The 253,502-nt window shown below is 37.8% G+C and overlaps 3 protein-coding genes across 4 annotated transcripts; all 3 read right to left on the bottom strand.

Annotated features, from left to right (window-relative positions):
• Nucleotides 1–9,910: 9,910 nt before the first annotated feature.
• Nucleotides 9,911–235,304, bottom strand: ATF6 (activating transcription factor 6). Its single transcript, XM_059935010.1, has 16 exons — nt 235,188–235,304; nt 224,157–224,221; nt 221,340–221,427; nt 219,375–219,481; nt 212,623–212,752; nt 211,828–212,031; nt 206,099–206,319; nt 190,454–190,639; nt 189,445–189,536; nt 164,585–164,716; nt 153,988–154,101; nt 152,802–152,901; nt 147,318–147,385; nt 139,956–140,070; nt 67,471–67,555; nt 9,911–15,222 (listed from the first exon to the last, which is right to left on the bottom strand). The coding sequence occupies exons 1-16, from the start codon at nt 235,237–235,239 to the stop codon at nt 15,014–15,016; spliced, it is 1,968 nt and encodes a 655-aa protein (XP_059790993.1). The 5' UTR covers nt 235,240–235,304; the 3' UTR covers nt 9,911–15,013.
• On the bottom strand, nt 96,511–97,323 carry LOC132347274 (proteasome activator complex subunit 3-like). Its single transcript, XM_059893668.1, has one exon. The coding sequence runs from the start codon at nt 97,321–97,323 to the stop codon at nt 96,511–96,513; it is 813 nt and encodes a 270-aa protein (XP_059749651.1).
• Nucleotides 235,305–242,496: 7,192 nt separating the features above from the next.
• DUSP12 (dual specificity phosphatase 12) lies at nt 242,497–248,494 on the bottom strand. Of its 2 annotated transcripts, XM_059934999.1 has the most exons (7): nt 248,112–248,479; nt 247,026–247,139; nt 246,815–246,933; nt 246,324–246,420; nt 245,824–246,010; nt 244,264–244,296; nt 242,975–243,060 (listed from the first exon to the last, which is right to left on the bottom strand). In XM_059934999.1, exons 1-6 carry the CDS (start codon nt 248,453–248,455, stop codon nt 244,294–244,296), a joined length of 864 nt encoding a protein of 287 aa, XP_059790982.1. In that variant the 5' UTR covers nt 248,456–248,479; the 3' UTR covers nt 242,975–243,060; nt 244,264–244,293. The 2 variants fall into 2 exon arrangements, with proteins under 2 accessions (XP_059790972.1, XP_059790982.1); XM_059934989.1 differs by lacking the exon at nt 244,264–244,296 and having other exon boundaries at nt 242,497–243,060; nt 248,112–248,494.
• Between the last annotated feature and the right edge of the window lie 5,008 nt (nt 248,495–253,502).

Below are 253,502 nucleotides of genomic sequence, written 5' to 3'. Positions count from 1 at the left end.
GATTTTTGTTAGCTTCAGCTAAAAGGAATTTATTGGAAGGATACTAGGAAGTTCACATACTCAAGGAAAGCCCAGAATGGGAAGGACAGAACCAGTCCAGCTCTGGGGCTCAGGGTAGCAGGATGTTGTGAATGGTCTTTTGAAGATACCCTCATGGGAGCCTCTGCTTTAACCATCTACAGTCTCCAGGTGTCTCCACTCAAGATGCAAATTTCTAGTAGAGGGTATGATTAGTGAGCTTGAGTTCCAAGCCTACCTCCATAACCATGGTGGGATTCTGTGATTGACAGCTCACCGTAGTCACACCACATCAGGAAAGGCCAGTTCCCCAGAAGAAGTGCTGCTGAGTAAATAAAAACAAAAACAAACAAAACCCCAAAACCAAAACCAGATGTCTCTTAAAAAACATTTCTTCAATAGCGACCTCTGCTAATGTATTTAAACTGTGATTCAGTTTGCCAAAATTCAGTTTATACATGACTCTTTGTGTAACTAATCAAATTTCTCTTTCCATATTAGCTGCTGGAAAGTGTACAGCCCTACTGTGTTTTACCCGTAGAAAGCATGTAGAATTCTTATGGTGACCATATTGTCTTTGCCTCTCTCCTGGTTCTTTTTTACATTTTTGATGTTCCTTTTTCTTTCTCTCTAATTATGCTGTGGGTTTTTTGTTTTTTGGTTTTTTTTTTCTGGAATAAGGCAGCATATAAATGAGTAGATTTATCTGTGACTCTTCAGGAATGTGTTATGGTGTAAAGCAAGGTTCATCTGTATCATGAGTTTTTCCCATTGGGAGGGCTTGTAATCTGAAAGCCAGCAGTTAGAAAGACATCATGGCACAGTATCCTTGGAGCTCTCTACTTGGAAAGCTTTCCCAGAGTGATTAGGTGCAAAGAAGTTGTATCAAACTTTCACAGCACAGCACTCCTATATTTAGAAGAATGCAATTTGACCTGGTAAAACAGGCCAGTTTCATGTAAGAGAGAGAGACAGAAAGAGCAGGAGAGAACAAAGGGAATCCTGCTGAAGCAGCTTGGGGCCGGGCTCTGCTCATGGGTTATTTTCCGTGTGACCTCAGCTGAGCTCGCTCTCTGGAGGAGATTGCCTGGCCTGGGAGCACCAAGGAAAATTTGGCAGTGCCTGCGGGGGTTAAAGTGCAGCCAACAGCAGCAGGTGCCAGGAATGGGGTGGAAAACTCTGGTGAAATTCCCAGTCGCCTAGCAGCTTCAGTTCGTGTTTGGAGAGACAGAGCTGGAGTTGGAAAGATGGGAGGTCTGCCTGCTGCCCTCAAAAGAACCCCAGCTCCACCCTCCAGCCTCCGTGATAAGCTGGATTTTCCTGCCTGAGCCCAGAGGCGAGGCAGGAGGGTAATGTTCTTTCATCTCAGGATCTCTTGGTTGTAGCGAGCAGAAACCCACTCAGGCTAGCTCACATGGAAGACAACTGTTTGTATGGATGCAACAGGCGGTCTTGCAGATATTCAGGGAGGTATCACGATCCTCTCAGGGGCTGGGACAGAAAATTCAGGAACTGTCAATCCTCTCCATCCCTTGGAGGCCCTCAGAGAGCTCCCTCACTTCTGCTTCTCTGGGATCAGTCAACCTGCACGTGGCCCAGCATGGTGGCAGCGTCAACCAGCTCTCCAAGCTTGAGTATCCACAGTTCGCTGTCCCCGGGTCTCCTTCTTCAAGCCTCCTGATTGGTCCAGCTCATCCGTTCATACTGAGCCCATGGCTTGACTATGTCCACCCCTTGTCCAGCCGGCCATGGCTAGGAGGAACAGGTCTCAATAAATGTTAGCTCCACTGGAGGGCGTTGATACTGGCTTCTCCCCTAGTTGAAGGGCTGCTGAGGACCCTCCAGGCCTTCAGAGTCCAGAGGCCTCTTGTCAGGAGTGATGTGGATGGAATTCCTGCACCCCAGGGCTACTGGGCCCAATGACTCAGAGGACTGTGAGGTGTGTTCTGGTTGCCCAAGCACAGCAATGCTCATGACGTCCAATGAAATGCAGACTCACTTTTTTTTGTTTTTAAATCATATTAGGTGTTTTAAAAAATATTTATGTATTCATTTTTATTTTTGGCTGCGTCGGGACTTAGTTGCGGCACGCAGGATATTTCATTGCGGTGCACGGGCTTCTCTCTAGTTGTGGCGGGCAGGCTCCAGAGCGTGTGGGCTTAGTTGCTCCACGGCATGTGGGATCCCAGCTCCCCGACCAGGGATCGAACCCACGTCCCCTGTACCGGAAGACGGACTCCCAACCACTGGACCACCAGGGAAGTCCCCAGACTCACATTTTGCAGGTTGACACCTAACTCTTTCCTGCTAGGGAACTCCTCAGAGTATGACTCTCTTGAGATAGAGCTATCCAAGTTCAAGGAACAATTTGGGGTTATTCAAAACCAGCATCAAAGAGGTACTTTGAGATGCTGAAAGTTATCTACCAGCTGGCTTCACTCCTCCCTGGGCACAACAAGCCTTCAACACGTGAGGCCACACTGGCCCACATGCACCGTCCCTGCTTTTGCTCAGGCTGTTCCTCCCCTTGAAATGCCCTGAGAGGTGACCCTCCCCAGTCACTACCTGACTGAATTCTCCCTTCCCTTAAGGCCCTACCCCAAGCCCACCTCCTGCAAGAAGGGCCCCCCTGGCTCGCCTATCCTCACCTCCCCTCATCCCCTCTTCACCTGTGTCTTAGCACACACCACATCTGGCGCCTCTGAGTTGCTCTCGGCTGCACGTGTGTTCCTCCCAAGCCTGACCGTTGCCGGAGGACGCCTCTGTGTCCCTGTGAGAGCACAGGGACCGGCTCAGAGTAGGTGGACTGGTGTGCTGACGTGTGTGCTGCCACCCGACAGCCCAGCTCCGGTCTCACAGAAGGACTTCTGACCCTTCCAACAGCCCCTGGAATGCACCAGGCTCCAGGGGTCCCTAGGTCGCCCTGACACTCCCAGCCTTCTCTGCCAGAAGTGGACCCGCCCTTCCACAAACACCTTAGCCCCCTTCTGACTCCTCCACCCCACAGTGGCCACTTCTGTTATGGAGGGGCCACTGCCCTCCGTGCTGCATCTTCAGAACAGACAGGGACCCCCTGGAGCTGCTGCATTCTTACGGGACAGACTGCCTTACCCACTGCAGCTCTCAGGAGACAGGGGCCTGACTCTGGGGTCCCTGGGTGCCCCCCACCTCCCTCCCCTGCCCTGAAAAATAAGGGCCAGTGGCTGGCTTCAGCTCCCAGGCTTGCTTGCTGTCTTTCTAACTCTGAGGAAGCCAGTCCACTTTTTGATCCTCTGCAAGGCCAGGCCAGTGGTCAGGAGGGACGGGAGGCAGAGCGGAGAGAGGGAGGCCTGCCAGTAAGTGGAGAGCCGAGGCCCCGGACCGCTCTCCCACAGGAAACCGCTGGCTGGAAACGCTGGAGCGCTCGGAGGCAGCTCCCAGCTGCACGGCTCAGAGCGCTGTCGTGCGCTCCCACAGCCCCTCCAAACTGGCTAGCGAGGCACTCCGGGGGGCTCAGCCTGAGCAGCGGCACCGAGGGGACCGCACAGCCTGGCACGGCCCGCGGTGCCCAGGGAGGAGTGACACTGGCTGGTGGAGAACAGCCAGCATCTTGAAGCACTCGATGTTGGCACTAGTCTCCAATAACCCCACACGGTTCCTTGAGCCTGAATAGCACGTTATCTTGACGCTCTCTGATGGGAGGGACTGCGAATCCCGAGAGGGGGTGCTGGGGGTCTCCGTGCCCGCTTCGTCCCGCGCCATCTCAGGAGCCAAGGTGGGACCCACCTGCCCAACTCCCAGGGTGTGCTGAGCATCACAGGGCCACATCACGTGACACGGCTGGTACATTTACTTGGCGGGAGGCTCGTCATAGGCATGTGGGTTACAGTCACACCCGGTCAGGAAAGTCTCCTGATTTTACAAAGTAGGTGTGAAATCTTTCATCCAGGAATTGAAGCGCCTGTGTCATTTTTCCTGGTTTTGTCTGCAAGGCTTTTTTCTCTTGGTGACTTAATATTTGGATGGCTCGCCCTGAGGGAAGCCATGAGGGTGAGATCTAAGAATCAGGGGCTGGTGCCAGGCTCAGGGGAGGGGAGATGCCCCCAAGACCTCCAGGAGCCACAGGCTCGGGTCCCTCAGGGGCGCTGCCCTCTCTCCCTCGGGGAAACAAGGGGAAGGGTCTGGCTTCCCAATGTCAGGCCCAGAGCTCCTTCCTCTGTGAGGCCTGCAAAGCCAGGAGCGGAGGAAGAAGGAAAGGGGACACACTGGCAACTGGCTGTGTCTTGTTCCTTCCCCTGAGGGGCTGTGTGGTGAGAAGCTGCCCCCTCAGCCTTCTCCTGGGAAGCTCTCCATCTGGCCCCAGCCCGAAGCTGGGTGGGTTTGGGTCAAACACTGTGTGTTTTTCTTTTCTTAGCGGTAGATCCCTTCTCTCTCTCCTGGCTTCTCTTTTCTTTCGTTGCTTCAGCTTCTTTTGGGTCAGCAGTTGCCCTCTTTAGCCATCCCTCATGCCAACCCAAAACACCCTCTCCTCTCCTTGGTGCATCTTTTCACGTCTTCTTGTTCTTTCCCCAGTTCTCCAGAAGCCTGAGAGCGAATCAACCTCCCGTGTTCCCTCTGGCCTGGGGCCTCCCCTCTCCCCTCCTCTCTCCTTTTTTTTCCCTTTCCCCCCCTGCCCTTCCCTCTCCTCCCTGCTCCCTCTCCTTCCAAGAACATGCCATTTCACAGAAAGTTCCATTTCCACAGCCACGGTTTTTTTCATGTGTTTCCCGAGTTCTAACATCGCAGAGGAATGTCTGACATCATCTCCACCAGTGGATCCAATGCTCACCAGCCCCCACCCCTACCTCTCTCCTCTCCTTTCTTCACCAGCTGTTTGCTAAGTCTGGAGTCTGTCTGATGATTCAAACACATATTATTCTTGTCCTTGGAACCCTGCTCTACCTTCCACCTTTAGAACTATGTTGCTCCCTAAACATTAGACACGAGCTGGGTCTTGGCCTCAAGAGAAATTGTTCATTGGTTCCCAAACTTTTGTGCACATTAGAATCACCTGGGGAAATTTTAACACTCCTACACCCTATACCAATTAAATCAGAACATCTGAGGGTGGCAGTCGGGCAGCAGTATTTTTTAAAGATCCCCAGGTGATTCCGATATGCAGCCAAGATTGGGAACCACAACCCGGTGCTGTATGGACGGGGGTTAGAGCCTGCAGCCAACTGAGTAAACCTCATGGATGGACCCTGGAGCTCAGACCTTCTCGTCTTCAGAGCTGTGAAGTCGAGAGATGAGGGGACAGGTCCCAGGTCCCCAGCGGGGCCAGGGGCATTCTCTCTGGAGTGTCCCCGCACTTGTACTGGGGGCTCTCCTAGCCTCGAGGTGAGGACCTGCTCTGGGGAGGGCTGACAGAGGCCCAGGAGACCTCCCCCTTCCTCAGCAGAGGGTGCTGGTTCCAGGCGGGACCTCTCAGGAGCTCAGTCCCCAGGAGAGCCTCGTATCTGTGTGGGAGGCAAGCAGCTAGTTCTGTCCCTCTTTCCCCAATGCAGCCCTGAGCCCGGGGAGGCTGACACACTTCTGATTAAGGGCACGGTCCCGATTCCCACCGTGCGGGCAGCCCCGATTCCTGCTGCTCAGCTGAGCGTGAGGTCACCCAAGGTAGCAGGAGGCCAGGTGATGTGACAATGCATGCGAGGCTGTGGATGCTCAAGGTGTAACCCCTGTGGGCTTTCAAAAAGAGAGTGACAACACGGAAATTCTTTCCTGCTATTTCCCTAAAGCCCCAGTGATGGCAGTCCCGGGAAGGATCACCTCGGGCAGAAGTATGATATTCTCACTCCTCTAGTCTTTCTGACAGACATCTACATGAGTGGTTCTTAACGTCATATCAGAATCCTCTGAAGAGCTTGTTAAAACACAGATTGCTGGACCCAGCCTCAGAGTCTGACTCAGTGGGTCTGGGTTGAGGCGGGTGGGTCTCTCAGTGGGTCTGAGAGAAGTTGCATTTCTAGCAAGTTCTGCAGTGCTGCTGCTGCTGTAGAATGAGGGCCACACTTGTAGACACCCCTGGTCTAACAGCCTCTCCCCAGGACACGTCCAGTTTGCCACAGACTGAAATCAGAGGAAAACAGTAGGAAGAAATAAAAAGGGAAGGGGAAAGCTGACGTTGCTTTCTCTGATGAGGGAAGGCAAGGCTCTCATCTTGTGTGTCCCTCCTGCTCAGCGCTGGGCACGGTGCCTCTGAATCGCGAGAGCACCCGTGAATATTTGCATATGGTGATGTACTGGTACATGCAAACGCAAGTGACAAATGCTGGTCTATCACGTACGCTCCCGGAAAGAAAATGTCTATCTGTGGCTTTCTAAGAGCTCAATAATTCAACTCAGCAAAAAACAGAGTTAGCCTAAAATGCCCGAAGGACCATATCCTAAGCACATCATGTCAGAACACTAGTGGGGATAAAATAGTGAATTAGACACTGACGGGGTTCCTGACCTTCTGGAGTTTATTGTCTTTCAGAGATGACATATTAAACAAGAAATTGCAGAGGTGAAAGTTTGGAAAGGAAGCTAACTTTCTAAGAGCAGGTTTTTCCCTCTTTGGACTGTTCACGCCCTGCTGACTTGTACCAGATTATAAATCTTGGGGAGATGGAATTAGCCCCAAATGTGCTGCTGGTTGTGTTCACCTGAGCGGTGACCCATAGAGCCATTTAAAATAAGAGGTTAAATGTTTCAGCATCTTTCCTGCTCATACTGTTTAAATTAAGACGAATTTGCAGTTCCCCCCAGCTGAGGATTGGATGGAAACAGCCAGACTAGTGGTGTGGAGGTTGCTGTATTTCTGTCTTGCTTGAGGCTGCCAGGCTGGAGGGGGCAATGTGTTGGTCTGATGTGAACAAGTCGCCGAGCAGAGAATTCCAGCATGTTCAGGAAACCAGAGACAGTGCAGTGAAATGCGCCATTGTGTGTCTTAGGACCAGCAGCCAGGTGAGTGGGTGAGCCCTGTGGCCATGGCAAAGACATTGGCCAATGAATCTTCCATCCCAAAGCTCTCCTGAGAGCAGCTTGTGTCTAACTATTTTTCAGGCTGACCAGAAATCATGACCTCTTCTGGAAATTATCTTTACTCTTCTGTGGGAACAGAGGGGTGACCACACAGACCCATGGAAGAGACATCATTCACATGTCTTTGAGGACAAGGAGGTTGTCTGGTTTATCTGTATAGCATCCCACAGATCAGTGGTAGTTGCCAAAGCTTGGTCCACCACTTAGAATCTGTGACAAAGGTTTAAATTCTGGGGCCACTAGCTCTAGCTATGGAGAAATTCAGCCCAAGAATCCAAGTTCCACTGGGTGCTCAGGCAATGCACATAACCCCAGAGGCTTCGGAAGTCTAGAAGGACAACAAAGAAATGAGAGTCAGGGATGGCTTTTGAGGCTCTCAGTTCTTCCTTTTCAACCAGCTAATGTATGCCGAAACAGGGCTACGCCTGTAAACAAGTGGAAATATTTTTTGGTTAGCTTCACATGGTCCCCCTATCTAAATGAGCACAGTTTTTAGGAGTGACAGGGTTGCAAATAGTTAAACTTACAAGATGACCCATTTCTTAATATGGTGTGTTGCATCTATTTTAAAGATATGTCCTTCACTTCTGGACCAAAGCATTTCAGTTTTGGATCTGGGGATTAGTGATCTCTTACAGAAGCATCTCTCACCATCTCATAGTCCAGCATCCACACTAGAAGTTAATCCTGCAGTGAAAAGTTTCCAAAAACAACAGAACTTGTGATCAAAAGAGTAGTCAGTTGGATGCACCCAGGGGATGCGGCTGAATGGTCACACTTGAATGCTCTTGGACCTGAGCAGAGTGGGAGTATTGGCTGAGCCCGGGATCTTCAATTGTGGGAGCTCCCAGCTTGTCTTTACCCAACTGGGTAACTCACCCAAGACGAGAACTGCAAGGATTGAGGTTCAGCAACCCACCGTGGGCTCCACATGCAACCAGCAGTGAGTGTATACTCCTTCAGAGGGGATGAATTGTTCATAGAAAACCCACCAGCATCATTGGACTTTGCCTCTTAGCTATTGTCTCTCTTTCCTGACCATGCCTCAACACCCTGGTTGCCCATGATGTGTGGCTTGGTTTCTTCCTCTCTACTTTGTCTCCTGTTGCATCCTTTATGGCTTTAAAGGATGAGTGGCAACATACTATAGTAGAAAGAATGTGGCTTTACAAGCAAGGTAGACTTAATTTCAAATCCCAGCTCCGGTATGTGTTAGTAGTGAGTTCGTAGGCAAGTTCCTTATTCTTTTGTGCCCATTTTTTTCATCTGTAACGTGGATAATGATATCTATTTCATAAGGCTGCTGTAAAGTTTAATGAACTAATGCTTGCAAATGCTTAGCATAATGTCTGTTAGAGGTTAAGTCTTCAAATATGTATCAGCTGTTATCAGGAAGTCAACTAAGGGAAGGATTGTCTTCAGGCAATTGTACAGATGACACCAAATGTGATGGAGTGAATAATATGGTACAGATTTCCTATGGTTAGCAAAACATTGGAAGTGGTCTAAATTTCTAACAAAAGAGAACTAGTTAGATAAATTGCAGAGTATGCGCTAGCAGAACCCTCTATTTCGGGCACCATGTATTGTGTAATCCAAATGTCAGTTGTGGTTATCCTTTGAGATCCCAAAATTGGCTTGAACAGTATCCCACATACAGTGGGAAGTCCCGGAGGCACAATCCCATAAGGATTTGGTGGCAAGGTCCCATGAGGGCGAGGGTGTGGCGGGAGCGATATTTTCCTGGTCACCTCTGTTGCTTCACTGACTTTTCCATTTATGAATTATCTTGCTTCAGTATCTGCAAGCTTTTTTTCTGCATTAGTCATACCACACTGAATCCTACTCCCATTCTTTCACGCCCCAAAACAACACTGATTCAAAGCTGTGTGTGCAACAGGCTTTTACTGACTACTTGAGACAATGAAGAGGATTTACATTTTAGCACCACAGTTTGAAGGCTTTTTTTGCCCTCCTGCCACCAGGGAGTCTTCTCACGAGTCCCTGAGAGGCTCCAGCATCCAGAGACCAAGCCCTGTAGCTCGGGTCCACTTTTCCTTTTCTGCTGCCCAGCCCCCTACCCTCCATTGTGTACTGACTTTCTCTGCAGAAGAAGGGATTTGGGGTCTTACTTTCTAAAGAAGCCTAATAAGGTATCTTAGGAAACAAATGTAGTTTTGCCTCAAAGAAAGAGAACCCTGACGTTACTGTAATTTTGTATATTTGCGTATTTGACCCCACAGGCCACTGTGAGCTCTTTTAGGGCAGGAATCTATGCCCGATCTATGTCTCGCGAGGTTAGGAGTCCATGTGCTGAAGCTAAAGTGCCTGGGTCCAAATACTGGGTCTATTATTTACAAGTTATGTGACCATTGTAGGAAATGAGTTGTAGGGAGGATTGAAATAAAAGAGCTAGTGAACTTCTTAGTGCCTGAGGCATACACCGGGTACTCAGTAAATGCCTGCACTGATGATTATTCCCAGAAGGATTCTTTGCTGTCAGTCTTCAGTGACTAGCTTCATGCTTGGAGACATGTCATTCTAAGCTGAGAAGAGGTTTTGGTGTGATTAACTCGGTTTCCTGATGTAGAAGGACAAAGTATAAGAAGTTTTTAGACAATTTTTTTTTCCCTTAGTAAGAAGACTGTAGTTCAAATATTTGGACACAATAAAGGAAACTTTTACTTAACCAGGTTGGGAAAAAGAGTGGAAAAGAGCTCAATTGTTTCATCTAAACAGTAACAGCCCACAAAACCATTTTAGGCTTCCCTTCTCATTACTAATCACTTAACACTGAAGATTCATTTTGGGTCTTTTTTTCTCTTTTTACATACAAAACAAAACAAGGCAAGTTTAAAAATTCTTTATTTGAACTTTAGACAAGGAACAAGTATTGCATTATAAAGACTTGCTTAAAAGCATGACATAGTCTGTTGTCATTGTTTCTTTATGTGTTGTAAACCAGCATAAATATTAAGGGAGAGAATGGTACATCTTTCCTCTGCATCTTTAACCCATTCTTAACTGAGCAGGGATACAACCCTCAGAAAGAAAACCCTGGTGAAATGGCATCTCTAACACTCTCTCCTCAGGTTCTAACGGCTCCAGGGGAGAAGCACTGTTGGTCTTAGCCTAACCATATTGGCAACATGACAACAAGAAACTAGTATCTCTAAGGCCAGTAGTACACAGCAGTTTCCATCTAAAGTTCTATTTCTTTTCCCACCATCTTTTATGAAAATGACTGACCTAGAAATTAGGGCTGAGTGTGAGTTAAAATGGTCCAATATACATTTACTGTGAGAGTCAACCTGCTAATCTCTATCTGGGATGGTCCTATTGGGGGATATGCCAAACTTCCTGGTTTGCTTATTAACTAATGGTCACTGACACCACTGGGGGCAAGCAGCAAGACAGTGTGCTGTTTGTTGACCTTGGCAAATGATAAACTATGATTTATTTACTCCTTGGTTCCCCAACTTAATATAATTTAAAGGCTTTTAATGTGCTAAAAGTCTCTAAGGCAGCAAACTAATATGCTGAATATGGTGTCCACTATTTCACAGTGACTAGCCATGACATGATTCGTACGTAGGATCAAGTTTCCTGATCAAGATACCTTTGTCATCCTTCTTTTTATAAATTCTGACAGATATCAACATAGATATTAACACACAGATATTAGAATAAACTGCTAAAAGTGCTAGTCTTATCCAAAATAAACTTTGTTTTAAGCTTAGTCTTTAAAAATATAAGTTAACAGGATACATTCTGATTTCTTTTTTCAGGTAAGAGAAAACTTTTTTTTTTTTTTTTTTTAATGTGCATAGTTCCATCTGGACTCCAGCAACATTTTTGGGGGTAGTCCAATATTCTGTTTCCTAGAAAATTACAAATCAACCACAACCCCTAGGGAAACAGGAAATGCTCCATCCCAAATATTGTCAGGGGTAAGAATAAAAATGTCTTACATTTCATTTTCTTTCTTTAAGCTTTATTCTTGTTTTTAAGGTAAAAGTTATAATTAGTATTCCTATTAGCAGCAAAGATCCTAATTTCTGTAAATTAAAATGACTCAGGACTGACAGAAATCACATTTTCGCAAAGAATGAGGGATCCATAGGGGGTAATAAATGTCTATCAATTTGGTCATTAAGCAATCTTATTTGAGAGGTTAATTCGTACGAAAACAGCCAATAGTATGCAAGGTCTCATTTGAAGTTCAGGCCTATGACTCTGCAGCAGGAAGCTGAGTTGGCCCAGCACTATGCAGTGGAAAGAGGGCTTTCATGGTGGAAAATTTCCATGTGGTCAGACTGAAGGGGGCATGGGCTCTTTCTTACTCTGGCTCGTCAGTAAAAGTGGTTACTTCTAATAGATAGTTGAAAGTGGAAGCTGCTTTGAAACTTTTCAAAGTGTTTGTTTGTTAGAAAGTCTAGTACAATTACAAGTTTTTCTGATATTCTGTCAAGTTGCACAACCTGAGCTCAGTGAAATGGCAAGAATCAGAAAATAGTACAAAAATTGCAAGGAGCTTGAGAGTTCTCCAGTTTTAATCACTCCAAATGCCACAGCAGCAGCACCTTATCAGAGTGTCACTGCTGTGACTACTGGGGGTTCATTCCCAGGAGGAAGAGTCAAGCCAGGAAAGTTTGATCAGGACAGTGTCTCTTTTAAAATGCTAGAAAAATCAGTTTGAATCCCAAGTTTCTTGTCTGTTTCTAAGTAGTGTTTATTCAGAACACTCAAGAATGACTCATATAACACTGCTGCTTTCAAATACCGCCATGTCTGCTTCCTGCTAACAAGAAAAGGCAAAGAAATGCCAGCTTTGTTCTGGGACTGTAGTCATTTAAAAAAAAAAAAAAATTAGAAGATGCTCTGAGCTTTTATAATCACAGGGGATTTTTCACTTGTGAAAAGAAAGACAAACCCCACCCAATAACCTAAACTGCAAGAATGGCAAGCAATACATTTGTTTCAAGATGATCCTTTCACAAACCCTAACTGTGGAAAGAGGCATTTTACACTGCTGCCCTAATGGAGCTGTGTCCCTGTTCTGCTGAGTGAGTTAACCCCACAGGGAAGAAGCTCCTGACGTCTGACTCAGTAGACAGCATGAGGGAACATCCACTTCCATTAAGCCTTAAAAACTTGGAACTTGCAACCAGGTGGAAAAACCATTCCCAGCAGTCTCTGCCATCACCTCCCAAGACAGCAGTACTGGTGGCCCAAAGGGCACAGAGTCACCTAATAACAGGCGGACTTGCCTCCTCCATGAGCTTATCTAACAAACATTCTCACAAGCTTGCAAAATGCCACTTAAAAACTCAATAAATTAAAAAATTATATACACACACACACACCACACACACACACCCACACACACACACACACACACACACACACGTCCCCCATAATTCCTGGCTGCAATCCCCAAAAGGCCATCTCACCAAAACAATTAAGCCAAAAGACCAGCTTAATTTATTCATCAGGCAGAGCAACTTTCCGTTTCCTAAAGGACCTCGAGCTAATGTACAGACATGACAATAAAAACTACCCTTGTGCCCAGAGATTAACAGTAGCCTTGACAGCAGTTTAAAAAGTAGACTACTTGTCAGCTGCCTTTCACTCATTTCCTGAAACTTTACCCTGAGGAGAATCCTGTTCCCTCATCTCAAAAAGATCAGTTCAAGAACGGGTCATGACAAGGGGTGGAAGGGTCAGTGAGTGAAAAGAGAAGGAGGCAAGGCTTCCAGACTGCTTTTCATGGTCACTTCACAGGTACCCTTAACCCACACTTTCACCTGAAAGAGAGGCATTAACGTGACATAACATACTTAAGTCTTCAGTCTGACCAGTTGGTAAAATGCACACAGGAAAAGCTGGGAATAGAGGGATAAAGTAAAAGCAAGTGCCCCAAACAAGAAATCCACGTGATGGTTTGTTTTTGTGTGATTCAGTGCAAAGGAGAGGAAGGAAGCACCATCTACAGTCACTCCACACACACTGTATTTGCATCCACCGTGATAACTATGACGGTTGCAGGAGAAGATTGGCAGCTTGGGAATGACCGTGTTGCCACTGCCTACTAGCAGCCTCTTGTTTGGCTAATTCACAGGACAGAATGGGAAGGAGCAGGGCCAGGAGAAGACATTCCATGAGAAGACTGTCCTGCAACCTAAAGGTCTTCTGGGCACTTGCCTTCTATTCCTTGGCGCCCCTTAGAAGGAAGAGTGGTCCCCAGGGAAAATGGTTCTTGTCTGAAAACTGCCTGGGGCAGCCCAATCAGAGAGGAGTGCTGCCCTGACTTAAGATAGTTTGTACATGGCTAATGGATACTTTTCAAACTCCAGATTCCCAGGGAACAGAGCAAGAGTCCCCTTCTTCCCCTCACAAGAGTGAAACTGATTTCCTCTGAAAGCGTCTCATTGGCTTGAGCAGAGAGGCACCACTGTCCAGACAGAAGTGCTGGTGAGTCTTCAAAATTATTTAGGAGCCACGCCTAATTTCACAGGCAGAAAACTAACTCACTAAAGGTAGTCCTTGAGGAGTTGATATAATGTCTCTTTCCTTTTCTTGCAAGGAGGAAGAGATTGATACAGTGTGGAAATGGAAGGGAAGAAATCTGACAAGAGCAAGTCAATTAGGACAGGAGGCAGTGTTTGCAGAATGAATTCTATGGAGAAATTCAAAAGTTTCGTAGGAGGAGAGGGTAGAAGACTCACTTTTAGAAGCTGAAGGTAGAAATCACAGAGAAGACAGTCAAAGTACAAGTGAACAAAGTAAGTTATTTTTCTGTTTTGTTTTTGTTTTTAATAATGGGAGGACAAAAGAGTTAATTCCTTCACTGCCTTTTCACTGGAGAATTGAAAATGATTGCAGTACTATGGGATGCACTCGACCAGCAGGAATCTAACTTGCCTGTCTGCATAGTCTTAAAGGAGTAAATACTTACCAATTCTCAAGAGAAAAAGCTCTTGTTTGTTTAAATGTAAAGTCACCTACATGCTCCTTAGCTGAACTGGGTATCATATCAATAGAAGGTGTGTAGTGTGTGGAGATTCACAATAAAAATGAAGGATTTGTCCTGTGGTCCTTGAGGATCTGAACCAGATTACTAAAGAGAAGACGTAAATATGTGTGCTAACACTCAGTGGCCCATGGCCCTCAGAATAAACGGTAGCTGTGGCTTTAATCTTAAACTGCAATCACATCAAACTTTCAGTGTTTTAAACATATGTATTAATGAAGCTATCTCCTCTTTCACAGCCCGCCTTCTCTTGCATTTCATTCTCGCCAATTTGCTACCCACCTCCGACCCCAATACAGTTGTTCACATGTAGTCTCAGGTGTGAACCGCAAATCGCAAGATAAACTTTACCACCGGGGGATTTTCCCCTTTACCTGAAACTCCAAATTGTTCTGACTCTTTTGGGGATGCTTTTGGCTCTTCTGGTTTTGACATTTGCTTTCCAATAAGCACACATCCACAATTGGTTTTCATTAAGTTGATGAAAGATCTAATGAGTGGAAACATCTGGGTGCTGTTAAATAAAAGTCTCTTTACCATACCAATAAGTGAAATGGCAGAGAGGGGAAGTGGATCTTATTTGAAAGGATATGACTATTTAAACACAAAACGAATACAGAGGGAAAAGCAATTCAGAAAGGTACAGAAAAAAATATCTAAACCAGACAACAGTGGAGGATGCAGGGCTACACGTGCCTGTGGAGATATGCTGCTCCCCTTGTGTCTGCGTTCCAGTGCTTTCCAGGTAGATGGGCAGATGGTGAAAAACAGAGCAGCTTCTTTTCTTCTCTTCTATCTCTTGAATTCTATTATGAGGCAGTTCTCTGCTTGCCACCAAGGCAGAAAGAAGCATTTCTCTCATCCACTCACCGGTCCGGCAGGGTCCCACCCTTAGTTTTCCATTGTAGCCCCTGGGTGCTACTGTAGTGACTCAGGGATGGTGCTGACAACGTGGGCTGCCTCTGTGGCTGCTGGAGGGGAACCAAAGAAGGTGTTGGTTTGATTCCTCTGCTGATCTCGGAGGTAAGGAGGAACTGACGAGCTTTTGATGTGGAGGATCCTGGTGTCCATCACCTGACAGTCAATCTGCATCATCACTTCGTAATCCTGCCCATTGATCACATTCTCTGCAGAGAGAAATAAACACAAGGAATAACTATTCAACAGAATGTGCAATTCTGCTATAAGCTTCAATCCCAGAAAGACATCAACGCGCTTCAAGGGTGTGAACTGTCAACACGCTTTCAAGGGTACAGAGAGACTTCATCAGTCACCAAGCAGAGCTACAGGGCCAGGATGGCCTGCCCTCTCCTCAACTCTAGTTCCCAAACAACCTGTACTGGCTCAATAAAGACTGGAGCCACTGTCAGAGTTAATACCACACACTGTCTGTCCACAGATATTATATGTCTTGTATGCTTTCCATGTGGTGTATCACCATGGCTGGAGCAACTGGAACAGCAGGAGATTTTAGTTGGGGGAGGGGAGGGTGGAGAGGGAAGAATACTTAAGTTCTCCCCTTCCCTTTCAACAATGGGAAGGGATAATTGTCGAAAGGACCGCCATATCATGCGAAGGTAAGGAGACCTTGGCCAAGACTGCTTGGCTCCTGTTCATCAGTAATATTTCTAATTTCATTAAGACATTCCCAACTATGAATTTAAAGATTTGTGCTTAGGAACATAAAATACAGTGAAGACTGACAACAAGTTGTAGACATCTGACAATCATGCTCTTTCCCAGAGGCCACCGTCACTTCTGGTCCGTATTAAGGCAGTCCTTAATTTCAGAGTTCTGGATTCCAGGTACAAAGAGAGCAATACATTTCCAATTTGGGATTAAAAGGAATGCTATAAGGACTTCCAGGTAAACTAGAGGCTATTGGCATAAGGGAACGGGAAAAACCATATAGAGCCATGCTTAACACATATGGGGTAACTTACTATCCTGAGTTTAATATACACAGACGTACTACACTCCATTCTTCCTATGAGGACAAAAGCTCTTTATTTTCGGGAGAAGGCCAAATTATTCCCCGATTTGTAATTCTAGGTGGTCATTTTCCAACTTGTAGTCAATGAAACTTGGGCATAAAACTGATGGAAGAATTATAAATAGATAACATCTTTCAAGACCAGCTGGACATTCATAGCAATGCAGTTAGAAGATGTGTAAACTTGGAAGAATGCGGGGAGTCAACGTGGCACCTCAGTTTGCATTTTCAACCATGAATCCAGAGCTGGGTGTGGGACCAGGAAGAATGCTGGCGAAGGCCTAGTCCTGTACTGCCTTTTCATGAAGATGATATACAGCCAAACAGTCATTTCAAAATTAAACATTTGGCTTCTCTAGGGCAAAGAATTGAATTTAAAAGTAGAATTCTTTCTATTCCATTATCTTTTCTTTTTTTTTACTACTACACCATGCGTGCCAAGTATTACAAATCCAGAGGAAGAAAATCCAAAGTTTGACATTTGATCCTCAGATTCCATTATGTTTGGGAAAACTGAACTATGGAGCTTGTAACTTAACGAGGCAGGAAATGAGTTAAGGAGATCATCTAATCCGGGGTGTCTTAAATTAGGGTCTAATGCACAGACTTCAGGGAGTCCATAAGTTCCCTGAAATTGCATGCAAAGTTTTATTTGTATGTGCATTTTTCTGGAGAGGGGGTACATCAGATTCTTAATGAGGTCTATGACCCCCTAAATGTTAAAAACTATTAAATCTAATAATCTATCAACTTTAAGTGCCTTGAGCAGATCATATATCCCATTTTAAAGCCAATGGAAGACATCATTATTCCACTTCTATTGGTTGATTGCCTGTGTCAATCTCTAAAATAGTCTCCATTGATGGCGAATTTCCCATTACAAGTCTTATAAATCTCTTCAATTACAGTTGAAGCTAATTTCCTTCTTTCCCAGCCTTACCAGCAACAAAGAGCAGTTGGTTGCTGCTGTGTATTAACTAACCCTACCTATTCTTTAAGACCATTGCTATGGACACTTAACTCCAATATTACAACTCCTGCCACTTTGTAATGGCTATCAAATCATTTACTTATCTTTAGAGAATTACATCTGATTGGCTGTAAGTTAACCAACGTTTCCTATCAAAGTGTTTTCTTTTCCAAAAAGTAGGCAATGGAAGAAAGACAACCTGTTAATGTATTTGGAGTCATTACATTCAGAACATGTGACAGGGTTCAGATTTCAAGGTGCCACACTAGTCATTTCCTTTTGGAACCACGGTCCCTCTCTGTTTTAGAAAAACTGAAAGACTGTGTGCATATACACACACACACGGACACACTGAGACACAGATGACTAAATAATGAAAAACACATGTATAAAAGACATGTAATATACATTACTAATTTTTACTACTTTCCTAGATTAACTCGGAATCCAGATGACAGTTTAAGATCAAGACTATGTTCTGTCATATAGCCCATACCACCTGCAGAAGTTATTAGGGCCCATGTGCCTGCTATGGTTTAAACAGATAACTGGAGTTCTTTAATATCTTAAATGTTGGGAAGAGATGAAAAACCTGGTGATATGTGCTCAGATGCTTGGGGGAAAACTAAAGCTGCGACCTGATTCCAAAACCTGGGAGTCCCTAGTCATGGCTGAAATGGTACTGTTATCCTAAGCCCAACCGAAGGCTCATGCTAGGTATGGTTTGGGTGGCTTTAAAATGGATTCTGTTCTTCACTCCTTTCTGAACTTCTAGGCCAAGGAAACTGTCAGCATTACTGGAAGAAGATTCTACCAGATAGGATATGAATGCCTTAAACCGAATTTAGGAAGCCCCTTCTGAATGACAAGCTGGAAAATTTAGGTTTAAAGTGACACGCCATGAGGAATCCCAAGTTACCCAACACCTCTAGAAAATAGTTAAAGGGGCTACAGCAATTTCTTTTCTTCAGTCTACTCTGTGGGACCTTATAGAAGTCCTTTGGGTGTTTCAGTATTGACCCCCTTGGATAGTGAGTGAGGTGGTCTCTATTACGGATGAGGCTCTAATTATTTTAATTAAAGGAGGACAGAATGGGAAACAGCTTATGATCACTCATGGGCTTCACAGGGCCCTCCCCTGCGCTGTCGGGCATCTGTTCACATGATCTGCTTCCAGGAGCAGCAGAGAGGCTCCGAAACCCCTCCCACAAGTGGCAGACGAAGCTCCCGTTATCCTTTACTTTCAGACTTTGAGCACAGTTAATAACTGACCACCCTTGGAAAGGACATTTTCAACTGTTGCCTATAATTTGTGCCTCGGTGTGAATAAAATAAACCAGAGGAGGTTCTAACTGGAGAGATGAGAACCTGAAAACTCTGGTGGCTCAGGCAGGGAGGAGAGGAACAGCCTCTGAAGGAAAACCCAGGCAGGATGCGAGAGGCTGAGGACGGACAGCACACTTTCATTAAGGGCCAGGCCTCCATTATGAATGGGCAGTGCCCCAGTAATAAGAGAAAACATCACAGCTCATGGGCTTGCCGACAAGAGGGAACAAAGTAAACAACTAGGGAGTTGTTAGAGCTGAGTTATGTGAAAAGACTGCTGAAGGATTTTTGTGTACTTAATGAAGAAGACAGTGACTATTTGGGAAAAACAGAACCAAAAGTTACAGTATGGAGCCCAGATGTTAAAGGTTCACTTTCCCTCTTCTATTAGCAAACATTTGGGTGCTGCACAAGCGATATAAATAATCTTATGTTCTGGGACTTATGAAGTAAACAGAATGAGAAGAAACACTGACCTGAGTCAGGAAAAAGATGTAAAATATGAATACTTCAAATTCAAAATTAATCAGGCAAATAAAATGGAAAAGAGATGACTGGCTTCAAACATGAGTGCTAAAAAGTGAGTCTGAATGCCCAGAAGAGTTGGGAAAGCAAGAAAAAAAGTGCCTGGACACTGGAGGTGGAAAAACTCTAGGCAATGTGGAATTCTGAACAGCCTGTAAACACACAATAACTGAATGAAGAATGGCCTGCCAAGAGGCTGTTAGCTGGGAGATGACTAACACGTACACCAGGACCTTAACCATAAACAGAATTTAAATACCCCCACATTTCACAGAAAGTTCAATTTTAAAAAATGACAAGACTTCACCAGTGCTTTGCAAAGACTGTGTATGATAACACAAGATTTCTGTTCAGAATCAGACACCAATCCTAACAAGAGGCAGTTTGCTCTGTGTAAGCTAGGCTGGTGACAGGCAGTGACAGGCTGTCAGTACCTGTGCCTGAATCCTATAGGGTGTGGGGTATGTGTGTGTACATGGGGGAACATGGAAGGTAAATAAAAATCCCCCCTTCCACTGATCACAAGAGATACCTGCACCCAAAACAAACAAGTGGAAAAATCAGGAAAGAAATCCAAAAGGGTAAGAAAGAGGCGACAAAGGAGACAAAGGGAAAGGAAGGCGGGAATACAATGAACAATAAGGGGTAAAACATCACATTTTTTCGGTGGCTTTCAAAAACTTCCAAAGCTGACTTCACTATGTCTAACCAATCTTATCTCCAATTTTTAACCGGAGTCCTGGTTTTGACCATCCCAGAGCACCATGCATTGTATCTCTGCTAGTACTTTATCCTCTGCTTGGAAAAAAAAATAAAAAAGCTCTTTCTGTTCTTCTCTACCCAAATTCTCCATCCAGTCAATTTCTATTAACCCTTTAAGGCCCATTTCAAATCCCACTTCTAAGAAACCTTCCATGAAAACTCCAGTATTGATCTTTTTCTTTATAACCAATATATAAATGTTCCATGTCACTGAATATGTTAAAATACTTATAGAAAAAGGTTTGTCTCCTTTAAGAAACGTCGGGCATTTCTGAAGGTACCGGGTGGGGGATCAGTGGTAGAACTAGATAGAGCCTCTCCCTCATCAGTGGGGAAGAAGACTGAGTGAGTTAAGTACCAGTCGTATTGCAGATGGAAACACAAAATATGCTTCCGACTTGAACAATCTTTCTGGAGACATAAGGGAGAACACTTGCAGGAGCAAAGAGCTCCTAGCAACCACCATGTCTGCCCTTTGCTGTTTCCGGGACAGTGGAGAGATTTCAGGCTGTGAGTGTCCAAAGGCAGGGAGGGATGGTGGGAGGGATATTATTTGTTTAACTGCAAGACAAATCAGAATTTGTTAAATATTTTAAAACTACATGTGTATATTTTTTTATTGAAGTATAGTTGATTTACTACATTACATAAGTTTCAGTTGTACAACATACTGATTCAGTATTTTTATATATTTGACTCCATTTAAAATTATTATAAAATATTGGCTATATTCCCTGTGCTGTATAATATATGCCTGTAGTTTATTTACTTTATACATAGTAGTTTCTACTTCTTTATTCCCTACCCTTATCTTGCCTCTCCCCCTTCCCTCTCCCCACTGGTAACCACTAGTTGGTTCTCTGTATCTGTGAATCAGTTTCTGTTTTGTTATATTCAGTCATTTTATTTTTTAGATTCCACATATAAGTGATAACATACAGTATTTGTCTTTCTCTGTCTGACTTACTTCACTAAGCATAATACTCTCCAGGTCCATCCATGTTGTTGCAAATGGCAGAATTTCCTTCTTTTTTATGGTTGAGTAGTATTCCATTGCAGATATATACCACATCTTCTTTATCCATTCATATGCTGATAGACGCTTAAGTTACTTCCATATCTTGGCTATTGTAAACAACGCTGTCATGAACATTGAGGTGCATGTGTCTTTTTGAATTAGTGTTTTCGTTTTTTTCAGATATATACCCAGGAGGGGAATTGCTGGATCATATGGTAGTTTTTTTTTTTTTTTTTTTTTTTGGTAGTTTTATTTTTATTTTCTTGAGGAACCTCCATACTGTTTTCCATAGTGGCTGCACCAATTACATTTCCACCAACAGTGTACAAGCGTTCCCTTTTCTCCACATCCTCTCCAACATTTATTTGTGGTCTTTTTGATGATAGCCATTCTGATGGGTGTGAGGTGATACCTCATTGTGTTTTGATTTGCATTTCTCTAATAATGAGTGATGTTGGGCATCTTTTCATATGTCTGTTGGCCATCTGTATGTCTTCTTTGGAAAAACGTCTATTCAGGTCTTCTGCCCATTTTTTAATTGGGTTGTTTGTCTTTTCAAAGTTGAGTTGTATGAGCTGTTTATATATATATTTTGGATATTAACCCCTTACTGGTCATGTCATTGCAAATATTTTCTCCCATTCTCCCATTTTCTCCGAAAACACTGTCTTCTCATTTTGTCAATGGTTTCCTTTGTTGTACAAAAACTTAAGTTTAATTAGGTCCCATTTATTTACTTTTATTTTTATTTCCTCCGCTTCAGGAGACAGATCCTAAAAAATAGTGCTACAATTTTTGTCAGAGTGTTTTATCTATGTTTTCTTCTAGGAGTTTTATGGTTTCTGGTCTTACACTTAGGTCTTTAATCCATTTTGAGTTTATTTTTATATATGGTGCTAGAGGATGTTCTATTTTCATTCTTTTATATGTAGCTGTCCAGTTTTCCCAGTACCACTTATTGAAGAGACTGTCTTTTCTCCATTGTATATTCTTGCCTCCTTTGTCATAGATTAATTGACCGTGTGTGGGTTTGTTTCTAGGCTGTCTATTCTGTTCCACTGATCTATGTATCTGTATACAGTACCATACTATTTTGATGACTGTAGCTTTGTAGTATAGTCTCAAGTCAGGGAGTGTGATACCTCCAGCTTTGTTCTTTCTTCTGAAGATTGCTTTGGCTATTCGAGGTCTTTTGTGGTTCCATATAAAATTTTTAGAATTGTTTGTTCTAGTTCTGTGAAAAATGTCATGCGTATTTTGATAGGGATTGCATTAAATCTGTAGATTGCTTTTGGTAGTACTGTCACTTTAACAAGATTAATTCTCCCAATCCAAGAGCACAGGATATCTTTACATTTATTTGTGTTGTCTTCAATTTCCTTCATCAATGACTTAATAGTTTTCAGAGTACAGATCTTTCACCTCCTTGGTTAAATTTGTTCCTAGGTATTTTATTCTTTTTGATGCAATTGACTGTATTCTTGAATTCTCCTTCCGATAGTTCATTATTAGTATATAGGAAAGCAACATATTTCTCTATATTAATCTTGCATCCTGCAACCTTGATGAATTAATTTATTAGTTCTAATAGTTTTTTTTGGTGGACTCTTTAGGGTTTTCTATATAGAGTATCATGTCATCTGCAAACAGTGACAGTTTTACTTCTTCCCTTCCAATTTGGATGCCTTTTATTTCTTGTCTGATTGCTGTGGCTAGGACTTCCAATACCATGTTAAATAGAAGTGGTGAGAGTGGGCATCCTTATCTTATTCCTGATGCTACAGGAAAAGCTTTTAGCTTTTCATTGTTGAGTATGATATTAACTGTGGGTTTGTCATAAATGGCCTTTATTATGTTTAGATATGTTGGCACTATACTCACTTTGATAAGAGTTTCTATCATGAATGGATGTTGGATTTTGTCAAGTACTTTTTCTGTGTCTATTGAGATAATCATGTGATTTTTATCCTTCCTTTTGTTAATGTGATGTATCACATTGATTGATTTGTAGATATTGAGACATCCTTGCATCCCTGGAATAAATCCTACTTGATCATGATGTACGATCCTTTTTATATATTGTTGAATTTGGCTTGCTAATATTTTGTTGTGGATTTTTGCATCTATAGTCATCAGAGATGTTGACCTGTAACTTTCTTTTTTTGTAGGGTCTTTGTCTGGTTTTGGTATCAGGGTAATGGTGGCCTCATAGAATGAATTTGGGTGTGTTCTCTCTTCAATTTTTCAGAACAGTGTGAGAAGGACAGGTATTAGTAGAATTTGTTAAATATTACATGGGCGTTACATTCCTGAACAATGGGGAGGCAGATGAGAAAGAGCTTATCTAGTTAGAAGATCTATAATAATTTCATTTAAAAAGTGTATGGGCCTAGAACAATGTATACAAAACCCACCAACCCTTAAGGAGCACTTGTAGTGGTCATGATGATTGAAGGGAACTACTAAAATTTAATGGGCAGGGGCCGGGAAGCTGAACAGTCTGTAATGCACAGGGACAGTCCCATGCAAAACTGTCCTGTATCTCATACAATATTCACATAGGCTAAAAAAAAAACCCTGATTATTACTATAGTAATAAACTCACTGTTTTACATTTAAATATAGAGCACTTTTACATGGGTTTTATATACACTAAATTTCCAGGAATAAACTACTGAATAATAATTTATTTATTTAATAACACCTCGTGCTTCTGTATGCCAGACACTGTTCATCTAATTCTCAAAACAACCTCCTAATTCAGGTATTATTATTATTATTCCGCATTTTATAGATGAGAAAACTGGAACATAGAAACATCATGTGATTAGCCACTCAGCTGACAAATGGCAGAGCAGGAAGTTCTAACCTAGGCAGTGTGTCTTTACAATACATTCTTATAACCGCTCCACTATGCTGGGAATATTGTTTTTTTCTGAACTTAACCAAGAATTATTCATCATTTCAGAAAATCACATCACCAGTGGCAAATACAATCTTGGTATCTGGGTCACTATCAGGAAACTCTAGTATCAGTTTGCATTTGTAGCTGTTGCATTCACAGTGATAGTACATATTGGTTCAAGCACCTGACTTGCTCACTGTGTCTTCTAATGCAATATAAGCATAATAATATATAATGCCTGAACACTATATATATTTATTAATTCGACAAATATTTACTGAATTCCTACCATGTGCCAGGCATTGAGGAAACAGTAGTGAACAAAACAGAAGAAAAAAAAATCCTTGTCCTCATAGAGTTTAATTCTTATAAAAGGTGAAAGTGAGACGGTAGAGTCAGAAAATAAATAAAATAAATATGTTTAGTATATAGAATGTTAAATAAGTGGTATGGAGAAAAATCAAGCCCAGAAGCTGATCAGGGAATGAAAGTGGGGGTGTGGGAAGTGGTTTGCAGTTTTAGATGTGGTGCCCAGGGGAGGTCTCTCTGAGAGGATGACCTCTGAATAAAGACCTCAGGAGGTGAGGAGTGAGCCATGCAGCTGTTGAGGGAGGAGTTGAGTGCACATATGTCTGAGATTCCGGGACATTTTAGTGCAGAGGACAGGCAAGCAGTAGGAAATAGGGGTAAGGACTGATTGGTAGGAAAAAACAGGGCTAGAAGACTGATTGGCAGGAGAAAACAGAGCTAGAACTGTAATTTTGGAGCTATCTGCAGACAAGACAGATGGAGTCCTGAAACCAAATGGTACTCTTGGGGAAAGAACGATGAGAACATGTGTGTTAAGAAGGATGGGCATGAACCCACAGAATGGAAGAAAATATCTGCAAACAAAGCGACCGACAAGGGATTAATCCCCAAAATATACAAACAGCAGATGCAGTTCAATATCAAAAAAACAAAAAACAAACAACCCAATCAAAAAATGGGCGGAAGATCTAAACAGACATTTCTCCAAAGAAGAAATACAGATGGACAAAAAGCACATGAAAAGATGCTGAACATCACCAATTATTAGAGAAATGCAAACTAAAACTACAATGAGGTATCACCTTGCACTGGTCAGAATGGCCATCATCAAAAAATCTACAAACAGTAAGTGCTGGAGAGGGTGTGGGGAAAAGGGAACCCTCCTACACTGTTGGTGGGAATGTAAATTGGTACAGCCACTATGGAGAACTGTATGGACGTTCCTTAAAAAACTAAAAATAGAGCTACCTGATCCTGCAATCCCACTCCCGGGTATATATCCAGAGAAAACCATAATTTGAAATGATACATGCACCCCAATGTTCATTGCAGTACTATTTACGATAGCCAGGACATAGCAGCAACCTAAATGTCCATTGACAGAGGAATGGATAAAGAAGATGTGGCACATATATACAATGGAATATTACTCAGCCATAAAAAGAAACGAAATTGAGTTATTTGTAGTGAGGTGGGTGGACCTAGAGACTGTCGTACAGAGTGAAGTAAGTCAGAAAGAGAAAAACAAATACCATATGCTAACACATATATATGGCATTTAAAAAAAAAAATGGTTCTGATGAACCTAGGGGCAGGACAGGAATAAAGATGCAGATGTAGAGAATGGACCTGAGGATACAGGGGGTGGGGGAGGGGAAGCTGGGACGAAGTGAGAGAGTGGCATGGACATATATACGCTACCAAATGTAAAACAGATAGCTAGTGGGAAGCATCTGCATGGCACAGGGAGAAGAGCTCGGTGCTTTGTGACCACCTAGAGGGATGGGATAGGGAGGGTGGGAGGGAGGCTCAAGAGGGAGGGGACATGGGGATATATGTATACATACAGCTGATTCACTTTGTTATACAGCAGAAACCAACACAACATTGTAAAGCAATTATACTCCAATAAAGATGTAAAAAATAAATAAAATAAAAATGAAGATGTGGTACATATATACAATGGAACATTACTCAGTCATAAAAAAGAATGAAATAATGCCATTTGCAGCAACATGGATGGACCTAAAGATTGTCATATTGAGTGAAGTAAGTCAGACAGAGAAAGACAAGTATCATATGATATTGCTTATATGTGGAATCTATAAAAAGGGTATGAATGGACTTATTTACAAAACAGAAATAGAGTCACAGATGTAGAAAACAAACTTATGTACCAAGGGGGAAAGCAGGGAGGTGGGGGGAATAAATTGGGAGACTGGGATTGACATCTACACACTACTATATATAAAATAGATAACTAATAAGGACCTACTGTATAGCACAGGGAACTCTACTCAATACTCTGTAATGACCTATATGGGAAAAGAATCTGAAAAAGAGTGGGTATATGTATATGTATAACTGATTCACTTTACTGTATGCCTGAAACTCACACAACACTGTAAATCAACTATACTCCAATAAAAATTAAAAAAAAAAAAAGAATGGGCATGAAGGAAAAGGGTAGGTCTGTGGTTTCATCAGATCATTGATTACTTTTAACTGAGAAACCAAACTCAGTTTGTAACCTTGATTCATTCATTCAACAAGTGTTTGCGCACTGACTATGTGCTAGGCATGGTTACACTCTTATAAGCATTTAGATCCCATTTTCTGTATCCAAATTAAACAGAGGGTGAGTTTTCTAAAGAAAAATGGACACCATATGATGGGTCACAAAACTGTCAACCAACATTTACTGAGGGCCTTAAACTGTAAGGAATTATAGAAGAAAATGAGGTTTCTTCCCTTATGCAGCTTACAGGAGTGTTGCAAAAGCAGCAGAATTACATTTAAAATATTGGTAAAACATCAAACAAGTGCATTTCCTCAGAAAGGCCTTTTCTTACTACCAAAAGTCAAGTACCATCCCCAAATCATGTCAGTTCTTTTCCTTCATAGCACTTATTACAATGTATAATTAAACATTGGCTTGCTTACTTGTTTACTAACGTATGCCTCCCCACTAGACCATCAACTCCATAAAGTCAAAGAGTATGTCTGTTTCATTCAACACTGCATACCCAGAGTTAGCAAAGTCCCTTCTCAGCAGACAATGAAAAATACAGAACATGGTTAATAAGGCTGTCCTTCATACTTGCTAGTCATGTCATCAGGTAATTCTTTGCTTTATGAAAGTTCTACCATTCTTTGACCCAACTTGAGAAAGTGCCATCCTAGAATATTTCCAGAAATGGTGGTAGCAACAAAGAATTTCTAACATCCTCAAACAAAAAAATAATCCTATTAAGACCTCTGAAACACAGCCAAAGTCACTTCTCTTCAACCTCAAGCTCATATTTTGAATTCATAACCATCAACAGTGACTCTTTCAGAGATGACCAGATGAAATTTATCCCCTGGGAAATTTAGGGGCTTATGCTACAGAGGTCTAAGCTATATATGGTCAAGTGCCTACTTTTTCTCAAGTTCAGCTCCTCTAGGGCTTTTGATAGTTTCCTAGGATGATTTCAGGAAATCTGGCTAATTCCATAATTGTTCAAAGACTAATGGTATTAGTTTTGCTTTACCCTGGACTTGCCTACTCTTTCCCTGAAAATGCTGCCCACATATGTGAGAGGTTTTTTCATCAGATCATAGAAAAGAGTTACAGTTCACTGATCTCCATCAGCCCCTGAAAGGTCATTAAAATGGATAGGACAGGAGCTTCCCTGGTGGCGCAGTGGTTGAGAATCTGCCTGCCAATGCAGGGGACACGGGTTCGAGCCCTGGTCTGGGAAGATCCCACATGCCACGGAGCAACTAGGCCCGTGAGCCACAATTGCTGAGCCTGCGCATCTGGAGCCTGTGCTCCGCAACAAGAGAGGCCACGATAGTGAGAGGCCTGCGCACCGCGATGAAGAGTGGCACCCGCTTGCCGCAACTGGAGAAAGCCCTCGCACAGAAACGAAGACCCAACACGGCCAAAAATAAATAAATAAATTTAAAATGGATAGGACAACATTATTACTTATTTCTTCAAATTGAATTTCTAAACTACCAAATTGAAATCTGATTATGTAATTTCAATTAGTGCCTCAAAAACTGAAAACAAGTGAACTTCAGGTGTGAGTGGCAACAAAGGGACCCATGAGAAGACTGGGTTGGGGTTAAAATTCATTCTGAAAGCTGAGTGAACTAGACCTAGGACCTGATTTGCTGCCCTAAGACACAGTTTGGAGTTTTAGCCTAGGGCCTGGGCCCAACTCTAGGGATGGCCAATAACTTTATCGCTTCTAATGATTAAATCACTGGCACCAAGTACTATAAAACTGTTTAGTGGTGTCACAATCTGAAATTTGAGAACCATAAGAACTGAACCAGTGTTCAGAAGTACTTCCCTATAAAACCAGAACACGTGGAATAACTACCCCGCAGGCAGATTAAGGACCAAACCTCTGCAAGTACTAACATTGGGTTAAAGAGCACTCTTTCTTCTGAAAAATAGTGGCTCTGTAATTGCATTTAAAGTTAATATGTGGGAATTTTACATTCTTCCCAGAGCATTAAAATGTCTTTCTCTGCAATATTTCTGCCATTGTGTTGGGCAGGCTCAGCTTCTAAAAGGAACCACTGAATCAGAATTTTAGAAGACCTGATACTGTCATTATTACTCTCAGCCTATTAAAAAGTCTAGCATACTTTTTATTCATAAGATGGAACCTTAAAATATTTTGGAAATGATAGTCACACAATACCAACTACATTCAGAAAAACTCACTCACACGCTAGAAACAACTGTCAACAGGTTAAGATGAATGAGACCTGACGTGGTATTGCAATTGCAGACTAAAAACCAGTCAAGTGAATCATTTATATATGGTCAGAAGGCAGTTTGTATAACACTGAAGGCAGCCGTTCTGCATTTTTTTTTAATAGGAGGAAGTGTCTCTTCCCTTCCACATTAGCTCAGATATAAAACCTGCTGGAGGGCACAGAAACAGGTTAGGGGGCTCTGTAAACTCCTGAGGCTTCTCGGACACACCCACCCCCGAAGCTCCATTCAACCTGGACACCTCCTGGGAGGAGCCACACTAGAATGTCAGCTCCCTGAGAACAAGGCATTTCTATCTGTTTCTTCATTGCTGAATCCCCAGCGTCTGGCACACACAAGGCACTCGATAAACATTTTTTAATAAATGAATGAATGAGGCCTCGGCTGTGTGGAAGTGGCCCCACAGGACGCTGACTTAAAGAGGGTGCTGTTAGTATTCCCCGCCGCCACAGAGAACTGAGCTAAACAAGAATTAGAGTAAGGCAGCTCCCTCAGGAGAGACAGGCTGTCCTATGGATTCAGTTTTTAACTAGAGAATTCCTTCCCCCTCAGAAGAAGAGGCAGGAGTGGAGGTAAAAGGGAAGTGGAGACCAGGCTCACAGGTCAATGTCCACAACATTATTTGCCATTCTGTGTCTCATTTTCTCCACTGAAATGTCTGCAGTTCTCAGTCTGCAGTAAAGCTGGCTGCTTTTCAATCACATAATGTTCAGAAAAACCTGGACATTTGAGAACTTTCATGTGTTTACTCCCCTCAGTTACTTACAACTGATAGTTCTGTAGGCTTACATAAGTGAAACCCAGGGAATAAGTTCTTCATAAAGGTGTCTGCATTTATAAATAGTTCTATTGCGCTGTTCAAGCTCTGTAACATGCAGCCCTGCCTGCAGGCAAGTTTCATTAACAATAGCTAAGGCCAAATATATGTTGAGATTCTGAGATTGCTAATTCAATCTCATCCTTAGTTGAAATTTAAGCAAGTGTTGAGTCATCTAAGATTTTACTTTTTCAGAACTGAAAAAAATTTAAGTTTATCTTTTAGACACAGAGGTCTTTGATAACAAATAGGATTTTTAAAAAAGTCTTAGTTAAGAAACTAATGCAGATATCACTTGTAGATATCTGGAAAAGAAATAAATGCTGACTGATGCCTTTTTAGACATTCCCATAAATGACTGAAGCTCACTGTGGCATTTTCAGCGTTCACTTTACTCTTGCAGATGAAGTAACCAGAAAATTACTGGAAAAGATTTTTCCTTTTGCTACTATTGGAAACCAATCTGGAAAAGTTGTCTAACAACTGAGGAAAGATCGCTGTATTTATTTAGAGGAAACAAACTAGAAGACACATAACTGAACAGCTGACAGAGGTCACTGACAAGTACAATTAAGGCTCTCCTGTGAACTCATATCCTATCCCCATCCCCACCCCCCCCCCCCAAAAAAAATTAGAAATGGACTGGTTTTTCCTCTTCTCTCAGATTCTCAAAAGAAGCGGCTTAGGGACTATAGAATATTTTTGATTTCTATAACACAAAATAATTTGGAATATACTCTTCCATGCATCGAGTAATTTTTCCATTCTGTGAATTCTGATACACTACCACATAAGTCTACAAATAGTACCACCTATGACTCCTACAACAAATACCTCTTTTCCAAGAATTTATCATGAGTTCTGAATTATTATAAAGTGGGATACAGACAAACCATCTCTTGCTATGATTGTACTGTTATTCTCTGAGCCATAAAAGCTACTTCTCTTTTTTGGCAAGGAAGCCATTTTCTCTCAGTCCTATTTCTATTTCTTCCAGAAAAAGGAAGCAGTTGTATTTACAAAACTACTGAGTAAATCCCGGTACCGTACAGGTCTTTGGCAAGAAGCCAAATGGTATTTTGGAAAATTTAGAAGTGAATTAACCATAAAATGCTCTGATCAATAAATGTCATGTGACTTGCTGAGGAAAGAGTGAGAACAGGGAGTGAAGGATGATACCCAGGGATGAAGTCCAATGGAGAGAAGTCTCTTGCTCTCATTTTTTTACAAACTAAACTCACAAAAGCAAAGAGGTTGTTTGTTTTTTTAAGATAAGACCTGCTACATCGAAAATGACACTGAATGAAAAATGGGTATACTTGGGTAAATGTCACATTCCAGTGTTCTACTCAGCTGCGAAGATGACAAACTCTGCTGAAAACCAAAAACTAAGCCTGCTCTATCCCCCAAGGCCTGTGTGGAATGTATGCAACACATGCTCTGAGAATAGCTTCAAGACCAAATTCCCAGAGATTCCTGGTGTCAACTATGATACTCAAACCATGAAGAGATTTTTTATCAAGGATGTCATTTTGATTTTTTGAACTCCAGAGAATTTCTCATGCTCTCTCATGGAACAATTCCTAATAGGTGTCACTGCTACAGCCAAAGCATAATCTTCTTAAAGGATCTATAGTTGTTCTCACAGGAGTGTTAACATCAGGGATACAGGGCCCTCCTCACACTCCTGTTTGTTAAAGACTCTGCAGGTTTGCAATCAAGAATCCTGTTCTGTCTTATGTAAATACCTGGGTAGGAGACACAGAAAATGTGCTCATAAAAGCTACTGGCTGTGGGTTCGGTGGACCCAGAGTGGTATCAGGGCAGGGACTGCTTTCAGCTGAAATGTCTAACCAAATTCCTGATTAGCTGTGATCGTTCATAGAATCAGCATGTGTTCTGCTCCAAATGATTACATAGCACAGTTTCTATCTGTAAGTAGTTTACAATCAAGTTGGCAGACAAAATACATAAAGAAAACACTAATAACAGTTCAGAAGGAAGATATTAAAAAATTACAGAAAAATATAACAATTTGCCTATATGCAACAGAAATTAACAAATGGTAAACTTATTAGGATCCTATTTGTAGTTCTGTTGTGACAGATAATTATACTTTCTCCCAGTGAAAAGTCATTTAAGAATAAATACAGTAGTGATGGGTTGGTGTTTTGGAAACTGCAAGACTTATTTGTGAAATCCAAACACTAGCTGGTACGGCGACAAGAGTAATGGTTATAATAAATTAAGGAAACTTCAGTTCAAGCAAAGAAATTAACAGAGTTGCCTTTAACTAAGTGCAGCTATAAAAGTGCTCAGGGATAAGGAGAAAGAAGAGATTAGTTCCTTCTAGAGCAAAGGGAAACTGAGTAAGAGAAAGGTGACTGAGGATGCTGACGTTTTGTTTTATTTTCAAATAACAGTTTTGATTTGATTACTGATCAAATCCCACATTCAGTAATTAACTTGCCATTCTTACTTTCTCAGATTTGTTCTATCTTGTCATGGTTCATGGCAGGTTAGTCATAAATCATTGTGCAAGCAGTATAATAGGAGTGGGAATCACAAACCTCACTCAAGTTGTGCATTTAATAATTAATTAATATTTGTGAAGGAGCTTGGAAAGCTGCCTTCAGCTCATAAGGATATGTACACCACCTCCAGATAAATGTACTCTCTCCATAGAGAGAATTTTACCAAAGAAATGAACAGGGCTGAGATACACTGCAAAACACTGCATTTAACCTTCTTTGCCAAAACTGTTGTACAGAGTTGGACAACCACCAACCTGACTTACCAGTGCATTTCTTTTTTAGGTCTGACAGCCTGGTGCATGTCCTTAACTCAGAATGGCAACAGTGTGGGACCATGCTGTAGACTTACTTCCTTTCCTAACCTGTGTGTCACTGTACTATTCCTGATTTAGTTCCCCAGCCTTAAGTGGCCTTGCCTTCTGGTTTGCTTGCCCCTTTGATGACTCTGAGGAAGCACTGGTAGAGTCGCCCTGCAGCAGAGGCCGCATGAGAGGCCGGCATGCTTGCCAATCCTATAACGTAACACAGTGAGCTGAAAATACTAGGTCTATGTGAAGTTCTATACCTCTTCTCATTATTCCTGCTGTGTGAAGACAGTCCAAAGGAAACACTGGTCTATGTCCGCTATGATATAGTAATTAATGAAACAATTGTTTTAAAAGTACAAATTACATAGAAAGTATTCCTAATGAACTGGGTTTTATGTTATAAAATCACTTATAACCTCTTCTGGATTTTGGCCCGGCTCAGCTCCAAACTGAAAAAGCATGGAATGTGGATCAGAAGACCAGGGTCAGCTTAAACTCTGACACTCTGAGCCGCAGCATTTTCTGGGGAAAATCACTTTACCTTTCTGATCTTCCACTTTCTAATTTCCTTTTCATTCACTGAATATTTTCAGGGTGCTTACTGTGTGCCAAGCCTGTTCTAGGTGCTGGAGTTGAGAAGTGAACAAAACAGACAAAAGCGTTTCTTCACAGCATTTTCTCACAGCATGTCCACTCTAGTGGGTAGGAGGAGGCCAACGATAAACAAGAGAAGTAAATACATAGTATGTTTGAAAATGATGAACATTAAGGACAAAACGAAAGCATGGAAGGGGCATATGAAAAGCTGGGGGCTGGACGAGAACTTTACAAAGAGTAGTCTGGGAAGGCCTGACCAGGAAGATGATTTTTGGTGAAAAGGTGACTTTTTCGTCAAGACCTGACAGTGCTAAGGCAGCTAGTCATGCAGGTCTCTGGGGAAAGGGCATTTCAGACTGAGGAACAGCCAATATAAAGGCCCTGAGCATCTGAGGAACAGCAAGGAGGCCAGTGTGACCGGGGCAGAGAAAGAAGGAGGCATGAAGCCAGAGAGGGGCTAGGGGACCAGACTCCTTACGGGTCACACAGATTTGGGCCTTTACTCTAATTAGATGAGACACAACTGGAGAGTCTGAGCAGGAGGATCACTGACTGACTTAGGTTTGTTTTTTGTTTTTTTTACATTAATTAATTAATTAATATTTATTTATTTATTTATTTATTTTTGGCTGTGTTGGGTCTTCGTTTCTGTGCGAGGGCTTTCTCCACTTGCGGCAAGTGGGGGCCACTCTTCATCGCGGTGCGCGGGCCTCTCACTATCGTGGCCTCTCTTGTTGTGGAGCACAGGCTCCAGATGCGCAGGCTCAGTAGTTGTGGCTCACGGGCCTAGTTGCTCCGCGGCATGTGGGATCTTCCCAGACCAGGGCTCAAACCCGTGTCCCCTGCATTGGCAGGCAGATTCTCAACCACTGCGCCACCAGGGAAGCCCCTGACTTAGGTTTTAATAAGATCATTTTGACTCGTGTCTTACTTATTGCAAAGGGTATAATAACCATTCATATTTTCAAAGATACTAAGAATTAAATGTGATAATCTTTGTGGAGGACTTTCAGGCTATAAAGTGATAGATAATAAAATGTGACTTACTGTCATTGTGTGGAGTCAGTGTGGCACAAGGGAGAGAGGTCAGACTTTGGAATCACAGACGTGGGTCTGAAGGCCAGCTTTTCTAATTAGTAGCTAGCAAGTTTTTGTAACTTCATCTGTAATAGGGATGGTGATACCTAACCTGTAGGGTGGTTGTGAGAGTTAAACATATTAATTCAAGTACCTAACACAGCACGCAATGTACACCTCTCTAAGTAGCAGAACGGAAAGGCATCAGAGCACAGGGAAGAGGCCTGGGAATCAGTGATCCCAGGGTCTAGCTGTGACCTTCCACTGCCTCATGGTCTCGTGGTGAGGAAGTCAACTGCATTCTCCATAGTTAATTCATTTTCTCCATCTCTCCAATGGATGGAGATTACAATGACTACTGTTTTCCTGTGGTGGTATCAGGGTTAAGGAGTTAATACTTGTGACACCGCTGTATGAAAGGAGATACTGCAGAGTGTTCCTATTGTTAATACAAGTGTGACTAAGACTTACATTATGGAGACAGTGAAAGAATCCAGAGGAAGGTGCTGCATTAGAAACAATGTGGGATTTATCTGTTTATCTTAAAAGCACTACCCAGAGCCTTTCAAGTTCTATGACTTCGTATTTTAAAAAAAGGAAAAAAGAAAAGAAAAAGGAGACAGGTTTGCAACAGCAGATCTCTATCACACAGTAGAAATTGTTCCACAAGGGAAATTTTGGCAAGTATTAAAACCTTCTTTAAGTCTTCTTTTAGTGCTAAGAAAGCACTAGAAAATTTGGCAAGTTTCCTACCGCTTTTTCAAGATAAGTTATCCCAACCTGCTTTTGGTAACTTGGTACTTCTCACCAGGACCCGTGACATCTTTCTGGGTTTCTTCAATGAAAATCTTGGGGCCCTTCCTGGGTAAAACAACTGGAACGACCACATAGTTTATATAGGTCACTGTTAATCTCTACGGGAGCCAGGCTGAAGGCTGAAAACTATGCTGGTTTATGACTTAGAAAATGCAGGCCATAAACTCTCTTGAAAGAACCTATATTTCTTGGGATTTTTTAAAAAGCAAGACTTTCAAGCAGAGAAGGCCTGCTACCCAATCTCTTCCACAGACCAACAGTGACTTGCTACTTTTACACTATTAGCTCATCTCATCAAAATACCACCCAACACAGAAAGCTACGCTAGACTGCAGCTGGGCATCACACATCCCAAACAACTGTAAAGTGTCGTCACTACTATGTTTTTGCATTTAGTAGGCACTATGTAATCTTAACAGAGCTATGAATATGCTCAATTTAACCTTTATTTTTTAAGCAGGGACTAAAGTATCCAATTTAATATATAGCACAGCAGCTCTCGATTAATAGAGTGTAATAAACAAGGGCTTTTCTCAGATATATAAGGCAAGGCAGATGTTCTCTCAGTGGGAGTTTGTTCATATGATCAATATGATTCAACTACATAAATATTTACTTAGCAGCTGTCATGTGTTGGGCACTGTGCTGTGTACTGGAGAAAGAGAGATGAGTAAGACCTGGTCCCAGATCAAGGCGTTTACCATGAAGTAAGGGAGGCAGCTATGTAAACAGATAACACGCAGCATAAATGCTATATGGGTATACATATGGTGTAAAGAGAACAAAGAGAAGGGGTGCCTTCCCTGGCCTGGTGGGTGAGGAGGGGGCAAAGGACGGCTTTCTGAAGGAGGTGCCACTTGAGTTGAACTCTGATTCTTCAGCCTGGTTAGAGGTAGGGGAAATTCTAGAGAGGGATAAGCATTAGTCAATACATGAAGTCATGAGGCAACATTCTGTGCAAGGTGTTGTTGAAGTTACACTGTGAGGTGGAAAGTCGGGATGTGAGTCTGGAGAGGTGAGTCTGGGTGGTTCACACAGACCTTGGAATTTACCTCAGTGGCCATGGGGAGCCACTGAAGAGTTTTAAGGAAGTGAGAAACAGGGTCGGATATGTATTTTATTTAAATAAGTCACTAGCGGTAGTGAAGAAGATAGAGCTGGTGAAGGATGGAGACAAGAACAAAGGGACGATTCAATCTTAAATTTTATACATCTTGACTTTTTTCCTCTGGAGTGAAGAGGTCCATTAGTTTTGCTTTATATCTGCCAGTGAAGATAAAAGTATGGAACAAATATTTTTAATGTATGCCTAACATTCCAGAGCATATCCCGCTTGATGCACAAGTCACACTCTGTCCTTATTAGGTCTCCTTTGCCTCTAATAAAGATACATGAGCCCAATGTAAGAGGAGTCTCAAAAAGTCCAATATGGCTCTTAGACCCACAGTGAAAAGTCTTCCCTTCTTTTTTTGTAATAAAGTGGCAAAAACTAGTGCAAAATTGTTTCCCCTTAAGCAGAATTTTTATTTTTTTAAAACATTCAAAATAGACTACTCAAAACGGATTTGGAAAAATAAGGAATTATCGAGGGAATAGTGAAGAATTTGCTACATTTCCTACATTGCTTCCAATTCCTGTATTGTTCCGTATTTAACTAAACTAACTTTGGTTACACTATTAAAGAACACACAAACATATCAAGATACTTCTATGGCTATAGCTGCTCTAGAATTGACACAATTGAACCAAACAATGGCAGTAAATGGCTTTATTAGGGAGGAGCAAAGCAATTTAGAGCATAGGGAAGTGGGAAAGGATATGGAAACAGGATGGGAACTGTACCAAGGCACCTGGCATACACTGTTTCTTTTAATCCTCATGACAGCCCTGGGAGGTACCTATTGAATCCTCAATATTGACACATGGGAAATCTGAGTCTGAGAGATTTATATAAATTGCCTCAAAGCACACAGCTAGTGAAGTAGAAGAATCACATTTGAACTCAGGTATGATTCCAAAGTCTGAGTATTTTTTCCATGACAGCAAGACTATGAGACCTTTCAAGAAGAGGTAGCATTCAAATTTTATCAACATATACTTAATTTGGGCTCAGAAAGAACTTTTAGGTTAATTAAAATGCCCTATATTTTAGAAATGTCTCCATTCCTTGTTTGCATTTTCTTTTCACTCTTCTAATCCCGCCTATCTCTAGCTGTGTGAAAAAGTAGAACGAGACACCACTAGTTAGGAAGGAATTACAGTTGTCCTGCTGAGATGATTGATGGTGGACAGATCAGAGTGACGAAGTGGAGATGATGAGAAGTTGTAGGACTTAGTGTTACTTTGAAGGTAAAGTTAACAAAACTTACAGATGGGATTGGATGTTGGGTGAGAGAGAAAGAGAGGAACCAAGGTGGTCCTACATTTCTGGCATGAGCAGCTGGGAGAAATAACATGAGAAAGGGGTTTGGGAAGAAAAGTAAAGAGTTCAGTTTTGGACATGCGGGTGTTTGGGGAGGTTGGAAAGGCAGTTGGGTAAAGAATCTGGAACTCAGGGCATAGGTCAAGGCTAGAGATACAAAACTGGGAGACATCAGCCCATAGATAATACTTAAAGCCACGTGTGGTAGAAATTGCTCCCTGTCCACCAAAATCCATTATCATCTTTTTCCTCTAGTAAAAGAATTGCCAATTTTTCGCTGGAGTCCACGGCTATCTGACTAAAGACTACATTTCCTAGAGGACCTTCAGCAAGTTGTTGTCATGTGACTCAGTTCTGGCCAGTGGGGTGAAAACAGAAGAAATGTTTAACTCCTGTGTCCTCAAGGGTGGGGATGTGTCCTTCACTTCCTATTTTCTTCTTCCTGCTGGCTAGAACACAGACATGATGTACAGGCTGGAGCGGCCATCTGGGACCAGGAAATGGAGGCAGCATGTTGAAAACAGCAGAGCAACAGGAAAGAAAGAGGCTGGGTCTCCAGCACTAACAAGCTATCGTATCAGTGGGATCATCTACCCTCACTTTTATAGGAAAGGAAAATAGACTTTCACCTTGTTTAAGCACCTGCATTCTGGGGTCTCTTTGTTACAACAGCTTAACCTACACTGTAATTTAGATACCATGGGATTAAATGAGATCACCTAGGTGAAAGACCAGGGCGAAGCTTTAAGCCCTGAGATATTTCAACGTTTAGGGTTTGGGAGAAGAGAAAGAAAGAGTCAACAGATGAGACCGAGAAGCAGCTGCTAGTAAAATAAGGTGAAAAACAAACATCACGTTAATAGCACGGATGCTATTGCTATACTACAAATGGAAATGGGGGTAACTGATGGGACTCTTTCTTATTTGTAACTCAGTACCTACAATTAAAAAAAAACTTTTTTGATAGTCTGACAACTTTCGTCTACAAACTTTTTAAATCTACCTTATACATTTGGTACTAATGAATTAAAAACTTTGGTGTACTTTTTCCATTGGAGAAATCTGACCATTTCCCTGAAAATCCTTATGCTCTTGCATTCCCTTAGATTCACAGGGAAATCTCAAGTACTGTGTGAATCATTAACATTTGGTAGAAAAGGAGATGGGGGAGGAATCTAACTGTTCACACAAAATACTATATAGAGGCAGTTACTTCTTCAGATGTAATTCCAACATATTCATTTATGTGAGTCCAGAAGCCAAATCTACAATTGCCATTAGTCATAACTTCTGTTAGTACACAGAGTCTCATATAATATGTTAAACAAAGAAATGACAGCTGGAAATTTCACAGGAAAGATTCCCAGACAATAAAAGAGATGAGGAAAGTGCACTCTGGGCAGAAAGAATAGTAAATACAAAGGCCCTGATGTGGGGATGTGGGAGTACCCTTGGCATGTTCTGGGAACAACAAGGAGGACACTGTGCATGGAGAGGAGAAAATGGGTAGAAGAGTAGAAAATGAGATCAGAAATGCAGCGCGTTTGTGTGTGTGTGTGTGTGGGGGGGGGGGTCAGAATCATGTAGGGTTGTGCAGGCAGTTGTCAGGGCTCCAGCTTTTATTCTGAGTGAAATGGAAAGTGATTGTTTTGAGCAGAGGAGGATTACTCCAGCTGTAGTATTGGGGAGAGGCTAAAGAGGGCAAGGGTAAAAGCAGAAAATAATAGGACTCTATTGAAGGATCCAGGTATGACGTGATGAGGTCTGGTCCAAAGAAGCAGGGCAAGGAGGTGAGATGTAGAAGAGGTATGATTCAGGATATGTTCTTAAGTCAAGCTGGCAGAATTAGTTGAGGGATTAGATGTGGAGCCTTGGAAGACAAAGAAAGGAGCTGAGGATGACTCCAAGGTTTTTGGCTGTGCAAACTGAAGGATGGATAGGCCGTTAACTGAGATGGGAAGACTACAGGAGGGGAAGGTTGGGGGTGGAAATGAGGAAGCCTGGTTAAGTGTGAGCTGCCTAGGAGTCATCTAAGTGGACATATTAAATAGGCAGTTGGATAAATGAATCTGGAGTTTAGGGGTTAGGTTGAGGTTAGAGGTATATCATTCAAGTGTAGATATTGAATACATATTGAGGAAGTGCATAGCCAAGTCACTCACTGTCATAATCAGGACCCCAAAACAGCTTGATAGGCTAGGGAAAACATGAGCAAACTCTAACAAGATGAAATTATTAAGTCGAAATGTAAAATTCTGTACAAATACATGATGAGGGATACAGAGTGACTAGAGACATGTTTGAAAAAAGATTTGGAGGTCTTAATCAAGTATATAAGTTTGATACATCAAAGGTGAAATATAACTCTCCCCCCCAACTCATGCCAACTAAGGTTTTGTTGAGACCACAACCCAAAAAATGAGAGTTCTATTCTCTCCCTGTTGATCAGAGCACACTTACAATGTTGTGCTCCATTCTGGGTTGGTTTGAACCCAGGCTGTGACAGAGTAGATGAAGGAACAGGATTCCTATGAACTGAGGGGGAGGAGATGCAGGGGTACAAAGCAGCCATTTTCAAACATCTCAAAGCTGACCATGTGGGAAAGGGATTAGACTTCTTCTCTGAGGTCTAAGAATACTGAATTAGAACCAATAATTGAAAAGTACAGATTCTGGAGCCATATAGAAAGTAATTTCTGACATTTATAGCTGTCTGAAAACAGAATGAACTGTCTCTAGATATAATCAATGCCCTTTTATTAGAAATATTTGAGCACTGTCACCATAACTGAGAATCTATTATAAATGCTTTCATATGCTGGATATATTATTAGGCAATTTACACAATATACTAAATCATTCTTTACTACAACCTCATATGAAAAAATTTCAACTCAGAGCAAAGTGAACAAATCACAGAGTTAAGGAAGAGCTGGGATTCACACCTATGTCCATCTATTTCAAAAGCCCATGCTTATATGCATGTCTCTCTGGATATTTTTCAAGTGTGCACATTATTTTTCAAGAGAGTATGCTAAAACTAACATGGAGTAAAAAAATATCCTGCCTAGTTTATAAGTACCTGTTAATCTAAAGAGCTTTGTGATAACTTCATACCAATTACTGAAACCCATTTGCATCTTTCTTTATAATTGTGTGCAGTACATATCAGATTTCTCTGTAAAGTCAGATTCTCTCTAGCTATAATGGAAGGTCAATTGGAAGGAGGGTAGAGAGAAGTATTGTTATCTCTGGGAGGAAACTTCCTGGGAGTGGTTATCACAGTGAGTGATGATGCCCCAGGAACAAAGCCGAGAATGTGAAAACTAGTCATGACTCTTGCCCTGCCCCCAGGGAAACATAGGAACATAGTTTTAATTCTGTCAGTGGTAGAATGTGCTTACTCCCTGGAAAAGAAAGCATTTATAACATGCTAAGTGCCATGGAAACATATTTGTTCCTTCCACAAGCATATGAAAAATACAGGGAAAAAATAAATCACTGAGCTTAAGAACCAGAGGAAAAACAATTAGAAGAAAACACTAAATCATAACTCCTATTAAAAAAATGCACACTCCTGAGAGTTATGGGCCGTTACATAGAGGGTGTTGGCCATATATTTTCCTTAAAAGGCCTTTGGGGAAGTATGTGGTGCATCCAGCAAAAGCTCTGCCAATACCATGAGGAACCAAAGGAGTCTCGGGAGCAACAGAACTTTGAAGAACTCACTCCTTCCTCTAGCTGAGCCCCTACTTCCTCAGTGGGTTTTATTCCTGATAAGGAATTTCCTGCTGCTTCTTTGGCGCCTCTTATTTTTATCAACCTTTTCTTTATCAGGCTTTGGGTTGTGAAGTGGCTCTGTTAAAGGAGTATGAAGGAAGGCAGCAACAATCTATTGACATTACAAACCAGAGGGAAGATCTGGTTTTCACAGGCCATTTGTGTAGCTTTACCCAAGCCAAAGGTGGTCTCACTACTGGGTGGCTCACCAGGGCGGGCTCAGATTCCAAGGAGTCCTCACGTGAAACAGACATACTTGCGTGGATGGAGCTTTTGCTTAGTACGGGGGCATTAAAAGGACATGTGTGTGGCTTCAACTACTGTGTCCTGATTAAAATTTTTCTTCATAGAGCAACATGTGTTATCTCCACACTAGCTAGTGAGTAATTAGCCACTAGCACTTACCCACTGGCTCAATCTGTGCTTAGCTTCCAACTGTCACTCTATACATTGTTTCACATAGTTTTCAGGTGACTCTTCTACCATTGTATTGTTTTCGCGCTAGTGTCTATGCTACTCCCTAATATATGGCCTGTATTAAAAAAGGAACCTTTACTTCCCTACATGATGATAATAATTGACATCATATTCTCACAGGTAATCACACAGATGATTGTGAACCTGCCAGGGAAATCCTAGCACAAAAGCTGGCCTCAATCAAGTTTTCACTAACTTCCTTTTTTAAAAACTGCATTCACTAACTTTCTATTCTTTGACATTTATTTTCATGATAGGATCAACTGAATTAAATATAAGACTGTCAAATTCATCAGTTTAGAGGACTGGAAGATTCTTCAGGTTGACCTACTCACCCACAATATCTCTGTGATCTTGAAAACATCCTCAGCACAGATGGGTAAGAAAAAAATATACACATATATTTATATTTATATTTATATTATATATATATATATATATATATATATATATATATATATATATATATATATATATATATATAAAGAAAAACCTCACATATATTCCAGAAAACATGAAACCAAAATTAGCACAACAAGAACTGTCTAAAAGAATACCTAGGCTTTTGGTAGGCTATAGAGACAGGCAGGGGAGCTAGCCAAAATCACCACAGTAGCACTGAATACTTGACATGAACTCTGAAAAAATCCATGAGACTTCTCAAGTGTAGACGCAGGAAGAGTGGTTTGTAATCTCACTGAACATACAAAGATAACTGGATTGCCAGCTCAGGGAAGACTCACCCTGCTCATTCCTTATAATAGGTAAACCAAAAGGCTAATAGCAGATGTTTTCCATTTACATTCATAGAGAGATATTTCCCCTGTGCTAAATAGATATGATCACGGAGTAACCATGGAATGGAGATCCCAGTATCCTTCATCAACATGACACTTGTGTTCATGAGGGAAGCATTCCTCATGAACAAGTCTCCAAGGCAAAGGCAATAAAATGGGCAAAATTTATGCAAAAAGTTGAACAGGATCCTTTAAAAGTGAGGTCAATTAAATGCTCAAGAGAAAATAATGTGGTTTTGGCAGATTACGTGCCATCTTCTGTAGTGTCTTGTGTTCTGCTTACAAGTACATCATCCTAACCTTTCTTTCAGGTCAGATCATTATCAATTCACACCTGAATGAGTGTGAAAGTTCCTAACTGTAGCCTCTGCTCATCCATGTCTAATCCAGCCTCTGTCTACATACAAGTCATCTTGTACACTGTCAGGAGATTAATCTTTCTCCAATATCACTTTTATCATGTCCCTGGCCTTTGATGGTCCTTATGATATTGTGAAGGGTGGTGAATGAATGCCTCTTTATGGTAATGATGCTGGAACAGAGAAGTAAATGAGGAGAAGGAGTGAGCCAAGTGATGATGTGAGGCAAGAGGTTTCCAGAAAGATGGAAAGGCCTGAGGCATGAACAAGCAGTCAGGCTGAAGACGAGCAAGGACTGTGTGATGGAGCAGAATGAACAAGAACAGGGGTGGTGGTGATAGAGGAAATGAAGTTGGAGAGATGGACAGAGACCAGTTGAGCTATGGAGGCCAAAGTTAGGAGCACGGACTCCATTACAGGTGTAACTCACAATGAGTTATGAGAGTAACTTAATAAGCCCTCCCTGCCTGTTGAACAAATGAATGCTTAAAGTCCATGCAGAACTACTTATTTTGTTAAATTAGAACTGAAGTTTATACATGATTTAAGAGAAAGAAAAATCTTCTTTTGCATGTTGAACATGTTTAAATTAAAATCATCTTTACATTGGCCAAAGTTTTCCATTACTAAAACTGAATAATGTCAATCTTTCTAAGTCAAGGGAAAAAACGAAGTTACACATAAAAATTTCTAATTGTGTCTCAGAACTTCAATGTCATCTCTTGATAAAGTGGATTAATAGTGGATATGCACATTTAAGATGCTTTACAACATCATACATATGTACACATATTTTAGGATGGAGAGACCTGCTGATAATATATATTTTCTGAAAATAAAATTATCACTTGTTTGCATGACAGAATCACATATGTCAATGTTCTACCTAAGAACACCATGACTTTGGGGTACTCCACGATTGGACAACAGATTCACTGAGTGTGATAGGTAGCCTCTAAGATCACCTCCAGTGAGCCCCACATCCTGGTATTCACACCCCTGGTACTCCCTCCTATTGAGTGTGGACTGTATTTAATGATTTCCTTCTAATAAGTAGAATATGGTAAAAGTGATGGGGTATCAACTCTGAGATTAGGTTACAAAGAGACTGTGGCTTCCACCTTGAGCATTCTCTTATTTGCTCATTCTGAGAGAAGTCAGATGCTGTGTTATGAGCTGTCCTATAGAGAGGCTCATGTAGCAAGTAACTGCGGGAGGCCTCTGGCCAACAGACAGTAAGAAATGAAGCTCTCAATCCAACAGCTCACAAGGAAGTGAATCCTACCAACAACCATGTGAGTGAACTTGGACATGGATCCTCCCTAAGCTGAGCTTTAAGAATGAGACTGCAGCCCAGCCCCAGCTTGACTGCAACCTCATGAGAGACGTTAAACTAGAGGCACCCAACTAAGCTACCCCTATATTCCAGACCCACAGAAAGTGTGAAATAATACATGTTTTAAGCCACTAAGTTTGGGGATAATCTGTTACACAACCATACATAACTAATACATTGAGCTACTTACACATTTTAATGGAGATGTAGATCAGTTAAATTTTTTAACAGTGGCTAATACAAAAGACATTTAGAATGTCTGAAATACACATTTAATTGCTTTGTAATAGCAAGTTTGCCTTTATAATATTTTTTAAACTTTGACTAATATTCGAATTAGTTTAAAAGGGCTAATTTGCAGGGAACAGCCAAAAAAATCCAAAGGTTATATTAATGAAAAAATGTGGTCAGAAACTAAGAAATTCCAGTTTCAAAGAGGCAGAAATCTAAGAGCAGAAGTGAATGACTGTGTTCCAACATAACTGAGAAAAATCTAGGGATTGTTATCGGATGAAAAATGAAGTTGTAAAATAATATTGTTTTTAAAAGCATGACAGTGGAATATAAAGACACAATAACCTGCACTGGCATTCCAGCTTTAAAGCACTGGCATTAGTGCTTATTGATTTTGTGCAGTTCAACTTCTTCATGCCTGTTTCTTCATCCATGTAACAGGAATAATAAGAAAACCTACATTTTAGGGTTGTAAAGCATTCAGCACAATGCTTGGTACATGGTAAACAAACAAAAAATTTTGGTTCCTATAACAATTACTATTTTCTATTACAGTCTTAAATTAGAATCTAGTTCTACTTTCACAGAGTTTCAGGTTACTCTGCTTGAGACATTTAAAAAATTTAGCAGAAAGTTCAGGAAACTAAACTTTAACTAGAGTTAAGAATAAGGCTTGTTCAAGAAAGTGAAAAGACAAACCCGTAGAATGAGTGAAAATCCTTGCAAATCATATATCTGATAAGGGACTGAGACTTGTATCTAGAATATATAAAGAACTCTTACAACCCAATAATAAAAGGACAAATAATCAAATTAAAAATGGGCAAATGATCTGATTAGACAGTTATCTGAAGAAGATATACAAATGGCAAATAAACACATGAAAAGATGATCAACGTTATTAGCCACTGGTAAAATGCAAATCAAAACCGCAATTAACATACCATTTCACACCCACTAGGATGGCTATAATCAAAAGACAGACAACAATAAGTGCTGTCAAGAATGTGGAGAAAATGGAACCCTTGTACACAACTGGTGGGAATGTAAAAGGTACGGTTTTTGGTGGAAAACAATTTGGCATTTACTCAGCTGATTCACTTTACTTTAAATGCACAATTTGCTACCATCTCTATCACTGAATCAATTGAATCAAAAAAGAAAAATAGCCGACCAGTGGATACAGAATGTCTACAAAATCCTCCACCTTATTTATAATAAATGTGAAGAATCCATTTTATAATAAACGTGAAAAATCTTGTATTTCATATTGAGACAAGACTATTTTTGAAAGAACATGATAACATTCTAATTCATTATCATAAATGCAACTTAATCCACAAATGTTAAATCAGGTATGCTATGGCTTAAAATCTATTTGAGAAATAGATTATTGGAACTAGGAAACTAAAGAGGCTCTCATAAAAATAGAAGCCAAAAATAATGATGACAAATTCAATGAGTACTTCCCCTGCTGCAACTTGAATGCCTAAGCAGTACTGTGTGGGAAAATAGCATTGTCTTAAAATAAATAAATTAATTAAAAACTAAGTGGAAGTTGAAGATTTAATTATGTGAGGTCATGGAAATTTACCATCATCAAAAAATAAGCTCATGATTTATTTACCTTCTAAGACACACAATCCATTTAAGCAAAGACATTAGTTGTCACTAGTCTATTATGTAGAAGTTATAGAACTTTAAAGATCACCTACCTCAACCTTCTCATGTTATAGATGAGGGCATTAAATTAAACATCTGGTTAAGGGCTGAGCAGGGTGAGAACTAAGAGTTTTGGCTCTAAGTGTGGGTTGTTTTCCTGGGCATTATGCTGAGACCAACCCTTTCCAAAGAGATGATAGCTTCTGTATCTGCACAGAGATAATAGACCTCAAGTGGAGTTACATTCTTTAGGACCTTATTAACTTCTGAGAATATCAGTTATCACCTAGAGTTCCATTTAATGAGTTTTATCAAATGGTTTAGGAAAACAGTTTTTTGGTTTTTGTTTTTAGTTTAATGATATGAAGTAAGGTCAAACTCACTATATTTCTCCTTTGGTTATTGTTTCCTTCTTCTCGCCTCCTGTATTTAACCTTCTCTGATTATCCAAAATGTAGCTGATAGAAGTTTTTGCTCACTTAGCATCTAACTATCATCGTAGGTTTAGAGAATCTCCTATCTTATGAGGCAGAGCTTACCTCCCACTATATAAGTTTAAGTTCCTGTGAGATAATAGAAAATATATATTAGTCTCTGCCCCTGGTTCCTGGCACAGAGCTCCTGAAACCCTTGGAATTTCTTAAGTGATAAAAGCACTAGAGCATCTTTTGTTCTAATATTTGGTCTTTGACCTTGGTTCCTGACACAAGACTCCTGAAACCTTTTACTAGGTGACAGGAGTGTCTTTTGTCCTAATGAGGCCACTCTGGATTAGCTCCTGGATGGCTCCTGGATGAGGGCTGGTCACCGGAAAGACTAAGCCATGACGAGAAGTTTGGAATTTTCAGCCCTGCCCCCCATTCTCTTGAGAAGGGAAAAGGGCTGAAAACGGAGTTAATGATCGATCATCATGCCTATGTTATGCATGAAGCCTCCATAAAAATCCCAGTAGTACGGGGTCTGGAAAGCTTCCAGGTTGGTGAACACATCCATGAAATGGGAGGGTGATGCATCCCAATTCCATGGGGACAGAAGCTCCTGTGCTCGGGACCCTCCTAGACCTTGCCCTATGGATCTCTTCATTTGGCTGTTCATTTGTATCCTTTATCATATCCTTTAACAAACTGGTAAACATAAGTGTTTCTCTGAGTTCTGTGAGCCACCCTAGCAAGTTAATTGAACCCGAGAAGGGGGTCATGGGAACCTCTAATTTGTAGCCCAGTTGGACAGAAGTTGTGGGTAACCTGGGGGGCCTACTACTTGCAATTGGCATCTGAACTGGGGTGGGAGCAGCCTTGTGGGACCAATCCCTTAACCTGTGGGATGTGACACTATTTCCAAGTAGACAGTGTCAGAATTGAGTTAAATTGTAGGACACCCAGCTGGTGTTGTGGAGAATTACCTGGTGTTGGGGAAAATCCCACACATTTGGTGACCAGGAGTGTTGTTAGTGTTGTGTGTGAGAACTAAAGGAGAAAGCCACAGGAAAGGAGAATCATAGGTTTTTTTCAATACGGTACCAGATACTTTATTTCTCAGACTTCCTTGTAACTAGGGTGTGGGCATGTGACCCAGACATTGCCTACAAGATGCACCAGCTCCAGACTGCAAAGAAGCCGTGGCTATGAAGACTCTTCTGGAGAGGGTGGTGGCCCTGGAAGCAGTAGTATCTAGTAGCATCAAGAGCCAGCTGTGGCACTGGTTCTGGAAGCAGAGTTAGGAAATCAGTGATCTCAATGGTGCAAGCTATGCTCTATGACCAGCTCTGTGGTGTAATTTGGGGCTTTGTTTTTGTTTAAGGGACCTCCAAGTCTGATTCTCTGGTTCTCCTAGAAATTCTGCTTAAGTTACCCAGAGTTAATTTCTGTTACTTGAAACTAAGAAAAATGATGACTAAAAGTAAAAAACAAACAAAAGAAAAAAAAAAAGAAAAGAAAAAAAGAAAGGAAAAAAACACTCTATTGTGAGTTTATCTGGGGCAGGCACTGTATGTAGTTTTTTTGGGTTTTTTAAAATATTTATTTATTTATTTGGCTGTGCCCGGTGTGTGCGATTTTTAGTTGCAGCATGCAGGATCTATTTCCCTGACCAGGGATCGAACCCGGGCCCCCTGCATTGGGAGCGCAGAGTGTTAGCCGCTGGACCACCAGGGAAGTCCCTATGTGTAGTTTTTATATTAAATAGTATTTCTCAGCTCATAAGATAATGTCTAGCCTTAATAAATGTGGAATTGAACTGGCTATTTACAAAGGTAGTACTTATTGATTAACTGCATGCTGAATGAGACTCCCTGGGATAAAAGGGAAAAGAAAGCACCAACAGGATAGTACATTTGCTAAAATGTATGAGAACAGCTCAATTAACCAAACTCAGAGTAGGGGGCAGGAGATTTTTTTATGTTCATAGCTTAGCTCTTCTAATGGAACTTTCTAACTATCTTAATCTGAGTATAAGCCTGTTTTCCTGGGAAGATACATGGCTACATCTATAGAAATGTAGACAGTAAATTCATTAGTGAGCAGACAGACTGTTTATTTTTACTATTAAATGACATGTTTTATTTTAAATGTAGAACTGATCTGTTGGTCTGGGACAGACTAGGTTAGGGAAATGACTAACACTTACTTACTAGAAAATGTAAAACAAGGCTTTTGTATGTTTAAACACCATGGAAAAAAACAAGCAAACTTTGAAATCAATGTTCGCTGAATTTGGATGGAATGAATTTATTTAAAAAGTGCTTTAATTAGGTAAATGTATGATGCCAAGAAAGCTGGAACTTACAGTTTCTCAATTTGTTTCTTCACATTTCAATATATTGGTGAAAAAGTCTTTATGGCTTATCATGGAAATTCGGGGGAACTAGTTTGTGAGCATGTCTATCTTATTATGAACATAAATACTTCATCTTTTTGTTGGCCATCATACCAAATTATGTGCTTAATACTAAATATTTATAGATGACTGGAACATAAACACAGCAGCTGTTACTCTGAAATTATGGTAACATAAACTGGCATTTAGTTCTACTGTTTTCACTTAGTCAAAGTAGGAGCCAGTGCTTGGGCTAAAGGAAATATACTGCAAGGACTGTTCAGAAAGTTCAGTTATGGTTCTCTTAATTTCTCAGCCATTTCAGCTGTGAAAATAGGGATAAAATTATACCATGGAGACTGTGTGAGGACCAGATGCAACTATATATGTTAAAGAACCTAAAAATATGCTTAATATACATGGTGAGTACTCAGAAAAAGGGAGGAACTAAACCTGAATTTGCAATTTAAACTATTTAGTAGCACAGGCAAATCTATGTCAAAAAGCATTTTGTTTGGGAAAAAAAAATTCCAAAATATTTTAAGTTGTGATATATGCTGAATAAATCTTATAAATGCTTAATTTTATTTATTTTTACCCTCTCATTATTCTAACAGTTTAGCTCATACTTACATACTATTTTTACTCATGATTTATACCATAATTCTTACTTTATTTATTTAACCCTGGATATTATCATTTTAATACGGGAAAATTTACGTAAACATCTCACTGTCAATTGGGGTGGTCCCTGCTTCAATAAACTGTAAGGTATGTGACACTGCTAATTATTTTCTCTGGGTTTACTAATGTATTATAATTTAGCTCAAAGTCATATAGTAATCAGTGACAAAGTGAATTGGTCTTTTAAGAGAAGATAAAAATGTTTTCTAAGATATTTATGTCTCATCTCTTCCATGTCAAATACTAAGTCATTTTGCTTCGAATATAAAAATGGTTTATGTTCTCAAAGAATGCCCTTGGTGGTATAAATAAATTACCTTTCACATTTAACTAAAGTGCCGTGTCTGGGGATCTGAAGATCTGGGCTCTGGTTACAGCTCCATTAGTAGCTGGGTTGGATCAGCCATTTGCCTCCTTCAACCTGTTTTTCTTACCTGTATCATGAAGCTGTTGTGCTAAACTGTCACTAAGTTTTCTTTCAGTTCTGAGATTCTCTATGATCTACATATGTCCTGCTTCCCAGAAAGATTATTAGTTCTCGAAGGCATAAATCACATCTTAGAGTTCTTTTGAAATTTGTACATTACTTAGCATAGTGCTATGCACTGAATATCTGTAAATCTGAACTGCAAATATATGACACTATAAAACAAATATGGAACAAGATTATTCTATCTTATAGTATAAAACTAAGCACTTATTGCAAGGTAACCATTATTTAACATTTACAATGGGGTCCTATCTTACATTTCAGGCAAGCAAATGCTTCCTTTACTTGCTCTAGGTAGTAGGAAGCTGGGAGGAATGACTAAATAGGATAGTTTCTATATGAAATATTTTGTCCTCTTATCTCCGTAAACCATCAAAATACTCCTGAGTTCTAGACTTACTCTTTATACACTGTCATACGCCAGTGTGGTAAGCAGCTTCAATATGTTCCTCAATGATCCCCACTTACTGGTATTCACACCCTTTTGTAGTTCCCTGCTACAATGAACCAGGGTCAGTGTATGTAACCAGCAGCATGCAGCAGAACTGATGGCATGTCACTTCCATGATTAAGTTTAAAAGACTGACTGCTCTGTTGGGAGCTCTCTCACTTGCTCACTTTCTCACTCTCATGCATAACTTACTTGGAGGGAAGCCCCAGGGAGAGGCCCACATAGTGAGAAGCTGCAGCCTCCTACCAACAGTGCGTGAGCTCGGAAGCAGATCCTTCAGCCCCAGGCAAGTCTTCATCTCCACCAGTAGCTTGACTACAACCTCAGGAGAGACCTGGAGCCAGAACCACCCTGCTCCCAGATTCCTGACCTTCAGAAACTGTGTGAGATAATCAACGTTTGTTTTTTCAGACTGCTAGGTTTGCAGGTTCTACCTACCTATCTATCTATCTGGCATCCTTTTTTTATATGAAGTACTCATCACTTATTTACTTCTTACCTAGATGATTATAACATCCTAACCGTTGTCCCTGTGAAAGCATCAGCCCCTCTAATTCATCCTTTCCACGGCTGTAAGGGAAATATTTGAAACATGAGTCTATTTGTGCCTCTCCACTGCTCAAAAAATTTTAGTAGCTCCCTATTATTGTTAGGATATTCATAACTCCATACCATGTCATGCAAGGCCTTCACAAACTGGCTTCTGCCGTCCTCTCTAGCTTCTTCTACACCTCAGTTCCTGTGTTCTTTAATCCTACTTCAATCCCCCAAGTTGGCTAAGTATGTTTCTTTTTCTGATATCCCTATTATACTGTTCCCTCTGCCTTGAATATCTCATCCACTTGGCCAATCCTACTTATCCTTCAAGACTCAGCAAGTATCACTCTGTGTGTGTGTATTTATTTAATTAATTTTTTTTCCCTCGGATACTCTATACAAGTGCCTGGCTTGTATAGATGCTTTATATATTTAATTCAATTCGACAAAAAAAATTTTGAGCACCTACTATGTGTTAGGCACTTATTTTTTTTTTAACATCTTTATTGAAGTATAATTGCTTTACAATGGTGTGTTAGTTTCTGCTTTAAAACACAGTGAATCAGTTATACATATACATATGTTCCCATATCTCTTCCCTCTTGCATCTCCCTCCCTCCCACCCTCCCTATCCCACCCCTCTAGGTGGTCACAAAGCACCGAGCTGATCTCCCTGTGCTATGCGGCTGCTTCCCACTAGCTATCTATTTTACATTTGGTAGTGTATATATGTCCATGACACTCTCTCACCCTGTCACATCTCACCCCTCCCCCTCCCCATATCCTCAAGTCCATTCTCTAGTAGGTCTGTGTCTTTATTCCCGTCTTGCCACTAGGTTCTTCATGGCCCTTTTTTTTTTTTCCTTAGATTCCATATATATGTGTTAGCATACTGTATTTGTTTTTCTCTTTCTGACTTACTTCACTCTGTATGATAGACTCTAACTCCATCCACCTCATTACAAATACCTCCATTTCATTTCTTTTTATGGCTGAGTAATATTCCATTGTATATATGTGCTACATCTTCTTTATCCATTCATCCGATGATGGACACTTTGGTTGCTTCCATGTCCTGGCTATTGTAAATATTGCTGCAATGAACAGTTTGCTACATGACTCTTTTTGAATTACGGTTTTCTCAGGGTATATGCCCAGTAGTGGGATTGCTGGGTCGTATGGTAGTTCTATTTTTAGTTTTTTAAGGAACCTCCATACTGTTCTCCATAGTGGCTGTATCAATTTACATTCCCACCAACAGTGCAAGAGGGTTCCCTTTCCTCCACACCCTCTCCAGCATTTATTGTTTGTATATTTTTTGATGATGGCCATTCTGACCGGTGTGAGATGATACCTCATTGTAGTTTTGATTTGCATTTCTCTAATGATTAAGGATGTTGAGCATTCTTTCATGTGTCTGTTGGCCATCTGTATATCTTCTTTGGAGAAATGTCTATTTAGGTCTTCTGCCCATTTTTGGATTGGGTTGTTTGTTTTTTTGTTATTGAGCTGCATGAGCTGCTTGTAAATCTTGGAGATTAATCCTTTGTCAGTTGCTTCATTTGCAAATATTTTCTCCCATTCTGAGGGTTGTCTTTTGGTCTTGTTTATGGTTTCCTTTGCTGTGCAAAAGCTTTTAAGTTTCATTAGGTCCCATTTGTTTATTTGTGTTTTTATTTCCATTTCTCTAGGAGCTGGGTCAAAAAGGATCTTGCTGCGATTTATGTCATAGAGTGTTCTGCCTATGTTTTCCTCTAAGAGTTTGATAGTGTCTGGCCTTACATTTAGGTCTTTAATCCATTTGGAGTTTATTTTTGTGTATGGTGTCAGGGAGTGTTCTAATTTCATACTTTTACATGTACCTGTCCAATTTTCCCAGCACCACTTATTGAAGAGACTGTCTTTTCTCCACTGTATATGCTTGCCTCCTTTATCAAAGATAAGGTGACCATATGTGCGTGGGTTTATCTCTGGGCTTTCTATCCTGTTCCATTGATCTATATTTCTGTTTTTGTGCCAGTACCAAACTGTCTTGATTACTGTAGCTTTGTAATATAGTCTGAAGTCAGGGAGCCTGATTCCTCCAGCTCCATTTTTCGTTCTCAAGATTGCTTTGGCTATTCGGGGTCTTTTGTGTCTCCATACAAATTGTGAAATTTTTTGTTCTAGTTCTGTGAAAAATGCCTGTGGTAGGCACTTATTTTTGTAAGGCATTAGGAATAACAAAAAATATTAAAACAAACAAGGTCCCTAACCTTAAGGGAGACTACAATTTAGCATGGAAGTTAGACAATGAACAACTGATTACAAATGATATGAATGTGACAAAAATAAGGGAGTTCAGAGTATTCTGGGCAGATAAGGTGGGGGAGAGGCCCCAAACTTATTCTATGGTTTTAGGAGAGCATTTCCTAAATGTCTGCTGAGTAGGGGATTTAAGAAAAAACTCTAACCAAAAGATGTTAAGTCAGGATAAAAACACAGTCCTAAACTTTAGCCCAAAAATCAAAATCAGCAAGCAAAATGGAGACATGACTTGGTAGTAATATATGTGAAAAAGAGTAATGAACTATATTTGACAGAAAGCACAATGTCTGATGTAACTGGAAAAAAACACTGTGGTTTCATGAATAGAAATACACTATACAGATCTTCCTCAACTCACAATGGAGCTGCATTCCAATAAACCCATTGTAAATTGAAAATATAAGTCAAAAATGCATTTAATACACTTAATCTACTAAACATCATAGTTTAGCCTAGCTTACCTTAAATGTGCTTACAACACTTACATTAGCCTACAGTTGGGCAAAATCATCTGACACAAAGCCTATTTTATAATAAAGTATTGAATATCTCATGTAATTTATTGACTACTGTACTGAAAGTGAAAAACAGAATGGCTGTATGGGTACAGAATGGCTATAAGTGTGTCAGTTGTTTACCCTCATGATCACGTGGTTGGCTGGGAGCTGCTGCTGCCCAGCATCACAAGAGTAGTACATCACCAATATCACTAGCCTGGGGGAAAAATCAAAATTCAAAATCTGAAGTATGGTTTCTACTGAATGCATATCACTTTTGTACCATCTTGAAGTCAAAAAATCGTGAAGTCGCACATTTGTAAATGGGGGACCGTCTGTATAGAATTTGGAGATACTCCATTATGCTCAGCATTCACAGTCTCTTTAAAAAAGAGGTGGGAAAAGCAGAGCCCATTCAGAGGAGAATGACCAGAATTGACGCACCTTGAACCCAGGTCACAAGAAGAATAGCTTCTGAAAACTGGAAGTCCTTGGTATGTGAAGACTCAGAGGGTACACAGTGTATAAATAGCTAAAGGTCTGTCATGTAGAAGAAATATTTTATATTTAATCCTGTTGATTTATGGGTAGAGTAAGGAAGAGACAGAAAAGAAACAATTCGCAAACTGCCAGGGCTATTTAAAGCAGGTAGGCTTCATCCCAGGAGGTGACTGCTTCTAAACTTGTTGGCCACTGAGCAAAGCGCTGCAAAAGGGAATCCAAACACTGGAAGGGAGTTAGCATGTATGACTTTGTACTAAAGCCTTTTAAACCCTGATATTTTATGGTTTGAATACATGAATATTAATGTGTCTTTCTTTGTGCTAATCTATACTGTAGTGATGCCAAGTAGATCACATTTCCCACAAGGTTCTGTCCTACATAGTAAGTAGAATGAGAACAAAGAGATGGGCTTTAGATATCCTCAAAGAGTCTATCTATATGGCCTTCCTAGCGACTCTGCTCCTAGCAACGAACTATTTTATAGTTCATCTGTCTCATTATTTAATCTAAATCTTATGTTTAAGGCATGCATTTGTTTCTATAAAATCTGTAATAAATCTGGAGGAAAATATCTCTATGGATATTTGGTTGAGTTCAAAGGCAACTCTTGCCTGACATACTCAAGATCCCCAAAGCAAAAGTTCTCTCTAATTAACTCTAATATCTGTATCCTTATTTTCAATTTCAACGTCTGGATTCAGAAAAATGAAATACAGATTTCTTCAGACTCTCTAACCTTTATTTGCAAAAACCCAAAAGGAGGAGTATTTCCCAATGTGAACAAAAATTACAATGTCTTTGACATGTATATCCCTGAGATGATGCTGGCCTATCACCCTGTCCTCAGCTTGTGTCTTAAATATCAAAGAATTTACCATGCAAATGCTAAAAGAACGGTGCAACACTCCATAGAAAGTTATGATACCTAGTGTTTCCAATTGGTATCATTGCAAAAGAGAATACACAGAGGAGTTGAACCTATGCTTGTTAAGCAGGTCTTCTGAAAAACAGAAACTTGAGATTATGTGAAATGGCTCAATCTTCTGACACACTTACAAGGTTCTTAATTTTCCAGTACAAAGATAAATCCATTCTGAGTTCAATATGTGTACATAAGAAATATTTCAGATTTTGGACAGTCAGTAGGAGGTTCAAACCAATTTTGTTGGCTAAATAGATGCTGATCTGTAGTTTTTATTAGTTGAAAGCTAAACCATCTGTTTGAGTAGAAACAGATTTTTGCCACAAGGGAGAAAGAATGAAAGTGATCTCACTGAAGCTAATGGGACTCTGAAGGTCAGTTAGGTACAGTGGGCTTGGCAATAGGCTCCTTTGGGTCAAGGAAGTCCTAATATCCTAGAAGATGCAGTGCAAACTGGTCTAATTTAAACCTCTGAAGTCTTGTGAAAGCTCCAATAGATTAAATGGTTGATTAGTAAATTACATACAAAAAAGACAAACTACTCATGGAAAAAAATTACCTGTACAACTGCCAATAAATCATCAAAATCATAATCATTCTTCACAAAGTGATAAGTATTCCAAGCACATAAAGGCAGATATACCATTAATCCTGGTTTTCTTCTATTTTAAAAATCTATTTTCAGATTTACTTTGTAGAAGAGGGTTCAGAAGAGGCTATACCAAGTAGGAATACCTAATGGTTTGTAAGGAGTTAAAAACAGATACCCTGATGACTTCAAAAAGTAAAACAGAAACAAAGCCAACCAGAGGAAATGAGGGTGGCAAGAAACAGCAATAGGACCGCTATTTCAAGATCATGGAATCAGCTTTTACTTCTCTCTCCTTCAGTTGCCAAGCACTGTAGATTTTTCCTTTAAATTTCTTTGGACATTTTCTTTTCTTTCCATTCCAGGCCTTTAATGACCTCACCCCAAGATTGCTGCAATGTCTCCTAGCTCATCTTCTCTGAAGCTTCAATTTACCCTCCCCTTCTTCCTGGCTCAGTTTCCCTCTTATTTTTTTTTTTTTTTTCTATTTACAGACCTCAGCCAGATCAACAGTCTCTTAATAGAGCTTTTATAGTGTTTTCTTAAAATTCGATAGCTTATTAAAGTCACTTCCTTAACTCATTAATGACCTAAATCGTATAACTGTATCCCATGTAATAAATAAACACTTATTCCTCATCTCTCCTCAACATGAATCCTCTCTTTACTGTATCCTCCTAGACACCTTGCTCAATCCCAACACAGCGCATGATGGAGCGCTGCAGCAAGCAGCAGGGGCTAGTTTGTCCACAATATCCATTATTTCCGTACTAAGAGAAGTCCACATTTTTTTCAGATCACAACGTGCCTAGTTAATACATTTCTGAGCCTCCCTTGAAGCTAGGCATAAGACTGTGACACAGTTTATATCCAATGAGACATAAAGTCTGCTAGAAATTTATAGACGTAAAATCTGCTAGAAAAAATGTACCAAATTATGTTAGTCACCAAGATTTTACCATCTATCATATTCCTCTAATTGTTGATCCTATACCATAGGCATTGAGATTTATAACTACCCAGTACCTAATTGATCTCTCTTTTAAAAAATCAATCAGCATATTGTTTATGGTTTAGAACTGATCTAAGCCATCACTGTTGGTCTAGATCCACTTGGTAACTTAGCATCAGTGGATGCCATGAGCTAAAAAGGGACCTAAGGAATTGAACCAAATTTTACCCAAATTCTAAAGACAACTGGAGTCATACTCTGTCTCCCTTAAGTGACTCTCTTCTCACTAGAAAACTGCCAACTCAATCTGTGGCTCAAAAGGTAAAGTTAGGTCTTTACAAAGGTATTGCTTATCATAGTATAGTAAATGTTATTTACTGCTCATCATTTTACTTGTCAGTTATTACTGTATAATACATAATTAACAGATCTCTGTATATATTTTGAGAGAAAAAACTTCTTTTTGTTCAGGTGAATAGTGTGATTTTTCTCCTTGCCTTAGCAGAAATTCTCAGTATGGGAATTTTACTAGTGGTTTTAATAGTGAGTCAAAACTGAGAGAACAATTTGATAATGCATTTTTAAAAAATTGAAACATGGTTTCAAGAGACGACTCCATTTACTCAATTAGATACAATTACATAACACTGAAATGGAATGAACTGCAGTGAAAATGCAAAATTGTAAATATATCTAAAAAAATAAATAGCCTGTAGGCCTTTAAGGAGAAATGAATATATAAGAAGAAAAGGCACAACGTTCAGGCACAACTCTCTTGGGCAACCAGCCTGCTTGAGCAGAACAAGTCTAAAATAGGACAGTTTCCAAATATACTTTCTTTGGGATAGCACTTCTATGAAAGTGATTATCAAAAGCAGTTGTATGAACATTCTCATTATTAAAACCAATCCATTTATTTGGTTGGTTTGCTTCCTGCCCTTCTGTTATACCCTCTCCAACTAAAAAGATGTTTCATTGTTAGTGACGTCTCCTAGATTTTCTTTACATGGAAATTATTTTGAGATTAAATATAATTACAGTTTAGCCTTGTAGCCATTTCTTCACCCACTCGGACCCTTAATAATGATAGGGTAGAAGTAGAGTTGCAGTTTTATTTTTATTACTCACCTACAACATTAACTTAGCTACATGGCATACAGAGGGAAAGAGAACAGTAAAACCAAATCAACAAAAGCATTGGTCAAACTGTGAAACGTATCTGCTAATGGCTGTGTTCATTCCCTGATAAAAGATGTCTACCAAGTAGCTACCATTAAAAAAATTCTTCTTTGTTCTATGTTCTATTTTGTTGAATTACTTATCAAGAGTGAAAGAAAGGTGGGGACACCCCTTGTGACGCAGTGGTTAAGAATCCACCTGCCAACGCAGGGGACACGGGTTTGAGCCCTGGTCCGTGAAGATCCCACATGCCGCGGAGCAACTAAGCCCGTGCGCCACTACTGAGCCTGTGCTCTAGAGCCCATGAGCCACAACTACTGAGCCCGCGTGCCACAACTACTGAAGCCCATGTGCCTAGAGCCCATGCTCCGCAACAAGAGAAGCCACCACAATGAGGAGCCCACGCACCGCAATGAAGAGTAGCCCCCACTCGCTGCAACTAGAGAAAGCCCACGCGCAGCAACAAAGACCCAACGTAACCGTAAATTAATTAATTAATTAATTAAATTTTTAAAAAAGAATCAAAAAAGAAAAAAAGAGTGAAAGAAAGGAAATGAGCAATTTTACTATGAGTGGAAATAATTTAAAAGCAGGAAATGTTGACTTATGGTACAAGGAGACCTTCCAGAATCCTTTTCAAAAAAATAGCAATAGCTTTTAATTCGTCACCAACTGCTCTGCCATCCATCTGCAATCATTTTTTTAAAAGCTTTTTCAAAGTATACCTAGAATTTCATTTTACTTCAATAATCTTCAGTGTGAAGACTTCCTCAAAGAACGACTTTCTTTCTTACAGCTTCAGTAACCTGTTTTCAACTCTCTTACGAGACAAAGGAAATTAAATAATAAAGAGAATTCAAAATGAAGAGTAATAAACTACAAAAATTAAATATGGCATGGAGAACACAGAATGATATGACTAGTATTTTCTAAATGGCATTAATTTCACACCCATATCCTACTCTCTTTAGCTATTTCTTTATATAGACTATTTTCCACAGCTCAAAACCACAAAATAGAATCATCATACATTATAATTTAAGGCCAGCCATTGACCTGGCAATCTAATTTACTTTGCTAAAATTGGAAAATCAAATTCCTCTTCCCAAATATCCCTATCCAGGATACTACAAAATCCAGTTGCTCAATAAAATCTGACTTTATGTCCTCTACACCCTCTCCAAAATTCTGCAGGCTCCACTTAAGTCAGAGAGAGGGATCAAACCCACAACTCATGTTTTCTTTCCAAGTTACATGTAACTTTTGAATTCAGAAATGGCAGAAAATATATTTATTCAACTTCCTCAAGTCCTCATATTACTCAGGATGAAAAACTTTGATACTAGTGATGTCCTCACAATGACTTTGCTCAAATAAAGAGGTGCCCAAACGTTTTTGAGCCCATGTAACTTATACTCTTCAGATTATAAATGATATAATTATATTACAGCTTGTCAAATTCATCGCCTAATAAGTCAAAGGAATCTATCTCTGAATCTTGGACAGTTTTATAGTTCAGTTTTTCACATGTGTTTTCCTTTGTAGAACAATTGTTGAAAGGAGGTTAATAATTTCAATTCACTCTTTACTGTGAATTCCAAATTTTTAAAATAATGTGGTAGAAAGGTAACCTAGTACATATTTTAATTATTTTATATTTGAAAAGATTAGACTAAACTGTGCTTGCCAACTGTTTTTAATCAGAGTTAAAATAGTAAAGTCTTTCAAGTGACCACAAAGTAATGACCAAATAACATTTACCTCACTTATTCTGTCATTCAACAAACATGTGCCTGTCAAATCCAAGACATTATATTACATTGAATTATATTGCTCTCAATAAATGCGCTTAACCTTTATACCACAGGGACAAAGTGGCATAAAACTCTATCTGAGAGAAGCAAGAAAAACTACAATCCTGCAGCCTGTGGACCAAAAACCACAGTTACAGAAAGACAGACAAGATGAAAAGGCAGAGGGCTATGTACCAGATGAAGGAACAAGAAAAAACCCCAGAAAAACAACTAAATGAAGTGGAGATAGGCAACCTTCCAGAAAAAGAATTCAGAATAATGATAGTGAAGATGATCCAGGACCTCGGAATAAGAATGGAGGCAAAGATTGAGAAGATGCAAGAAATGATTAACAAAGACCTAGAAGAATTAAAGAACAAACAAACAGAGATGACCAATACAATAACTGAAATGAAAACTACACTAGAAGGAATCAATAGCAGAATAACTGAGGCAGAAGAACGGATAAGTGACCTGGAAGACAGAATGGTGGAATTCACTGCTGCGGAACAGACTAAAGAAAAAAGAATGAAAAGAAATGAAGACAGCCTAAGAGACCTCTGGGACAACATTAAACGCAACAACATTCGCATTATAGGGGTCCCAGAAGGAGAAGAGAGAGAGAAAGGACCAGAGAAAATATTTGAAGAGATTATAGTTGAAAACTTCCCTAACATGGGAAAGGATATAGCCACCCAAGTCCAGGAAGCGCAGAGAGTCCCATACAGAATAAACCCAAGGAGAAACACGCCGAGACACATAGTAATCAAAGTGGCAAAAATTAAAGACAAAGAAAAATTATTGAAAGCAGCAAGGGAAAAACGACAAATAACATACAAGGGAACTCCCATAAGGTTAACAGCTGATTTCTCAGCAGAAACTCTGCAAGCCAGAAGGGAGTGGCATGATATACTTAAAGTGATGAAAGGGAAGAACCTACAACCAAGATTACTCTACCCAGCAAGGATCTCATTTAGATTTGATGGAGAAATCAAAAGCTTTACAGACAAGCAAAAGCTACGAGAATTCAGCACCACCAAACCAGCTCTACAACAAATGCTAAAGGAACTTCTCTAAGTGGGAAACACAAGAGAAGAAAAGGACCTACAAAAACAAACCCAAAACAATTAAGAAAATGGTCATAGGAACATACATATCGATAATTACCTTAAACGTGAATGGATTAAATGCCCCAACCAAAAGACATAGACTGGCTGAATGGATACAAAAACAAGACCCATATATATGCTGTCTACAAGAGACCCACTTTAGACCTAGGGACACATACAGACTGAAAGTGAGGGGATGGAAAAAGATATTCCATGCAAATGGAAATCAAAAGAAAGCTGGAGTAGCTATACTCATATCAGATAAAATAGACTTTAAAATAAAGAATGTTACAAGAGACAAGGAAGGACACTACATAATGATCAAGGGATCAATCCAAGAAGAAGACATAACAATTATAAATATATATGCACCCAACATAGGAGCACCTCAATACATAAGGCAACTGCTAACAGCTATAAAAGAGGAAATCGACAGTAACACAATAATAGTGGGGGACTTTAACACTTCACTTACACCAATGGACAGATCATCCAAAATGAAAATAAATAAGGAAACAGAAGCTTTAAATGACACAATAGACCAGATAGATTTAATTGATATATATAGGATATTCCATCCAAAAACAGCAGATTACACGTTCTTCTCAAGTGCGCACGGAACATTCTCCAGGATAGATCACATCTTGGGTCACAAATCAAGCCTCAGTAAATTTAAGAAAATTGAAATCATATCAAGCATCTTTTCTGACCACAACGCTATGAGATTAGAAATGAATTACAGGGAAAAAAACGTAAAAAAGACAAACACATGGAGGCTAAACAATATGTTACTAAATAACCAAGAGATCACTGAAGAAATCAAAGAGGAAATAAAAAAATACCTAGAGACAAATGACAATGAAAACACGACGACCCAAAACCTATGGGATGCAGCAAAAGCAGTTCTAAGAGGGAAGTTTATAGCTATACAAGCCTACCTCAAGAAACAAGAAAAATCTCAAGTAAACAATCTAACCTTACACCTAAAGAAACTAGAGAAAGAAGAACAAACAAAACCCAAAGTTAGCAGAAGGAAAGAAATCATAAAGATCAGAGCAGAAATAAATGAAATAGAAACAAAGAAAACAATAGCAAAGATCAATAAAACTAAAAGTTGGTTCTTTGAGAAGATAAACAAACTTGATAAGCCATTAGCCAGACTCATCAAGAAAAAGAGGGAGAGGACTCAAATCAATAAAATCAGAAATGAAAAAGGAGAAGTTACAACAGACACCGCAGAAATACAAAGCATCCTAAGAGACTACTACAAGCAACTTTATGCCAATAAAATGGACAACCTGGAAGAAATGGACAAATTCTTAGAAAGGTATAACCTCCCAAGACTGAACCAGGAAGAAACAGAAAATATGAACAGACCAATCACAAGTAATGAAATTGAAACTGTGATTAAAAATCTTCCAACAAACAAAAGTCCAGGACCAGATGGCTTCACAGGTGAATTCTATCAAACATTTAGAGAAGAGCTAACACCCATCCTTCTCAAACTCTTCCAAAAAATTGCAGAGGAAGAAACACTCCCAAACTCATTCTATGAGGCCACCATCACCCTGATACCAAAACCAGACAAAGACACTACAAAAAAAGAAAATTACAGACCAATATCACTGATGAATATAGATGCAAAAATCCTCAACAAAATACTAGCAAACAGAATCCAACAACACATTAAAAGGATCATACACCACGATCAAGTGGGATTTATCCCAGGGATGCAAGGATTCTTCAATATACGCAAATCAATCAATGTGATACACCATATTAACAAATTGAAGAATAAAAACCATATGATCATCTCAATAGATGCAGAAAAAGCTTTCGACAAAATTCAACACCAATTTCTGATAAAAACTCTCCAGAAAGTGGGCATAGAGGGAACCTACCTCAACATAATAAAGGCCATATAAAAAAAAAAAAAAAAAAAAAGAAAAAAAAAAAAGTCTATCTGAAATTCTGGAGTCCAAATATTTTTAATATTTGCACATTCGTCTTTAATATTGATTTCATCAACAATATAATGATTGATCAAAATATATTTTAGACAATGTATTTAGATCCTGGCTTTCCATTATGTAATGGTTGAATAAATGGTATGACTTACTTCCATGAGCTTTAATATCTTCATGTGTAAAATGAAGATAATACTTAGCTGGCAGCTGAGCATTACATAAAGTAACAGAGATGAACATCCTGCAGTGTTTCCTGTGCCAGACACTGCTCTAGGTGCTGAGGTTATGGTCATAAGTGCAAACATAAGAAGCAACATTCCTGTCCTCACAGAGAAGGAGGAGCTGGCTAAGCTGACCGAGAAGGAGATACAGGAGGAAAACTAGACAAGCTGTGGTATCATAAAAGCCTACAAAATAAAGTGTTTCAAAAAAGGGAATATCAAAAATGAACTTGAGGTGACTGACTGCGAAGGGGCACAAAGAAACTTTCTGAAGTAGTGAAAATGTTGATATCATGATTGAAGTGGTGGTTTCAGAACTGTTTCCATTTGTCAAAACTCATTAAACTGTACACATAAAATTGGTGATTTTTATTGTGTGTATATTATACCTCAATAAATCTGATTTCTAAAAAAATGTATATGTCATGAAAAACAATTCTAAAAAGGGCAGAAGAACTGTTCTAGATGAAAGGAGACTAAAGAGGTGTGACAAGTAGATGCCATGTATGACCTTGGACTGGATTCTGAATCCCTCCCCCCAAAAGCTATAAAGAATATTTGGGGGCAAATGTGGAAATCTGAATATGGATTCTATATTAAACTCTATTGTATCAGTGTTAAACTTTGGTGTGGTCGTTTTATTCTGCTTACATAGGAGAACATCCTTTTTTTAGGAGATGCATATTCAAGTATTTACGGGTGAAGTGTTAAAATGTCTGCAACTAACTCTTAAATGGTTCAGAAAAAAACACATGTGAGTGTAAACAGATAGATAAAAATGATGCAAATGCGGAAAAATGTCAACAATTGGTGAAATCTCGGTAAAGGTTCTCCATATACTCACTGTACTCATCTTTCAACTTTTCTGTAGATTTGAAGTTTTTAAAAATAAAAATTGGAGGACTGAAAACAAGAGGGAATAGTCAACCATGTCAAATACTGTTAAGAGGTCAGGTAAGATGAGAATGAAGACATGACCTTTGGCTTTGGCAAGATATTGGTCATTGGTGACCCTTTTGCAAGAGCATTTCAGTAGGGGCAAAAGCTAGGTAAGAGTGGGCAGAGGAGAGAATGGGAGATAAGCAAATGGAGGCAACGAGTGCAGGTAACTCTTTCAAGAGCTTTGCTATGAAGGGTAGCAGAGAAACAGAACATGGAGTTAAGAGAGTCTCCCTACACCAAAAGGAATATTAAGACATTTTGTACGTTGATGGGGATGATCCAGTAGCGAAGAAACTGATCATTCAGGACAGAAAGACTAAAAATGCGGGAGCAAAGTCTTTGAAACTGTGAGAAGGACCGGAATGCACAATCCAAAAGGAAGGAGTCACCTTAGATAAGGGTGATGATGATGACAATGACAAAGGTGGTAACAGTGACTAACCTAACAGCTAGGCACTACTTAAAGCATTTTTGCTCATTTAATTCGCACACAAATCTAAGAGGAAGGTATTAGTAATATCTCCTTTTACAGGAAGCCAAGTACAGAAAAGTTAATTAACTTGCCCAACTATACTTATCCAATAAGTAGCAAAGTTGGGATTTCGAACTCCATGGAAGATACTTTTCTCCCAGTGCAATAAGAAGGAAGGCAGAGTTTGTGGGTGTAGATGCAGCTGGTAGTGGAAAGATAAAGTAGCTCTTATACAATTACATCTATTTTCCCAATCTAGCATTTGGGTGAGTTCATCAGCTGAGGGGGTAGGGAGAGGGGATGTTGGAGATGTGAGAAGAGAAGGTGAGAAATTCTTGTTTCAGACGGAAGGCAAGTGAATTTACTAGCAATGACAAGAGGTTTTTTTTTTTTAACATCTTTATCGGAGTATAATTGCTTTACAATGGTGTGTTAGTTTCTGCTTTATAACAAAGTGAATCAGCTATACATATACATACATCCCCATATCTCCTCCCTCTTGCATCTCCCTCCCATCCTCCCTATGCCACACCTCTAGGTGGTCACAGAGCACCGAGCTGATCTCCCTGTGCGATGCAGCTGCTTCCCACTAGCTATCTACTTTACATTTGGTAGTGTATATATGTCCATGCCACTCTCTCACTTCGTCCCAGCTTACCCTTCCCCATCCCCGTGTCCTCAAGTCCATTCTCTACGTCTGCATCTTTATTCCTGACAAGCAGTATTGAATGCCCCTTTGGAATTCACGGTCATAAATTTGAAGTGAATCTACTTGTCCTGACTGGATGATATTTTGTAGCAATTTTCAGCTGCTTGAGAGCAGGCATAAAGAGGATAGCTGGGTTTAACTAGGGTGGGATTTTTACAGGCAAGTGGGACCTAAGAAAAGAGGAGCCAGGAGGGTGGTTTGCAAGAGAGTGGTGATAGTATGGGACATGGAATGTAGGCTGGGTAAGGAGGGGTGTATGGCCATGATGGATGTAATGGACACAGGAAAAGCGGTAGGGTCAGAGGACTGGAGATCTGTGAGGTCAAGGAGTAGCTGGAGTGTGGGTATTACAGTAGGAGAGTAAGTAAGAGTCAGAGGGGGATGCCTGAAGAGGAGATTTCAAATGGAGTGCCATTATGGATGATGATACGGTCTAGAGTATGACTGTGTGGATGGGAGGCTGAGGTGGTGCAGAAATAAAAGATGACTGGCTCTAAAGAGGCCAGAGTGCTGGATGAGTCCTCTCTGTGGATTCTGAAGTTTTACAGAGAGCTGACAAAAGCAGTGGTGGAGAGTCATCAGTGAAGGCCGGATAGAAGACAGCAACAAAGAAGGGTAAGAGGAGTGTTATAAACTTGAAAGATGTTAGGGAGACCGAAGAAAAAAGGAGAGGTCATTTGGAAGTTGTAGTGGGGAGCAAAGATACTACCCACCCCGTCTGCAGGCTCAGAGGTATATGAGGTGGGGAAGAAAAATCAAGCTCTAATTTGAGAAGTAGCCCCAGTTAGAGCAAGAAGGTGAAGAGACGGTTCAGAAAAGAGGCTGAGGATGCAGCACAGTACTGAACACATGGTATATACTCAATCAGTATTTCCTGAATTTGAATCTTAAATTTTCTAATAGTATACTATATCCTAAAAAGGAAAACAAAACTTATTTACAAAGAAACCCAAACCAGATTAAAAAGGAAATGATCCTCTAATTATTGTATTTTTCAAATCCATGAAAAGGCTCATTTTCAAAAATTAGTCCCCTGGCCAAGAAAATCAGAATCAAACAGCATCTTATTGTTCTTGGCTTAATACAAACGGATAGCTCAGTGTTATGCAAGAGAATGCCTGGTTTTATTTTATAAGAATCTGAGATCAGAACAACAAAATTAAGTGAATTCTGCCTTGTTGAAGCTTAGACAATAGCCTTTCTGAGCATAAGCTGACCAGAAGTTAAATCTATTACGGTTCAAGCAGAGAAACCTAGGTACCTATGGAATAAGATTTAATAATATTCCCTAAGTATATTCTTTGGAGTGTAATATAGTACACTTTGAAATATACTGTTCCACTTGAAGTTGTAATATGATTGCTCCATGAAAGCTTCAGAGGTATGCCTTTACTGAAGGAAGATAAGTTCGTCTCAATGTTATAGTTTGTTTCTTTAAAAAATTTGTTGTCTTTGTAAGACTAAGAAAATGTCATAATTCTTTTATGCTTTAACAACAACAAAAAAAAGTTTTATTTTGTGTCTATAACGTTGCCTCCCAAGCATTTCTAATAAGCTGTCTATATACAGGTAACTGAAATTCTATAGTCCTCTATGGTCTTAATATGTACAATGAATATCTAATACTTTTTCTCTAAGACTAAATTTTATTGGAGTTTATATAGAATCCCAGTGTTTTATTTTATAACTGTATGTGGTGGTTTAATCATGATCATCAATCAGAATGTGGATTGGTTCAACTGCAGGTTAAAGGGCTTTTCATTTTCGTCTTACTCATTAAACTATGAGGTTCCCGTTACTAGACAGAAAATTTACCAGTAGTTCTATTACACCAGATAAATGGACTTGAGAAGGATAGCCAATTCTCCTAGTTTCATTAGAGCCTAATATGATGTGTCAGAGGAAGTAATCAGCCAACAATATACACTGTGCTCATTTACGACACACAGCTGGTATTGGGAGTGAGAGATTTCTCTTTTCCATAAAGAACCCAGCTGGAAGTAATCTCTTCTTTACTAAATTTCTTTAGTACTTTCTTCATTCCTTATGGGATGTTCTCTTCGGGATACAGTGATTTCTGTGCTCGTCTTATTCTTCCTCCTAGACTCTAAGCAAGTACGCTATGCCTTAACATCTTTGGATACTCTCAAAGTATTAATGGTATTATTTGTATTTTATCTAATATCCAGAACTAGTGGGAGAACAAAATGCAATAGTAATACTATCAATATCAAATTCATCAGTATTACGGATTAAATATAAATAGGCTTCTTAGGTTTGGTCTGGGAATCATATCACCATTTATGTGATATAGGAAACTGCTTTGAGTTCCAACAACTTAACTTACAAATTCACTCTCAGAACATAGCAGGGACTTCTTATACATCATGTATTACCAGAAAGGCCCCAGACAACAAGTGTACAAATCAGTAAAGATGTTAACTTTTCCAATTTTGTAAATAAAAGAGAATGATTTTTTTCTTTTAAAAATATAGTAATTTAAAAAGCAACTTTAAATTAAATCCTTTACTTTTTAAAAGAGCACAGGAATTTAAAAATAATATTTTGTGAAAACAGTGGGAAAATGTTTCAGAATTAATGCATGGACATATACCTAACCAACTGAACATTTTAAGTGTCTTTTAGTTTAATCCAAAGAATCTAGGTTAAACAAAGCAATTGCATGTCGTTCATAAACCAAAATTTCAACTTACCATTTATGTTTATTGCTGGTAATACAATTGACATCTTTGGTCTTGTAGTCTTGTTATGGGTGGTAGCTGGTAGCAGCAGGTGATCCTAAGAATAACGAAGAACAAGTTGTTACTCATAACAATTGGCTTAGTCCTATAACAAGCCAAATTCAGAGTTCCTAGGATGCCAACATTTCATTGCGATCATAAAAAAATGACAGTTTTTATTTGAACCTGGCTTTGGGGGTAATTAACTACAAACCATTTTACGATTCATTCATTCATAACGCAATAAACATTATGAATTACTGAATGACTATCATTACCAGGTACTATGTATCAATAGTATTCTTAGAATATTCCTAGGTTCTGATAACATATATGCTGCAGTATACTATAAAGGGTATTGGTCAAGCAGTCAGAACGGAGGGATTTTAATTCTAGCTCTGCCGCTGAATAGCTGTATGATCTTGGTCCGTTTCCAGTCCTGTAAAATGAGGAGGCTAGACTAGATAATGTCACAAGATACTAAAGTTATCTATCTAATAAAGTCATTTTCAAACTTCTTTTTTAAAGAAGAGGAACGTTCCCCCCACCCCAAAAAAAGAATTCTGATCCCAAATTACTGATATATAAAAGAGAGATTCTGACTGAAGCAAGGCCAAGGCTGAGAGCCTTGCCTGCTTAGCCTCCTCTTCTTCCTTTGAAGCAGCCAGTGTTAGACTATTCTTTTGGTAAGCAACAGGTATATACTGAAGAAGATACATAGTTCTTGCCTTTAAAAAGCACACAGCATAGTGGAAGGGTTAAAAAAATTACAAGTGCATGTCTAGCATAACTATATAATTCTAAATGTGATATTGCCAACCTTTGATCATCTATAAATGACCCAGGGCATCTGAGGTTTCTAGTTTCCAACCACACAAATACTGCAGTAAGAATGAGCCAAGAGGAGTTTAGCTTCAAAAACAGGGTAGTATGAGTGTTTTGGAAAAGATAAACACATCTGTAGGTATTCCAAAGCTGATTATGAATGACTTAATGAATTTGATATTAACTACTGTTTTCAATAACTCCTTTTTCCTAGCAAAAACATGGGAATTGTCACAGCAAAAAGGAAAAAAAGAAAGAAGTATATATATATATATATAAGTGCTTCTATTTAAAGGAGCATGATTAAACTGAGATAAAGCTGACACACAGTCTAACTCCTCTTGCTTTCTTTTCTTGTTCGTTTCTCATTCATTCAACAAACTTGCTATATGGAAGGACTCATCAAAAAGTAGGATTTGACATAGCTGAGAGTGATAAAAATTCAATGCAACTTAATTCAAAGTCAATGTGATTATGAAATGTAAATATCGACAAAGCTAAGAAAAAAATCTGTGAAAAACAAATTGAAATTAATGTACATGAACAGAACTGTACAGAAAACATTTGCAGTAACTGCTTGTGCTTTGTCTAATTCAAGGCAACATCTCCATGAGAACATACATGTTTTTTTAAAAAGAGGCGAAAAGATGAGTGAAATTGTTCTTTTAGAATTCCAGCCTTGCAGCATGAGAGGTTTTTTTTTTTTTTAAGTGCATTGTTAGACACAAAGATCACACGTTTCTGAGAGTAAGATAACATGATAGCCAAGACAAAACAAAACTTGCGGATCTTCATGCCATGAAAATTATAAATAGCTAAACTCCTGTAGTTAAAATACTGCTTCAGGATCCCCAAAATTGAATGAGAAAACAAACCAACAAACTTACAAGCCCCAAATTAAGGCTACTGTAAAAATAAACACACTTAGATTCCATTGGTCATGGGTTAAGGTCAGGCTCAGACTTAAAGCTGAGTTTCCTGCTAAGATCTTACGATTTTCCAAACATAATGCCTCCTACTTTCTTCATTAAATTTCAAACAAAGCAGTTACTTTTGCAGCAGAAAACCAAAAATCACATTATTATTTGTGAAAAAGAAGAATCACATCTTGAATGCATAAAAACTATTACAGTTAACCTGCCTTACCTCTAATTATTAAAGGTTTGCAAAATGGGAGGAAAACCTATAATTTAAAGTGCTTGTTTACCAAGAGGCCTACAGGTTAGAGGCCTACAGGTTAGAACGGCAGGGAATCAAAGCTGGTATACTACAAACTCTAATTGTGCTTATTTTATATTAAAAAATAATTTGTATACACACATGCCTGGGGCAGCGTAGTTGTTTCATTTAACATTTACTTCCTCTTCCTCAAGTTAAATGTTTCTTGCCATAACAATGAATTATCAATCATTTTTTTCTCTCCAACTATGTTCATTTCACTTTTTATGGCATTTCACTAATCCTAACAGTGACATCTCCAGAGAAAAGGAGCCAGTCAACAAGTATTTATTGACTTCTTACCATTCATTAAAAAAAATTTACCGAGCATAGTGACCTGCCACGTATTCAGCACTGTACTACAGACGATAGTTTCTTTTAAAGAACATAAATTCAAGCTTTTATTTTGTTAGGGAAAGAATGTTAATTGTGGCAGGAACAGTCATTTGTGCTCAATATCTGCTTTCCCTTCTATAACATTAGAATAGAAATAGGACCTTCCATTTCCAATGGCATTTAGTTGGGCACAAAGCCACTCAGAAAAAGGACTATATTCCTTTGCAACCAAATGAAGCCATACATTCAAGTTCTGGCCAATGGACTATAAGGAGAAATGGTGCATGAAACTTTGTCAAGGTGGTGATGGTGGAAGGCAACCTTCCTCCTTCCCTTTTCTCTTCCCTGCTAGCTAGAATGCAGGTGTGACTGCTAGAACTGGAGGAGCCATCCTGGACCATGAGATAGAAACTGCAATCTGAGATTTATGGACCAATAAGATAAAGGAGCTAGGGATCCTGATGATCAAGGAGCTACTGTAAGATCTCCAGAACTTCACATGAAAGAGAAGCAAAATTCTAATTTGTCTAAGCCACTATCATTTTGGATTTTCTGTCCCTCGTAGCTAAACACAACCCTGATTACTTGTTATATTATAAATTTGTGAAATACTAATGGTATTTACTCAAGAGAAATCTCAATAAGGGTTAAAGTAATCAGAGACAGCTTTACTCTATTTTTGACAGCATTCCAAAAACCACATTTGTTATCTGATATTACCTGATATTATCTGATATTGTTATTCTTAATATTACCCCCCCTTTTACTTATTTATTAAAGAACCTGTATAGGAAATTCAATCCTGGAAAAATACAGGTACAATTAGATGAATCTGAACAAAACTCTTTCTTTCCTATTAAGTCAGTTAATATAATCCAACTGCAACAAAGGTGAAGCTACTTAAAAATAAAAAGGAAAAGTAGAAAAAAAGATGTTGCCATAGAGATAAATATGATATATTTTGTCACTATCATTCAAAACTATGTTACTAACTTTAAGATATCTTCAAATGGACTCCTGAAAAGACTTTATAGGACTGAGATACCAGGGGATATCTTCAGGGAGGAAACTATGTGCACAAACATTATAATCAAAGCTTTGTTATTTTTATTCCCAGAGGAAGTTAGATAAACACTGGTGGGAAAACACCAAAACATTTCACTATGAGAATGAAGCATCAGTTTTCCAATGTTATGCAATATTGTGTTTGAGAAAATACACTATTTTCATACAGTTCTCCCAATCCCCTCTTCCAAGCACTTTGTTAGAAAAAGACAAAATATTAGTGCATAATACAGCACCCGAAGTTATCTGTTTCTTCTCTTTTTAACACAGCTAAAGCATTGGAGACTAACTTATCAAAAGAACAGGACCACATTTTGCTCAGCTGGAGGTTATGATGGTAAAACACAATAAAACTGAGGTCCTACTAAGTTTTGCCAAATGTTGATTCTACATTATCTGTGTAGAATAGAAACTGACCCTAACTTAAACTAACTCACTAGGTTAAATGATCCTTCCCACTCCCCTCTAAAACTTACTGACTGATGCCCCTAGCACACTGAACATTCATGACTAGTTTTTGTATTTTGCCAAAACTACTTTTGCTAATTGCATTTGTTACTAATTGTGTAATTTAATAAACTACTATGTAACTGATAAGATACAGTGTGAAAAGAGAGCACTGTGAGTGTAGTTTATTGCAAGAAAGACAACATGGAACTTTAGTAGATCTGGACCCAAAAGGAATTGGCCCTACCTCAAAACGTGGCGAATGAATGCACATTTATATAATTAACTGAAACAAAATAAGATACATATACATCTTTTTAAAAAAATGATCCCCTGCTTTAACCAATTTTGTTAATTAACAGATTACCCACTAGTCTCTGTTGTACTAGGTAAAACAGCTTTTCCTATATTAGGAAACTCTGACTCAAGGCTGGAGTGAGTGAGTGAGTGAGTTATTTATTTATTTATGCTTTTTTAAAATTTTTATTTATATTTGGCTGCGTTGGGTCTGCATTGCTGCGCGCGGGCTTTTCTCTAGTTGCGGCGAGCAGGGCCTACTCTTCTTTGCAGTGTGCGGGCTTCTCACTGCGGTGGCTTCTCTTGCTGTGGAGCACAGGCTCTAGGCCCGCGGGCTTCAGTAGTTGTGGCACGCGGACTCAGTAGTTGTGCTCACGGGCTCTAGAGCGCAGGCCCAGTAGTTGTGGTGCATGGGCTTAGTTGCTCCGCGGCATGTGGGATCTTCCTGGACCAGGGCTCGAACCCGTGTCTCTGCATTGGCAAGCAGATTCTTAACCACTGCGCCACCAGGGAAGTCCCTAGAGTCCTTTATTTTTGATAGAAAAGAAGGTCCTTAATATCTAACGATGCCCTGTAGGAATGAAGGAAACTCAATCTGCAACAGGTGGCACTTCTGACACTAAGCAGCTTTCACTTAGATCACTTAGATCAACATGTCAAAAAGTTTTGCAAATCAGGTCCACATTAATAACAACAGACTCTTAACATTTTATATTTGATCCATATACACTGGATTACATAGATGGGGTTGGTTTTCCAACACAGAAAACTGTTAAAACCAGACCAAAAATAAAAAGAGCATCTATCCTCATTTGAAAAATAGCTTTCTATTAAATTTTCTCTGATCTATGTTCCTACCCTAGAGAGCTTTTGTTTTCTATCACTCTACCTCATTTACCTTACCAAGTATCTTTCAAACTGCCAAACAAATTGAAGAGCACATCAAATCTTAAAAATAAGAAGGTCAAAGTAGTAATTAAAAGTAGGCCTTTCACAGTTATTTATCAGATTCACAACATTCTGAACTAATGTTAATTTCTTTTTTTTTTTTTTTTTTTTTTTTTTTTCTTTTTTTTTTAGTTGAAAAATCTGTAAGTTAAGAATGGATTAATACTGTAGCTTTTATTACTGTTACACTGACATATGACTGAGAGTTCCTACAGTTTTTTTTTTTTTTATTTATTATTTTTTTTTTATAGCTACTTTTGTTTTTTTTTTATTTATTTATATATTTTTGGCTGTGCTGGGTCTTCGGTTCGTGCGAGGGCTTTCTCTAGTTGCGGCAAGTGGGGGCCACTCTTCATCGCGGTGCGGGGACCGCTCTTCATCGCGGTGCGCGGGCCTTTCACAATCGCGGCCCCTCCTGTTGCGGGGCACAGGCTCCAGACGCGCAGGCTCAGTAGTTGTGGCTCACGGGCCCAACCGCTCCGTGGCATGTGGGATCTTCCCAGACCAGGGCTCGAACCCGTGTCCCCTGCATTAGCAGGCAGATTCTCAACCACTGTGCCACCAGGGAAGCCCTAATGTTAATTTCTAGTAGTTATACTAATTGTTGATCAGAAACCAAATGTGTCCCTTCATTTAAAGCAATTAAAAAGCAAAAGCAATTAGGAAATTTGAAATCATTTAAATACACAGACACACACAGGGACATATCCTGAAAATAAGAATTGCAAAAAAAAAAAAAAAAAAAATTAGAGGTAGTAAAATTAAGTAGAGTGTAATCATTTAAAAGCCTATTAAAATGTCTATGATGTAGGACTTCACATCATAGTAAAAACATAGGCAAAGTACATTACTCACCCCCAAACTAGAAACAGTTAATAGAAATAGCTATATGAATGCAGTATTTGTGCCACTAATGTATGCAATAAAACTACAGACCAATAAAAGGAAATGTAAAGTTTGCATCTGCACCATTAGCACACACGTCAGCCAGAGGCAGAATAAATCAAAACTATTAGTGCACAACAGATGGCCCAAGAGTGAGCCAAGGTTCACATTTTGACAAGAGGAAAATTTTGACACTAAAATCAAATTTGATAATGCAGGCAAGGTCACCAGAGGAAAAATTAGCTTGAAATCCTAATAAGTACAAACTCAAGTTTAAGAGATGGTTCTCATATCAAACTCTATAGGAAGCTCCCAGAACTGCCCAACTGATCTTGAACTCCCCTTTTATTCACACAAAAAAGTGTATGACTGAACCATACAAAACTGTCAATTTTTGTGAGTCAAATCTCAGTAATTTCAGGGGACCGCGGCTGCGCAGGCCGCACGAGGCCAGGTGCAGATGTATGGCGGCTGCCATAAAAGATGCAGGTGTACAACCTGAAGAGATATCCTATATCAATGCACATGCTACTTCCACACTATTGGGAGACGTTGCTGAAAACAAAGCCATCAAACATCTTTTCAAAGATCATGCACACGCCCTTGCTGTTTCCTCTACCATGGGAGCCACCAGACACCTCCTGGGGGCTGCCGGGGTGTTGAGGCAGCTTTTACCACCCTGGCTTGTTATTATCGAAAACTGACACCTACTTTAAACCTAGACTGTACAGAACCACAATTTGATCTCAATTATGTTCCACTCAAGACACAGGAATGGAAAACTGAGAAAAGATGTATTGGACTCGCCAATTCTTTTGGTTTCGGTGGTACTAATGCAACACTTTGTATTGCTGGCATGAAGGACAAATCATTTGCAATTAAATACTGATTTTTAAATGTTATAAACTGCATTAAGTTGAGAAATAATGTTTACATAAATGCATATTTTTATATATGAAAAAAAATCTCAGTAGTTTAATAAGGTTCAACCTAACAGTTATATATGTCTCTTTTTCAAACCCAGAATTAATTTTGAGTTTCATGGTCAAAACAAGTCCTTGTAAACTTCTCCAAGAATAAGACAGTAGCCTCCAAATCACTCTTCTCTCTTGAGAGTTTCAGGGAAAGTGTTTATAAACCTGGGTAGGATTGTTTTCCCTGAAGAAAGCTCTTAGACAAAATGTTGGTTACATGCTTTGCACAGGTAGAGGGCTAGGAAGTTTTTGACTCTATACTCCCTATTACTTCATTCAATAATTTGAGCTCATCAAATTTCAAAACTTTGTCAGCTATAATACAGGGTTTCTTCAAAGGCTGGACCGTGTGTGATTTAGGAAAAATACATTAGGATTCCTGAAACTTGTTATCAATCATCATTTGTTGAGTGCCGAGAGTGGGGCAATCGGAAAAATGTCTTATTAAGGAAAAAGATCAAACACTAAATGCATAGAGTTTAACCATATGAGAGTTTGTCAGACATAATGTTTATAAGATGTTTCATTTTAAAAATTGACTTTACTCAGGACTACTGGCAGGAAGTGAATTTCCTGAGAATTAAATTGCATCCTACAGATATGCTACCAAAGCAAAGCATGGGGAAGGGACAGAGGGAGGGTCTGAGGCTATAGCAAACTGAGTCAACAAGTTTTCTGAAAAAAGAGATTAATTAGGAAACACTTCAAGGAAAAAGTTAGATAGTGATATCAAAGAGAATTACTTTACTTTTTGTTGGAAAAAATGGGGAAAATGTTGGGTTGAGGCCCCCCAAAACTGATTTTTTAAAGTTGTAGGCAGAGGCTCTAGAAATGGGGTAAAGTTGTACAAGAGTAGTCTCAAATGCCCTAGGTGTGTAAGCAGGGGACGGGAACACGGGGAGATATTATTCTAGGTGATTCCTTCGTATCAATGATTCTACAACCTTCTAGAGGTGGAGGAAGAGGGGTCCTACTTAATTTATATTTCTAAAGGTATCTCTCCTTGCATGATTCTCAGTGTCTGGATATTTCCCCAGTCTTCACTACAGATGTTGATCCTTTTCTTTCCAAAGCAGTTTATTTTTTTATTTTTTTATTTTTTATTTATTTATGGCTGTGTTGGGTCTTCGTTTCTGTGCAAGGGCTTTCTCCACTTGCGGCAAGTGGGGGCCACTCTTCATCGCGGTGCGCGGGCCTCTCGTTATCACGGTCTCTCTTGTTGCGGAGCACAGGCTCCAGACGCGCAGGCTCAGTAATTGTGTCTCACGGGCTTAGTTGCTCCGCGGCATGTGGGATCTTCCCAGACCAGGGCTCGAACCTGTGTCCCCTGCATTGGTAGGCAGATTCTCAACCACTGCGCCACCAGGGAAGCCCCCAAAATATTGCATTTTTAACAAGTATCCCTGGTGATTCTAATGCAGACCATTCCAGGACGCTGATTTACAAGCACTGGCCAGCATAACACAGATAGAGGTAATGAGCATGGACTCTGGACCTGTACTGCCTGGGTTTGAATTCTGCCTCTACCACTTAATCTCTAGCTGTAGGATCTAAACCAAGTTCCTTAATCTCTCTGTGCCCTCGTTTTCTCATCAGTAAAATGGGGACAGTAACAATACCTATTGCATGGATTGTTCATAAAGATTAAACAAGCTAATACTTTAAAGCACTTGGAATAGTGACTTGGCACATAGAAAGCACTATTAGAAGTGTTTGGTAATTCTTTTTTAAACAAAGCATTCAAAAGTTTGAGGTCAGAGAAGTCCTTGAGGAAGTGCAACAGGTAACATGAGCATGGGCATTGACACTGCTGTCTGGGTTTATTCCTTTCCACCTCGCAGTGGAGAGCCACGGTTCCACTGCTGAATAAAGGAAACCGAGGGTGACAGGCACTTACAACTGATCCAAACTCCTGAGCCTAGGAATGAAAGCAATTTTATAATTTGAGCTGCAGCCTTTGTGTGACAGAAGAGCGACTGGGGCAGTGACTCTGTGTGTGTGTGTGGGGGGGAGGGCAATGGGGACATTTTGCTGTCTGTTGTTTGATTTAATACTCCCTTTAAAGTAGCTTCAGTAGACTCCATTAAAGAGCTACATGACTTATCAAGTTTTGGAAGTTTGGGATTTGTACTTCTTTTGGATGTGTCACTATGCCAAAATTAGTCTTTTAAAAGTGCAAGCAAAAAAGTCTAGTTTTATTTTAATTACACAGATAAAGGGTCTTTTCCTTTGTGGGGAGACTTCATAATGGTCTTCTGGCAGGGAAGCACCTTTAAAAATCAAGTTAAATCCTAGTATCCAAAAAAAAAAAAATTTCACAGGCCTAGTTATTTGAAGAATTTGGGCAGCCACTATCTGTGCAACACATGCCTTTCTCTGCTTCCCTCCGCTGATAATGTCTCCTACTCCACCCAATCCCTGGCCTGGCCCAGCCACTCAGCTTCTGCTGTGGCCCAAAGCACTTTTCCCCTAGCCTCAATCCAATTTGCTCTTCTGCAGAGTGGTATTTTTCTCTTTCCCCTCCAAAGGGTCACAGCTACTCCTAATATCCATCCAGGTCTAGCTGAGACTAATCTCATCCCTAGAAATGTGCTCCTTCTAGTAGGTTCAGTAGTGTTGCCTCTATTTAGTTTGATCAGGCTGCCATCATGAATACCAGTGTAGGTTATAGGGGCCCAGAGATTTGGGAGAGAGGACACTGAAGGGCCTATACTACATGGTACAAAACAGGAGAGATCATAGCCAAGTTTTTAATTTGATACTCTTGATATTTAACATTGGTAAGGCAAGCCATGGATTACATTCCTGAGCTGATTAAATAATTTTCAATTTGGTCATGTGAATTTCAAATTAGTTCCCCTAATCTTTAAGATTTTGTACTTAGTTTTTATGGTACTAGCTGTTGGTTTGGCTATCCAGCATTCCAATAGCTTTTCTTTTTTTTTTCTTTTTTTAACCATCTTTATTGAAGTATAATTGCCTTACAATGGTGTGTTAGCTTCTGCTTTATAACAAAGTTAATCAGTTATCCAATAGCTTTTCTATTTGTTGGTATCACCACTGAGTGCGTTTTTGTGAGGGAAATATCTCCAACTACAGAAGCCTGAAGCAATGAGACACAGCCTCTCTCCCAGCTCTCCGGCAACTAGAGCATGGACATGTGTCCTAAGCTTGGCCAATCACATACTCCTTTTAAGTTCAAAGACTTGGGCATTAGTGAATAAAGACTCAGAGAGAAACAGATTATTCATAGCTGTGAAGAGAGTCTGCCACTGGCAGCAGTGCTAGCAAGCTGTGGGGTGCTGAGTGGTTGGTGGTCCTAACCCAACTTCTTGAGCTGAGACAATGGCTGTGTTCTTGGCTGTGTGGCCTCCTTTGGTTCCCACCACGTTTCAAGCTGAATTCTCCAGCCTTCCATGGAGTCTGTGAACTAACAAATAGCCTTCCAATAAATTCCTTTTCTGCTTAATGTCTGCAGTTTCTGCTTTAAGTTACAGTAGGTTTCTGTTGTTTACAACCAAGAAACATTACTAGCACAGAGCTGTAATTTCATTTCTGACATATTTGATACTGCCAGTTAATGTCTGACCTAAATATTAATTTTAATTAGATTAATCATGGCATTATTTTAGGTAGATAAAATACAATCGAGTGAGTCATAAATCAATGGACCTCCTTATTTCCCATTTGATGCCCAAAGTAATGAAAATTGACTCTGTCACTACCATTCTACCGTAACCGTCCTCATAAATATTATATACTAATTGACAAAGCCACTTGCTTTTACCCAGTCCTCACCCTAGATTTTTCTCTGCAGCATTTGACATGCAACTTTCCCTTCTCAAAATCTCTTAGTTCTCATTCCCCTCCAATGTTTTTGTTGTTGTTGCCTTCTCTTACACCACATCCCACATTAATTACTCGTGTTTCTTACAGATGAATCTTTTTTCTTTTTTTAATTTTTAAAAAAATTTATTTATTTTTGGCTGCATTGGGTCTTCGTTGCTGCGTGCGGGCTTTCTTTTCTTTAGTTGCGGCGAGCAGGGGCTACTCTTTATTGTGGTGCATGGGCTTCTGATTGCAGTGGCTTCTCTTGTTGCGGAGCACAGGCTCTAGGCGCGCAGGCTTCAGTAGTTGTGGCTCGCAGGCTCTAGAGCACAGGCTCAGTAGTTGTGGTGCATGGGCTTAGCTGCTATGCGGCATGTGGGATCTTCCGGGACCAGGGCTCGAACCCGTGTCCCCTGCATTGGCAGGCAGATTCTTAACCACTGTGCCACCAGGGAAGCCCCCAGATGAATCTTTTTTCAATCCATATTGTCACTTGGCATTCTCATCTAGTCCCATGACTTGAAGTATATGTCTGGCTCAAACCTCTCAAAACATAACTGAAGACCCATATTTACAACTGTTCACTAAACATCTCCACTGAAATATTCGTTAACAGGGTATTTAAGCTACAATTTATCTTCCCCCTGTGTTTCCTATTTTAGTTAACTCATCTATTTCTATCTAGTTATCCAAATAGAAACCTAAAATCATCTTAGACTCCTCCATTTTTCTTACCCTCAACACTAAATATGCCCCTCATTCCCAAGCGTAAGTCCGCATTAGCTCCTCTCGTATACCTCTACTCACTCCTTGGTAATCTCATTTAGTCACAGGGTTTTAAATATTATCTATATACTGATGACTCCCAAATTTACATTTCTAGTCCATCTCACTCCCTTGGCCTTGACTCCTATATACAACTGCCTACTCAAAACATCCCCTTGGACATCTCATGGTTAAGATATCCAAAACTAAGCTCCTGGTAGACCTCTCAAATGTACTTCTCCCATAGTGTTTCCCACTGAGTGGTAAGGCCATTCTTCTAGGGTGCTCAGGTCAAAAATATTGTAGTATGCTTCTCATATTCCACATCCAATCCATCAGCAAAACCTACTGATTCTACCTTCTAAATATATCCAGAATCTAACCATCAGTCCAAGCCATCTTCATCCACTGTCTGTATAATTACAATAGCCTCTTAAATGGTCTGCCCACTTCTGCTCTTCCCTCCTTAAAGTCTATTCTCATCACAGCAACCAGAATGATCCTGTTAAAATGTACATCAAAATGCTCCAATGACTTCCAATCTCAGACTAAAATTAAAATAACCTCAATGGCCTTTAAAGATGTATATGTTATGACCCACCTAATTACCTCTCTGACATCATCTTCTATGGTTCTTTCCTTAATTATGCTCCAGGTGCAACAGCCTCCTTTCTTGTTCCTCACAAATGCAAATGTTCTTGCCTCAGGGCCTTTGCACTTGCGTTCCCCCTGGAATATCCTCTCCTAAAATATGTGCAAGGCATGTACCTTCACCCCCTTCAAATCTTCACTCAAATGTCAACTTCTCAGTGAGGCCTTTCTTGGCTACCCTGGTTAAATTGTACAACACATCCCCACCAAACACACTCAAATCCTTTCCCTTCTCTGCTTTACTTTTCTCCCTAACACTTACTGTCTTTATCCTTTATAAGCAAGCTCTACAACAGCTGGCATTTTTATCTGTTTTGTTCATTGGTGAATCCCCAGGATCTATTACAGTCTTTCACATGATAGATACCCAAAAATGGTTTATAATATAAATAAGTTAGCTACAGGAGAGTTTTAATAATAGCTTTTTAACTAGCTCTCTGCCTCCAGGAGGCAAGGGCCCCTAAGACCCTTTCAGCAGCTCTGTAAGGTCAAACTATTTTCATAATAATAATAAGACATTATTTGCCTTTTTTCACTCTGTTGAAATCTGAACCAATGGTGAAAAGGCAAGGTAAAACTGCTGGGCCTTGGCATGAATCTAGGTGGTAGTAGCACCAAACTATAATAGTAATCATGTATTCTTCACTGCCACATACTCATAGTAAAAATGAATCAATGAATGAATAAGTAGATGAATATAAAAACTTTAAAAGCCAATTCCAATTAAGAATATCCTTGTCAAAGCAGTAAAAATTATTAATACACTCTGTGACGGGAAAAAAAAAAACTTAAGTGACTAAGTTGCCAGCTGAACTACACACTTTATTTTTTTTTAATATTTATTTATTTGGCTGCACCAGGTCTTAGTTGTGGCACGCAGGATCTTTTTTTTTTTAGTTGCAGCATGCGGGTTCTTTTAGTTGCGGCACACGGGATCTAGTTCCCTGACCAGGGATCGAACCCTGCACTGGAAGCACGGAGTCTTAACCACTGGACCACCAGGGAAGTCCCATGAACTACACACTTTAACTTGAAATAGTGACTGACAAACTACTGTTACTCAGGCTTGAGTATCCATCAGACGTTTTCGTGAAAGTAAGAGAAGCAAGCATGTCACTTCAAAGAAAACAGTCAACAATATGTATTGCAAATGATAAAATTTGAGCTGTCAAGCAAAAATCAGAATTTTGGAAACATAGTATCCACCACCATGAGCATGACTTTCTTGATGTGATTAGTAGTGATATTAATGAATGTGATTTTTTAAATATTGTATAATGAAATATGTTAATATCTGGAAGATATGGATAGTTCAGTGAATCAATATTTTCCAAATGACCAGTGGATGATATTACAAAATCATCCATAGGTAAAAGTTCCATTCAAAGTACAAGACAGATCGATGGCTTTTAATGTTACAGAGTATACAAGTTACACTGATATGATGTCAGATTCCATCTTGAACTAATCTTTTAAGAAATGATCACTTGTTGAGCTTTGATGCTTTTTCAAAAAAATAACCCACAATTATCTGAAAAGAGTATTAAAATACTCCTCCCTTTTCCAATTACATAACTGTATTTTCTTCATATATTTCAACCAAAACAACATATTACAACATATCGAATGCAGAAATACATGAGAATCCTGCTACTTTATTAAATCAGATTAGACATTTGCAGAACTGTAAAACAATGCCACTCTTCTCAGTAAAAAAATTTTTCCTCTTTAGTATATAATTATTTTTCATTAAAAATGTTATCTATTTTAAAATATAATTGTTTCATTATTGTTATTTTCAAGTGAATCATTAAATATTTTAAACACTTCTTAGTTTTAATTTCTACTAATGGCTAATGATATTGAATATCTTTTTGTGTGTTATTAGCCTTTTTGTATATCTTCTTTGGAGAAATGTCTACACAAATCCCTTGCCCATTTTAAAATTGAGTTGTCTTTTTATAGTTGAGTTGTAAGATTTCTTTATATATTCTGGATATAAGTCCCTTATAAGATATATGATTTGTTGGGCTTCCCTGGTGGCGCAGTGGTTAAGAATCCGCCTGACAATGCAGGGGACACGGGTTCAAGCCCTGGTCCGGGAAGATCCCACATGCCGCGGAGCAACTGGGCCCGTGCGCCACAACTCCTGAGACTGCGCTCTAGAGCCCACGAGCCACAACTACTGAGCCCGCGTGCCACAACTACTGAAGCTCGTGTGCCTAGAGCCCGTGCTCCACAACGAGAGAAGCCACCGCAATGAGAAGCCCGCGCACCGCAATGAAGAGTAGCTCCCTCTCGCCACAACTAGAAAAAGCCCGCGCACAGCAACGGAGACCCAATACAGCCAAAAATATATAAATAAAAATAAATAAATTTATAAAAAAAAAAAAAAAGATATATGATTTGCAAATAGTTTCTCCTATTCTGTGAGTTCTCTTTTCTCTTTCTTAATAGTGTCCGTTGAAGCATAAAAGTTTTTACTTTTGAAGAAGTCAAATTTATTTTGTAAAATTTTCTTACTTGTTTTTGGTCTCATATCTAATGCAGAGTGGCTATATTATCTTACATTCCCATCAGCAATGTATGAGTGATCCAATTTCTCCATATCCTTTCCAGCATTTGGTTTTGTCACTGTTTTGATTTTTAGTCAACTGTTAAGGTATAATTAAAGTATCAACTGCATTTTCAACCTTCTGGGACCGAGCCTACCCACCCACTTCTCTTTGCGTTTCCATTCTCTACCACCTAGGCCTAGGCAAAATTAACTGCCCCTCATTTGTGTTTCCACAATCCTCCCCCTATTAAATCGCTTAACATATTATAGTTTGTGTTCATATGTCTGTTTCTACTGGGCTGCATTCCTTCAGGGTAAGATTCATAATGGTGGGCTCCATGGGCTTCCTTAAGTTATAAGAGACTTTCTACTTAAATATGTAAATACGTTTTTCTTGGGAGAGGGAGGAGGTCCATGATCAAAAAAGGATGATGAATCACTGCTTTAAAGAGAAAACATCTCTCAATTCCCAGCATCTCAGACTAAAGGTACTCAATAAATATTTTAACATGAATGATTTCTTTTTAGTGAAAAAAATTATCTCACTCAAAATTGTTTCATATCTTGTAAACAAATGACTTTCACGCTATAACAACTACTTTATTTACATTGAAACAAAAAGATTCACTTATAGACAAAATGTGCTTAAATGGTTAGATTTCATTTACAGTGAAACAGTGAGAAATCTTTAGTAAAAGCATTTTATAAGAAACTGTATTCTCGCAATTAATGACCATTTCATTTCAGATTATCATTTTCTAACATCCCAGACACGATTTAATAGAAAATTGTTGATTTAATAGATTAAATTGCTCTGGTCAGTTTGTGGTTATTCTATCATCATGGTTATTATTCACTCATATCCTTAGAAAATCTTTTTAATCTTAATCTCTTTCCAACAATTAAATGCACTCTTTTCCCAATACATCTTAAATTCCACCAAAACAAATATTATTCCCAATCTGTATTCTTAATATGATGAGATACACTACTAGAAGTAAAAGGAATTTAGGGCTGGTCACTACAAAGATGACTTAGAAGAGATAAGAAGTTTGGAATTTCTGTACCCACAGCACTAGAGTAAATTGGGCAAATAATAGAAACTCATTAAAACTTAAAAAAAGTGAATAAGTGAATGGGTGAATCCTTTTTCTTATTGTTACAGGGAGTCAAGTCAATAGAACATGAAGTATACTCATTTTAAGAGACTTATATGTCTAGAGATGTTATAATGTTTCTTTACAAACTTCCTTAGTTTTAAAGATGGCAAAAACAAAACAAAGCAAAACACACATGCATAAAATAGAGAAAGGAGAAAGTTTAGGGCACCCAAATAGAAAATATCTTCCTCATCAGAAACAGTAAAATGAGGAATACAACTGGAGGAGATCACACTTATTGGAAACCACTTACTCTCCTCATCAGAGTTCAGCTGTTAAACAGATGCCTCTAAGAAACAGAAGCCATCATTTTAAGATACTGCCCAACACTTACCTATGGAAACACTCAAAACAATGTAACAAGAACCTAAGCTGGAGTTCACTCTGCAGTGTGAGACCTTCACAAGTGCTGATATGAGTAATTAATGGTGAAGCACTAGAGGAAATAAGATGTGCTGAGCCCTGCCCTGGAATGCCAGGTCACACAAAAGAGGGTTCCTCATAATCAGACTCTGAATAGATGGGAGACCTTAGGCAAGATACTATACAAAGATAATGTTCCTTATTCTAGAAGGGTTTTTTGGGTGGGGGCAGGGGGATTTTTTTCTCTGAGTTTTGAATCTTTACTCCCAATAAGTAAATATTTTATTAGGAAATATGGTTATAGATATGCTCTTTAGATCTATCAAATGGTTGTGAGCTCTGACATTCAAAGATTGTAAAAAATCATCTACCAACACAGAACTCAAAAGATGTGTAGAATGACAATCTGAAATGCCTGACGGAAGTATCAGGCAATTATAAAGAGGATCAATAAACTAAAAAGGAAAATAAAAGACTAACAATAAGGAAAACAAATAGGTACTATTTTAAAAAACCCACCAAGGAAAGTGTTTAGCAAGTGAATACCAAATAATAAAGGCAGGAAAAGACATTCAGTTGACTAATCTGACCCTTTTCTTTGTTTCAACATACTCACAATTATTAAGCAAACATACCAAACTGCTGCGTTCTAAAATGTTAAAAAAATAATAGTAATAATCCAAAGCAATCTAACATTTTCCTGAAGTTTTTCTATTTCCCAACTTCTGCTATATATGGGACATTCAAAAAGCATATAAATATAGAATACATATTTAACTAAGAAGGTGATAGCCAATAAACTGAAAATCTGGCCCCAATTTCCTTCTCCAACCTTATCTTGTACAGTACTCCCTGAAATCTAATAAACGCAAAAGATTTCCTTTATTTCCTTTCTTTCCCACCACATTCTTTCAGGTATACTTAACTTAGCAGTGAGGGTCCTTGTGTCTGTATTGCCCTTGATCTTTATTATTCTGTGCTGGGATTACCTTTCCACCTTACATGACTTAGCTCATACATTTCTTTTTCTTTGAAGGCTTTATGATCATCTCCCTCCTGACCCACAAATCTCATGTCTCAAGTCTCATGTAGGAGATTTTCTTAAAAGTCTGCTATTACATTCAAAAAGTCAACCAAAATATGACAGAAATTTTATTAGCAAAATCACAGAGTCATAGGGCAGGAAGAGACCTCAGAGATCTTGCAGCCCATGCCCTCATTCGAAAAAATTGAGGCCTAGCTGGAACTTAGAACAAACTCCGTCGATAACAATTTTATTCAAATATACCAACAATCACCACATCAAAATAAATGTTTCTAAAATCACCAAGAAAAAATGACGGTGAGACCTCCAAAGAAGAAAATACAATTCACTCATGAAAGGCAATTTATCAAATTGCTAAGGGTGCTGGATTCTGCCCACTACCTAGATAGGTTTCTGGGATGTCCCTAAATAAAAGGAAATCAATATCCATCAGCAACTTAACCAACATAATTATCTAACACGTCGTATTTGTCTATAACATAAAATTTCCACTCTTTCCCTTGTGTACTTCTCGTCTCTCTTTGGTGTGTGATCAGGAAGCATATGCCACCTGTAACATAACTCTGAATCATATAATATCAGGATGTTAAATACACTGGGAAAAAAATTTTTCATCAGAGATAATCTTTACAGCCTCTAACCTATATGAATGATAGATAATTATATGAAAGAAAGAACTAGGGATGATTATAAATAAAGGTGAGTATAATTATTTCAATATTATCAATAGGATCCTAAAATGCATTTGCATGAACAATTCTAACACAGTCACATTAAAATGTTAATGTCAAAATAGGTATAGGCAATCTTATATGTTAGGAATTATTCTTGTATGTTTTAAGTCATGAGTAGTGGAAACAGTCCTATAAATCTTTGAATCTATTATTTCCACAGCTCCTAGGATATATCTTGTTCATGAAAAGAATTGAGAATTGTTAAACGATTTTCTTTGTTCACAGAGAGGAAATAAATGTGTGGCTATATTGTGGGCAGTCAAAGAATGATCAAAGTACAATTGGATGACAACTTTCAGAATATAAAACTTTTCTAGAAAATAAAATCACTCCAATATAAAATAGTAGGTTAAAATTATAGTATAGTGGTTTTAAACCACCAAACTTCAGGTGAGTATATACCTTAGCTATTTATTTATTTATGATCCAAGAGCAAGTTCAAAATCTAAAAAATAGCTGCTGTCTGCTGCACACATTAGTATTGCCAAAACTATGAACAGAAATCCAACTGATGTATTTCTTAAGTTTACTGGGGATGGGGGTAGGGAGGAATGTTGGGACTGAAGAATATGCTTGGTCATTCAAGAGTAACTGGCTTTAAAAATTACTTCGCATAAATACATTCAAATACTTCATATGTATGACAAACAGGAAAACCTGTTCTATGACAGTTAGAATAATGTTTGTTGGTTAACAGGACAGAATAATGTTTGGGTGATTGACACAGTGGTCTCTCTACTGTAATTTTATACTAAAACATCTTAACGATGTTACTAAGGTTATACAGCAAAAGTATTGCCAAATGTAAGTTAGTGAATGCATTAATACTAATGGTGAGCCCAAGAACATGTACAGAAAGAGTTTCATATACACTTGAACAAAATAACAGATCAGTAAATCCTCAGGATATGTTAATCAATGGGCAGGTACAATTTGATGGTTTAATGAAATAATACTGCTTCTTTAAATTACTGAGAAGAGATCAAGTTTGGGATTAACATATACACACTACTATATATACAATAGATAATCAGCAATGACCTACTGTATGGCAGAGGGAACTCTACTCAATATTCTGCAATAACCTATATGAGAGAAGAATCTGAAAAAGAGTGGGTATCTGTATATGTATAACTGAATCACTTTGCTGTACACCTGAAACTACCCCAACATTGTATATCACCTATACTCCAGAATAAAATAAAAATTAAATTTAAAAAAAATTAGCCATTAATCTGACAGTGTAGCTAAAACTTTCAGAACTAATTTCAGAGTAAATCTAGTTAATTTAGAAATTAATTAAGTTTCAATGAGACTAAATAATTAAAGGAATAACTATATCCTAGCATTAGTTCATTAAAAGGAACACCAATCTGCCTCTTGTATAAACATATATTTAGAATAGTACTACTGTGAAGTAATACTAAAAGTCTCAAATTTATTTTCTAGGCAGAACTTTTATATTAAACCTTTCTGAATAAATTTAAATAATTTCTGAGGTAGGAATGGAAGAGCTAAAAGAAATATTTTATATTTATTTAATATTTCTTTCTGACTACAATAATTCCTAATAGCCTTTGCTATGGGAATTATCAGTTTTCATTTTTCAAATGTCATTTTTAATTTTCAAATTTTCTTATGGGGCTAAAGTTCATTAGTTTTACACAAAAGTTTTACAGAATGAGCATGTCTCAGGTAATACATAAATTTATGTACTTGAAAAGCAAAGAATTAGCACATACTATAAGATTAAGGAGATATTCTTTTAATAAACTACAATTACTTGCTTCCTTTAATCAAGCTATTCTGACTTCATTTGTTGCCATTACTCTTAATTCTTTCTAAAAGTATAAACAGAAATTAGATTCTTAAGTAACATTTAATACTTCCTACCATATGAACTATGTGGTCTTTAGGACTTCTTATAATACAGTGCAATAATGTGGAATTTAAATGCAAAAGGTTATATTCAACTTATTGGTTTCTTATTGAAAATATTAACCCTCAGCTCATGAAACTCATAAAAATGGCCTTTTCATTACTCCTCAACAGAATAGCAAGCATATTAGTCTGTCAAATTTCTTCAGCTCCAGATGGGTGCCTAATAGAAGTACTGGAGTAAGCTATGAAATATATAGATAATGGGTTCAATAATTTTGAGCTTGTCTCACAGCATAAAATGTAGGAAAGAAGCAGAGAAAAATGTTCACCGATATTAAAAAAGTAGAGGAATAAGACAGTGATGGTTGAGTTCACTATACTTTTCAAATTGTTTAAAACTTATGAAATAATTTTTAACCAGAATGCTTTGTCTTTATATTTATTAGCAAATAAAACTTAAAATCTAAGAGAATTCTAATACTTAAGAGAATACTTTTTTAAGTATTTAATAAACTATGTAACTTTTAAGTATTTAAGAAATTATTTAACTTTTTAAATACAGAAATCTGGAAGGGTAAAGCATTATGTTCATGACCACAGAGAATCAGTTTTGAAGAACAAAATTCTTCACTCTTTGATATACTAGACTTATTTCTCCATAACTCTTGGTTAGAAAAGTAGTAAGAGAATTACTGATGCTGTTAATGGGGTGAGAGAATTGTTTTCAAATGGGCTTACACAGCATGGGAATTCAGTACACATGTTTGGAATAACTTGCAGCTGTTGCAGGGTGAAAGGCTTAAGGAAATCACTGGGAATATTGAAGGAGAATTACCAGAAGTACTTTAAAACATTTATATTATTGTGATAAGAAAAAATGTTTAATTAGATGCCTAAAATTGGTCTTTGTTTAATTCTGAATCAAATTTTTAGATGTCTCTCGTCGTTACATATTCCTGGGTATACATCCACAAACATGCTCAATTGTAACAAAGTGGCTCACTTACTATATGTCTTATGAGAAAACAATTTCCTTTAGTTTGATCCAGTTTTGGTTTAGTTCAGTGTAATTCAAAATACTTTATAAATTTACTATATGCAAAACACCATGAGAGATAAAGAGTGAAAGACCCTCACTCTTCTCAAGAAACTTATTTAGAGAAAATAGACATTATATATTATACAAAAATAATACAAAGAAACAGTATTACGGGAATTCAGTGGAATTTTCGGGATTTAATTGAGTGCTCAAATGCTGCTCCCTGAGGAAGAGCCTGATTTTGCCTGTAGGTATTTGTAGGTACCAGAGGTACATTATTCTTTCATCCAGGTAAAAACTGTTAGGAAAGTGTCTCAATCATCAAAATAAGATGTTAACCTTGTCATCTATTTGGTTTCTAAAGCATATGGAGTCACCCTGAATTAGCAACATAGAATATCAGTACTCTAAGCTCTCACCGTAAGTCTGGATAAGAGATATGATATTTAGAAGGTATGCTTAAGGGGCACGCTAGCCAACCACTCCTTTAGGCATTCCAAGTTCCAAGATCAAGCTGAATTCTGAGAAGGCTTGATTCACTTTTACTGAATTGTACCTTATGAAAAGATGACAAATCAATGTCTACGGTTAATGTCCCCATCATATATCACTGTAGGTTTTGGTTCAGCTTCAAGACTCATCCCAATTACTTTAGAAACCTTAGCTCTAGAGCATGCTGTCTAATGCAAATATACTGCAAACCATATATGCAAGCCACATGTAAACTTACTAGTACACAGTAAAAAGTAAAAAGAAATGGGTGAAATTAATTTTAATAATCTATTTTATTGAACCCAATATATCCAAAAATATTATCATGCAACATGTATGTAATCAATGTAAAAATTACTGAGATATTTTACTTTTTCTTCTTCAAGCTCTTAAGTCTTCAAACTCTAGTGTGCAGTTTATACTTACAGCACATCTCCATTAGGACAAGTTACATTTGAAGACTAGTGGCTACTGTAGTGAACACAGTGCAGCTCTAGAGGATAAACTTCTTTTGGGAAATGGCCCTTTGAGCCTTCGTCTCCAACAAAAAACTACAGCTCCTCTGCTTTCCCCCTTTATTCTGTAGGTTATTGGGGACAGAGCCATGACAACTCCACTTAGCAGTTCTTTGGTGGTGAAGAATGAGGGTTGGGGTACTGGGTCAGTAGGATATTTTAAACCCATATATTCAAAAGTTAAATAAACAAAATCATGTACTAAACTTCTCCCCATCTATCTCCAAATGCTCTAACAGCACCTCCTTCCAACACAAGTGGCGTAGCTGATAGTATAGAATAATGCCGCCTCAGAAGGAGAAGTGGAACTGGAGGTATTGAAACTCCTGAGTTTTGTTTAGTAAGGGTCATTTTTATGACCCAAATAAAGTTACAGTTAACATATAAATTTAGAGATTGTTTTAGATTTCTTTATATAATCTTTAATTAAGTAAAAATATTACAGCCCATTCTGGTTCAGAAACATTTCAACTTCTCTTAAATTTCGCAGAATAAAATAATACACCAGTTTATAGGGATATGTTAATTTATGGAATTCTACTGGTTTGCGCGTTTTTAGAACTCCCTTTTAACATAATCTCATTTATTAATAAAAAGGAGGTAGTACAATGCAGTGAAAAAAGCACTAGCCTGAAATGGAAGATGATCTGGCTTCTAGACTTTTGTCACACGAGTTGTGTGATGTTATATAATTCTCTGGATCTAAATTTCTTCATCTGTAAAATTAATGGGGCAAAAGTACATCCCTCAATCTCCAAAATCTTAATTGGAAACTATATATTTATTCAAGAATTTCAAAATGCTATATTATCTGAAGCAAATGGTATTTCCAATGTAACGCTGTAAAACTTTGTAAGAGTGAGATTAAATAACAAAGCCAAAATAAATGGCCAAGTTGTAAAAGGGACTCAATTCTGATTGCAGGTTTAATTCCTGTCCATTAGCTCCTGCTAGCTTTTCACCAATAAGTAAAAATAACACTTGACATTCTCTATGTGAGAGAATTCATTAAATTCAGTTTAGTACTGAAATATTTTAAATTTGAGTGACGGGGATCACTAAGCTTCACTGGTAAGATTCTGCTAATTGAACTTTAGGAACTTGAAGACTTATCACAATAAAGAAAGCAAAGAAAAAATATATACAAATGTATAATCATCTAATATTAAATACCTATTATTGTTGATGAAAAGAAAAGTCATGAAACTTCTATATTTCTATTCTGCTTCCCATGGATAATTTCAGTTCGAGGTAGGCAGATAATGTGTTAGCAGTACAGTGTTGTAATGCAGAGAACAAGGGTGGTCCAGCACCTGTTTCTGTAACTGACTGAGTCCTTTGTTTTTTCAAAAAGATCAGGAATTTTTAAAAAATGCCTTGATGTCAGTGCACAATAGCATCTTTCAGAAATGTTTAAATGTTGACAGAGGAAGTAGGGTTCCCTCCTACTCGTACCAAATCATGTAAGCAGGAACAACTCATCTAATCAGTATAAGACAATATAATTGCTTTCTTGAACATATTTATAAGGTAATAAAAAAATTTTTGAGGTGGGAGGGGATTAACACTAAATAATAAAATGGCTAATGCCATTATGGAACCTCAACACAAAAGCAGAGTAAAATCCTAATATAAATATCTAGACATTCTCATCGTCGTCTAGGCAACATGTCTTCCTTGCTACTTGATCTCTATTTTCCATACTCTACTCAAAACCCCTGCCCTAGATGAATATCATTCTCACAGGTAACAGAGCCTTAAGAATCCTTGAAAGACAAAATGAAATGGGGTTTATTGCTATCTGGATCTGGGGATATCGGCCAAATGAAATTCTAATTAGTAAAACTGGGTTTATATATAAATGCTTATCTGCTACAGAAGTATGTATAATCTTTGTTGCAATAATATAAAGACATGTATGTATTCTTTAAAATAAATGAAACCCACAAATACGTTTCAGTAATTTTGTTAAACTAGTGGGTTATGGATGATTTCTCCCGGTTCTTCAAATTTCTGAGCATTGAGATAGTCCTTTTGAAATTGAAAAAACATTTTAAATTGATAGCATAGTTATCTATTAATGGCTGAGGTCATTTGGTAAGAGTTCTGTAGAAATATGAAAACCTCATAAAGACTATAAAAAAATGTTGCCTCTAGGGCTTCCCTGGTGGCGCAGTGGCTGAGAGTCCGCCTGCCGATGCAGGGGATATGGGTTTGAGCCCTGGTCTGGGAGGATCCCATGTGCCGTGGAGCAGCTAAGCACCACAGCTGCTGAGCCTGCGCGTCTGGAGCCTGTGCTCCGCGGCAGGAGGGGCCGCGATAGTGAGAGGCCCGCGCGCAGCGATGAGGAGTGGCCCCCGCTTGCCGCAACTGGAGAAAGCCCTAGCACAGAAACGAAGACCCAACACAGCAATCAATCAATCAATCAATCAATCTTTAAAAAAAAAAAATACAATACCATGTGCAATTGCTCAAAAAAAAAAAAAAAAAAGACTTTAGGTATAAACCTAGCAAAACACGTACAGGACTTGTATGTTGAAAACTACAAAACAAGTTTTCTTAAAAAAAAAAAAAATGTTGCCTCTAACCAAAGAATTTATAAACAATTCAATAATTTTAAAAAACCCTCTAAGCTCCAAAGTTTAAGAACTTTAAAATTAAACCTCTTCTATATCATTTATATGGCTTAAGAAAGGTATTTCACTCAGTTCTAAAAACCAGATCTACCAATTTTAGAATTTCCAATCAAATCTGAGTTAGTAGTTTTCATGAGTCACAAAAAGAACTTAAAACTAAAATTATTTAATTTCAAATGATTTTTTCAAACCATCTCCTAAGAACAAAACATCATTACACACATTCTTTCTCAATTCAGCTGACTTTTAAAAAGGAATTAAAAGGGGCTTTAAGTGCTAACAATTAGCAAATGATTCATATTGGATACCATGTTTTGACACCAGTTCCTATAATAGGTTTATTATTATAAAAGCTTTTGCAACCATTTGCAAGAAGGGGAAATAATAAAGGACTTGATTTTTGCAGAAGTAGGGACTTTATAAAAGCAATCCAGCTCCAATTTTGATATAGTGTTAGAACAGGGAATAAAATGCAAATACCAGAATTCCTTAACTACAAAGGACATGCATATTTTTTTAGTAAAAGACATGTTTGGGTATTAGAGACAATTTATTTCAATCTGGCATAGGGTTTGACAGCTTAAGAGTATAAGGAACAAGCAAAAGATGATGGTTGTATTATATATGGAACAGATATTTTAAACCTTAGATGATTAACTATGGTTGAAAAACAAGCAACAATTGGACTTCCCTTACATCGTCCACTACACACTGGCATGCAATTAAATGCCTGTCAAATGATATGAACTGATGTAGGATTCCTGGCACTTATCTGAATCAGATTTAATACCTTACAAGGAAAATAAAAAGAACTCTTTTTTTTTTTTTAATTTTTATTTATTTATTTATGGCTGTGTTAGGTCTCCGTTTCTGTGCGAGGGCTTTCTCTAGTTGTAGCAAGTGGGGGCCACTCTTCATCACGGTGCGCGGGCCTCTCACTATTGCGGCCTCTCCCGTTGCGGAGCACAGGCTCCAGACCCGCAGGCTCAGTAATTGTGGCTCACGGGCCTAGTTGCTCCGCGGAATGTGGGATCTTCCCAGACCAGGGCTTGAACCCGTGTCCCCTGCACTGGCAGGCAGATTCTCAACCACTGCGCCATCAGGGAAGCCCAAGAGAACTCTTGAGGAAGAATGTTAAATGCAAACAAAAGTCTTTCTATTAGGCAATATCTTTTGTTGTTTTATAAGGTGCAATGTGAAAGATTCAGGCTTTTCAGAAGTTCAATGAAAGAATAAACTTGTTTTACCGTGGCATCATTTTTTAGAAGTTCACTTTGAAAATAAAGCTTCCACTAAACCAGTTACAAATTTTTTCTAATCTATATAGGTCAGAATAGACACAAGGTCATATTCATTTTAGTAAGGACAGGCCCAGTTATAAGGTTATAAGTTATACAGATATAACTGTAAGTAAAAATTTTTAAAAAGGTGATTGAAACAGAATTTTATCTCTAATTCACTTCACTCATGAAGAAACAGTTGTTTTACTCCTTCAGGTCAAACAGATAAGGAAAATGAAAAAGCAAAAGAAAAGCCAAAAATCATTAGGCACTTCCTGGGTAGACTCAGGTGGTAGACACCACCTCAGAAAAAACTTAATGGGCATCACTATCCACCCTAGAAAAACAAAAAAACCACCCGCTAGAAATGTGGTGTGGTCAGACTAAGAAATATTTCTTTTTTTAAAAAAAGATGTAAAAGGGGCTTCCCTGGTGGTGCAGTGGTTGAGAATCCGCCTGCCAATGCAGGGGACATGGGTTCGAGCCCTGGTCCGGGAAGATCCCACATGCCACGGAGCAACTAAGCCCGTGCGCTACAACTACTGAGCCTGCGCGTCTGGAGCCTGTGCTCCGCAACAAGAGAGGCCGCGATAGTGAGAGGCCTGCGCACCGCGATGAAGAGTGGCCCCTGCTTGCCGCAACTAGAGAAAGCCCTCGCACAGAAACGAAGACCCAACACAGCCAAAAATAAATTAATTAATTAAAAAAAAAAAGATGCAAAAGAAAACATCTCTGTTTTCATCTTAAACAATTCTTGCTGTTAAATAGGAAATGCTTTCATAGCAGCTTTTAGAGTCAAGTCTGTATAATAAAGGTTTGTGCTGGTTTTCACCCTTGGCAACCAAAACGCATTGTTGAAAAGAAACTCCTAAATAGTCTCATTCAAAAGTGATTTCGCTCATTAAGTGGGGAAAGGAGAGAGGGGAGGGATGATTAGGATCAATTAAAAGAGTAGACAAAATAATCATGTTTTGACCCTATCTAAAGCAAGATCTGAAGGTAGTTTCATTTGTAGCAAGAAATATATTCCTACAAAGATATTGCACAAAGGGGGGAAAAAAGTAGAATTATGTAAGTTTCAGTAATAGATTCTGGACTCTGACTTATATAGTTACCTAGTTTCAGAGGGTCTTACATTTTGTGGAAAAGAAATTTCAATGGGAAATAACATTCTCATTTCTCACAAAAAATAAATTTAATTCCTCATAATTTCCCTACCAATAACTCATTTGAGAAATAATTTATTGCATGAAAATACTACTATAAAAATACATTAAAAGATTAAGCTCACAACTTACGTATGTATACAGTCTTGAAAATATTATAAGGATTCAGGGCGCAGTTAGTTGAATAGGAAAAAGAGATGAAGCTGTCACTTGTACACAGGGATAATCTCATTCCTATCTATAAAAAGGCTCCCGCTCTCACTTTTTCTAAGTGTGTATTATGTAAGTTCCACAGGTGGTGTTTTTGAGTGATGAAGATCCTCAAATAATACTAAAACTGAAAAAAGAAATGTTTCAATAAATACACTTCAGCTGGCTGAAGTATCTTCATCATCAAAAAAGATAAAATTCTGAACAAAAACCACTACGGAAGAATGATTCATCATATCACGTCACAAGAAATTCTCTGATGCAGAAGGTGACTCGGGGTACAGTAATTTATCTTACCTGCAAATGAAATCTGAAAATGCTGGACTTGAAATATACCAACAGTATAGATCACTATTGAGAAGATGACAACTGTTTCCCCTCAACCAGGCAGCAAAAGCAGTCAGGAGGAAAAAACCCAGTCACATTTTAGAGTATTTAGATTTTTTAAATGACCCATATAATTTGAGAGGAAAACTCTTATGAGAGCCTATAAGAAATATCTTAAGAGACAAAAGGGGAACGGAGATGAAAATTGGTTGAGAAAAAAATGTGATATAAAGCTTGAAGGACTTGGCAGGGACTTAAGAGGTAAATGGATACACAGAAGAAATTCTAAATTGTGTGTAAAAGGAAAGTAGAAGACACTGAGATGGTAAAAGGTTGTGCAAGGAAGCCGCTGTCACAGATTTCTCTTCATTCTAAGGGAGGTATGGATGTCCATTTCTTTAGAACAGTTAAGACCTATGGCTCCTCACATGCTCATTTTTCTTACGCATCAGAGTTGAAAAATATCAAGGGTACGAGTCCAGCTGAGGAGAAGGGAAACTATACATCTGAAAATTAAAGTTCAGATAAGCACACTTAGGCCATCAAAATATGGTAAAACCAAGTTTTATTTCAATCTGTTAAATTGAAAGCATACAATGACCTAAACACATCCCTTTAAACTCCTTTTCTTGCAAAAAAGAAATGATGGTATAAATGGAGAATTTCTGACGTTTGAACAAAGTAACATAGAGTGGAACCTTAGGAAAACCTTCATTTAACTTTCTTTTAAACTTTAGGGTTTTTTTAATTAACCCCTGAAACCATTCAACGTCACCAATGCCATAAAAAAAGAAACCTTAGCCAACATTCATCTACAAAGCTACTTTTAAAAATGGCAGTCCTTTCTCCCTGTCCAACCCTACTACCTTCTACCAGATGGCTTCTTCCCATTCTCTCTCCTGGAAGAAAAATCAAATAAAAATCACACCAAAAGAGGATTCAGTATGAGGATAAGCTATACGAAACTGTCACTAAAGAGTAACGCACATGGGCTTCCCTGGTGGCGCAGTGGTTGAGAGTCTGCCTGCCAATGCAGGGGACACGGGTTCGAGCCCGGGTCTGGGAAGATCCCACATGCCACGGAGCAACTAGGCCCGTGAGCCACAACTAATGAGCCTGCGCGTCTGGAGCTTGTGCTCCGCAACAAGAGAGGCCGTGATAGTGAGAGGCCCACGCATCGCGATGAAGAGTGGCCCCCATTTGCCGTAACTAGAGAAAGCCCTCGCACAGAAACGAAGACCCAACACAGCCATAAATAAATAAATAAATAAATAAATAAATAAATAAATAAATGGATCATCACATTAAAAAAAAAAAAAAAAAAAAAGAGTAACGCACATTTCCAGTCGTTTCATCACCTGTAGAGTCATCAAGAACCAGCCTTCCAGCTGCCTGAACAGCTCAGCCAACTCCTGAAGGAAAGTGGGGTGGAGAAAGGTCCTCGGTATAGGTTGTCGGTGTTGGTGCTCCGAGGGGTCTCGATCTTCTCAATGTTTTTGAGGGTTACATCGTGCAAGGTGGCATACTGGTTCCGTACATGGAGCAGGATCTGGCGCACACTCTGGTACTCCTTTTCGTTGACCTCGGCTACAGTGCGGCGATAATCTTCCACCTGGGGGTATTTCACTGTCTTGGATACCAGCTTGGCCTGGGTGTTGTAATAGGTGGAGAAGCGGCGTAGATAAGAGGCTGCTGTGCTCTCCACGGTCCACAGCTGGTCCGCGGTGTCTTCCTGGATAGACACTCCGAAGTTGTTGCCGTCCTCCGCCTTTGGGAGGAGCAGCTGCACCCACATACGCACGGTGTTGCATTTCTCTCTCAGCAGCTCGATCTCGGGTTTTACGTGCTGAATCAGCTCCACCAGATGCTGGTTGCTTCGCAGAAGCTGCCCCTCGCCGCCTGGCAGTGCTAGTACTTTGATGGAGGACTGGGTCTGCAGAGGCAGCCGATCCCGGTTGGGCCCATCCCCCGCAGTGTCTGGGGAGACAGGGGTCTCTGGGGCTGGCACCGAACGTATTATGGATAGGTCTTGCAGGCAGAGCTCCTGAACCCAACTATCCAGCTCTGACAGCGTCTGAGGGAAGAAGGTGGACACCAGATCCTCGGCCTCCTGGGCGATGCGGGCCCGAAATGAATCTACTTTCCCCTGCACGTCCTGCTCCAGCTTCAGCAGGGAAGCCATGACCTCCAGGGTCGTTGAGTGTTGGGGCGGACACGGCCTGAGTTCCTCCCTCCTCCGCAGGCTGGGTTTGCGCTTCCGCCGCCACCACCAACTCCCAACAGACCAGGCCCTGCCAGGGCGAAAAGACGTCCCGGAGGTCCCTGCGGGCCGGCGCGTGGAGAAAGCGGGAGACACACACTGACCACGCCCTCCGGACGGCGCCCTGGCCAAGAGGCCGGCAGACAGGCTTCGTGAGACCAGCCTAGGCTTCGAGTGCCTTGCCGCTAGAGCACCGAAGACCACGTGTTAGGGGACCCAGCTGGATCTAGTTATCTGAGCTGCGCCTCCCCTACCTACTGGCCTGGCTGGCGGGAAGCCACTTTCAAGAACATCGTTAAACTTAAGCTGTGAAGACCAGGCAATGACAAGTCGGTGCGCTTTACATAGGAGTTCAAGGAAGTCCACAATCCCTGGATCCAGCAAACACGATCTCTTTTGAAAGGCATCTCACAAAATGGGCTCTCCAGAGCAAGGCTCACTTCTGGAGAGCCTCAAGTCACACCTTTACAGGTAACCTGGGCCTATCCATGCTTTCCTCTTAGAAAGTCAGAAGTCAGTTCACTTCACTATTGTATTTCAATCAAGTTAGTAGACTTCTGAGATCTTCTATGGCTTACTTCATACAATTTTTAGTTTAAATTACAAATGTTAAGTTATATGACTCTTCTTAAAATTCATCTTTTGGGGAATAATTAACAATTGAATCTGGACTGTAAATTAACGTAACACAGTCAAACTTCCTGAATTTGATAAGTGTATGGTTGTTACAGAGGTTATGTCCTTGTTTTTAGGAAGTACACACTACAGTATTAAGGGATAAAGTGACATGATATATTTAATCTATTCTCAGATGGTTCAGAAAAAGTGTGTGTGTGTGTGTGTGTAGAGAATGAGAATGCTAAATCATGTGGAGAAATGGTAAAAATTGATGAATCTGTATAAAGAGTGTATGAGAATTCAGTATTATTCTTCTAACTTCTCTGTAAGTTCAAACTTATTTCAAAATAAAAAATGAAAAAACTACCTTTTCCTTAAAGGTTTCCAGAATCATAGAGACAAATTCTGTAAACTTCTAAACTTTCACCCTATTTATTTATATTCATTTTCCTTTCCCTGAAATATTTTCCTTTTGTCCTCTGCAGTAACACAGAGCAAAATCCATGCCTTTGTGACTTTTATTCTAAAATTATTGAAGTATAGTTAAAAAAAGGATTTTTCTAAAGATGCTATAGTATGGTTTCAAATGTAATTGTCACCTCAGTCAGACTGTAAACTCCTTCAGGGCAGGGGCCAAGTCTTAATTCATTTCTTTTGCAGCTGGCATGGAGCAGGTGCTCAATACATGTCTGATGAAATGATCCTGACTTAGTAAGATTTTAGCTAACTATAACTTCACAAAATCTAGAACTGAAAGTGAAAACAAATCAACAAGACAAACATGTTACAGGTTGGGTTCCCCAGCAAGCAGAGAAGTTGCTTACAGGAGGTTTATTAGGGAGTGCTCTTAAGATAAACACCTGCGGAAAGAAAGAGACAGAACAGGGAGAAGTTGGATTTCGATGCAATCTCAAGGCCTCAACTGACCCCATGGGGAACTGGGAAATGCCCTTCAGAGTTGTCCTCAGGTGGGGTCAAAGCAGTTCCTGAAGAGGGCTCTTTGGTAGCAAGACTTTTAGCAATCGGGAAATAAAAACTTTAGTCCTGAGGAGGGATCTGGGAAGCTCATCATAGCTTCAACTACACATGTAAGATATTAAGATACCTATACTAACAAACTAGCAATTAAGTTGTTCAGCCCCAGTCAGGAGTTGAAAATTCAAAGATGGTTTCTGTGTTCAGATCAATTCAAGTCTCTCAGGAATGACAAAGAAGGTTGTGGTGACAGTAATTATATGTTCAGAGGTGGGGCAGGGGAGATAAAGGTGTGTATGTATGTGAGGGAGGTAATGGGGGATTACTGGTAAGTTGGATCTTAAGATATAAGGGAAGTGGCAGGAAATGAGGCAGGAGAAGTAAGCAAGGACCAGCTCATGGAGGCAGGGCCCTATTTGCCATGCTTTAGGAACCTGGATTTAATAAAAGCCAATGAAGGACATTTAGGCAGGGAAAAAATACACACAGAGATGTATGATTTCAATGGTGGAGGTGAATTTGAAGAAGAAACTAAAGGAAGAGAGACTGTGCCATAATCCAAATGAGAAAGTATGCCTCATTTTAAGTGGTGGTGATGGGTTGAAAGAGAAGCATCAAGAATATCTTAGGAAAAAAAAAAAAGAATATCTTAGAAGTAAAATTAACAGTATGTAGTAATCGTTTTAGATGTGGATAGATGAGAAAAGGCAGAATTCAATACTATGTAATTTTTTGGGGGGGCTTAGGTAGATAATTTCTATTTATACTTATATTAAACCTCTCCTAAGAGGTAAATTAGATATACATTTTTACACACACATATTTACATTCAACTTTATGGAAATTTAGATAGGGCTATCAAACAGAAAAGAAAAAGCAAATCTTAAAACATGACCACAATTTCCCATATGTTGATTTTCTTCATAACTTTGGCTATAAAAGATTACGATGGCGCCAGCATGGAAATTCCCTCTTATACCAAAAACACCCTCAGTGGTATATATGGTTTAACAAATGGTTACTCTGTTTTCAAACAGAAAACATTTCTAGTTGCTCTTTTAAAGAAGTAGGGAAGTTTCTTTCTACTTAAATTATGACAGTGATTAATGAAGCCATTTACATGAAATTATTTTCTTTAGTTGTCTAATGATAAAATGTAAAATCCTTTGGGGGATTCAGCTGCTCTTTTTTCTAGTGGGACGTAAGAGTTTTATTTTTTCGTAATGTTTCCTGTCCTCATTAATGAGATAGCAGTTGGTAGGAAAGTAACAGCTCCTAATTTTTCTACCCCCATCAATCATCAGCAATCAGTGGTTGTTTCTAAAAATTATTTAATGCACTTGCATGCCTTGATTTGACCCATGAAATTAACACTGAGTGCCAACAGGTGGAGGAAGGCCAGGGACAGCTGTGTGGAGTATTGTCTTGTTCAGGTCAGTTTCTCCTTTCTCCACAGCCCAGCAGGGTTCATTATGTACTGATGCCAATAACTGACACCCCACTCTTCTTTTAGGAATGCCTACAGATTTATAGATTGGTTTATCCTTTAAATATCCTCCAACTCTGAAACTATGCCCTGTGAAGAAGGGATTCTGTGGTCCTGTGTATGGGTTCCATTTACAGAACTATTCTAAGCAACTGTTGTGTCAACTATCGGAGATACCTGTAAGCTTGAGATATGGATTGAAATTTAATCATTCAAAATAAGCTGTTTTTCCCACTGATTTCTTTCTATCTATAAAAGTTAGGAGAAATATAATCAATGGTGCTAAATCTAGATAATCTTAAGGCTCTGGTTGATGGTAATATTTATCCCCTTATATTTATAAAATTTTTCATCTCTAGGTTGCAGTGGATCTTACGTTATCTAGACCCTCAAATGAGCAATTTCTAGGGCTGACAAATATATCACGTCCTCTTCCTTCATTCTTCCTCCTAGATTGCTGCACATAAAGGTACAGAAATAAACGATGTAGAGGTACTCACTGCAGTGCCCTTTTGTCAGAATCAGCCTCCACATCTAACATAAGCATGGCTCTAAATGAAGAGGAGTTGGCAATATAGCATTGTGGCTAAAGTTACGAAGTTAGTCATGTTCAAATCCTAGCTTTGCTACTTACTACCCATGTGACCCTGGCTAAGTTATCTAATCTCTCTGTGCTTTATTTTCTTCATCTATAAAATAAGCATTATAATAATACCTATAAAAGTTGTTTTGAGGATTAAATTAGTTAATACATGTAAAGAGTTTAGCACAGTGCCTCAAACATGTTAATTGCTCAATAAATGTTAGCTGTTATTGAAGGAGAGTCTATCAACAGTCCAAAATCTCCCTTCACTCTTTGAAATGGAGTAGAACTGTGTATTCTAGACAAACCAAGATACAATTTTCTTGTTCACTATCTTGTTATTTAGCAGTAGTGACTAATTGCACTACACAGTTGAATATAAGTATCTTTTTTTAACGGCGTGAATTTCTGAGATCATCAGTATTTAGAGACCATATCACAGAGGGCATAGGTGAAGCAAGCACAAAGTTTTACTGGCTACCTTGGCTGAAAAGTGCATTTCTGAATAGAACCCCTTCTGGCAAAAGCCATGTCTTCATCAAGTTCACATTATTTTATCTTACAAATTACATAATTGGGATAGTTTGGAAACAATGATGTCTACTGTCAAGGGTCCTTAAGATCACTGATTTTAACAAAAAAACCACTGATCTCTAGGTCCTAGATTCCTGACTTTTTAAGATGCTTTGGCCAATGACTCTCTACCCAAGTCACTGATAGCTTCCTTGTTTACAAAATCCCTGGATCAATAACGTACTGGATGAACAATGAATCTTCTAGTTCAGCATTTTTCAAATTGAAGTCCATCGGTTCCCTATAATTATTTGTGTGTCTCCATTTTGATGATTCATTAATTGATGTAAGCATATTCTGGGTCATATTATAACTGACATGCAATTTGAGCCAGCGATTACATTTTTATGATTGTGATAGCACGAAGTACATCTACCTTAATTGATGAGAGAGGAGCCTATTAGGTATGATTATCCTTTTTCTCCTTTTCCCAAATAACTGTAAATCAGATAGAACAAAGGTTTTCTTAGTGGTTCAAATAGAGAAAACTGGAGGGAGAATTAAGTTATCACAGAGTACTCAATAATATGGAAATGTTTAATTAATTGAAAATACTTGCACCATGAGAGTCAGTATCACCTTCACTTATCAGTAGCGACACAAAAACATGGTCTATTACATAAATTCAAGTTGTTGATTTGTATTTTATCTTTGTAATATTATTTATATTTAATTTATATATTTACATAAATAAATTTATATTATATAATTATATTATTTTGGTTTTGTAGTTGCAAACTAAAAGTAGAAGATGTTTCAAGTTTTGTGTTTATATGTACTTAATAAACATAAGTCAGTGCTGGCAGAGAATTTCTTCCTTTAAAAGTAAAACCCCTCTTATAATGCCTTGTGCAAACAATTCCAGAGCTCTCTTCCTGAAATGCGTTTTTGATCATATTTCTATCTTCTACAGTGTAAGGACCAAATTCCTTAAGCATAGTCCACAAGTTCTTTCATGATCTGGATCCTGCCATCTTTTATTTCCCAGAAACTACTCTACATTCCAACAACAGTACTCTCACATGTCCTATGCTTTACATATTCACCTCTCTCTGCATAAAATGCCCATTGTATCATCTTCCTCCCGCTCTCTATCCTACCAATTCATCCTGCTGTAATCAGCTCAAGAACTGTTTCGGAAAAAACCTTCCCTAATACCACCTTCTCCCTTCCTAGATGAAGTTAGTGCTCCTGGCACAAGTTAAACAGCATAATAATATCTACCTCATAAAGCTGTTGAAAGGATTAAATGAAATAACTTACATAAAACAGCTAGGACACTAAATTCTTCATAAATGGTAGTAGTTTTATTTGTATCTCAAAGTATTCTGCATAAATCTATAAATCTCTTTTACAGTTCCTATCACAGTGTTGTAATTTTGGATTTACAAGTCACTTTTCTCTACCATAATAAATTCGTTGAGGACAAGCATTTTAGTTTTTTCATTTTTATATGTTCTTTGGTAGCAGTGTGCCAGGTAACAATAAGTGTTCAATGAATATTTACTGAATAAATGAATTAATGAAAGAAATAGGATAAAATTTATCAGACAGGACCTGACTAGCAGAAGAGATGGGACTCTCAAGCAACTTATCTTTTTCTTATTTCCCCTGAAAAGTTGCTAGATCTAACAGCAGTCTTCTGGGCTGAACTCTTTAGGGATTTATAGGAAAAGTAGGAAATATATTTCTTTTTTTCTCCCATCAACAGCATGCAGAGTTTCACATTCTGCTTTTGACTCTGGTAATATTCCAGAATTCTACCAGTCACAGTATTGCTTAGTTCTGAAAAAGAGCACTCACTTAAATAACTGGAGTTGGTCTGCAGAACAGTAGTTATGCATTACTACATGTTTGTGCAAAGTGAACATATCAGGGAGTACCAGAGAGGTACACACACAAGAAATAAGGGTGGTGCTGGCTCTGACTCATGCTCCTACTGCTTATTTATAGCTTCTTATTAGTATGGGATTTGTTTTATTTGGCAAAAATACAAGATCTCACTGACTGAGAGAGGAAGATGTAAGAAAATGCCTAAGCATAAAACTTCTACAGCTGAATAATAATCTGTAATTCAGTGCTATATCAACAGACTCCCCAGGGGCTGGTGCAAGCGGAAACCACTCCAGAATTACAGACTTCATGAGCTGCAGACTTTACTGCTAAATGTAAAATAGTGGTTAACTAAAGATTTTATTCCTCCATAGACACTTCCATTTATAAATGCTAAATTCACCAGTTAGGGCTAAATTAAGTTAGTATACAAAATATGTACAGTGAGTTTCTAATTTCTCTAAATAATTTTCACCAGCAGAAATAGTCAAAAGTAAATTTTAAAAAAACAAGCCAAAGAATTTATATGCTTCAACCTGAAAAAATGTACTGTCTCTGTATTCATTTAAAATTACTGACATTCACAGAAAGACAGACAAGATGAAAAGGCAGAGGGCTATGTACCAGAGGAAGGAACAAGATAAAACCCCAGAAAAACAATTAAATGAAGTAGAGATAGGAAACCTTCCAGAAAAAAAATTCAGAATAATGATAGTGAAGATGATCCAGGACCTCGGAAAAAGAATGGAGGCAAATATCGAGAAGATGCAAGAAATGTTTAACAAAGATCTAGAAGAATTACAGAACAAACAGAGATGAAAAATACAATAACTGAAATGAAAAATACACTAGAAGGAATCAATAGCAGAATAACTGAAGCAGAAGAACGGATAAGTGACCTGGAACACAGAATGGTGGAATTCACTGCCACGGAACAGAATAAAGAAAAAAGAATGGAAAGAAATGAAGACCTAAGAGACCTCTGGGACAACATTAAATGCAACAACATCCGCATTATAGGGGTCCCAGGAGGAGAAGAGAGAGAAAAAGGACAAGAGAAAATATTTGAAGAGATTATAGTCGAACACTTCCCTAACATGGGAAAGGAAATAGCCACCCAAGTCCAGGAAGCACAGAGAGTCCCATACAGGATAAACCCAAGGAGAAACACGCCGAGACACATAGTAATCAAACTGGCAAAAATTAAAGGCAAATAAAAATTATTGAAAGCAGCAAGGGAAAAATGACAAATAACATACAAGGGAACTCCCATAAGGTTAACAGCTGATTTCTCAGCAGAAACTCTACAAGCCAGAAGGGAGTGGCATGATATACTTAAAGTGATGAAAGGGAGAACCTACAACCAAGATTACTCTACCCAGCAAGGATCTCATTCAGACTCGATGGAGAAATCAAAAGCTTTACAGACAAGCAAAAGCTAAGAGAATTCAGCACCACCAAACCAGCTCTACAACAAATGCTAAAGGAACTTCTCTAAGTGGGAAACACAAGAGAAGAAAAGGACCTACAAAAACAAACCCAAAACAATTAAGAAAATGGTCATAGGAACATACATATCGATAATTACCTTAAACGTGAATGGATTAAATGCTCCAACCAAAAGACACAGGCTTGCTGAATGGATACTAAAACAAGACCCATATATAGACCTAGGGACACATTCAGACTGAAAGTGAGGGGATGGAAAAAGATATTCCATGCAAATGGAAATCAAAAGAAAGCTGGAGTAGCAATACTCATATCAGATAAAATAGACTTTAAAATAAAGAATGTTAAAAGAGACAAAGAAGGACACTACATAATGATCAAGGGATCAATCCAAGAAGAAGATATAACAATTATAAATATACATGCACCCAACATAGGAGCACCTCAATACATAAGGCAACTGCTAACAGCAATAAAAGAGGAAATCGACAGTAACACACTAATAGCGTGGGACCTTAACACCTCACTTATACCAATGGACAGATCATCCAAACAGAAAATTAATAAGGAAACAAGCTTTAAATGACACAATAGACCAGACAGATTTAATTGATATTTATAGGACATTCCATCCAAAAACAGCTGGTTACACTTTTTTTTTTTATTGATTTTTTTTTTAAATTAATTAATTTATTTTTGGCTGTGTTGGATCTTCGTTTCTGTGCAAGGGCTTTCTCCAGTTGCGGCAAGCAGGGAGGGGCCACTCTTCATTGCGGCGCGCGGGCCTCTCACTATCGCGGCCTCTCTTGTTGCCGAGCACAGGCTCCAGACGTGCAGGCTCAGTAGTTGTGGCTCAAGGGCCCAGTTGCTCCGCGGCATGTGGGATCTTCCCAGACCAGGGCTCGAACCCGTGTCCCCTGCATTGGCAGGCGGATTCTCAACCACTGCACCACCAGGGAAGCCCTACACTTTCTTCTCAAGTGCGCACAGAACATTCTCCAGGATAGATCACAACTTGGGTCACAAATCAAGCCTCAGTAAATTTAAGAAAATTGAAATCGTATCAAGCATCTTTTCTGACCACAACACTATAAGATTAGAAATGAATTACAGGGAAAAAAACGTAAAAAGCACAAACACATGGAGGCTAAACAATACGTTACTAAATAACCAAGAGATCACTGAAGAAATCAAAGAGGAAATCACAAAATACCTAGACACAAATGACAATGAATACACGACGATCCAAAACCTATGGGATGAAGCAAAAGCAGTTCTAAGAAGGAAGTTTATATATACAAGCCTACCTCAAGAAACAAGAAAAATCTCAAACAAACAATCTAACCTTACATCTAAAGGAACTAGAGAAAGAAGAACAAACAAAACCCAAAGTTAGCAGAAGGAAAGAAATCATAAAGATCAGAGCAGAAATAAATGAAATAGAAATGAAGGAAACAACACCAAAGATCAATAAAACTAAAAGCTGGTTCTTTGAGAAGATAAACAAAATGGATAAACCATTAGCCAGACTCATCAAAAAAAAGAGGGAGAGGACTCAAATCAATAAAATTAGAAATGAAAAAGGAGAAGGCACAACAGACACCACAGAAATACAAAGCATCCTAAGAGACTACTACAAGCAACTCTATGCCAATAAAATGGACAACCTGGAAGAAATGGACAAATTCTTAGAAAGGTATAACCTTCTAAGACTGAACCAGGAAGAAATAGAAAATATGAACAGACCAATCACAAGTAATGAAATTGAAACTGTGATTAAAAATCTTGCAACAAACAAAAGTCCAGGACCAGATGGCTTCACAGGTGAATTCTATCAAACATTTAGAGAAGAGCTAACACCCATCCTTCTCAAACTCTTCCAAAAAATTGCAGAGGAAGGAACACTCCCAAACTCATTCTATGAGGCCACCATCACCCTGATACCAAAACCAGACAAAAGATACCACAAAAAAAGAAAATTACAGACCAATATCACTGATGACTATAGATGCAAAAATCCTCAACAAAATACTAGCAAACAGAATCCAACAACACATTAAAAGGATCATATACCATGATCAAGTGGGATTTATCCCAGGGATGCAAGGATTCTTCAATATACGGAAATCAATGTGATACACCATATTAACAAACTGAAGAATAAAAACCATATGATCATCTCAATAGATGCAGAAAAAGCTTTTGACAAAATTCAACACCCATTTATGATAAAAACTCTCTAGAAAGTGGGCTTAGAGGGAACCTACCTCAATATAATAAAGGCCATATACGACAAACCCACAGCAAACATCATTCTCAATAGTGAAAAACTGAAAGCATTTCCACTAAGATCAGGAACAAGACAAGGATGTCCATACTCGCCACTATTATTCAACATAGTTTTGGAAGTCCTAGCCACAGCAATCAGAGAAGAAAAAGAAATAAAAGGAATACAAATTGGAAAAGAAGAAGTAAAACTGTCACTGTTTTCAGATGACATGATACTATACATAGAGAATCCTAAAGATGCCACCAGAAAACTACTAGAGCTAATCAATGAATTTGGTAAAGTAGCAGGATACAAAATTAATGCACAGGAATCTCTTCCATTCCTATACACTAATGATGAAAAATCTGAAACAGAAATTAAGGAGACACACCCATTTACCACTGCAACAAAAAGAATAAAATACCTAGGAATAAACCTACCTAAGGAGACAAAACACCTGTATGCAGAAAACTATAAGACACTGATAAAAGAAATTAAAGATGATACAAACAGATGGAGAGATATACCATGTTCCTGGATTCGAAGAATCAACATTGTGAAAATGACTATACTACCCAAAGCAATCTACAGATTCATTGCAATCCCTATCAAATTACCAATGGCATTTTTTATAGAAATAGAACAAAAAATCTTAAAATTTGTATGGAGACACAAAAGACCCCGAATAGCCAAAGCAGTCTTGAGGGAAGAAAACGGAGCTGGAGAAATCAGACTCCCTGACTTCAGACTATACTACAAAGCTACAGTAATCAAGACAATATGGTACTGGCACAAAAACAGAAATATAGATCAATGGAACAGGAGAGAAAGCCCAGAGATAAACCCACACACCTATGGTCAACTAATCTATGACAAAGGAGGCAAAGATATACAATGGAGAAAAGACAGTCTCTTCAATAAGTGGTGCTGGGAAAACTAGACAGCTACATGTAAAAGAATGAAATTAGAATACTCCCTAACACCATACACAAAAATAAACTCAAAATGGATTAGAGACCTAAATGTAAGACTGGACACTATAAAACTCTTAGAGGAAAACATAGGAAGAACACTCTTTGACATAAATCACAGCAAGATCTTTTTTGATCCACCTCCTAAAGTAACGGAAATAAAAACAAAAATCAACAAATGGGACCTAATGACACTTAAAAGCTTTTGCACAGCAAAGGAAACCATAAACAAGATGAAAAGACAACCCTCAGAATGGGAGAAAATATTTTCAAACGAATCAACGGACCCAGGATTAATCTCCAAAATATATGAACAGCTCATGCAGCTCAATATTTAAAAAAAAAAAACAACCAAAATCAAAAATGGGCAGAAGACCTAAATAGACATTTCTCCACAGAAGACATACAGATGGCCAAGAAGCACATGAAAAGCTGCTCAACATCACTAATTATTAGAGAAATGTAAATCAAAACTACAATGAAGTATCACCTCACACCAGTGAGAATGGACAACATCAGAAAATCTACAAACAACAAATGCTGGAGAGGGTGTGGAGAAAAGGGAACCCTCTTGCACTGTTGGTGGGAATGTAAATTGATACAACCACTATGGAGAACTGTATGGAGGTTCCTTAAAAAACTAAAAATAGAATTACCATATGACCCAGCGATCCCACTACTGGGCATATACCCAGAGAAAACCATAATGCAAAAAGACACATGCACCCCAATGTTCATTGCAGCATTATTTACGATAGCCAGGTCATGGAAGCAACCTAAATGCCCATTGACAGACGAATGGATATAGAAGATGTGGTACATATATACAATGGAACATTACTCAGTCATAAAAAGGAACGAAACTGGGTCATTTGTGAGACATGGATGAATCTAGAGACTGTCATACAGAATGAAGTAAGTCAGAAAAACAAATATCACATATTAACACATATACATGGAACCTAGAAAAATGGTACAGATGAACCGGTTTTCAGGGCAGAAATTGAAACACAGATGTAGAGAACAAACGTATGGACACCAAGGGGGGAAAGCCGTGGGGGGGTGGGGGTGGTGGTGGGATGAATTGGGAGACTGGGATTGACATGTATGCACTGATGTGTATAAAATGGATGACTAATAAGAACCTGCTGTATAAAAAAAAATTAAATTAAAAAAAATGAAATAAAAATAAAATAAAATAAAATTACTCTCTGTCCTCTCATTTTTATTTTCCTTCTTAGCCCTTATCACAAACTGATATTCTATTACATATTTAGTTGTATATTTGTTGTGTCCATCTTTAGAACATAAAAGCAAGGGTTATTTTGTTTTATTTATTGGATTCTCTGCAATGAGGATAGCCTGAAACATAATGGCTACTCAATAAATATTTTGTTGGATGAATGACAGCAAAATTGTTTAAATCTCTTGATTAAATAATAATTCTTTGAGGATAACTGCATTTTGAAAAACTTTTTTTAATTATAAAAGTAAAGCAATTATTCAAATAGACAGTCACAACTTAGCATGAATAAAGTTTTTTGAATAATAAAATCAATCCTTAAAAGTTTGAAGAAAAAGACCTTTTATATTATGAAGATATCTCATACTTATGTTTTCTCTCAAAGAGCAATAAAGGAGACGTTACTTGTTTTAAAAAAAATTGGATTTTGCTATTTATCACTTCCATTCACCTTCTTAAAATACAAGTGTTTGTTTCAAAATGAAATTGAGATTCACATTTTGATAGATAGAAATTATGCCTTCTTATCTTTCTATTTTCAACTAATGTCAACTATACCAAATTGCAGTAAAATCAAAAAAAATATAGATAAAAACAATTGAGTCTGGACTTGTATTGGTTCTAATAAGTATTTTGCTTAAGGAGATACTGTATTCTCCTGAATCTAAGCTGAACACACAGTTGGTAAAATAATCCTAGGAGGATAATAGTTTTCAAAAAAATCAGCAATCATATATGCACAGAAATTAGGTTGACCACTTCTTTTTGTATGGTATAATAATACATATTCTTACATATTTTACTAAAAAAAATAAGATAAACTGTATAGCTAAAAAGCTGACCCCAAAGCCTCAGTCTTAAGTGAAGCTGTTTCATCAGAATAGACTTGAACTATTTCATAATCTGAATTCAGATTATTTTATTATTAATTTTTGATCTACTTAATAGCCTATGAACTTCCATTATATATAAAAATGTCAGGTAACAGGCTTCGTCTAAAAATGAGCAACAGAATTGGAAGCCTGTACAATAACATCTATTAATAATACTAAACCTATGCTGATGTAACTGTTTTAAAATCTGTGATTTTGTGTATGTTATTAATACTTATAGGAAAACAAGACTAGTTTTATCCTACAAATATATAATGTTTATTATATCTTCTGGATGACCTATCATATATACAACATATCAGTCATATGGCTCCTATCTGATATCAATATGGAAAGGTCAGATTAAAGACTACAGAGTTTCTTTTCAGTTATCAGCTGATGTCACTAAATCCATCAAAATGAATGTGACATAGTCAATTTGAATAAACCCTAAAAACAGCTGAAAACCTGGTGTCTTCTGTTACTTAGTTTTCTGTCTGTAATCTAAGTATCTAGTTTCTATAGACATCACATGAAATGAACATTGAAACAGAGTCAATTCAGGAAATCACTCTAAAATCACTACTGAGGGAGATTCTGGCTATCTTTCTGTTTGGAAGAGCTCTTCCTTTCAAATTTATGATTCCCTTTACCCCAAAAAGGGATAAAGGGTAGGTCTAAATTATCTAAATAAAGCGTTCATAAACCTAATCAGATAATGGAGAGTAATATAAAAGTCACTTGTAAAATCTTGCACATTTCATACTCTTTCCAAATGTGCTAATTTTCTATCTGTTGATGGATGATAATGGCGTTAAAATGCATCTTTATGGGGAGTTGGGGCTGGGATGGGATCATGGATGATTGTGCTATATCTAATGAAAAACAAACTCTTTCCCCTTGTCCTATCCATTTATGGACTCTTCAAACTGTAGCCATAGGCTTCAAAAGGTCAGTCCCCTGATGACAGAAAAACAGACATATATTGAACACCTACTATGTGTTAAGTACTGTTCTAGTACCTGATTTATTATTTTAGTATTCTGTTTAAATTTCTTAACCTATGAAGAGATAATTATTAATATTGCTGTATTAGAGATAAGACACTGAGGCTCTAAAAAGTATTTCCCTAAAGTCTGAGTTTGTAAGCAATAGAACAATGCTGGTTGAAATCCAACTTCATTTGACTCCAGAGCCTATGCTACATGATTGCCTACAAAAAAAGAAAAAAAAAAGGAGGCTGTCTCAGCACCTCCAAAGTTATTTTCTCCACTAAACTAAAAGGTAATGACTCATAGCTGAGTGGAAAACCCTTTTTTCTTATTTCTGAATAAGGCTGCACAATGCTACAGGATAAACTATCTATACCCTCTGTCATTTTTCTATTCTTTAAGTCAATGCCTAAACTATGTGTATGTCATGTGTATGTAGGAATGTGTATGCACACACACACACACACACACATTCATACACACATAACATATATTTTTAAAAGATTAATTCTAGGGTCTAATGCTGTAGCTCTCTTTTACTAAAAAAGGGGGAAAACACTAGTAGATTAGACAAAAAGTAGCAGATAGTTCTTTTAAAAACTTTATAGTTAGTTCCTCTTTCACTTACTTTTCTGTGTATTTCTTAGCACTGTGATCTATATAGGCACATGTTATGTGTTTATTTCGTCTGGTCTCCAGAACCTTGGTTTGGCAATATCTTCTGCTACCCATTACACTTTTGCTATAATTATCTACAGTATATGTTATGTTTCCAAAAGAATATATAAATAACAATTCATTGGTTAAGTATAAAGACGGGAAATTTGAGGTTGAAGGAGTTCAATCACAGGATACTGTTTTAAGAAGTTCCAGCAAAATGTACAACAAGAAAGTTTTAAGGATAACACAAGAAAACTGACAGCCTACCCTTTTAAGCTTGGCTTTGCTTTAACTCTATTAAAAGCTACGGGACACAAGGAAAAAAGTTTTTTTCTATTTATTTAATTTTGTATCTATATGAGATGATGGATATTCAATAAACTTATTATGATAATGTTTCATGATGTGTGTAAGTCAAATCATTATGCTGTACACCTTATATGGTGCTGTATGTCGATTATATCTCAATAAAACTAGAAGAAAAAAAGCTACTGGATGAAAACACAGCATTGAATATTATACAATGCTGGATATCCATATGCAAAAAATGAACTTTGATCCATCCCTGCACCATATACAAAAATTAACTTAAAATGGATTATAGACCTACATGTAAAACCTAAAACTACAAAACTTTTATAAGAAAACATGAGAAAATCTTTGTGACCTTAGGTTAAAAACATGATCCATAAAAGAAAAAGATGATAGATTGGACTTCATCAAAATTAAGATTTCTACTCTTTTAAAAACACTTATAAGAAATTGAAAAGAAAGCAACAGACTGGGAGAAAATATACCCAAATCATGTAACTGACAAAGGACCTGTATCTAGAATATTTAGGAACTCTCAAATCAATTATAAGAAAACAATTGGGTTTCCCTGGTGGTGCAGTGGTTGAGAGTCTGCCTGCCAATGCGGGGGACGCGGGTTCGAGCCCTGGTCTGGGAGGATCCCACGTGCCGCGGAGCGGCTGGGCCCGTGAGCCACAATTACTGAGCCTGCACGTCTGCAGCCTGTGCTCCGCAACAGGAGAGCCTGCGATAGTGAGAGGCCCGCGCACCGTGATGAAGAGTGGCCTCCACTTGCCACAACTAGAGAAAGCCCTCGCACAGAAACGAAGACCCAACACAGCCATAAATAAATAAATAAATAAATAAATAAATAAATAAATAAATAAATAAAAAATTGAAAAAAAGAGTTCTCATCACAAAGGAAAAAACTTAAAAAAAAAAAAAGAAAGAAAGAAAACAATTACAACCCAATTAAAAATGGGCAAAAGATCTGAAGAGACACTTCACCAAAGAAGATATATGGATGGCAAATAAGCACATGAAACGATGGTTTAAATTATTTGTCATTAGGGAAATGCAAATTAAAACCTGAGATACCACTACACACCTATTAGAATAGCTAAAATCAAAAAGACTGGCCATATCAAATGTTAGTGAGGATACAGAGGAACTGGAACACTCATATACTGCTGGTGAAAATGCAAAATGGTACAACCACTTTGGAAAATAATTTGGCGGTTTCTTAAAAAGCTTAACACATACCTACCATATAACCCAGCCGCTCTACTCCTAGGTATTTCCACAAGAGAAATGAGAGCATATGTCTTTACAGAGACTTGTACACCAATATTCATAGCAGCCTTATCTATAAACTCATGATGGTCAAAGGGTACAAGTTTCCAGTTATAACATGAATAAATTCTGGGGATCTAAGATACAGCACGATAACTACAGTTAACAATTATGTGTATTAGTCAAAAGTGGAAGGTGAATGGATAAACCAATTGTTATATCCCTACAATGGAATACTAAGCAATAGAGGACTGAACTACTAATAAAGCAACAATACAGATGACTTTCAAAATAATTATGCTGGAAGAAAAAACACATAATGTATGATTTCTTCATATAAAATTGTTTTAAATGTAAACTAATTTATAGTATCAGAAGGAAGGTCAGTGGTTGTCTATGACAGGGGAAAGAATGGGTGAGAAGAAATTACAAAAGGGCAAGGGAAATTTAAAACTTTCAGGAATGATGGGCATGCTGATTATCCTGACTATGGTGATGACTTCACAGAGATATACATTTGTCAAAACTTATAAAATGGGCAATTAAATATGTGACATTTCTTAAATGTCAGTTATACCTCATTAAAGCTTTTTTTTTTTTTTTTAAACAACAACAATGACTAATGCACCATGGAAAACAATATGGAGGTTCCTCAAAAAATTAAAGATAGAACTACCATATGATGGAACAATCCCACTTCTGGGTATATCTGAAAAAAATGAAATCAATATCTTGAAGAAATATCTGCACCCCAGTGTTCACTGCAGCATTATTCACAATAGCCAAGACATGGAAACAACCTAAGTGTCTACTGATGAATGAATACAAGAAGAAAATGTGATACACACACACAAGTGGAATATTATACAATAAAAAGGAAATCCTACTATGGAGAACAGTATGGAGGTTCCTTGAAAAACTAAAAATATAGTTACTATATGATCCAGCAATCCCACTCCTGGGCATATATCCAGAAAAGACAAAAACTCTAATTTGAAAAGATATCTGCAACCCATGTTCATAGCAGCACTATTTACAATAGCCAAGACATGGAAATGTCCATTGACAGTGAATGGATAAAGAAGATGTGGTATATATATGCAATGGAATATTACTCAGCCATAAAAAGAAATAATACCATTTGCAGCAACATGGATGGACCCAGAGATTATCATACTAAGTGAATTCAGACAGAGAAAGACAATACTGTATAATCGCACTTATATGTGGAATCTAAAAAAGCTGAAACAGAATAGAATGTTACTCATAGAAACAGGGTAGAATGGTGGTTGCCAGGGGCTGAGGGGTGGGGGAAATGGGGAGATGTTGGTCAAAGGGTACAAATTTCCAGTTATAAGGTGAATAAGTTCTAGAGATCTAATATACAGCATGGTAACTGTGGTTAACAATACTGTATTATATACTTGAAAGCTGCTGAGAGAGTAGATCTTAAATGTTCTCACTACAAAAAAAAAAAGACAGTTATGTGAGGTGATGGATGTGTTGACTAACCTTATTGTGATAATCATTTTACGATATATATGTGCAACTAATCATTATGTTATATACCTTAAACTTACGCAATGTTATATATCAATTATATCTCAATAAAGCGGGGGGGGGGGGAGTGGAGAACGCTAATCTTCACCTTAAAAAAATGGCATTACGTGATATACAAGATCTATCAACTTTAATTACAAACTATGTTAAAGAATAAGTCTTTGCTTCATATAGCAGAAAATTAAATTCAAACCAGTCACAAGGTTTTATTCTTATTTTAAGAGAATTAGAGTCTTCCAAGTGGTATGGTTCCCTGATTGCTAATAAGGGTAACTCCTCAGAAGGCCATAAGGCAGAAATCCAAGTTAAATGCTAAATGTTCAAATATTCCTGATTACAACAGCATAAAATTAGTTAGAAAATGATAAAAAAAAAAAACACGCCAAATAAAAACAAAACAGTATTATTAGGTTGCATCTACAAATTCTTGTAATTTTCTAGCTTCCAACAGTTGGAAGAAAGGTGTGAGGGGAAAGAAGAGGGATAAAGAAGAGAAGGACGGCCCTTTTTCTCACAACATCTCAAAGTGTTAATGAGGTGCCCGATGATGTTAGCAGAAAGAAAACAAGCTACTGCATCAAGATGTAATAACATAGTTGTGACTATCACACCGTCTAGAATATTCTTGTCACCATGAACTAAGATGTAATAGTTTTAGGTAAGGTATCTCAGAGCAGTCAGGTCTCAGCTCTTAAGTCTCCAGGAGGAGTTCCCTGCACAGGACTGTACTGTAATTATTTGGCTTTCATTCTCCAGATTATAAACTCCTTGAGTGCAAGGGCTGTGTCTTATTAATCAACTGTAACCCCACACCTAGCACCTTCTTGCAGAGATTTCAGTTATCGCATACTGCAAATTGGCACCCCACCATGGCCTGGCAATCCTACTGTTTCTCTGGTAGGCACACAATCCGTTAGTTAAGACGACAATTTCACACCTGCTCCTCTCTCCTCAAATCCCCTATCCCTCCTCCAACAGACTCACCTGCAGCTGATCACATTGTACTTCAGTGGGAAAACAGAAGCCATCAGAGATGTCTTATCTTCCTAGAACCAAACGTCCTACCTATAAACTGGCCTAGCCTCTACCACAAGAGAAGAAAGGTCTCACCTTCTAGTGCAAAGAGCAGTCTTTCTACTTTTGATATGAATTCCACCCTTCTGCCCCTCCTCAAGGACTTCATCACTTCTCCTATTTAACACTGCTCTCTTCCTATCCACTGGTTCATTCCTTTAAAATTTTAAATTGTTATTTGGGATTAAAAAAACAACAATTACCTTTTCTCTGTTCCCTTTGTCAACTAAAAAAAAAAAAAGCCCAACCTAAAAGTTGAGAATTACGTTTTATTTGGCGGACAAAACTGAGGACTTAAGATAGCTGGGAGACACTGCTCCAAAGAGGTAAGGGAGGAGCCAGGATATACAGGAGTTTCTGCTGCAAAGACCAGGTGGTTGGAACTTCAAAAGACTACTGTGAATTAAAGAAAACCAGACATCTCAAGTTAAGAAATTTAGCGCTTTTCTATGTAAGGGAAGATTCACCTGGGCTCACTGAAATCATTCCTTTGATATGCACTGCACCCTAGCCATCCAGGGCCAGTATCCTGTGCTTTCCCATCCTGAGTTCCCTCCAGGCTCAAGGTTGGGGGGGCCATAGTGACTTGACGGCTGCAACATCTTTTTTTTTTTTTTTTTTCTTTTTTTTTTTTTTTTGTCCCCTTGGTCCTCAGGCAGTTAACTTCTCCCATTCGTGGGGGTTTTAGCATCTGTAAAATAACTCAGGAAAGGTGCATCAGATACTATTATATAGACACTTCAGAGAGGAACTAAAGCAGAGGACATGGAGGGAGGGGTCGGTCCCAGGAGGGCCCCATAGGGTCCTGCTCAGTTACAAAGTGATCAATGTAATTTTAGCTCAGGTATGTTTCACAATGGACCAGTGGTCCCTAAAAAGACCTCATGGTTATTTTCAAAATTCCAGAAGGCATAGTTGGAACTGGCAGAACCCCTATACTGATTCTCTGATCTATGGGGTGAGGGACATTATGGTAAGAAAGGCCAAGTGGAAACCCCTAGAACTTTTCCTCCACCTACCAAACTATTAAACCAAAAGCAATACCACATTCCTGAAAGGACTGTAGAGATTAGTGCCATCATCAAGGACTTGAATGATGCCTAGGTGGTGATTCTTAACACATCCTTATTCAAATAAGCTCTTAAGCCTGTACATAAGACTGACAAATTCTGGAGAATGACTGTATGATCATAAACTTAATCAAGTGGTGACTCAAATTGTACTTTGCTGTTACAAATGTAGTTTCTTTCCTGGAACAAATCAACACATCTGGTGAATGTTTGTTTGTTTTTTGTTGTTTTTTTTTGTTTTTAACTTGTTAGTAAAGATCACCAGAAGCTTTTTCCTTTTAACTTGAAGGGTCAGCAATATATACTCAATGTTCTTTCACTGTTCAGAGCTACATTAACTCTCTTGACTCCATCATAACTTAGTCCACAGGACTTTGGTCACCTCTCCATTCCACAGAACAAATGCTTCCCTAATATGTTGAAGATAGCATGCTGATTGGATGTGGTGAGCAAGAAGTAACAATTACTCTGGAAACCTTGGTAACACCTGGAAGATGTGATATAAAACCCACAAAACTTAGGGGCCTAGGACAAAGTAATTTGTATAAAATTTGCCCTTCTGCCACCATAATCAGCTCAACAGTGTTCAGACATTGGGACAGCAGGCAGTTCCCTAAGAGAACATGCAAGGTAAGACCCAGCATTGCCCTGGATTTCTGCCTGGAAGCACTTTGCAGCCTGCAGCACAGAACATAGTGGTCCTGCTGAGTTGAGAAGACAGAAATTTGAATTTAAGGAGGATGAGGCAGCTGGAATTTGTGATATTAAGTGCCAGAGAGAAGGGAGCTATGCAGAGAGAGAGAGAGCTCTAGAAACCTGACTCTAGATCCCCTTGAGTCTTCTGCTGATCTGCAACATCTTTTATTTACTGATACGGCAGGCAACAAATTTCATTCACACCTTGTATAGGCAGTTCTCAAAATAGTTATGCTGTCCTCATTTCCTTACCACCTAATCCATCCTTAATCTCACTTTCACTTCCATCTCATACCTAAGGGCTCTTGTGAAGGATACCAATGACTTTCATGTTGACACATCCAGGAGATACTTACCTTCATCTTACCTGACCTTTCAGCAGTATTCAAATCATGTACTCATTCCCTCTTGAATCCATCTCTCTTGGCTCTCCTCCTACTTTGTTGGTTGCTCTGTTTCAGTTTCCTTTGCAGGCTAGCCTTCTCTAATGGAATCTCTAATTCAATCCTGGGCCCTCTTCTCCCTCTACACTCTCTTCCTAGATGAAATTCGCACAGATATTTCAAAATTAAATGGTTCCAAAAAGAACTCAATATTCATATGAAATATATTATCCTGCCCTACACCAAATCGTTCTCATCTCAGTAAATGGTGGCACTATCTATCTAGTTACCCAAGCCAAAAATCTGAACATCTCCAATTCCCACTGAATCTATCTGCAAAATGTATTTAGAACCCATTCATCACTCCATTGCCATCATCATATTGCCTGGACTACTGAAAAAGCCTTCTAATTGCTCTCTTTGCTTCTACCTTGTCTCCTTCTAATCCTCGGCCCAGATAGCAACTAAAACCATCCTACAAACTAAATCATTCATGTCATTCAGCTGCTTAAATCCCTTAATTGGCCCTCAGAATAAAATTGAAAATCCTTACCATAGCTCACAGACCTTGTGTGATACGGCCCCTTCCAGTCTCTCCAACCTCATTTTCATAACTCAGCCTCACCTCCCAAACCATTCATTAAGTCTTCTGGAGAGGAGTTTCAAGATGGCGGAAGAGTAAGACGCGGAGATCACCTTCCTCCCCGCAGATACATCAGAAATATATCTACATGTGGAACAACATCTACAGAACACCTACTGAACGCTGGCAGAAGAACTCAGACCTCCCAGAAGGCAAAAAACTCCCCACGTACCTGGGTAGGGCAAAAGAAAAAAGAAAAAACAGAGACAAAAGAATAGGGACGGGACCTGCACCAGTGGGAGGGAGCTGTGAAGGAGGAAAGGTTTCCACACGCTAGGAAGCCCCTTCACTGGTGGAGATGGGGGATGGGCGGGGGGGGAAGCTTTGGAGCCACGGAGGAGAGCACAGCCACAGGGGTGCGGAGGGCAAAGCGGAGAGATTCCCGCACAGAGCAGCGGTGCTGACCAGCATTCACCAGCCCGAGAGGCTTGTCTGCTCACCCTCCAGGGTGGGCGGGGGCTGGGAGCTGAGGCTCGGGCTTCAGTCGGATCGCAGGGAGAGGACTGGGGTTGGCGGCGTGAACACAGCCTGAAGGGACTAGTGCTCCACAGCTAGCCGGGAGGGAGTCCGGGAAACAGTCTGCAACTGCCGAAGAGGCAAGAGACTATTTCTTGCCTCTTTGTTTCCTGGTGCGCAAAGAGAGGGGATTAAGAGCGCCGCCTAAACGAGCACCAGAGACAGGTGCGAGCCGAGGCTATCAGCGCGGACCCCAGAGACGGGCATGAGACGCTAAGGCTGCTGCTGCAGTTACCAAGAAGCCTGTGTGCAAGCACAGGTCACTATCCACACCTCCCCTCCTGGGACCCTGTGCAGCCCTCCACTGCCAGGGTCCCATGATACAGGGACAACTTCCCCAGGAGAACGCACGGCACGCCTCAGGCTGCTGCAACATCACGCTGGCCTCTGCCGACAAAGGCTCGCCCCGCATTCCGTACCCCTCCCTCCCCCCAGCCTGAGTGAGACAGAGCCCCCTAATCAGCTGCTCCTTTAACCCCGTCCTCTCTGGGCGGGAACAGACCCCATCAGGCGCCCTACATGCAGAGGCGGGGCCAATCCAAAACTGAACTCCAGGAGCTGTGCAAACAAAGAAGAGAAAGGGAAATCTTTCCCAGCAGCCTCAGGAGCAGCAGATTAGATCGCCACAATCAACCTGATATACCCTGCATCTGTGGAATACCTGAAGAGACAACGAATCATCCCAAACTGAGGCAGTGGACTTTGGGAGCAACGATATATATATTTTTTCCCTTTTTCTCTTTTCCCGTGTGGATGACAGGGTCTTGGTGCTCCGACTGGGTGTCAGGCCTGTGCCTCTCAGGTGGGAGAGCCGAGTTCAGGACACTGGTCCACAAGAGACCTCCCAGCTCCACGTAATATCAAATGGAGAAAATCTCCCAGAGATCTCCATCTCAACATAAAGACCCAGCTCCACTCAACGACCAGCAAGCTCCAGTGCTGGACACCCTATGCCAAACAACCAGCAAGACAGGAACACAACCCCACCCATTAGCAGAGAGGCTGCCTAAAATCATAATAAGGTCACAGACACCCCAAAACACACCACCAGACACGGACTTGCCCACCAGAAAGACAAGATCCAGCCTCATCCACCAGAACACAGGCACTAGTCCCCTCCACCAGGAAGCCTACACAACCCACTGAACCAACCTTAGCCACTGCGGGCAGACACCAGAAACAACAGGAACTACGAACCTGCAGGCTGCGAAAAGGAGACCCCAAACACAGTAAGTTAAGCAAAATGACAAGACAGAGAAACACCCAGCAGATGAAGGAGCAAGGTAAAAACCCACCAGACCAAACAAATAAAGAGGAAACAGGCAGTCTACCTAAAAAAGAATTCAGAATAATGATAGTAAAGATGATCCAAAATCTTGCTAATAGAATGAAGAAAATACAAGAAACGTTTAACAAGGACCTAGAAGAACTAAAGAGCAAACAAACAGTGATGAACAACAAAATAAATGAAATTTAAAATTCTCTAGAAGGAATTGATAGCAGAATAAATGACGCAGAAGAACGGATAAGTGACCTGGAAGATAAAATAGTGGAAATAACTACTGCAGAGCAGAATAAAGAAAAAAGAATGAAAAGAATTGAGGACAGTCTCAGAGACCTCTGGGACAACATTAAACGCACCAACGTCCGAATTATAGGGGTCCCAGAAGAAGAATAGAAAAAGAAAGCGACTGAGAAAATATTTCAAGAGATTATAGTTGAAAACTTCCCTAATATGGGAAAGGAAATAGTTAATCAAGTCCAGGAAGCACACAGAGTCCCATACAGGATAAATCCAAGGAGAAACACGCCAAGACACACATTAATCAAATTATCAAAAATTAAATACAAAGAAAAAATATTAAAAGCAGCAAGGGAAAAACAACATAACATACAAGGGAATCCCCATAAGGTTAACAGCTGATCTTTCAGCAGAAACTCTGCAAGCCAGAAGGGAGTGGCAGGACATACTGAAAGTGATGAAAGGGAAAAACCTACAACAAAGGCTACTCTACCCAGCAAGGATCTCATTCAGATTCGATGGAGAAATTAAGACCTTTACAGACAAGCAAAAGCTAAGAGAATTCAGCACTACCAAACCAGCTTTACAACAAATGCTAAAGGAACTTCTCTAGGCAGGAAACACAAGAGAAGGAAAAGACCTACAATAACAAACCCAAAACAATTAAGAAAATGGTAATAGGAACATACATATCGATAATTACCTTAAACGTGAATGGATTAAATGCTCCAACCAAAAGACACAGGCTTCCTGAATGGATACAAAAACAAGACCCGTATATATGCTGTCTACAAGAGACCCACCTCAGACCTAGGGACACATACAGATTGAAAGTGAGGGGATGGAAAAAGATATTCCATGCAAATGGAAATCAAAAGAAAGCTGGAGTAGCAATTCTCATATCAGACAAAATAGACTTTAAAACAAAGACTGTTACAAGAGACAAAGAAGGACACTACAAAATGATCAAGGGATCAATCCAAGAAGGAGATATAACAATTGTAAATATTTATGCACCCAACATAGGAGCACCTCAATACATAAGGCAAATACTAACAGCCATAAAAGGGGAAATCGACAGTAACACAATCATAGTAGGGGACTTTAACACCCCACTTTCACCAATGGACAGATCATCCAAAATGAAAATAAATAAGGAAACACAAGCTTTAAATGATACATTAAACAAGATGGACTTAATTGATATTTATAGGACATTCCATCCAAAAACAACAGAATAAACTTTCTTCTCAAGTGCTCATGGAACATTCTCCAGGATAGATCATATCTTGGGACACAAATCAATCCTTGGTAAATTTAAGAAAATTGAAATTGTATCAAGTATCTTTTCTGACCACAATGCTATGAGACTAGATATCAATTACAGGGAAAGATCTGTAAGAAAAACAAACACATGGAGGTTAAACAATACACTACTTAATAACCAAGAGATCACTGAAGAAATCAATAGAGGAAATCAAAAAATACCTAGAAACAAATGACAATGAAAACACAATGACCCAAAACTTATGGGATACAGCAAAAGCAGTTCTAAGATGGAAGTTTATAGCAATACAATCCTACCTGAAGAAACAAGAAACATCTCAAATAAACAACCTAACCTTACACATAAAGCAATTAGAGAAAGAAGAGCAAAAAACCCCCAAAGTTAGCAGAAGGAAAGAAATCATAAAGATGAGATCAGAAATACATGAAAAAGAAATGAAGGAAACAACACCAAAGATCAATAAAACTAAAAGCTGGTTCTTTGAGAAGATAAACAAAATTGATAAACCATTAGCCAGACTCATCAAGAAAAAAAAGGGAGAAGACTCAAATCAATAGAATTAGAAATGAAAAAGGAGAAGTAACAACTGACACTGCAGAAACACAAAGGATCATGAGAGATTACTACAAGCAACTATATGCCAATAAAATGGACAACCTGGAAGAAATGAACAAATTTTTAGAAAAGCACACCTTCCAAGACTGATCCAGGAAGAAATAGAAAATATAAACAGACCAATCACAAGCACTTAAGTTGAAACTGTGAATAAAAATCTTCCAACAAACAGAAGTCCAGAACCAGATGGCTTCACAGAGAATTCTATCAAACATTTAGAGAAGAGCTAACACCTATCCTTCTCAAACTCTTACAAAATATAGCAGAAGGAGGAACACTCCCAAACTCATTCTACGCGGCCACCATCACCCTGATACCGAAACCAGACAAAGATGTCACAAAGAGAGAAAACTACAGGCCATTATCACTGATGAATATAGATGCAAAAATCCTCATCAAAATACTAGCAAACAGAATCCAACAGCACATTAAAAGAATCATACACCATGAACAAGTGGGGTTTATCCCAGGAATGCAAGGATTCTTCAACATACGCCAAATCAATCAATATGATACACCATATTAATAAATTGAAGAATAAAAACCATATAATCATCTCAATAGATGCAAAAAAAGCTTTTGACAAAATTCAGTACCCATTTATGATAAAAACCCTCCAGAAAGTAGGCATAGAGGGAACTTACCTCAACATAATAAAGGCCATATATGACAAACCCACAGCCAACATCGTCCTCAATGGTGAAAAATTGAAACCATTTCCACTAAGATCAGGAACAAGACAAGGTTGCCCACTCTCAACACTATTATTCAACATAGTTTTGGAAGTTTTAGCCATAGCAATCAGAGAAGAAAAAGAAATAAAAGGAATCCGAATTGGAAGAGAAGAAGTAAAGCTGTCACTGTTTGCAGATGACATGATACTATACATAGAGAATCCTAAAGATGCTACCAGAAAACTACTAGAGCTAATCAATGAATTTGGTAAAGTAGCAGGATACAAAATTAATGCACAGGAATCTCTTCCATTCCTATACACTAATGATGAAAAATCTGAAAGTGAAATTAAGGAAACACTTCCATTTACCACTGCAACAAAAAGAATAAAATACCTAGGAATAAACCTACCTAAGGAGACAAAACACCTGTATGCAGAAAACTATAAGACACTGATAAAAGAAATTAAAGATGATACAAAGAGATGGAGAGATATACCATGTTCTTGGATTGGAAGAATCAACATTGTGAAAATGACTATACTACCCAAAGCAATCTACAGATTCAATGCAATCCCTATCAAACTACCACTGGCATTTTCACAGACCTAGAACAAAAAATTTCACAATTTGTATGGAAACACAAAAGACCCCAAATAGCCAAAGCAATCTTGAGAAAGAAAAACGGAGCTGGAGGAATCAGGCTCCCGGACTTCAGACTATACTACAAAGCTACAGTAATCAAGACAATATGGCACAAAAACAGAAATATAAATCAATGGAACAGGATAGAAAGCCTAGAGATAAACCCACGCACATATGGTCACCTTATTTTTGATAAAGGAGGCAAGACTATACAATGGAGAAAAGACAGCCTCTTCAATAAGTGGTGCTGGGAAAACTGGACAGCTACATGTAAAAGAATGAAATTAGAACACTCCCTAACACCATACACAAAAATAAACTCAAAATGGATTAAAGACCTAAATGTAAGGCCAGACACTATCAAACTCTTAGAGGAAAACATAGGCAGAACACTCTATGACATAAATCACAGCAAGATCCTTTTTGACGCACCTCCTAGAGAAATGGAAATAAAAACAAAAATAAACAAATGGGACCTAATGAAACTTAAAAGCTTTTGCACAGCAAAGGAAACCATAAACAAGACGAAAAGACAACCCTCAGAATGGGAGAAAATATTTGCAAATGAAGCAACTGACAAAGGATTAATCTCCACAATTTACAAGCAGCTCATGCAGGTCAGTATGAAAAAAACAAACAACCCAATCCAAAAATGGGCAGAAGACCTAAATAGACATTTCTCCAAGGAAGATATACAGATTGCCAACAAACACATGAAAGAATGCTCAACATCATTAATCATTAGAGAAATGCAAATCAAAACTACAATGAGATATTATCTCACACCAGTCAGAACGGCCAACATCAAAAAATCTACAAACAATAAATGCTGGAGAGGGTGTGGAGAAAAGGGAACCCTCTTGCACTGTCGGTGGGAATATAAATTGATACAGCCACTATGGAGAACAGTATGGAGGTTCCTTAAAAAACTAAAAATAGAATTACCATACGACCCAGCAATCCCACTACTGGGCATATACCCTGAGAAAACCATAATTCAAATAGAGTCATGTACCACAATGTTCATGGCAGCTCTGTTTACAATAGCCAGGACATGGAAGCAACCTAAGTGTCCATCGACAGATGAATGGATAAAGAAGATGTGGCACATATATACAATGGAATATTACTCAGCCATAAAAAAACGAAATTGAGTTATTTGTAGTGAGGTGGATGGACCTAGAGTCTGTCATACAGAGTGAAGTATGTCAGAAAGAGAAAAACAAATACCATATGCTAACACATATATATGGAATCTAAAAAAAAAAAAAAAAGGTCATGAAGAACTTAGGGGCAGGATGGGAATAAAGACACTGAGGTAGAGAATGGACGTGAGGACACAGGGAGGGGGAAGGGTAAACTGGGACGAAGTGAGAGAGAAGCATGGACATATATACACTACCAAATGTAAAACAGATAACTAGTGGGAAGCAGCTGCATAGCACAGGGAGATCAGCTCAGTGCTTTGTGACCACCTAGAGGGGTGGGATAGGGAGGATGGGAGGGAGGGAGGGAGACACAAGAGGGAAGAGATATGGGGATATATGTATACGTATAGCTGATTCACTTTGTTATAAAGCAGAAACTAACACACCATTGTAAAGCAATTATACTCCAATAAAGATGTTAAAAAATAAGTAAATAAATAAATAACTTTAAAAAAAAAGTCTTCTGCCACATTGGTTTTCTTACAATACCTCAAATAACGCTTTATTCTATGAGGCCACCATTACCCTGATACCAAAACCAGACAAAGACAGTATAAAAAAAGAAAATTATAGGCCAATATCTCTTTGATGAATATAGATGCAAAAATCCTCAACAAAATATTAACAAAACAAATCCAAAAATACATTAAAAAATCAGACACCATGATCAAGTGGGATTCATTCCAGGGTCACAAGGATGGTTCAACATTCACAAATCAATCAATGTGTTACACCACATTAACAAAAGGAAGAATAAAAATCACATGATCATCTCAACAGATGCATTTTGTTGAGAAAATTCAACATCCATTAATGATAAAAACTCTCCAGAAAGTAGGTATAGAGGGAATACATCACAACATTATAAAGGGCATTTATGACAAACCAACAGCCAATATAACACTCAACTGTAAAAAGCTGAAAGCCAGGAATTCCCTGGTGGTCCAGTGGTTAGGACTCTGTTCTTCCACTGCAGGGGGGCAGGAACAAGACAAGGATGTCCACTCTCACCACTTCTACTTAACATAGGGTTGGAAGTCCTTGTCACAGCAATCATACAAGAAAAAGAAGTAAAAGGTATCCAAATTGGAAGAGAAGAGGTAAAACTGTCACTATTTGCAGATGACACGATACTTTATTAAGAGAACCCTAAAGAATCCACCCCAAAACTTATTAGAATTAATAAATGAGTTCAGCAAGGTTGCAGGACACAAGATTAATATACAGAAATCTGTTGTGTTTCTATACACTAATGATAAAGTATCAGAAAGAGAAAGTAAAAATAAAATCGCATCAAAAAGAATAAAATACCTAAGAATAAACTTAAGCAAAGAGGTGAAAGCCCTATACTCTGAAAACTATAAAACACTGATGAGGACTTCTCTGGTGGTCCAGTGGCTAAGATTCCACGCTCCCAATGCAGGGGGCCCGGGTTTGATCCCTGGTTAGAGAACTAGATCCCACATGCCTCAACTAAAAGATCCCACATGACACAACTGAAGGTCCCGCATGTGGCAACGGAGATCTCGCATGCTGCAACTAAGACCTGGCACAGCCAAATAAATAAATATTAAAAAAAAAAAAAAAAACACTGATGAAGGAATCTGAAGATAATACAAGGAAGTGGAAAGATAGTCCATGTTCTTGGATTAATTTATATTGTTAAAATGGCCATACTACCTAAAGCAATCTACAGATTTAATGCAATTCCTATCAAAATATCCAGGACATTCTTCACAGAACTAGAATAAATAATCCTAAAATTTATATGGAATCACAGAAGACCCTAAATTGCCAGAGCAATCTTGAGAAAAAAGGAACAAAGCTGGAGGTATAACCCTCCCAAACTTCAGACTATATTACAAAGCTACAGTAATCAAAACAGCATGATATTGGCACAAAAACAGACTCATAGATCAAGGGAACACAATAGAGAGCCCAGAAATAAACCCACACACCTATGGTCAATGAATCTATGGTAAAGGAGGCAAGAATATACTATGGAGAAAAGAGAGTCTCTTCAACAAGTGGTGCTGGGAAAACTGGACAGCCACATGTGAAGCAATGAGATTAGGACATTCCTTCATATCATATACAAAAATAAACTCAAAATGGTTTAAAGACCTAAATGTAAGACTAGAAACCATAAAACTCCTAGAAGAAAACATATATGAAACACTCTTTGAGATAAATCATAGCACTATTTTCTTGGATCCGTCTCCTAAGGCAAAAGAAATAAAAGCAAAAATAAACAAATGGGACCTAATTAAATTTAAAAGCTTTTACACAGCAAAGGAAACCACTGACAAAATGAAAAGACAGCCTACAGAATGGGAGAAAATATTTGCCAACAATGCGACTGACAAGGGGTTAATATCCAAAATATACAAACAACTCATACAACTCAATATCAAAAAAAAAAAAAAACACAAACAAAACAATCCAATCAAAAAATGGGCAGAAGACCTGAATAGACATTTTTCCAAAATAGACATACAGATGGCGAAGAGGCACATGAAAAGATGCTCAACATCATTAATTATTAGAGAAATGCGAATCAAAACAACAATGAGATATAACCTCACACCTGTCAGAAAGGCTATCATAAAAAAGTCTACAAATAACAAATTGCTGTAGAGGATGTGAAGACAAGGGAACCCTGTACACTGCTGCGAATGTAAATCGGTGCAGCCACTATAGAAAACAGTATGGGGATTCCTGAAAAAACTAAAAATAGAACTACTATATGATCCAGCAATTCCACTCCTGGGTATATATCTGGAAAAAACGAAAACACTAATTTGAAAAGATATATGCACCCCCAATGTTCACAACAGCACTATTTACGATAGCCAAGACATGGAAGCAACCCAAGTGCCCATCAACAGTTGACTGGATAAAGAAGACATGAGATAAATACACACACACACACACACACACACACACACACACACACACACAAACAGTGGAATATTACTCAGCCATAAAAAAAAGAAATACTACCATTTGTAGCAAAGTGGATGGACTTAGAGAATATTATGCTTAGTGAAATAAGTCAGAGAAAGACAAATACTGTATGATATCAGAAATATGTGGAATCTAAAAAATAATACTAGTGAATGTATACACAAAACAGGAACAGATTCACAGATAAAGAAGACAAACTTGTGGCTACCAAAGGGGAAAAGGAAGAGGGGAGGGACAAATTAGGGGTATGGGATTAACATAGATAAACTACTACGTATAATATAGATAAGCAATAAGGATATACTGTATAGCAGATGGAATTATAGCCATTGTTTCATAATAACCTATAATGGAGTATAATCTGCAAAAATACTAAATCACTATGCTATACATCTGAAACCAATATAATATTGTAAATCAACTATACTTGAATAGAAAACCAAAAGATTTGCTTCCTTAACCCTCAGCCATACTGTCTACAACTCAGATGCTGAAAAAGATAAAACTAACGTACTAGAGAATTCTGTGACTCATGGAAAGGCAGAATCTACCAAGAAACTGGTTGAAACTGTTAATAAGAAATGACCATATGCTGAAAGCTATCTTCCTCTTGCGTTACAGGTGTCAATAATCTATCTTATTGTCTCTGATGCAACAGAACATTTCAAATACTATTAGGGTGTCAGTTAAGTTCCAGTGTTATTCTGAGACCAATCATGTAGAGTTTAAAGACCACTGAAATATCTTACATGGTAAATGCTGACAAAGTACATTTACCTGAGAGACTAATAAAGTCTTGGATAGTTGGCCTTGCTCAGTGCCTGCTGGATGAAAAGTCAGTAAAAGAAATCATGGCACTGCTACTTTCTAATCATATAATAACCCATCAAATTAAAGATTAGCTGAAAATATGAAGACTGAATTAATATTTCCAATACAGAATTGTGCTTTTGTTTTATAAATGAAAGAACCTACAGACTGGATGTTTTGTTTGTATTCACTGAGTATGAGCACCAAGTAATCAGGAACAAAGATCTTATATGGGAATGTTTGGCAACAAACACAAGCAGTACTAAAATATTCAGTGTTGAATAATGTTTTTGAATCTCATCACTTATCCTAGAACAACTGTGTTGATATTTACACTGATGGTACAAAATCAATTCTGATACCTTAGCCTGAATCAAGACAGTAGTACCAAACTGTATTAGAGTTCACTGTATTATTCATCACCTCATGTTCAGATACACACACACATGAACACACACACACAGACACAAAGTCAGTTTAAGGATATAAAAATCATTAATTTTATTAAATCTTGACCCTTGAGTAGACTTCTTTTTAATATTCTGTGACAAAATAGGAAATACACTTCTGCTGCATCTCAAAGTTTTTTGTTTTGTTTTGTTTTTTGGCCGTGCTGTGCGGCTTGCAGGATCTCAGTTCCCCAACCAGGGACAGACCTGGGCCATGGCAGTGAAAGCCTGGATTCCTAACCACTAGGCCACCGGGGAGCTCCCTAGCTACTTTTTAATGTAACACCACTTTTACTTTAAAGAATGTCAGATAGACAAATTATAGTTATTTTGACTTGGGTATTTGATAGACAAATGAATTAGAGGAAGCTGCCACTTGAAGGAAAACAACTGACAATCTTTTCAACAGTGACAAAATTGGAGTCTTCAAACAAAAACAAGAATTCTGAAAAACCTGCATCTGCTACCATGAACTTAACAGCTTCCTAATATTAAAGACTTTTCAGATAAGACTTGTGGTGGTATTAAACAATGTGATTTTTAAAATATTGTATAATAAACCATGTCAACATTTAGAAGATCTCCATGTCTCAGTGAGCCAATTTTTTCCAACTGACCAAAGTGTGATGTTACAAAATCATGCATGGAGAAGAGATCCACTCAAAGTGCAAGATAAACCAATAGGTTTTTTTTTTTTTTAACATCTTTACTGGAGTATAATTGCTTTACAATGGTGTGTTACTTTCTGCTTTATAACAAAGTGAATCAGCTATACATATGACCAATAGATTTTAATGCATCAGAGTGCTAAAAGTTCTCAGATTTGGCTTCTACACTGCAACTACCCTTTAAGAAACTATCTCTTGTTGAATTTTGGTGTAGCATCAAAGAAGAATACCCACAATTATCTGAAAAGGCTTTAAAAATATTCCTTCCTTATCCAACTACATTATCTGTGTGAGGTCAGATTTTCTTCATATATTTCAACTAAAAGGAAATGACTAATGCAGAAGCACATATAAGAATCCAGCTGGCTTCTACTAAGCCAGATATTAAAGAGATTCATAAAAATATAAAACCATGCCACTCTTCTCACTAATATTTCTTTGAAGTGTTTTGGAAAATATAAGGAGTTCTGAAACCAAAAAGTTTGAAAACCACTGATCTACATCAGTCTAAGGACCTCTACTTTCTTATTACTCAGTTGAGTCTGAAGCCTGATTTTTTTAGGCAAAATAGAAGCCTGGAGATCAGAGTCAATTATATAGAAGATGAGTGGATAAATATCTGATCAGATAAATGTCTGACTGCAAAACTCTGAGTTAGACATTTTTTCATTCCAAAGCCAAGGAAAAATTATTTTTTGACTATATATCATTCTCTTTGTAATGCTTGTACCTCCACCCGAATAGATATCCGAAAGCTACTAATTCAAAGCACATTTAAGAGGAAGAAAGCAACCAGTCTCTTTAAGGAACTTCAAATTAAACATTTGACACCCCCTCCCAAGGCAGATTCATACTTAACAGAATAAAACTTATTGAATTTCTATTCAATAACAAATGGAACGAGAAGAAAAATAGCTATAAAACTTAAACTGAATAACAGAGGCCTTTTATTCTGTATGATGTATTTTAGTTTTAAGATTTATTTCTAGGTGTATTATAATCAGACATAGATGACTCTAAATTATTTGAAATATAGGTTATGGGAGATTCGTTTGACAAGCTTTTCTTGAACACCTTACATATTAAAATTAAACACTGTGCAGGAGATAAAAATGCTAATATCATCCCATCCTTCTAGGACACCAAAGACACACATTATAGATGGGTCTCTATACATATGGAGTTTATTCAGTCTGTGGCTTATTAATTCCAGTGCTTAAAATGGCACTACAGTCTGTTTAACACCCTAATTGAAAAAAATCTTCTGTATCCACGTACTACCAGGCTCAGTGTTTCAACTCTGAAACACAGAGAAGATCTTACTGGGTATACAGTTCCCTCATGCAACATGGTACCTAAACTTTTAAAAATGCGTTTATTTATTTTTTTAATTGAAGAATAGTTGATTTACAATGTTATATTAGTTTCAAGTGTACAACATAGTGATTTAATATTTTTATAGATTATATTCCATTTAAAGTTATTATAAAATATTGGTTATATTCCCTGTGCTGTACAAAATGCATTTAAATTTACTAATTTTCAAAGACTGATTTCTAGATTTACCATGAGACATAGATGGCCCTGATAAAAGTAGTTAGGAAGCTGGTCTGTCACAAATTGTCTATCACATCATGGTGATGGTATAAACTAATTTAGAATATGGCATGTCAAACTGATGGATTTGGTATCCAGTTTGTTCATTCATTCATTCAATATTTACTGAATACCTGATAGATGCCTGGTACTATGCTGGATACTAGGGATAGCATGATGACTAAGATAGAGATGGTTCTTGCCCTCAGGGTGCTTAAGGCCTGGCAAGGGAAACAGACATTAAGCAAACAGTTGCTTAATTATTTAGTTAGACATATACCACACTCCTGGTCTCAGCTAATCGTCCATCCTGCTGGCTTCCAGTGTGATTCCTATACTAGGAATTGGAAAATTCCTCAAAGCCCATCCATAACAGACTCTTTCTAGATTAGCATCAATGCCTTGAAATAAATACCACACACCTATTAGAGCCTTAGGATCTTTCAAGAAAAACCAACTAAGTGTCAGTGTTCAGATTTGCTGATGGGGTCAAAGTTAAACAAATCAGAGTCCAGAAAAAGAAATCACTACATATGGGGGAGGGGAGGACACAAGCATTTCAGATCTTACTCCTGAGTCAGATGATAAATCATCAACTTTTCCTAACTATAGTAATTGCTTGCTCCATGTTTAAGTTTTGTGACATTATCAAAAAGCTTACATCAAATTTTATTTAAACATAAAATGATTTAACAGTCTACTTTGCTAGTTTTCTGACTTTATATGAGGAAAAACTCCAAGACCATCTATGTATTAATTAAATTAGAAATAGTTCTATCAACTTTTATATTTTAAAAACATTTTACCATTATTAAAAGCCAGCTCCTTATTTAAGATTTAGAAGACTTTTGATGTCTCAAGGAATACTTTAAATATGATTTTATTTTTTAGAAATCTGGTTTTAATTCCACATTCTCTTTTATTTTTTATAGTCCTACTGCAAATAAACAAAAATTTTTCTTTAACTTTCTCCATGTTCTGATTTAAATAGAAAAACATTAATACAGATGAGGAACAAACATTGACATGTTTATTTTCCTTTAAAACATCTGTCAAAAATAAAATATGCACTCCATTCTTACATTTATATGCATATAAATTAACCACAATAGTCTCTCTTTACTTCATACTTTACCTTTATAGCCCTCCTATCCTTAAACACACGCACACACGCACAAACACAAACACCTTACACAAAGGGTTCTCTTCCCTTTACCTGTCTCCAGGCTATTTCCCCTTCCCTTCAATGCCAAATTTACCAAGCCCACCACTTTATTTCCTTCACAATCTCTCTTAGCCTCTAATCTGGATTCTGTTCTGATTACTCTACCATAACTGTAATCTCAAGTCACCAACGATTTCCATGTTTATATAGGCCAAATGGGCTTTTCTCATTTCTCATTCTCAGTGAGCTCTGTGACACCCAATACTGCTGACCACCTCCTTTTTGAACTCTTCTTCCTTGACTTCCATGTTTTAAAATAAAATAAAGTTGATTTTTTTCCCCTTTCATCTGTAGCATTATTCCAATTCTCCTTCTATATCTCTAATCATTTCCTCTGTGTTTCCCTGGTAGCTCTTATTCCTCCTACACTATTACTCTGCGTAGCATGGTTCTTGGTATTTTTTTCCACTGGGCTTTATCTTTGGTTTTGCCCTCTTTGGAAAATGAACCTAAAGCAACTCAAATGATGTTTTGAACAGACAGATCAGTGAAATTAAATTCCAAGTTGAATATTCTGAAGGATAAGGCAGCATTTGGACATAAAAGTGCTAGAAAGGCAATATAGGCAAGTGGCCAGAAACACAGACTCTGGAGCCAGACTCTCAGTTAAATTCTGGCTCGGTCACTTCCAAACTATGTCACATTGGACAAATTAATTAACCTCTCTGTGCCTTAGGCTCCTCATCTGTAAAATGAGGACAATAATCGTACCTACCTCAGGATTAAAGACTGGCATATTATAAGCGCTAAAAAGATCATTATTAAATAAATTACAAGACCACCACCTATTAAAAAATCAAACTCATTAATTTATAGGTCTACCTTGTAACTCGACATTTTGTTTTTGTTATGGTTGTTTTTCAAAACCCTTAAAATGTTGCAACTCCAACTGACTGAGAGTCACTCTAGTAACTTTAACGAGTTTTAACACAATACTATAGATTTCTAAGAGGACAGTGTTCACACACAGAAACATATATACACACATATACCTACACACACACACACACAAAGAGTTAGAAGAATACTATAAATTTCTAGAGCTAAAAGGAAAATGTAAATCTGCTCTAACTTTATCATTTTACAGATCAGGAAACTGAAGATAGGAGAGACAAGTGATTTGCCCAAAGTCAAATAGTAAGCGACACAATTGGGGCTAGAATGCAAGTCACTAAGGCCTGTATCTATGAATTATTTAAAAAACATTTTCCCTCACATATTTATAATGTGAAGAAATATCTTTTCTTAGAATGCAGTTTTGCTTTCAGGAAATGTTTTCTTCCCTCATTATGAAAAATCTGAAATTTTATGAGAAGGAAACTATCAAAACTTTAAACTATCAATTATTAAATCCTACCTGAAGAATCAGGGTAACTTTAGATGTCTTTCTTTAGAAGTCATTCTATTCTATAGCTAAAAGTTTGTCCACATCAAAGTAGACCATATATTTTAAATTTTTTCATGGTATTCAATATACAAAAGTAATTTTAAACATTCATTGAGAAAAATTTCCTTCTTTGTCTCTGCAAACTCCATCTCTACTAATCTTTTGAACAGTAGGACATAAAAAATAAGGTAAAAAGGCACAAATAAACAGCACTTTGAGCCCTAACATTTATTTAGGACTTGCTCTGCACAGTCTGATGTACATTGCAACAGACCTTGTAGAAAGACAAAACAGAAGGAATAGACTTTATCCCTGCCCAGAGAAAGCATGCAACCTAAAAAAGGAGCTTAAACAAATGCATATGAAAAACACATTATAAAATAAAGACTATTAAATAGAGCACAAGAATAACGAACAGTTGGAAAATTTTCCTGACTCAGATGGACTTGCCCACTATCCTGAGAATTTTGAAGACTTCAAATTATTCATGAGTTATAAGTTCTTTGTGCCCATGGCTATTCTACTTACAAGTCTAGTTACACAGACTGTTGAACAATCATTTTTCAAACATAAAACAAGTTATATTACAGTATGCAATTGAAAAATCCAAATAACAGGTTGTTGTTTTTTTTCTAATGTTAGCTAGGAATCTGTTACAGAGCCAAGGAACAAATGACTAAATCCCCTAAAACCACACAACAGTAACTCATATTTAACAAGGAGCTTGAGATCAAAAGTTTCTGATCTCAAGAATCCGGCATGCCATATAGAGAATGCATAATAAAATGCATTTACACATGCATAAAAACCACTCTTCTCTATGAGAAGTTCTAGGGTACCAATCATTAAAATACTGTCTATTTTGGCTAAAGTACTTCCTTTTTAAGACACAGAAAAGATTTTTTTCCCTCAAATGTTTTAAAAAGAAACTAGAAACTCTCAAAGCCTATTTATTCTATTCTCTTTGTTTGAAATCTGAAGCTATACTATAACCTTTCAGACCATTAAGTTATTCTTTACTATTATCAAAGTGTAACCTAATAAAGCACTTAATCTACAATCAGGTAATTAACAAACAAAAAATTTTAATTGTTATTCAATAACTCCAGCAAAACTGTCCAGCAGATTTGGCAACAAAACATGGTTGGCTTCGGAGGAACAGAGTAATTTTGCTATTTAAATATTCTGCAATCTAAAATGCAGCACCAGAATGTAAAGGAAAAAAAAATCATTGTATTAAATTAGAACACTTCAATTATTGCCCTAGTTCTACTGCTTACCATTTTTGTGTCCTTAGAGAAGCTACTTACCCTCTCTGTGCCTCAATTTTTCCATCTGTAAAACAGGACTAGGAATACTTACTTTATTATATGTAAGGAACTAACAAGATGATATATGTGAAAGGGGTTTGTAAACTATAATGGCCGTATACATTAAAGGTGTCCGTATTTGTATATAAATGAAAGAGAAAATGGATATATAATGTTACTGATGAAATCATTAAGTAAACTCAGGTTAAGTGGATCCTCAGACAACTCTGTTCTATTTTTTACAATATGCTTAAGACCTGGATAAGAGTAAATCTCAAAGTAAGCTAACAATTATTTAGAAAAAGCCCTCTAAAAGAAGGTTTTTCAAAAAGTCTTTAAAAAGTCTTCTAAGATAAGGCTTTTTTTAATGCAAGTATCTTTCCAAACTCATTTAGTCACATTTTTTTTTCCAGCCAGAGAAAGAATCTGGCTAAAAGGCCATGAAAGCAGAGATAAGAAAATGGCCAAACTCCAAGATCCATGTGCACACTCAAGTTGTGAAGTTCCAAAACAACAGGAGCTGTATCCTTTTGAAGTAGACTTTATAAACTAATTTCCTTTGATTTCTAAGGAAATTCCTCTTGCCTCTGAAGATCTTATATAAAGTTATATATACTAAACAAAAATTTCCAAGAAATAAATAATATACATTAAGAAAATATGCCATTCTTCCAAGCATGTATTAGGTATTAATCTAGGCATTAATTTAGAAAATATCATTGCCATTCTGTGAAACTCTTTTATGGCCTTCCATGAGAATAAACCTTTGGCAAACCTTTTGAACCAATAACATCACCAGTCAACCTTTCTGCATTAATTAGCATCTTTCCTATTCTTTGTCCAAAGTTTCAAGTTTCTGGCTCATGCTGCTTGAATCTGTAGAGATACTAGACACCATCCCTTCTCCACAAAAGAAAGCAGTGAGGTCTAACAACAATCCACTCCCAAATGATTCAGCCAAATATTAAAAAACGAGGATGCAAGTACCTCAAAGTTCTCCCTATTGACTATTAAACATTTCACAGTCAAACATTTCACCAAGGTGATTTTTTTTTAGCTCTAAAGCTTAGATTCAGAAACAAGCGCAAAGCTGATGCATCTCTGGCTAGTACAACCATAAATAAAGAAAAGACAGGTCATCTCTAACTGAACTTTCTGCTGGACTTCAGCACTGTTTGTTACTTCTTAGATCAGTAAAATAGATTTAAATTTCTCCAAGCAAAACATGTAAATATACCCTTTAAATGATTATGGAAAACAGTGAACTTCCATCACTGTGACTTCTCTTAGTGAATCATACTTAAAATTGTCCTGTTTAATAAGCACCGAGTGGCTAGCATTGTGCTGAGTGTCAGGAGTGGTAATAAAAAAGCACGTGGCACTTCCTGCCTTTCAGAGGCTTATGATACAGATGAGAAGACAAGCCTTTTAGATCAAACAACTAGGGACCAATACAAGAAAGAACTTTTTTTTAAAGCAGGTGTTGTGTAGCATTAATAAACAGTTTATGAAGCTATAAGGGCCCACCACAATCATTTTCTCAGAAGAGTGGCCCAGGCTGTTCCTTCTGCATAGCTGCTGGCTTACAAAGCAAGAGAATACATTTAATGAAATCAACCCTATTTCCCTGGTCACAAAAGAATGGACCACGGATCATGAGCCAAGGTTATCACAGCAATTCTACCCAACTATATATATAATCAGATCCTCTTTCTGCTTGGGGAGTCTGAATGAGCAACGTGTGAAAAAGACTAAAATGGAATTACTGAAGCTGCTGTTGAATCAGGAATGACAACAAGCCACTATTCCAATTCTCCATGAGGACAAGTGTACGTTCCAAGCTATGAAGCATAAGAGTTGGTTTATTAAATAATGGTATACTAAACAGTCAATAGCTACATCTACTTTTTTAGATATTAAAATATTTTGTTAAACACATGTCCAATTATACAATAAAACCACATGGTTTGCTTATTGGCTCTGTTAAGTCTGGTTTATACTAAGCAAAAGAAGCATGAGGCATGAGAATCCCTATATTTCTTAATTTCTAATGTAACTGCACAGCATCAATTACAGTAACTTCTGTCAATGAAATTAAGAGCCTAAATGAAAGAAAAAGTCTACATCTTTCTACACAAGAAATGATGCCACTTACCTTTTTGATGAAACTGTTAGAATATTTTATATGGAAAAATGAAAAAAAAACTAAGCATGAGATCATTATGTCTTTCATTTTCATTTTAGCAAGAAAAGAACAATCCAGTATTTAAGAATCAAATTCCTGTCCAATGACACAATTTATAGTCATGATGATAAAATTAACTTCCTTATCCCTACTGTTAAAATAAAGCAAGAAAGAAAAAGTGAAAAAGGATGCTGTCTCTCTCTAACTACTGTTATCTAGTTAAGTTCATGCTTATCCTCACTTTACCTTGATATAAAACACTAAGATATGATAAATCAGTAATTAGGAAATGAAAAACTCAAACAGAATGTGAAAGAGAGTCCTAACAGTTTTCTTAAACATGAGACTGTTTCTTCTACAACATCAAAGGATTGGAGGGAGGGTGATAAATAATTTTCTAGTAGCACTTTTCACAGCAAACTAATGAGAAGTAGCTTTTACAAATGCAAGAAACGCAATGCATTTATTTAAAAAAAGAACACCATTCATCTTCCTTTGTAAAAATACAGTCCCTTTAAGGCTAGGATAATTTTCTTCATAACAAATACTTGTTCTCTTCCCTAGAAAAATGTTACTAGTCATGAGGTCAATCTGTGGCTGGACAATTGCTACTTTTAATATATATTGTACTGTTTTCATCAAATAATAGAGAAATTATCCCAAACCTAAGAAAATGTATTCAGCTATTTCAGTGTTAAAAATATTCTTTTGTGGTAACTTCCATAACATATACTTCAACACATTCATTTTAACATCTATCAAGTCTCTTCTTCATAGTGCTGGATCCCGTCTTAAAAAGTTTACTCCCCCCCCCCCAACCCCCCGCCAACTTTAAACATGATTGTGTCAACCCAAAGCTTATACTAAGTTCTGGTCAGCCAATACAGTTGGAGCCTTGCTGAAACCCTGTTCTCAGCTGCCCCCTTGCTGCTGAAAATGAACTTGGAGGCTGGCACAGTATAGAAATATACCAACTGTGTCTGAGAGAACAGGCTGAACACAGGAAATTTTTGAGAAAAGGCAGAAATCATGAGATACCATCACTATAGTATTCCAAATCTCCTAACATATTTGATTAATAACTAAAAACACATGAAATGTTTGGTTTCCCTAATCTTCAAGTGTCAAAGTTCTCTGGTCCAAAATTCTGAGCTGCTAGATATTTATACCTTAGGAAAAGCATTGAGTTAACTGAGAATTTCAGTGACAGTGAGTGGTGACAATAATCAGAGAATGAATCGTTTATTGTTAGCATATGCTTATTTCAATCATACACTCTCTACATTCTTTAAAAAAAAAGACAAAGAAAAAGAAAAACCTAGGATACAAACTACCAAGGAATTCTAATTCATTCATGTGTTACTGGATTAACATACAGCACTGTAACCGAGATATTCATATGGCAACTCTAGGCAGAATGTATTTTCATTTTAGAGGAAAAGCAGATGGAATGAAAGTAAGCTATGCATTTTTTCCCCATTTAGTCTCACATTTGTAACATTCAAAAGTGCTCATATAAACATTTACTTTTGTATAAGCTAACTGATTATCTTACACATTCTTCACTAACAAGAGTAAATGCTTGATGAAGGACAGAGAAAAGAGGGATAGAAAGTCTCAGGAACATAGCCTGACAAGACATTTTTATGTTTTTACTTCTCTGTTGGTTATAAACAAACAATATGGCTATAGGGATAACAAAGAATAAAAATCAATAAGCAGCTTATATTTTCTAAATATTGCCTGACTGATATCAACTCCACGTTCCTCTTCATAACCCTGAACAGCTCAAAATCAAGCTTGTATTATAGCACTTAGACTGTTCCACTCATACAATTTATTTTATATTGCTTCCTATCTCTCATATCTTTTTATCTTCCACAGCATTCAGCTCAGTGCCTCGTATATAGCAGGTATTCAAAAATATTTCTTTTATTCTTTCAAAGTGAACTTACCCTTCGAAACGACACAACATAAAACGTGTCTCCCCTTCTGCGGATGGCTTCAAAAAAGTCTTGATAACTTCTGGGTGAAGCATAATATACCTGTAGCTCACTCCCTGAGTTCCTGCTGAAGTAAGAAAATGGCAAAGTGTTCTTTAACTAATACATTTCTATCCTCTCAAAAATGCTTCCCATTCTAAGGTAACATCTGAATTATAAGAATCTCTCTCAACCAAAATATTAGTAGCATTTTGGCAGTAATTTTTATAGTAACATTTTGAAAAGCTCAAGTTCGGGATATTTGTAAGATCCAATTCACTAAAGCCAAAACTCTCATTTCTGTATCAAGGCTCTAAAATGTACCAGTCAAGTGCATTGCAAAGCATGTAAAAAAAACAGAAGTACCAGAAAATAGATTTCTGCATTGGTTTGCATGATTTTAAAATTTTGGTAACAAAAATTAAGTCTGAGGAAAAGTTATTTTTCACCATTCTGTCAAATCTGTGAAGGCGCACTTGTCTATGAGGCTGTGTGAAAGGTGAAAAGCACTTTGGATTTGGAAACAAATAGACCTGGCTCTGAACTCCTGCTCCACCTCTCAACTGGGTATTCTTGGGGAAATCAATCTCTGAGGAACCTCAGTTTCCTCATCAATAAAATGAGGGTAACCACATAAACCTTTCAGGGCTGTTACTGGGGTCAGAGATGTTAGTACCAAGCATGCGTCCTCTTCCATGGGAGTCGCTCAACAATTGCTAGCCATAGATATTAAAAGTACCATGTCAGTGCCTTGGTAAAATTATAACTAAAACTATAATACCTCAAAGCACATCTTATCCCCAAAGATATACTCAAATGATATTAATATAGTTCTTAATAAGGTTTTCAGGGTCTTTTATTGTTTAGCACAATAGGCCAACACCCAAAAGTTAGAGTTAAAAACAAATACTTCATTTTTCTTCAAAAAGAAAAATCATATATATTTCTTTCCTATATGTTCTTTTATGTCTTCAATCAAACTTTTATTAACTTAAAAGGAGGGCAAGATTGACCTAAAAGGAAATTATAACTGAGTCATAAGAACTTCCTTTGAAATAATTTCACGTGCTCAAGAGGCCATCTCTGACTATAATATTTTGAATATACAGTCAATTCTTATTATTTATGGTAGTTATAGCCCTATAAAGTCAGTGCAAACACTGAATTAGCAAACACTGAACCATTCTCCTAAGGGAAATACAGGTTAGGTTCCTGTGAACGCTTAGTTACAGCATCTTTTTTTCCCTGAATTTTTTTAAATTTTTTTTTTTATACAGCAGGTTCTTATTAGTCATCAATTTTATACACATCAGTGTATACATGTCAATCCCAATTGCCCAATTCATCACACCCCCACCCCCACGCCGCTTTCCCCGCTTTGTGTTCACATGTTTGTTCTCTACATCTGTGTCTCAATTTCTGCCCTGCAAACTGGTTCATCTGTACCATTTTTCTGGCTCCACATATATGCGTTACTATACGATATTTGTTTTTCTCTTTCTGACTTCCTTCACACTGTATGACAGTTTCTAGAGCCATCCACGTCTCAACAAATGACCCAATTTCGTTCCTTTTTATGGCTGAGTAATATTCCATTGTATATATGTACCAAATCTTCTTTATCCATTTGTCTGTCGATGGGCATTTAGGTTGCTTCCATGACCTGGCTATTGTAAATAGTGCTGCAATGAAGATTGGGGTGCATGTATCTTTTTGCATTACGGTTTTCTCTGGGTATATGCCCAGTATTGGGATTGCTGGGTCATATGGTAATTCTATTTTTAGTTTCTTAAGGAACCTCCATACTGTTCTCCATAGTGGCTGTATCAATTTACATTCCCACCAACAGTGCAAGAGGGTTCCCTTTTCTCCACACCCTCTCCAGCATTTCTTGTTTGCAGATTTTTTGATGATGCCCATTCTAACTGGTGTGAGGTGATACCTCATTGTAGTTTTGATTTGCATTTCTCTAATAATTAGTGATGTTGAGCAGCTTTTCATGTGCTTCTTGGCCATCTGTATGTCTTCTTTGGAGAAATGTCTATTTAGGTCTTCTGCCCATTTTTGGATTGGGTTGTTTGTTTCTTTAATATTGAGCTGCATGAGCTGTTTATATATTTTGGAGATTAGTCCCTTGTACATTGATTCGTTTGCAAATATTTTCTCCCATTCTGAGGGTTGTCTTTTTGTCTTGTTTATGGTTTCCTTTGCTGTGCAAAAGCTTTTAAGTTTCATTAGGTTCCATTTGTTTATTTTTGTTTTTATTTCCATTACTCTAGGGGGTGGATCAAAAAAGATCTTGCTGTGATTTATGTCAAAGAGTGTTCTTCCTATGTTTTCCTCTAAGAGTTTTATAGTGTCCGGTCTTACATTTAGGTCTCTAATCCATTTTGAGTTTATTTTTGTGTATGGTGTTAGGGAGTGTTCTAATTTCATTCTTTTACATGTAGCTGTCCAGTTTTCCCAACACCACTTATTGAAGAGACTGTCTTTTCTCCATTGTATATCCTTGCCACCTTTGTCATAGATTAGTTGACCATAGGTGCATGGGTTTATCTCTGGGCTTTCTATCCTGTTCCATTGATCTATATTTCTGTTTTTGTGCCAGTACCATATTGTCTTGATTACTGTAGCTTTGTAGTATAGTCTGAAGTCAGGGAGTCTGATTCCTCCAGCTCCGTATTTTCCCTCAAGACCGCTTTGGCTCTTCGGGGTCTTTCGTGTCTCCATACAAATTTTAAGATTTTTTGTTCTAGTTCTGTAAAAAATGCCATTGGTAATTTGATAGGGATTGCATTGAATCTGTAGATTGCGTTGGGTGGTAGAGTCATTTTCACAATGTTGATTCTTCCAATCCAAGAACATGGTATATCTCTCCATCTCTTTGTATCATCTTTAATTTCTTTTATCAGTGTCTTATAGTTTTCTGCATACAGGTCTTTTCTCTCCCTAGGTAGGTTTATTCCTAGGTATTTTATTCTTTTTGTTGCAATTGTAAATGGGAGTGTTTCCTTAATTTCTCTTTCAGATTTTTCATCATTAGTGTATAAGAATGCAAGAGATTTCTGTGCATTAATTTTGTATCCTGCAACTTTACCAAATTCATTGATTAGCTCTAGTAGTTTTCTGGTGGCATCTTTAGGATTCTCTATGTATAGTATCATGTCATCTGCAAACACTGACAGTTTTACTTCTCTTCCAATTTGTATTCCTTTTACTTCTTTTTCTTCTCTGATTGCCGTGACTAGGACTTCCAAAACTATGTTGAATAATAGTGGTGAGAGTGGACATCCTTGTCCCGTTCCTGATGTTAGAGGAAATGCTTTCAGTTTTTCACCATTGAGAATGATGTTTGTTGTGGGTTTGTCGTATATGGCCTTTATTATGTTGAGGTAGGTTCCCTCTATGCCCACTTTCTGGAGAGTTTTTATCATAAATGGGTGTTGAATTTTGTCAAAAGCTTTTTCTGCATCTATTGAGAGGATCATATGGTTTTTATTCTTCAGTTTGTTAATATGGTGTATCACATTGATTGATTTGCATATTTTGAAGAATCCTTGCATCCCTGGGAGAAATCCCACTTGATCGTGGTGTATGATCCTTTTAATGTGTTGTTGGATTGTTAGCTAGTATTTTGTTGAGGATCTTTGCATCTATATTCATCAGTGATATTGGTCTGTAATTTTCTTTTTTTGTAGTGTCTTTGTCTGGTTTTGGTATCAGGGTGATGGTGGCCTCATAGAATGAGTTTGGGAGTGTTCCTTCCTCTGCAATTTTTTGGAAGAGTTTGAGAAGGATGGGTGTTAGCTCTTCTCTAAATGTTTGATAGAATTCTCCTGTGAAGCCATCTGGTCCTGGACTTTTGTTTGTTGCAAGATTTTTAATCACAGTTTCAATTTCATTACTTGTGATTGGTCTGTTCATATTTTCTATTTCTTCCTGGTTCAGTCTTAGAAGGTTATACCTTTCTAAGAATTTGTCCATTTCTTCCAGGTTGTCCATTTTATTGGCATAGAGTTGCTTGTAGTAGTCTCTTAGGATGCTTTGTATTTCTGCGGTGTCTGTTGTAACTTCTCCTTTTTCATTTCTAATTTTATTGATTTGAGTCCTCTCCCTCTTTTTCTTGATGAGTCTGGCTAATGGTTTATCCATTTTGTTTATCTTCTCAAAGAACCAGCTTTTAGTTTTATTGATCTTTGCTATTGTTTTCTTTGTTTCTATTTCATTTATTTCTGCTCTGATCTTTATTTCTTTCCTTCTGCTAACTTTGGGTTTTGTTTGTTCTTCTTTCTCTAGTTCCTTTAGGTGTAAGGTTAGATTGTTTACTTGAGATTTTTCTTGTTTCTTGGGGTAGGCTTGTATAGCTATAAGCTTCCCTCTCAGAACTGCTTTTGCTTCATCCCATAGGTTTTGGATCGTCGTGTTTTCATTGTCATTTGTCTCTAGGTATTTTTTGATTTCCTCTTTGATTTCTTCAGTGATCTCTTGGTTATTTAGTAACATATTGTTTAGCCTCCATGTGTTTGTGCTTTTTACATTTTTTTCCCTGTAATTCATTTCTAATCTTATAGTGTTGTGGTCAGAAAAGATGCTTGATATGATTTCAATTTTCTTAAATTTACTGATGCTTGATTTGTGACGCAAGATGTGATCTATCCTGAAGAATGTTCCGTGCGCACTTGAGAAGAAAGTGTAACCTGCTGTTTTTGCATGAAATGTCCTATAAATATCAATTAAGTCTATCTGGTCTATTGTGTCATTTAAAGCTTCTGTTTCCTTATTTATTTTCATTTTGGATGATCTGTCCATTGGTGTAAGTGAGGTGTTAAAGTCCCCCACTATTTGTGTGTTGCTGTTGATTTCCTCTTTTAGAGCTGTTAGCAGTTGCCTTATGTATTGAGGTGCTCCTATGTTGGGTGCATATATATTTATAATTGTTATATCTTCTTCTTGGATTGATCCCTTGATCATTATGTAATGTCCTTCCTTGTCTCTTATAACATTCTTTATTTTAAAGTCTATTTTATCTGATATGAGTATTGCTACTCCAGCTTTCTTTTGATTTCCATTTGCATGGAATATCTTTTTCCATCCCCTCACTTTCAGTCTGTATGTTTCCCTAGGTCTGAAGTGGGTCTCTTGTAGACAGCACATATATGGGTCTTGTTTTTGTATCCATTCAGCAAGGCTGTGTCTTTTGGTTGGAGCATTTAATCCATTCACGTTTAAGGTAATTATCGATATGTATGTTCCTATGACCATTGGGGTTTGCCTTTGTAGGTCCTTTTCTTCTCTTGTTTCCCACTTAGATAAATTCCTTTAGCATTTGTTGTAGAGCTGGTTTGGTGGTGCTGAATTCTCTTAGCTTTTGCTTGTCTGTAAAGCTTTTGATTTCTCCATCGAGTCTGAATGAGATCCTTGCTGGGTAGAGTAATCTTGGTTGTAGGTTCTTCCCTTCCATCACTTTAAGTATATCATGCCACTCCCTTCTGGCTTGTAGAGTTTCTGCTGAGAAATCAGCTGTTAACCTTATGGGAGTTCCCTTGCATGTTATTTGTCGTTTTTCCCTTGCTGTTTTCAATAATTTTTCTTTGTCTTTAATTTTTGCAAATTTGATTACTATGTGTCTCAGCGTGTTTCTCCTTAGGTTTATCCTGTATGGGACTCGCTACACTTCCTGGACTTGGGTGGCTATTTCCTTTCCCATGTTAGGGAAGTTTTCGACTACAATCTCTTCAAATATTTTCTCGGGTCCTTTCTCTCTCTCTTCTCCTTCTGGGACCCCTATAATGTGAATGATGTTGCGTTTAATGTTATCCCAGAGGTCTCTTAGGCTGTCTTCATTCTTTTTCATCCTTTTTTCTTTATTCTGTTCCGCAGCAGTGAATTCCACCATTATGTCTTCCAGGTCACTTATCTGTTCTTCTGCCTCAGTTATTCTGCTATTGATTCCTTCTAGTGTAGTTTTCATTTCAGTTATTGTATTTTTCATCTCTGTTTATTTGTTCTTTAATTCTTCTAGGTCTTTGTTAAACACTTCTTTCATCTTCTCCATCTTTGCCTCCATTCCTTTTCCGAGGTCCTGGATCATCTTCACTATCATTATTCTGAGTTCTTTTTCTGGACGGTTGCCTATCTCCACTTCATTTAGTTGTTTTTCTGGGGTTTTACCTTGTTCCTTCATCTGGTACATAGCCCTCTGCCTTTTCATCTTGTCTATCTGTCTATGAATGTGGTTTTTGTTCCACAGGCTGCAGGATTGTAGTTCTTCTTGCTTCTGCTGTCTGCCCTCTGGTGGATGAGGCTATCTCAGTTACAGCATTTTTATCAACTGATCAATATTGAATCTTTTTTATGTGTTTCTATTTAAAGACACTTTCTTTAACAAATGCTGTTCACTCATTAACACTGAACTCAGAGTCAATAGCACTATAACTCATGCATGAATGAAGCTTACTTAACATGTGTATTTTCTCCACATGGCACAATACAGCTTTCTCAAGCTTATGAACACTAGGCAGCACTTCAGTACTATGCTTGGGGGCCATTTTAAAGGAAGAATTCACAAGCAAAAATCATAAAATGTGAAAACTACGGCACTAAATAGACCTCAAAAAGGACAACTGTTTACAGTATGAGAGCTGAAACAGGAAGGCAAAGTATTGCTTTGTTAAACTTTTGGGAATGCAAATGACCATGAAAGCACTTTCAGTATTGATTTTGGGGGTACAAATAAATTTTTGCAAGTAAGTGGATTCATAAATACAGAATACATGAATAAGCAAGGTCAACTATAATTCACTTTAAAACATTTTTTAAAGACTATTTTTTAAATAGCAGTTTCAGGTTCACAGCAAATTTAAGAGGAAGGTACAGAGATTAAAAACATTTTTAACTAATGAAGAAATAATATACATATATTTTTAAATATACACATAGTAAGTGAATGAAATATTCTGGTTACAGAGAACTGTTAGTTTCTGCATATATCTGAATTATCTATTTCTACAAGATAATGATGAGAACAAGTTTAAGATGGAAGAGAAGTGTGTATTTCAACTTTACTGAAATCCTAGGTATTTAAAATTCCTGGGACCTCCCTGGTGGTCCAGTGATTAAAACTCCACGCTCCCAAAGCAGGGGGCCCGGGTTCGATCCCTGGTCAGGGAACTACATCCCACATGCCACAACTAAGAGCCCACATGCCGCAACTAAAGATGCCACACACGGCAACGAAGATCCCACATGCCACAACTAAGACCCGGAGCAGCCAAATAAATAAATAAATAAATAAATAATAAAATTCCTTAGCCAAGAGCTTCCACACTTTCTTACCTGATACTAGTCGTTTCTGTGTATTGGACAGCCATGAGCTGAGAATTTGAGCCCTGTTCCAGAGCACCCTGAAAGAAAAAAAATGGTTAGATGTCATATAATGAAATTATATGAAAAGGTTCCTATATTGACTCATTCTACATTTACTAAACTTCATTAAAGCATCCATAAACTTTTTTTGGTTTTTTTTTGGCTGCTTTGGGTCTTCGTTGCTGCACGCAGGCTTTCTCTAGTTGCAGCGAGCAGGGGCTACTCTTCGTTGCGGTGCATGGGCTTCTCATTGCGGTGGCTTCTCTTGTTGCGGAGCACAGGCTCTAGGCACACGGGCTTCAGTAGTTATGGTGCACAAGCTCACTAGTTGTGGCGCACGGGCTTAGTTGCTCCACAGCATATGGGATCTTCCCAGAGCAGGGATCGAACCCGTGTGCCCTGCATTGGCAGGCAGATTCTTAACCACTGTGCCACAAGGGAAGTCCCCATAAAGTTTTTTTCATGAATATACTGACATATTAAGTTCACATAACTAAACACCAATATAGAAATTAGAACTCTTTTGGTCACATTCTGGGCTGAGAGATGTGTCTTACAGACAGTAAGACATTTAAGGCACTTCCCACAAAGATTAAAGAAATAGCCCAAAAACTTAGTCCAAGTATCACAAGTTTTATGACCAAGTCATACAAGTTATTACTGAACATATAACAACTTACATTTGTCTAAAATAATTATTTTCCCAATGAAAATTTCCTGAAGTATGAAAGGTCCATAATGAAACTAGATCCTATTGTTTACTGAGTTAAACACAAAGTTCTTCATGCTTAAATACACCTGTGGACTAATCCATCATTAAAGAGATCTCATCAATGATTCTTGGCCAGAGAACAGTCCAATCTGGAACCATTAGTGGTCCACACAGACGACACTGGAAACCTGTCTTCCACATAGCACCTGCTTTGCACTATGCCTTCTTATATACCCCAGCAGCTTTGTAAGCTGATCTTCAAAAGTTTTATAAGAGTATCAGAGTTCAAGAGCACATTACCAATTATTATGTTAGGAAGTGACCTTACTATTACTCTGTCAAACAGTGACTTGAATAACTGTTTAATCATAAGATTACTAGCATTTGTTCATAACTATATCCATCCATCCTTCCTTCAGCAATCAAACTTTCATAGAGTGCCTACTACATGTACTGGTGCTACAAAATTTAACATTTGACTTTCGCCCTCTAGAAGCTTGCAGTTTAACTGGGAAGACAGATATGTGGAAATGATATAATGTGATGCTAAAATAGAAGAATATACAAAGGGTTAAGGGAAGAGAAGAGGGAACAATTTTGTTTGGTGGTAGATGGAACCAATATGCAGGGATGAATAGAGGGCTTCCAATTTCTGGCTCTGTAACAAGTCAGGGGTCTAATTTTATGAAAATCTAATGTCAGTCTTACATATAGTAAGTTTAAAAATGTGTTAAACAAAAATAAAAAGAGCACAGATAAAATGAAAAGAAAAACAAATACATTTAAATAATAAAATACTGTATTTATTGATATGCTTATCAAGTAAGTAGTAAATCAAGCCAAAATTAAACTACAGCTAGTGGATAAATATAAAATTTAAAATAAACAGATTAAATAGCTGGTGAATTTTAAATGATTTTGCTACTCTGGCACACATGAAATTAGCAGAGAAGTCTGAAAGAAGCCAGACTTCTTTCTCTACGCTCAGAAATGAGTGGGTAGGCTTTAAGGAAAGCTGAGTTACAGAGACATCAGGCAAACAGCAACTGAATATGCCATTTACCTATCCAAGATTTACACCAATAAACAAAGGGACTTCTGAAAACGTGGCCATGAACTTCAGCATTTTTAGCTATGTGGATTTAGCAAAAGGTCACAATCAGCAAAAAAAAGCGAGACAGACATTTACATAGAAATGAGAAAGATGTTAAAATCTCCAATTATGTTGCAGATTTATCTGTTTTTCCCTTTAGTTCTGTCACTTTTTTGCATTATGTTTTTGAAACTTTGTTACTTGGAGCCTATACATTTAGAATTGTTATGACTTCTTAATTTGTCAAAATATAAGGCAAAAAACTCATTTAGGCCAATAATTTTAATCTAATTTTTCTTAAAGCCCATTTTACCAGCTGTGTGGAATTCTCTACTGGCAATTATCTCTTCCTGCCCCCTTTTTGCTCTTCCCCTGTATAACAAGGGATGAAAGCCTGAAAACTATATTACCCAAACTTTTTTGCTACCAGGGTCTAGACATAATTTAGGTTCTACAAATAATATATACTTGTACCAGATTTGGAAAGCAGAAGGGAAACAGAGTCCATTTTTCCTCCAGCCATGGAGGCAGCTAACGTGTAGGCTTTGGCAGACTGGACACTGTATTCCAACATCAGTAAACAGCTTTGGGACTCTGAGGTAACTGTGACATTAGTAATGAAGTACTAACAACCAATAAAGATGCCATAATAGGTGAACAAAAGTGCCAGAGAGCACCAGAGAAACACATACTGGATAATCATGGAATCCCAAATGTCAGAGCTTAAGCTCATTTAGACTAACCCTCATTATTTTAAGTTGAAAACAGTCCCTTAATGGTTAAAAGTCCATGTTTCTCAACATACTTTTAATGTACTTAGGAACCTATCATGTGCTGCTTCCACTTAGTCTCCAAATAATCAAATAGCTAAGGAATTTCCATTAGTAGATAAACAGGTAAACCTGGTGAAAGATATCCCATCCCAAAATAAAACCTCTTCCTTGATTCTTACAGCTACTCCATTTCTCTGTTTCCATTAATGGGGATCATCCTGAAACAATTTTCTCTATTTCCTCATTTTATTTTTACTTCCTGAACCCACATCACTCAGACTTTTGTCATCACCACTCCAATGAGATGACCTTCATCAAAGTCACTAACAAGTTCTAATAATCAAATCCAATGGTAATTTCCCAGTCCTCATCTTAATCAACATCTCTTAACCTTTGTAACAGTAAATCACATCCTCTTCCTTAAAAACTTTCTTTGCTTGGGTTTTTGGATACAACTATCCTACATTTTTTCCTATTCTACTGGCCAGCCACTCCTCTTCCTTCTCAAGTGCTGATTTTTCCTTGTCTTTCAGCCTCTAATGTTGAAGTTGTTCCAGGGTTCAGTTCCTTACCTCTTTTCTCTTCTTTTTACCTTCTCTCTAGGTGATATCATCCCAAATTAAACTACCAGTCTTAACCTCTCCCCTATACTCCAGACCTGGATATCTGAGTGCCCACCTGACTTCTCCACTTGAATTTCTAGTAGCCATCTCAAACTTAATATATCTAAAACTATTTTTTCTTGCCTCCAACTCCTCCCCTACTCTCAGTCTCAGTAAATGGCATCATCATTCATCCAGTAGCTATAGCATAGGAATTATCACTGTTTCCTTTTTATTTTACAACAGCAATTTCTATCATCTATACTTCCAAAATATATTTGGCATTCAAGTACTTTCCTCCACCTTCAAATCTACCGCTCTAGTAAGGGCCGCAATAATCTCTCACCTAGACTACTGAAATGGCTTAACTGGTCTCCCCTACATCCACTCACGTTCCCTGCTGTGGTCTACTCTGGGTAGCAGTTAGAGCAATCTTTTAAAAATATAAATCAGATCAAGTCACAGCCTTGCTCAAACCTCTCAATGCTGTCCTCTCACACCTAGGATGAAAACCAAAGTTCTCACCATTGCATATGAGATTTGATATGATTTAGCCTCCTCTGTCTTTCTGACATCATCTTTGGCTACTCTCCCCTTAGTCACTGTAATCCAGCCTTATTCAACTTCTTGATGTTCCTCAAATATGCAAACTGTTTCCTCCTGAGGGTCTCTATACTTTCTATTCCCTTGGTCTAGAAGCTGTTTCTCCAGATTTTCTCCTAGACCTTCACATTTTCTCCTTCATTTTCTGCCTATGGCAAAAGCTATGTTCTCACCAAACCCCTTCTTCATCCCAAGCACATAGGAAGACTACATTTGCCTAACCTTCTGCAAGGGAGGCTGGGAAAAGCGACAGAGTTTTAGTCAACTGAACATTGACTAAAGTCCAGGCCTGATCCCTAAAGCATGCTGCATAATCTTCCAAACTTTCTTCCCCAACACCCAAAGCTAAAAGCAAAGGATTTCAAGTTGCTGGGCTACAATGTGGAAGAACCTGGATTCCTCAGTCACTGCTTGGAGGAAAGCCGTTCTAGAGAGCTACCTCAAACTCTGGGTGAGAAACAAATTTTTATTCCATTAAACTACTGAGATTTTGAGGCTAAATGTTATAACAGCTGGGAATAATTACCTTGACAATAACTTACTCATGTGGAATCTCTTTAGAGAAGGATTCTCTAACCACCCAATCTAAAATAGCCACTCACCTCTCAATTCGAACTCTAACTTCCAACCCTGCTTTTTCTTTAGAGAACTTCTAATTTTTAGTATGTTTATTTATTTTTTAATTTAATTTTTTCCCTCATGATGAGAACTTTAAAGATCTACTCTCTTAGCAACTTCCAAATATACACTACAGTATTATTAACTATGGTTATCATGCAGTAAACTACATCCTCATGACTTCTTTATTTCATAACTGGAAGTCTGTACCCTCCACCCACCACCTCTGGCACCCACAATCTGTTCTCTGTATCCATGAGTTTGTTTTTTTTTTTTTAAGATTCCACATGTAAATGAGATCATATGGTATTTGTCTTTTTTTGTATGACTTATTTCACTTTACTTGTTTATTGTTTATCTTTCCCATTAGAATGTAAGTTCCACGAAGGCAGGGATTTTATCATACCCTCTACTGTATTCCCAGGGTCTAGAACAGTACCTGGTTCATTATTACTACCACAGGTAACATTTGCTGGGAGCTTGCAATGTGTCAGTCTAAGTGCTTCAGAAGTAGTAATAAATAGTTGAATGACAGAAAGACTATAAATGGTGCTTTGTGGTAAACAACATTAAGATAGAAGCCCAATTTAATAGGTTCTAAATAAGAGCTGTCATTAACCTGTAGTGCTACAAGTCTAAGTACAAAAATGCCCTCCATGGAGATGTGCCTTCACTTCCAAGCTGTCCTACATTTGAAAAGCTCTAAGAACAGGGGAGATAAACAGTATCATTTATTATATTATTTGTGCCAAAAACATGTCATACAGATGTCCATGCATAAAACCCCTGGCTTGAAAGCAAATTTGAGGGAGAGAGCAGGAAACAGCACTGTGCCTGAGCAGGAAATACTAGTGCTGTAAAACGTAAATGAGTGCTGTGAAACCTGGGAGAAGGGCTTCAATGGCAGTGACACCTGCTTCAGTAGCAGCAGGAGGTAATGGGAAGTGGCTAAAGTTCAAGCTTCCCAAATGTTCCAAGGAAGAGAGCAAACCATCTGCAGGAAGCCTTCTAACAAATATGCCAACTACTGTTCAAAGACAAGCAGAAACAAACCTGAAGAATACGGGTTTTCTGTTGATTATTCGTCGTTCTTCTCGACTTCGTCCTTTCCACTTCGTGTCTATGAACCCACCCTCGAAGTTCATGATTTAACCTATAAAATAGCTTAATTAGTTAAACATATTTCATAGAAAGAGATGTCTCACCTTTGGTTGGAAATGAATTTAATCATATTCTGAGGTTCCAAAGAGCATTCCAAGTGCCTAATGGTTCAATATTCTTTTTTGATTTGAGAAAGCTAAGACACTTAATGTTAAGTTGTTTTTAATGACATGCATTTTTATATGGTAGCCTCCTCAATCATGAGTTCAAATTCAAAGAAAATTAGAGCTAAATACCTGGCAAACATCAATATTGGATGCAAAGGTTTTTCCACAAAAAAGTATTTCCTGTTTCTGCTCCTGGACTATGTACACACAATACTGGAGACACTGGAGAGCATAAAACAAGTCACAGGACTCCTAACAACAAATGGATTCATTAAAGCCTTTGAAAATCATGCTTTTTTTGGGAGTAGAAAAAGAATGAATCAACTGCTCAGGAGGAGAAATTTCAAGGTACTATAATCCAAATTTTCCAACACTGGAAATTTCAAAAAAAAAAAAAAAAGGCCAGTTCAAATATAACTTCCCTTTATTTTGCTTACTCTTTAGAGCAGTTGTGAAGATGTCAGACTATACTTACTTAACTATAGTTGATTACTACGTATCACAAAAAAACTGAAGCAGTTTTTGAGGTTCAAAGATAGGATCCAAAATCACAGGAAAAAATTCAAGGGAAAAGTAGATAAAGAAAAGTACACTAATGTGAAAGTGACTCCAGAATCACATATCTTCAAATTATTATCTTCCTAATTTGAAGAAAAAGGTACTTTCCACTATGAATGTTACCACTGCAAGTCTAACACTTACCCTGAATTTTTATATTAATATCATTCTTCAGTTTTCAAATAAGACATATTTAAGTATACAACCCCAATACCATCACATGAAATAGACCCATCACCATCTCTATCAGGTTGCTGGGGAAACTGGACAACAATTGATATGCCTATGGTTATTCAATAAATAATTCAGAGTTTTCTCAACCACTTGGTTAATCTGAACAAATACTTTTCTAGGTTCCAAAGCTAAACACAGGAACCCACTCAGATATATCTGCAACAACTGACAACACTCACCTGAGAGATTCTGTTGTGTTAATCAGGGGCTGACAGGGAGGTGGAGGAATATAGAGTAGCGGTTCTTCAGTTAGCACCATCAGGGCTTTGTCATTTGAAACAGAATGATCATATCTGAAACACAGATTTACAAAATGTGTTGCCTTCTGTCTTAAATTCCTAAGAAGAAGATTGCTATAGGAAAGTCATTGCTAGTATTAAGTTTTCATGGAAATAAAAATATTGTATAAACAACAAAGTCCTACTGTATAGCACAGAGAACTAGAGTCAATATCCTATGATAAACCATAATGGAAAAGAATATGAAAAAGAATGTGTGTGTGTGTGTGTGTGTGTGTGTGTGTGTGTATGTGTGTATACATATAAAACGGAATCACTCTGCTGTACGGCAGAAATTAACACAACGTTGTAAATCAACTATACTTCAACAAAAAAAATTTTTTTAATATTGTAAATAGAACATACTGCAAGAAAGAAGTGAATGTAATTTAAAAAGCAGGGACGTATAGACCACAGAGCACAAATTTCATTTTCCAATTTTCTACAGAGATTATCATGGTAGTTCACATTTACTGCTGAATTATTATGTACCCGAAACTAGGGATACAATGATAACACATGGCTCATGTCTTCAATGAGCTCAAGGCATACACAGTGCTGCTGGAACAGAGGTGGTGACAAAGTAAGAGGGGAAACTGGAGGAAAGACCCACTGATTGATAGGAAAGACTTATGACTGATAGGAAAGTATTATGTAACCAGGACTGAAGTTTTGTGGTCATTCTCAACTCTGTGATAACAGAACTGAATAGTCTCCTTAAAACAGTGTGTGTGGTAGGGGAAAGGAAAAGCATAAAATACTTGGCAGGAGAAAAGTATAAGCCTTGAAAAGTTAAATATAACTTTTAGAATCCCTAATAAAACACCAGAGTGACATTAACCAGTTATTCTATTAGCTTCAAAAAATAAACTTTCCTAATCATCACAGTGATCTATATCATGCGAATTCATATCCAGGGTGTGATGTAGGGAGTAAAATCTGAGTTGAAAATTAGAATCTGAACTGAGGGCATTATTGTTATTTATTCCCTTCAGTTGGCTATTTTAACCTTTCTCACTAAGAAATCTTAGCTCTATCTTGAATTTCTTTATATACAATACTCTGGATTTAGAAAACTGGATATATTAAAATCCAAAAAGAAAAACTATAAACACAAAATTGGACATAGCTAGATTTGTACTTTTCATTAATTCAATCAACAAATATTTACTGAATACCAACTGTGTGCCAGGTACTGTGCTAGGTGCTGGAATTCCAATAGGGAACAAGGGAAATGAAGTCTCCATCCTCAAAGACCTTAATGGAGAAGATGGACCAAATACAAGAAAACAAACACATAAAATAAATCCAAACTGTGGTAAGAGCTATGAAAGAAATAAACATACGGTTGAAATAGAAAACCAACAACAATGTCTACTTTAAATAAAATGGTCTGAAAAGGAGATGGTATTTAAGACAAGGCATAAAGGATGAGAGGAAGCCAGCCCTATAGAAACTGGGGTAAGAGCGTTCTAGACACAGGCAGGTGGGACAAGGGAGGGTTTAAGGAACTTAAGGAAAACTACTCACCAGCTGAAGAGTTGTGAGCAAGTGAGGGAGGCACAAGATGAGGTTGGAAAGACAGAAACCAGATTATGATAAGGAATACTAAATGTAATAAGAAGCCACAAAAGGGTGTTAAGTAGAGAAGTGATATATTTTAATTTACATTTATGCCTTGCCATTGTTACCAAAAACAGTTTTGATAGAGGCAAAAGGGGAAGCTGGGAGACCAGCTAGAAGAGATCTATAGCAATCTGGGCAAGAGCTGAAGATACTATGGACTAAGGTGGTGGCAATGAAGATGAAGAAGAATGAACCAATTCAAGATAATATTTGGAAGGAACATCAACAGCACTTGTTGAAAGGGAGGAACCAGGGTTTCTGGCTTGAGAAACAGAAATGAAGAAGCCTGTTGTAACCATTTTATCCTGGGTTGTCTGGTGGGCGAGTGGTGAAGCAGTCCTCTCACAGATGAGGGAACATGGTGCTGCTCCCAAGTGCATCGTAGTCTCTGTCTGTACAGTGCCCAAACCACAAGGCTTGATTGATCCAGTTTCACTATTTCCACCTGAGCTGAAAAGGGCCTGCCTCTCTCAGGATCCTTGTGGAGCAGTGTGGCTGACAGGGTCTTGGTGCTCCGGCCAGGTGTCAGGCCTGTGCCTCTCAGGTGGGAGAGCCGAGTTCAGGACATTGGTCCACAAGAGACCTCCCAGCTCCACGTAATATCAAATGGCAAAAGCTTTCCCAGAGATCTCCATCTCAACGCTAAGACCCAGCTCCACTCAACAACCAGCAAGCTCCAGTGCTGGACACCCTATGCCAAACAACTAGCAAGACAGGAACACAACTCCACCCAATAGCAAAGAGGCTGCCTAAAATCATAATAAGATCACAGACACCCCAAAACACACCACCAGACACGGTACTGCCCACCAGAAAGACAAGATCCAGCCTCATCCACCAGAACACAGGCACTAGTCCCCTCCACCAGGAAGCCTACACAACCCACTGAACCAACCTTAGCCACTGGGGGCAGACACCAAAAACAACAGGAACTATGAACCTGCAGGCTGCGAAAAGCAGACCCCAAACACAGTAAGTTAAGCAAAATGAGAAGACAGAGGAACACACAGCAGTTGAAGGAGCAAGGTAAAAACCCACCAGACCAAACAAATGAAAAGGAAATAGGCAGTCTACCTGAAAAAGAATTCAGAGTAATGATAGTAAAGATGAACCAAAATCTTGGAAACAGAATGGAGAAAATACAACAAACGTTTAACAAGGACCTAGAAGAACTAAAGAGCAAACAAACAATGACAAACAACACAATAAATGAAATTAAAAATTCTCTAGAAGGAATCAATAGCAGGATAACTGAGGCAGAAGAACGGATAAGTGACCTGGAAGATAAACTAGTAGAAATAACTACTGCAGAGCAGAATAAAGAAAAAAGAATGAAAAGAATTGAGGACAGTCTCAGAGACCTCTGGGACAACATTAAAGGCACCAACATTCGAATTATAGGGGTCCAAGAAGAAGAAGAGAAAAAGAAAGGGACTGAGAAAATATTTCAAGAGATTATAGTTGAAAACTTCCCTAATATGGGAAAGGAAATAGTTAATCAACTCCAGGAAGTGCAGAGAGTCCCATACAGGATAAATCCAAGGAGAAACACACTAAGACACATATTAATCAAACTATCAAAAATTAAATACAAAGAAAAAATATTAGAAGCAGCAGGAAAAAAGAACAAATAACACACAAGGGAATCCCCATAAGGTTAACAGCTGATCTTTCAGCAGAAACTCTGCAAGCCAGAAGGGAGTGGCAAGACATATTGAAAGTGATGAAAGGGAAAAACCTACAACAAAGACTACTCTACCCAGCAAGGATCTCATTCAGATTCGATGGAGAAATTAAAACCTTTACAGACAAGCAAAAGCTAAGAGAATTCAGTACCACCAAACCAGCTTTACAACAAATGCTAAAGGAACTTCTCTAGACAGGAAACACAAGAGAAGGAAAAGACCTACAATAACAAACCCAAAACAATTAAGAAAATGGTAATAGGAACATACATATCGATGACTACCTTAAATGTAAATGGATTAAATGCTCCCACCAAAAGACACAGACTGGCTGAATGGATACAAAAACAAGACCCATATATATGGTGTCTACAAAGGACCCACTTCAGACCTAGGGACACATACAGACTGAAAGTGAGGGGATGGAAAAAGATATTCCAGGCAAATGGAAATCAAAAGAAAGCTGGAGTAGCAATTCTCATATCAGACAAAATAGACTTTAAAATAAAGACTATTACAAGAGACAAAGAAGAATACTACATAATAATCAAGGGATCAATCCAAGAAGAAGATATAACAATTGTAAATATTTATGCACCCAACATAGGAGCACCTCAATACATAAGGCAATGAGAAAACCATAATTCAAAAAGAGTCATGTACCACAATGTTCACTGAAGCTCTATTTACAATAGCCAGGACATGGAAGCAACCTAAGTGTCCATCGACAGATGAATGGATAAAGAAGATGTGGCACATATATACAATGGAATATTACTCAGCCATAAAGGAAATGAAATTGAGTTATTTGTAGTGAGGTGGATGGACCTAGAGTCTGTCATACAGAGTGAAATAAGTAAGAAAGAGGAAAACAAATACCGTATGATAACACATATATATGGTATCTAAAATTAAAAAAAAAAAAAGGCCATGAAGAACTTAGGGGCAGGATGGGAATAAAGACACAGACCTACTAGAGAATGGACTTGAGGACACGGGGAGGGGGAAGGGTAAGCTGGGACAAAGTGAGAGAGTGGCATGGACATATATACACTACCAAATGTAAAACCGACAGCTAGTGGGAAGCAGCCGCATAGCACAAGGAGATCAGCTCGGTGCTTTGTTACCACCTAGAGGGGTGGGATAGGGAGGGTGGGAGGCAGAGAGATGCAAGAGGGAAGAAATATGGGGATATATGTATATGTATAGCTGATTCACTTTGTTATAAAGCAGAAACTAACACACCACTGTAAAGCAATTATACTCCAATAAAGGTGTTAAAAGAAATAAAAAAGTAAAATAAAAGGATCATACACCATGATCAAGTGGGGTTATCCCAGGAATGCAAGGATTCTTTAATATACGCAGATCAATCAATGTGATAAACCATATTAACACATTGAAGGAGAAAAATCATATGATCATCTCAATAGATGCAGGAAAAGCTTTCAACAAAATACAACACCCATTTATGATAAAAACCCTCCAGAAAGTAGGCACAGAGGGACTTTCCTCAACATAATAAAGGCCATATATGACAAACCCACAGCCAACATCGTTTGCAATGGTGAAAAACTGAAACCATTTCCTCTAAGATCAGGAACAAGACAAGGGTGTCCACTCTCACCACTATTATTCAACATAGTTTTGGAAGTTTTAGCCACAGCAATCAGAGAAGAAAAAGAAATAAAAGGAATCCAAATCAGAAAAAAAGAAGTAAAGCTGTCACTCTTTGCAGATGACATGATACTATACATAGAAAATCCTAAAGATGATACCAGAAAACTACTAGAGCTAATCAATGAATTTGGTAAAGTAGCAGAATACAAAATTAAAGCACAGAAATCTCTTGTATTCTTATACACTAATGATGAAAAATCTGAAAGAGAAATTAAGGAAACACTCCCATTTACCATTGCAACAAAAAGAATAAAATACCTAGGAATAAACCTACCTAAGGAGACAAAACACCTGTATGCAGAAAACTATAAGACACTGATGACAGAAATTAAAGATGATACAAAGAGATGGAGAGATATACCATGTTCTTGGATTAGAAGAATCAACATTGTGAAAATGACTCTACTACCCAAAGCAATCTACAGATTCAATGCAATCCCTATCAAACTACCACTGGCATTTTTCACAGAACTAGAACAAAAAATTTCACAATTTCTATGGAAACACAAAAGACCCCAAAGAGCCAAAGCAATCTTAAGAAAGAAAAATGGAGCTGGAGGAATCAGGTTTCCAGACTTCAGACTATACTACAAAGCTACAGTGATCAAGACAGTATGGTACTGGCACAAAAACAGAAATATAAATCAATGGAACAGGCCAGAAAGCCCAGAGATAAACCCATGCACATATGGTCACCTTATTTTTGATAAAGGAGGCAAGAATATACAATGGAGAAAAGACAGCCTCTTCAATAAGTGGTGCTGGGATAACTGGACAGTTACATGCAAAAGAATGAAATTAGAACACCATACACAAAAATAAACTCAAAATGGATTAAAGACCTAAATGTAAGCCCAGACACTATCAAACTCCTAGAGGAAAACATAGGCAGAACACTCTATGACATAAATCACAGATCCTTTTTGACCCATCTCCTAGAGAAATGGAAATAAAAACAAAAATAAACAAATGGGACCTAATGAAACTTAAAAGCTTTTGCACAGCAAGGAAACCATAAACAAGACAAAAAGACAACCCTCAGAATGGGAGAAAATATTTGCAAATGAAGCAACTAACAAAGGATTAATCTCCAAAACTTACAAGCAGCTCATGCAGCTCAATATGGAAAAAACAAACAACCCAATCCAAAAATGGGCAGAAGACCTAAACAGACATTTCTCCAAAGAAGATATACAGATTGGCTATAAACACATGAAAGGATGCTCAACATCACTAATCATTAAAGAAATGCAAATCAAAACTACAATGAGGTATCACCTCACACCAGTCAGAATGGCCATCATCAAAAAATCTCCAAACAAGAAATGCTGGAGAGGGTGTAGAGAAAAGGGAACCCTCTTGCACTGTTGGTGGGAATGTAAAATATACAGCCACTATGGAGAACAGTATGGAGGTTCCTTAAAAAACTAAAAATAGAACTACCAGACGACCCAGCAATCCCATTACTGGGCATATACCCTGAGAAAACCATAATTCAAAAAGAGTCATGTACCACAATGTTCATTGAAGCTCTATTTACAATAGCCAGGACATGGAAGCAACCTAAGTGTCCATCAACAGATGAATGGGTAAAGAAGATGTGGCATATATATACAGTGGAATATTACTCAGCCATAAAAGGAAATGAAATTGAGTTATTTGTAGTGAGGTGGATGGACCTAGTGACTGTCATACAGAGTGAAGTAAGTCAGAAAGAGAAAAATAAATACCGTATGCTAACACATATATATGGAATCTAAAAAAAAAAAGTGGTCATGAAGAACCTAGGGGCAGGACAGGAATAAAGATGCAGATGTAGAGAATGGACTTGAGGACACGGGGAGGGGGAAGGGTAAGCTGGGATGAAGTGAGACAGTGGCATGGACATATATACACTACCAAGTGTAAAACAGATAGCTAGAGGGAAGCAGACACATAGCACAGGGAGATCAGCTTGGTGCTTTGTGACCACCTAGAGGGGTGGGATAGGGAGGGTGGGAGGGAGGGAGACGCAAGAGTGAAGAGATATGGGGATATATGTATATGTATAGCTGATTCACTTTGTTATAAAGCAGAAACTAACACACCATTGTAAAGCAATTATACTCCAATAAAGATGTTTAAAAAAATAGAAAAAAAAAAGAAGCCTATTGTAGAGAAGTGGGTGGAAACAGAATACGGAGAAGGACCTCGAGTTTCACTATGCAGGTGTTAAGTTTGAAATGTTAAAAGAGAATTCAAAGAAACTACTGGATATATGACTCTAGAGACTCAGAAGTCTGGACGGGAAACATAAATTCAAGAGTCATCAGGATATATAGAAATGGATTGTGTGCTAAATTATGGCAGAAAGAAAACAAAAAAAGTTCACAGTTCCAAGCCTTAAGTTTTGGATAGCGGAGGAGCCTGCAAAGATGAAGCAGAGCCCATGAAAAAAGAGGAAACTAAAAATGTAGCAATACAAAAGGAGAATGCTTCAAGGAGGAGTGACCTACACAGCCAAGTGCTGAGGAAAGATCAAGTAAGATGAAAACAAGTTTTCACTGAATTTGACAGTGAATTCACTGGCCCCCTTGATAAAAATAATTTTTGCAGAGTGGAAAACTAACTTCAGGATAAAAGTCAGAGACTTCTCTGTATGCCACATACAAGGGGAAAAAAGCAACAGCTGAGGGTATATAGATGATTCTTCCCTGCAGGTTGCACCAGAAACATTCTTGATGTCCTTTCTTCTGCCTGTTAGGGTTAAGTTATTTGAAATAAAACAGAGATGGTGGTACACAAGTAACGACTGCACACACAAACGGAAATCAGCATAAACTAGCTGTTGAGGGAGAAGAAAAAAAACTCTGCCTTGCACTTGGTAAATTCTGAATGCTTATAAGAAAAGGCTGTTTGCCACACTAAAAAAAAAAAAAACTGCCAAGAACAAAGATCTGTCACATACTTGTTATTTTAAAAATCAGGCCTAAAATACAAATGCTTAAGTCCATCAGAAAAGTCTAAAACTACTATTGAAAATGTAATTCTGATTTATAATTTTATTTCCTTGTGATAAACTCTAGTAATGATTTCTGCACATCTGTGCCGACTGGCTTTGTTCTATCAGCCAAAAATATTCTTTGGAAAGAAAAAAAAATCTGATAGGAAAAATATCAGGAAAGGGACTGGGTGGAGTTGAAGGGGAAAGAAAAGGGAGAACCTAAGCCAACATGCAATCTGGAGGCAATTAGATCCACACTAGGCCTGAGATGGTCAGGGTTCTAGGCTGCCTGCAAACCATTCCATACCAACAGAAAACATTTCAACAAATAAATCACTAAAGTGAAGGACAGTATTAAGGAGCTAGAGTGAATGAGAATTCCTGGACTACAGGTTCTGGCTGACGCCTTATGTGTAGGGTGACTATCCTTTTCCCTTTATCTAAGACAGTCCTGATTTATGCCTGACGTCCTGACATAAATATTACTAGCTCCACCTTTCATTCTTAGAAGTGCCTCAGTTTGGTTGACAAACTATATGGTCATATTATTTATATACCACACATTTCTAAGACTGAAAAAATATATGCAGTTAATTATTAAATAAAAGGCAAATGCAATATTATAAATTACAACATCAACAATCTACCCCTTTTTTATTTGAACCAGTTCTCGTAACTCTCCTAAAAAATGTGACATAACATAAAATAAGCTGCATTAAAAAAATAAATACAAATGTCATGGCTGAGTATAAATAAACCACCTAAAATTCAGTTTAAAACAAATTCATACTTGGTGCTTTCAAATGTTTCACAAACATGTTTTTGGTATGTTATTCAGTATTTATAATAATAAAAGAAAGAACATCAAATAATGGACCAACACCTAAATCTCCCAAGTGCCTCAATAATAACCTTAGATATTTCAAGAGACTTACACGTAACCCTTTACAAGAATCGATAATCACATCCATTTTTTACTAAGACCAGTAACCCAGATTATGCACAGGCAGTGGTGACTCTGGGGTCAGGGACAGAGGGATGGCTTGCATTTCATGCACTACTTTGAAAGCTGATAAATTACAGCCTAAAAGTCATCCAGACCTCTAGTTTGAACTAGCACAATCAGTGTACTGTGCTTTCCGGGAACCACCATATTACCTTACTCTAACATGGACATATAGTAAGTGAAGGCTTCTATTTATTGTAGTTAGTGCAAAATAAGTAATATACTTGTCAAGATTACCTGAACGGTAATTTCTGGTGTCTAATCTCATTCCATTTTTAGCAACAAGCTATACAACCTAAGCAGCACACTCTCAACTCTCACACATCCAAAGACTATCTATTAAAAATGTAACCTTTGCTGGATCTCATGTAGACAACAACAGAACTCAAAATTACAGGACATGTAGGGCAAACTTGGAAAAATTATTTAGTAAGTTAAAATTTCTATTAAACTCTAGCAATATTCAGGGACACTCTTATATGATCACTAAGATCAGTATTTCAGAAGTATGGCTAATTTGGGCACGTAAAAAAAAAAAGGCAGGAAATGTTAGGTTTTCCAACATCATGGCATCTATCACATTCTATGTTGCATTACAGTCACTACCATATAATTCTTTGGATCCTCTGCCACATTTAGCATAGTACTTTGCACACTGCAGCTTCCTAAAAAACAAAAAATGAATACTAGCATTTTTTCCAGGAAGACTAAATGAAGACAAGCCTGAAGGACTATGGTAATAATCTCATTAAATGGTATGGGTGTAACAAAGTAAAAATCAGGAGAATGATTCCCCTATGCCTTTGGCCTGTGAAACCTTAGTTAAGAGTAAACAAATCTTTAATGATTTTCAAGCATTATTCTGTGCCACAGTTGCCACACTATGACCTCCCTTTGCCTTGTTAGTCAAGGACCTAGCTCCATTTGGCTCTAATAACAATTACAAATAACACAGGGAAATGTTTATCAAATAGTATACAGGTCTGAAAAGGTCCACTATAACCTTCTTCTAGTTGACGTAACATAGAAATTGTATTTTCATAGAGTTAAGTCTTTTACTATTGACAAGCTATATGGAAATTTACCAAGACAGAATTAAATTATAACAAGGGAAGGAGATTCAACAAAAATCACAATAAACAAGTATAAATGATTTTATCTAATGACTACAAATAGGTTCAACCATATCATTCCACCAAATCATATCTATCACAGATGATATGGTAACAAATATTAAATACATTATATGTATAAACATATGATAGATAAAATAACTATATTAAAGACATTATATACAATATAATATGTAATATTGTATGCGTTTCAATCTGTATATTAGTGCACACAAACTGAGATTTTTAAGGTCACATCTCTATAAGAATTCTGAAACTGGGACAGCTTTTAAAAAGTATACTTATTCTTAGAACTGATCTTAAGAGTAAAATTAATGAATGTCCTTGTAACTTGTTTGCTCTACTAGTTAAAATTGTGTATAAACAATTTAGATGTAAATCTAACCTGTAGCTGTTTTTCTGGATGATACCATCTGATGTGTCTTGCTCCTCTTTAGCAGAAAATTCTAGAAGATGCCTCCTTTGATTTGTAGGGTTCACACCAGGATTCATTCTCCTGGAATCTCGTTCCAACATACTGAAAAGTTTAAAATGTTAAGAAATAATTGAAATAAAAATATGTCATACATATGCATACGACATGTAGCTCTGAAGCAAATCAAAATTCCTTTTGTAGCTCTATACACACAGCAAGAATACTAGGCATAGAAGCAAGTCAAAACAGCTTACTGCTATGGTCAAACCCCTAGCTTGGCATCCTGTACATATATGAAAAATAATTTTGAAAATAATTTTTATAAGTATAGAAATACCTTATTTATAACCTGTTTAGACAAAGTCAGTATTCTGTATGCTTTAAAAACTATAATTATGTTGTGTGTGTGTGTATATATATATATATATATATATATATATATATATATAAAGTAGAAACAGGTACATAAAAAGAAATAGGTACATATAAACAAATTCTAAACTCAGATAACAACTGGAATAAGAAGTCTTGCTAGATGCTGCAAACTGATTATTTTCAATGAGGAAATACTTCGAGTGAAATGGGAATTTTTCTCTTTATCAACAGCCAAATTCTTTAGATTTTCACAATCCCAGAAGGCAGGCTATCAAATAAAGCTAACAGAAATTTTTTTAAAAGCCTATGAAAATTTCCTATTTACTTCTTTCTCCCCACTCTCCCTAATTCCTTCTTCATGTATTTGGGGCAAACATATGTATATCAATATCAATCAAATAATGCAATAGTTATTTAACACTTTTATTCATTCATTCATTCATTTATGGCTGTGTTGGGTCTTCGTTGTTGTGCGTGGGCTTTCTCTAGTTGCGGTGAGCGGGGGCTGCTCTTCGTTAAGGTGTGCGGGCTTCTCATTGTCATGGCTTCTCTTGTTGCGGAACATGGGCTCTAGGCGCGCAGGCTTCAGTAGTTATGGCACGTGGGCTCACTAGTTGCGGCTTGCGGGCTCTAGAGCACAGGCTCAGTAGTTGTGGCACAGGGGCTTAGTTGCTCCATGGCATGTGGGAATCTTTCTGGACCAGGGCTCGAACCTGAGTCCCCTGCATTGGCAGGTGGATTCCTAACCACTGTGCCACCAGGGAAGTCCCAACACTTTTAGCTCATTAATCAAGGGCTTAGAAATTTGGCTCATCAATAAGATATATTGTGTGTGTGTTTAATTTTACAATGCCACACATATAACTTACACTAGTCATAATCTTCTTGAAATTCAACACAAAGGGAATTTCCCTAGAGAAGCACAAAAGAAGGGATACCAGATTCTATTTAGAGGGATGAAGTAGAGGAGGAAAATAAGGCTGACGAGAGCATCACAGTTAAGGGTCCTGTGATTCTAAGAGAAAAGGAGTTCTTTGAGGTTTAGTAATTTGCCTCCAAATTTGGGGAAAGGGATGTCAGGTGGAAGCAAAAAGCAGGTATACCTCTCTAGACTCTTCTTCTGATATCTTATTATGTTCCCTATTCTCAATTCTTTACGCCCAGAACCACTGCCTTCCAGCGGTTCTCACAGGCATGCAGTGGCACTTTGGCATACTACAAACTCTTCAAAGGCGTACCACCAAATTATGACCACTGTGTAAAATTTAATTTTGCTACAACTGAGGCTACATTTTGTTACAATTGTATTTTTCAGACAGAATGTTTACCGGAGTGGTCACAAACAGTATAAACCCTTCTGCAAACGAGGTAAGAGGCCTAATGGAATGTCCAACTAAACTCAGGAAAACTTAGTTTGGTGATTATTTTAGAAAACATGAGATAAGCAGTAAACAAAACAATTTTGTCAGGAAGCCAAATGAAGAATGTGATGATAACTGCAGAATATATTTTTTCTTTTCGAAACTTATGTTTTTGAAAAGTGTTTACTTTTTAATCCTTTCAAGTGTAATGCTAAAAATTCTACTTAGGAAAGTATGCAGTAAACAAAATCAAAGTTAAGACCTTTCCTGGCAGTTTACAGCATCTCAATTAATTCATCCCCTACTGGCCCACCCCTCAATTGCATTAGTGAAATATCCACATAGTAACATTCCTGTTTGGTGGAAGTACCTCCCTCAACCCCGCCAATCCCTAGGAGAAGCTCTATCACCCTAACTATTTAAGAATTGCATATGCGGCCCACCCACATTTTATTTCCATTGGACAGTGTTGAGCTAAAGCTCCTGGGAAGGAACGGTGTTTGGGAGGGGAGCAAATTCTGGGTGTCCCTCCCTGGGATTCACTTCAATAGGGTCCTCTTTTTTTTTTTTAACTAGAAATGCTTTAACTAGTACCACCAGTCTTGGTACTAGTTCTGGACTCTGTGGCTATTCAGAACAAGTCTAAGCAAGCCTTCTTCCAATGTCCAAAGACACCTAACGTCCCCCGCCCCTCACTCCAGGCTTTCTTTTTCAAGGTTTTAGTTTCTTCCATATGTTCCTCTTTATAGTACAGTCTTAGGTCCCTTCAGCATATTTGGTCACTCCCCTATCAATATGTTTCTCAGAGATGGGTCCAGAACTGGCCACAACACTTCTGAGGTAGTATGACCATTATAGGATGGAACGGGGTAATTCCTTCCCATGTTCTAAATATTATTCTTCCACCAATATACCTAATATCAGATAGGCTTTTTTGGCAGTTACATCATACTCTATATTGAGGCTGGTTTAATTAAAACTCCAACTGTTCTCACAAACTGATTTTGGACTATTACCTCCCCTTCCTTTCCTCTCTCACTTCCAATTCTGAAGTTATATAATTGAGCTTTTTGATCCAGCTGAATAATTTACATCAAATTCCTCTTAAAATATCATTCAAGAACTTTTAGAATCCTAATTAGCAAAAGAAATTCTCCTTCTAAGCAAGGAACAACATACCATCAACATCCTCAACTGAGTTGTTATTAAGATATCGAAAAGAACAGAGCAAAGAAATTGAGCCCTGCAGCATGCTCCTAGGGAGCGCCTTCCAAGTTTGTAAAAACATAAGTTAAACCACTTATGAATTAATTGTAATATATCCTAGACCAAAATTCCCTGTCTTGACCACAGAGATATTACAAGACTGTTAAACATTCTTCTAAGATGCAAATACAGTATAACAGCAGCAACCATTTTTTGAGCACCTACTATGTACTAAGGAATGAAAGCTCAAAGAAAGTTGAGGCTCAAAGAGTTTAATCAGTTTGCCCAAGGTCATGCTGTGATATGGTGATTTCTTTAAGAAGAAATATATATTTGGTCACAACATTTTCCTGGCACAGAGCTCCTAAAACCCTTGGAATTTCCCAAGTGATAAGACCCATAAAGGTGCCTTTTGCTATGTCAATGAGGTGACGCTGGAAGGCCCTTAGGTTACCTAAGGATAGAGAGTAGAGAGAACCATACGAATAGAGAGTTGGAACTTTCAGTCCCACCCATCACCCCCCAACTCCAGGGAGGGGAAAGGAGCTAGAGATTGAGCTCAATCGCCAATGGCCAATGACTTAATCAATCTGTCTCTGTCAAGAAGCCTCCATAAAAACCCAAAGGGAAGGGATTCAGGGAGCATCTGGGTTGGTGAAGATTCAGGGACAGTGGTGAGCTTGAAGAGGGCATGGAAGTTCCCTGTCCATTCCCCCATACCTTGCCCTATGCAGCTTTTCTATTTGGCCATTCCTGAGTTATATCCCTTTATAATAAACAGGTACTCTAGTAAGCAAAATGTTTCTCTGACTTCTGTGAGCCACTATAGCAAATTAATTGAACCTGAGGTCATGGGAACCTCTGATCTATAGCCCGTTAGCCAGAAGCACAGGTGACAACTTGGATTAGCGATTGATGCCTGAAGGGGGTGTAGGGTAACTCTTGTAGGACTGAGTCCTTAACCTGTGGGATCTGACACTATCTCCACACTGTCTGTGTCAGAATTAAGTTTAACTGTAGGACACCCAGCTAGTGTCTGAGAATTGCTTGGTGGTATGGGAAAAACCTCCCCACACATTGGAACTGGGTGCTCAGAACCCTTAGGGAGAACTGTTTGGTGGTGTGGAAAAACATACATTGGAATTGGTGTCAGAAATGTACGTGCTCTGAGTAATTAACAAAGCCAGGATTTGGGTCCAGGATTAGAACATGATCACTGCATTATGTTGACAACATTTCCCAGAATGACTGATGGATTCACTCATTTATTCAACATGTACTAGATACCTATTATGTTCCAGGAATCATATTTGATGCTAAAGACTCAAAGATAAAAATCAAATACAGTGTGTGTGTGTGCGTATGTGTGTGTGTGTGTATGGCGGGGGGGGGGGGAGAGTGATACAGACAAAAGATAATAGAGGGATTAGCCACATAATAGGGGTTAATGCCGAATGTTATGGAAGCATATAGCTAGGGCATTTGATCTTTACCAAGAGGATCATGAAGTTATCTTAAATTACAAGCAGTAAATAAACAGGTGGAAAGGAGGATGTGAGTGAGAAGGCATTTCATGTAGATAGACTAGTATATGAAAAAGGACACAGTCATAAGAGGGTATGCTTTGCTCGGGGAATTGCAGGTAAAGCAGGAGAGGGTATGTAAGTGGACATGTGCATGTGCAAGCACAGTGAGAAAGGGATCATCTCAAGAGACAGAAGGAAAAGAAAGGAGACTAACCGTATTGCAAGGCTAGATTATTTATGGATGGCCCTGTCTGCCACATTATCATTAAGTCTAGCAATTTATTCAATAAAATAAACAAAACTGGTATGTTTTGTTCTTGTTTTAGTTGTGGCTCCCAGTTAACATATCCCTTTCTATATCAAAATCTTCCCTATGAATAATATTAAATTCCCTGGTCTAATGGGGAAAATCTACCTTCTTTCTTTTAAAAACTGGTATTACATTTGTCTCCTATTCATCTAGACTACTTGATGATGACCACTGCCAGAGAAACAGCAGATTACTAGAACGGCTCCTCTGCTTTCCTATCTCCTGGCTGGGGATCTTAGAGCTGCTTGCAAGGCTCTCATAGTTAACTGCCAAGTCAAAGTGGCTGCTATGGCTGCTAGGAGTAGCTTCTACACTTTTCCTTTCTTGAACCCTCCTGTCAACTAGCAGTTAACACACTTTGTTAGTTCCTCCGGATCAGAATGCACCTTCCCCTAGCACAGTGATTCTCAAAGTGTGGTACCTGGACCAGCAGCGTTAGCATCACCTGATAACTGGTTAGAAATGCAAACTCTCAGGCCCCATTCCAGACCTACTCACCCAAAAACTCTGGGAGCGGTGCCTAACGATCTGTTTTCACTAGCTGTCCAGGTGATATACGCCAATGTTTGAGAGCCACTGTTTTAAACTAATCTTGTTTCTCATAACATCTTTCCTACCTCAATTCCCTAAAAACTACACGTTGTCCACAATAAATCCAACAGAAGTGGACAGTTTGGGGAAAAAGATGGGGAAGTCAGACGAGAGGGATGTGGAAGGACACAATCAGAAACGATTTATGTGGGCTTCCCTGGTGGCACAGTGGTTAAGAATCTGCCTGTTAATACAGAGGACACGGGTTTGATCCCTGGTCTGAGAAGATCCCACATGCCGCGGAGCAACTAAGCCCGTGTGCCACAACTACCGCGCCTGTGCTCTAGAGCCCGTGAGCCACAACTACTGAAGCCCACGCGCCTCAACTACTGAAGCCCGTGTGCCTAGAGCCCGTGCTCCGCAACAAGAGAAACCACTGCAGTGAGAAGCCCGCGCACCGCAACGAAGAGCAGCCCCCGCTCGCTGCAACTAGAGAAAGCCCGCGTGCAGCAACAAAGACCCAACACAGCCAAAAATAAATAAATTTATTTTTTTTAAAATGATTTATGTGATTTATGGATGATTTACGGAGTAAATTACAAGAGTTCACAATCATTAGTACTTGGAAGTTTTTAAAGAGCTCTTCTACTGATCATTGTTCTTTTGATGATTTTATTACCACTGTGAAAACTGGCATTTCGACTCACAATTTGTGACTGTTACAAGCAAATGCCTTGAGTTTAACTATCAGTTTAGGTTATTCCTTCTGTAATTGGACTGTGCTATAATCACTTAGCAGCTACAATTCCTAGGAATCAGTTTTAATGTTGATTGGTTTGGCTCATAAGTGATCACTATTTTTTCCCACTGCCCAGGTGAGTAATGATTTTCACAGTGTAATGACAATATATGTTTAACCATAGCTACTTTAGTAACTTTTACCCTTTTTTAGCCTGAGGGCTCACTCAGATCTCATTCAATGGACTCCACAAAAAGGATCTTCACAACACTTTTATCATACGAGTCAACAAAGCATTTTAAACAAGGAAGTGGGTCAGAGAAGAGGCAAAAATAAGGATCCAAACAGTCTATAAGTCTCAATTTTATTATCTACCCATTGGGCCAGAATGTATTTTGAAAAGGCAATATATTAAGAAGTTTTAGAAAGAATCTTTTAAAGTTTTTCACTTTTTTGTTTTTGGTTGTTGTTGTCATTTGGTCCCAATTCCTTGTAAATTTTTTTTGAAGTCTTAAAATGAAATTTCTAAAAAAATAAATTAATTAAATAAAGTGAAATGAAATTTCTCTTAAGCTAAACTACAGAGAAGCTGACTGTCCAATTCAGCTCAAAACAACTAGATATGCTTGAACCTATGAAATGACCTATAGAAACTAATTTTAACCATCTAAGTAACTGCAAATTAACATTTCCCTTGTTTTTATTAATATCTGAAAGACATAAAGGAGCTTTATTTTACTGCCAGAATTCAAGACTGTCTTAGTACAATTTGGACAACACAAATATTAAGAAAGGAATTTGACAGTCCTTATAATGGCCAAATGTACAAAAGAGTATGAGAAAATTACTGTTGATATGAACTTTTAGATTCTTGGCATGAGTGTTTTACATCATTCAATGTCCCTTTTTGTTAATTTTGGGAAAAATAAATTTCTAAGAACACAAGGAGATGACTCAGAGTCACAATAAGAATTAGTATAATGATTAACTGTTTATAGATCATGATATTAATATGGCAATCTAATCACTTTTCATAATTAGCTTAAACCAGATTCTATTCAGTATTTTTAAATAAACTAATAAATATTTTTTAAAATAGAAGTCTCTATGACCAGAAACATGCTACCCTGTAAGAATCACAACCATTTTAAGCCTTAGAATAATCATTACACCAATAAACCTTGCTCATGTTGTGGGTCAATGGGCCTGAAAAGCACAGATTAATAAAACACAAGTAATTTCAATTTCCCCAAAAGTCTGGAAAAAGTATTATAAGAACTGTTACTTTACTGTTTCATTTATGAAATTCTAAAAGCCAACAACTGTTCTAGATTATTTATGAAGCCAACTTAATCCTTAAGATATGATTTCAGATACCCAATGTTCATACCAAGTAGCTGAACAAAAAATGGCAAATCCTCCAAATCTATTCTTCCCTTTGCAAACCTGTTTCCTTATGGTACAAGTTGGTCAATTTTAAGTTCAAGCCATCTCAGCAGGTAAGAATCTTACTGGTTCCCATCCCCGAAAGAAATCCATATGCTGCTATTCCTCTCCCTGAGAACTGCACATGAAAAAGTGAAATCACTTTAAGCTGGAAAGAGCATGAAGATCCTCAGGTTTTAATGTGGAATGGAGGAAAGAACACAAAATTTGGAGTCAAGAGATATGGATTCAACGTGTGGCTATGAGACTCCCCAATTGAGTTGCTCTGGGAAAGCTGGTTAACTTCACTGAACCTCCAATTCCTCACATGTAAAATAGGAAAAATAAATATTTCACAGGGTTTTTCAAAGATTCAAATGAAACGATGGATGCGAACATGCTTTATAAATCGGAAAGTGCTATGTGTCCCACAGATGACACAGCAGTTAGTGGCACAGCTTGTCTTCCTGCCTGCCAGGTTCAGGCTATTCTCAACATAGCAACTGGAATGATTGCTTTAAAATCTAGGTCAGATTACTATGTCACTCCTCTGCTCAAAATCTTCAGATGGCTCTTCATTTCTATCATGGTAAAAGCCCAAATCCTTACCATGACCAAGGCCTCACTAAATTTAACCCCTCCTTCCACCGTATCTCTCTGGCATCATCTCCTATTACTCTCCCCCTTGCTCACTTTAGTCCAACCACACTGACCCCCTCGCTTTTCCTTGAACATGCAAGGCACACTTCCACCCTAGCACTTTTGTACTTGGTTGTTCCTTCTGCCTGGAATGCTCTTCCTCCATATATCCATATGGCTATTTATCACCTTCAAGCCTTGGTTCAAATGTCTACTTTACAGTGATCACTATTTAAAACTACAATTCCAACTACCACTCTCACACTTGTAAAACCATTTACCCTACTATATTTTATCCCTTTGTCCTATTATTTCACTTATTATGTTTGCTGTCTGGATGTCTCTGTAGGTACAGAGACCTGTTTTGTTCGAGGACAATGCTTAACCCATAGAAGGCATTCTTTTTTTTTTTTAAATAACAGATACATGAATTTTATGTAACATTCTGCCTCATGCCAGGAGAAAAAATCCAGATCTTTATTTTAGGAAAACTAACCCACAACTCAAGAACAGCAGGTGGTAAACTCATTATTATACCATCTCCAGATCCAGGAACAGGAAATTATGTTAATTTTCATTGCAACTGAGGCTAAAGACAGGGAGTTCCCAAGGGAGCTCTCCAAATCTTAAAAAAGCTATTTTTCTCCGTTTATTGAATGGTTCACAGATGATTTTTGCAGACTTGTAGTAAATGGGGGTAATTTACTAGAAACAGAAATTTGACTGAAGGAAGAAACAGATCAATAGTTGAGATTTTTTTTTAAAAATCCTCTAAATAGCAGTTCTCAGAACCAGGGATTACCAGACCCTGAGAAGAAACACGTACTTTACAGTGGCAGTTTGCCAAGTGAGCCAACAAGAGCAAGAAAACAACCTGAGATTCTTTCATCCATTCAGTGAACAATTATAAAGCAAGCACTCTTCTAACAGGCGATGATCAGTCTTGGAACCCAGCCACTATACTCCGAGGAAGGCCAAGCAGCTTGTGGAGAGGCCCAAAAGAAGAAAAGCCGAGACCCTCTAGCCAATAGCCCTGGCTCAGGTCCCAGCTCAGGCCAGCACCAACCTGCTGGCCTGATGAGTGAGCCAGCTCGAAAGTAAGGTCCTCCACCCTGAGCCAACCCCGTTGATACTCCATGGAGCAAAGAAGCACTGTTTCTACTGAGATGTTGAATTTCCCAAACTGCAGATGTTTCAGCAAAGTAACTGACTGCTATTGTTTTAAGCCTTTAAGTTTTGGGGTGGTTTGCTACACAGCAATAACTAACTAATACACTATAGTTATTAAATTGCTGAAGTCAATGAGTCAATGTTTAATACAAAAAGTCTGTGTGCAAACAACTCTTTGGTATCCTCTCACTTGGGAAAGGCACACTCTACTCATTCTCAATGTCAAAAAGATGCCTGTAAATTTGAGTGCAATCTCTTCTATTATATTCCCACCAACCCCATCAACCCATAAAATATATATTTTCTCCTTTCACATCCAGTCTTAAGCTTTAGGAAAACGGGTAAAGTTATTGGATGGAGTCCTAACTCCTCTATCTGGAAACACCAGCTTCTTCTCTGCATGGATCGCTGTTGTTCTATTAATGACTAACGCAAGGGCTCCAAAGGCAGGCTGTGAATCCTAGCTCTGCCAAATGCTAGCTGTGACTTCAGTTTCCACATCTGTAAAATGGAGATAATAACACTTACCTTAGAGTTCAAGGAGGAATTAATTTTGTATAAAGTGCTTAGACTGGTACTTGGTGCAGAGCAAATGTTTGATAAATAAAAGCTTAACACAACAGAACACACAAAAACTGCTACCGTTACCAACCAAGCACAGGTGGTATCAACATACAGCCAAACCCAGATTATCTTGAAACTGCCTTCACTTTTTTATTCATCTTCTTTTTTCCAACGGTCTTATTTCCATTTACCTCTCATTTTCAAATTCACATCACACAAAAAAAAAAGGGGGGAGAAGGAAAAATGAAAGCAAGTAATGCTGTTTTATTGAGAATTCCAGTAAAAGAGTTGAGATAGAAAGCCATATAAGGCATACAGAGTATCTGTGATTCCCCAATATTAGCTCCTCAGAGCTCATGGATTGTGACAAACTGCCTGGGAACATAAGACATCAATGCCAGCTTATGTTCACAACACACAGACACCATGAAGTCTAGATGCACAGCACACACAGTTCATGCTATACTAGCCATAACTCTGTTAAAAACAATCTGTAGAATAACCCTTAAAATATGTTTCAAATGCTTACTGAAATGACCGAACAGGTCAAATCTGGAGAAAATAAGACATTAACGGCAAACTGCCTAGAAGCGATAAATAATTACATATATATTTTGAAAAATCAAAAGTTTCAAAGTTATCTTATACTACCTTAATATTAGGCTAGACCTTCACTTATTACAAAGTAAAGCTGTGTATTCCTCTATTATTTATGTTTTGCACAGCTCAGTACTGAAAATGGTGCTTGAGAAAGCTATTTCAGACAAACCATCCACTGGTCCTTGTTTTATGTTAAACTAAGATTTGTAGTCTAAAGAAAATATCAAAGTAACCAACTTAAACTCTGACAGTTTTCTCATCTGTCCTAGTCTCTCACTGATGCCCTCTCACAAGACAGAAGCAGCAGAAGTTACCACATTATCTCCTTTTATCTTTGAAAGTGACATAGTGACTTATTCAAGGTAAAGAAGGAAGTTAGCAAAGGATGTACGTTTCTGATTTCAACTGTCCTTCCCTTCACTGTAACAAATCAAGTCTGAGGGGGAAGGTAGCCAAGTGATATATGATAAAGCCACTGTGATACCTCCTCATAAGCCTCCCTATATATAACTCACACGAAAGCCAAAACTAAAGAAAATCAGCAACAGAATTTTCCACGCCCTCAAAACTCAGCTCTTCACTGCTGATAGACTCTAAGCCATTTTTTTAAAGGATGGAATCCACAGGGGCTAGAAGAAAAGAGAACCAATTACTTTGTGCAGATACTTTTTTGAAGAACATGAGTAAATTAGACTATTTGGGAAAAGAACTGCCCTTAGCTCTGCTACCTCTCTGCAATCCCAGATTCAATAACACCTGGTATTTAGATGTATTTCTTCAGTTTATGTGTCACTTTGATAAATGTGGAAAGTACTTTTAGCCAAAAACTTGAACTAGATTTCATTTAAAAACCTGGCTGAACAAAACCATGTACACTTGGTGGTTTGAAGTCTGACATTTAAATTATACAGTAACTTTTAACTTACAGCCAATAGTGATATCATGCAGCAAAGTGTGCTCAGCAATTGAATAAGGAAAAAAAACTGAAGCCAGATTTGGGGACAGGCTCATCTCAGGATAAAAAGCTAGAATTCTTCCTATAAAAATAATGAAAAGCTGACAAACTTGGAGAATATTGGAATTAGAGACATTTTTATTTCTAACCAGTTTCAGGCCACTCAAATTCAATACCATATTCGCTGTGGTTACCTTTCCCCTATAACATAGTCTCATAAGAAAACCACAGAGTAGCTGGTCCTTAAGTAGTACAATTTGCCCTTCCTCATCCAAGTCTGATGTCTCAAACTGTAAAGATTCTGGTTCTTGTGAGGGGACAGCACCCAACCAGAACAAACAAGGGAAAAGTATTATCAATTTCAAACACTTGTTAATTTTTTTTTAACACCTAATATATTTAAAACAGCCTCGGGATGTTGCCTTATTATTTGCAGAAAAGGAGAATGGTTATAGTGACTTTTTAAATAGTAGAAAGGGAAACATGTAACAAAGGAATCTATATACTGAAGTCCTATGTGCCAGGAAGAAGTTCCTCTCACAGGGTTCTGTAATGAGTCCTGTTCTGTCCAAAACACAGGTCCATAAATTTCCTCAATTATATAATACAAACCTATGACTATACAAGCGTCTGTCTAGAAATTTAATAAAATTTCTCTTATATATATCATCTTCTAATTTAATGGATAAGTGCTCTTACAATTACCATAGGGGTCAATATATAGAAAGAAATATAAAACTATACACAGTAGTTTTCAACCCTGGACATACCTCAAGATCACCTAAAGAAAAATACTTTGTTTAAAAATAAATGATTTAAGGACTTCTCTGGTGGCACAGTGGTTAAGAATCCGCCTGCCAATGCAGGGGACATGGGTTCGATCCCTGGTCCGGGAAGATCCCACATGCCACGGAACAACTAAGCCCATGTGCTGCAACTACTAAGCCCGTGTGCCGCAACTACTGAGCCCGTGCGCCACAACAACTGGGCCCACGTGCCACAACTACTGAAGCCCGTGCACCTAGAGCCCATGCTCCACAACAAGAGAAGCCACCGCAATGAGAAGCCCACGCACCACAATGAAGAGTAGCCCCCACTCACCGCAACTAGAGAAAGCCCGCGCACCGCAACGAAGACCCAGTGCAGCCAAAAATAAATGAATAAACAAATTTTTTAAATAAAAATAAATGATTTAGACCCATCTCACTAGATTCCATAGGTTTGGGGTAGGGCTCAGTTAGCTCTCTTTTTAAGATTTCATAGTGATTACGTACAGGAAAGGTTGAAAACCACTATGAGAGAATTTACCAAAAAGTCATCCAAACTGTTAAGGAGAAAAAGAAAATTAGCAAAACATCAGACAAATTTCTATGATAAAAACTGTAGCCCTACCATTACTCAACAGTCAACAAAACTCAGAACATAACAAAGCTGATAATAAACAACAGATTGCAAGTAGCATTTAGACTGATGTTTTTCCAACTAGCTCTCAATCACCCTGTTTTATAAAGAAGGAATTATTTTTAACACAGTTTGTTGCTGGTTAAACTTTATGTTGATAACAGAATCTTTCAGAAATTCTTTTCTTTCTATCAAAATTAATCTATTTTCCCTTTTTCTTCCCTTATTTCCCCCTCATTTCTTAAATAAATTCAGCTTCCCTCTGCGAAGAAATATTTTTACCAGTGTCTAAAATGAACACTGCTCATTCCCCCTACCTCACTGTATTTCCTTGGTATCTGTACAAGTCTGAGATTTACATCAATCCTTGGGGTCTGGGAGCAAGTTAAACTTACCTAATGTCAAAATAGTGATGAAGTGCAAACTTAAAACAACAACAAAACTTACAAATCAAACAGAAACACAGCATAGAGAAGTAATGAAAAACCATGCCTTTGGTATGAACAACATCAGGTATGAACTTTGACCACTGCGTTAAGGAAGTACGAACCCAAGAGGAGGAAATTCTAAAGATTAAGTACTCTCCCTAACAAAGAAAATATCTTTCTCAACCTCATAAAATTTAAATGTAATAACGATTTATACTGTACCCTATCCAATTTCAACGTCTGTTAGAAGGTTTAGTGTCTGAAAAATGACTAGAAGAAACTACATTTATAGTGCAGAAAGTAGTAGTAATGAGATAAAGAGAACAGCTATGAAAATTAAGGTTATCTTAGAAAATGTACAATCAGAAAAACATAAAGAAAATGGAACCAGTCATACAGAGTGAAGTAAGTCAGAAAGAGAAAAACAAATATCGTATATTAACGCATATATGTGGAACCTAGAAAAATGGTACAGATGAACCAGTTTGCAAGGCAGAAATAGAGACACAGATGTAGAGCACAAACGTATGGACACCAAGGGGGGAAAGTGGTGGGGGGGGGGGAGGTGTGATGAATTGGTAGATTGGGATTGACATATACACACTAATATGTATAAAATAGATAACGAATAAGAACCTGCTGTATAAAAAATAAAATTAAATTAAATTTAAAAAAAAAAGAAAATGGAACCAGTCATAAGAGGCCCAGGACTCAAAAAAAAATTTTTTTTGCCATTTTTATTCTTGTAAGAGGGGGGACAACTTCTCTTCCATTTCTGTATTATACCTTGGTTACTGTCATGTGTCATACACTTCCCTTGGAATGTCCTTCTCTCCTTCTCTCCTTATAAATCTTTAATTCTACTTTCCTCTGTGAAGTCTTTCCTTATAATAACTCTCTCCATTTATCTCCCTCTTCTCAGTACAACACTCACAACATACACCACATTACTTGGTGCTCACTATGACATTTCCTTGCACTAGTCACTGTTTCATGCTGTTCTCCTTTACAGTGAACATGATGGCCTATGTGACCTGAACACAGCCTACCCTTTCAGCCCAATTGTTTACCATTCCCCACCGTACATTCTACGCTCATTAACATTCAATCATTCATTCATTTAGTCACTCAACAATCATCCAACAAATATTTATCAGGTAGCTACAACACGTCAAGCTCAATCTAAAAGCAAGGTAAGCTCTAGCCATCCGTGACTGCTTCTTACTGTGGGTAAAAGCCATCTTCTTTCACCTCTCTAAGCATTTGTTCAGAATATTGCCTCTGCCTGGAATGCCCTTTCCTCTCTGTCACCATGACGAAAACCTTCTTTGCAATTCAGTGCAACATGTGTCTACCATGTACTACATACACTACGCTAGATGCTGAGAATATATAAAAAAAGGAATAAGGCAGAACTTCTATTCTCAAAAAAAAAAAAAAGGAGGGAATTCCGTGGCAGTCCAGTGGTTAGGACTCAGCACTTTCACTGCCAGGGCCCAGGTTCGATCCCTCGTTGGGGAACTAAGATCCCACAAGCTGTTCAGTGAGGCCAAAAAAAAAAAGAATGGTCCATGGGAAACTGTGGAATCTCAATAAAGTAAGCACCACAAAGAATTAAAAAAAAAAAAAAAAAAAGGAAAAAGGAGTCTATAGTGATGAAGACAGATACACCAACAAATAATTAGTAAAATATGATACATTCTATTATATGTACACAGGATAATTTGGGAACACCAAGAAATACTCAGCCCAGCCTAGGGGTGAGCTGAACTTGCTCAATGCCACTTCTGAAATCTGTAATAACAATTCCCTTGCTTTTCTTTATAGCTATACCATTTATGCACATGCATTCATAATGTACAGTTTTTCTGATCTGAACTTTCTATAAATGTAATCATATTGTACATATTTTTCTGCAATTTGCTTTTCCCACACAGTATGGTACTTTCTACAAGGTCTGATAAATAGCATTTTAATACCATAATTTAAAACCAAATTTCATTATGACTTCTTTGATCTATGGGTTATTTAGAACTGTGCCTTTTAATTTTTAGTAGTATAGGAGTTCTTTGTTTCATCTTTTTGTTATTGATTTCTAGCTTAATTGCACTGACAGTAAATGTAGTCCATATGTTAGTTTTTGAAACTTGCTGATATTTCCTTTATGACCTAGTACAGATTAATTTTTAACACTTTCATATATGGTTGGAAAACTATGTGTTGATAGATGCCATATATATACATAAAGCCACTAGATCAAATTTAATAATGACAATAATCAAATCTTCTGTATCCTTGCAGATTTTCTTGTCTATGTGGTCTATCAATTACTGAGAGAGGTATGCTAAAATTTCCCACTATGGCAGCAGAATGTCAATTTTCTCCTGTAGGTCCATCAGTTATTGTTTCCAAGCTATATTATCAGGAACACACTAATTTAGAATTATTATATCTTCCTGATAAACTATACTTTTAAATCAGCATGTAGTGACTAGGTCTAATAATACTTTTCTCCTTAAAGTATATGTATCTGATATTAATAGAGTAACTCCAGCTTTCTTTTAGCTACTGTTTGCTTTTCCATCCTTTGATCTTCTACTTTTCTGTAGCTTTATGCCTTTAGGTGTTTCTCTTATAAACAGCATGAAGTTGAATTTTGCTTTTCTCCCACATCCAGTCTGACAATCTTTGCCTTCTAAATGCACAGTTCAGTACATTTCCATTTATTGTGATTACAGATAATATTCTAGATTCATTTCTACTACAATATTTTGTGCTTTCATAATCTGTTTATTTCTCTCTTCATGCCATCTTTTTGACTGAATCTGTCCACCTCATTCCACAATACTACTTCTAACAGATTTTGAAATGATATATTCTAATTATATTTTGTTAGATGTTACCCCTCCAAACTTTAAAATGCCAATTAATTTAACAAGTCTAAACATAGTCATTATCTTTACCTACTTCCCAAACAATAGAAACTTTGAGTGCTTTAAGTTCAGTCACACCCCTCACAATGTATCAGATGTTATTGTCCAGAAATTATAGTAGTCCCCCTTTACCTGTGGTATCACTTTCCGCGGTTTCATTTACCTGCGATCAACCACATACTAAAAATATTAAATGAAAAATTCCGGAAATAAACAATTCATAAATTTTAAATTGTGCACTATTCTGAGTAGCATGATGAAGTCTCGCATTGTCCTGCTCAGTCCCGCCCTTTCAAGACGTCAATCATCCCTTTGTCTAGTGTATCCCACTGGTTTAGTCACTTAGCAGCCATCTCAGTTACTAGGTCAACTGTCGCAGTATCAGTATTGCAGTGTTTGTGTTCAAGTAACCCTTATTTTACTTAATAATGGCCCCAAAGTGCAAGAGTAGTGATGCTGGCAATCTGTATATGCCAAAGCCGTAAAGTGCTTCCTTTAAGTGAAAAGGTAAAGTTCTCTACTTAATATGGAGAGGAAAAAAATCATATGCTGAGGTTGCTAAGATCTACGGTAAGAACAAATCTTCTATCCATGAAATTGTGAAGAAGGAAAAAGAAATTCGTACTAGTTTTGTCATCACATCTCAAGCTGCAGAAGTTATGGCCACAGTGTGTAAGTGCTTAGTTAAGATGGAAAAGACATTAAATTTGTACCATAAGCTATTTTGAGAGAGAAAGAGGTCACATTCACATAACTTTTATTACAGTATATTGTTATAATTGTTCTATTTTATTACTAGTTACTGCTGTTAACCTCTTACTGTGACTAATCTATAAACTTCATCATGGGTATGTACGTATAGAAAAAACATAGTATATATAGGGTTTGATACCATCCATGATTCCAAGGCATCCATGCGGTCTTGGAATATATCCCCCAAGGGTAAGGGGGGAATACTATACTTCCATCTTTATTTGTTTTAACCTTACAAACTAGACATTGTTAATGTTTTATACCATCAACTTTTTTAAAAATTTCATTCACATTTATTATTTTTGTTGTTGTTGGCTCTTCATTTCTATATCTCAAAATCTTCTTTGAGGTTATTTTCCTTCTTCCTTAATACCTTGACACTTTTGAAGATTACAAAAATATTTTAATGTCCCCCTCAATCTGGCTTTATCTGATATTTCTTCATGGTAAAACCCAGGTTATGCCATTTTGGCAAGAACGTCACAGAAGTGATGTTGTGCCCTTTTCAGTGCATCACATCAGGAGGTACAAGATGTCAGTATGTCTCATGACTGGTGATGTTACTTTGATTACTAAGTTACTGTAGTGTAACCCCATAGTTATGGTAGTGTCTCTTAATATCTCTCAAGTTTTCCATCTCTATGTCTCTCTGTGTTACATTCTGTATAATTTCTTCAGATCCATCTTCCCATTTACTATTTCTTTCTTCAAATGTGCCTAATTTTTTGTTTTAACCTGTGCATTGTTTTTCTAATGTCAACTTTTTAATTATCACATTTCCAGATTTTTTTTCAAAATGTCCTGAATAATTCTTACAGTCTTTTGTTCTTTCGTCATACTTCAATTCCCTCTTTTATTTAACATATTTATTTTACCTCTAGTATCTGTTAATTCAAATATCCGTAGTCTTTCAGAGTTTTATTCTGCAGTTTATTTCCTCTAACTCTTATTCATGGTGGCCTGTTTCCTGGTGTGTTTAATAACTTGGGGGAGGTGAGAGGATGTGGATTCATGTTCAGTTGGAACCCTACTTTTGGCAATTTTTTAGATGTCTGTTTAAAGTGCCTTTCTCTGAGAAGGATTTACATTTGATCCTGCCAGGAGACTAGCAGTACCACCAACACAGGACTGCTTAAACTAAATTTTTGTCTTGGTTTTTTTGGGGGCCACACAAGTAGTGTAAATTCAGGCTCAAACTGCATGAGTTAGGGCTTGTGGTAAAGAGAAAATTCTTTCTTTGTTTCTACTCTACTCAAAGCCAATACCAAGATAGGTACTTACCAACACTCTCCCTATGTGGTATGGCAATCTACTTTTTTCTCTTTTAGCAACCAAGAATGTCAGTCTTTGGAAGTTCCAGCTTTATTTGGGTGGGGGTAGGAGGGCTTCAGTTGTGACTTCTCACCTTGTTTGGATCCAGAGCTTTCTTTCCTCTTCCCAGATGCTAGGACAAAAGGATGAGGAAATAACTCTAGGACAAGCACCACTTCCAATGGTACCTTACCATTATGGATTTATGTTACCTTAATATTCTGGCCTCTGAGAAGTGCTTCCTTTTCCTCAGTTCAGCCATGAAATAAAAGAGTTTTGATTTGTTTTTTAATCCAGCATTTTCCGGTGTACTACAATGCAAAGTTTTTCTGTACCTCTAGCCCACCATACTGCCAAAAACAGAAGTCCTTAAGGTTTCTTGAAGAATGGTAGGAAAAAAAAATGCTTTATGGTTTTAGCAGAAAAGGCAGAGTTTTCAATGATCATTTCTTAAAAAGAGATCTGGGTTAAATTTCAGGTTCTACAACTATAAAATACGACTAATGATCATAGAATCAACCCCAATGAGTAGTAAGTAAGAAGAGGGTTTCCTACCAATTCACATTTGTCCTGTTAAGCCATTCCCTGCTGCCTAGAGTTACTATTTTTATAGACCACCCAGAGTAGGCCAGTTCTTTGAATCCTGTGCCAAAAATAGCTAGATGCCTTCTTTACCATCCACACAATATCAATAAGGTCAGAAAAATTAACCCTTTTAAGTCTACTTAGTTTATTTTCTTTTTCTGTGCGATGACTATTCAGTAACCCCAAACTCTCCAAACTAGTCAGTTTTGCTACACATTACTTTGACAAAACTCTTACTTTAGATGTAAGATGTATTTACATTTCATCACCAAGTGCCTTCAGGAAATGTTTCTTAAGGCATACCTATATTTGGCAAATGTGTGTTATATATTTTCTCACTTGGACCCATACCAGTAAGGCACAAAAAGTTCAATTCTACATTGAACATCTGAAACAACATTAACAACACTACTATGGTAATGTGATCTCTTCTGAAAGAGTTTAGCTTCCTAAATTTAAAATGCTTTCGAAATCTCTGATTAAAATGTCTATTTGTCTGGCCAGACTTAGTTTTGTAGTACCTGAGAAAAGCTGAGTTAGAACTCACAATCTATTATTTAAAAGCCTATGCAGTTTCTGCACCAATTAAAACATAATAATGCTTGCTTTATAGATATTCAAGGCCACGGATGTGAAAGTTGTTCAATAAATATCTTCCAGGTGGTACTAATAAGGTTCAACTGGGGATTTCCCGCTCCTCTGGCAGATTCCCAGGTCTGAGAAGATCATTGGTTTTGCAGTGAAAAGACTGCAAACAATGAGGTCAATTAAGAAATGCTTCTGACTAATATACATGATGCAACATCTCCATTCCCAACATTTGGTTCAGGGGTAGATTTCAGTCTTTCAAACATTGTTGCTCTCTGAACTTTGATATTTCACTGTGCCAAATTTTCTCCAGAAGAAATAGTTCCTGCTTTTTATGAGTTTCATAGCCAGTTTCTTTCCTATTTCCTTCTTGGTATCTGGAGATATTCCAACTTGTTAAGACATTTGATATTTCTTCATTCCTTCTAGCTCTTCTCTTTGTTGTTTTTCTTCAATCTAAGCCTTTTAACATGTTTTTAAAATCTGAACAGTTCCTAATATTCCCACTACTTCTTGGCTTTCTGTTCCTAAAGCCTTCACACAGAGACAGACACAGATTTCCTTAGGTTGTTGCTCAGAATTTTCAAGTATTTAAACTTTCTCCCATTCTTAATTCTCCTTTTTGTACTGTTCATCTAATTTTTTTAAACACAAACCTTTATTAATAAATTGAGACCATTATCTCCTCCATCCATAATGGATCAATCTACTTGCTCACGGAAATAAGACCCAACCCGTGATACACCCGTCACCTCAGCATCAGTGAAGATCATTAATTCATTAAAAATTTTTGTTCCTGTCTTATTTTTCAGATCTCTGTTGACTTATGAGGGCTTTCACAGCAAGACGTCCCCAATACCATCCTCACTTCCTGCAGCATAATTCCATTCTCTTTATTCGTTCATCAAATGCTACTCCATAAAGCCTCTGTGACTACCATCATCAGAGTCACTGATGTTCCTTCAACAATATGCCCCTATTGGGAATTCCCTGGTGGTGCTGTGGATAAGACTCTGCGTTCCCAATGCAGTGGGTCTGGGTTCGATCCCTGGCCAGGGAACTAGATCCCACATGCATACCGCAACTAAGAGTTCGCATGCCACAACGAAGGAGCCCACGTGCCACAACTAAGGAGCCCATGCGCCGCAACTACGGAGCCCGCCTGCCGCAACTAAGGAGCCCGCCTGCTGCAACTAAGACCCGGTGCAACCAAATAAATAAATAAATACTTTTAAATATATATATATATTAAAAAAAAAAAGAATATGCCCCTACCTTTATACAACATCTACATAATTCTTTTTCATACTACAGTTGTTTACATATGTGCTTCTCTTACTAGACTTTTATTCACGTTTGCATTCCTGGCTCCTTGCTCAGTACCTGGCAAACAATAGTCCTCTAAAAATATTTGCTGTATGTCTGACTGAATAAATAATGAGTACCTCATATAGCCTAGATAAGAAATGAGGAACTAAAAGCACACAGCTTTTGAGAAATAGCAAATGAACACACATAACTGTGTATCTCCTCTGGGATGAACACTGTCTTGTCTCTACAGGACAAAATTAAAGAACTAGACAACATGATCTAAGACCTTATACCTGTGGCAAAATATGCATAAGAAACAATAACAGCACAAAGCACAACTTCAACAAGTGGAAGAAAATGTAACAAATTGATAACTGGTGAGAAGCAGTTGAATAAAGCAATATCAAGAATGTCAGTGGGGAGAGACTAAAACACATAAGTTGAAAGACAGAAGGAAGTTCTTTCAGTTTAGGAATGGTGTACATAAACATACAAAAATAGGAATTAGTAAATATATGCAGAGTATGGCAAGCAGGTTACTTGTCAATAAACACTAGATACATGTTTAATACATGCAAGTAGGTTTATAGCAACTCATACCAAAAGAAAAGATTTTTTGGTCAAGACTACAAGTAATCCTTTTAAAAGAGAAATACAACTAGCTAAAGACTTATCAAAAAATAACTTACTACTAATGGGGGGTGGGGGTAGGGGGGAACATATTCATTCATACCACAAATATTTATTGAGAGACCACTATGTGCCAGGCACTGTTCTAAGCACTGTAAAACAAAACAGAGATGAAAATCTCTGCAAGGAAATAAAGAAAATAAATAAGTAAATTATATAGTATACTAGAATAGAAGAATCTTCAGGGTATAACTACTAATGGTCACCTTTAAAAACTGGTATTTAAATATAAGATAATAATTGAAACCTATGGCTCTGTTATCCTCAATGGCTGTGGCAAAAGTCACAGAGGAAAGTCAGTGGAAAAGTCATTATATAAAAGAGACTTTGAAAGGAAGAAATGAGTGTAGCTGGAGAAGTTCTAACAAATGGCCTACACCCATGAAGCCCCCTCTGGTACTGAGGGTCCCAGTATAAAACGCTTCATTTTGAGAGCTGCTGGTGACTCTATATTCACTCCACAGTAATCTGATTCACTTTATTCAAGGAATTTAATTATATTCAAGTTCCTAAGTCAGGATGACAAAGTTTTGATTAGCATGTCTCTTTTCTCCTTTATTAATCAAGAGATAGATCTTCATGAATAAAGAAGTCCCAGTCCTCAAATACAAAAATTAAAATGACAAAATAATTTTAATATGAAAAATATGGGTAAAATGTCAAGAGTAAATAATGAATAAAGTAGTAAAATAATTTTTTAATAATTCAGATGCTTACTCCAGGTATCTCTTCAGCATATTCTATGTAACTTGTCTAATGTAGTGTGAACTTTCAAAAATAAGTCAACTGAGAATTATGACTTCTTTTCACTGAGTTGCTTTAGTGAACTAATTAAAAAGTAGATAGGTCTCTGGGGCTCCATGATGAGATATGAAATGCTCTGGGGAATTGTGCTAACACCAAACAATAACAAAAGTCCAATACGAGATCTGTATTTTATTTTTTAGAAACCAACTACATAGGAATAAAATGGGAGTGACCTAGTTTGGCCATCAAACATATGAAAAAGGGGGTCATTATACTATTTTTCTCTAATTTCTCTGTTTGAAAATCTTCATAATAAAAAGTTTTATTAATAAAAAAGAGATTATACAACTTTCAGTTCTCAACTAATTTTAATATAGATTTCGCTCCTATCCCTAATAAATCTGCTTTCCAAGATTACTGACCTGCTAATTACCAAATTCAATGTTCCTGTCTCAGTGTTCTGCCTCTCTCAAGCCCTCAGCATGTGATATCACTGCTCAAGCCCCTCTTGAAACTCTTTTCATCCTTAGCTTCAGAAAACCATTCTCTTCTCATTCTGTCCCTAACCCTATTCACTCTAAGTTTCTTTTCCTGAGTCAATCTACTGCTCATGCTGACTCCCTCAGATTCTTATTACTCTTCTTCCTCTATTTTTCTCCTTGGATAATCTCAGCTATTCCACTAACATCTCTGTTTGTCTGTCTACCTATCTATCATGGTAATTCCCAATATCTAGTGACTATCTCAAATTTCCCATACTACTAATAAAAACCATTGTCTTCCATCATAAAACCATTCATCTTTCTATGTTGGCTACCTCATATTACAGCATCACCATTCAGTCCCTCAAGATAGAAATTTTGGAATTATGTTTAATTTCTCTCTTTTCTTCCTCATGTTCCACATTGTATTCGTCATCAAATCCCACAGAGTCTATCTCAGAGATGTACCCTGAGATAGTCCATCCTTTCCATCACCATAGTCTAAGTTCAGGCTCTCATCTATTACCTTAAATACACCAACAGCCTCCTAATGCTGTCTCTACCAATAGTTTCTCCTCCATCCAATCCATTCTCAATACCACCCTCAGAGTCATCTTCCTAAGATACAAAACTGATTGTTACCCTCTGCCTAAAAACTCAGGAATGCCTGGTTTATAGTAGCACTGTATATAGCAGCATACAAGGCCCTTCATTATCTGGCCCCCACTTATACTGCTAGCCATATTTCCTCATACACACTCCCACATATATAAAAATGCACTGAATTTTTCATTTTTTTCCTGAAAATGTCAGGCCATTTCATAATTGTGCCTTTTATCATGCTGCTCCCTCTGCTTGGCATGCCTTTCCCATACTTTCCACCTGGCAAACTGTCATCACACTTTAAGATTCAGCTTCCTCTATGGGATGTCCCTTACCATTCTGTCATTCAACAAAAAAAATGTTTTGAGCATCTATCAATATGACATGAACCTTCTCCTCAAGGAATCCATATTCTCATTTATATTCTCTTAGTACTCTGTTCATACTGATGTTATGACATTCATCACATTATCCTGTAGTCATCCTTTTACATGTCTCTCCTCCAGCTGGATCACGAGATCTTTAAAGGCACAGCCCCTGTCTAACTACTCTTGACTCCCCAACACCTAGGATGCTAATTTTGTTCATGTGTTGAGTGTGCCATGGTTAGTGGGAGTCTGAAAAAGATGATTTCTAAGATCCCTTTGAATTCTAGTATTCTATGACTCCAACACAAAAGCAGCATTTCTCAGTTGTGATTTAGCTGAAAACCTGAACCAAGTTCAGCTAGAGGCTTAAAATATTTATACTGATTCCCATTCCAAATCTACTAAAGAAGAAACTGAGAATTATTGCTCTACCTACTTATTTTATAGCTAGGGAGGAAGCCACCCAAGTGCCTTATAATCTCTGATACTCAAGTATCATAGTATTGAGGTAGGTAATATTATTCTTATAAACACATTTTAAAAGTAAGTAACTGAGGCATAGAGAGATTAAGTAACTTGCCTAAGACAACAAAGTTACTAAGTGGGGGAGATAGGATTTGAACTCAGGCAGTCTAATTTCAATGCCCATGATCTTAATCAGTTCATTATTTTGCTTCATCAGTGATCTGTTGAATAACTTAAGGCTTTCATCATTAAAAAAACATGAACTTGGGCTTCCCTGGTGGCGCAGTGGTTAAGACTCTGCCTGCCAATGCAGGGGACAAGGGTTCGTGCCCCGGTCCGGGAAGATCCCACATGCCGCGGAGCGGCTAGGCCCGTGAGCCACAACTGCTGAGCCTGCGCGTCTGGAGCCTGTGCTCCGCAACGGGAGAGGCCGTGACAGTGAGAGGCCCGCGCACCGCGATGAAGAGTGGCCCCCGCTTGCCGCAACTAGAGAAAGCCCTCGCACAGAAACGAAGACCCAATATAGCCAAAATAAATAAATAAATTAATTAATTAATTTATTGAAAAAAAAAAAAAGAAAAACATGAACTTTCTGCCAGACCTAGGTGAAGAACAAGGAGGAGGAACCAATCTTTCTTCTCCCTTCTTGTCTCTGAGAAGAACAAAACAAATCCATTTTTCCCTAGCTTATGACTAGAGCTAGAATAATAACAAGAATTAAAATTTTTAGCATTAGTATCCAAAATAAATATCTATACACTTACCTCATGGGTCCATAGTTCAGTATTACAAATGCCAAAACTATCATCACACAGATAGCTCTTCGCTTTGGACTGGGAACTTTAAGCCTCTGGTTCTAAAGAAAAGGACCATATTAAATACAATTGAACTACACATCCCTCTCGCAAAAAGCAACAACTCTCCTCTTCACCAGTTATGTGAATACTTAAACAAAAAAACAAAATGCAAATGTGAGGAAATAGTACTTTTCAAAAGACTAGAGCAGAACCTTCCAGAGAGAGAGAAAAGGAGAGTAGCAGGAGAGAAGAAACATAGCAGCCACCCTGTGGCAGAGGCATCCTCACCCAAAAGGAAAGAATTCAACAATTTTTATAATTTTATGGATCTTCAAAGAATCCTAAGATACTTCTGTGGTTTGTCTCCCTATTAAATCATTGTTTTCAGTAACATAATGGAACATTCCCATACGCTCAAGGAAAGACAGAAAGAGCAATATAAGAAGCCCCACTCAGTAGGCAGAGGCATCAATTTGGTTCAGGACAGCACTGCAGTAGGAAATCCTGAAAGCAGCAGATTTCATCAACAGAACTGAGGAGAAGATTAACCTTGTTGGGACCAGCATGGCAACAAAACAGAAAACGTAATAGTGGGCATGTAGACCAAGAAAACATTAACAATTTTTTATTTTGTATTGTTTTCTTCTTTAAAAGGGACGACCTAGTGGGACTATTTAGGCGCCTCAATGTGATTCATTTAGTCAAAAAAAAAACCAAGAGAGTGCTATGGTAATAAGTGAGGAGAAACCCAGGAAAAGGAGACAACTTTTGTGTACAGCTTGTGAGGTACAATTCAAAACCTCCTCTTGCCAATACTTTATCCTTACTACAAATGTTTTGGGGTTTATTGGGCCTGCCTTTTCCTAGTACTATTATTTTACACAATTTAATTTAAAATGTAAAATTTCCAATTGATTTATCAGAAGAAAAGAACACTTTAACCCATTATCCTGGCTCTATCACTACCATCACTCACCTCTGATACAACTTCATCCAGCTGCCGCTTCAGGGATCCGTTCTCTTTCTTCAGCTTCTCATTCTCCAGAAGGGCAGCCTTTAACCTTGCCTCTAACCCTAGCATGTATTCTTTCTTCTTCTTGCGGGACTGACAAGCTGACTCTCGATTTTTTATCATACGTTGCTGTCTCCTTAGCACAGCAATCTAGGAAAAGTTACAGTGAATCAAAATATTTGGATTTTAGGATCAGATCAGTTAAGAATATACTGATTTTTACAATTATCTTTAAACAAATTGTACAAAACGCAGGTTACTGGTTGTTTTAAAAAATATTACTCAAACTAAGTAAACTGAAATCAAATGATTAAATAAGGCCTTCTAAAACCTGTTAAATGTTTTCTTCTGGTGTTTTCTAAGGCTTATTTATTGATCTTCCAATTTTCCCTTTAGAAACACTATGTATATATGTATGTATATATACATACACCTTTAATCTATATCGCAGGCCCTGAATTAATTGACTATTTTTCAGAACCATATATCCAATTACTTATAAGGCCACTTCTATTTGTAGAGTTACCATCACTTGAAATTCACTATGCGCAAACTGAACTCATTATCTCCCTCTATTTTTTTAAAATCTATTCATTTTATATCAGTGGTAAGTATCTCTCAGGATATAATGGAAGATGTGACCAGTAACTTATTTTTCTTTCATTGTCTAAATTTACTCCCTCTCTCAACCTCCCACTTACTCACTAAATATGTACTGAGGATATACTAATGACCAAGTTTCTTCCAGTGAAAGTGTCTCTCAGTCATTCCTTTCTGTTTCCACTGCCATTCTCCTAATGCAGGCACTCATTAACTCATCTCTAGACTACTACAATAGCCTCCTAACTACTTTAATTGGCTTCAGGCTCCTTCTGTCTACCATTTCTAAGATAACTTCCTTCCCCTAAAAACATTTTAATCTTGCTATTCAATTGCAAAAGCAAGCTAGTCATGCATTCTAGCTACCCACCTTTGCTTTCAAAATCTTCCATAATGTGACCACCCCCTACTTCTCTAACCCCACAACTATTCACACCACACCCTCCAATCTTAACATTTAAGGCTACTCCATGATCTTCATACACACCTAACTTGTTCCTTTATTCATACTGTTTGTTCCAATTTGGAATGCTGTCTCCTCTACTAAGCTAATATTAAGGACCATCCGAACTCTAAACATGATAAACCACTCGGAGTTTTTATATTGTCTGAATTTCTTATGCCCTTATAATTTGGAAGATACACCTGAACACTCTAATGGTCTCAACTGTTTCAAAAATGTTGACTCTCTCTCTCTCCACCTAGATTTTATACCCTGGAAACCAAAACCATGTAATATGACCCACAATAGCTACCATAATCAAAACTTACTGAGCAAAATTATTTTTGTCATATTTTCTAAACTAAGGTGTGGAACCTATTTGTTTTAATTTTAGTCTAATTTATTTGGGAGAGATGGTGAGGTAGCAAAAGTCCATAAAAAGCACCAAATAATATTAAATTTATTATTGTAAGAATACAGATGACTGAATTACTGAGTTCTCTGTTTTGTAAAGGACTTTAAAAAAATAAACATTTTACTGTGGGTGTTTAATAACGCTTACTCAGATTGGTAAATAAAATTAAATAATTTAATACTGATTTCTTTTGAAATAACAACACAATTCCCACCCCATACTACATTTGCTAGAAACAGAGGTATACCAAAGCCAACCAAGCAATCAGAATCCACAAGGAAAAGAAACATTATATGAGATGTCAAGAAGAGTATTTTTTCCTTTTTTTTTTCTTTTTTAACTGAAGCTTCACAAGAATGCTGCCTTATATAACCATCTACAAAATTTACAAAGTTTCCCTGTGGAATAACTATCCCACTCTTCAATAATGCTAAACACACACACACGCGCGCACACACACACACAGAGGTGGCAAAGCCACGATGGATTGATTATTCATCAATTTCAAACTATTCTCTGGACAATGCCACTTTGTTCAAACTACTGTTACTCTCAGTGATCTTCATTGTTACTTAGAATGCCAGTGTCCATAATTAATACTTAATACTAGAGTGCTTAAGTACACAGAACGCTGAACAAACACATAAAAGAGAAGGTTCCCAGATGGAAGAGTTTATACTAAAAGTTAGATAAAAGGTAACCTTACTTTAAAGGCTAATTAATATATGGAATTTGGGAAGGCTTACAGATGGCACACCATTTAATAAATTTCAAACAAGGATTCGGGATTTCTGTAAACAATAAAAGCACCTGCATATTATACAGCATAAAGTTTCAAAGGCTGTCAATGCACATGCCTCATACTAAAAAAATGAAAACCACCTGTGGCCAAATATTCATTTCTTCCCATAGAAAAAGATACAATAGCTCTGAAAATGCAGTAAATACTCAATACTACCAATAAATACAAAGGATAAATACAGTAAAAATATATAAAACCCATAGGAATCACCAAACACAGAGTTCCAACTTTACATTTCAGCAAGCTGTCTTCAGCTATCTAAATAAATAATACTTAAATTATTCTGTATATTCTAGGCAAAAAACCATAATTTTCAGATTAAACACACACATACTGTTTGGCTTTTTGATGGGGAATGATATTTTATGAGAAAAAAAGCATTACACTATAATAACTGTTTTGTAAACTGATTTTTTAACATAGTGTATCATGATCATCTTTGACATGCCATGAGAATGGCAGCATAGTATTTCAATTATCTTGATGTTCCATAATACATTTAATTAATCTCCTCTTGTTGAAATTTTTACAGTTTTCAAGATTCTTTAAAATAAGCCTTATCATTTGATGCTGTTAGAGAGTAGAAGAGCCAAGGCTAGAACTTAGGACAGTTGTTTCCAAGCCCAGTGCTTCTGACACAACAGCTCCACACTGCTTTTAAATACCAAACAGGAAGTCTTGCATCACAGTATGGAACTCTAAACTCAGTGGGCTGTATGGTTACTTTAATTATGTGCCTGTTTGAAATTGAAGGCTTACGGAACTGCTTGAATAGAAGCTTACTCTCCTCTATTAGCAGTCTGCAAACATAAAATCAATACTCTGGCCCATTAATCAATTGACACATCTCCCTTATGGGCATATGAGAAGATTCAACATGACTCAAATGAGTGAACAGCTAGCCAGTCACTGCTTCTGGTCATCCTGCCTTCAGAAAACTCTTCCACCAAGCATTGTGCCTTGGAAAAAGAAAAAAGAAAAAGCTCCACGGCAGAAAAATATTCTCCCTTTAGTGACATTGCACTATAAAATATGGTGTTTCATTATCAAACAAACATTTATTTGACTGTAAGAAAGAATCTCGTAAAGGGAGAACTTCCACAAATGGACTAGTACTTTTTGAAGGCTGGATCAATTTAAGAGTCAAAATTCTAAGTCTCTTTCCATTATGTTTTTTAATTTTAAGTTACTGACTGATAAACACTGTAAGATATTATGTTCTTCTTACAAATAAAATAAGACTATTTAGACCCTTGATTCTGTGATGTTGCTAAGAAATAAGCTTCAAAGTCCTGAATGGCTATAAATTAAAGGTATTAAAATAAAATATTTTACTGCTAAGAAATACATTCTAACATCACATACAAGCTCAAGAGAGATCAAGTACTGGTAACATACAGGTGAATCAATCACTGGCTTACCGCACATCTGTCAATTCTAATTCTCATTTTGCTGAATCTTTCCCTCTAAACTGACGTATGAAGCAGAAACTCACTGATTAACCTCTTCATCATATCAAACAAAAATTTTTTTCAATTAAATAAAAAAAAAGAAATAAACTTTGTTTATTTGAAATTGATTTAAAAGGCAAAGGAGTAAATTTTCTTAAATACTTCTTTTAATTTACATAACTATTATATTATTGTATATCATAGTAAATATACTTATTATAAATACATCCTAAAAAAGATGTACAGCAAAAATCAATGGCAAATTTAACTTATGGCAACCTTATTTGAAATATTCAAATAAATTAAATATTTTAATTTGATTTCTCTTAAGAATCTTAAGTACACTCCGTTTTTTCTCATAAAATTATTTAAAACAGAAAAACAAAATCTTTACTTATACTACATCTACTTTTCTCAAATCTTATGACAGAAAGCCAGAATTTTATTTTACTCTCTATTAAGTTGTGTGTGTGTGTGTGTGGTATAACCTTTTCCTACTCATTAAAAGTTAAATAAAGACTCTTCATTACTGGTAACAGGAGCCATTAAATTGGCAGAGTCAAGTAGATAATTTTCACCCCGAAGTTTTCCTTTCTCTCTCCCTCTTTTTTATTTCTGAATGAAGAATGCCTTTTGGCATGTAGTATGATTTCCTGAGTGAGAAAGGATAACAGACAAAATCCCTACTAGATTGTAGGTCCAAGCTGCTCTATCCAATCCCATCTTCTGAGTGAAAAGAAAGAACAACTGGTAGAGAGGCAAAGACAAGAGTATCCACCAGATGCCCTCAGGAAAGCCACACTGCGGGCAGAGCCTCCTGAAGAATGGAGGAATCTTAGTCCTGTGCACAGGATCTTCAAAGACCCTCAGAGCAGCTTCCTATGCCTTCAATTAATGACTCCTCTGCTTCATATGTCCCTAAAAGTACTTGGTGTAGCTATATAAGAGTAATAGTAATTTAGTCATTAAATGACAACACTGGGTGCTTCCCTGGAGGTGCAGTGGTTGAGAATCCGCCTGCCAATGCAGGGGACATGGGTTCAAGCCCTGGTCCGGGAAGATCCCACATGCCACGGAGCAACTAAGCCCGTGCGCCACAACTACTGAGCCTGCGCTCTACAGCCTGTGAGCCACAACTACTGAGCCCACGAGCCACTACTGCTGAAGCCTGCTTGCCTACAGCCCATGCTCCACAACAAGAGAAGCCACTGCAATGAGACGCCTGTGCACTGCAACGAAGAGCAGCCCCCGCCCACCACAACTAGAGAAAGCCCATGCACAGCAACGAAGACCCAACACAGCCAAAAATAAATAAAACAAAATAAATAAATTTTTTTAAAAATGACAACACTGGAAGTCGGGAGTTTTTTTTTTCAAGATTTTTTTTGATGAGGACCTTTTTTTTTTTAAACATCTTTATTGGAGTATAATTGCTTTACAATGTTGTGTTACTTTCTGCTGTATAACAAAGTGAATCAGCTATATATATACATATATCTCCATATCCCCTCCCTCTTACATCTCCCTCCCATCCTCCCCATCCCACCCCTCTAGGTGGTCACAAAGCACTGAGCTGATCTCCCTGTGCTATGCGGCTGCTTCCCACTAGCTATTTTACATTTGGTAGTGTATATATGTCAATGCTACTCTCTCACTTCGGATGTGGACCATTTTTTTTAAAAATATTATTTATTTATTTATTTATTTAATATTTATTTATTTATTTGGCTGCACCGGGTCTTAGTTGTGGCATACGGGATCTTTACTTGCGGCACGTGGGATCTAGTTTCCTAACCAGGGATTGAACCTGGGCCCCCTGCATTGGGAGCACAGATTCTTAACCACTGGACCACCAGGGAAGTCCCAGAAGTCAGAAGTTCTTAATTCTTGTCCCAGCACTGCAATAAATTAATTGGAAGATCTTAGAAAAATCATTTCTTCTCCCAGAGTCTATTTAAACATTAATAAAAAGAGGGAGTTAGTAAGAGCTTATCTCTTGTTTCATTAGACTGTGTTTGTCAAGAGAAATGTAAAATACGTTTCTTACTGTGGATTATGGACAAAAAGTTTAAAGCCACCGCTTTAATCCTCTAAAGGTCTCATCCAATCCAAAAACAAAATGGTTCTAGCACTGATGTTAAACATGTGTGCTTAATTACCATGTAGCACAATAATGACTACTGTATCATAAAATATGGATGATATTAACTTTGCTGTTTTATTTGATACCAGATTGTTCAAATAAGGTCCATCTTTATACTTTGTCTCTCAAGACGTAAAACCATCTGCTTGAATTTTTTTTTTTAATTAAGAGAATACATTTGCAGAGGGAGAGAAAAGGGAGCAGCAAGTTGCAAGACGTAGGTAATTTGAAGTTTGCACTGCATCAGGGCTGCTTTGAAAGTAAAGCCCCATTAATGGAGCACAGAGTAATGACAACAGCACTGGACTCAGAGAAGGCCTAGGCTTGAATCCTAACTCCATTATCGCAGGTCATATGATTGAGGTGAGGATCAAATGAGTAATGGACATGAAGGTTCTCTGTAAACTATAATGTACCATACACATAAGTGTCAGTAAAAAGAAACATCCTGCAGCTATGAATAAACTGGGTGAGGAGGCAAAAATTCTTAATTCCAACAACAATGTGCCTCACAGCTGCTCTGATAAACTGCGCAACTAAAGTAATATTGAAAATATCTGTCCTCACTCCATCTCCTAGTTTTACACATTTCAAATTTTAAATATCAGACTAAAACAAAAACAAAAACAGACAAAATCTGGAAATCTCATTTAATTCCTACAAAAGCAGAAAAACAGAGCCTAAGAATAAAAATCTAATCTCCTCCCAAGATCGCTCAGTCTGCTCCTTATTCTGTATTTATCAGGACTTTCATTCACCTCAAAAGGCCAACAGGAGGTTTTATGCACTTAGAAAGTATCTGGCACATACCACTTTATCAATATTAGCCATCTAAGTAATATGGCCTTGGCTGAAATATTTAACCAATTGATTTCATTCAATGGTAAAATGGGAATAAAGCCTACTTTACAAGGATTCTGTGAGAATCAAATAGGACTATGCAAAAATAAACGTGAAGTACTTATCAAAACTATATTAGAGGGACTTCCCTGGTGGCGCAGTGGTTAAGAATCCGCCTGCCAATGCAGGGGACACGGGTTTGAGCCCCAGTCTGGGAAGATCCCACATGCCGCAGAGCAACAAAGCCCATGCGCCACAACTACTGAGCCTGCGCTCTAGAGCCCGTGCTCCACAACAAAAGAAGCCACCGCAATAAGAAGCTCACGCACCACAACAAAGAGTAGCCCCCACTCACCACAACTAGAGAAAGCCCGCGCGCAGCAACAAAGACCCAACGCAACCTAATTAATTAATTAATTAATTAAAAAAAAACTATATTAGAAAAGAGATGAATTTCTCAAAGGTGTCAAAAAGACAAAGGCTGTGGAAATGTTCCAGATTAAAAGAAGCTAAAGAGACATGACATCTATATGCAATATCTGACCCTAAACTGGATCCTGTATTGGAGGGAAAAAAACTGAACTGATAAAACTGTAACATTGACATTTGAATAAAGTATTTTACAAACATAAATTTATGGGTCTGTACTACAGGTATTTAAGAGAATATCCCTATCCTGAGGAAATATACACTGAAATACTTAGCGGTAAAGGACTATGAGGTATGTAAGTTCCTCTAAAATAGTTCAGGAAAAAATTTGAGTATGTATGTATTGATAGATGGATAGACAGGCAGATAGATAACATGAACTAATAAAGCAAATGTGGTAAAATGTTAACAATAGGTGAATCCAGGTAAAGGCACATGGGTGTTCTCTGCACTACTTTTGTTTTTGCAACTTTTTAAAATTTGAAATTATTATCATATACAAAGTCTAATACACATGTACACACACACACACACACACATACAGCTGCAGTGCACACGTAACACTAAGGAGTTACAGGAAACGAAAAAAGAAACTTTCCTTCAGAACTCATAATCAAGGGGGGGTGAGAGCCACAGAAAATTTTAACCATAACAGGTTTAATCCTTGAGTATCATTTGTTAACCACCTTTAACCAGTCAAAAGTCCTCTTCTGTTAACAATTAATATTCTTTCACATATTTGTAAAGCAGTAATGTTCTGGAGAACATACACCTTCTAAGACTATATAGCTATTGATCCTTTCATTGAAATCATTTGCCATTCTCCTTTGTAAATTATCTATTCACTTATTTTGTCCATTTGATTGCTGGATTAACTTGCATTTTTCTGATTTGTAAACACTTTATATACTAAAAATGGTTTTTAAAAGACTATGAAAACTTGTACATGAATGCTCAAAGCAGCATTATTCATAACAGCCAAAAAGTGGAGACCATCCAAATGTCCATCAACTGATGAATGGATAGTCCAAATGTGGTATATCGGAACAATGGAATATTATTTGGCCATAAAAAGGAGTAAGTAAGATACATGTCACAACATGAATGTCCCTTGAAAAATATGCTAACTGAAAGACGTCATATACAACAGCTACATCCTGTATAATTCCATTGACATGAAATGTCCAGAATAGGCAACTCCATACAGAGAGCAGATCAGTAAGTAGTTGCCAGGGGCTGTGGAGGTTGGGGGATGAGGAATGACTGCTAATGGGAATGGAGTTTCTTTTTAGGGTGATGAAATATTCCAGAATTAGATAGCAGTGATAGTAGCACAACTCTGGGAATATACTAAGCAACCATTAAATAGTACATTTTAAAAGGGCAAACTCTATGGTGTATGAATTTTAGCTCAATTAAGCTATTAGAAAACCAAACAACCAAGGACTTTCATTCACCTCAAAAGGCCATTAGGAAGCTATGGACTCTCTTTCCAGACAAATGTACATGCACACAAAGTATTACAAATAATTATGCAAGGAATGAGTGAGGCGAAGAAAAGGGAACTTGTTTATGTAAACACTGAAACCTATCTATGGGTTCCATTAAGAAACCCTGTAACTGTCACTCTCATACGCTGAAAGTGGAAGAACAAATTACAACTGTGTAAAAGAACAGTTTACCCCTAAGGTGAAAAACTACCTACCTTCTGACTCTCCAATTACAGGAATTTCTCCTACAGGTATACTTGCACATGAACAAAATGAAATAAGTAACAAGTTATTCAGTGGAGGAATGTTTACAAAGAAAAAACCTGCAAAACTCTTAAATGATTATGGCACCCCTGTGAAGTAAGACTACCATGCATCTATTACAAAAATAGGAAAACTTTTTATGTACTGATGTGGAAAAAATCTCCAAGATGTATTAAGTGAGAAAAGCAAGGTGCAGGACAGTGTTTATAGTATGTTACCATTTCCATAAAATAGGTAAATAGGTAAAAAGACAAATACTTATATATTAAAGAACTGTCTCAGGAAGAATGCATAAAAAACTAGTAACAGTGACTGCTTCTGAACAGGGGAACAAAATGGCTAGAAAGCATCTAGGGCATGGGAGGACTGTCTCCTTAAGAATGAGTCTCCAGGGACAGGTTACAGGAAGGGAAATCAGAGAAAGGAGAGAAGTATTTAATTATTTATTGATATAAATCAGCATCCCTCTAAAAATAATTATTTATTAACCTTATCAAGATGCTACACTGAAAAATACAGAATAAAGAATGTTAACGTCGCCACGAAATAAATCTAACCTAATGCAACACATCAGGGAAAAAAAGAAAAAACCTTCTGTTCACTTCCCGTTCCAAAGATACTGTAAACACAAATGAGATTACTTGTCAACGTCTTTATTCAAGATAAATTTTTAGAAGCCCCAAATCTCCATCTAAAAAGGAACTGCAAATATTTTAACAAGTCATGTTTTTCTTTTATTTGCAGAGTCCCTGGTAGCAGCAAAGCCAAAAAGTAGTCAACACAGAAGTGATTTTTTTTACTAGAATGTGGATAGCTTTTCAGATCTCCAAATCTTCCTGTTGAATTTGTTCTGATGGATTCCTCTACTTTATAGCCTAAAGAAATATCATGATCTCCATGTTTCTGTTAAAGACTTTAGTCACTAAAAAGTATCTATTCATTATTTACCTTCTTAGATCTGAGGTACCCACACAATTTAAGGATATTCAGCTCACACCTTGACCCAAAGAGTATCTATTCTTGGGTGTTACAGATAAAATAAGCAGCTTAAGTGTCAGTAAAAGTTACACTTTTTTTTTTTTCTGAAATAGAACATAGGCACTCTCCATTTTTCTATGAGTTTCTCTGCACTGCTTTGCATTGTAAACAGATTATTTTAGATTCATATTTTCCTTGGAAGATACTCCTTTAGGGGGTCCCCTGTGAGTCGTGCTACTACATGTCCTCCTGGGTACAACAAGAATACAAGGCCCTGACCACTCTTTACCTAGGCCATTTCTCAGGGTTGAAACCTTGAGAGATGAGGTAACATCTCCCTCGGGACAATTAGGAGGCTTGCTTACTCCTTGCTGTAAAGGTAGTCAATTCCCAAGTTCAGCATTCCTCCACTGCAATAAAGGAACACTGTGTGCACAGCCCCCATCTGGGCCAGTATCACATTACCTCAGTGGTGACAATACTAACAATACCTGAAATCTTGAACTTAACCGTATAACACTGTCTCCACAGGAAAGAAATACAAAGTTTTAATTTGGTATGTATGCTAGGGGAATCTCCTTCACACCATTCAGATACTTGAAGGACAGTGGAAAGGGATCCCCCCAGCAACTACCTTCTCATGATGGCTCTAGTGACCCAGGGCAGGGACTTCCAAAGGACAGGGACTGGGATGGAAGAGGTCAGGTCACTAAGTAAAGAATTAGACAGAGGGTCCAAAGTAATAAAGGGTTTGGAAGATGTTCAACAGAGTGAACAGGCTGAGGGGAAGCCCTGGGCCTCCTGTCAGTATAGCCTGTGCCCCTTCGTCAGCCTCCTATCTGATGTCATTTCTAGTTCTGACCTAGTTCCTGATCATTTTCTTTCCATTGTTCCCACCAACTGATTTCTATTAAGGGTTTTTGCTCCACCTTGACCCACTATGCGACACGTAGAATAGAATTTCACCACTTTTTTTTTTTTCCTGCTCTGTTGTCCCAATCACCAGAACAATGTAGCTCCACAGCCTTAACACCAGGGCCGTAATGTCTCATGAACTTTATGGAATTACAATGGGTAGGCGGAAGTACTAAATGCAGATTTAAACAGACTGCTGTTTCCAAGCCCTTGGTTTGATGTTTGGTCACATTCGATAGCACTTTAAAGAAAGATAAGCGTGCTCTCCCATGAAGGCATCTTTGTAGTTCCAAGATTACCATTTACTAAGAAACTGCTTAAGAGAATGTCTACACTGAAATAAGAGACCGTGTTCGTTTTTTCCATCAGGATCACAGCCAAAAACCAACCATATTTCTTGAAAACTTAGATGAGCTTTCCAAGAGTTAAACAGAACAGATTTACCAGCAAAAGGCAGAAAGAGTGAGATTATAATTTGAACCAGGCAAACTGTTTCATAACAGAAAATGGGGCACTTAATGTAGTTTGCAGAATATGGTATGCTAAAAACGCTACTTTATGGCAGTAGCAGGCCTCTAGAGAGTGAAACTAGCCAAACAAAAGAACAAAAAAGGTAGAAAAAAAGAAGCCATGTCAGCAATACAAAGCCACAAAAGACTGATGCACTTTTTTTTTTTTTTTTTTTTTTTGGTGCTGAATTATAACTTTTTCACCAGACCTTTGGTTTAAAAACACAAAAAACACTTGATGAAAAATTTTTCATTTTGGTCATTTTAAACCAGGAATTTATACTAACTCAAATTTATCCTACTTTAACAGGACTTGAGTCTAACAAACACATGCACTATTGAGGTCACAGAAGACTATATACATGAGAAGATCAAAGGTTTCTGCAGCTCCTTCTGGAACAGATTTACTCTGGGTTCCTGAATGGCTTGGCCAGCAGATAGGACAGACTGATGTTTCTTTATTTGAAATAAACATTAAGTCAAAACCTCTACCAGAAAACTCATACTGAAAAGGCTTGGCTCATTTCCTGATGTGCTAGCCAAGGAAAAATAAGCAAAAGAACCTCTGTGCAGGTTGACCAGAAACTTTATTCTAATCGTCTTTAGGTCTCTTGCACCAGACACACAGTACTTGAATCTTTCTTGTGTATTACTGTCAACTCTAAATTTTGAAAAGTAATAAGAATGCTAGTCAATAAATAATGCTTAAAAAAAAGCTAATACTTGTTGGTTCTATACTTTCTCATCTCACACATCCCCCAGTTCTTCAATGTTGACTGAATTATTCACCAAAGTTACATCAGTAAATTATTCACCAAATTTACAGAGCACTCTTAAGAGTGCAAAAGCGGAACAGACATAGTCTTTCACACCAAAGAACTTCTAAAGGATGTCTGGCTAAAAGACCAACAAATAATTAATTGAAATGTTTAGAGATTACAGAATGGGTCAGTGACATACAATGACTGCCAACATTAAGATGCTCACTATTCAGATATTAAGCCTAGAAAAAAAAAAAGACCTCTTCTGGTTTTTAAATACAATTCCTATATCAAAGAATCTTAGAATTAGAAGAAACTTTTCTATAACTTACCTGAACCTGTTCTAGATGAGTCCTCTGAAATAACCCAGAACAATTATCTTATTTTCCGCATGACAACCTTCATTTCCTAGAAGATAGCTCTACTTTCAGTCTTCTCTCCTTCAGCTTACTGAATCATACCAACCCTTAAACCATTCCTCTCCCCATGACATGGTTTCTAGACCTCCTCCCCATCCTAGCTATGTTCCTCTAGACTGTCCAGTGATTGAATGTCATAATTCTATGAATGTAGACTAAGAATATATTAATATTTTTTAACAACTGTGATATACTGTTTATATTTTTTAAATATCTAATTAATCATTACCTTTTTCATGTTTAAAATATTTCATAATACATATTTTAAATGTCTAAACAAATTACATAAAGACAACTTTGAATATTTTCTATTGCAAGTTCTATTTGGGAATATTATAGAAGAAACATTCAAATTCACAATTTAAAGAGTATTAAAAGAAAATTTTAAGGGATCATTTTAAAAATCCTTCTTCAGGACAGAAATTATTTCAAGCATCTTATCTAACCACAAAGGTATGAAACTAGAAATCAACCACAGAAAGAAAAATGGGAAAAGAACACACACATGGAGACTAAACAACATGCTACTAAAAAAACAATGGGTCAACAATGAATCAAAGAAGAAATCAGAAAATACCTCAAGACAAATGAAAATGAAAACATAGCTTTCCAAAATCTATGGGATGTAGCAAATGCAGTTCTAAAAGGGAAGTTCATAGTGATACAGACCTTCCTCAAGAAACAATAAAAATCTCAAATAAACAACCTAACCTGCCACCTAAAGGATTTGAAAAAAAAGAACAAACAAAACCCAAAGCCAGCAGAAGGAAGGAAGTAATAAAGATCAGAGAGGAAATAAATAAAATAGAGATCAAGAAACAACAGAAAAGATCAATAAAACCAAGAGCTGTTTTTTTGAAAAGATAAAATGGACAAACCTCTAGCCAGGCTCACCTAGAAGAAAAGAGACAGGACCCAAATAAACAAAATAAGAAATGAAAGGACTTCCCTGGTGGTGCAGTGGTTAAGAATCCACCTGCCAATGCTGTGGACATGGCTTCAAGCCCTGGTCCAGGAATACTCCACATGCCGCAGAGCAGTTAAGCCCGTGCGCCACAACTACTGAGCCTGCGCTCTAGAGCCCGCATGCCTCAACTACTGAAGCCCGCGTGCCTAGAGCCTGTGCTCCACAACAAGAGAAGCCACCGCAATGAGAAGCCCGCACAACTGCAACGAAGAGTAGCCTCCGCTCACCGCAACTAGAGAAAGCCCACACGTAGCAACAAAAACCCAACTCAGCCAAAAATAAATAAATAAATAATTTTTTTTAAAAAAATCCTCTTTCATCATTCTTAACTTCCTCAGTCTCCTGTGAAAAACATACTCTTTTTTTATTGGTTGTACAACTTTTTAATTGAAAATATCATGAAATATCTTTAATCTTTGTTATTGTTGTTCATCTACTTATTGTAGAAAATTTACCAAACACCAAAAGGAAAGAAAGATTACATACCCAACTTAAATGATTACCAACATTTTGCCAATCATGTTTCCTCTATCCTGTGCTCATCATCTCCCCATAGAGTATTTTAAAGCAAATTCCAGCTTCATATCATTTCATCTTCAACTGAAACACACACTATGCATTAGTGCCTATTATGCCATAAGCACTGTGCTTACCTTTTTTAGTCCTCAAAATAAACTAACATAATAGTCAAGCTTAATCCTGTACTATCCATGTCTGTTCTCATATGACACTAATGTTCCTCCTTCATGTTTTGGCACACACTGTTTTCAATACCTATGTAAACTGTGGGAATTACTATAGAACTTCGATGTTCTACTTCCAGTAGATAATATTCTTTTGTTATGGGTCCTTACAATATTTCTCATGGAGATTACTTGGTTGTGTTTATGCAACAGTAAAGCAATTTCACAACTAAATGGGCTACCGACGTGCTAGTTAATAATTCTGGTAGACAGATCAGTCAGTAGTATGATAAACAACCTTACATAACTCACAGGATTTTAAAAGTACTTTGCAATACCTAAAGAAAAGGTGGAGTAGCAATATTAACAACCAGTAATATCCACTTTTATTTTAAAGAAAACTTATAGGCTTTGCTTTCCCAATCACAATTTTAGAGAACCCACTTTTAGACTGATTATTTAACTTTCATTGAACTTTAGGACCATAATGTTCAATTACTATTTAATACATAACATGAGGTATTTTGTATCACTTTTAAAGAAAGCAAGAGTTAGCTGGCAAGTACTATAACCGGTTCTAGATTGTGACAGATCTTAGGAAACTTTCTGTGATTCATAAATTACAAGAAGTCCCTACAACAGAAATTTTGAAGTTTTGCAAAGATGGGAAAAAACTAAATAATCATTAAGAAACAGAATTCCTAAGAATAGCAAGTCATCATTATGCAGTGGTGAAAACCCTTCAATAAGTCAAGAGAGAAGATAAATATAAACCCTGACTAAAAAGCAGTCTACAGACTCTTATCTGGGGAGTTGTCAAAAACATTTCAATCAGGAAACATGAAAGAATCCTGTAAAATACTAGTGTATGATTGAGTTGGGGGTGACAGTCTGGAGGAATGTGATGAAAAGGTTCAAAAGAAGGGATTAAAGAATAGGGAGGTATGCATACTTCTCTTTTCATCAAACCACTTCAGACTTTTTTAAACCTTTTCACTTAGATTCTAACATAATAAGCCTTACCCTAATTTTCCACCAAAGACTGGATCTGCAATTTCAGCACATTTGACACAATATAACAGACTTTAAAAAACAAAAAAGTGTTTCGTTCCTTTTTTTGTTTTCATTTTTTAAATCAGGCATTAAAAAAGCACTAAGCGGGGCTTCCCTGGTGGCACAGTGGTTGAGAATCTGCCTGCTAATGCAGGGGACACGGGTTCGAGCCCTGGTCTGGGAGGATCCCACATGCTGCGGAGCAGCTGGGCCCGTGAGCCACAACTACTGAGCCTGCGCGTCTGGAGCCTGTGCTCCGCAACGGGAGAGGCCGCGATAATGAGAGGCCCGCGCACCGCGATGAAGAGTGGCCCCCGCTTGCCACAACTAGAGAAAGCCCTCACACAGAAACGAAGACCCAACACAGACAAAAATAAATAAATAAATAAATAAATAAATAATTTAAAAAAAAAAAAAAAAAAAAAAAGCACTAAGCTTCAAAACTTACATCTGAACCCACACTTCTCATGGTACTTTGTAGGACAGGTTTAGTCACAGAAAGTTTTCCATTCACTGGGCTATTTGCCACTGGGGCTGGTACCACGTTCACCACGTGATTAGGTAGCTGTGTGGTTGCCCCAGCGACAGCAAGGACTGGTTGAGGAGGGGACAGAACTCCAGGTGCCTGGAGTTGTACCATGGTAGGCTGAGAGAGCACCACAGTCTGACCTGCAGTAGAGAAAAAAGAAAAGGAATCAGAGGGTGCATAACTACTGTGGCAGGAGAAGCTATTCAACATTTAGGTCTCTTCTGCAGATATAATAGGTAAGACCAAACAGAGGGATTTGAAACCACCAATTAAAACACAATCAATAGCAGCACACATTCATACTGACTTTTGTTGTGTTTTTAATGAAACCGACTAAATTCATTCTCTTTGAAGTTATCATTAACGATGTATTTCCACGCTTTTTTTCAGCTAACACATATCAAATTTGCTAAGTTATACATAGATTTCTCTAAGTATTAACCTCTGAAATTTATTAGTGCTAAAAGTATTTATCATATTACAAATATCAAACCTTCTATTCTGAACATAGAATCATATATTTTAAATTAATGGGATTTAGAAATACATATAACACCAAAAATATATGACAGAGATTCAGTAACTCAATACTTGGAAGAACCTGAGGCTACAAATATCAAAAATGTTCAAACCACTTAGCTAACAAGGGAAATGTAAACCTGTAATTTAAAATAGTCTGCAGATAATATTGACTCCCCTACCCACCAAAATGGTCTACAAATCTTTTCTTAATCTTTACATTTAACCTTATTTTAAAATTACACTAATCTGAGGAAAATTAGTATCATTAACCTAAAGAAGGCTCATACAACTCATAACACTGGTCTATTAAAATTTTTACTTGCCTGCTGAGTGTTTGCTTTCAGATCTGGCCAGTTTTATAAGGTGTTGAAAGCCTCACCTAACATCCACAACTGCTTGAGCCTATTTAGCAAAATAAAGGTACTAAAGTAACTGGCAACTAAAATTTCATATAGTATATTTATACTCTTCTTTAAAGGAAAAAAAACATACTATACTTTCAGACAGTGTAACATGATCCATGTAAAACTCAGCTCAGTATTTCAAAGGATCAAGGAAAACTAAAAATCAAAATGATGCTTCAGAACACCTGTTTGTTAAGAACATCTGTCTTAGCTTAAAAAAAAATCACTTGCATAAAATCAAAGTCTTTATGTTTCAGAAGGCCTCAGAAAGCATACGAAAACTAGAATTTAATTAATAGCATTTTATCCCAGGTAAATTAGTAAGAAAGACCTAAAAATAATTTCACAGATTTGTAATATATACAATTTACTTGAGCATAAATGATCACTAAATATTTTTATCTTCTAATTTTCCCTTGGCATAATTTATTTTATGAGATGAAAACATATAAAATACAGAAATGACTCATAAGCAGATATATATTTGCTTATGCCAAATATTCAAATAAAAATAATTAACAGGGAATTCCCTGGCAGTCCAGTAGTTAGGACTCTGCGCTTTCAGTGCCGAGGGCCCGGGTTCAGTCCCTGGTCAGGGAACTAAGATCCCGTAAGCCGTGTAGCGCGGCCAAAAAAGAAAATTTATAAGTAAATTTATAAATAGCATATTTATTTAAATAGTAAATGTTAAGTTTTTTAATTACACTTATTGAGATATTACAGTCAATCTGGTACTATGAAAAGACATACTCATCAAAATGTAAAACTTAAACCAAGGGTTCCCACCCTGAATATAAGGACCCTTCTTTAATAGCAAAAATATCATGGTCACCCAAGATGATCATGGCTGTCCTTTCAGTTTTGTGGATTGAGAAAATACGTGATGAGAATAGGCTGTTAAGAATTTAATAATGATTTTAAATGAATTTGGAGTTTAGTAATCAGAAGTATAACCACAAAATTTAAAAACATCAGTACAAAGATATATGAAACAAATTATTTATTCAGTCTACAGAAAATATGGATTTGCAGATGCCCTGCAAAAAGCCAAAGGTTACTACTACTCCAACCGCACATATCCCAGGGCCCACTGTCTACAGGTTGAGAACCACTGACTTAAACCAATACTTTGAGAAGAGCATTATCAGAAGCAGTGTTCCATATCTTCTGAGTTTAAAAATTATGATAAAAAGACCCTAAAAAACTAAACAATGTTCAATGAATTGTGGGATTCTTCCAAAGAACAGAGAAGGTGGTAAACATAAAGAATTAAGTCATTTCAAAGAAAGGATCCTACTTCTAGCTCCAGTTACAGATTTAAAATATTAGCAGTTAACATATGCAGATAGCTTTGTAATATTTCTTAAAACTAATTGAGAAAAATAATCCAAGTCTGTAGTATCCAGTGTCTGGTTATCACCATTCTCGTTGCTGAAAGAACTGCAACACGGAGTGAGGGAGATGGAGCAATGTCAAGTCAAGGTCTGCGTACCAAATGTGGCTCCAAGTCCTACCAGGCCACTGATGCCTCCTTTTTTTCCCAAAATGCACATCAAGCCCTTTCATCCCAGAGTGCCTAACTAATCTCAAATTATTGAGCGCCTAAATCAAAGATCCTATAAATATACTAGGCATGTTTGGGTTCAAGACAAAATGTGGAGAAACAACTAAATTTCCATGACAATGTGTTCAAGGTGACTTGCTAAACCTGACATGCTAGATGCCCACCAGCGCACAAAATGCAGTGCAAAGGACTGTTTCGGGTCTTAAATAGTTAGCAGCTGAACATAGTTACTACTGTTCCTAGTGTGGAAACACTTAAAAAGGACATATCAAAAGGCTGTTTATCCATTTCAGCATGCTCAAAACCCTCTTTGGCATTACACACAAATCCCCCTTAATGGACCACGGCTGGTTTCAATGCTGGATACTTTTGACTATGTATGACTCACTGATAGTGATAGTCAGTTTCTTCCTTTTCAGTTACCTTCAAAGATTTCAAACTTTATATCAAACATTTATTGAATGCCTGCTTTGTCTAAAACAGTATGGCTGTGTGACAGTAAATTTCTCTGTGTATTAATTTTCTCATCTATAAAATGGAGATGACAATAATAGTACCCATCCTCACAGAGTTGATGTAAGGATTAAATAAGATAATGCACTTAAGCACTTAGAACAGTGCCTGGCATGTAATAAGAGCTTAAATGTTAGCTAGTATTAATTATTTTTATTATTATTAATTACTATTAACCTCCTTTTATGTATAATAATAGCTTCTATAAGGGTACTGCATGTATTATCAATTCATTAGTTCTCATAGTTACTGTTATTTAACTATTGATATAAATTGGTTAACTCCCCAATTAGATAGAATTCTTGAGATCAAGTACCACATCTCTGCATTCTTTTAGAGGCAATAGACTATAGTGATTAATTACACAGACTGAGCCAGACCACCTGGGCTCAAGTTCTGACTCTACTGCTCATTAATAGAATGACCTGGAACAAGTTATTTTACCTCTATCCTCCATTTCAATGATTTGTTACCACTATCTACCCAAAAAGCCCAAGACAGGATACCTTCCTCTCTATCCTCCATCCCCCTTTCACATGACCTAATTACCAAGCCCTGTGATTCTACACTTTTTAACATCTCTACTGTCTGTCCTGGCTCTTCATTTTCATTGATATTCCAGGCTTTCATCATCTCTCACCTGCACTACTCGTACAAGTCTTAATGGATGTATAGGACTTAGATGTAGAAGTAGGCAGAAGCTGTTTCAGGCAGATAGAATGGCATGTCAAGAAACGAGGAAAAAAAAGAAAAGTTAAGGGACAATGGCCAGATTAGTTGAACTAAAAGATTTATAGAAAGGAGAGTTATTATAAGGTAAAGTTAGAAAACTAAACTGGAGTCAAACCATGAAGGGTTTTACATTCCAAGCCAGAGAATTTGAACTTAATCCTGTAAGAATTACCTCTTTTTTAATGGCAAAATATTTACTTCTGATACTTATATCGATTAACTGTAAAATGCCTTTCCTATATTTCTCTTCTTCTTCCCTCCCCATTTTCAAATAAATGGAAGATATACACTTAAATCTATATGTTATTACAATATACCTCTCCAGATTGTACTATAAAAACAGACAAGTGCCCTATATTAGCATATGCTCCCCCAAAATAAAACTGTCTTCAGATAATGGGAAAGCACTGAAGTTCTGAATAATGTATGATTCAGGTTTCTAAAACTGATAAACTGCTCAGAGAAGTTTCTCTTCTTGCTATAGGTGTGAACTTCTATCATTCAAACATAGCCAATGGTCTGCTAAGAGCAAATTCTTACGAATACCCCTTGCTTTACATACTCGTCATATTAATATCAAACTTTTTACTTTTTATACATGTGTTTTAACAGCTTACGGGAACTATAGTGAAGTTCTTCACAAGTTTAGATTCTCAGCCTTTGGGAAAACACAGACCCTTTTGAGATCCTGATGAAAGTTTTGGAGACTATCCCTAGAAAAATCCACAAATAACATACACTAAATCTTGCATTTTATTTCAAGGGGTTTATGAACACTTAACATCCATTCACAGGCCACAAGAATACCCATTCTACAGGACTGCTATTTTTCACATGAAAAAGGCAGTAGTTTTCACCCTGTCCTAAGAGGGCAGGTATTTCAGGTTTGTTTGGTTGGAGTTTTTTTGGTAGGGATTGGTGGATTTTCACGGATCCATCCAGTCTCTCGCCTAGTTCTTTTTATCAATGTCATATTGTCTATGACCATGGAATAGAATAAAGATAACAGAGTACCTGGAAACCAAATTTATGACCTTGCCCTCATTAAAACCATGCTCCAAAGAAATGAGCTAACAATCCACAGCTGGAAATACAGCCATAAATGTAACACTGGTATTTATTTACAACCCATTCCCCATTGACCCCAGTCCTACTTGGTGCCAACAAGCTAAATCCAGGGAAGGAACGCTGCGCAAGTTTCCCTTTAGTCATGTGTACACATATCAGTATAAGTACAATGATGAATAATCTTCCCAAGAGATCTCTATGTGCAAATGATTCCTATATCTGAATAGTACCAAATCCTCAAACTTGAACTTCGTTCAGTATAGACCTAAACTTCTTGTAGAATCAACTATGGGAGGCCATCTAGTGGACAAAATATAGAAACACACATTCTTAGCTACTTGAAGACAGAGTTTCAGGTTTCTTCTTAATGCCCCATACAAGATCATGTTACTAAACAGTGCTGCCTCCTCAGAGATTAAGAGTCTGACTCTATTGCCAAAACACACCTATTAGACCTGAAATGGACAATATTATTTTAAATACTGACTTCTCCTTAAAAACAAAAAAGTTCATGGACACAAAAATCTCAGAATAAAATGGCACCGAGAAAGTTTCCCAGATTTTCTTCTTCGTTACAAGTGGTTATATAAAACCACAAGCCTTAGAGACAGGCGTTTTCATAATTAAAACTGTGAGAAAAAAGAACTATCAGATGTAAATAATCTCGATAGCTATCTCCCTTGTTAGGATAGGAACCACATCTCTACAACATCCTCAGAACCAAGGACAATTCTTGACACACAGCATGTGCTCAGAAATTATAACCTGAATTAAAACAAGTCATATGACACAAGCCTCAGTGCCCTCCAATTAAACATACACAGCCTCAGATTCCATTCAGGTACCTTTAGTGGGTGCAGGATGTATACTGATAATTGGTTGCTGCTTCGCCAATGGCATAAGTGTTGGTAGTGTTTGAATAATGATGGTTTTTGCTGGAACGCTGGGGTTTGTTTGAGTCTTGGGTGCTGCTGGAAGTAATAAAGGCTTGGGATGAATTGAAGGTTTTGAATTCATCTGAATTTTTTTCTTTGGAGTCAGTCCATTTTCTGGAGAAAAACCAAACAAACCACAGATCAGTTTAAGGGCAATTAAGCAAATCCTAGAAAGCAGATTCTATTATACACCTTTCCCTAAACATTATCTTGACCTCTGACTACCCTTACTGAAGTTTAAGCATAGCCACTCTATATCTTAATGGACTGAAGAAAAGTCCTCAGTCTGAGGTCTTCCTTTTTGACCAAGCTGCAGCTTTGCCAAAGGGACACATGAACCAGTAAAGAAGAATAGCTAAAATCCCTGAATAAAGCATTGAGGTGAATAAGGTTAACAATGTCACAGCCAAATGGCCCTCACATTCAATATCTTTAACTGAAACTTTGAAATTTCTCCTGAAGATGGTGGGGCCCTAAATCTATTTAAAGTATCATTCACCTATAAAGACAAAAACAACCAAAGAAGATTATTTCTTCCCTTTCGTCTCCACATTAATCATCCACAACAAACAAAACAGGTCCACTAATTTAAAAACAGCAAGCCAGCTTAAAAAACATACACTGAATCCAACATTTTCTTTTAAGAAATGGAGCCTAAGCTCAGTCTAAAATAGAGATAACAGAAGTTAGGAGATGGATTAATACCAGTGTTGCTCTTAGGACTTATGATGGGCTTGTCTTCCTTCAGTGGCTCTGCTGAGGAGGGACTGTTAAAGCTTTCGCCATATAAGGAAAAGGGAGACATCTGGGAAGTAGAAGACAAATCCAACTCCTCCTGTAACAAAATAAAACACAAACAAATTCATTCAGAATAATACTATCCTTGAGCAGAGAATTGCTTACAAAGAGAGGCAAGATCCATATATAAACAGAGAAACACTTCAAGACAACTTCAAGGCAAAGGTGTGATATATTAGAACTATGTCTATATATGAAGTACTAAGAGATGATGGATAAATCAACATTATCCAGCTATACTAAAGGAAAAATAACTAAAAATGAAGTATGTCTATTTCATCCTCTTATATGAAAGATATGAATCACTGATCTGATCTGCTTCTACATTTTCTCCCACAAACTTTCCTAGTCATACAAACATTTAGTATCACTACAGAGTTACAGTTAAAATGCTAATATCTTTTCCCCACCATCTCTTATTCTGTCTTACAGGAAGCTCAAAAGCAAATAATTCTCACTATTTGTATCCTTTTCTATTTCTTAACACTGCCTTTGTCCCGAATGTTTTGAAAGAAAAACACTGAAAGGAGCAGGGCTATTTTATTTTATTTAATGGGTAAACTAATAATACAGAGGGACTTCCCTGGTGGTCCAGTGGTAAAGAATCCGCCTTACAAAGCAGGGGACATGGGTTCAATCCCTGGACGAGGAACTAAGATCCCACACGCTGCGGGGCAACTAAGCCCACGCGCCACAACTACTGAGCTCACACGCCTCAACTAGTGAGCTTGTGTGCCGCAAACTACAGAGCCCACACGCTCTGGAACCTGGGAGCCACAACTACAGAGCCCACACACCCTGGACCCTGTGCGCCACAACTAGAAAGAAGCCCGGGCGCGGCAACGAAGAGCCCTCGCACCACAATGAAAGATCCTGCATGCCTCAATGAAGACCCTGTGTGCCACAACTAAGACCTGATGCAATATACAAAAATAATATTTTAAAATAATAATAATAAATAAATCTTTTAAAAAAATACAGAGATATATAAATATTAATATTTTCTAAAAGTCTTTTACTATTCAGTGGATCTGTCTCATTTTGTTAGAATAAAGAAGCTTAATATAGGATAAAAGTAGCATTCCAATTCCAAGAGAAAAAGATGTTATGTATAACAATGGAATGGGCACAAGTACATAAATACATACATCATACCATCTTCAAAAGAATCTATAAGATTACTGAAAGAAGAATTAAGAGAATACTTGTTTACTCTCAGCATGATGTAGGCTCCCTTACATCAAAAAATCCAGAAGCGGGCTTCCCTGGTGGCGCAGTGGTTGAGAGTCTGCCTGCCGATGCAGGGGACGCGGGTTCGAGCCCTGGTCTGGGAAGATCCCATGTGCCGCGGAGCAACTAGGCCCGTGAGCCACAACTGCTGAGCCTGCGCGTCTGGAGCCTGTGCTCCGCAACGAGAGACGGTGCTGGAGAGAGGCCTGTGCACCGCGATGAAGAGTGGCCCCCGCTCACCACAAAGAGACAAGCCCTCGCACGAAGACCCAACACAGCCAAAAATAAATAAATAAATAATTTAAAAAAAAAAAATCCAGAAGCCATAAAGGAAGAAGAAATAGATTTGAACAAATAATAATTAAAATATTTTATAAGAAAAAATAGAACATAAACAAAGTTAAGATACATATTGGGAGAAAATATTTGCCAAAAATGGACGAAGTAAAGAAACCACCATTTCATTGAAAAGGAAATGTAAATGGTATCCAAAGGCAAATTTAAAAGAAAACCTTTTTTTTTTTTAAATCATCAGATAAGAAAAAGTTAAAATGACCTGAAAGAGTATATGGGAGAAATGGTCATTCTCAGTAATGCTGGTGAGAATGAGAATTGTTTCATTCATTCATCCTCAACACCTATTCAGCATGTAGCCATAAGCAGGGCTGTATGAACCTTACAGAGTATGTTATAACAATAATATATTTGGAAAAAAACAAAGACTATGAGATAACACAGGAGGAAATTATTATCTTCATGGCCTTAGTTGCTTACAAGGTATTTGATAAAATTCAGCAAAGAGTCCTCATAAAAGTCCTAAAAAATAAGGACTGGAGGGACACTTTCTTAACATTAAAAAAAAAAGCTATGCATAATTGCATAGCCAAAGTCATACTTAATGGTAAAATACTAAATGCTTTGCCATTAAAGTCAGGACAAGAAAGAAAGAATTGCTTTTTCTGTAATTCTAGCAAACATAATTATACTAGAAAATGAAATAAAAGGAATAAATATTAAAATAGAAGAAACAGACGTGCCTTTGTTTGCAAGGTGATATGCTGTCTACTTGGAACACATTTAAGAACCAACTAACAAAATTTTCACTATGAAAATATTGTATTAATAATCACTTAGAAAATATAATTAAAAATAGTTCACTCATAATAGTAATAGCAATTATAAATACCTTGGAATTCATTTTCTAAAGAATGTGCAAGACCTATATGAAGAAACTTAACTGAGAAGCATAAAAGAAAATCTGAGTAAACAGAGAGACATATAATATTCTTTAACAGAATGATTATAAGGGTGATACAACTGGGAAAATTGGTTCACTTATATAGTGAAAATTAAAACTAGATTTGTACCTAACACTTCATACTAAGGTCAACTCACAGGCCCACAAGGGGACATTTTTGACAATGTTCACTGTGGTGTAGGTGAAGTGTTGTGCAGTTACATGCAACAGATTTTGATGTAGACAGAGCAATATGACTTGATCTTAAAAAAACAATGTGCTAATTTTGAAAAGTAAGAAATAAAGAGATCTGATATAATAGCATTTACATAAATTTAAAATACGTACACAAAACTGAAATCAGTGAGAAAAAGATGAGCTTTTTAATAAATGGTGCTAAGGACTTCCCTGGTGGCACAGTGGTTAAGAATCCACCTGCCAATGCAAGGGACACGGGTTCAAGCCCTGGTCCCGGAAGATCCCACATGCTGCGGAGCAACTAAGCCCATGTGCCACAACTACTGAGCCTGCGCTCTAGAGTCCATAAGCCACAGCTACTGAGCCTGCACGCCACAACTACTGAAGACCGTGCGTGTAGAGCCCGTGCTCCGCAACAAGAGAAGCCACCGCAATGAGAAGCCTGCGCACTGCAACAAAGAGTAGCCCCCACTCTCCACAACTAGAGAAAGCCTGTGAGCAGCAACGAAGACTCAACGCAGCCAAAAATAAATAAATAAATAAAATAAATTCATTTTTTAAAAAAAGAATTGATTTAATAAATGGTACTGGAACAATCCTTCTGATAGTCATTTGGGAAAACAAAAAACTTGGATTCGTATTTCACATCATAAACCAAGATAACTCCAAATGGATCGGAGATCTAAATATTAAAAATAAAACCTTATGAAAAATATGTATTAACAGTCACTTGGAAACTATTACTTCCCGAATAATTTGATCCTAAGGCCACTAGGTGGAGCAGTGCAAGACCAGCATCCATGCAGAGAGGCAGGCTGGTGGAGTATCGGAGTCTAAGGAGAGGAGGTAGGGGCAGGCAGCCCAGCACAGGGAGTCAGAGCAGATTACCCTGCTCACATTGGGTCAGCCTGATGCAGGTGTCAACGCCCAGCAACACAGGAGTCAGTGTGAAGAGACCTGCACTGGCCAAATCCAGGATAACATAAGAATCAGAATAAATAATTATAGTAATGGGTTATAATCTGTTGAATAAACTAGGAAACCATGAGTCCATACTGATATAAACAAATAAATGAATAAATTTAAAGTCTGATGAGAAACAGGTTATTTTTACATAGCTTTAAAGTACCTCCTCATAAAATACTTATTTTGGGCAAAGGAAGAAAGAGCAACTTCACAGTGGAATAGCCTGGCAGACACCACCTTAATCAAATGAACAAAGTGAACCTCATCAGTAGCAACAGGACAAATGAAAACTGTGTGCCATCACATCAAAAGTGAATGAGACAGACACAGCATCACTTCTGTGATATTCCTGCCACAAACACAAAACCTGAATCTCATCCTGAAGAAACATCAGACAAACCCAACTGAGGGACATTCTACAAAATAATTAGTCTTTAATCTCCAAAAGTGACAAGGTCCTGAAAGTCAAGGAAGAAGGAACTGTTTCAACTGAAGGAGATTAAAGAGACAAGACAATCAAATGCAATGCGCGATTCTAAACTAGATCCTTCTGCCCAGTAAAGGACATCTTTGGGACAACTGGCGCTATCTAAATGGGAACTGAAGATTAGATGATAGTATGGTATAAACATTTATTTCCTGATTTTAATGGTTTTATTGTGATTAGAAGACATATCCTTGCTTGTAGGAAGTAGACACTGAAGTATTTGGGGGTGACAAGGCATCAAGTTGGCAACTTACTCTCAAATGGTTGAGGAAGAAAAAAGTTCTTTGTAATGTACTTGTAATATTTCTATAAGTTTAAGCTTTTTCAGAACAAAAAATTAATATAAGCAAGAAAACAAGAATAAAAATATTATAACCTATGAGTGGTGAAAACCCTCCTTTAAGTAACAACAACAAAAAGCAATAAAAGATTGATAATTCAGCCATGGAGAAAATAAACACCAGAAATAAAGCTTAAAGACAAATGACAAATTGGAGAAAAAACACTTGTAACTTATTTCACAAACGAAACACTAATAATCCTAATATGTAATAAAGCACTTTAAAAATTGAAGAGAAAAAGACCAATACAATCCAACAGAAAAGTGGACAAAAATTTGGACTGACTGTTCATAAAAAGAAATGCAAATAGGCCTTAGACATATGAAATATACAAAAAGATGTTTAACCACACTTATAATAAAAGAAATAGAAAACAAAACATGCTGTGTAGTGATGAAGGGAAAATTGGCCCTCTTACATACTGCTGGTCAGAATACACAACCGTACAACCTGTGGAGGGAAATCTGGCAATAAACAGTAACATTAAAAAAGTATTCACCCCGATCTCAGCAATCTCTCTTTAGGATAGCTGCCGGTTGGAAGATATCCTGGCAAAAATACGAAGTGACTTATGTGCATAGTTATTTATTACAGCATTGTTTGAGTCCAGAAAAGACCGAAAACAACACAAATGTTCATCAATAAGGAAATCACTGAATAAAGTATAATATAGCCACACAGTGGAACACTTATGCAGCCATAAAAGGGAATGAGAAAGATTCTATATCCTGAAATTGGAGTTACCTCTGGGATATACCACTAAGTTAAATAAGCAAGGTGCAGAGCAGGGTATGTAGTATGCTACCTTTTGTGTAAGAAAGGATGGAAAGGAAAGAATAGGATAGAAATCAGGCTTCTGTGAATATACCTTGTTATATATTAATACTTTTGACTTCAAAAGTAAATTAAGTTTTTAAAATTAAATCACTGGAGAAACTGTGGGACCACAGAGAACTGCCAAGAGCGGCAATCAGAGAAAAGCTTCATAGAGAAAGTAATGTTTGAACTGGGACTTAAGGATGAATAGGATTTTTCCAAGGAAGAAAAAAAATGAGGCTATTTCAGGCAGAAGGAAGAGCATGTACAAAAACCTAAGACGGTAAGAGCAGAGCAGAGATCTCGCTGCTCTTGTCCACAGACGGTGTTTGGCACAGTTCCTGGCACAGTTGTTGAATGACTGGAGCACACAGGAGCTCTCAGGGTTAAACCTAAGGGGAGTGTGAAGGTAGGAACAGGAAGGGTAGTGAGAAACAAGACTGGAAAGGTAAACAGGAGCCAGAACATGGAGGGCCTAGTACACTGGCAATTGGAATTTTGTCCTTGCAAGGGTTGGGAAGGTTTTAAGCAAAAAACTGGCACAATCAAATTTGTGATTTTGAAAAATTTCTCTTTGAAGATTCCTCTGCTAAGAAAGGTTTAGGGAGTTAGGAGGCAGAGAGACCAGTCAAAATTCTATTGCCTTAATCCAGATGAGGTGATGATGGCCTGGTGTGTGTGGAGAAGATGAATCTTAGAGATACTAAGTGGATAGAATCATCAGGATTTAGTAACTGACTACATGGAAATTACGCCAGAATGAAGATACCTCAATTTACAGCAGATATAATTCACTGAAAGAGTAATTTGAATTTTTCTTCTTATATTTTTTCCTTTTCCCATTCCAAAAAATACCTAAGCCCTTTGGTACTTCCTTTTCCTGGCCTCAGAGCTTTCGTCTAGATGAAGAGCAGAAGCATTTTTAAGGTGCTTTTGTAAAAAACCTTATTAGCTCATTCAAAAGGTAGTACTAGGCTTTCCTGAACTAAGGAGACCATTCTAGGTTACATGGCTAAGGAGTTACAGAAACAGACCATCTTACAGTCTTCCATGTCCTCAAAGAATGTATATTCTAATGGGGAGTAAAGAGGGTAGCAGGGAGAAAAGACAGTAAGTCAATAAACAAAAAAAATATTGGGTACTGGTAAGGTGCAATGAAACAATGAAATTATGAAGACAAGAACATAAGGGAAGGAGGGCAAAACCAAAGAGTCTAACAGCTTTCTAGCTCCCTCAAGGCCCTTCCTCAAGATTCAGCTTCCTCAGGATTAAATGAGATAATAGGACTTATATTAGCACTTAATAAATGTTAACTGCCTCCCACACATACATATTTTCCAGATTCCATTGTAACCAAAATCACTGTAAAAGACTGGTTACTTACAGGAACATGCTGAGTTGAAGAATAAGAGTCCACTGACTGAGGAGATGAGATTGAACAACTTGAGGAGGCTGGAGAAAGTGGCTGAGGTTCTGCCTTAATATCTTTAACTGAAAAACAAGGGGCAAAAATATTCCCACTGAACAATATAAACTCAGAATGAAATGAATAAGAAAGAAGGTAAAATCTGCTTTTAAAATTCAATAATATAGAAGCTAAGGTCACCAAAATATATCATCAAGTGAAAATTCAAGAGCAGAAAATAGTAAATCTAGTATGCTTCCATTTGTGTAATAAATTACACATGTGTATACTATTGTACTACTAGCATCTGCATTAACTCTCTTGAAGGATGAACATAAGAAATCGATAACAGTGGTTGTCTCTGGGAAGCAGAACTTGGTGGCTGAGGGACAAGAGCCAAAAGAGACACTTTTCTACTCTATGGACTTTTTGTATCTTTTGAATATTATGCAATATGCAAAATTATAGACTCCCCCCAAAATAATTTTAAAACATAAGAAACAGGAAAGAATTATTGTGGAAAGCATTTTTGACAATACAATTAAAACACAAATATGTTCCTATCTTTTGAACTATGTATTTTTAAAAATGTGCTGAGCAACTATAGCCTAGGTATTCCTAGGTGTCATATTTATAACAGGGTAGGAATGGGGAAGAGAAGAATCTCTGTGGCAGATTGTGTTCTCCAAAGTTAGGTGCAAAATATCTACCATATCTCATGATCTATAATGTGATCTTGCCACTTCCCCATCAAGAAGTAGCCACTATTTCCTCCTCTGTTTGAATCTAGGTGGGCTTATGACTTCTTCAATCGACAGAGTATGGAAGTAATGCTATGTGAATCCCAAGGCTGGGCCATATAGAAAGGTGACGTGTAAGCACTCAAGTTGGCAGTCCTAGTCTTCAAGTCATTCCAGACCAGGCATCAGACATGTGAGTGAAGAAACCTTAAGGTAATTCTAGCCCCCAGTGTCAAGCTACCCCAGCCTTCAAATCTTCCCAGATGAGGTCTGGACACCATGGAGCAGAGACAAGCAATTCCTGGTGCATCCTGTCCAAATGCCTAACCCACAGATTCTGGGAGCCTAATAAAATGGTTGTTGTTTTAAGCCACTAAAGTTTTAGGGTAGTTTGTTACACAATGGTAGGAACCAGAACACTGGCCTTGTGTAGCTCTTATTCTGTGAGGGAAGACAGGAATTGAGCAAGATATACAAATACATAAAATGAAAGGGAAAAGGAAATGCAGCAGTGGGGAGGACTGCAATTTAGATGGGGAAATGTGCTGGTTATTTACACATTGTCTCTCAGCTCTAAGTCTACCTTCTATAGTGTGTGATACAAATTATTAATACATGTCTCAGCTGGCTTCCTTTTAGGTCCTGTCAATAGGGGATACCAGAAGGATGCTAAAGGGTAGAAGGGAAGAAGGGACTTCTTCATCCTCCCATCAGCTTCATCCCAGAAGGGACAGTTTGCTCCAGGTTCCAGCTTTTTTCAGCACACCTAAAAGCCACCTCATTAGGCCCCTTAAAGATACTAGCATTAGCCGGGTAGGGCCTCCTCCTCAGATGTGTATACACGGGATCCCTACACTAAGTTCCTAGGTTCTAATAATCCCAAGCTTCTTCCCTTTGAGTCCCTAAATTCTGTCTAATTCTCAGATAGGTTAATCTCTTAGAGAGTATTACATATAATTTGAAATCAATATTTCTGAATAATAAATTTTTTATTCATTATGTGACTAACACATAACTATGAAATTCTTTATATCTATTTTGGCAAGAAATTTATGTATGCCTTGCTACACCAAAGTAGAATGTAGTCCCTGGAAAGTTTTGGCCTACAGAAGTAGCCCAGTAACCCCACCTAATTTTGACTATTACCAAGCTACAAAATAATATGGACCCGTTTAAATTTTTTATCAATGAAATACATCATTACCTGTACAGAATTGATTGTTGATGTCCCAAATGCCTGTCTCCCAAGGCATCAGATCAAAATCAAAATCAAGATTATCAAAATTATTTTCCTGTAGGTTTCAAATCAGCAAAAGAATATTACAAGATTAAAATATATACATCCAGAAATCAAACTAACAGATGCAATTTGCCATAAATAATATAATTGTGATTACCCAACTTAGTAAAAATAACTTGCTAAGTTAATCAGTTCATCTTGAAAATACATCTTGGATAGCTTAGAGATAAACCAATTTAGTTATTTTAAGCACAGTAGTAACAACTAGGAAGGAGGTATTGAAGTCAACATCTATCTGAAAGATTCAGTTGGTCTCATTCTTTTCAGTGGAAACAGACCTTTACAACAGTCACAAAATATGTGTTCTGTCATAAAGGAGATTCAGCAAAATAAGTTTTCCCATTGCAACAGTCACAAAATACGACAGTCACAAAACATGTGTTTTGTCATAAAGGAGATTCAGCAAAATAAGTTTTCCCATTGCCATTAAGGAAAAGAAGTCACAGCAAATGCCTATTTACCATACCATCTCTATATACAAGGGAAAGAATATAGATGTATCCAAAAGACATGCAGGAATCATAAAGAGACTTTAACTGAAACTTCAGATATACCAAATATTAAAATGCTTATGGGAGAAGGAAGAGATCCATAGGAGGATGGGTAATTTTATATTTTTTACTGTTCTGTACTTTTCAAATTTCTAATTTTTTTTTTAATCCTAGAAGATAAAACTAAGTTTCTCAAATAGGGGTCAGTAAACTTCTTAGAGGGGCTCTTAGTTTCTTTTCATTCAGATGACAATTTTTTAATTTAAATATAATCATATTCTGGGTCATCTGGATGGCCATCTTATACCATATATATTAATAAAGAACTGCCACATGATTTCAGAGCCCTCATATGAGTTTAAGATTAAGACAGTAACACAACTATTTTAAATGTTTAAGGTTACAGAGATAAGAACAGAAGTAAACTTAAGATATAAACAGTACAACAAAGTTAAAAGGTAGTCCATGTTAACTTAACGTGACAGATAATAAAACAGCAAGAAAGCAAGCCTCAGGAAAAAAGTAAAGACTAATCTAGTTATCAATAAAAACAATTTGGAAATAATTTCTAGAATATTATCATTTCAAATGTCTATTCTGTGGTTTATTTTTATTGAGAATATAACAGAAGGAGAGAAGGGAAACTTTTCTTATCATACTGCCCTAGACTGAGTAAATATTATTGCAAATTATATAAAGAGAATGTGTGAAAGTTCACATAAAAAAAAAAGAAAAAACTACTTAAATTATGAAAGAACCACCTTTTAAATCAATCTCCTTTGCTTTGTTCTCATATTTGAATCTAGACATCAAATAATTAAGCAGCCTCATACTTTCAGCAACGAAAAATCTTTAAACTTTCTTAGTCTAAGTAAATTGAGCAAGGATATTTGCCTGAGTGCTAGCAATACTTTTTAACATGTTCAATAGTGGCATGACCTACTTCGAGGATGCTTCATACTCAATCTTCAGCCAAAAAAGTCAAATACATTTTACAGCATAAGAATTTTATCTGGTTGGAAATTTCACAGACCCATTTTATGTAAAGCAAAACATACTGGTACTTATATACTCTAGTTCTTCAATGACTTCTCAAGGGAAACTTGTACAGCCATGTGAAAGAAGAATGACAGTTTTAAAGCTAGAGTGGGCCCTCTGAAACCATTTAATCCAATCTCTTATTTTATACCAGAAAAACTAAGGAACTGAAAGATTGAGTGACTTGTTTGAGGTAACAGAATGTTAGTTATAAAATCAGGCTCATATTTCCCTGAATCTTTCAAATTTACTATATTGTTTCTTGACGATGTTAGGCTCTGGAGGTTATGAAAAAATACCAGTTGCTTAAGCAACCAGCCAATATTAAAAGCCAATTTAATCAATAGACAACATTGTAAAGCATCTCACAGAGTAAATGAAACCATTAAAATCTCATGCATTGATTTTAAAAAATATCATGTGTTTCACTCCCTTCTATTGATTCATGGTGAAACAACTGCTAAATTATTATTTGAGAAATGTCTTAAACTCACTGAGCAAGCTTTATTTTTAATAAGGGCTTAAAAAATAAGTGATAAATATTCAACCTGATTGATATGCATATAAAATCACTCTGTTCACTTGAACTACTTCCCAAGACAAACAGCACCTCATCCATTAAAGAATAAGACAAAGTAAGAGTTCAGGCCAAACAGCTTCACATATACTAATCCAGAAAAGAAAAAAAAAAAAAATCTAAAATATTTTTGAGAACTTAAAGTGCTATAATAATAGCTTTTATGCATACTTCTAACCACTCAAAGGCAAAAAATAAGGACATTTCTAAGTTTCAGAGCTTTCAACACTAAGGATACATAACTTTAAAAAAGGAAGTTGGTAAGTTCTCTTAACTAGATCCATGACACACATACTCCTTAACATCACACTGTTTCCCTTATGCAGCAAAATATCTGTAAAAACCAAGAGGTAGGCAGTTATGTAACTCTTCCAAGGTTACCCACCCCTGGGGCCAAAGGTAGACTTAGAATACAAGTCTTCTCACACCAAGACCAATGCAATTTCTACAATCCTACATTCACTGACAACAAAATGGCTACTAACTTTCATACTTAATCTTAAAAGTTATTTAAACTTAAATAACTAGCCTAAACGTGTTATCCTGAAATCTTCTTGCAACAATTAAAGATTAAATATCACATTATTCAGCATTTCTCCTCTAATAAATACTTACATAAGTTTCATTTGCCGCATCCAATTGCAGGTCATCATAGCCAAGTTCAGCAAAGAGGGTAGAATCTTTGGACAAAAGAAAAGAATACACATTTACTGTTAATTCAATGTTTTGACAAAAGAATAAGTGCTGTATCCTTATGCCAGCTCTATTAGGGTTTCTCATTAGCCATTACTATTACTGATAAACTCCAGGAGTGTGAATGACAACCAATTCAAAGCTGGTTTCTAACATATGTATTGTTTTCCACATAATTTTTATCTTGTGAACTAAATCATTATACCAGGGATTAAAAAACAGGTTTTATGTCCTGTCATGTCATCTTGGACTAATTGATAGTGACTTTCTGGAACATTACTAACACAAATTCTGAGGCTTCATCTGGGTTCAGCACAAGAAAAAGTGACATGGTTGATCAGCAGTGATGACAGGAGAGGAATATGGCAACACATGTACCAGGTATTTGCCATCCTTGCCTTAAGTTAGAGGTACAAACAATAAAGAACTCACTCATCTAAACCATTTCATTTATTTCAACAAATCTAACTATGTTCCAATTTCCTAATAAGATTTCCTTATAAACTGAGAAATATATGAACACAGGTCAAGGTGCTGATAAGGCCAAAGAAGATTGATTACTGTATAATCTGTAAAGTGTCTATTTTCTTTAACATTTTCAGAACTTCATGCACTTTGAAGAGTTTCCCAATCTAAGTCTGCCTTTGTACTCCCTACTATCATGCCACTGAAATTTGCTCTGGTGATTTCCTTACTTCACATATATAAGAACTACACTACCAGTCTCTCATTGACTTGGCTAATGGTAGAAACATTTCACCAGCCTAAAACAAAATAGTACATAGCACATTTTTTTGTATGTAGTGATAATGAAAGGTTACTCATATAACTCTCAGAAAAGGACTACCTTAAACTCAGCTGCAGAGCAAAACAAAACAAAACAAAAAATCCATATAAGTAGATGACTGTGGCTAAGTACCTTATACACAGGCTAAAACTCCTTGAAAGAGTTCTTTATCTGCTGCCTCTCATTTCTCTCCTCCCTTTCCTTCTTGAACCTATTCCAATCAAGCTCCCCCCCACCAACACATACACAGGCATACACATCAGTTATTATGTCACCAATGACTTCTCCTCTGCTAAATTCAATGGTAAATTCATGGTCCTCATCTTACTCTCAACAGCATTTGAAACAGTTGATCTTTTCATACAATTGAAAAGCATTAATTGAAGCACTTTCTTCACTTGGCTTCCAAATTACCATACTCACCTGGTTTTCCTCCCACCTCACTGGATGGCCCTACCTTACTGGTTCTTCTTCATCTTCTTAACATGAAATTGTCCCTGGGCTTAGTGCAAACTTTTCTATCTATTCTACTCCCTTTGTGATCTCAGCTGAGCTCATGGCTTTAAATAGCATCTATATGCCAAGGATTCCTAAATATACATCTCCAGTCCATACCTCAAGATGCATGTACACAGTGAGTACTCTACCTCTCCTCTTGGATATCCAAAAGGCATCTCAAACTTAACACATCCAAAACTGAGCTTCAAATCATCCCTCACCAAACCTCCTACTGGTTCGTCCTTATCTCAGTTAATGACAATTCAATTATCCCAGGAGCTCAGGTCAAAAACCTTAGGAGTCATTGCTTACTTCTCCTCCTCACTCTCTGTGTTCAATCTACCAGTAAATCCTGTCAGCTCTGTCTTCAAAGTATGTATTGGTAATCTGGCATCTTACCTTTCCTTTCCATTCTTCCTTCCCTTTCCATCTTTCCTTTCCTTCCCTACTCTTCCCAACACAGAGATGTCAGCAGAGCAAGGAGGGTGGTGGGGTTTTGTGTGTCATCCTCTGTGGCAATGTGCCTGGTACCCAAGGAAATAGGATGATACAGGAGGGGAGGTGCCTTGTGGAGGTGGCAGCGTGCCTCAGATGCCAAAAAAATGGGGCAGTGGGAGGAGGAACAGAGTGGCAGATGTAAGAAGCAGCCTGAGTGGTTAGGAGAGTGATAATATCGAACAAATGTGTTAATTGATGGAGCAAATGATAAGATATATTAGAGCCAGGTTTCTCACTGTCTGAGAAAGGATTTAGAAACGTGAAACGGGAAGAGAATAAAAGAACCCTAAGATGTTGCACTGGAATTAGAAGTGTTAATATGAACACATTTTTTAAAAATATTCATACACAGAAAGAATTATAGATGTTTGTATATGTGTGTACACATATACATACATGTATGTCCTAGTTCTGTCTGCTAACAGGTCCTAGGAACGAAGACATCCCACCAGCACTGAAAAATCCTATGTTTCCAGACCTTGGATACTGAATACCATCCTCTACTAAATGGAAGTCCACTAAAGGGCTCCTTAGAGAAAGAGCTGATTCCAGGGCTTAGGCAGAGAAAGTGCAAAATAGGCCTGGGAAAATCTTGTTGTGCCAGAAAATAAGGAAATCCTCAGAGAATGATGGAAACATGTCAAAAGAACAAAGGAGCTGATATGAATGGACTCTTACTGGTCAATTCTCGGAAAATCTGAGCATCAAAATAAAGTCAGATTACAACCCATTGAATCAAATTGGAATTAGTGAGCTCATAATGAAATAAACAAAGAAACAGAGAAAGCTTTTTCTTACAGTATAATGTCAATTAATAAATGTAGACAGAATGTTAAGGGAGAATCACCATTTGGCATTAGAGTGGTAGCTAATGTAAGCTGGAGTTATCAATGGAGGCCAGGGCTGGTGAGTGAAGGTTTAGTAAGGAATAGGACATTGATGGCATTCAGATTATCTCCCCCAAAATACTGGGTTAGCCAAAAAGTTTGTTCAGGTTTTTCCATAAGATGTTACAGAAAAACCCAAAGGAACTTTTTGGCCAGCCCAATACAAATCAAATGTAAAGGGGGGAAATAGTGACTTTACAGTGGAGAAATCCAGCAGATATTAACTTGACAATGTGATCAAGGTGAACATCACCTTGGAACAGGTCAACATAGTGTGCCTCTATCATTTCTCTAGCATTCCTGCCACGGACTCATGGCCTGATTCTGGTCATGAGGAAACAGTATACAGACCTAGGTTTAGAGTCATCTTACAGAACAAAAGAGCTGTACTCTTTAAGACTGTCAAGGATACAAGAAACAGGAAAAGACTAAGGAACCATTCCAGGTTGAAAAACTCTAAGGAGACATGAAAAGTAAAAGTAATGTGTGTTTGCAGGTAGGGTCCCAGACTAGAAAGGAAAAAGAACCATTATTAAGACATACAGCAAAATATGAATGGCATCTGTGAATTGGATAGTAACGCTGTATCAGTGTTCATTTCCTGACTGGAAGGAATGTATGACAGTGATATAGGAGAGTATCCTTGTTTGGGGGAGGAGGGGATACACACTGCAGTATTTAAGGGTAATGAGTTAACAACACATTTCACTCTCTTTTTCTCTCTCTAAAGAAGGAGAAATGGGGCAAATACAGCAAAATTTAACAATCAGGGAATCTGTGTGATGGGCATGCAACAGTTCTTTGCACAGTTCTTATAACTTTTCTGTAGGTTTGAAACTATTCCAAAACTTAAATTTTGCATAAAAAATATACATGGGGAGCTTCCCTGGTGGTGCAGTGGTTAAGAATCCACCTGCCAATGCAGGGGACACGGGTTCGAGCCCTGGTCCGGGAAGATCTCACATGCCGTGGAGCAACTAAGCCCGTGCACCACAACTAATACGCCTGTGCTCTAGAGCCCGCGAGCCACGACTATTGAGCCCGCGTGCCACAACTACTGAAGCCCATGGCTAGAGCCTGTGCTCCACAACAAGAGAAGCCACCGCAACGAGAAGCCCACGCTCGCCACAACTAGAGAAAAGCCCATGCGCAGAAAAAACCGAACACTACCCAAAATAAAATAAATAAAATTAATAAATTTATTGAAAGAAATATATATGTATATACACATGGGTATATACATATGCATATGTGTATGTGTATATATCCACAGTCAACCACTTCCATTATCTCCACTGCTCCTATCATAAATCACTTGGATTGATGCAGTAGCCTCCAAATGGTCTCTCTGCTTCTGCCCTTGACCCTCTTTCAGTCTATTTTCAACAGAGCAGCTAAAGTGAGCCCATAAAAACATAGGATGTTATTGGGAATCAGGATTTACACAGTAGGAAAAGAGAAATAAAAGTATATAATGCAAGAAGGTGAGAAAGAACTCTGTGGTACTGGCTTTGAACTGTGGGTATTAGTATGAATTCATGCTTTTTAAAAATACATATTTCCTTGTTCTTAGGAGATACACAGTGAAGTGTTTAGGAGTTTCATATTATTTGCAGCCTGGTTTCAGATAATGAAAGAAGAGGGAAGTGTGGGTAATACTGAGAGAAAAAGTGAGTATGGCAGGATGTTAACAGTTGGTAAATCTAGATAAGGGAAATACAGGTTATCACTGTACTGATCTTTTAACTTTTCTGTGGTTTGTGGATACTTAAAAAAACGGAGAGTGGGTTGATAAATACATTTGTATACTACAGCATACCTTAGAAGGATCCGTAAGAAAGTGGTGGCATTGGTTACCTATGAAGTATCTCTAAAATATATTGCCTACTTCTATATCTTTTTCACCAATCCCACACTACCTACTATATACATTTCTCCTAACAGTAGTAAACTATGGTAGCTATTAGTTTTTGTTTGCTCAGCAAGCTTTCCCACCTGACTGCCACTCTGACCATTTATTTATTCCTTTACTTCTTGTAAGATGAGAAATGGCCACTGGAAAACAGTAGTGACCTTAGAAAGAGCAGCTTTGGTGGAGTGGTGGAGCCTGACTGCATTGTGTTCAAGAGACAGTGAAAAAAGAAAAAGTGGAGTCAGTGAACATGGACGTTTTTTAAAAAAGAATTCTGCTGTGAAATAAAAAACAGAAATGTGGTTGAAGCTAAAAGGGAAGTAACATCTAAAGAGGGTTTGGGGGTTTTTCACTCTAGACAGGAGAAGCAACTACATGTAGGAAGGGAAATGAAGATTCAGGGAACAGAAGGAAGAAGAGCTTGAGCAATATTCTTGAATAAAGGGGGGGGGGGGGAGGGCGTGTCTAGGGACTTCCCTGGTGGTGCAGTGGTTAAGAATCCGCCTGCCAATGCAGAGGACATGGGTTCGAGCCCTGGTCTGGGAAGATCCCACATGCCATGGAGCAACCAAGCCCGTGTGCCACAGCTACTGAGCCTGTGCTCTAGAGCCCGCGAGCCACAACTACTGAAGCCCACGCACCTAGAGCCCATGCTCCGCAATAAGGAAAGCCACCGCAATGAGAAGCCCGCGCCCCACAACGAAGATTAGCCCCCGCTCACCGCAACTACAGGAAGCCCGTGAGTAGCAACAAAGACCCAACACAGCCAAAAATAAATAAATAAATTTTTAAAAAACCAAACAAAGAAGGAGGGGTCTAAAGCACACATAGAAGTGATCAGCTCTAGCATTCCCACCAACGAAGAGAAGGCAAATATACTGGTACATGGGTAGATGAGGTAGTAGGAGATTGCAGCAGTTCTCTTCTGATTCAAAGAATGCAGGAGGAGGTGTTGGAGGTTTGAGGAGAGAAGAACCTTTATAAAAACGATCATCAGAGTGAGAGGACCAAGGAAATATGATCAGCCAGGTAATACTTAATGGTCTATTTCAGGTTAGTATCATAAATTTAAAGTGAGACCAATCAGCATGGTTGAATTTTCTTTTTTAGCCACTTTCAGCTACTTGAGTGCATTCATGGAGTAGACAGAGTTGGATTTAACCAAGGTTGCAGTTGATCAAAGAGAGAACTACAAAACAAGAGAGAGAGAAGGATATTGAGGGTGTGAGGGAATGATTACAGAGATTGTCCATGGAATTTAAATTGGATAAGGGGAAAGTGATAACATAAAGGGGACAAGGGACAGTGAAAAGATGGCAGAATCTCAGCAGTGTTGGAGGTACCACTGGAATTGGAGTACTAAAGAGAGTGAGCTGGTAAGACAGAAGGTGATGGTCAGAGTGGGATGTTGGAAACTGAGATTATGTTACTAGTACCGACAAGGTTTAGGTTTATGATTGGGGAAGAAAATGCCTGAGACAGGGTGGAAGGTGGAGAAGAGACCCAGGAAATGAGAGTCAGCGTATTTGAAGGATTTTCTCTGAGAATACTGAAATCAGCCAAGAATCATGATGGACGGAGTGTTAAAGAAAGTGACAATAAACTAGGAACTAAATTTTTTCAAAAAGTGAGGGAGAGTGAACCAGAAATCAGCAGATGACTATAACAGGGAGAGGTAGAGGACAGCATGTGAGACAATGTGAAATTTAAGCCTGGATGTTTTTAGGGAGGATGAAAGGAGAATGATCTAAAAGTAGCAATGAAGGACAAGGAAGATAACTAACCCACTTTCAGAGGCCCTAATGGTGAAAAGGTTTTGAGAATGAAAAGAGCTACCATTCACTAGGACTTTAGGGAAAACCGTGTCATCAGGGAAGTCAGGTTTTGGTGAACACAGAAAGGCACAGAGAACTTTCACAGAAGACACTGAATTTATCAAAGAAACCACAGTGGCAGATGGAAGCTTCTGATCTTGGTACATATATCTTATGTGTGGCAAAAAAAAAAAAGTGGCTTTTGCAAAATGTAAGAAAAAGAAAGGGAGGGAATGAGAGAGGTAGGAAGGAAAGAGGAAAGGAAAGATATACAAATGACAAATAAAGCATATGGGGACTTCCCTAGTGGTCCAGTGGTTAAGAATCTGCCTTCCAATGCAGGGTACATGGGTTCAATCCCTGGTCAGGGAACTAAGATCCCACATGTTGCAGGGCAACTAAACCTGTGTGCTGCAACTACTGAGCACGAGATCCACAACTACAGAGCCCACATGCTCTAGAGCCTGCGCGCCACAACTAGAGAGAGAGAAGCCTGCACGCCACAACGAATATCCCGCATGCCGCAACTAAGACCCGACGCAGCCAAAACATAAATAAACAAATATTTTTTAAAAGACCTTCCCTTTAAAAAAAATAGATAAAATAAAGCATACGAAAAGATGCTCCACATCACATGTTATCAGGGAACTACAAACTAAAATAATGAGATACCACTACACATCTATCAGGATGGCTATAATCCGAAACACTGGCAACACCAAATGTTGGCAGGACTGGAGCAACAGGAATGTTCATTCACTGCTGGTGGGAATGCAAAATGGCATAGCCACTCTGGAAGACAGGTTGAAAGTTTCTTACAAAACTGTACAAACTCTTACTGTATGATCCAGCAATCATGCTCCTTCGTATTTACCCAATTTATATGAAAACTTATGTCCACATAAAAAGCTGCAATGGAGTTCTCTGGTGGTCTAGTGGTTAGGATTCGGCGCTTTCACTGCCATGGCCCGGGTTCAATCCCTGGTCGGGGAACTGAGATCCTGCAAGCCCCACAGCGCAGCCAAAAAAAAAAAAAAAAAAAAAAAACTGCACATGAATATTTATAGCAGCTTTATATATAACTGCCAACATTTGAAAGCAACCAATTTTAATTCTCTGTGCAGTGTCCATCACTGGAGAACAGTTTGTGGCTGTCCCTTCACTGCATGTAAGCCCTTTATAAGCCGGAACCTGTCACTCTTGTCCCCCATGCCTGGACCTCTTTCCTGGCCTCAGTCTGTCTTTAACTGGTTTTGAGACCCTAGAAGCAACCAAGGTGTTTTTCAACAGGTAAATGGATAAACAAACTGTGTACTATGGACCAAATTGTGTCCCCCCCCAAAATTAATATATTGAAGCCCCCAAGATGACTGCATCCAGAGGTAGGGTGGTCTTTAGGAGGTAATCAAGGTTAAACGAGGTTACAAGGGCGGGGCCCTAATCTACTAGAACTGTGGCCTTATAAGACTAAGAGATAGGTCTACCTACCTACCTACCTCTCTCTCTCCCCCACCTCTTCCTCCTTCCCTCCCTCCTTCCCTTTCCACCCCTCTGCCTCATGAGGACACAGCAAAAAAAGTGGCCATCTATAAGCCAGGAAGAGAAGTCTCACCAGAATCTGACCATGCTGGCACCTGTACTTGGACTTCCAGCCTCCAGAACTGTCAGAAAATAAATTTCTGTTGTTTAAGCTTCCCAGGTATTTTGTTATGGGAGTCCAAAAGACACTGTGGTACATCCATACCATGGAATATTATTCAGTGCTGAAAAGAAATGAGCTATCAGGCCATTAAAAATAAATAGAGGGATCTTAAATGCATTTTGCTAAATGAAAGAAGCCAAATTAAAAATGCTATGTACTCTATCATTCCAACAATATGACATTTTGAAAAAGGCAAAACTAGGTGACAGTGAAAAGAACAGTGGTTGTTGGGGCTTTGGAGGAGGGAGGCAGAGACAAATAGGTGGAGCACAGCGGATTTTTTAGGGCAGTGTAACTATCCCATATGACACTGTAATGGTAGATACATGACATTATGCATTTGTCAAAACCCACAGAATGAACAAGAGTGAATCTCAATATAAACTATGCACTTTAGTTAATGATAATGTATCAATACTGGCCCATCAATTGTAACAAATGTACTCCTCTAATGCAAGATGTTACCAATAGGGGAAACTTGGGGGGCGGGGGAGCTCTGTACTATCCCCTCTATTATTCTGTAAATCTAAAACTGTACTAAAAGTACACTCTATTAAGTATTAAAAACAATTACATGAAAGAGAATTTCAGCATCCATAAATAAAGTTGTTTTGGAACACAGTCATGCTCAGTTTACACTGTCCATGGCTGCTTTTGTACTACAACTGGCAGAGCTGAGGAGTCAGAACAGAGACCACATGACCACAGAAGCCTAAAATATTTACTATCTAGACCTTTACAGAAGATGTTTATAGGCCCGTTCTAAATTTCATCACCCCACATAAAGGGAAAATGCACATGGGATGCACATCCCATCATCATAGGCTGTCCTGAGTAAGTCATTTTTAATTATACAAAGTTGTTAAGAGTCACAAGTACTAATTACATAATCTGATTTAAAAATTTTAACTGGCTAGCTTCTAATACAGAAAAAAAAAAAAAAGTCAAATAAATCAGTGAAGTACTTGAACAGCCAAAATGGCAACTCCCAGAAAAACAATCCATATTCTACTGAGAAATGCTAGCAAACAGTAACCTTTCACTCCAGTGCCTGCAAAATCTGTCCTGCTTACTGAACACCTGAGGAAGCAGAATTAAAGTGTTCCACTAAGAAAAGATTGTTAACAGCTTGAAAAGAGAAGCTTGGAAAACCCTGGGAAATGGGCATATTCAGGGAGGGGCAGGGCAAGATACCTGAGCTGAGTCAGTGAACCTACTACAAAGAACTGAATGCTCTGTTAAAGAACATTAAGACTGGGAGTCAACTGATCAGATTAGTCAGGAAAATGCAGCCTGGGTAACAGAAGACATAATAATGTTATCAGGAAGTGCCTCACAGTTATAGTTTAAGAAACATCATGAAAATATAATAGTTGACTAGCTGAAAAAACAGATCATAACAACCCAATATACTGAAGTAGATTTGTTAATAACTGGGAGGATCTTGGTGAAAATCAAATCTGTAGAAATAACTTAGGAAAGCAATATAGAATAGTGACTAAGTGCACAGGCTTTGGAGGTAGACAAACCTGCTACTGATCCTGTTTCTGACACTCACTAGCTATAAGACTCTGAGCATTCATTCTCTCTCAGCCTCAGTTTCCTCATCTGTAAAATAACAATACCTCACTGGACTGTTGGGAGGATTAAATAAGATAATGCATGTAAGAGCTAAGCAGGGCACCTGACACAAATAAAGTGCTTACCGGCAATTGTTCCTATTACTACGACTACATTTGGCTTGGGATGTAAGAGCTAAGCAGGGCACCTGACACAAATAAAGTGCTTAACGGCAATTGTTCCTATTACTACGACTACATTTGGCTTGGGAAAATACATTTGGAAGAGATAGTCTAAAGTTTTTCCAACAACTCATAGAAAACCTATCCAAGAATTGAAATAAATCTCTAACACTATGTAATTTAAGAGAAGTTCTGCCCTTGGAAAATCAAATGAGGACTTCAGTTCAACAAATAGAACTGAGATTACACTCTTGCTACTGAGAACGATGGTCCAAGGGGGAAAAAATGAAGGTCAGTCTGGGTTTCCTCCAAATTTTAAAGGTAGTGAAGGGTGTAGGTTCACCGCAGGACACATTCAGGGACGTATACAACCCCAAATTCATACTGAAGCCCAAGAACGGTATTAGTACTGTGTCTCGCAAACAAGGGAGGAATATAAGTTTCTTCTAAACACTTAGATGATAAAGCTTCTCCACTCTCATTTCCACTACATTCCATTCCACTCTTCCTGACCACAAAGCCAAACAAAATATCCATAACAAGAAAATTCATAGTTGTATCCGGAGAGCAATCGGGATTGTATCCGTTTATAAGCGTTAGGTCTACGTAATCAGGGACCTGAGGTCAGGTGCTGGGGTGCTTTGCTTCTCTGCCAAGATGGGCATCAGCCTCGATCAATAGTGGAAGTTTCGAGATGAGGACTCACATTCTCTCACACAAACCAAACACGTACACGTACACGTACACTCCATGGCAAGCATCTCCCACATCCCACACTCTGAGAAAATAGCTTGCAGCCTTTTTGATGGTCACAGCCAACCTGCCCTAAGCTTCCTAATGACGTCGTTTTCGCCCCACAAAATCATCACCTGGTACTTTCCCAGAGGAAACGGTGAAACACGATAGTAATTCCAATCAGGCAATATTTTACGCTCGCTGTCGCCAGGGCAGAAACCGACAGGCTCTGCTAGACTCTACTAGGACCACGGACGGAAGCAACGAGTGGCCCTCGCTCCCCCGGCAGGGTTCGTCCACACCTGTCACCACAAATGCGCGGAAGTAAGGAGGAAGAAACCTGAAGCCACCCCTGGTACGGTCTCAGATCCCACTCACCCCACTCTTCATCCGGCCGGTGAAGGAGTCCCGGACTAAAAGGTGACTCCATGGTGCCGGCAACGCCAGCCGGCTCCGCCGAAACACACGTTCCCCTGCCCTGGAACTCGGCGACTAATATCTGGGACGGTGGCCGCAGATAGACAAAATACTCCGTAACGCTGACGCGACGGTGGCCGAATGAAGACAAATTGCTTCTGCGCGAGTGACGTCAGAGACTAAGCTAATTTTAAGCAAATCTCTGAGTAAATATTTTCCTTTTGGAGGTTTCGGCATTTTCTGTCCCGCTGTTTTAGGGAAAAAGAAAGAGAGGTAATCACTACTTCGGTTAAATAAGATATATTGATATCATTAAAAATGGGGAAAAAAATCCATTCTGAACATACTGGCTCGTCCCCTGAGTATCATTCTCAATACCACAGTGTAGAGATATCAGAACAAAACTGGAGACTAAGAAAGTAAAGTTGGTTTAATTTTTACGAATAACTCACTATCAATGTAAAAATTCTCCGTATACACAAGTGTGTGGAAGGAAAACACACAACTATTTTTACCACATTCGTTTGACCTGCCTCTCCACTGGCACAGTACCTGAGATAAGCAAAAGTACTATGAATTGTACTTCTAGAAAGACTACGTTTATTTAAACAAATTTTAAAAAGTAAATATAAAAGATAAACTCCCCAAAATCAAACTCACCTCCTTAAACATACATTTCTAAAGCATGGTACCTAGTAGTGAAAGTCCAAGCTACCCTACCCTAAGACCTACAATAAGGTAAATTCCCAGTCTTTTTATTGCTAAAACTCAAGAAACGGTTTTGTTTAGAAAAATCCACTTACGTCACAAACTCTAACTGAAAATTTTAACTAAGTTTGACGAAGCAGTTTCAAGAACGCTACTTAATAGAATTTCTTTTTAAAGCATTTCAGCAGTTGAATATTTAAAATACCTTAAGAACACATATCCCCAATGGAGAAAAGACAGTCTCTTCAATAAGTGGTGCTGGGAAAACTGGACAGCTACATGTAAAAGAATGAAATGAGAAAACTCCCTTACACCATACACAAAAATAAACTCCAAATGGATTAAAGACCTAGATGTAAGGCCAGACACTATCAAACTCTTAGAGGAAAACATAGGCAGAACACTCTATGACATAAATCACAGCAAGATCCTTTTTGACCCACCTCCTAGAGAAATGGAAATAAAAACAAAAATAAACAAATGGAACATAATGAAACTTAAAAGCTTTTGCACAGCAAAGGAAACCATAAACAAGATGAAAAGACAACCCTCACAATGGGAGAAAATACTTGCAAACGAAGCAGATTTTAAACAAAGGATTAATCTCCAAAATATACAAGCAGCTCATGCAGCTCAATATCAAAAAAACAACCCAATCCAAAAATGGGCAGAAGACCTAATAGACATTTCTCCAAAGAGGATATACTGATTGCCACAAACACATGAAAGGATGCCCAACATCACTAATCATTAGAGAAATGCAAATCGAAACTACAATGAGGTATCACCTCACACTGGTCAGAATAGTCATCATCAAAAATCTACAAACAATAAATGCTAGGGAGGGTGTGGAGAAAAGGGAACCCTCTTGCACTGTTGGTGGGAATGTAAATTGATACAGCCACTATGGAGAACAGTATGGAGGTTCCTTAACAAACTAAAAATAGAACTACCATATGACCCAGCAATCCCATTACTGGGCATATACCTTGAGAAAACCATAATTCAAAGAGTCAGGTACCACAATATTCATTGCAGCTCTATTTACAATAGCCAGGACATGGAAGCAACTTAAGTGTCCATTGACAGATGAATGGATAAAGATGTGGCACATATATACAATGGAATATTACTCAGCCATAAAAAGAAACGAAACTGAGTTATTTGTAGTGAGGTGGATGGACCTAGAGTCTGTCACACAGAGTGAAGTAAGTCAGAAAGAAAAACAAATACCGTATGCTAACGCATATATATGGAATCTAAAAAAAAAAAAAAATAGTTCTGAAGAACCTAAGGGCAGGACAGGAATAAAGACCCTGAGGTAGAGAATGGATGTGAGGACACAGGGAGGGAGAAGGGTAAACTGGGACGAAGTGAGAGAGAGGCATGGACATATATATACTACCAAATGTAAAATAGGTAACTAGTGGGAAGCAGCTGCATAGCACAGGGAGATCAGCTCAGTGCTTTGTGTCCACCTAGAGGGGTGGGATAGGGAGGGGGGGAGGGAGACGCAAGAGGGAGGAGATATGGGGATATATGTATACATATAGCTGATTCACTTTGTTATACGGCAGCAACTAACACAACATTGTAAAGCAATTATACTCCAATAAAGATGTTTTAAAAAAGAACACGTATCCCTCTAGGACTAAGTGGAATCTTTCCCTCGGTTACTAAACAAAACAAATGCTTCCCAGAATCCTCCAGATTCCTCGTGGCTGGATGATTACTACAGATTACACAATCCCCAATGTACAAAATAGCCCTGGGACCCAAACCCCGAAAAAAATCACGAAATTCCCTTACGTTAAAGGTGATTCCTTCTGTCATCAGCTAACTAATCAGTTTTCATTTCAGGTGCAATTTATAAGATTTTTATCCTTACCCAACTGCAAATTCGAAAATTGGCATAAAACCGAAAATAAAACCAGCAAGAGTCTTCTGTATCCACCAGACAACTTAGTCTTTTTTTAAGAAAATCACCATGACTGAACTCCAATAAGTTTTCATTTTTTTAATTTTCAAAATTTTTATTTTTTATTCAAGTGCAGATAATTACAAAACAAGCATTTGTGTACTTATTGCCAAGAATTAACAAATATTAACTTTTCCATTTTCGTTTCAGATATTTCATAAGAAATTAAACACTGTAGATAAGGTTGAGGTCTGCATTTTCCTCTGCTTCATTTCCCTCCCTCCACATAGACAACTTCCATTATAAATTTTATGGTAATCATTCAAAGCCATTTTTTATTTTTATCATGTTTAAATATGTGTATAGATACATACATTTAGTGCTGTTTTGGGGTATTTTAATTTACATAAACTTATAGCACTAATGTTCTCCAAGTCACTTTTCTCATTCAACATTACTTTTTGATGATCTGTGTTTTAACTGTTCTATGGTATTTCCTTGAATATATACAATATATAATATAGACTTTTCTCATTTCCCTACTGATGAACATTTGGATTGTTTCAACTTTTGACTGTTATATAAAATATATCCTTCTATGAGTTATCCTTGTGCATATATGCAAGAATGTCTTTAAGATATATGCTGGATCATGCAGTAGGAGTACTGCTATTTGCCAAATTATACCAGTTTACACTCTTGTTAGCAGTGATGAATTCTCACCAACACTAGATGTAGTCAGACTTTTATTTTTTGCCTGTGAAGGGTGTGACTATAATTTACATTTAAATTAAATGTAAATTAAAGAGGTGGTGCATCTTTTCATGTTCATTAAACCTTATTTCCTCTTCTGTGAATTGCCCATTCTTCTCTTTTATAAAATTTCCTATTGGATTTTCTTTCTCTCAATGATGTGTACACCTTTAGGTAGTCTATTCATTTAACCCGTACGTATATAGCAAATACCTTCTCTTAGGTTGACACTTGTCTTTGTTTATGGGGTTTTTGTCCTCTAGGTTTTAATTTTAACATAGTCAAATTTATCAAACTTTTGTTAATGATCTCTGCTATTTGTATATTGCATAAGAAATCCTTCCCTCTACTGAGGGAAGTTTTCATAGTTTTATAGTTTCATTTTACACATCCTTTTCTTTAAAAAAATTTTTTTTAAATTCAGTTATTGCTGGGGTATAGTAACACTATTGACTTTTATAGAGCAATTTTGTATTCAAAAACCTTATTGAATTATGTAATTCTAATATTTTGTCTGTAAATCCTCTAGAATTTTCTGTGTAGACTTACTGTGTGCAAACACTAACATTTAAAAATCTATTTTACTTAACATCATCATTTAAAAAATTAATATTTAATATGGAAAATTTCAAACAAACGAGATAAGAATCTGTCTCTTGCAGGAATTCCCTGGTGGTCCAGTGGTTAGGACTCTGCCCTTTCAGGGCTGAGCACTTTCACTGCCTCACTGCTGGTGTCCGGGTTCAATCCCTGGTTAGGCAACTAAGATCCTGCCGTGCGGCGCAGCCAAAAAAAAGGAGAATTTTTTATTTGTCCTGTATAATTTCTCACTTTGTGATTCTGCTGATTGTGATATCTAGGGGCTTGATTGGTTTTGTTTTTTTGTTTCCTCATTTGTTTTTGCAAAATTTTTTTCTGGAAACTTTTTTTTAAATACAAGGAAACATTTTCAATTATCATTAAGAAATGTGCTGTTTGTAGTTTTTTTTTTTTATATGCACATTGTTTAAGGAAGCTTCCTTCCATTCTAGTTACCTTTTTTTTTTTGTCATAAATGTTGAATGTTATCAAATACTTTTTCTTTCATTTATTCATTTGCTTTCAACTTAAACCCTTGGCAGAGAAATAAAATTTGAAAGAATGTTATGTCTAGATCCATACCTAGGACTTTACTCTGGCATCTGGTAATGTCTCTTCCCACAGGTTAAGAATCCATGATGCCAAAGTGATGTGCTCAGCCACGACACATGGTCCCTTTCTAGACACACTTCTGACAACCAACTAGCCCAAATAGCTCCAAGCCTTGCTCAGGCCTCTGACAGAACTGTGCCAATAGTGTATGCCAGGAGTGTAGACAGAGCTTAGAAGTGTGAGGTGGGGAGTCCACATATACGTATACACCAGGGTCCGCGTGAACAAATCCAGGGGTGGGAAAAGGGGGGCAGTCTGTAGGTCAGGGGCCAACTCTCACTGCATTGCCATATTTTGTCATGAAACTCCATGAAGTCAGAGAATTCTAAATTCAAACCTTGTCTTCCAGGTCATTATGAAGATATATTTGTCAAGAGAAAAAAACATTTTATTTAATAGTTTGGTAGCTTTATTTATAACTTTTAAGAGAAATAGAATGTAGGCCTCAATTTGTACCCTGCAAATGTTGGTGGGATGCCTGACTAGTGAATTTATAGCTTAGTTAAAAACTGCATTTCATCAGTACTATTAGATTTTACAATCTGATTGACATTTTTAGTATGACATCTTTAAGACAAATACCACCCTGAACAGTGAACCCAAATATTAGAATATAGAGGTTAAAACCTCAGATTTTGGAGTAAGCCAAATCTTGCTTCTAATCTAGGTTCATTTGCTATGTAACTTTGAGGAAGTGACTTAATCTTTCTGAGCCTCAATTTCACCTGTAAAATGGGAATAATAGGATCTACCTCACGGCTGTTTTGAGGATTAAATCAAATACACATAAAGTGTTTAGGATAGTGACTGGCACGTAAGAGCTCAATAAACTGCAGCTATTTTAAGGGAAAGGTTTTTTTTCTTAAGAATGCTAATTTTAAAAAAATGTTTATTTGGCTGCGTCGGGTCTTAGGTGCAGCACGCAGGATCTTCATTGCAGCAAGCAGGATTCTCTCTAGTTGTGGCACACGGGCTCTAGAGCGCATGAGTTCAGTAGTTGTGGCACGCGGGCTCCGGAGCCTGAGGGCTTTGTTGCTCCGTGGCACGTGGGATCTTAGTTCCCCAATCAGAGATTGAACCCACATCCCCTGCATTGGAAGGTGGACTCTTAACCACCGGACCACCAGGGAAGTCCCTTTAAGGGAAAATGTTGACTGCTACTAGCTAGGCACTATACTAAGTTCTTTATCTGCAGTGTATCACAAAAATCCTTGTAATAACCCAGATACTACTGTTATCTCCATTTTATGTAAAAAGAAATTAAAGCTAATGCAAATGATCTTTCAACAACCCTGTCAGGACAGCAGAACATATATTAATCCCATTTTGTGAAGATGAGAAATGACTCCCAATTTTCAAAAGACCTGCTCACTTCCAGGAAGATGGTGATCAGTAGAGCCAGAATTATTAGAGCCACTCTCTGACTTCTACTTCAGTACTGTTTTCACTGTACCACACTGCCTCTGAAGGTTAATATTGCTATTTTCAACAAATGTGTAAATTCAAATGTTTTACATTGATATCCCTAAATATTAAAAAGAAAGGATTCCTTTTTTGTTATTTTGAGAACAAAGGCATAATGGATTTACCCCACTCCCAAAATAAAACATTAAAAGACTTTAAATCTGAAAATCTTGTTAGTGGATGTTTCACAAAACTTCAAAATTTACATAAAGAAAAGTCAAGTATCCCCAAATCATTCCTCCTTGGCAAATACCAATTATCTTTCAAAAAAGATACTATTTTGTCAATGTCTCCTGGCTAGAATATAAATTACAAGGCAGAGGTTTTATCTAGTTTGTTCAATGTATCACCTAGAATCATGTACATAAAAGGTGCTTAGTAAATATTTACTGAATTAACAATTATAAATTCAAATAAAATCTATGTAATTTTCTTTGTGATAGATGCCACAGTGTTATGGATAGGTATTAGCTTGAACCATATACAAAACTACTGCTACTCAATTACTTTTCACCTACAAAGAGGCAATTTCATATGGTTCAACCTAATTGTTTTTAAAAAGCTTTCTGGAGTATAACATTACAAAGTAAAGAAGTAAACAGATATTGTGAAAGCTAAGACAGAAATGGAGAAATTTTTTCTCCTAAGAAAAATTTATTATACGAAAGCTGCCAAAGGCTTCAGGTCCTATGCTGAGATATTCTCAAGAATCATCTATAACACTCCCACACTTTTAAAGAGGATCATGATTCACATTTAAAATAACTCCCTTTGTGGTGTTTATGCACATATACACTTACATGTGTAAATATGAAAAACGTATTAAGAACATGGACTATATTTCTCTTTATTAGCTAATTCTGATTTCATGTAAATGTTCAAGTATCTAATTAGGTATAATTCTAACTATTATCAATGAGTAAAATAAATTCCAGTCTCCAGAGATCACATTAAAAAGCTAATCTGGACATATTACCTTTTCCAATACTCAACACATCGGGCTAAAAAAGGTGATTGAAATGTAGTTACTCCACATTTAATTTTCTTCATCATTAGAAATATACCTAACATTAATACATTTCTTTAAGTAGATTACTTCAGAAAGTATCATAGGAAAACCACATTTTAGTCAGTGTTTTACTGATGTCCTTTTCTTCTACATTTCCAAGAAAAACCCAGACTAATGTAGCTTTACTAATGTCCCTTAAAAGAGAGAAAGAGAAATGTCAAAATATGTCCAAACAAATCTGCTTTACATTTCTAGAAATAAAAGAATGTCACTTAAACATGAGTTTCTAATTTTTATACACAATTTTGTCCATCTAGACCTTAAGATTACATAACTAACATTCCAAAAATCACAACTTCTAAATATATATGAAATAAAGAAAGTATCTGGGTTATAGAAGATCTTAATATCAAATAAAGTGTAATTTACATGATTAAAAAGTTTTGATTTCCATTCTACTTAAATAGTGTAAGAAGCTGACAAAGTATAGTTTCTAAGTCACATCAAGTGATTTTTGTCTTCTCATATTTCAAATGAAATGTTAATGGCCTAAAAACTAAACAATCTGCCATGAATGACAACAAGCAAGGGTAGCACATATCATCAGCAAGTTATCAAATGTCGCAAGTTTATATTTTTCTTGTTTGTGATCCCCAAACTGGCAGCATTTTCATTTCATCCACTCTGTTCTTATGTATTTGAAAAGCAGGTGTTATCCATCTACCACATGAGCACTGTTCACCATACCAGTTGAAAGAACCCAACTTGGCATTGCATTTGGGGCAAAGAAGCTGAAATAAAATAAATGTGTTACTTCATTCATTCACTTTTATACAAAACAAATAATTATCTTTGGTAATATATGATATAAAAACAGGTAAGACATGGCTCATACCTTCAAGGAGTTGACCTAATCAGTGAGATGTAATGGCAATTTACTGTAATAGATAGTAGACTACAATAATTGTGTAAGAAGTATGTTGTACTCTGGGAGTTTAGAGGAGGAATAGATTAATTCCAGCATTAAGGGAGAAAGGTGAAGGTTGAGATGTGAAACAGAAGGTTTTGTGACTGTTCTGTGACTGTGGCACATGTGTTGACTTTTAAATCATCGACGAGCTATATAGAAAGTCTGGGCATAAAACTCAGGAACTAGAATTGATTACATAAATATCTTAAATTTTAGTTTGACAAAACATACCACATTCCTCAAAACAACTAAACATAGAGTTACTATATGATCCAGTAATTCCACTTCTAGGTATATACCCAAAAGAGATAAAAGCAGGGACTCAAACAGATATTTGTATACCCATGTTCATAGCAGCATTATTCACAATACCCAAAGGGAAGAAGCAACCCAAATGTCCGTGGATAGATGAACGGATAAACAAAATGTGGTAGCCTATACATAAAATGGAATACTATTCAGCACTAAAAAGGAAGGAACCTCTGATACATGCTATAACATGGATGAACCTTGAGGACATTAGGCCAAGTGCAATAAGCCAGTCACAAAAGGACAAATATATGTGTAATTCCACTTTATGAGGTACCTGGAGTAGTCAAATTCATAAAGACAGAAAGTAGAATGGTGGTTGCCAGGGCCTGGCGGGGGTGGTATGGGGAATTAGTGTTTAATGGGTATGGCATTTCAGTTGGGGAAGATGGTGGTGACAGTTGCACAACAATGTGAATGTTCTCAATGTTACTGAATTATACACTTAAAAATAGTTAAAATGGTAAATTTATGTTATGAATATTTTACCACAATTTAAAAAACCCACATTCACAATATATGTATGTCATTTATGCTGTATACCTTCAACTTATACAGTGCTGCATGTCAATTATATCTCAAAAAACTGAAGAAAAAAATGTATCACAAAGCTGAGATAAGCAACAGACTGGAGAAAATATCTGCAATATACTACACGAAACTCTAGACTATATAAAGAACTCCTAAAAATCCATTAGAAAAAGACAAAACTCACAGAAAAATGGGCCAAGGACATGAAGGAAATTTACTGTAAAAGAAAATATAAATGGCTCATAAGTATATAAAGATGTTGGTCTCAGTAGTAGTCATGGAGATTCAAATTAAAACATTTTAGGATTAACATTTTTCATCTCACAGACTGACAGATTGACAAAACCTTACCAATTTTACAATATCCATTATGTCAAGGGTATGGGGAAATGAGTACATGCATTCAACACTAGTGAAAGGCAAATTTGTATGGGCATTGTTAATGTCAGCCCAGACTATCAGTAATATTTAAAATATACACACTCCTCAAGCCAGGAATTCCACTTTTAGGTATATATTCTATAAGAAAATTCAAATAAGTGTACAAAGAAGTATGCATAAATGTGATCTAGACTATTTCACAAAAACGCCTTTATCTTGTGTGTTTTCCAGGTTAAATAAAAGCAGCAAGGGAATTCCCTGGCAGTCCAGTGGTTAAGACTCCACACTGCCACTGCCGAGGGCCCAGGTTCAATCCCTGGTTGGGGAACTAGGATCCCACAAGCTGCAAGGCACGCCCAAAAAAACAATAAACAAAAGCAGCAAGGCAAAAGCACAAGCCACAAAAGAAAAAAACAGATAAAGTGGACTTCAACAAATAATATCATCAAGAATGGGAAGTGACTGCTGTACAAGGTATATTTGGTAGCGATAAAAATGGTGATAGTTGCAAAAACCTCTGTGAATATACTAAAAACCACTGAATTGTACACCTTCAATGGGTAAATTATATGGTAAGTGAATTATACCTCAATAAAGCAGCATTATGTGAAACCATGGGTTTGAATATAGGGTACCTCTTTCTAGGCAAGACACTAACTAATGCAAACTAAGTTTCCTCACATATAAAATGTGAATATATATGTGCTCGATTTTATAAAGTTATTGTATTCTTCAAATGAAATAATACAGTGAAAAGGTTTCATAAATACTCACCATACAAACTTATACAAACTTTAAACATCATTATATCTTAGATTTAGAATATCTTTAGATTAATATCATGTAAACCTAAAGAATTGTGGCTGTCACAGGATGCTCATATGAGCTGCATTCTTTAGAATTAACAGGAAACGAAAAAGAATCTCATAACAAACATACAAAACTGAAAGATCAAGAAAACAAATACACGGAGCCAAAAGAGAAAATAAGGAAGATTAAGAAGAAATTTAAAATCTGATTTTAAAATCCTTGATTTGCCCTACTTCTTACAAAGTTCAAGTTTTGTTAAATATATTCTAATTAGTTTGTTAGTCTTAATTTGAAAAAATACAAACAATAGCCTTAAAAGGAATTAATTAACTTAGACCAACAGCTTTCCACCAAAAGTGGTTCACTATTTTACGTCAGCTGGTTTTTATTTGACTAATTTATCTTTGATAAAGTCTTGTCTACATTAGAAAGATATTAAACTTTAGAAAGAAAGCAGTTAAGATGGAGTAAAATGCTAGTTAAAATATGGTTTAAAATGAAAGGAACAAAATATAGATGACATAAAACCGTAGAAAGTAAAATGTGTTCTCACCTGTCCATCCATCACTCCCAACAAAGTGGATTCCATCCACTGCACAGGTTCAATGAAATAAGATGTACATTGAGCCTGACTCCCCGTAGTAAGCATGAGGGATGGTGTCATTCTCTTGTGGGCAAAGGCTATAGGACCACTTCCTTCACTATGATCCAAAATGCTAGAACTTCGAAATAAAGATCGCCTGCAAACCCCAAACAAACAAAAACATTAATGACTTGCAAAAGGATGAAAAAATAGATTAAATGTGCAGTATTTCTTAGGGGGCAAATTAATATAACATTGATTATGCTACTTTAATTTTCAATAACCTCAAGTAACCACATTACTTTTACTTTTAAGAATTCATATTCTTCTTGAAACCAGATTTGAATATGAAATTTCTGTATTATTCAATTAAACAAATTCCTCCTACAAGATTTTAAGAAACTGAAACTTTCAGTACTTTTCAGCTACTGAGACAAAATAAAATCTCCAGAGGATACAAAATATTTTACCTGCACTTTCTACATTTGTAGAGAACCCCATCTTTCAGTCCTTGTGTAATGGCGGATGGGTCAACAGCAAAGAGTTCTTGAGGTAAGTTCTGCAATTCTACATGACACAAAATGTATCCATTTGTCAAAATCAACTCTGCATTTTCAGACAAAATTCAGCTAATGTCAAATTGAGGCAAGCAGTGCTAACTTCAGAAATTAAAAAAAAAAAAAATTGTCCATTGTTGAGAAATCAGGATGAGGTAGGAGGGCACAGCGATCAAGCCCTTGGGTTCCAGGCACAGATTGCCTGAGTTCAAATTCAAGCCAGCCACTTACAAACCTTGTGACCCTGAACAAGCTATTTCTTGCTAAACCATGGTTTCAAAAGGAAATAAAAGTACCTATCTCAAGGGATTGCTGGAAAAAGAGATAATGCACCTGAAACATTTGGTGTCAGAGTAAAACAGCATCTGGAAAGGACTGAACACATACTACCAATTGTTACTCACCTGGATACTTCTCTGTAACCTTTTGTAAACGATACTGTTTATAAACTGCACTAGAGGTATCTACTTCACATCCCATTGCCTGGTATAATTTCAGTTGCCACTCAAACCCCTCATTCATCCTGCAAGGACAAACAAACATAGAGTTAATTTTTCTTTAAATAAATAAAATCACATCACAAAAGCAGAATTATTACTACGACAAAAAACTCACTTAGCCTCTGGTTTGATAGTCTTAAGGTTTTCATAGGCTTTTTCAAAGGTAAGTTGGTCAGTCTTCATCATAAAAGCAGTCATTACAGCCACACTTCGACTGACCCCTGCGTGACTGAAAAAGAAACCTTTAAAATATCAAATAGCAACAATTAAAAAACCCAAAAAAACCCAGCCCCCCATTAACGGTAAAGTTCAGTTCCGCTTCTTGTTTGCTTCTTCTACTCAAATAAACCTTTTGCCTCTGAATTACCATGGCTGTACAAAAGAATTATTCCCTTATTTCCTTATTCATTTTGAATTCTGAACCATATGAAGGTATTACGTATTCAAAAATAATTACACTAATTTTTTTTAACATTTTATAATGGCTTCAGAAAAAATCTAAACTCCTTTGCTGGCTTAAGGGCCCTGGAGATCTGATCCCAGACTTCTTTCCCTTTTATCACTACCTTATGTCCTTTATGTAATATTTAGAACAAATGCTGGCAGTAAAAGTGCTGGCTCAATAAATGTAAACTATCGTTATTACACTCTTTTTGCCATTGCTATCACCTACGCCATCTTTCCCCTAGGAATGGCTTAGGGATCCTTTACGTCCTAACCAATTTTTCTCTCCCCAAACTTCCCCTACATCAGCCACCACGCCTCAAACAAAAGCAATGAAAATAATCTCCTCTTCCTCTGAAGTTTGAATAACCTTAACCTTTGTTAATCTCTTACTACACACCTCGCATCCTAGTCTGCATTACAATAATCTGGGTATGTGTCTTGCTTCTCGTGAACAGATTTAAACTCTGTAGGTGCAGGGACTTTGTCATTTACCTGAAGATTCCTCCTACCTCCGAAACAAAACTCAGCGGCTGCAGAATGAACCAACACAAACTGAATGAATGAAAGCCTGCACGCCATCAGGGGCCCGCCTCCTGCCCGATCCTCTCTCAGACACAAGCCTGTGCGAGAGGGAGGAAGAGGAGGTTCTAGTGGCTGACAGCCCCTTCGTCCTCTTCTGGGGCCTGGGAGAAGGGTGAGGGGGGCAGGCTGGAAGCGTGGCGGGGTTGCTCTCCCCACGGACCCGGCCACTCACCAATGCACCAGCACCGCGCGGCCCTCGGCGCGGGCCTGGCCGAGGAAGGCCACGCACCGGTCCAGGTGGCTAAGCAGGTCGGTCTCGGGTTTGTCCAGCGCTGGCACGAAGAGACTCCGCAGACCCTCGACCCCAGCCCCTGTGTTGAAGTCGGGCTCCTCCGAGTCCACCGTCAGCACGGCCGTGATGCCCGCCTCCCTCAGGTGGTCCGGCTCCGCGACTGCCGCAGCTCCACCCAGGAACAGCCCCGGCCGCACCTCCAGCATGTGCTCAGCGGAGCTGGCCCGGGTCCGGCTGCCGGTCGTTCGCTCGCAGCCATGGCTCCCGTACTGAGGCTCCAACATGGCGGCGCCCGGAGGCCGGACTGCGGAGGGCCCTACCATCGAGTAGGGGGTCGGCTAGAACGTCCTTCATCTAGGACCAGCCGGCCTGAGTTGCGCCGCCGCTCCCTCGGGGGACCACGTCGACCGCGGGAATGTGGATTTACTGGGGGAAGGTGACGTAACTGCGGCTGGGGCGGAACTAAACCTCGTTGAGAACCACTTCTGGACCCTTGTCTCTACCCGGCCACCCGGCTACTTGGTGGGAGAGGATAAACAAACGCTAATACAGGGCTTCTCAGGCTCTTAGTGTTGAGATTTTCTGCAGGAGCAGAAAATGGACTCAAACTGAAATGATGGTCCCATCAACTGAATCAGCAGCATAATTTTATGCATTTGAAATAAAACATTTTTTCAATGCTTCAGAAGCCATTTGTTTGTAGTTCTTCTCTTGTGACTATTTTTCCTTTTTTTTTTCTTTTTGTCCCGTTTTTTATTGGTATGTGAATCCTTTTCTTGTTGATGTATACTGTTCTATATATTTGAAGATATTAATCCCATGGTTTTGTGTGTCAGTGCCCTCCAGCCAAAGACCACCAAGAATCCACCTGTAGTTAAGTAAATTGGGTTTATTACTCAACCATGAACTGGAGAATTTTGGGAAATCTAAGTAAGAGAGTGTTAGGAAGATCCTATTACAGGATTTGAGTTTGTATTAGATGAGTTTGGGCTAAGGGTCTAAGGAACTAAGCCTCTAAAGAAGCAGGACTTTGCTCTGGATTGGATGCTGTCAGGAAGTGGGGGTGATTCTATGACTGGGTATCTTAATAAATCTTACCTAAGGGAGGGAAGACTAGAGAGACACTAAAGCTGTAATTGGTCAAGAAGTAGCAGTCAGTCATGGTACTGGCATAAAGACCGAAACATGGACCAATGGAACAGAATAGAGAGCCCAGAAATAAACCGTCACATAGATGCTCAAATGATCTTCAGCAAGGGTACCAACACCACACAATGGTCTGGGCAACAACTTTTTGGTTATGACACCAAAAGCAATAAGTGGGACTATGTCAGACTAAAAAGCTTCTGCATAGCAAAGGAAGCAATCAACAAAGTAAAAAGCAATCAAACCTCTGTAGAATGGGAGAAAATACTTGCAAACCATAGATCGCATAAGGGGTTAATATTCAAAATATATAAGGGACTCACACAACTCAACTGCAAAAAAAAAAAAAAAAAATTAGAAAATGTGCAGAAGAACTGAATAGAGACTTCTTCCCAAAGAATACATACAAATGGCCCACAGGTACATGAAAAGATCCTCAGTATTACTAATCAGCAGGGAAATATCAAAACAAATCAAAACCATGGTGAGATATCACCCCACACTTGTTGGTATGGCAATTTTTAAAAAGACAAGAGATAACATGTTGGTGAGAATGTGGAGAAAAGGGAACCCTTGTGCACTATTGGTGGTAATAAATTGGTATAGCCACTATGGAAACAGTATGGAGATTCCCAAAAAAGTTAAAAAATAGAACTACCATATAATCCAGCAATCCCGTTTCTGGATATATGTCTAAAGGAAATGAAATCAGAATCTTAAAGAGATATCTGTACCCTCATGTTATTCACAACAGCCAAGATATGGAAATGACCTAAATGTCCACCTGTGGATGAATGGTAAAGAAGATGTGATTTATATATCACATCTAAGTATTATTCAGCCATGAGAAAGTAGGAAATCCTGCCATTTGTGACAACATGGATGGAACTTGAGGGCATTACGCTGAGTGAAATAAGTTGGAGAGAGGAAGACAAATACTGTATGATATCACTTATATGTGGTATCTAAAAAAACTGAACTCATAGAGACAGAATAGAATGGTGGTTGCCAGGTGCTGGGGGGAGGGAGAATTGAAGAGTTGTTGTTCAATGGGTATAGAGTTTCCGTTTTGCAAGATGAAAAAGTTCTCTAGATCTGATACACAAAAAATGTAAATACAGTTAACACCACTGAGTTGTACACTTAAAAATGATTAAAAGGGTAATTGTATGTATTTTTTCATCATAATTTTTTTTTAAGTAGCAGTTAGTCATTTGAGCTAAAATAGAGGTATGTTTGGCATTTTGAAGTTGGACAATGTTCATGTTTTATCTGTGTTCAGACATGATTACGGTGGTCTTGTTTTTGTTTTAAGGGCATAAAAAGATTTATTACTCACATAATGAGGCTTTCTGGAGATAGCAGGGTGACTCACAATTAGGTCCAAAAATGAATTGAGAAAGCAGAGACAGAAAACTGGCTTGGGGTTTTTATTGCTGTTAGAGTACGGGCCGAGAGTGAGGATTCCCACGTGGGCAGGGAATTTCATGGTGGTCTTGTTTTTGTCTTTCTTCATCATGAGCTCAGTGTTGCCTTGTCTGGGGTTGATGTCCTGTGAAATTGTTTATATTCAGCAGGAGGGGTAAAACACCTAACTGTGAGTGCCCGGCCAGCTGTAGCAACACTAAGGAAGATCTACCTCATAGTTCCAGGCCAGTTCCTGGATGCCAGGGCCTGCTTTTGTCTTTCTCATATATAACTTTATAATTTTCAGAGAGATTGAGATTCGGGGCAGGGACACTTGAGCCCCATCCAAGTCAGATGGAGGAATCAGCAAATGCTTCTGCTTGGGAACACTTAAGTGGGCAGCCTGCAGGGATAGAGGAAGAATGCTATTTTCCCTTACTCCCACCACAAGCTGTGAACCTCTTCAGGGTAAGGACTTGGCTTTTTCATCTTTGTATCCCCCACAGAATTTGGGCTAATGGTGCTGGTTACTCCATCTTTTGAATGTTAGAAATGGAAGGGAAAGGAGTACCAGAAGAGACACTACTTCCCTCTCAATGCCATTTCCTTCCCCATCCCAAAGGGTTTACCTCAAGGGCTCACTTAGTGTTTTTGCCTGGAGAGTCATGTTAGCGGTCTTCTGAGCCCTCAGTTGAATCAACTCAACCTTTCTCACTTTACAATCCTGGAAACGTCTATGTGTCGGGCACTACAGTAGATGCTGAGGCTACAAAATGAATAAGAGTCTTTGCCCTCGAGGAACTTAGAGAAAAGCTGGAGTAAAAGATAAGTAAATAGCCCAATTATTGTTCTGATAGAAGTAAGGGCAGATTACTAAGGATTACTAAGGTAGCATGTGGGAGCTGGGCATCTAACCCTAATGGAAAGGGAGTAATCAAGGATAGCTTTCCAGAGGAAGTGATGCTTGATCTGGGTCTTGCAAGGTGAATGGAAATTTGTCAGGCAGAAAGGAGGGAGGTGAGGCACTTGCTTAATTCTCCCAGCACATTCCAAAGAGAAGTCTGTCTTCAGGAGGACTGCCCTTGACCAGCTCCTGGGAGACGATCTCTGAGCCCCCAGAATAACCTGACTGATAAAAGTGTTTTTGAATGCCTGAAGCCCTGGGCCATGGTGTATCAGTTTGACATCTGGGAGGCTGGAGATTGAGTAGTTACGCTCAGTCATGCAGGAGCTGCATGCCTATGTGACTGGCCCCCAATAAAACCCCTGGATACCAAGTTTGGGTGAGCTTCCTGTTTGGCCATACTTCAAGTGTATTGTCACACATCATCACTGGGAGAAAGAAGCAAGTGCCTCTGTGACTCCACTAGGACAGGGTAACTGGAAGCTTGCACCTGGCTTCTCTTGGACTTCACCCATGTACCTTTTCTCTTTGCTGATCTGAATCTGTATTCTTTCACTGGAATAAGCCATAACTTTGTATAATTGCTCTTCTGAGTTCTGCAAATCCTTCCAGTGACTCAGCAAGCCTGAAGGAGCCTGGTGACCCCTGACACAGCATCCATTGTCTAGTATAGTGAAAAACTAGAAACATCTAAATAAATGCAAGTAATGGAGTGGTTTAAGAAGTTGTTTTATCCATTCAATAAAATACTAGGCAACTATTTAAAAAGATAACAAAGGAAGTGGTTGATGCTAGCTATATTATAAAATTTTTTAAGATGGTTTACAAATAGAAAGCATGTCTGAGCATATATATGTCTATATATATATGTATGTATGTATGTATATGTATATATACATATAAACTGTTAACAGTGGTTATTTCTGGGAGCTGGCATGAGGAGACTTACATGATAGGCTTTATACACTTCTTTCTATATAGTTTTAATCTTTTTTCAACAGGTATTATTAAAATTATTCACTGTTAACAATCATAGATATTGACATTCTGGAAAAATGGGGGGGAAAAAGAATTTTAAGGGTTAATTTCCTGGACATTTTATTAAGATATCCTAATCATTCCCTCAGCTTTATTAGTTTTCTGTTGGAAATGAGCTTTTCTTCCTCAACTCCCTAAAATGAATATAAGTTCCTTCAAGGATGGGAGTAAGAGACCCTTCTGAATTGTTGTTGAATACCCACAAAGCCCGGCTCAGTGAATATCTGTATCAGGGGGAATAATAACGCCTCAATTCCTGAGGCTGAAGTGTATTTACCAGCTTCTGTATTTTTACTCCTAGCCACTAGTTGGCACCATGTGCCCTTTGGCAAGATACATTTTCTGTACCTCCCTTGAAACAGGGGAAAATGAATATGTCAACGTGCAGAAAAGCAGGATGTTAAGCCCAGGGAAGGAAATTCGTCTTTAGAGGGGCGGCTGGGTTGCTTCCTGTCAAGGAGAAGAGAAGAGGCTCTATGTCCTAGCACTGGTAGGCGCACGTGTGCACGCACACACAGATGCACGATGTATCAGTTCATTTTATTATGAGCAAGCCTACGTCATTGATAAGCATGAATTAGGCAAAAATTCTAAGAGACAGTCTAGTATGGTGTGGCTTGCATTTTAAGAAGACACCCACCCATTCTATGTAACGTGGCCTAATCAAACGAGAATACACATCACCCAGCCTTCCCGTTCTTTGGTTTTCTTCTAGAGCACAGTCACAAGTATGATTCATCAGTTTCATCTTTAAAAATATTTGCTGTTAGTGCGTATCTGTGCTGAGCAATGAGCAGGGAAACTTCCCCTCTTCTGCCCCATTGCCTCCCTATCAT

Source organism: Balaenoptera ricei, chromosome 1, assembly GCF_028023285.1.
Source record: "Balaenoptera ricei isolate mBalRic1 chromosome 1, mBalRic1.hap2, whole genome shotgun sequence".
NCBI classification, from domain to species: Eukaryota; Metazoa; Chordata; class Mammalia; order Artiodactyla; family Balaenopteridae; genus Balaenoptera; species Balaenoptera ricei.
Note: the sequence above shows the minus strand (reverse complement) of the source record. Positions and strands in the feature narration are given on the sequence as shown.

What these genes read in the sequence shown, in the direction of transcription:
- LOC132347274 (XM_059893668.1), bottom strand. Translation starts at nt 97,323, where the DNA reads ATGGCTTCCCTGCTGAAGCTGGAGCAGGACGTGCAGGGGAAAGTAGAT.
- ATF6 (XM_059935010.1), bottom strand. Translation starts at nt 235,239, where the DNA reads ATGGAGTCACCTTTTAGTCCGGGACTCCTTCACCGGCCGGATGAAGAG. An exon ending in TGGATGAAGTTGTATCAGAG is followed by an intron (nt 189,537 to 190,453) that starts GTGAGTGATGGT and finishes CCTTTTCTTTAG; the next exon opens with AACCAGAGGCTTAAAGTTCC. An exon ending in AGAAAACCCGTATTCTTCAG is followed by an intron (nt 147,386 to 152,801) that starts GTTTGTTTCTGC and finishes TTTTTCTTTCAG; the next exon opens with GGTGCTCTGGAACAGGGCTC.
- DUSP12 (XM_059934989.1), bottom strand. Translation starts at nt 248,494, where the DNA reads ATGGTAGGGCCCTCCGCAGTCCGGCCTCCGGGCGCCGCCATGTTGGAG. An exon ending in CGCGCGGTGCTGGTGCATTG is followed by an intron (nt 247,140 to 248,111) that starts GTGAGTGGCCGG and finishes TTTCTTTTTCAG; the next exon opens with TCACGCAGGGGTCAGTCGAA. An exon ending in TACAAATGTAGAAAGTGCAG is followed by an intron (nt 246,011 to 246,323) that starts GTAAAATATTTT and finishes TGGGGTTTGCAG; the next exon opens with GCGATCTTTATTTCGAAGTT.